We start from the raw sequence: 281,807 nt of genomic DNA, 5'->3' as shown, positions 1-281,807 counted from the left end.
ACGTTTTGCGGCAAATTTAGTCTGATAGAAAGTCTAAGAGGGCTTGGGATGGGCAATTGTGCTCTTAGTGGTGAAAGCAAAAACAACAATTGATAGACAGAATGCTCCCCTGACATTACCCCAGAGACGAGCCTTGAGGCGACCTGAGTACCCCAGGTCCTTCGTGCACAGACGCACCCGTCTGTGACCACATCTCCACCCTGCCATTACCGTACCTACGGTTGACCGTTGACCGGGTTGGAATTATCACCGGTTGGAGATCAACATCACACCCTTACAGCCCTGAAGAGTCACAGGATCTCTCCTGTTGATGAAACACTTGCCAGCTGGCGTTGTATGTTTTGGAAAAAAGAAAAAAAGAAAGAAATCTCCATAAAAACAACGTATCTTTCACTCCACCGGTGTCGACCTAAATTCTTATGTGATAAACATCGTAGTATCTGTATTATTTAGCTTACACGTGTGCCCAGTATCTGCTTAATGTGTTTTCTAGTTCCAAGGTCTTGACTTTGGCTCTTGTGTGAGGTTTAGGGTTTTTCCTCAATACTGGCTGCACCGTGAGACATTTGACTATCCTATCTTTCACCGACCAACCATTAACACTACTGTTAGAGCACCAACGTCCTGTTTTCCCTTAAACCCTTCGCAGGCCGTCTAGGGTGCAGAGGTGGTTGAGGATGGTGGGTTGGGGGTTGAAGTTGCCATATATGTCAGAAATTTTGCGGCAAATTTAGTCTGCTAGAAAGTCTAAGAGGGCTTGGGATGGGCAATTGTGCTCTTAGTGGTGAAAGCAAAAACAACAATTGATAGACAGAATGCTGAAATATGTCATGCATTCAGACCAGTACAGAGATATGGGCCTAAATTCATAATTGTTTTGCTCGCCATTCCAGTTTAGACCCAGCCATACACAAATCAGTCTTGACCCTGTTCCCCATCGGAACAGTGCAGCCCGAACTGCCAGGTGAGATCCGCCCTGTACTGGAAACAAGTATCCAAGGACCGGTTTCAGTGTATCACACCTCATCAGCCAGGCTAGCTTGACTCCAGTGGCATGGAAAGCACAGGACCCACCTCTGGGCATACCCATCCAACTCCGGGTGTCAAATGCAAAAGGAACAATTGATGGGCAGAATGCTGAACAATGTCATGCATTCACTCTAGTACAGAGATCTGGGCCTAAATCCATCGTTGTTTTGCTCCCCATGCCATTCCAGTTTAGACCCAGCCATATGCAAATCAGTTGTGACCCTGTTCCGGAAGTGGAGGAAGGGCAGCAGAATTCTCGGATGATGCAGAAAAGTTCCTTGGTGCAGTTGGTGTTCGCCTCGATGCGGGTGTGAGGTCTTCTTTCTTGGTTTCTCTGAGCTGGTGGTGGTAATTATTGAGGGCGATCCTGAAGGAGTCAAGGTTGGCGGGGATATTGTTCAAACACCAATGTCTCTCCAGTTTCTTACAGTGGCGCTTAATGGACAGTAGTTCTGGGGTAAGCCGGGCGGGTCTTCTGCTGGTGGTGTTCTTCCAGGGGGTGATGGTATTGGTGGTTGAGGAGATCCAGTTGGAGAAGTTTTGGACATCGAATTACATGGAATTAGTAGGCACAGGTCTTGCTTCATTGAGGGTGGCAGTCCAGAGAGGTGTAGTGACTTTGTTCCAATTGGGTTGAGGGACGGATTGGAGGTTCGTCAGGAGTTCCAGCGGGCTGTCGATGGAGAAGTGAACAATGCTGTGGTCTGTCCAGGTCAGCTTGGTGGTGTGTGAGAACTTGACATGGTCATTGGTGGAGAAGATGGGGTCCAGGGTGTGTCCAGCGCTGTGCTTGAGAATGGTAACAAGTTGTGGGTGGTCGATGATGCTCATAATTTTGAGAAGCATGGTGGAGATAGTGTCATTGGGGTCCTCTAGGCAGAGGATCAGGTCTCCCAGGAAAATGTAGTGGTTGGAGTCTATAGTCAGAAGGGCTATGATGTCCAGGATGGTGCTGCGGGTTCCTGGCGTTCTGTAGGCAAGGGTTCTTCTGATGGCGGTCTTGGCTTTGGGTTTGATCTGGAAGTTGGTGCTCCATGATCAGTGTTACATCATCTAGGGGGTTGTAGTTGATGGAATCCTTGTGGATGATGACGATGCTTCCGCCAGGTCTGTGGGGGCAGCTGTGGTGGATCATCTTGTATCCAGGGAGTGTAGCAGTGGGGATGTTGGGTGTGGACTCAGGGGGTGAGACAGGTTTCGGTGATGGACATCACGACAGGTGAGGGTGGATATGGTGTCCCAGATTTCCGTGGCATGCTTGCAGAGGGACTTGACTTTGAGTAGTGTGCAGTGGACCTGTGGTCTCTTGCTGGTGTGTGTTGCTGATTAGAGGTTGTGGGGGTTCTTACGTCGCAGGAGAAGTGGCAGTGGTGACAGATGAAGGGTCCATGGGTGGAACGTGGAGATGCTTTTCTGCACTTGTTAACTCATGGCTTGGGTTCAAGGTTTTGTACTCCTTAGGTAGAATAACGCCATTGGGCTGAAGATTCAGGGATCCTGCACTGGGCATGGGCCAGGCACGGACGGGTGCAGATGGGCTTGCCCTAGGCATGCCAGGGTGCCCCCGCTTCGCTTAGCCACATAGCTGCCTCCATTAAGTCACCCTGGGAGGTGGGAGGGGCAGTCCGGAAGGTGGGAAGGCAGGGGCAGGAGTGAACTGGTCAGCAGCGGGGAAAGGAGTGCTGCGTGCGGGGAAACGGAGGAGGAGTGAGAGGATCAAGGCAGGTTGCAAGAATCAAGAGAAAACGGGGCACAGAGAGACAAAAGAGGATGGTGCAGCAGTGAAAACAAAGGGCACAGATAAAGATAGAAAACAGATAAGAGGGGTGAATAAGGGCAATTGGAGCGATAAGAAAATGGAGCAGAAGAGTAGATAAGGGCACAGAGAGAGAAGCGGAAACGGAGCAGAAGTGAAAATAAAGAGCACAGAGAAAGATAAGAAACACGGAGCAGAAGTGAAAATAAAGGGCTCAGAGAAAGATGAGAGAGATAAGAAAACGGAGCAGAACTGTGAATAAAGGGCACAGAGAGAAATAAGAAAATGGAGCAGAAGTGAAATAAAGGGCAATGAGAGAAATAAGAAATGGAAGGTGCAGAGCACTGTAAGAGGGCTGGCAGGACTGGGCTCAAACAGCTGCTGTTCAGCTGGAGGGCCGGTAGCAGTCCCTCTGTGCTGTGGCAGTGGCGGGGGAGTGGCTGACGAGCCGACAAAAGTAACTTGGAGCCAACTGCCGTGCTTTCAGGGACTGTTTTGAGTCGCCATGCATTTCTGAAGGTTTCAGCATAAGTTTACCTAGTTGGCTTGAGTAGATACGAGGCCTTGATATATTTCAAATGGAAACTTATGCGAGCCATGCATTAGGCTCTTGCTCTTCTTTACTTCAGAATGTTAAGTGCGCAATGGTTTGCCTCTAAAGGATCCTGACCCTGTTCGTCTTTCGCATAGTGTCACATTGCTTCTCCTCACACTGGTGTACAACCTTTACAACGCAACTTTTACAAAGTAGTGCCTTTACAACGCGGTATTTACAACGCAAACCATTACAACGCATTGCGCTGGGGGGCGCTCTAGGATAGGGAATAGATTTAATTTACTATCCAACACCTTCCTTACTATCCACGGGGACTGGAGTTGGAATAGTAAATTAAACTATTCACTATCCAGCTCCCCAAAGCGCTATGCGTTGTAAAGGCATGCGTTGTAAATACCGCGTTGTAAAGTGCTGTTCCTTTTTCTTCAGCTCATCATTTTTCTCTTTCTCCTTGATGTTCCTTAATTGAAGACGTGGGGCAGGGTCCTCGCTGCTTTTGATGTTCTCTGTCAGTCCAAGAACAACATTACAATTTGAGCTGTTTAGAAATACGTATCTTAAAACAAAATCCATTACATCTTGAGTGTACCTGTACATGACAAAGTGAATCCCTCTTATGCAGGGAATCCCACAGGGATCGATATTAAGTCCTACTCTATTTAATCTCTATATAGGCCCCATTGCAGAACTAGTGAAAAAACTGAATGTAACAGTCGTATCATATGCCAATGATACACAACTTATTGTCACCCTATTTCAGGACTCTAAGACGGCAGTAAACCTTTTCTCTCTATGCTTAGAGGAGCTAGCCTTATGGATGTCCAAACATTACCTTAAACTAAATGGCAACAAAACTGAAATAATGATAGTGGGGAAACAACCTTCTATATGGTCATCAGCATGGTGGCCTGAGGCTCTGTTCCAACCCCTGACCCGAAAGCAGAAGTTAAAAATCTAGGGCCGTGGTTGGATTCCAAACTAACACTTGAGAGCCAAATCAGGAAAGTTGCAGGGAAATGTTTTGGGACTCTCAAAGTCCTAAGGAAACTCCTAGATCTGTTACCGATTACTGCCAGAAAAACTATTGTTCATGCATTGGTCACATCCCAATGGATTGTGTTCATTTTCTCTATCTGAGAGCATCAAAGAAAGGCCTAACCAAGCTCCAATCCATTCAAAATGCGGCTGCTCACCTAGCCTGAACCTTCCAATAAGAGCATCTGCCACGAAGGCTCTGGTCACCCTCCACTGGCTCCCCGTGGAGAAGAGGATCACAATTTAAGGCCATGTGCTACTGTCACAGAATTCTATGGAAAAAAGGCCTGATATACCCTCGCTCTACGTAATCCTTTTACATATTGGCATGCAATTTAAGATTTACAATAATATCCTGGTCACCGTGCCAAGAATTCGAAAAGTTAGGATGGTAGCTCGATCTTTTGGATACCTCACAGCCTAGAGCTGGAATTCTTTGCCAGTAATTTTGAGAACTGAACCTTGCAAAATTACTTTTCGCACAGGTTTAAAGACCTGACAGTTCCCATCTTCAAACCAGAATACTTAGAGTCTCTTTATGTTCTGGGGACTCTTTGCCAGTTAAGCTTCATCGCTTGCTCGACACAGAAGTCCAGATTAGCGTGGGTACACACCGATGGTGTAACCACGCGCTTTACAAATACATAAAACCAAACTAATAAAGGTTTAAAGGATAGTAATGAAGGTGTAATCAGAGAAGAGGTGGGGTGATGTTTTTTCTTCAGGCTGAGAATGAGGTGGGTTGATGCTTGCATTATGCATGTCAAGAGGTAATTCTAGAGTTTGGTAGACCACTGTTCAAACCAGTTACTTTGTCTTCGTATTTCCGAATTGCATAACAATGTATCCCTCTATTATTCTTTGTCAGATATTTGGGTCTTGATTGTGCTCCGAAAAACGCAACTAAATAAATGAATAAATACATTACTTCTGACAATGTGAGATATAACTAAGATTGCAGCTGATCAGAGTATCCTGAAACTTCTCTAGCAAAACGTCTTCAGGTTACAAAACGTCAAAATATCTAGAGGAACCTCTGGTTCTCAGATGAAGTCCATGTTTTTGAAAGTGGCTGCCTTACCTCCACAAGCACTATAATCTATTGCTCTTTTGCAAAGAAGTACATTTGACGTGGGACCGAAACCCATCCTTCCTGTACACTGCATTTTTTTGTAGATCCCAGGCAACCTCTGTAGCCATTGATATTTTGCCTGACAGCAACTGGGGTGGCAGAGTGGGCTAAAGAATGGTGATGGATTAAACCCAGATCTTTTGACTGGGTGTGAGTGTTTGAATGGTTCAGATGCTCCGTCCATCACCACCCCCTTTTGTACCGCTTTGTTCACCATAAGTGTGGCAGGGTATGCTCAGACGTGAGTCCCTTGCTCACTTTGCCACTGGATTCAAGCAAGCCTGGCTGAAGATGACTGAAATGCCAGAAACCGGTCCTAGGAAGCGTGTTTCCGGTCCAGGGAAGGCATGGCTTGGCAGTTCGGGCTGGACTGTTCCCATGAGGCACAGAGTCAGACTGATTTGCATATGGCCATGTCTGGACTGGGGTGGCAGAGTGGGCTAAAGAACGGTGATGGATTAAACCCAGTTCTTTTGACTGGGTGTGAGTGTTTGATTGGTTCAGATGCTCCGTCCATCACCACCCCCTTTTGTACCGTGACAGCTATTTTGAGCATGATTTACAGGAGAGTGCCGGGAAAGTTATCAGTCACATTATCTGTATTTCGCAGGTTGCTTCTACTCTAGGGGACTCCTGCAGGAGCAATACATTGCCTAGGAACACATTTCCTACGTAACATAACACAATGCAATACAATGCAACAGCACAACACCACAACAAAGCAAAACACTAACAAGACAACAGATATGCAACTTCAGGCTATTTACACTGTGACCTTACATGGGGTATATAGACATACACTATGGGCCCATTTAGCAGTAGGCAGGAGGCCAGCTGGTGCTTCAAATATGTGAAGGCCTATTTAGAGATACCCATATATCTGGTGCGAGTCTCCAAGTCTACATTGGAGTCACAACATCAGTGGGTCCATTGTAGGCAGAGGGAAATGCCAAACAGGGTGCAGTTTTGTTTTGGTCCTGCTCAACATTTCTGTTTGGTTTTCAAATCCCCCCCACCCCCCACAACCCCCAGCAGCTTTTCTTTAAAAGCAAGCAGTTGGGCATGGTCTGGCCATGAAGGAAGATGGCCGCTTGATCTTGGAGCTCCATGCTGAGACAGGCTCGGGACGGCGGTAGCGGCACCAGATCCATGGCAGGGGCCTGATAACCTACCTCTACGCTTCACCTACTATGTGGGCAATTGGCTCCCTGCCCTCCGATGGCCGTTGAAGCCCCAGCGGATATACCAGCTTCCTTCGACATGGCCCTTGGTAGTGCAAGATTGCAAGGCCAGGAGGCGAGGGAGGAGCCTCGGACCATGTGTGACTCCCGATCTGCCTCTTCCCCAGCGGGGGCCTTCAATCCAATAGATGGTTGGCTCTGTCCCGACAACTGGGGTGAGTCACTGCGCACTCCCCGGGCCCACAACATTACAGTGATTCCTGCCGTGAGGATCCTCCGTGGGGGCTCCACATCTAACGCTGCGCCCCCAGCACAATTTCAAGTCCTAGAGCTCCTGGGCCAGCCCACAAAGCTTTATTAAATGGACACAATGGGGCACAGAGGCACAAAAGGACAGAAAAACACAAATAAAATGTCAGTGACATGCATCACACACTCGGCATGCCACCCTTGGCCTTGGGCCCTACATGACACCCGGTCCGCAGAGTACCGACCCAGGGGCCTCTGTGAGGGACCATCACATGGCTGCCCCGAACCCCCTCTGGGTCTCTGACTAAGACGGGTGAGGCTCCACTGTACTAGCCCTGCACCAGCAAGATTGGCTCACAACCTGCTGCACTTGGATCCTCTGCCAGATGGCGGCTTCCTTGCACCTCGCCATGGCCACCTCCTGAGGATCTCTGGTGCTGTCGGCCTCTCTAAGTGCACTCAGAGAGGGGCCTGGAAGATCAGGCCTGGCAATGAGGGATTAACCTAGACCTGGTCTGGTCCTGCCTGCATTGACCCAACCGGACTTTCTCCCCTGCCCGAAGTCCCCCGCCCTGCTAAACACCCGGATTACAGATAAGAGCTCAATGTGTCACGCTGACCTGCTGCCCCCCCCCACACTCTGACTATCTGGTGTGGAACCCCGAAGTCTTCCTAGGGGTGACTGCAAGTTCCCTCGGACAGCTGCTGGTCCTGTTTACCTGCGCTGGAGCAAGGCTGTGCTGCCTCAAACCCACCAGAAAAGGACGAACGCAGTGCATGATAAGACTGCTGCTTTTCCTGCTTTTCTTCCTAGGGCCACACACTACCTGAACACTCCCACTGGCGGGCCCTTTTGCGGCAGGGCCCCCCTCTTTTCCGGGCCTCTTGTCAGACAGTCCCTGTAGGCCAACTTGTGTCAGCCATCTGGAACCCGGTGAGGACCACCCAGCGGGGGGAGATGCTGCGCTGCTCAGGTGGCCTTGCCCCTGCTGGTTCTGGTACTCGAGCAGGTTGAGAGGTATACACTGATCTTGGGCGGATGTCTTCAGGCAAGTCCAAGAGAAAACCAGCGCCAACAGCTCCTCTTCCCTGAAGCCCTCCTACAGACTCGCCCTATGGCTAATCCAAAGGGCAATACACTCCCGGAAGCCGGTCGTCCCTCGTCTCCCACAAGCAGTGCTCAGGATACCACTATGGACAGCATCCTCCTGGAAAACACAGCACTGGGATATAAAGTGGAGGGCATGGACATGAATATCTCTGCACTAACAGCAAAAGACAAAATCCATCTACACGGACATGGTGGGCTTCCAGTCACGAGCCATGGACTGGTACTACTAGTTACTGAAATGGAAGAATGTCTGAATACCTTACCGGAATGAGATCAGGAACTCCTATACCTACAAAGCAAACTTATCGACTTGGAGGATCGGAGCCAGTGGGACAATGTCCTTTCTTGGTTTCTGGGAAAACATGGAAGGGCCTGATGTGAAGTCCTTTCTCAGGGACACACTCCCGCAACTCACTGGTCTTGTCTTCGAACCCACTCTGGAGAGGCAGCGGGGCACAATATCGGCCTGCTGTGCCAGTGCCCCTCTACATGCTCTTGTCCCCTCATCGCCTGCTTCCTGAAGCAAGCACAAGCCCGGCAACGACTATCAGCTGCCCGCTCACATGGTCCTTATGTTCACAAGGGCCAAGAGGTTTGCATTGCAGCGGACATCTCCAGAGAGACCAATTACCACGGCAAGGCTTTCCTCTCCCTTCGGCCGCAGCTCAGACAGCTGGACATTAAATATGAACCTGCCAGTTGCAGATCACTAAGGATGGCGCCACAAACAAATTCTTTGACCCGGAGGATCTGCGCTTCCACCTCGACTGACTATCCCCGCATGACATGGACACTTCCTCACCCTCTGCTACGGGACCCCACCACTCGGCACAGACATCCCTGCCCGACCCCCCGGGGAGACGGTGGACTGACAATGGATCGCGACACAGGGGCTGGGACCCCGACAGGAAGGCACGTTCGCAGGGCAACAGGGCCCAGGCCCTCCCAGCCATGGCGGTCCGCACACAAGTATATTCAATTGGAGGAGGGAGAGAGAGATCGGATCCTTTCAGTCTCCATTTAGTTATTCATTATCAACAGGGGAAAGGATCACTAGTCCTGCGTAAACCAAGGTCTGCTGGTAGGTAAGTAGGTGTCTCCCAATAAAAAGACCCTCGGACAATTATAAAATTAATTTGTGCAGCTATGGAATTGGTTATGAATTCTAGTGCACTTAGATAGTGTGATAAAAAACGGTCGACATGTTTCAGCCTTTGTCGCCAGTAGGCTTTCTTCAGAACCAGTAAGTGGGGAAGTGAATGAAAGTGAAAGAATAGGTAAAATTATGACCTGATTCTTCGGGTAGTAGAAGGTCGCATTGTACCTCTACGGATTACAGGCGTTGCTTCTTCAGGGAAGTGGCGTACAGAGGGAGGTTGTACTCAGACCTTCGCCTCCGTTCTTGCAGCATGTGCTGTCTGTGCCACTCATTTTCCGGGTGAAGAGTGGCAGAGACAGCAGACGCATAATTGTCCGAATCCAGACTCATTAAAGTTCAATTTCTGGATGTCCGGGCATTTTTACCATGTCACCACCTCACCACTCACTTTCCACGATCACTACTGCCCTAACCAAAGGTAAAGCCTCCTGGCGGAGGGTGCACACAAAAGAATTGACCCAAGGATTACGCACTCACGTGTTAAAAAGAGCGGGGACACATCATATACCGCTACGAGAAATCATAAAAAACGCGTGTATGAGGGTCTTTTTATTGGGAGACACCTACTTACCTACCTGCAGACCTTGGTTTACGCAGGACTAGTGGTCCGCACACAAGACCAGGACAGAGACAAATCGCGCTCCCCCTGAAGCCTGCCCATGCCGTGGAGTAACGGCACTGCGGGCCGACAGGGCTGGTTTACCTGATGAAATAGAGTGAGCTGCCACAGGGAGTGGGACTCAGACACCAGCTGGACGGCTGAGTACCACTATGATTGTTTTAATATCTTGACTTTTTTGCTCCTACATGTATGCTACGTGCGCTATATACCTTTGAATGCTTTGCTAATTTTCCCGATGGGTTGCAGTGGCGGGCAGACGATCTAGGGGGGAAATGACGTCCCAATCCCCCTCTCTTTTTAGCCACTCCACATGCCAAGCCAACTTGGTTTTGCTGCCAACCCTCTGGTCTGACCTATAGCTTCGTCCTCCTCTGGGAGTTTTACTGTCCCCTGGCTCACAGACCCAAATGCCTACTCAGGCAGTGAGTACCCCCAGTCTCTCCCTCCTATCAACCTGGACCCACACTTCACCTGCATACCCCATGGTGCCCCCTCCTCTTTCCCCCACTATCAGGAATACCCCCTCCATGCTGGAGATAGTCCACTGCAATTCAGCCAATAGGACTCAGCTGTATGTCCTGCTCACCTTGACACAACCCGACTTCTAGCCGTAGAGCTGTGCTCTCCAATGTGACCCAATCTCCAGCAAGGGCTACACACCATCACCACTGCGTCCCGACCTGCACATCCCTACTCTTCCCCCGGGGTCCTTCCTCTGAGCAACACTCCACCCTTGCTCCCTTCCATCGGTGAGCACACCACGCCCAGCTGTTGGCTGGCCTGCCCTGCCTACCCAAAGGGTCCCCCCCTCGGCGTGCAATCTCCGCAAGTTTAGACCCACAGTAAACAGTTCAGTGCTCCCTACACTGCACCTCTCTGCAGCTGTTTTCCCATTTTATCCCCTTAACTCCCCTACCCACTTGTAGCTCACGTCCTTAACACTAGTAATACATGACTTGCACTGGGTGGAGCCCTCGCAGGAGTCTCCCCCCCTCTGAGTGCCCAGGATATTGACTGCCCACTCCCCCCTCCCACCCTCCCCCTTTACCCCTCCCTGCGAGTCTACCATCCCCAGACTATCCCCACCTGACCCCTACCCCCATGCACACCTCCACACCTTCTTGCATGCCTCCTCACCTGTGCCTCTCCACTTCCACTCCCTGTGCTGGGTCCACTCCCCGGTGTCCTCCAGTAACCTATTATTGTCACGGGCCCCCGGAGCGCTCATGTCTGCCCCCACAGCGCCCACCTCCCATCCACTTTGTGTCCTCTCGTGGAATTTCAACTGCCTCACCAAGTACATTAAATGGAAAAATATACTCTCTTATCTCCAAGCGAATAGGGCAGACGTAATTCTTCTTCAGGAAACCCACTTACGCACCCTGGAATCTGATAAACTGTGGCATGACAGGGTGGTTTGGGTGATCCATAGCAGCGTTGCGGCAAAGTCACATACTGAGGGTGGTACGTCACGTAAGTGCGGGGTAGTGATCCTTATTAGGAAGTTCCTACCTGTTCCAGTCATTAAAACATGGTCGGGTCCAGATGGCAGATATGCGTTCCCCAAATTACGAGTAGGAGACAGGTCCCTTTTTGTAGAATCAGTGTGTGCCTCAATGGGAGCTAAACGTCCCTTCCTTCTTCAACTGAACCGCCTGCTCGTGGAGATGGGGGCCTCACAGTATGTCATCAGAGGGGATTAGAACCTCGCCCGTGATGCTGTCTTAGATAAGACAGGGCCTCTGGACAGAAACAATGACCCGGACAGAGATCTCCAGGCTGGACTACTTCTTCATCTATGAAAGAACGGTGGCTCTCATCGGAGAGTCCCACATATTGGAAATTGTGCTGTCTGACCACTCCCCTGTCCTCCTCTCCCTTGATGTGGTCTTAGCCTCACCTGGCCAGAAGCCTTGGTGCCTGAACATTCAGTGCTATTGCTCCCACCAGGGCAATTCTCAATTGAAAGTCCATGTCTCCACCTTCATGTCAGACACCAGGGGGTGGGTGGACTGCCACAGATCCTATGGGCTGCCACAAAGGCAATGATACAGGGCCAATTTATGAGAGATGCTGCTGAATCCAATAAGCAAGTGACTCTCCGCCCGACTGAACTGGCGGGGCACATAGCCTCACTTACCTGCCGCTACTCCTCCTACCCTACCATACCCAACAGCCTACATCTGGAACAAGCACGCATGGCACTCAATGGCCTTTTCCCTTACAAGATTGAATACGCCCTTCAGTGCTGGAAAGGGCGCCATTACAAGCAGGGTGAGAAGGCTGGCTGCCTGCTGGCAGCCCAACTGAGACAAAGAGAGGCTGCAATGACCATGCTTGCTATATGCTCGGAGAATGAAGACACCCTCACTCGGCCGGAGGACATCGTCAACCAATCTGCCTTGTTCTACAAAATGCTGTACTCCCCAGAGACGCCGCTGACTGCCGACTGCGTGGTCACCTTCTTGGATGGCGTGAACCTCCCTTGCTTATCAGAAAATGGTAGGAAACTACTGTCAGGGGAGATCAGCAAAGAAGAGACAGCATCAGCCATCTCAAAACTGCCCTATCACAAAGCCCTGGATGAGGATGGCTTCCTTGCGGAAGGCTATAGATTTTCAGGTGAAGAAATAGTAGACTTCTTGCGCGCTGTGTTTCGGTAGGCCGAACAGTCGGCCTCACTGGGCCCCCTCAACAACAGGGCCGTGATCGTAGTTCTCCCCAAACCAGGTTGGGACCCTTTATTTTGTGGCAGCTTCAGACCCGTATCCCTGTTGAATTGTGATATTAAAATATTTGCCAGCGTCTTGGTGTCATGGCTTCACAAAGTCATACCTTCCCTGTTTCACCACATGCAGGTTGGTTTTGTATGGGAGACATCCATTACAACGCTGGCATTACAACCCAATGCTTTTCCGATGCAACTATTATAACGCAGACACCATTACATCGTATGCCTTTACATCGCATGCCATTACAACGCATATACCATTACATCGCATGCTTTTACAATGCATGGTAAGTATTGGATGGCAAGTGTTTATTTGGTTGTGTATAAGGTTAGTTTAATATTTTAAAGTTTAATATTCAGGGGTTAATAATAATACTAATCTCTATATATAAAAACGAATGTATGTCTGTCTGTCTGTCTGTTTGTCCTTTATGCATTGCTACACCATTCATCTGATCATCCTTAAACTTTGTGAAGTTGTTGAGTACACTCCTGCAAAGGTTTCTGGCATAAAATTGTTTTAAATATCGGCCCCCCAGGGCCCTCATAATCTTTCGAATACTGATGTACGCGCCATATGGAAAACAACAAATCATGTATCCACAAGCACTCGAATAAATAAATAGAATTAAAACACCATTCATCCGATCGCCATGAAACTTTGGGAAGTTGTTGAGTAGCCTCCCACAAAGGCTCCTGCCATAATTTTGTTTTAAATATCAGCCCCCCAGGGCCCTCATAATCTTTCGAATACTGATGTACGCACAAGACGGAAAAACATAAAATCGTGTATTCACAAGCACTCGAATAAATAAATAGAATTAAAACACCATTCGTCCAATCCCCGGGAAACTTTGGGAAGTTGTTGAGTACACCCGCGAAGGTTTCTGGAATAACATTTTTTTAAATATCGGCCCCTCAGGGCCCTCATAATCTTTCGAAAACTGATGTACGCAACAGACGGAAAAAAAAATTGTGTATCCACAAGCACTCGAATAAATAAATACAATTAAAACGACACTTTGAAACGTTTTCCATATTAAAATGAATACGTTTCAATAAAAATGACACAATGTAAATTGAATGTTATCATGATGAGTTTCCTTGAATTTCCTTTCTTCGGAGATCGCAGCAACGCGCGACGGGAAGCTAGTCTATATATATATAAAAATGAATGTATGTCTGTCTGTTTGTCCTTTATGCTTTACTACAGCATTCATCCAATCGCCACAAAACTTTGGGAAGTTGTTGACTACACTCCCGCGAAGGTTTCTGGCATACATTTTTTTTAAATATAGGCCCCCCAGGGCCCTCATAATCTTTCGAATACTGAATTTTTCCATTTACGGAATACCAGGGGAAGCGACAACGTAAAAGTCCATCGATACTGTGCTGAATCAAGACGAAGTTGTCAACTACCCAACGGAATTCTTAAATTCACTGGATTTGCCAGGTATGCCACCGCACATTTTAACATTGAAAATTGGCGTGCCGATCATTCTTCTCCGAAACATCAATCCACCACGAATTTGCAACGGTACAAGACTTTCTGTGAAAAAGATGATGAACAATGTCATCGAAGCTACAATTTTGAATGGGAAATTCAAGGGGGAAGATGTACTGTTGCCACGTATTCCAATGATCCCAACAGATATGCCTTTTGAATTCAAACGTTTACAGTTTCCGTTGCGACTTGCTTTTGCAATGACCATCAACAAAGCACAAGGACAATCGCTGCAAGTGTGTGGACTAGATTTGGAGAATCCGTGCTTCTCACATGGACAACTGTATGTGGCCAGCTCACGCGTCTGAAAACCTTCTGATTTATTCGTGTACGCACCAGATGTAAAAACAAAACATATCGTGTATCCACAAGCACTCGAATAAATAAATAGAATTAAAACGACGCTTTGCAATGTTCTCCATATTAAAATGAATAAGTTTCAATAAAAATGACACAATGTAAATTGAATGTTATCATAACGAGTTTCCTTGAATTTCCTTTTTTCTTAGATTGCAGCAACGTGCGACGGGTAAGCTAGTTTTTTAATATTACTAAAAAAAATATATGTAATAATTAATAAGACAATTTAATATTTAATATGTAATAGTGAAAGGATGTAAGTGTTTAATTTGATACTTAAGTAATCATTTTTTTATTCATTAAAAAATAAAAAAGATATAATTAATAACTATATACAAAAATGTATATAAAACAGTAACCATCTGAAACACTTTTTCTTTAAAGAAATATTTGTTAGGTTAATATTTCTGATATAAATAGAAATCACGTGTATTCATTTTAGTCCTTGAGTATTCATTTTAATACTCAGGTTTTAATTTCAAATCCCCACATTTTCATATACTACCCCACCCTAAACCCCTATTTTCCCCGCATCCTATCCCAGTGGTTTATTATACCATTTTTTTTGATGCGTTGTAATTTTTTGCATAGTAATTGCACATTCAATGTATTAACATATTTTTGCATTGTAAAAACATGCAATGTAATTGTACTTGCGTTGTAGAAACTGCGTCGTAAAAGCATGTGTTGTAATGGTTTGTGTTGTAACGTCATATATTCATTTTGTACCAGGCCCCTTCTCCAGGAACCACCTTTGCACTCTGGCCTATAGCCTTTTGGTGGCCAAAGATCTCCAAGACGATGCGGTGGCCTTCTCCCTGGATGCCGAGAAGATGTTTTATCGCATCGAATGGGAATAACTCTTTGCCGCCATGGAGCGTTTCGGAATAGGGGGCAACTTTTTTGCCAAAGTACGTCTGCTGTATGACTGCCCAACCACCCTGGTCAACTCCGGTGGCTTCATCTCTGATCCTTTCCCGATCCACGAGGGAACTCGCCAAGGCTGCCCACTCTCCCCCCTCCTGTTCCTCCTGGCCATGGAGCCCCTTGCCTCTGCCATTCTCCACTCGCCTTTAATTGCAGGAATGCCCCTTATGGACAACATGTCCAAAATGTACCTATGAGCCAATGACATATTACTCACCCCAACAGACCAACACTCTCTACCAGCTCTGCCCCCTCCTGTTCCTCCTGGCCATGAATCCCCTTGCCTCTGCCATTCCCCACTCGCCTTTAGGTGTAGGAATGCCCCTTACGAATGGTATGTCCAAAATTTACCAATAAGCCAACAACATATTACTCACCCTAACAGACCTTCAACACTCTCCACCAGCTCTGCTGAAGACCATTGATGGGTTTGCGGCTCTGTCTGGTTACAAAGTAAACTGGGATAAGAGCAAGGCCCTGCCGCTTTCGTCAGGCACCATGAAATCGGCAATCCAAGGCTACCCTTTCCGCTGGCAGCCCTCACTTCTCAAATACCTAAGGATCCTGGTCAACCAAGGCCTAGCCAGGATGGCGTAAGACAACCTTGACCCCCTGATAACCCATATGAAATGGGAAATTGAGAAATGTTCCCTCTGGGATTTTTCATGTGGGGCAGCGAGCAAGTGGCGAGAATGGTCACCCTACCACGCTTCACTTGGACACTTGGCATGCTTCCCATATTAGTGCCTCTTGTCTTCCTCTGCACCATCGACTCGCTGAACCGGTCCTTCCTGTGGGGACCCTCGCGGCCCTGGCTGGCTGCGTCCAAGCTCATGATGCATTGTTCATGTGGAGGCCGGGGCTTATCATTCATAGTGCATAATGCTCTAGCCCTTCATCCATCTCAACTTGCATAATTGCTCCCTGGCACCCCAGATCCCCCACAGTGGACCCTTATGGAGAGATCACTCCTCTTTGGTGTCACAGGTCTCGGTCCCATCTATGAAAGTCCAAACCCACCAGACGCACCCCACACACCCTGTAATGCAAGCCATGCAAAAAGCCTGGCTATGTTCCCATTGCCTCTTCATCGTGGACTTCATCTTGCATGCTAAGACACCACTGTCGGGCAATCGGGGTCTTTGTCTAGACAGGCAGCCTCTACATTGGACCTCATGGATGGAGGTGGGCATCCACACCTTAGACCCAATTCTGTGTAACAGGGATCTGAAGTCCTTTGATCCGTCTGAGAGAGGAATTCAGTCTTCACCCAAGGCAAGCATGGAGCTACCTGCAGTTGCAGCACTGCTCACGGCATTGCTTGGGCCCACACCACTGGTCCCTGCAATCAGCACCAATGGTGACAAACCTGACAGTGTGGGGTCTGCAATGAGGGGTAATGTCAGGGCATTATGGGTTGCTCTCAGGAAGCTTTTTTTCTCAGCCTCTTCTGTGCAACCTCTGTTCAAATGGCAAGTCCACCTTCAGATTACCCTACAAGAAGAGGACTGTCCGGACATCCTAGAAAGCTTAGACAGGGGCACCCGTAAGGCATGCTTGAAATTCTGGGGCACATGCTTCAAGCTAATTTGCGGTCGCAAACATTGCGAATTACAAAAAAAGCATGTTTGCGACCGCAAAATAGCATTTCCCAATGCACAAAGCTAAATTTGCGAAATTCGCAAAATAAGGAATCGCTAAAATAGCGAGCAAGATTTAAGAGATTCCCTATTTGCGAACCTCCAAATAGCGAAAATAGTCATGCGAATCACAAATAAAGAATCACAATGAAATGCATGAAAAATCGCAATTCGCGATTATGTTAAAATTCTCAAAATTCCGTGCGCAATTTAAGGAATATCTCAGGCAGGTGGTAACCATGAGTAAAAATCCCCCACAGGTGCTAATCATTTGCAAACTCTTCAAACAGACCCAGGAGGCCTCAGAACGTTTTACAGTGGTGGCGCTCTACGTAATGGCGAGGAGTTGAGGCTCCAGGCAGCAAATCAGCAAAGAAGGAGAATACAGGAGCGTATTTAGTGCGCATCACATTGTTGGGACAAACATATGAGGAAATATACGACATGTATAGGCTAAATGGTGCCATGGTCCTTGATCTAATTGCAGAATTTGATCCCCTAATGCAGCGCCAGACTCGTAGGACCAATGCCATACCTACTCATGTGCAGGTCCTATGTTGCCTGCACCTACTTGCTTCAGGCAGTTTTCAGGGGGTAGTAGCTGTAGCTGGTGGTGTGTCACAAAGCTCCCTTTCACCATTTTTTAAGTCTTTCCTGAACGCCATGATGGCAAGGATCAACAACCACATAGCTTCCACAAAACCCCACTGGAATCGAATAAGACTAAACAGGACTTCGATCATGTAGCCCGGTTTCCACATGTAATAGGTTGCATAGATTGTACATATGTTGCAATTTGTCCACTAGCAGTAAATTAATACATTTTTAGGATCCGTAAATCCTATCATTCACTTAGCATACAAGTAGTCTGCAAAGCTAAATATATAATAACAGACACTGTGGCTCAATACCCTGGAAGCACACATGACTCCTACATATTTTGACACAGTGGCATACACACTCGTCTGCTCAGGGGTTGTTTTGCAGAAGGACATCTACTTGGTAAACATATGTTATGATTTCTCTCACACATTGGTCAAATGGCAATGCATCACCGTCACTAATCCTTTGCCTACTACCCTATAGGTGACAGCGCATATGCCGTGCGCAACTACATATTGACACCATACCTCAACATAACCACCGGAAATGAGGAGAGGTATAATGCTGCCCTGATCTGTTGACTGGGTAGGAGTGTTCTGATTAACTCAGATACTCTGTCCATCACCACCCCCCTTTTGAAATTATTTTGGCCACCATGAGTGTGGAAGGGTATGCTCAGACATGAGTCCCTTGCTCACTGCACCATCAGGATTCAAGCAAGCCGGGCCGAAGACGGCTGTAATGCCAGAAACCGGTCCCCGGAAGCTTGTTTCCTTTCCAGTGAAGAATTGGCTTGGTAGTTTGGTCTGCTCTGTTCCCATGATGCACTGGGCCTGGGACAGACTAATTTGCATATAGCCAGGTTCTGAACTGGGATGGTGCAGTGAGCTAAAAAACGGTGATGGATCAAGCCCTGATCTGTTGACTGGGTAGGAGTGTTCTGATTAACTCAGATACTCTGTCCATCACCACCCCCTTTTTGAAATTATTTTGGCCACCATGAGTGTGGAAGGGTATGCTCAGACATGAGTCCCTTGCTCACTGCACCATCAGGATTCAAGCAAGCCGGGCCGAAGACGGCTGTAATGCCAGAAACCGGTCCCCGGAAGCTTGTTTCCTTTCCAGTGAAGAATTGGCTTGGTAGTTTGGTCTGCACTGTTCCCATGATGCACTGGGCCAGGGACAGACTAATTTGCATATAGCCAGGTTCTGAACTGGGATGGTGCAGTGAGCTAAAAAACGGTGATGGATCAAGCCCTGATCTGTTGACTGGGTAGGAGTGTTCTGATTAACTCAGATACTCTGTCCATCACCACCCCCTTTTTGAAATTATTTTGGCCACCATGAGTGTGGAAGGGTATGCTCAGACATGAGTCCCTTGCTCACTGCACCATCAGGATTCAAGCAAGCCGGGCCGAAGACGGCTGTAATGCCAGAAACCGGTCCCCGGAATCTTGTTTCCTTTCCAGTAAAGAATTGGCTTGGTAGTTTGGTCTGCCCTGTTCCCATGATGCACTGGGCCAGGGTCAGACTAATTTGCATGTAGCCAGGTTCTGAACTGGGATGGTGCAGTGAGCTAAAAAACGGTGATGGATCAAGCCCTGATCTTTTGACTGGGTAGGAGTGTTCTGCTTAATTCAGATACTCTGTCCATCACCACCCCCTTTTTGAAATTGTGTTTGTGCTCAGGCGGTTGTTAGATTTTGTGTAGCCATCGAAGCGCAATAATAATTGGTGATGCCTTCTTCTTTGTGACACCTGGTCCTCCTGCATCACCCTGCTTAGCTCCTGCATGGTCGCATTGGGCTGCCTATTGCCTTCCACCACTGCTGTTGTCAGCTCCCTCACACTGTTGCTCATAACTGCCATGTTCTTAGCCATTTTGCAGAGTTGTGCCTGCATTGATCTCATGTGTCTTGCCTGCAGGCGCTGCACCCTCAGCAACTGGCTTTCCAGTCCACCCCAGACAATTGGACTTTCGTCCTCCTGTGATGACATCAGTGTTCCTTGACCTGCACCTCTGGCTTTGGTTTGTGCTGCGACAGAGATGTAACTGGGGTGTTGCTGCGACGGACATATAACTGGGGTGTTGTTGTGGCTGTACCGAGGCTGGCTTGTCTATGGTGCTTGTTCATTCTCCTCCTCAAGTTCCATGAGCTGCAGTGGTGGAACAGGGACCTGCGTCTAGTGGGTGCAGGGTCTGTTCTTTGGGGGCCACTGGTATTTCCACATCTGCCTCAGCCAGTCTCCTGTGTGTCTCCGAATTCACTTTCCTCAGACCCTGCATCTGTGATGTTAAATAGTGCAATATTTAGTAATAATAAACGGAATGTCGTGTCACAATCTGCATATTTTGGTTCTTAATAAATTACTATCTGACACACAGTATTCATGTGTTTTACTCCCTTTTCTATTTTTGCCTAACCACTTGCCTTCCCTGCCTATTACTCCCAAAATGCATTTAAGTGTTGCAAGGAAAATGTGAACTGGAGTTTGAATCTGAACACTAGAGCTAATAATATATATCTTTAAATGGACATTTGCATGCATCTTACCTTGTGAAGTACTGACCGCTCCTGAGGCATCCAACTGGATTACTTCCACTACAGCTTCAAACTGGAGTGTGGACGCGACTAGGTAATCTAGGGGTGTATTTCCAGGCAGTGTTGCTGGTCCCTCTTCTTGAGTCTGTCTGCAATCCTCTGCTTGGCATGGCTGCGCAGGTCATACCACCTTTTTTTCAGGTCGTCTATTGTACGGTGGGTGACCTCCACTCCCTTTACTTTAGTTTGGATTCTGAGGCAGATTTTTCTCTTCTCAGACTCCGGTACCTGGAGAGATAATTTCCCAAAGACCTTATTGTGGCACCTCACAACCTCCTCTATGAGGATTTCTATTTCATTTGCTGAATTTCAGCTTGCGTTTTCTGGTCCCTGGTGCTGCTGGATCCATGTTTTTGGCACAGGACAGTTCTACAATCCCAAATTTGTGTTCTTGTGCTGTGCTCCTGCACTCAACCTCCTCCTCTGACTCTCTCACTGCACTGAAAGAAGCCTGGAATGGATGACTTCCTGGTTGTGATGTCATCACCATGCATCAAAAAGCTACACCCAATTTGCGAATTCGCAATTTGCGAAATCAAAAATAACACAATCGCTGTTTGCGATGTTGCAAATTGCGATTTCTCAATTTGCGACTCTGTAATATGGTACCGCAAATAGCAATTGCAATTATTAGCGATTCGCTAAATTATTAGCGATTTTTTCGTGCATTGCATTTTGCTATTCCTTATTAGCGATTCTTTCAAAATCTCTAATAAGGAGTCGCAAATGCTAACTTTGATGCATGTGCCCCTCTGTCTCTTTAAAACACTCCATGAATGGCACTGGAAACCAATAAAACTGAACAGGGCAGGGCACCTTCCCCATACAAACTGCTGGAGATGCAAGGATACTCACTGCGATATCACTCACATCCTTTCAGAGTTTTCCCCCCCGTCTGCCCCTTGTGGACATACGTTTGGGATACCCAGGGGGCATCCATGCCACTGCAACTTTCACTCTCCCCAGCCGTTATCCTCCTCAACGATACTGCGACACCCTCGGACCTATCCCACCCACAACGTCGCCTCCTCCACACGGCCCTAGCCGCAGCCAATATATGTGTCCTTCTTCAATGGAGGTCATCAGTACCCCCAACCCGGGATGATTAGACAGTGGCAATGTTGCAAATGGCGTCACATGAATGAATTATCTATAACCTGCAAGATCAGGTGGAGGTAATCACGCAGGCATGGGCTCCTTTCCTGCGAGATGAACCTTGAATCATAGGCTGTCACTGACACCCCCTTCTTCTCTTCTCCCCTCTCCCTGCATCCCCCCTATCACTTCATGGTAAGTGTCCCCACACTCTGTGTAGCTATTCCCCAACGCTTCCACCAGAGGCCATCCCCTTCCCCCCACTACCCACCAGCCCCTATCTTGTCAGTCCCCTCCCCAGCTCCCTTCTATTCTCCCTTCCCCTTTCCTCTTCATCCCGACCCAGACTCCCCCTACCCCTCTCACCCTCTACCCTGATCCAGTTTACTCAGTCGGGCACACAGAGACACAGATGTACAGTTGCTCAGATGTATACACACAGAACACTCCTTCTGGGGGAACTCCACCAACGCTACCCTCGCCTACCCTCTGCGCTACTGTGTAAAGTGAAGGTTATTGCATTTCCCCCGCCAAACAACAGGGGATTCTGCTGACCCGGCAACCTGGATCCACCCCCTTTACCTCTCCCCACCCCATAGCGCATATCCTTCCGTTCCCGGCCCTATCTGGACCCCAGCTGCTGTTGCCCTCCCCTTCCTGGCTGGCCCAGGTCGATGACTCACCAACCCTTCATACCTGGAGGGATACCTCTCATCAACAGGAGGGGGCTCGCTTTGTACCATGAGTGTCACAGATGTCATTTCTCCCCATTGCTCCCATTTCCCTCTCCGCCTCCCCTTTCCCTGATTGACTTTTAGTGTATTGTGATACCTGATTCTCTCCAATTGCATTTTATTGTCTAATGCTATTTAACTGGTACACCATACTGTGCACTTGTTATTTAAAGTTCTTACAATAAAAAATTACAACACAACAAAAAAGCAAACAGTCAATGGCCCTGAGATGGATGGAGATGTTCCCCTATTTGTTTGGGAAATTAATTAATGAATATCCCTGCCCATACCTGCCATGCCTCTTATGTTGGTCACTTGCAGGAAATTCAAGCGTTCCTCGCCCCAGTTTTAAATACGGTGAGGCAACTCTCAGTATGATCTGGTGGCCAGGTGGCAAAAGGAACAGTAGGCCAAGGATTTTTACCAGCAGCACCATTTCAGGTTTTGCCAGGGCAAGTGTGTCAGTTCTGGTACTTCTAAATGTGGCAGAACTGCAAGTTTGCAGGGCCGATGAACCTCAGTTTATGGCGTTTCGTCCACTACACTGAACTCTAAATGACTCCCTGTATACCTTAATTGTAGCCCATATTTGGTATATGCAGCAGCCCTCAACCCAATTATACCATTGCACCACAAGGGACAGACATAGGAGAAAGTGGTAAGGTAACATTGAAAACACAAAAGTAGGACAGCAGTAAAACATACATGATTTTGATCGCTGTACAGCACTAACCAAGCAAGTCCTGTGAACTGGTTCTTTCTAAAAAAAAACATTACCTGAGCTTATTGGCAACTCTAAACTTTAGAGTTCTCTGTGCACCATTCATAATATTAACACTAAACCTAATTTGCAAGAAATAAGACAGTCAACCCATAAGTACTCTTATCAAAACCAGTGGAATAGTCTTTCTCCTAAATGATTAAACATATTTGAAATGTTAATTGTAATATAATAGTGACCTGCCTGTATGGTAAATTTTATGCTGTTGTAAATAGAAGGTACGGCGGAGGAAAAGTTGGCCTAAGCAAAGTGCATAAATTGGAATTGAAAAATGCCCAAACACCCCAATATTTGCCCAAAGCATCAGGGAAGAGGTTGTTAAAAAATTTACAGGAATTCCATGGTTCTACCAAATTTCATGAAGTGAAGGCAGAATATTCTTTTACTGGACATTCGCGCTTTAAGCTTGGGGAAGGCTCTTAGTTACACTGAAGATGGGCTTCATCAGGACATTTTGATCCCGACTATAACATAATCACCATGGTCTATGGCACTGCCTGAAGTTTTTGGTGCATTGTGGCTTTCAAGCAATTCTTTCATTCCTGGCTTTCAAGCAACTGTTCCTTGTTGCTTATGTATACCGCAGTTTTGCGCACGGTTGTAATGAGTGTGAGAGTTCACTGCTGCCTCCTGATCCGCATTATGTAATCTCTTTAACTGTGGAAGTGGAAGGGCCGAGTGTAGAGGCCGAGATCAAGCATGAAGTGCAGCAAACCAGTTGTTCACAGTGGCGCGCCCATTGTTTGACCCTGAGGTAATGACGTAAAATGCATCTATTCTGGAAAAGCTACTGTTACAGTTTGTTGAACTCGGTTTCTCCTTCCTCTGGTTTTTTCTACATACTGAGGTTTGATCATTAGCACTTTTACTGTTAAGGTGGAAAGGATACTGGGGACACTATATCATCTGAAATTTGATGGGAAGAAAGTTTTGTGAAAGCCAATATTTGCACGTCAATTGTAGTCAGAAGGGTTTATTAACAAAGAAAAATTAACTGTGACTCAGATTTGGTGGACAGGCCCCCTCCCTCAAACTGCATTGGAGCCAGCTGTAAGAAAAATCAACGAATACATTTAAAACTTGTTCTTAGAGACGTCCGATAAAGATCACGTGACTATGTAAAACAAACAGAGTGCACAAGTGCCTACATCTGATATCATGAGAAAGGAAGAAGGCAACCTTCAGATAGTTTAAAAAACTATTTTTTTCTGTTCAGTTGAGTGATCATCATTCCTCATCTCGGCAACAAGGTTGTGAAAGAGCCTCCAAATGCGATAGACGGGCCCATCATTCGGGCATGGTTGGCATGAGCAAGAAAACATGGCTGCAGCAATTACAGATAATGTAAGGCAATAACTAGCATATAACAGTTTACAATGTGAATATATGTTATGTTATGTTATGTTACGTTGCGTTATGTTGATTTGAATAGCACACTAATCACCCAAGAGGGTATCCATGTGCTTGGGCAAGGTGTGTAGGTGTGTGGTCCCATGATCCTTATATGAAGAGCCAGGTCGTCAGCTTCTCGTGGAACTCAAGAATTGAAGAGGAGGCTCGGATGTGTAGAGGTAGGTCGTTCTATGTCTTCGGTGTGATGTAAGAGAATGAATGACCTCCAGTTTTGCTTTTGTGAATGCAAGGAGTGAGAATGAGGCAGAGTGTAGGTGTCTGGTGGGTTGGTGAAAGTGTGTGCGGCTATTTAGGTATTCTGGTCCTGTGTTGTGTAGGGCTTTGTATGTGTGTGTCAGAAGTTTGAATAGGCTGCGCTTGCAAATGGGGAGCCAGTTAAGCTTCCTGAGGTGTGGTGTGATGTGGGCGCAGCATGGAAGGTCAAGTATGAGTCTTTCGACTGTGTTCTGGATGGTCTGGAGTCTGTGTAGGAGTTGTTTGGAGATTCTGGCATAGAGAGTGCTGAGGTAGCCCAATCTGCTAGTGATTAGTGCTTGTATGTCCTAAGGCAACCATTTGAAGGTCTTTCGAAGCTTGCATATGATGTGGAAGCAGTAGGTGCTCACCACGTTGTCTTGAGCTTTCATGTGGAGCTTGTCATCTAGGATTATCCCTGGATTTCTTGTGTGGTCTGTCAGTGTGGGTGTTGATCCTAGCTCCGATGGCCACCAGATGGAACCCTAGGGGAGGTCTTGTTGCCAAAGACCAGCACTTCCGTTCTTGTGGGAGTTGACCTTCAGGCAGTTGGTTTGCACTAAATCTGCTACCATGGTCATGCAGTTGGTGAAGTTGGTTCTGGTGGTGTTTGTTTTGTCCATCAGGGAGAGGATGAGGTGGGTGTCATTGGCATAGTAGATGACGGTGATGTCTTGTGATTGGAAGATTATACAAGGACAAATATTTTAAGCACACTTGGATGCACTTTAGTTTTTATAAACCATGGTGTCAGGAACATTCTGAAAATATCAGATGCTCTCTCACCAGAGTTCAGTGGCACCCCATAACATCCAGGAGTGTTTTCGAGATGGCTGTATGGTACGCTAGTCTCCTTGGTGTGGTTACTAAAATAACTCCCCACGGAAGATGCAGCGGCGGTTTGCTATCTGTGCCTCCAGCACCATGTGGCTGCACTAATCTTGCTGATTGGAGCATGGAGATGGCATCTACAACCAATTTGGCTGACATGGCATGCGGCAGCTGTCAGAGTGGAGGCCAGGATCGGTTCACGCCCCTCTGAACCCGCTGGGGCCTGCCTGCTGGCAGAGTGGAGGACAGTGGATGGTGCTGGACTGCTCTGCCTCCTCTGCCCTGAGGAAATCGCAGCTTGCAGTGGGCGCTGGGGCTGAGCTGCTGCTCGGACTGGATGGTGTTCTGTACGGCAGGCCCTGAGTGCTGGTGCTGCTTGTCTGGCCTGAAGGGCACAGTATACATGGCGCCGGCCTGCGGCAAGGCAAAGACTGTACTGGGCCGATTCCTATGCTGTTGGCGATCTCGGTTGAAGCTGAAGTAAGTTCCGGGGTGGACCACTGCTTTGGGCCCGCGGTCCAACTGCCAAGGGTGCTGTACCCTCCCTAGGGACCCTGCCCTAGAACTGTCTCTCTCAGCAAGCATTTAATGAACGCTGCTTTGGATTTTCTCTGCCAATCAACTAAACTAATGCAATTTACCCTTTGTGCAAAGTTTCCACTCCCTTGTCAAATGTCAAGAATACAGCTTGAAATGGTAGGCACAGTGAGGTGTTTCCCAATGTGTGAGAGGCTGGTGGAAAGCAAAAGCAAAAACAATACCAGTCAGGGAAAAAAAGCTGATTGCCATTTAGCTTACTGACTGTGCTCATGACCGCCACAGAACGTTTGTACAGCGAATGCCGAAAGCCTCAGGAAGTGGGAGCACAGAGTACACAGACAGAGGACCGCAATCTTAGAGGGAGAGACCAGCTATTCGAATTGCTTTACCGCCCCCTCCACCTAATGTGGGGTATATGATAGTTGCAGAGATTAGCAGAAGGCAGTAGAGAACTGCCGAAAACCGGCGAAGCTGCCTGTGAAAGTGGTCCCTGGAGGGTGGTGGATGAGCCGGAATAAAAGGCAGGTACATTGAGGGAGCTGCATTCCGGCGAATGTCTGAGCTACGGCTGTAATCACACCAGCCTTCTTTGGGGAGCCGAGGTGGAGTGCAACATGCAGCAGTGTGGCCTGTACCTCCCGGATCCCCCCGTGTGCTAAGTGGCTTCTGCAGGTCACTCCGGAGGATACAGCCATTGGTAGGAGTTTCATTTTGCTCCTAGTAGAGGTCTTACAGTATAAATCCTTGCTTTATACCCAAGGAGCCTTAGTGCAATGGTATGCTTTAAGCTCCAAGCAAAGTCCGAGTAAAGTCTAAATAATGCTGGATTAATGGAAAGGCATTGTGGCAGTTCTGTGGTGGAGGTGGTGGTCTGGGCAGAAGTTTGAGGTTGTTACCGGCCCCTCTCATATGCTTAAGAGACTGTGAGTAAAAGGAAGAGTCTCCTTAAAGCTATCTAACAATACCTTTTGATCCACTCTTAAGAAAAGAAGGACTGTGCTTTTAATCATGGACAAGAACAATATGGCCAGAATAAGTCCTTTAAAGTTACCAGAGCAAATAAAGTGATAAAAACAAGGGCTCAATACAATTTCTCCAGCACAGCGAGTCCTATAAGGGACAGCCCCGACCAGTCACACACAGTAGATTGCCACATAGGGATGGGGAGGGCACCAGATGTGGATGGTCATCATTTATCTTTATTCTTATTTCTCCTTCTCATGTAAACGTAGCCATCGTTGAATTTGGCAAGCATTGCTTAGCAACCAATACCCATATTTTCTGTGCCTAAGTAAATGTGGCCATCACTGAAGTCGGAAAAAAACACTTAGCAATGGCGCTTGAACAACCTGCCATTGCAATTAGTTTAACAAGTGAGTTTAAATCAACATAGATACGGCTTCTTCCGATATAACCCCTTTTACAATTGTGCTTTATGTCACAATAACATACCATGCCCCCACAAGTAGAGACCGATTCTCTTTTCCATGTACATGGAAATGTGTATCGGTAGAATTTCGTAATGTGTACCGAGGGGACTATGATAATAACAGCGATACATAAATTTGCCCAATGGGCCCCCAGGGGCACTTGGCAAAGCCAATGTCCCCCTGGGGGATTTCGCGCGAGGGACGACCTCACGCGACCTGATTGGGTGGTGGGAGGGGTTTAGGGTCAAGTGAAGGGTGGGGAGGGAGGGCGACGTCACTCTGAGCGAGTGAGGTGAACTGTGGAGTCGCTTTTTGAGGCGCCCGTTTACTTCTTGTCAGAGCTGTCAGTCACTGTTGCGAGTGATTTGTTCGATAGAATTTCAGTCAGTTGCTGAAACATGTCGTCGGAGGAGATTGCCCTGGAAGCAGTGCGAGCTTTGGTGGCGGTAGGGAGGAGCGACTTGTTGAGGCCCGGCGCTTTCGTTGACACAGCTGTGGTTAAGCGTCCACGTCGCTTGGCAGCGGAAGGCGTGTCTCGGGCGGTGGCGGCTTGTCAGTCGGCACGCAGCGACCGTCAGGAGGAGGACAGCGTCGTGAGGACGTCAGCGGCGAGGGTCAGGAGAGCGCGCTCGACGAGCCGAGGAGGCCGGGGTAAGAAGCCGCCGCCCCCGCGCTCGTTGTCAGCCCCAAGTGAGTTCAGGGGGGGCCGCAGTGTCAGTGTGGCACCCCTTCGTCGTAGAGCTGGCAGGCGAGGAGGCAGCGCTGGTGTGAGTTTTGACACGCGCGTGTCTCAGGTCCAGCTGTTGGAAGGAGAGGCTGACAGGGAGTTTGAAGCGCAGAGAGCGTCGACGTCCCAGGAGCCTTGCGAGTCTGCGCCACGTCCTAGCATGAGGGCTACCTCAGGTCTACTTGTGAGGGCAGCAGGGCAGCAGGCGAGTGGAAAGAAAATTGAAATTGCGCCAGATTTAGAGGCTGCCAGGCGGAGTCCAATGTTAGTGGACTATTCCAGCGATAGCGAGGCTGAGGAGTATGAGCTTTCTGGAGTGGAGGAAGGCGAGGAGGTCGAGGGAGGCGCATCTGACGTCGATGAGCAACACCAGCTGGTTGAGTTCGAGGACTGCCAGAACATTCTTGTTCCCCGGCCTAGGGGCCCCCCGAGACAATTGGTGGAGGAGGAATTTAATGTTGATTTAACGCATGATGTTCAGTTTTTGCAGGAGGAACAGGGGTTGGGTGGGGTGCGACGGAAACAACCAGCAAGGCAGTTCAAGGGTGGGAGGTGGGGGGGCAGGGGTGACAAGGGGGAGGGCAGGCAGGTGCAAGAAGCCACTTCAATGTTTTCAAATGCCAGGCCCCCGCTTGTGTGTCCTGAGGTATGTCATAGCATGGGATCTGCGATTTCACAAGGCCAATGGGTGTGGGTGGAACATACAGAGCTGCCTGGGTCAGGCAGGGCGGGTATTTCAGCTTCTCAGGCAGGTAAGTATGGTGTGGGTCCTCGCTCGAGCGGCGAGTACCTTTCTGGAGCTGCTGGTATGGTACCAGATGAGCAGTTCTGCTATCCACAGGCGGCGCCGCAGAGCGCGGTGTTTCGGGGGGGGGCGAGTTTGAGAGGCGGATCTGGTGCGGATTTCACATCAGCGACTGGGCGCTTTGCACGGAGGCCCGAGTCTGAGTTTCAAGGTGCTGTTACTAACTTGGCGTCTGGCAATAGGCCAGGTAGGAGTTTGGTAAGGTCGGAAGGTGAACAACACCTCGAAAATGAGTTTGGTGATTATGATAAAGAGAATGTTTATGGGACGAGAGGTGGTCTGTCTCAGGGTGGTAGAACTGGGGTGGGGAGGGGGGAAACGAGTTTAACTTCTACCAGTGTGTTACAGAGTTCTGGAGCGGATCTCTCACCGGCACACGGGATGCAAGGCGGACGTCATCGGCGTGATGGTCTGGAGGACTTTCGGCAACGGTCTGCGCAGTTACCAGCAGGTAAGACGGACTGGTGGGCTGCTTGGACACGGCCGTTGGAAGGTGTATCAGGTGGGGCGCCTGCAGAGGGTGGTCCAGTGAGGGTGGAGGTTGGGGACGGCTCAGGTTCACAGCAAAGCAAACATGTAAAGGCAGTGTCAGGGGATGGGGGGAGGCCGGGATATGAAAGCCCGGGTTCATCGGTTACTAGTTCGGAACAGAGTGAATTGCCGAAAGTGAGTGGTACGAGATTGCCTTACATGGGAGTATCAATGTCGTTGGGCATACATTTGTCAACCAGAACTAGGCAGCGTATTTGGGATCATGAATATGTAGATGTGTTTCGGCTCCTTCATAGGGAATTGCAAGCAAAGGAAGGTTCTAAGGAGGAGGAGGCTGAATTGTCCCGTCGTCCCAAAGTTCCTAAAACAATAGAAAACTGGACAGCGGCCTTTTTGATTTATGCCAGCGTATACAGTGAACGGTACCCTGAGAGGGCGGTTTCGCTTTTCAAATATTTAGATGTCATACGAAAAGCACATTTGCAGGCAGGGGGTTACGCTTGGCTGAACTACGATGAGGAGTTTAGGGCGCGAATGGGTTTATTCCACGATAAGCCATGGGGGGAGGTTGATCAGGAGTTGTGGTTGCAGTGGATGACAGGTCATTCTTCTGCCAACACGATCCACACAGCCAGTGGTTTGCCGATTCCTTACCGGCCCTTTTCTCAGCGTCCCGCCACACAAGGGGCAATTGGCGTCGGACGTGGACAGTTGCCCACAACTGGAGCGTGTTGGAGCTTCAACAGAGGTTCCTGCGTGCGCCAGTATTGTAAATTTAAACATGAATGCTCCCAGTGTGGGGGCAGACATGCTGTCTTCCAATGCTTCCCTAACCAACACCCGGGAGATCATGGTAGGGGCCAGAGGGGGGGGAGAGGATCTGTGCCGCCTCTTATGCCAAAAGGCGCCTACTCCAATTAGGTTACAGGCCATGTTGAGCGCATTGGAAAAATACCCGGATTTGGAAGGAGCGGCCAAGTTATTTTGGGGGTTTAGACTCGGCTTTAGGATTGGTTATCAAGGCCCCAGAGTTTCACGTTGGGCTGATAATTTGAAGTCAGCTAAGGAGTTGCCGTCGGTGGTGGAGGTGAAGTTAATGAAAGAAGTGGAATTAGGCAGAGTAGTTGGCCCTTTCAAATTTTGTCCCTTGCCAAACCTAATTGTGTCACCACTTGGTGTTATCCCGAAGAAGGCAAAGGGTGAGTTCCGCCTGATACATCATCTGTCTTGGCCGGAGGGGCTTTCAGTTAACGATTTCATTTCCACTTCCGATTCAGCAGTGGCATATGCGTCAGTGGATGACGCGTTGGCATTGGTGCGCAAGGCGGGGGTAGGAGCTGACCTCGCAAAATGTGACATACAGGCCGCTTTTCGCCTTTTGCCTATTCATCCAGCTGATTTTAGTTTGCTGGGTATGTACTTTGCAGGAGAATATTACGTGGACCGGGTGTTACCCATGGGCTGTGCTATCTCTTGCTCCTTGTTTGAAACATTTAGTACATTTTTGGAATGGTGTGTAGTCCAGCGCTCAGATCACGCAGCTGTATGCCATTACCTGGATGATTTTTTGTTTGTGGGCAAAGCGGAGACGGAGCAATGTACTAAAGTCTTGGCTTGTTTCCAGGACTTGGCTAAAGAGTTTGGTGTGCCTTTGGCGGAGGACAAAACGGAAGGCCCAACGCCTCGGTTGACCTTCCTGGGCATAGAAATAGACACAATGGAGATGGTGGCCCGTTTGCCCAGAACAAAAGTACAAGAGATCAGGTCTTTTTTGCATGAAATACTGGGAGCTAAAAAAGTGCAGCTGAGGCAAGTCCAGAAGCTTCTGGGCTATTTGAATTTTGCTTGTCGAGTTGTCAGGGCAGGCAGGACATTTTGCAGGCGGCTGGGCTTTGCGTTGGCTGGGGCATACTTGCCGCATCACCACATACGTTTGACAGCAAAAATCAAGGAGGATTTGAGCATTTGGCTACGATTTTTGGACGATTTCAATGGCGTGTCCATCAATTTTGTGTCTGAGGACACAGTCTGGCCAGTGCAGATATTCTCGGACGCGGCTGGGGCCTTAGGTTTCGGCGTGTTCTGGGACGGAAGATGGTGTGCAGAGCAGTGGCCGGCACAGTGGTTGCAGCAAGGCCGCAGCATTGCCTTTTTAGAATTCTTTCCCTTGTTGGTGGCGCTGCAGATTTGGGGCGAAGAGTTCAGAGACCGCTGCGTGTTGTTTCACATCGACAACATGGCGGTGGTTTTTCTGGTGAACGGGCAGCGGGCAAAGGATTTAAAGGTGTTGCAATTGTTACGGGCCTTCATGTTGCGTGTTCTGCAGCTGAATATTGTGTTTAAAGCCCAACACATCCCTGGTGTCAACAATTCAATTGCCGACGCTTTGTCTCGTTGCCAGTGGCAGAGGTTTCGGGAGTTGGCGCCTGGAGCGGACCAATGCAGAACACCGATTCCGCCGAACATGTGGGACCTGGGGAATTGAGGATGGCAGAGTTTGCGGAGCAGTCCTTATCAGAAGCCACGCGTCGCAGCTATCAGCTAGCATGGTCTGGTTTTTTGATTTACACCGCACAGCACGGCAGGGATGGCTCGGCGGTGCGGGATGAACAGTTTATGTGGTGTTTTGTTCTGAGTTTAATAGATAAAGGTTTGTCGCCTTCCACCATTTCGGGCAAGTTAGCGGGCATTTCATTTTATAGTCAGCTAGAATTGGGGTGTGAGGTGCAGAAAGGTTTTCGTTTACAGAAAATGCTTAAGGGTTTTGGGAGGTCCTTTGGGCAGGCAAAGAAGTTGAGGGCCCCCATTACGTTCAATTTGTTACATAAATTGTTGGGGGTGTTGCCCTCCTGTTGTTATGATGAGTGGGAATGGTTTCGGTTCAAGTTATGCATGATATGGTTGTTTTTCGGTGCATTTAGGATATCAGAATTATTGGGGTTACGTAATCAAGAAGGGATCCGGTCATCTGATATTGCTCTGTTGGGTAGTGGTGTGTTGCAAATCACATTGAGAAGGTCAAAGACAGACCAGGCAGGAAGAGGGATGTTGGTGCGACTGGGCAGGAGTGGGGTGGAGGGTTGCTGCCCTGTTGGGGAGTGGGAGGCATTTATGGCTTCAGGAGTGTTTCGAGAGGGTGGGATATTCTGCCATAAGAACAAAACACAGTTAACTTGTTTTCAGTTTCTAGCGGTTTTACGGAAGGCATTGACTTTCGTGGGTGAAAATTCGCACTGTTTTGGGACGCATTCGTTCCGAATAGGTGCGGCTACAGAAGCGGCAAGGTTGGGTTGGGGGGCAGAAGATTTGCAGCGAATTGGTAGATGGAAATCGAATTGTTGTTTTAAATATGTCCGGTTGTAAAAAAAAAAAAAAAAAAAAAAAATTTAAAAAAAAGAGTTACTCGTTGAGGAAGTCAGTTAGTTAATGTTACTTTTTCCATCACAGGTCGAGTGGCGGATTTTCCTCGAAAAAAGAGGACATGGATTGTCGGCCATTCTATAGTAAAGTGGGCTGCGAACTTTGCCGAACAGCAGCTGTGTGGGAGAGGGCTGGGACTATATGGCAACGATCATGAGGTGATTTGGAAGGGCTTAGGGGGAATGAAATGGGGGGAGTTGTTTTCAGTACTGAACAAAATGGCTGCAGTGTGGGGCATTCCAGATCTGTTGATCCTACATTTGGGGGAAAATGACTTGGTGGAGTGTTCAGGTCTGGCTTTAATCAAGCAGATGAAGCTGGATTTGGCTGTGATTAAGGACAGATGGCAAGGGGCCAGGCTTGTGTGGACAGAATTTCTGTACAGGAGCCAGTGGAGGGGTGCCAGGGTTCATGCCGCGGTTGAGAGGGCCCGCAAGAAAGTTAACAAAGCATTGAAGACATACTGTGTGGCAATGGGAATTACGGTCATTGCCCATGAGCATTTTAATGGTGAAATGATGCACTTGTTAAGGGAAGACGGGGTTCATCTATCACAAATGGGGCAGTCATACTACTTGATGGAGCTCAGAGATACTTTGGCCAACCTCTGGTGTGTCGATTTGTGGTGCTCCAAACCAAAGTAAGGAAGGGAAGAAGTTGGGGAAATGAGGTTTTTCCTTCTCCGTCATTAGGTATTGTCTTGAGCGGACTATGTTTCTGCATTAGGGGAGGGTTTTCTGAGGGTGGGGCAGGAAAACTCAAGGGTTTTCCTGGGTGGCGTGTGTGATGGGGATTGGATAATCTAGAGCGGATTCATCCTTTCTCTAAGGGGGAGGGCTTGGGAGGGTAGGTGGGGGAAGAGATGGAAAAAGAAGAAGGAAAACTCAAGGATGGTATCAAAACAAGTTATGTTATCGGAAAAGAAAGAATTGGAAAAAGGAAATGGTTATATGAAAGGTTTGGAGAAATAAATAAAGATAAAGTTTGTTGGAAAAGTTATGTTGCGGGTCTGTCTTTGGCTGTCCTGGTAATAAAGGTGACCTTTTATACTATATTCAGAGTTGTGTGAGAGTCCTTATTTGCGCGATGGGCCCCCAGGGGCACTTGGCAAAGCCAATGTCCCCCTGGGGGATTTCGCGCGAGGGACGACCTCACGCGACCTGATTGGGTGGTGGGAGGGGTTTAGGGTCAAGTGAAGGGTGGGGAGGGAGGGCGACGTCACTCTGAGCGAGTGAGGTGAACTGTGGAGTCGCTTTTTGACCCACCCACCCGCCCGGATTTCAACAAATCAAGGGTTGGTGTTTTTGTTGTGTCTGTGGTGTCTTTACGTTGTTAAAAAAAAAAAAAAAAAAAAGGCTGCAAAGAAAGTTTTTCGCAGCTTGATCATAAAGTCGTGCAGGCATGCCTACCTATTGAGTTAGGTCAATGTGTCAGGATGTCACCTCAGGACAACTCAGGCAGACTCTTTTGTTGTCTCGTCGGCGTGTGTGATGGGGATTGGATAATCTAGAGCGGATTCATCCTTTCTCTAAGGGGGAGGGCTTGGGAGGGTAGGTGGGGGTAGTGTTTTATGCCCAACAAACATTTAGATATTATGGAATTCTAACTCTCTGGACTAAGGTATGTAATCATTTTTTTTAGGAAATCCACATCCCCGGGCTGAGGGTTCGCAGCTCCAGACAATCCTCGTATCTGTAACCGTTTGAAGAATAGGTAGATCGTGTTCTTGGTAAGAAATAAAATTAGCGAGAGTACCCATCAAACCTATGTTTCCGACACGCTTTTAAGTTAGTGTCTTGACTGATACATATTTTGCATCTTATCTAATGCAGGAATATTTCAAAGCGATACATTCTATTTGACATGAACTTATAACTGAAGCGGTGGTCTACCTTATTGAAAATATCAGGGTAAGAACACCTATGTTAATTGCAAGAATCAAAGTGGCAATAACTTTCATGTCTGGCTATCTCCTATAGAATACTCTCCAACACTCTCTAACACAAATGTTCCCAAGAACAATTTAGATGAAAGTTAGTCTGTATCATATATAATTTTAAAACTTTTGTGAATTTTCCCTCTTTTTCTTTTCTTGCTTTTCTCTTTTTTCTCAAATCCATGATTTGACTACAATTCCAATTTTGTGAAAGAGTGATTGTGCTGCTCTGCTGGTTTCTGGATCACCTTTGTAAGAAATAAAGTATTGGAATAAGAAATGTCATGTATAAGTCGTTGATGTTTACACAGGGCAACCAAAGTTCTAGTGGTTATGCAATGTACAATTAAATTGTGAGATAGACTAAAGAGATCTATGATACAAATACATGTTATTTATCATTACAGATACCCATCCATGCAGTGGCTATAATTCGTTTACGAATATTTGATTATTCTGCTTAAAGGTCCTGAGGAAGGTGGTCTTATTCCACCGAAACGCGTTGACCTAGCGTAATAATTTCGCATCACAATCTGCGATCCCTCAGACGCAGAATAAGGAATGAATGTAGTATGAATGAGATAGTTTGTTTCGGGAAATTGTAAGATTTGTTTAGGTTTTTTTGTTCTTTTTTCTGCATGGTATGGTTATGTTTTTTATTATTCCAATGAAATACTGTAGGTTTTATTAAATGAATTATGACAATTTGTAAGCAAAAAGAAGAAAAAAATGAATGATATTTTGTACTAAAAAATAATAAAACTATAAATTTACAAAAAAAAGTAAATGTCACCCTGTGTTAAATAATACTTGTCAAAGTGCAGAAGTTGTCAACTTCTAAATTGTGTAGGTCGTGAGGGAATATTTTCATATGCTACACCAGATGTGGATGGAACAGTGACCTCAAGGGCATGACTCCTGGTGAACTCTATCAAAGAATTAATGGGGAAACATTTTAGAGACAATTTGTCCAAAAAAGGAAAGGAAAATGTAACTACTGCGTCACCAACTCCCCAGGCCTCATCCCTTTCCCTCTCAGATAGTAACATGGCAGAACTACAAGAGTCACAGCTCTTACTTGAACAAGGGGCCGCTCACTTGGAACCCAGATTATCATTGTCACCATTCTTGCTTTTGGGGGGGTCAGGGAAAGTAGGCACCCAAGAAGCAACCCTGGTTCACCTCGCTGGAGTCAAGAAACACAGAACTTGCATGAAGCAGCTATCAAAGTAACACAACCATAAGTACTAAATGTTATTGTTTCTTGCCTTGGCAGCGATCTTGGGGGGCTGGGGGTTGTCCCAGTTAAGCCGAACAAATATGGTGCACCAGGAATTTCTTCCCACTTTAGCATCTGAGTTAGATAATGGATTTTGCTACTCCTCGTATACAATCATATCACAAGATCAAGGAGGTTTTAAGGGGGGGCACTTGATGATGGATCATTGTTTTAGCTTGTGGGCCATTGCTAAGAAATCAATAGAGCAGTGCGGAGGACTGTTTTGTTGTTTTGTAGAATTTAGTTCCACTTTTGATTTAGTTGATCGGGTCTTGTTATGCGAAGCATTAAAGAACTGTGAAATCCCCAATGACTTACTTTTAATATTACAAGAACTTCATAGGGATAACTGGGCCCAAGTAGAAATAGACCTTAGGGGATCCCTCTCTAGGAGGATTGATATAAGGACAGTTTAAGATTAAGATGAATTTGTTTTTAAACTTGTAAATATCTTCTTTTTAGCACACATTTTATCCTTGGTTTTTAACGGTACTACTATCACGTATTTCACTAAAATTTTATAGTAACTTAACCCAGATCTCAGAGACAGTTAGCCCCGATTTCCTTAACCAATCACTCTTCTCAAAATGTTTTTTCCTTTTCAATGAATTGTATATGATGTGCTTTTATGGTTTTAATGCAAAATCCAATAAAGATATTATAAGACACAGCATAAGATAGGGGTGTATCTTGGTCCCGACTCTATTTTTCCTATTCCTGGCTGACCTTACTAATATACTCAGAAATTTGATAATCATTATGGTAGTCCCTCCCTGCGACTGCTGCTGACAGCCTATCAGGGTATGATAAGGCCACAGTTTCAGTACGGCGCCAAGATGGTTGGCATCGGAGGGAAAAAAAAGCTGGGACCTTGAAGAAGGAAGGTGCTTAAGAAGATTACTCTTTCTCCCACCTTCTACAATGGTACAGGCAATTAGAGTAGAAACGGGCTGGCACGGTGGACTCATTTAGCATGTGCAGAGCTAATAAAATTCTGGATACATATAGACTGTGAGGATATTATTCAAAACGCAGCTGTCTGGCTAATAATGAAAGGTCCCAGGTGTCTGTTGGTCAGGGAGGGCTTGCACTCTCTTCACTGGCTTTGTGTAAGGAAGCGAGTGATATTTGCAGCTTTAAGCATGGTCCATCGGGCCCGCACCAACCAGAATCACTTGCCCTGAGGTTAGTGTTCCAATGCTACACACTTAAAAGGCAGCTAAGGACTTCTTCCCTGAGGAAAGTGTTTGTAAACAGGGCTCGAAAGGTGAGATGGGATGGCAGCACCTTCTTGGTAGCGGCTGCCAAATTGTAGAATACCTTGCCAATCCACATTGCTATTCTAACTGATCAAATGACTGTCTGGAAGAATGTACAGACTTGGCTGTATTCCCTCCTTTAAATGCTCTGCCTACAGGTTGCTCCTTTCTGAGGGCAGTGGCTTAACGCCTTAGGGCATAGTGTTCTCTATAAATCAAAATCAATCAATTAGATTTTTAAAATATCGTTGCTTTGTTAAAGCGAGATATTACAAAGTGAGCTAACCTGGGCGCAAGTTCGTTAGAGGGAGGATCCTCAACTGCTGTCGGAAATAAAAAATAGAAGATGGTATTGATCTGGAAAGAGTGAGCAAAGTTGAGCTCAGGTGAGTAACAAAACAGGTCTCCAGAGAGGAGGACTTTATCCACTTAGAGAATAAGAAATCAGTTTCCTATCTGATGAATTTATCAAGGGGAGATGAGAACTTTCCCTACCTGGAGAAACTCCCTAATGTAGAGTTGCGTTGAAGTATTCTGAAATTTAGACGTGGGGTAAACCAATTTATGATGTCAGAGGTGCTTGGAAATCTGTAAATGAAGAAAAACTTAGTAAAATGTTGTCTCAACATGAAGGGAGATTTAATACATATCGTGGTGGATTGCCTGTGGTTTTTAGCATGATGGAAGTCCCTATTTAAACCTGTTTAAACAAATATGATAGTAACGATAGGGGGCAAGCAATTATTACAGTTGTGGAAATGAGGTTCCTGGATGTAAAATGTGCTATAGGGTATTTTTACTGTCTATGGATACATTTTAACAGTCATATTCATAATGTATTAGAGAAGCAATTTTTTTTACTCTTTTCTAGTTTTAGGATTAGTAGATTTATATATGATTGGATGAATTGTGGTTTTAACAATGTTTGAGCGTAAGCATTGCTCGATTTTAACCATTGTTTTTAATTATCATATATGTGTTTTAAGATTTCTTGTTTAACCCCTTCGGCGCTGCGCACATTTTTGCCCTGTGCGGGCGATTTAAATAGTGGGCGGGATTCTGACGGCCCCCAGCCGTCCTCCACACACGCCCAGCGTGACGCATAATGGCCGGGGGCCATCCTGAGCACCGAAGGGGTTAAAAGACTAAGGTCTAAATAAACATGACATGTTTTTGACTGACTGACTTATAAACCGTCCTCCACAATCTTTCAATAGGATCCATCTGATAATGTAAGCTATTTCTAGGATGTGAAAAATATAGATCAAATCTGTAGACTGTGGGACAGGGTAAATATGTCAGCATCTACCACGTGCTTAGTTGTATAGTAAAGTTTGAATAAACGTGATGTGGAAACATGCAGCACGTAATTTATAAGAGGTGAAACCGTTTAATGTGGGTGTCTTTTAAAGGCAAGAGCATATCATTAAAGAAAACATGCAGATTTCTGCGGTGAAGCCCTAAACATCAACAGTGCAAACAAAAGATAGACAACATTGTTGTTAATTGATTCCTTGTCAGCTAATGACCGTTTACATGAAATGAAAACTAAAATAGATTTAGCCTTTTTATTCAGTATTCGCTTTTGTTGTACACTGTGTCCAATTTTTTATTAAATGCCTGTCCAACAACACAAATTTAGAAGGGCTACATGAAATGAAAACGTTTCTGGTTCTAAAGCATCTCCAGTGTAACTATAATTCATTTTTACACAGCACTTAATTGCACTTCTGCCATTTCTGAGGGCTTGATTATGAGTGACATGAAAAATTTCAACCCCTGTGCAAACTCCTGTTTGTAATGAACCAATCAATTAGTAGATTTGTAGAGCGCTTCTTGTGATCCATGAGGGTATCCAGGTGCTGGGGGCAGAATTAGAAGTTGTGTGGTCTTTAGCAAAACCGGTAATCAATTTCTGATAAATTTTGGCTGGTCATACCTCTTGGTTAGACCTTACAATTATTGAGGTTTATATGATGAGATCAGAGATTGTTAGCATTTCCTCAAAATGGATTTTGTCACAATTATGCATTAATGGCCTCTGCCTCCTTTTCAGGTTTCACTTGCCCTTCGCTTGCACTATGCTTGCGAAATCTCTTGTAAAGAAAACAAAAAGCTTAAATCAGTCTTAGAGCCTGCCCATCACCTACCATTACTTACCATTGGCTGGCTCCAGCATCACTTTCATTTCCTTCCTTCTTGATGGTGAAATCCTCCTCCTCACCTTGACTTCCTACAGGGGCTTCATGTGTGTACCTCATATGGAGCATGGACCATGTACAGCTTCCCTTCTTTGTCAAGTATCCTTCCAATGGTTGCAGGTACTCTTTTTTTTAAAACTTTTGGACATACAGTCTTATACCGTTCATGTCACTGCAGGTGCTCTCCTTCACCCTGTCCTTACCTTTGTTGCTGCTCCCTTCCTCATGTTCATTTTCCTCCTCCCTCCTTCCACTGTACGTTTCTCCCCACAACCCTTCCCGCTGTCCGTGGTTTGTAAAACCCATCCCACACCCTCCTTCTGCTGTTCGTGGTTTGGTTGCCTACACCCCACTACCATTGTCCATGGTTTGTTTTCCTCCTCACCCATCCTCCTTCCTCATGTAGCTTGCCTCCCTCAACCCCCACATGCTGTTCTTTCACATATTGCACAGCAGAGCAGGATGCTGTGCAACATGGATTAAAGGGAAAAACAGCAGTATGACGCAGTCAACTTTGTCTTCATCATATCACTTTAATTTTTTGTCTTTAAGCCATGTTGCAAGCGGCCCGTGCTACTGTACAACATGTAAAAAACACATTAACAATATATATATATATTAGAGGTGGACGAGCTAACAAATGACAGGATGAGTAGTGCCAGAGCCAAGCCAAGGGTTTGACTTGACTCTTAGATCCTATGCACAAACCGAGTTATAAAAAAGTTTCTCTTGCAAATCATACTCATAAACAAATTAAGGGGAGTAAAGAGGTGCTGTAGAGCATTGGTTAACCCCACTCGGACACAGAACATCACAAAAAGTATAGAGCCTAACTCGATTGGAATGGATATGAGAACCCTCCTGTTGACCCAAAGAGAAATTAATCCTTTTCTTTTAAACAACTGACACCCACCAAGGTTACCCCTTGGTGGCATGCTTCATCATTGATTTCCTTCCCGTTCTGTTGTGCGACGGGGTGTGCTACAACCTAGGAAATGCACAGGAGCACTTTGTTAGAAAAAGAATAGGGTAGTAAGTGGGAGTAGAGTTACTCTTTAGACATACCTGCCTGTTAGTTCTAATGTTTTAAAATGGGCGCTAGCCAATATAATCATAAATGGGAAAAGTTAGGAAGTCCTGAGTATCTAGTTACCCTTACTTCCTCTTAGGGTCACTGGTGACTTAACTGGGGAATTACCAATCATACGTCAATCATACCTAAACCACCTAATTGGTGTCCGTAAATGGGCATAGGTACACAGAGGAGAGGTATGGTAATAATAACTTACTTTGCATTAAAAGAAACTCTAAGAATTACTGGACAAAACAAAGGTTAAAGTGATATTATAGTTAGGTGACAACGTCAGATTAAAAGTAATGTGTTAAACTAAAAAACACACTGAGATTCACCAGACATTGGATATTGAGGGCATTATATTTACTTTTCCCACTGCGATCAAGGCTACACTGGTGAAAAGTACTTGACTGTAAGAGGTGGGGGTAGATGTACTATTCTCACACCAATCTAACTTGCATTTGGGAAGGTGTTGGACATCGCAGAGGGATGATTTTATATTTCTACTACAATTTAAGCCACAATGGGGAAGTGTTGATCATGGAGGGGGTTAAATGTACTATTCCAACTTCAATCCAAGCAACACTGGAAAAGGTGTTGGTCTTTCAGAGGGTTAGATGTGCTATTCCCACCCCAATCTAAGTTACCCTGTGGAAGGTGTTGGGCATTGAGGATGTTAGAATTACTATTCCCCCTACTAAAAAAGTACATCCACATATGGAAAGTATTGCACACAAATAACTTTCAAATCCTATAAATAAATGTCATCTTAAAAAATCTTTACGAAATATTTAACACAATTATAGCTAATACCCACTCCATACCTCTATAAAACAAATCCTGCTCCTAAAATATTAAAACATTTTAATGCAAAAAATATAATGCATATAACATTTATTATACTACAACAATATAGATACACATATATTACATAAATCTATAATGTATACAATAATATTTTTAACAGTATTAAATACAACACTAAAATAATATTCCAACCTGCCATATTCTAAATGACAATATTCTTGGTATCACTCTCTAAAGGCAACAATATTATGCTAAAATGCCATTTCTAACTTAATATTTTGAGAAAACATTGATTAGAGAATTACTCTGACAGCAGGGGTAGGAGTGGGTCAGACCCACCGGTGAGGCTGTGACATAGCACACATTTTAGCTACTTACCACCCTGATTATGCCCAGCCTAAGGGGGGACTCTTTTAGTTCATGTCGCTACCCGCTGTTGGCCTCCAGTGTCCGGGCTCCAATCACCAGCCATAAATTGTGTGGCACTAGCACATAGGAGCATACCATATGCAGGACATGGATGTGAGGGCAGGCAGCCATCCTAACGCTGATGCTTATGATGCAGTAAAAGACCGGGGGCATATTCTCAAGGATTTATCGCTGAGTTAACAGCACTTTATCTCAGCCAGAGTGGCGATAAAACTATCGCCCCATTCACAAGCTGGCGATAACAGCCTGTATCACCAGTTTACCTGCGATAATAGCCGCAAAAAAAACATTGCCACAGATGACCCCCACAACTATCGCTAATGAGATGCAGAGTAGGCGTTCCCGTGCCGCAAGCTGAGACAACACTACTCCGCAACATTCTCAACGAGCAGCCAGATCGGCGATAAGAACACAAAACATGCGATAAGGTGCGTTAGCAGCAGGAAACTAACACCTGTTCTAACCTGGTGTAAAGTCGGACGACAGCCTGCACCACAAAAGGGAGCCCAACCCAGAGCCACACCTGAAGGGCAACAGATGTCATGGAGCCACTGATCATGCAGCTCGGAGCCCCAACAGGGCCACAACACCCACTGCCACCCTCTAGAACTCCCCCCTCCTGGGCACCCCTTCCCTCCGGGCAAAGACATGTCACATCAACTTTACGAAATCATGTACAAAAAATCTGACTGATGTCGCACAATCACATGTAACATGTATATGTCGTCACAAAAATGAGCATCACACATTCACCTTCAAAATGACAATCGTACATTTATTCAAATAATCACAGAACAGAAATGAAGACACATGGTGGCCCTCCTCGGGACAATTTGTAGGTCACAGCCTCCAATACAAAAATTCAGATGAGAAGGTGTGACTTGCACTCATCAAAGGACAGAGAGAGAGCGAAGGAGAGAGAGAGAAACAGTGAGAGAGAGAGGGAGAGAGAGAGAGAGAAAGATGGACAGAGGATGGACAGAGAGGGGTAGAGAGAAACACAGACAGAGAGGGGGAGACAGAGAAAGACAGACAGAGGACGGACAGAGAGGAGGACTGAGAGAAAGACGGACAGAGAGGGGGAGAGAGAGAGAAAGACGGACAGAGAGGGGGAGCGAGAGAAAGAGGAACAGAGGGGGAGAGAGAGAGAGAGACGGAGAGGGAGAGAGAGAGAGAAAGACGTACAGAGTGGGGGAGCAAGAGAAAGACGGACAGAGAGGGGGAGCGAGAGAAAGATGGACAGAGAGGTGGAGACAGACACAGATAACAGAAGAGATGGACAGGGAGAGAGAGTGCCTACACTGCGCACCCAGGCCTCACTGCTCACCTGCTGACACCGGTGTGTCTCCAACCACGTGCCGGTATGTAGTACAATTCACTAGGTCCCACATCTGAAACAGATCGATTATCTGAAACAGAGTCTAGATACATGAATGGCAAAGTACATACAATTGCACATGACATCATCTCCTGTTTGCCCCTGTGCACCCAAGCATATGCACCCCAGCCCCTCCCGCCCCCCAGCGTTGCATGCCCTCCCCTGCACACCCAGGCAGATGCACCCCAGCTCCTCCTGCTGCCCAGCGTTGCATGCCCGCCCCTGCGCACCCAGGCAGATGCACACCAGCCCCTCGCACCGCCCAGCACTGCATGCCCACCCCAGCGCACCCAGGCATCACTGCTCACCTCCCGCCACCAGCGTGTCACAATGAGGGCCCACCACATGCCAGTACAAGCCCGGGGCCCGCAGACATGGCACCCTCCACATCATGTAGCACCACTCCCCAGGCCACCAGGTCTCACATTTGATTCTGGGCATTGATTTCACCATGCCAGAGGACATACCAGTGCACCCGGCATCATCGCAGGCTGCACACCCGCTCAGCCCATGAGGTGCCACTAACTCTGTGATCCAGGAGGCGACGCCACATGGTGGTAGGCCCGCGCTGCCTGCTGGATCTAGGCTACACTGCGGTCCAGCAGGGCACACAAATCCTGAGCAGTCCGGACTGCCATGACGGGGCATCATCGCAGGCTGCACACCCGCTCAGCACTTAAGGTGCCCCTACCTCAGTCCACCAAAAGTCACCGTCACGTGGCTGTGTGCCTGTGCCGGCCGCAGTGTATCTGGTGCCACAAAGTATGTGCCCCGCAAGTCATGGACCCTGTGTGATTGGGTATTGTGGTGCGTATGCCATCATGTCACCTCCGGGCCGGCAGAATGTGATGTGATGTTGCAGGGCCCTGGGCCCTCAGACCCACATGAGCATCACACAGATAAACCCAGAGAGAGGTAAGAAATAGCACCGAGCACGTACGCCCAGCCCTTTTTATTGGCAGGGTCACATGTCCTGTGACAAGTCTGCTAGATGTGTGTGGTGTGGGTGTAAACCAGCCGTGAGGGAGTGGCTGTGGCATGCTGACAACTGGACCTGTGATCAGCAGATTACTATAGGAAAGACCTGGGACATGTAGTGTTGTCCCCCCCCCTGTGAGCGTAAGCGGAGTGGGCTGGCCTGGCGTATGCCAGTCCAGCGTAAGGGTGTGAACGATGACCCTGGGGCTCTAGGCGTAGTTCCGTACGGGAAGGACAAGGAAGTGACTAATGCGTGTGTCCCTGTTGTAGTGTCTGCGTCACCCGGACCGCATTCGGCAATGTGTCACCCTGTGACACAAGTCCAACGACATGAGCCACATGGACGTAAGAGGAATGAACTCAGCCTACATTCATCCATTCTTACACACTTGAAAGACCATAGACATGACACATCTGTGTGATTATGAATGTTTAATGCACATTCAGTGGATTGTTGCATCTGGAGCAGTACAGGGCCGTGCAAACCCCACATGAGGATGTTGGCCTGTGGAGGGCCAGCCAGAGTCCTTCAGGGAATGACAAGTCCATAGAAAGGAGAAGAGTTCCGTCCGCAGTCTGATTGCTGTGTCATTGGCGATCAAACAGAATATGGCAGTCCATGTCCAGGTCCAAGGTGTCGCAGAGTGCATCGGGGGACAGTGGAAGGTGATGATGCAGAGGACAGAACCAAGCAGAAACAGGCCATATGGCGGAGATGAATGCTAGTTTTCTTCGTACCAGTAAGGCAGTTTCAACCGCATTTTTGTCCTCTGCTGTTTCTTGTGCCTCACATGTGGGTGGGGGTGTTCTGTCTCCTGCACTGTGTGGCAGTGATACCTCAGGGGCCGGAGGTGGAATGTCTGCCGTACTGTGTGGCACTGACACGTCAGGGTGCGGAGATGTTGATGTAATGATAGCAGCAGCATGCATCAGCTCCAGGCCATGTGACAGCAATGCTATGATGATGGTTTTGAGGTCATTGAGGACCCCAGCTACCAGCCGTAGCAGCCGCTCCTTCTGCATTCGCCTGCTCCATGGTCTCCATTAACCTCTGCATGTTTCACAACTCTTGTGTGACATCGCTAGAGCCACTCTGACTGGACAGTTGTTCAATTCTCTGAATCAGGGCTCCAGCGATGTCAGCCATGGTCCGTTGGAGAGCATGGAGCAGACTGTGGGTGTCTGTTAGGGACCATGAGTGGTCCCTGATGGGATTTAGACACCAACATATGGCATCTAGTTTGTCTGCCACGTATGGCATCTAGCTGCTCCTGGCACCCCAACACACGGCGTTGGAAGGCCATGTGTTCTTTGTGGGGGTTCTGGGAGGCAGCCGTGGTGGTGGGTGCTGCCTGCTGTGTGGTCTGTGCAGGGGGTGCGATCTCCTTGTAGCTGCTGGGCTGCCCAGTTCCTGGAAGTGGGCTGTATAGGCTCTCCAAGAGCTGTTGGAGGGCGTCGGAGTCGAAGCTGTGGTGGTCGTCTTTGTCATCAGAGAAGAGAGGGTCGGGCTGCTTTGCAGGAGGTGTTGAATCTCCCTCTGCAATGTGAAGGGGACATGCAGTTTAATAATGTGTCTACATGTATGTTTTCGCATTGTACATGTTTTCATATAGACTGCATGACTGTGTACATTGTGGCTGTTTTGAAGGAGCCGCCTATTTGATGGGGGATAGTGGACATTTCAACAACAGACGTGTGTGTTTTTGTACTTGTACATTATCAACTCACATTTCCCTGCAATGCCAAATGTGATTGGCCAGTGTCTACACCCAAGCGGCACCAGTTGTGTCCTGTGTTCTGTTGTGGACGTGCTGCGGTTTGCACCACATTGTTGTCAGTGTTGATATGCTCTGCATGTTATGTATGTGTGCGGCATTTTGGGAAGGGGCCCCTGCAGCTCTGATTTTGCTACCCCTTATCTGTTTCATGCGGTCTGCCTTTGACTTCTGTGCTTGGACAGAGCTGAGAGTTTGCATACTTGGGTACATTGGTCTCTAGGTGGGAGTTGGGGGTCTGAGGCATGGTTGTCTGCAGATGTGCTCTACTTAGTAGTGCATGTGTGCCATTGTGCCCATCTCCCCCCGCACCCCCAGTCCCTGGTCGTTACTCACCCTGGTGCTGTTGTGTCCGGTCATGTTGAGCAGTGTCCGGTCCCCCAACTCCTGCCACGTCTCCCCACTGATGACTGAGGACACCATTTCCTCAATATTGCCCAGCTCCTCCTGTGGCGCAGGACTCCCACCTCCGTCTGCATTGCTGCCTTCAGGTTATTGCCCAGTTTCAGCTTCGTTTTGCGCTTGACATCATTCCATCGCCTCTTGACCTCTTCCATTGTCTTCTTTAGCACTCCCACTGCATTCACCTTGTCCACGATGGACTGCCATAGTCCATTATTGGTTGCCAATGACACAGTGGAGGTGACAAACAGTTCTTGATGGTGTTCTACCACCTCCGTTATCAGGATCCTGTTTTCCTGCGGACTGAACCGCTTCTTCCTACTCTTTTTCGCCTTGGCCTTCCCTGACCTGAGGTCCCAGACAGGTCCTCTGGGGGGGCTTGTGGGGTTCTGGTCCTCCTCCGTACTTGCTCCGGCAACATCCATTGTGCTTCGCTGTAGTTTGGCATTTGTTTGTCTTTTTTTCTACTTTTATGGTGATTTTCCCCACCTGACGCATGTGAATTGCAGGCCTGTCACTGGTTTTTGCTGATGTTTGTATCACGATTGGCCTCATCGCGGCTTTTTTGCGTTCGTGTTTTGCATTTTTGCGGCGTGATGTTGATTTTTATGCGGTCATTTGACGTGTTATCTGGAGACTATCGCATGGTTCCGCTGTGTTTTGAATACTTGGTTAACACGGTGTAATTTTCCAGCGATAGACTGCAATGTTGAAGGTTGAGTTAAGTTACTTTTGTGATGGTTATCACACGTTCTTGAGAATATGCTCCCAGGACTTGCCAGAAAGGGAAGGAGGTGCTGCTGAGGTAGATCACTCCTGCTGCGTGCATTCCCCTTTACCCGTGGTGTCCCGCAGGGTTCCTCCCTCTCCCCTCTTTTGTTCAACCTTTATATTTTTCCCCTTATTTTTGCGCTGCAACAAATGGAGGTCACAGTGTATAACTACGCTGATGACCTCCAACTCATTTTTAATCTGTCCCCCCTTACATCAGGTATCACTAGCTTCCAGTCCATTATGCTGTTTATCCGGGATTGGATGAATGCGAACCACCTTAAACTCAACCCGGATAAAACAGATTTAGTTTTGACTGGTGGCAGTGGTAACCCTTGGTCCCCCTCGTTTTGGCCCCCTTCTCTAGGTTTACCCCCCACCCCATCACACTCAGTCAAAACCCTTGGCATTATACTCAATCATCATTTGACACTTCACTCCCACATTAGTTCTGTTGTTTCCTCCTGTTTTTTTTACCCTGCGTACCATTAGGAAAATATCTCGGTTTTTTTCTCCCCCTGCACTTAAACTGATCCTAATGGCTATGGTCCTATCTAAGATCAATTATGGAAATATTATTTATAACGGTGTCCCCGCTTACGCCCTCCAACGCCTCCAACTGGTGCAGAACCAAGCAGCACGCCTGGTATATGGCCTATCCAAATCCCATCATTCCTCTCCCTTGCTTATTGCTCTACACTGGCTCCCTATCAAACAACGGGCCCTGTTTAAACTGGGATGCCTAACTTTTCAGGCACGTGCGGGCACAGCTCCCGCCTTTATAAATTCGGCCATTACTAACTACTGCCCTCCTAGAGACCTGCGCTCGTCCACCAAATCTTTTTTGGTAACCCCTCGTTTTAAGAAACTAAGATCGGGAGGTCAGAAATTTTCGGTCCTTGCTCCTACTTTCTGGAACGCACTCCCGTCCCCTGTTAGACTTTCATCCTCCTACATGGAGTTTCGCAAGGCCCTTAAAACTTTTTTGCTTCAGCAAGCGTTCAGCTCCTAGCTGCTGTGCCTTTCTTGCCCAGTAAAATAACCCCCAGCGCCAATAAACTGCATAGTGTACGTGCGCTCTACAAATTCTTTTAAATTCAAATTCAAATACCCATTGGGCAGAGGAATCAGGTAGGTTTGGCTGTGTGCTTGGTGTGTGCCTGCAGTTGCTGACAATTGCGGACCCCCATGAACCCATTTTTCACCACTCTTCTATGTGTCTAGTGCACCACTCTCCCGCTACGTCAGATTCCTCTATATCTCAATGCTTCCCATACACATCATCCCACTCCCATCCACCATTAGAAGGTGGTACAAATATTATTACACTCTCTCTGGGTCCCACAAGCATTCCCATCTGGAGTGATAAATACATTTTATTGGTGAAAATTTGCACCTCAGCACCAGATGCAGGTATTGGGTGCTTTGGGTGAAACACAATCTTGTGAGGCTACTGAAACACAGTGCTCCAGAATGAAAACAAATTGATAGGGGGTTGAGATCAAGCAACAGGAAGAACGGAGAATAGATTTTATGAAGTGCAACCTTTCTGCATACAGTAAATATGTTCTGACAGGCCACAGTTGTATAAGAGGAATGGACATCACCACTAGGGACTGTTCAGGGAGAAATTTGAACATAGAAAAGAGATTCTCAGCATGTAATGTGGTCACCAATGGAGTCCGGACACCAGCTAATGACCACTGTTATCCCATGTGTCCGATGTGTTTTTTCCTTCATCCGGCGTATAGCATGGGTTTAAAAACCCATCCTCAAGGTGAAGTGGCAGCAAATAAAGGTGGTAGACCAAGATGAGGGAGACAGATTTAACAACACACATCTCTCATTTTACTGTGATGGGATAAACAACATCTTTGTAAGTGTTGGGTGGGCCCTTGTGAGTGTAAGGTGTGCCTGTGTGAGAGCATTGTCAGTTGTATGCTTCTGTGAAAACAATGTGAGTCTTGTGGCTGTGTCAGGACAAGGTGAGTGATATGCCAGTGTGAGTGCAATGTGAGTGGGGTGCCTATATGAGTGTAGAGTGAATTATGTCTGTGTAAGTGTAGAGTCTGTTACGCCTGAGATAGTGTCTGATCAGCAGCTTGTGTGAGTTAATGGTCGCCTTGTGCCCAAGTAAGTGCCGGGTGAATCTTGAGCCAGTGTAAGTGCAAGGTGAGGTTTGTGTGAGTGCAGGGTTAGTCTTGTGAATGTGTGAGTGAAAGGTGAGCGGTGTGAGTGTCTGTGTGTAAGTGTACAACATATTGTGTCGGTGTGAGTGAAGAGAGAGTCTTAAGCCTGTGAAAGTGAAGGATGAGGTTTGTGTGGGTGCATAGTGAGTATGTGGCCGGTGTGAGTTCAGGATGAACGATGTGCCTATGCAAGTGCAAGAGCAGAACGTCTGTCAGTATGACTGTACAATGAGATGTGCCTGCGCAAGTCTTGATCCTATCTGAGTGGTGGATGATGTTTGTATTAGTGAAGCGTGAGTCTTGAGTGTGCTGATTGAGATGTTGTTATATCAGTCTGAGTGTCAAGCAAGGAGTGTGTTTTGTGTGAGTATAGGGTGAGTCTTGCACCTGAATGAGTCTAGTTAAGTCTTATGCCTGTGTAAGTGAAGAGTAAGATTTGTTGCTGTGTGATTTCAGAGCGCGTTTTGTGTCTGTCTGAGTGCATGGGTAAGGTGACACTACAACCTGAGGCTTGTGTGAGTGCAGGGTGAGTCTTGTGTCTGTCTGGTGACAGGCTAAGTGGTTTGCCAGTGAGTAGGGTGTGACAAGACAAGAGAGTAGGGTTGGTGGACAACACTTTGGACCGATAACCACAGTATATACAAATGAATTAATCCAGATTCCAGGAGATTTCAATGCATTTCTGGTTATGCTGGAATCTTTGAGCACTTTAGTCTTGGGATATCCCAATGCCTGGTTTCCCTTTAGAGCAGCGTTTCCCAAACTGGGAGTCACCTAATTTTTGGTAAGTTGCAAAAGTCTAATCAATAAAGAAACATTCCTTTAAATTCTTTCTTTATCTGGTCACATTTACTGCTTCAAACATCCCAGACAGGGGTTAACTATCAGGTTATGTCAGGCTATTTCTTCTGACAAATTTCTGCTGATCTTTTTATCATGGGGACTGATGTTTTGCAAACTCCTCTTACTTTACAGTCAGAGAAAGAAGAGTACAGTGAATTATGTGACAGTCCTGCTGGGGTACAGAGAATGTGAAAGGAAAGGCTGTAGGTTGTAATTACCTTTAACACAACTGTACCCATTAATCAGTAAGAAAAGCAAGCACTGAGCAATTTTTGTTGTAATTCTGAAGTGCGTTAGAAACAAATAATATAATAGGATCAAACCAAAACAAACATTTTACTCGGTGATGCACAAATAATAAATATTCAGAAACCTGTTTCCACACATTATCATCTGTGTGCAATATAGCATAACAGTAAAACTGCCTGTGCAATGTTAGTGGCCATTTCGATGGAAAATGTGCTGTCTGTAAATGACATTGCGCCACCACATGATGCTTTAGTTACATCTAAAAAGTTGCCTGGCTCATATCCTTTAAAGCTAGGTATGTCGTGAAAGTTTGTCATTCTAAAAATTGGGTCGTTATGCTAAAAAGGTTGGGAAGCACTGCTCTACCGATACTATATTAGTGCGTTGGCACATAGAGGGCAGTCATTGTATAGGGGGGATGTGATTTTGTTGTTTTGCAGATAATGACCCCTCTGTAAGACATTCATCTCACTGGGCAAGCAGTGTTATTTTAATTCCCCATTAAGAGGCTGCCTAGCTAATGTCAACAAGCTACAACCAAGCGTTGCTATCATTGAAATAGGTTTGCCAAGGTGGTTATCACTGCTTTTTCAAATGTGATGACCCAAACACGAATTTGGATGGGAAAGATTGCACAAACATCTCATGCAGAATCCGAAGGTCGTGATGAATCGAATTGGGAGAGCTATTTATGATGTCAAATTGGTAAATGAAAATGAATACAATACCCCGGTGAAGATAAGGGATGGTTTGATAGAGGATGTGCTTCAACCACAAGGTTGTTTTTATAGAATAATATATTATTTGATGACAAGAATGTCCTTTTTGGAGGGCAAGATTGCACTAAATAATTGCAGAGTAAGGCAGAGAGCAATGTCAGAGAGAACAGTGGTGCAGAGTAGAATAGAGGTGTGTAGAGTGCAGTGAAGTAGAGCGCAATGGTGTAGCGTAAACTGGCATAGAGTGCAGTGGTGTAGAGTGTTGCTGAGTAGAGTATTGTGGTGTAGAGTGCATTGGTGCAGAGTAGTTGATGTAGGGTGCAGTTATGTAGAGTGCATAGATTTCAAGAAAAGTGGTGTTACGTGCATTGGCTTAGAGCACAGTGGTTTAGAGTAGATTGGCGTAGAGAGCAGTGGCACAGAGCAGAGTGGTGCAGAGTAGAGCAGAGGGTTGCAGAATAGTACGGGATAGGCTGCAGTGGTGTAGATTGGAGAAGAGTGTCAGAGTGCAGTGGTGCACAGTAGATTAGAGTGGCATAGAGTGTAGTAGCATAGAGTGTAGCAGAGTGGTGTAGAATAGCGTGGTGGAGAGTAGAGTGCAGTGGTGCAGAGTACAGTGGCGGAGAGTAGAGTGGCAGAGAGTGTAGAGTGTTGAAGAGTGCAGTGGTGTAGAGCAGAGTGGTGCAGAATGCCCTGATGTAGAGCGCAGTGGCAAAGAATGGCGCGGAGTAAAGTTACAATCAAGTAAATGGGTGTAGGGTAGAGTGGCATAGAGTACATTGTCATAGAGTAGAGTGTTGCAGAGTAGAGTAGGGCGGGTGGGTGTCCCTGGCTAGTTATTAGGTACTATTGGTGTTCTAGCGCGGGGACACTCTGTTGGAGTAACCAGGCGCTCTATAAGCTGTATCATAATAATACAGTGCACTGGTGTAGAATAATAGAAAGTAGAATGCAGTGGCATAAAGTGCATTCGTTTTGAGTAAAGTGGTGTAGAGTGCACTGGCATTGAGTGCAGTAGAGTAGAGTGCAGTAATGAAAAATAGAGTGGCGTGGCACAAGGTAGATTACGGTGGCATAGAGTGGAGTGATGTTAAGCGGAATGGGGCAAAGTGGAACAGAATGGCATAGAGTGCAGTGGCATGGAGTCGATTGTTTCAGACTAGAGTGCAGAGGCGTAGATTGCAGTGGCATAGAGTGCTGCGAAGCAGAATAGATTAGAGTAACTTAGAATGGACTGGTGAAGAGTGAAGTGGCGTGGAGTGGAGCTATGCAAAGTAGAGTGGCATAGAGTCTGGTTGCCTACAGTGCATTGTTGTAAAGTACTGTAAAGTGGCATAGAGGAGAGTGTGCAGAGTACAGAGCAGTGGCATAGAGTGCAGTGGTGGAGAGTGCAGTGTTGGAGAGGAGAGTGGTGTAAAGTGAAATGGTGTAGAGTGAAGTGGTGCAGAGTAGAGTGGAGTGGTGCAGGGGAGATTGAAGAAGGCATAGAGTTGAGTGGCTTAGAGTGGAGTGGGATATGCTAGAGTAGAGTGGTGCAGAGTAGAGTAAAGAGGTGTAGAGTGCAGTGGCATAGAGTGCATTGGAATATAATGGCGTAAAGTAGAGTAGAGTGGCATATAATAGAGTGCAGTGGCGTAGAATGTAGTGGTGTATAGTGCACTGGTATAGATGAGAGGGGTGCAGAGCAGATTGCAGTGTTGCAGAGTGCAGTGGTGTAGAGTGCATTGGCGTAGAGTGCATTGGCCTAGAGTGGCACAGAGTAGAGTGACATAGACTAGAGTACAGTGGCGTATATTGCAGTGGTAAAGAAACAGTCCATCAGAAGACTAATGGTAAAAGGTTCGGCCCAGAGCGCTGGAGCACAAGCCCCATGATTATATAGTAATACCACCATGCTTAGATCTGCTGTTGTTGACACCTCCATGGTGAATCCTACTGAAGGTCCTGAACCTCCATGAGTATACCCACGGGCATGCATTCCATTGCTTTCTATCAATCACATCCTTACAAATAGGAGTTTTTTTAATAACTGGGGCATCTTTATGCAGCATGAGGCACGCACACATCCTCATACGCATGATTTGTAACTGACCTCAACTCCCACTAATATACAATGGCATAACAATAGCCCCCGCAATGCGGAGGGCCCTGAAATCCAAGGGACCCTCTCTGGCACTGTGCATGGACGGGCACTCCTGATTGCGTCTGAAGTTTGGGGGACAACTCCATACACTTTGCAGTGTTGTGTGGCGATTTAGGTTCTGTATGGATTTTCCCGATTCATGCCCTTATATAGGTACAATTCACAATGCCCTTATATAGGCATTGAAATCCAGCCCTTATTTAGGCATAGCCCAAGCTACCCAAATACAGGCATGGCTACTTCCATCCATTCATCAACGTCACAACGATTTCTTGGAAAACTAGACTCTTAAGCTGAAGGGACTTCCCCTAGCCTGGAAATTGATTTCTCCAAGAATCTCATTATTATGCATGAACAACTAATCCTTAGGGGTTCATCCATGACGTTCATATGCCCGACTTTTACTTCAATACTGGCATTCCTAAACCCCTTCAAGGTATAAATGTACCTTCACTTGCTATGGCAAAGCATGGTGTGGTTCGGTGCAGTTCGACTACCTACTTGCACGACCCAGCTCGCTACAGCAAGTGACAAAGGAAGCCAACTCTCCAGCTGACGCACTGACCAGAAGCTGTCCAGCTCCAGTTTTTCTGACTCCCCTTGCGGGATGTTGTGAAATCGAGTCCGTGAAAGAGATACCAACCTCTCTCATTCTAAGGTATGGAGCTGATTAGAACCTAGAGAAACCTTTGGTAGTTCTTGGCAAAACTAAACCCTTGCTAAAGACAAATACCTACTTCTTCCCTGGTACTAGACCTAGGTTAGGTACATTGGGGTAGGCGTATTTTAGAAGCACCATTTGAGTATTTTAGCCTGTGTTATTTATGTATGTATTTGTACATGTCATAGCAACAAACAATGCTATTACAGTATTATTTTATGTTACTGTTTATGCTGTATTTATGGAAATAAACAAGGACCCCCTGAATGGGATAAATTTCCTGGGTCAGGGTAAAGCAATGTGATGCAAAGGTATAAGCCCAGGCAAATTAATTTGCCTGGGCTTATACCTTTGCCTCACTGTTTATGCTGTACTCATTATACTTTGCATTCTGGCTAACAATTGTAGCAGTTCACCTCTCTTGCATGAGAAAGAAGACTGTTCAATAAACCCCTTTTTATTGAAACGCCCGTCTCTCTACTTCTATGCAACTCTGTACGAACGTAGCATGCACGATTGACTGAGTGAACTAGTTATCTATTGTTTCCACGACTCTAAAGATATGTTTCGATTCTTGGGGAAACAAAGCTGTCATGTTTATGCGGTTGTCAGAAACGAATCCCTTCTTGTGTATTCGAGAAAGTTTCTAGTGACCTCTGAGCTAGCTGGCACTCACAATTAAGTTTAGTATACTCGATAGAGACATACTGACCTCAGTCCTATGTCAAATCTATAGTGTATATTATTCCAATGCGCAGAGCCTATTGGGAATATAGGAACTACACTACAGCAGGAGGACCCCCTCAAGTTATGTTACGCCACTGCTAATGTTGGCACGCATGTTGGAAAGATGCTTTTGAACTCTGACAGAATTCTTGTCACAGATCATTCAGCTCATCTTCTGACGAAAGCACACACAGGTTTCCTGGAATGTTAAAAATTAGTAATTGTTTGTCAATTGTCAGGTGATGTGGAAACTTTTGCTCATTTGATATTAGCACATACCTTAGTGCATCATGACATGTAAATCCTTGAACATTGGCATGACACCTGAGGTCAGGATAGGCCATAGATGGATAATCCTGCATTAAACACGATAGGTGTTTTCCCCATCTAGGTCCTTGCACGTGTCTGTATATAATGTGTTCCCACTTTAACTGTAATGTACTCTAAGACAATATGCATTCATTTTGCTGTCAGTGACTGGTGAACATCAGAAATATATAGATGCACACAGAAACACATACAACAGATCATTATGAAGGGAAAGGACACAGAACGCCTTTTCAATACTATGTCTACTGACCTTGACCTGAAAACACTGTCTTGAGGTATTCAATGCTGCATATAGGAATGCTAAGTGGTTGACCAAGTTTTGAAAAAACATCTTCTTGGCTTCTGGGAACAAACTGACAAACTAACACATATCTACCAGTACTTCTTGCTTGGGGATGGATGTCATGTGAATACAGATGCTCACACAATGGCATGAGGCAAAACAACTGGGGCTGGGCTCAGGATATAGTTGGTTCCTCTGACACTAATTGATGAACTCTAATAGGTAAAAGACCACAACAGTACCAATCCCATCACTTTGCAGGATTTGTGTACCAGACAAAGGGCATTAAAAGTTACTAGTTGCTTCACAGGACGTCAGTGCAGTTTAGCAAGAGCAGGGGATATTGAATCATATTTCTTAAAACTACTCTTACTGCAGCATTTTGAACAGGTTGTAATTCTAGCAACTTCTCCGGTAGCTCTAGATCTATTGCAGGTATCACATTGCAGTTATCCAGTCTGGCGAATATAAATGCATTTAAAATTTTATTTTTTTGACAAATTGTCAATAATCCTTATTAGTGTTCTCCTTTGAAAATCAAAACAAAACACAGAACAAAATCAAACATAAAAATGCAGCATAAATACAAAAATGCTTTAATATTAAGGTACAAGGGGATCAATCCACACGTCCTTGTGGCAATGGTAACAGACTATTAATTTGGCCCTGTTTAATAATGTAAAGTCTTGCTTAATGTTTTGGTATCATTTAGTAAGTTAGGTGCACATCTTACAGGACTTTTTTTATAATGAGAATTAGTTTACATATGTTAAACTGCTTTCTATGCATTCACTGATTAGATAAACATAAAAACATTATGATCACAGTAACTCAATACAAAAGATTTTACATAAATAAAATTAAGGCATGAAACAAAATACAGCATAAAATCAAACATACAAATGCAGCATTAATAAACAAATGCAGAACAGTGCTAATCAAGACTCCTCATCAATTAACATAAACAATTGGACCGTTAGTATTTTATTATACCTGGCTGGTTTTCAAACAATTGGCTCGAAAGAAAGGTTATTTTAAGCAGAAAATGCAAAGTTTTTATTCAAATGTATTTATCTTCTCTACAACATTCATTGTGTATAAATAACATGATTCACCATTACATCACACCCACATGTCCTCTTCGGTTGGCTGCTCTCAGTCAGCTGTTTTAGCCTGCTAGCTGCATTTGTACCAGGCTGTGGCCAATCATATGCAACTCTTGAAGATGATATTCTGGATTTCAGAGAATTGTTTCTTCAAATTTAGGGATTCATTGCATCTTGAATCACTACATAACTATTATTTACAAGTCGATATAACAATGTTTTTAAGGCCTAATGGTAGTAGACAGAAGTAGTCATCTCAACACCACAGAGCAGGAGCAGACAATGATACAAGCAGAACATCATTAAGACACATACAGATACACACATAACATTGGACATCCCAACAGATGAGGATCTGTCTATTGTTCCCTAAATGAGGTCTGTTAACAGTAACATTTCATTTGAAGGCACGTGCTGCTCTCACTGCCTCATACCAAGTGCAGGTTGAGGTGGCTAGTATATCGCCAGGGCATTATTATTGCAAGGGCCTTGACCTGGAACTCACACAAAACATGCTGGCACAGTTCTACTACATATAAAACATCTGTTAACATCAGCAGATTTAACCTGTCCCAGTCTGACTTCAGTGGACGCCAGTCCATATTATTTAAGGTGCCACCTGCTCAGGTAGTTTCAGATCGGACCTTCATTCAGCTCAGGGCAGTGTTTTAAAAGATCATCTGGTCAGGAAAATATGAATGTGGGATCATGACTTTGGGGATAGCACCTACCCTCTTCTCTTTCTTCACCAGTAATGAAGCCAACTTTTTTGTTAAACAAATATAGATCTGACTGTAGTTTGAGCCCAGTTTGAGTTATTATCAGTTTTACCTAGTTAGTTAGTTGTCAAGCAGTGGGACACAGACAGCAGAGGTAGGGTACTCCATTTAATAAATCCTAAATATGTATAATCATAGATGGATAACAGTGAGCTCACCAAGATGTTCTGAATGCCATCAATTGACAATGAGAGTGAAGCTCAAACTGTCTGTAATGTCATTCAGAAACATAAGGTTACAAATATCCCCATTATTTAAGTTTTTCCCAAATATGATTTGATCTTATGTATGGCCCCCAATGTCACTGGCCCCGATTTAACCTGCTACACAGGAGAAAAGAAGTAATGGTGTAGCCATACATGAAAATGGCCTCCGTTTTTGAAACGTAAAAATAAATATGTGGCCTCCTGCTACCCACTTCCACTGGAGTACAATTAGACGGTCTAGTTTCCTGATGAAGAAACGTTTAGAGTGTTAAATGGAAAGGTCATTTGGTGAGCACAGACTCAAACCACAGCTCATATCGAAAAAGTGAAGGGAGTGAGCTGTGCATCAAACAGCAGCTTACAGTACGGGTTAGGAGATTGGTCACTTTTCTACAACTGCTGTGTTACACTTATGAGAGGGTGGGTGAAGCTGGTACCTGGAGTAGTATTCAAGTTATATTTGCACGCAAAACTCATTGGAATCAGAACATCTCTGAATGAACTCTAATATAATATATAAAGGGTTAGTACACTTAGTGGCGAATGTGACAATCAAGTGGGAAGTTGATTGTAGAGACCAGCAGCCCATGCACCAGCTTGTTATTGCCAACTGACAGTCCCCAAGTATCCGTTGTAGATCATAGAAGAGGACTACATTCAATCTCCAGACACATGAAAGCAACATTGTTGGAGGCAGAAATTTCTTGAAAGGCAGAAAACTTGGAGGACCTCAGACTGATATGCCTCATTGATGAGCAGTAGTTACTAGCCAAGGAAATACATGAGTCAGAAAGAGACCTACTGCTTGTGGAAACTGTATATAAAAGAAGCTTGTCACATATTGGTAAATGAGTATATACAAACATATCTGCAGTATTAACTTGAGGTACTGCAGTAGCGTCAGCAATTGCAACAAGCCAGGCTTCCATCTTTTAAAAGGCACTTGTTAATGTATTTTGAAGCATTAGTAATTCAATTTTGACTCCTACGCTTTTTTTTGAGTAACCTCTGTGCATTTGGTATCAAGGTGACCAACCGCCACATTTTCAGAATTTGTTGGAGAGGGGGGCACCATACTTTTTCTCAGTTGCTCTAGTACAATGCCACAACATTATGCTCTTTCTGAATTCCTAATGGAGTTGGCATACCATTCTTTGCTCTCCTCCACAGTACTGATACCCTCACAAAATCCCAGAACCCCTTCACTTGCTTCTTTGCCTAGCAATATTACGCCACTGCACCTTCAAATCCTTTACACTTAATCCATATTCTAATCTTTCCCGGTCTAAGAATCACTGTTCCTCATAAAGAAAGTCACCCTTTCCCAGAGAATCTTCAGTAGTACCACCAAGCAAAAAGTAACTCCATCAACTCAAGATTGATTAGTATGACATGCCTCTATTGTATGTAGAGACTAAAACATCCAGGTCAAGTAAAATTAACCTGTTTATCCGCTGAAAACATAATGTCTCATTGCTACCACATTAAAGTATCCATTGTAGAATATAAGTAGTGTGCCATCTGCCATGTCCCATCCATCACTTACTCTCCAAAATAGATAATGACTTGTCTGTACATCCCAGCTATGTAAACATGAAGAAGTTAAAAGAACCGAGGGGCATATTTATCATTATATCACGCAGCGCAGCAAGTCGCCTTGCTTCGCTGCGTGGTAGAGTAAGGGCAGGAATGTGCCATACTTAATATTGTACAGTGCATTGCTGACTTTTCCATGCGTTGGCGCACAACGCAGGTATCCTTGCACCATGGTGCAATGGTGCCTGCATTGTAAGCAGGATTAGTTTTGTGCAGGAAGTGACACCTTACACCCCACACATTTAAAAAAGTGCTTTGACAATATGCTAAGTTAGTCATGCATATGTAAAGTGTTCCTTTTCCTTGTTTTTGTTTTGCAAATAATAAGTGTTAATAACATTATAATAAATATATTTACATAGTTATTTGAATTACATAATCAGTGACTACTGCAGACAAAAAACAGCTGAACATATTCATGATATTGTGCCTCTTGCACATGTTGTTCTAAAAGAAGCAACTGGAAATCTACAGAGATTAATCTAACCTTGCATGTCTGAAACATTGTAAACGAATGACATAGCCTCTAATCAGTGAGCGGAGTCAGTAGCAGGTCTTTCATTGCCCAAGAGTTTGCTCATCTTAAAAATGTGTTTTCAACTTTTTGAAGATTCCAGCATTCCCTTGAATTTCAGAATTTTCCATGAACATTCAAAGACTTCAAGATATAAATATTTTACCATGGTAGTTAGAACTGCTCCTAATAACGATGCCCCCCAAAATGATATGCTTGACAATGTGAAGTACCTTTTTCGGGCAGACGATGGTATCCTCGCCAAAAGTTAAATTTCTATTTTAAGCAGGGATTACTCAGTCAAGATATGTATTGTATTTCTGGTAGACAAATGATACCAAATATGCAATAAACAACAGAGCTATTCATTGATGGCAGTGAGTGTCATTCACCAAAGTCATTCCAAGATGGGATTGAGAGATCATGACACAACTTGACCGTTTTATTGATTTTCTTTATCGACTGCAAGTCAGGGCTTATGCGGCAGCCATACAGATGAAGAGTCTTCAGCCTGAAAAGGAGAAAAAACAATGTTCATATAAGGATAAGAGTTGCATTTGCCCTAATGCTAAACCTAAAGCAACTCATACCAATACCATGTATTTCCATTAAAAAAACAAAGGTTAAAGTGACGTTATAGTTAGTTGTTGAAATAATACAAAAAAACAAAAAATTACCCAAATTCAACACTTATAGTTTACTGAACTATTACATGCAACTCCACCATTTACTGCTTATGACACCACATATTACATCACTCACAACATCTTACATCACATCATTGATGATATCAGATATGACATCTCAAATAACTGCATTGATGGTATCATTAATGACATCCTCCCATGGACATGACACTTTGCTATGAGCAGTTCAACCAGATTGAACCAAAGTTCATCCAGATTAAGTCCTTCCTGGTAAGTTATGTTATGTTATGTTATGCTGGTTTTTTTATAGCGCACGGCTACTCAAAGAGTGTCCCGGCGCTTTGGTTGCAGACCTATCTCATAACACAACAAGAAAGAAGAGAAATTAAAAAAAAAAAAAAAAAAAAAAAACCAGAAGATACAGAGAAGAGAGAGAAACAAAACCCAGGGCGCAGCTAAGAGGTGAAAAGCCAAGTTTTAAGCCCTTTCCTAAAAGCCAGTAGGTTAGACGTGCTGCGTAGCACCACTGGCAGCGTGTTCCAGAGCTGGGGGGCTAGCAATCTGAAGGAACGGCCTCCAATACGTGCCCTTTTGACACGCGGAACATTGGCAAGGTACAAGGACCCTGACCTCAAGGACCTGGCTGGATGATAAAAAGCCAGCCTTTTTTGAAGGTATTTCGCTCCGGTGAAATGCAGCGCCTTATGTGCCAACGTCAAGGCCTTAAAGATTATCCGCTTCCGAATGGGAAGCCAGTGCAGTGCCCGCAGGAGGCCCGAGGCTCTAGCACGGCGAGATAGTCCAAAAATAGCCCGTGCTGCCGAGTTCTGGACCACCTGTAGCCGTTGAAGCAGATATTCCGGCAGGCCAAGGTAAAGAATGTTCGCATAATCAATACGTGAGCCAATTATCGCCTGCACTGTGACCTTCCTGTGCTCCTCTGATAGTAAAGGGATAAACTTACGCAACATCCCGAGCAGGCCGAAACACGTGCCGGTAAGGCCGATTATCTGGGAGCGCAGTGTGAGGCCCTTGTCGATCTTAATCCCAAGGTTTTTCGCCACCTGGGAAGAACTAGCTGGTGGGAACATGTTCTCCGGCCACCACACCTTCCAGTCCGGATCTACACTGCACCCGAAGAAGAGGACCTCGGATTTATCCGAGTTGCACTTGAGGCTGTTGTATTGAAACCACTGAAACACAGCCTCAAGGCAACCCTGGATCCTCTCTCCGTTGAAGTCCGCACCCCTCTCACAGGTGAAGAGCAGCTGGGTATCGTCAGCGTAAGAAACGATCTGAGCCCCGAAAGACTCCGCCAAAGCCGCCAGAGGGGTCATAAAGATATTAAAAAGGGTCGGGCTCAATACAGAGCCCTGAGGGACCCCGACACCCAGTGGCGCCATCTCGGCGGAGCAAGCGGAGGCCCAGACCGTTTGTCGACGGCCCGTCAAGAAGGAGCGAGACCAATTGAGCGCCGTCCCCCTAAGACCGATCTCAAAAAGTCTTGCGAGGAGACCCTCGTGGGGGACGGTGTCAAAGGCCGCCGACAGGTCTAACATCACCAGCATCGCCCTACCCCCTGAATCCAGCACCTCCTTAATCGCCTCCGAAACTTCCAGGAGAGCTGTTTCGGTGCTAAGATTGGTGCGGAAACCTGATTGAGTAGGGTGCAGTAGGTCATGGGTCTCCAGAAAATCGGCGAGCACCTTATGCACATGTTTTTCGATAATTTTTGCAAAGGCAGGCAGAAGCGAAATAGGTCTATAATTCGCTAGTACCTCCACATCCAGACCAGGCTTTTTGAGCAGGGGGATGATCATCGCCTGCTTCCATGACTGAGGGACCACACCCTGAACCAAAGAACAGTTCAACAGGGGGTTGACAAAAGGGTTAATGACTGCCGCCATTTTCGCCAAAAACTTGGCGGGGCAGGCATCCCGCGGCGAGCCAGATTTTAGACAGGCCATCAAATCCAGCGAAGAGGCCGTAGTAATAGGGGGGAAAACTGCTAGAGCAGGGCCAGCCCTGGTCGGAAGGACCAGGGTCTCCTCCACCGAGCGAGGCATCTCAGACTCCTGCACAGGAAAGGAGTCCTGGATCAGACGGATCTTAGAAATAAAAAAGTCCGCTATAGCCCTGATCCAAGGCTCAGCAGAGGGGGTCTGATTCGACGTGGCGCGTGAGGTCGTAAACTCCCGCACAATGGCGAATAGCTCCTTACAGGAATTGGAGGCAGCTTCAATTTTCCTAGCGAAATAGCTCTTCTTCTCAGAAAGGATGTCTCGATGATACATTTTCACTAAAGATTTATAAGCAAGTTTGGCCGCCGGATCATATTTGGCGCGCCATGCTCTTTCGGCTACTTTACACTGCCGACGGGAAGCTGCCAACACTTCCGTGAACCAGGGAGCAGATGCACGTTTACCCACCTTGCAAGGCGGTCTCACAGGAGCCAGGTGATCAAGCCTCTCTAGGAGCCACGCCTGCAGCCGCTCTGTATCCCCGTCTAAATCCCCTGTCAAAATACAAGGGTGGGCCGCACATACAGATCCATCAAACGGGGGCCAAGAAAAAGAGGTGGGAAAAGCGTGATTTCTCATTTTAATTCCGATTGGGTTCTTTGCTCATGATGCAAAAAAAATGTCTGAAACTAATTAAACTAAATTTGCACCAAAGTTAGAACTTTCCTTGGAAAGGCATTCTTTTTTCAGTAGTTTTATGAAATTAGCATTTAAAAAGATGTATGCGGTGAACATGAAGGGGTGAACCATGAGAAAAAGTTAGAGATATTTGAATTTGTGGAGGATACATGGTGCTAGTGCAACAGATCCTAAGAGAATCTAAAATTAAAAAAATTCTGATTGTACACAGGAGCTTTTTTATGTCTAGAGAAGGATTTGCTGTACAGGAAATATCTGGCTGGTTGGCTACAACATCAATATAAAATGTTGCGGCAGCCATTACAGGGCTAAGGGACTCGGTTTCAGAGTTGTGAAAAAATGTGAGCTAGGGTACACAAGGGTGCAAGGTAAAAACACCTCTAGCCCATGCGGGGAGAAGTCAAAGGGACCCGCCTTTGGTAAAAACTAAAAATACTTATTTAATCAAGGGCTCTATGGTTCTACAGTGGAATGCAGCCCTGGTGTGGTTCAGCGAAACTACTATGGTCCTGCTGGCACCACGGTAGGAAAGCTCGCTCCCAGAACTGCAGATCCCCAAAAAAAGGGAAGGGTAGGCTTTCAGATTTGTCCGTGTTCAGTAGGGGTTGGCCGTCCACTTGAATAGGTCCTGCACCCAACCCTCTGCTGCAGTCAACCGTCTGCGAGCGGCCAGGCTTCTGTGGGTGACCAACCCCACTGTGTATGCCCTTCAGCAGTGGACTGTGAGGTCGGCAGCTGTCTCTGCAGCTCATCTAGGGGATTTAAAGGTACCAGTTCCTTGGACTATGTGTGATAACAGGATAGTCCCCTCTGCCAGACACGCATCATTCCCAAAAACAGACAAGTTAGGGGTACCCCTGAAATACAGAAGGGCCCTTTTTGTCAGGTGAGAGCCTTATGCCTCATTGAAGTGCATGGAATGCATGCCAGAACAGGCAGGGACAAAAACATTTAGCCCAAAGGAAGGCCCCAGACTCTTTGGGGCTCGTTGTGAGGGCCGAAACATGTTGGTGAAAAACCAGCGTGATTGGGAGAATATCATTCAATCAGAACCCTGTACTTATATTTAATAAACCCACGGCACTCTACCAATAAATGGAGTTCTCACATGGTATAGCGTAAGGTTTTGTAAACTCTTTTTCTCTACTTAAACTGTATCCCTGCTTTATCCAGATAGATATTTTATATAAGAACTCCTATTCATGGTTGAGACTGCTGTAAAGGTATTACCCTATCAGGGTGTGGCTATGCGCTGATGATGAAGCATGCCACTATTTAGTGGGTGAGGCGTCTACTCCAAAATCTTTGGATTTCGCAGTAAGGTCCCAAAGTGGTTACTTTGTTCTTTCTTTTTTCTTCTTTCTAAAAAAACCTTTTAAGTCTTGTGTGAGTAGATATGAAGCTGGGAGAATGTAACCAGGTGGGTCATCTCTCGCTCTTCCTGTGGGAGCAAGTTCTGGGCACTTGGCCTGGCTTCCAGCCAGACCCTTAAAATAAAAAAACACTGCTCCCGTAAATTAAAAAATTACCCCCCCCCAGATAGGCCATGTCCTGGGGGAAGGAGCAGCCTTAATTTAAGGGGGAAGGGGGAGCAAGTCTTCATCCCGCAAGCCTCCCCGAGGCCCAAGGAACCCTAGCCCTGGGGACGGTAACTTTATACAAGAGGGCAGGGCCATACGCCCACCCCCCCCATGAGTCTGGCTCAGTGATGGTGTCCCGGGATTCCCAACCTCTGGGACACCATCTGTTTCCCTGCCCACGAGCAAGGGCAGGGAACATGCAAAGTTCACCCACAGGTGGGAGCAGATTTGTGCTAAACTAAAGCATTTTCCCGCGCACACTTTCAGGAAGGGAAATACTTTGATTGCTCCCACTCAGTGGGAGCAAAAGAAAACCTCTCCCGCGGGGTTAGAGCAATGCAGCCTCCCCTGCACCTGAGATGGCTGAAAGCAAGAGTTGGCAGGGATGTGGGGGTCTGGGCTTCCCCCACAGCCCCCAAAAATAATGATTGTTCTGGGATGCCCTGGGTGGGCACAGGGGTGCCCTACTTCCTTGAGATAACTATAACTGGTGAATTTCTTTGGTTTGTAGAGATTAAAACATTATGTTATCACCAAACTATAATGTTACTTTAAACTTTGCTTTTTCAGTGAATATATATATATATATATATATTTAAAATATATGTATAAATATATATATTACATATATATATTCACTGAAAAAAACATAGGTTACAGAGACATTATAGTTTGTTGGACATTTCACTCGTACAAAACCAAAGAATTTCCACTGTTATGGTTAGTTCAGCTAACTATAACTCGCGCCCCCTGCAATGCACTGCTGATATTACATTATTCATGACATGGTCAGTGACATCACTGATGACAACACTGATGACATCTCAAATGACATCACTGATGACATCATCCAGTGACTGTGACTGTGTTTTTATAAAGTTTAAATATGTTTTATATATAAGCTAAGGTGTATTGAAGAATGAGGGGTGTATAAGTGTCTGGATGGAGGATTTAGTAGGTCCGTGACTGTATAAGTGAGTGTTTAAATGTGTCTTACTGAATGCATGGGTTAGTGACTAAACTGTGTGAATGTCTGTATCAGTGTGTCTGTTGTGTAAGCTGCTGCATAGGTCGGTGAGCATTTACTTGAGTGTCTATATTGGTTATTGATTGGTTGCCTGAGTATCCTTATGAGTGCCTGAGTGTTTGTGTGGGTGGGTGGAGAGTGTGTTACTTTGTGCATAGATGTGTGAGTAGGTGAATCACTGGATGTATGGGTTCAAGAGTGTGTCTGTGAAGGGCTGTATGGGTGAATGAGTGCATGTGGGTGTGTTGGTGAGTGAATGGATGTCTCAGTGGTGTATGTGTGAGTAACTACATATGTGAAAGGCTGTATATATGAGTGTTGGAGTATTTAAATGCCTATACGTGAGAGTGAGTGATAGTGAGAGTGGCTGTATGGATGAGTGTGTACTTGTATCAGTGATTGTATGAGAGAGTAAGTATGCATTTGTTTCTGTTTGAATAAGTGATGTGGTGTGTGTATAACTGTATAGGTGAGTAAATGGAAGTGTGATTGATTCTTTGCATGACTGACTAGGTGTGCGAGTAACTCTGGCTGAGTGGTGGTGTGTGTCTGTATAGGTATATGAGTGCATATGATAGTGTTGAATTGATGAGTGACTGCATGTATGAGTGATTGTACGGGTGAATGAGTGGATGTGTGTGCAGACCTAGGAATCAGTCAGTGTGTATGTAGTAACTGGTATTGTTGTGTCAATGGTTTCGAAAATAGTAGTTTGTAATTTAGAGTGGGTGTATCAAAGGTTATATTTGGGTGTGAGGAGGTAAATCAGATTTTCACGTGGATGATTTCATCAGTGATGTCATTTGAGATGTCATCAGCGATGTCACTGATCATATCATGAATGTTGTAATATGTGACATCATCCGCAGTGCATTACGATCGCGCGAGTTATAGTTAGCTGAACTAACTATAACGTCCCTGTAACCTCTATTTTTTTCCGTGAATTTCTAGGGGTTTTAAATGCTAATTTCTAACTATAACATCCCTCAAACCTATGTTTTTTTAGTAAATTTCAAAGGTTTTTAAATGCTGACTTCTAACTATAACGTCCCTAAAACCTATGTTTTTTCTGTCAATTTCAAAGGTTTTTTAAATGCAAATTTTTAACTATAACATCCTTGAAACCTGTGTTTTTTTTTTAGTGAATTTCAAAGGTTTTTTAAATGCTAATTTCTAACTATAACGTCCATATTAAATCCCCTTGAATCCTGAGAGTCTGTCGGACCAACTAGCCCACCAGGTACCTCCAGTAAGAGCCACAGAACTGCATTGCAGAGAGGTGGTCCGAGGCCACGCCCCTTTGAACACCTCTCTGCAACTCAGCTCTGTGGCGCTTACCTCAGGATTGAAGGGGACATAATCCTCCAACTTACAATGCACCAGGGGGTGAATTTGCACAGTGGTGCAGCGAGGGGCCTGGGCCTGAAACAACAAGAGTGCAAACATGCCCCCCTGGCGTGTTGTAAGTTAGGGGATTAAGTTCCCTTCAATCCTGAGGATCCCTGGGGGCCAACTAGTCCACCAGGTAACTCCAGTAAGCGCCACAGAGCTGTGTTGCAGAGTGGTGGTCTGAAGCCATGCCCCTTTTTACACGTCTCTGCAATGCAGCTCTGTGGCTTTCCACTGATTTTTTTTTTAAAGCTTTTTTAGGACCCCCTGAGCAGGCCTAGGGGGTCAGGGTGTTTCTACCTTGCCCCCTTTTCTTGTGTTTTAATGTTTTTTCCACTGTTTTCTTGTTGCTTGGTTCTACCGAGTCGCAAGATGGCTGCCAACACGTCCTAGTTTGGAGTGTTGGCAGCCAATTAGAATGAAGCCTGTGGTCGGGAGGGTTTGCAAATCCACCGCTGCCCCAGATATCGGAACTTTTTCTTTTTCTAATTTCTCAAGAACTACTGAACGAATTTACACCATTTAACAAAAAGGGCTTTTTCTGAACCAAGACCTACCTGCTTGCCAAATTTGGTGTAATTCCGTTCTGCAGTTCAGCCTGTAGCTATGTCTAAAGTTTCTCATGGAAAATAACATGGGAAAAACGCGTGTTGGAACCCCCCTTTTTTCTCGGCCCCCTCTTGACGAATCACCCTGAACCTTTCAAGACAGGAGCTGCCCGGAGTGGGTCACTCGTTTTGAAAATTTTGTGAAGATTTGTCAACCAGCGGCTAAGTTATTGGGAAAAAAAATGATTTTCCTATGGAAACTAGGTCCTAACTATAACTACCTACTGGTGACCCCCGAGTAGGAGGTAGTGTGTGTGTGTGTGTATATATATATATATATATATATATATATAGTCACTGAAAAAAACAAAGGTTGCAGGGGCGTTATGGTTAGGAAACAGACTTTTTCAAAAACGTACAAATTTACTGAAAACGAAAGGCTACAGGGATGTTATAGTTAGATTCAGATTTTACACCCACAGAACCATAGAAATTCAGCAGTTATACTTATAGTTATCTCAAATAACTATAACTCAAGCCCCAGCCATGCACAGTTTTCTCATCAACAATTTCACTGAAAATGTTGCTGTGATATTATTAATGATGTCAAAGTAGATGTCATGAGTGATGTAATATTTGTGGTAATTAGCAGTGCTTGGCAAGGGCAAGAGCTATAGTTATTTTGCGGCATGAGTTATAGTCACAGCATACCATACACCTGGATGCTGGACATTGTTGCCTTGCCAAACACGGCTTGGAAGACTGAACCTTTGACTCCATATACTCTATATCGACCTCACATAGGTCATTGAATGTTTGCTTTACACCTCAAGACTATCTACATAAATTTGGTGTACCCCGGATGTTTGGCCCATTTTGACAATATTGTTGATTAGATTGGTTGTATACGTCCTCTTCATTGAACTTTGCCCTGAGGAAGGCTGTGATAGGGAAAACACGTTGACTGTGCTTGTTGCGTACACTGATGAAGAACAAGATTAAAAAACCACAAAATACAAAGGACCTAGTTGACTTGTTTTGTTTTTCAGGCAACCTTCTTTTGTATACTCCGTTTTATGTTGCCTCTCTCTCATAATCAAATGTCTCTAATGTTGGACCATTTGGTAGCTGGTCTTTAGAAGTGGGCAACAATTGTTCTGGACCAAGTGAATACTGTAGGTGGTAAAATACCAGGTCCCCTAGCTGTCAATACTTACCCTGGGCGGAGTTTGTGGAGTTGCACTACGGGGAACTCTGCAAAGTGCAAAAAAAACCTTCACCGTACTACGCGGAGCTCCGCAACCAGCGGAGTACAATTGAGAAATGCCGTTTGTGATGATTGCACAGTGCTGGATGCTTGTCTGCTGTGCAATCCTTGAGAACGGCACCATGCACAGTGCAAGCAGTCCTTGATTTTCTTTTCTGCTGCTCGGGTAGATTTTTAATTGAGCGGCAGATTTCTCAATGCGAACAGGCTGTTTCTCAACGCGAGCAGTCGCGAGCATAGGCGACCACTCGCAATGAGAAACCTGACCTTTACCCGTTGAGAAATCTCGCCGGGAGGTTGATTTTCCAAGCTCGCATTCGGCAACTTGATTTTGGCGATCGCAAATGAGGAAAAATCTTGCCAGGACGTTGATTCTCCTCGCTAGTGGTCACCAACTTGACGTTGACAAATGCAAATGAGGTAAAATTCTCCGCTTCACATTTTTCGGAACTCCGCGATCTCCGCATCACGCTGAGTGCAGAAAACTCGGCACACTCCGCAAGCAGCAGGGATTTCACCACCCAGGGTTAGTCAGTACATGTCCAATTATATTACACAGTGGCGGATGGCACTATGTAGTTATAGTTAGGAGGATAGGCCATAGGATAAAACATAGGAAGATTTTGTTTTTGTTTTCTAATAACTTAGACTCCGTTTGATACATTTCCTGGAAACTTTCCGAAAAAGAGTTCATCCACCTCGGTTACTTCCTGGACAGTTCCAGGTTGGAAAAATGTGGGATCACAAAATCCATTTTCCCCATGCAATTTTCCATAAGAATTTTAGAATGTAATACAGAAGAAATGGCTGAACAGAATTACACCATATTTGGCAGAACTGATTTAGTGTACATCCATTTAGCTGCGTTTGAAAAATTAAGATAAAAAATTAGTGACATTTGGGCATGACCTGTGCAATTTTATTGACAAGCTACGACATAAACAGAAAGATTACAGCCCCCATTTTGAGTACTCGGGGATTCGTGCCTCTTGTTGGAGTTAATAAAACAATAATGTACAAGGGGGCAGAGTGGGGTACACTAACTGCTCTGGCTTGTGAGGGGAGGGGGTCTAAATTAAAAAAACAAAGTGCACCTCCACTCCTGCGGTACACCCAAAGGATCCTGTGCGACCGCGTGTGTTCTTGAAGAAGTACTGGGGGAGCAAATAAAAAAAAATTGAGTTGTGATTTTGTTGGGCTGACAGACTCCAGTGGTGGTGAGTTCAGGGTCTGGCTGCAGGTGAAGGGCGTGTATGGGGGAGGGGTTGGGCACCCGCACCCAGCTAAAGTATACATATATGGTAATATTATATTAATTAAAAAAAAATCAAACCTGGGAATTCATTGAAAGAAGAGAAAGGTTAAAGTGAAGTTGTATGTAGGTAAGGTAAGGTAATAACAGTTTAATATAGTGACAGTAAATAAATATACGCCTATATAAATTTGACCAGTTTTAACTCCACATTTGGTACCTGGATTTTATATATTGTCACGGTCATGCCCGTGGTTTTATAATAAAAATAGTAAATCATTACCTACTTATATATACATATCTTCACAATATTGTGGTAACCAATATTTTTAAATTTTTGCTAAGTTATTTTTATAGCTAAAGAAACACATTTGTAATTTACATTTGTGCTCCATCCCTATGCTGGCTCCTTGTCCTTTTAAGTTTGCTTGCATCATTCCATACATGCGTTCATTGTTGACATTTTTTGTTCTGTGAGATTTGAGACACCATCCATATCTCTGTCAGAAAACAGTTGCCCTGGGCCCTACACTTTCATTGTACAGAGCATGGTAATCATTCATCTACTGATACTATACGGATCTGAGGGACTGCCACCGTCCCGCCTCCCTTGAGCAGGGTCGGACTGGCCAATAGGTCAATTAGGCTGAGTCTAAAGGGCTGGTCTGACAGGCAAGTGCCTGGGCTGTTCTTTATTTTACTGTGTGTGGGCCTGTTTTATAATCTTTTGTACCGGTTTTTACGGTTGATTTCCCTGATATTATCTCAAAAATTGCCTGCAACAAGCTCAAATCTATGCAGTCTTTCATACTTGCAAAATGCATGCACAGCGTGTCTTTACAAGTTTAAAACTGACCCAGTTTGGAAACATTGGCCACTTGTTAGCTTTTTAATTGACTAACAGGGGCCATTTTTATTTTAGAACCAGTTTTCTGTTCAGGTCAGTCCCTGCCCTTGAGTGTTTTTGGCAGGTGGTGCAGTCTGAGAGCCAGAGTACTAAGAGATCGGCTTGGTGGAAAAAGGCTCAGGACAAGGGATTTTTGGACATAACTTCCTCATTTGCATCTTCCCTGCACACCCTACAGATTTACAAGTTTGGCATTGGAAATCTGTCCCCTCCTGCTACTCTACTTTCAAGAGTTAATTGGGTGTAATACAGGGAACAAGTTAACCAGGGATGTGTGATGGTAAAGGTGGCTTCAGTAAATAGTTTTGGGCATGGGTTGAGCTGTTCTGTGAATTGACACTGGTAGGACAGGTCTAGCACAGGTAAATAAGAGAGTTGCTGATCAAGGTTGACTTTTTAATTATGAATTAAGGGTAAGAGGAAGGTTGGCTTGGGCACTGCTCTGAAAAATACAGAATATTAACGAGGAGCAGGGTGTGCAGGCATGGGGTAAAAACATTCAAAGGGGAAACATGTTAGGAAAATTAGTTGGACTGCATTTCAAGGGGACCAAGAACAATATAAAGTATTAGAAGATTTTGAGGATTTAAGGGACATTTGGCAATGGCGGCCAGTAAGTATAGGAGGGAGAGGGGCAGACAGGACACATGCACACATACACATTCATAGCGATGCATTCACATGCACGCACACACAAATGCATCCATTCACAACACTCATTACCAAACATTCATACATACATGCATGCAACAAACATTAATTCAACAAAAACACACACACACTTACCTGAAGCTCTGTGGAGGTCCCAAGAGGCTTGGTACTGCTGCCTTCCCTCAATGGCTGACCTAAGGTCAACCAATGAGGAAAGGCTGTATTCCCCCTATGTCACCACAGAGTGGGATGAAGCCAGTGAGACTGCTGACCCCACCACACTCTGTGATGAAGTGTCAACGATTGGCACTCAACCCTTGGCACTTCAGGGCTTAAAACCGAAGTTCCCAGGTTGGAGGCAATGAGTGACGCGACCCCTTGTCAGCGAATGGGAGGGACTCAAGGTACTTTGCTGAGCTGAGGAGGTCACACCCACAGGAGCTGTGATTTCCTCAGCCCAGCCAAGTTCAGCTCAGGCAGCCAGGAGCATACACATTTAGCACATGTCTGGCTCCTGGCTGCCTGAGCTGAAAAGGAATAGTGTCTATCAAGCTGACGTGTTCAGCCTGACAGACACTGTTCGTGAGGGACAAAAGGTAGGTGGGGACGTGCCCCCTCAGCCCCAATGGACCAGCAGCAGCTGACATTTGATCTAGGTGGTTTACTTGCAGGAGGTGTTTAAGGTTGGATGGGTAATTCTCTTCTAATAATGAGCACTTTGGTTTAGTTTGTACATCGTTGACAGAGTATTAATATGCGTTAGCCCAGAACTGACTCTTCAGAGTATCCTTTTCCATACTACCGCAATATTTGTCATTATTATGCTATGCTGCTCAATGTTCTATGTCTATTAAAATGGGATGGTCATGACACAGTGACCAGAGTGATTTATAGTTTAAAGCTAGCCTTCATGTGTATTTGTTACAACTGCAATCTAAAGCATTGCTATGTCACGTTACGAGTTAACACTGGCCATGTGCTTGCTGAATTTCTGGTTTCATTATTATTCTTCTTGTAAAGTGCCCTCACTCTGCATTTTTTTTTTTTTAGTTTTGGAAAACCTTTATTTATTCTTAAACATAGCACACAGCATATAGCCTACAACCCGGAGGCCGGCAGCAAATCAGTTGTAGCGAGTCTGTATCGTCTAGTCACATCTTACACAGCCATTGAGCCGACACCCCGGAGGTCCGGCAGCATTCAAGTAATACACAGTATAATAGCCTCCAACTTATCAATCACTTCGCCGTTCCGAACCAGTCTCGCCCTTCAGCAAGTTATTGGCATCTTGCCGATCATTGCTGTGCCTACCTCACTAAATTGCAGGCCTAATATTAATACCTCATGTAAACAAATACAAATTCCAATCCCAACAATCCCCCCCCCCTAAACTCGCCATCTACTCGCCGTCCCGTCCCACCATCTCAGTTGTATATTGCCTTGCAGCCTCGTCTACCTCACCCCCAGGGGCTACCTACACCCGCCCATTCCTTGCCCCGCAAGAGGATCAAGTCAGTACCTTTCAGTTCACTCTGCAGTCCTGTGATCCCACACAGACCATCAGTTCAATCAAAATTCCCCCTCCCTCCTCTCCCATCATGCAGTGGTTCAGTTCTCCCAAAGCCTTCCTGACTCTCTATACATCTTATCCCAGGTGTTCGCCCATTTAGGTCTGCCCAGTTCCCTCCTCCATCAGCTCCTGTGTGTTATGCATCTCGATCTGTGCTGTCCCCTCCCGATCTTCTACGTGTAGTTCCGGTCTATCATTCGCCTCACCCTGTGTTGTCTCCTCACTTTCCCTAATGTGCAAATATGTTCGATACAGACTCCAAAAATTCTTAGGTCTACTCGTAGGCGGAAGCAATTCGCTGTATGTCTCCGACTGCGTGCAGCAATATACCATATCCCTCGCCCATCTCTTTTTGGTTGGCAGCGGACCTCTCATCCAACATAAAGCGATAACCCGCCTAGCCACCAACAAGCCAATATCAGCCAGACGTCTCAGCGCAACCGGCAGTGGCTTGGAGTAACCCAGTAGTGCCAGCGCCGGATTAGCCGGCATCTCTATTTCTAGGATCACACTCATCTCTGAAAATAATTCTTTCCAAAACTTATTGACACCAGGGCAGCTCCACGCCAAATGCATGAAATCTGTCTCTTGTGCATGGCAACGCTCACACTCGGCAGTTTGTCGAAGCCCATATCTGTGCAGCCCCTCTGGCATGTAATAAACCCGCTGCAGAAATTTGAAATGGATCAGCCTATGTCTCCCGTTGAGGGATATCGTCCTCGTATTCGTACAACAGTATTCCCACATTTTATCATCTATTGATATTTGTAAATCGTGCTGCCACGCTATTCTCGCCTGTGAGTGTTGCTGTTCCTTTTGTTGAGCACCTATCCTAATTAAGTTCGTAACTAACTTGTTAGGGGCGGCCGTCTTAATCACGTAAGTGAGTTCCGGGATCTCCGGAGGCTCGGCTAGGTCTGCCCCCAATATTTCCAACAGTGCACTGCGCACCCTGTAAAACTGAAATCGTTGTAACAGTGTGGGCTCAGCACCCGAGGAGAGGATCTGCTCCCATGTTTTTACTACCCCGTCTATAAATAGGTCCTCCATCTTTACTATTCCTAATTTATTTAGTGCACATATGACTCCTTTCTCTTTCAGTGGGGCCAACCACGTCGCCCAGTCTATCAACATAAGTGGGGAGTAGAGCAGCAAACAGTTCTTTTCCCGTAATAGCGCATGCCATGCATGATTCGTAGCCTGTAGCGAGTCCAGTTTACCAACACTGCGATCAGCTGGGTAAAACACAGTCGCTGGTAAAGGGATGGGGTCCGCAAACAAGCGCTCAAGCCTCACATGAGGGATATCTGGTTTCTCGTGTATCCACGTGTGTAGATGGGCCCCCTAAGGGACTCTGTAATATCTTTCCAGGTCCGGTGCACCCAGCCCTCCTATCTCGTAAGGAAGTGTCAGTATTTTCCATTGGACTCTAGGTTGTCTGCCGCCCCAGGCAAGTTTAACTAGCACTTGAGTCAGGTTTTTGAAAAAGACCTTGGACAGGACTACTGGGATATTATTAAACAAGAACAGGAATCTAGGTAATACCACCATTTTCATGAAGGTTATCCTTTCCATTAGGGACAAGGGCAGCGTGCACCATGCCTCCACATCCTCAGTCAGTTTCTCGAATGCAACCCCGTAATTTTCCCGAACTAGGATTTCCAGATCTGTATGCAGCTGTATCCCTAAGTACCTGACCGGCTCCGTAGTCCATTTCAATGGGTATTCCATATCAAATTGTTGCTTCACCGGAGTCAATGGGAATGCCACCGATTTGTTCCAGTTCACTTTTAAACCAGACAGAGCCCCAAATCTAACCACTTCTCTTAGCACAGAGGAGAGGTTCACTTCCGGATCACGCACATATAATAATGTGTCATCCGCATATGTAGAGATACCTATTTGGTATGTTGGAAAGTTAATCCCTTCGAACCTATGGTATTCTCTAATTGCGCACGGCAACGGTTCCGCTACCAACGCATACAATAAGGGCGAAAGAGGGCAGCCCTGCCTTGTACCTCTTAATATTCCAAAAGCGTCTGTAACACGATCACCCAGTCGCAGTCTCGCCGTGGGTTGGTAATATAAAGCACCTATCATCTGCAAAAAGGGTTCCCCAAGCCCCAACTTACGGAGCACTCTCAGCATGAAGGGCCACTCCACCGAGTCAAATGCCTTCTCCATGTCAAGGAAAATCGCTAACGCTTTGTTCTCCTGACGTACATGCTGCATGGTCCCCAGTACAGTGCGAATATTGTACGTAAGGTTTCTGGCCGGGATAAATCCCGCCTGCTCTGGGGCAACCATTTCCGGCACTAGTAACGCCAGACGCGTGGCCAGTACTTTTGCATACAATTTAGCGTCCACATTTATCAGGGAGAGTGGTCTGTATGAACCACATGCGTCAGGAGACTTCCCAGGTTTCAGGATTGTGACAAGCAGTGCCTCTCTCATAGAGCCAGGCATGCTGCCCTCTACACAGATGTCGTCAAACAGTGTTGACAGATGCGGAACAAGCTTATCTTTGAAAGTCTTATAGAAACACACTGTCAGCCCATCAGTTCCCGGCGCGCTACCAGTACGCATCCCCTCCAGAGCCTCTATGATCTCGTCTTGGTGTATAGGCATCATCAAGAATTCTCTGTCAGCTTCGGACAGTAGGGGCATTTTAATGTAGCTAAGGTAATCATCTATTTCCTCTTCCACGCCAGAAGATCTAGATTTATAGAGTCCAGAATAGTATTCACTGAACTCCTCAAGTATCGCCGTTTCCCCTGAGAGTACCTCTCCTGTTGATGCTACCAGTTCCTCTATCACCAGAGGACGTCGTTCATTCCATATTATTCTGGCCAGGAGAGAACTTGGTCGTTCCCCCTCACCATAGGTACGTGCAGTGGCGTACTTGCCCATGTGTTGGACTTCTCTGTCTGCCTCTTCATTATATTCAGCAATGAGCTTTTTAATTTGCTCTGCAGCGGCTGCCTCAAACCTACTTTGCTGTTGCCTTTCTAGGGTCGATAATTGATCGTTGTGTTTGCAGTTACCGCTCTAAGTGTACTGGGGATGCTCAGACGTGAGTCCCAGGCACTCCACACCACTGGAATCAAGCTAGCCGGGCTGAAGAGAGGTGTTACCTCGAAACCGGGCCGGTCCTCGGATGCTTGTTTCAGTTCTGGGAAGGACATGGCTTTTGTAGTTCGGACTGGACTGTTCCCATGGGGCACAGGGTCAGCGCTGATTTGCATATCGCCATTGTCTAACCCAGGGTGGTGTGGAGTGGAAAAACGATGGATTTGGGCCCAGATCTTTGGACTGGGGTGAATGTGTGACATTGATCCACATTCTGTCCATCATTGTTGTGTTTGCAGTTACCGCTCTAAGTGTACTGGGGATTCTCAGACGTGAGTCCCAGGCACTCCGCACCACTGGAATCAAGCTAGCCGGGCTGAAGAGAGGTGTTACCTCGAAACCGGGCCGGTCTTCGGATGCTTGTTTCCGTTCTGGGAAGGATATGGCTTTTGTAGTTCGGACTGGACTGTTCCCATGGGGCACAGGGTCAGCGCTGATTTGCATATTGCCATTGTCTAACCCAGGGTGGTGTGGAGTGAAAAAACGATGGATTTGGGCCCAGATCTTTGGACTGGGGTGAATGTGTGACATTGATCCACATTCTGTCCATCATTGTTGTGTTTGCAGTTACCGCTCTAAGTGTACTGGGGATGCTCAGACGTGAGTCCCAGGCACTCCACACCACTGGAATCAAGCTAGCCGGGCTGAAGAGAGGTGTTACCTCGAAACCGGGCCGGTCCTCGGATGCTTGTTTCCGTTCTGGGAAGGACATGGCTTTTGTAGTTCGGACTGGACTGTTCCCATGGGGCACAGGGTCAGCGCTGATTTGCATATCGCCATTGTCTAACCCAGGGTGGTGTGGAGTGGAAAAACGATGGATTTGGGCCCAGATCTTTGGACTGGGGTGAATGTGTGACATTGATCCACATTCTGTCCATCATTGTTGTGTTTGCAGTTACCGTCGATAATTGATCTTCAAGACTTTTCAGCCTCCGCCTTATTGCTTTGAGAACACTGGAGTGTTTGGACATTGCAATACCACGGATATACACTTTAAATGCCTCCCACACTGTCTGAAAACTGTCTACTGACCCCACATTAGTTGCGAAAAAACTATCTATTTCCTCTGCAAGCTCTCCCTTAAATACTTTGTCCAATAAGGAGTAAGTAGGAAAGCGCCACGTATATGGGGGGATTTTTCTCACCGGAGCTTCCAACACCAGGAGCAGGGGGGAGTGGTCCGATAGGGTGCGTGGCAATATCGTACAACCCCTAATGCTTTTAACGACAACTTGAGATGTTAACCTGTAGTCGATTCTTGTATGGGTGTCATGGTATGCAGAGTAGTGCGTATATCCGCCCCTCGTTGAGTTTCTATATCTCCAGACATCTATCAAGTCCAATTTGACCATCTCTGATTTCATCCGCAAGGCAGCAGCCGCTGGGCACCTATCTGGCCCCGCGCACCTGTCTAACTCCGGGTCAAACACCAAATTAAAGTCACCCCCCCATAACATTCTAGATCCAACATAAGGTCTACAGTGTGTAGCTAGGTCCACATAAAACTCTGAGAAATAGTTGGGGCCATAAACATTTACCACTATGAGGTCGTGTCCTTTGCCCACACATCTAGCGATCAAGTAGCGGCCTGCCATGTTTGCTTTAATCATCGTCAACTGCAATTTAGATCTAGGATTCACCCACACCATAACTCCCCTGGAATGTGTAGTAAACCCCGCAGCCACAACATTACCCCTTAGCCCCCTGAATGAGAGCATTCTGCTTGTAATTGGAAGGTGAGTCTGCTGAATGAGCGCCAAATCAATGTGGTGCCTTTGCAGGTAATTTAACATCTTTCTAATTTTGCGGTAATCATTAAGCCCTCTCACATTCCACGTCAACGCTTTCAGTGTCTCTGAAGCACTCTCTTCATTAATTTTACTATCATCAATCATCTCATAAGCAGAGCATTATCGTCATCAAATAGGATAGTTTTCCAATCCCCGGGCGAGGCACCCCTGCGTGCGTCAGCTAGCAAAACTAGGCTCCGAGAATGAGAACTGAGCGGCACAACTTCTGTCGGTACAGTCAACTTCCCTGTCCCTGGAACAAAAAATCCCCCCCACCCCACTCTTCCCCTCCCACAGCCGACCACCCCCAACCTGGCCTGGCAGTACCCGTTCCCTCCCTCCAACATCCTCCCATTAGAACCTTTCGGTACAACCTCAAAACTGACCCTCCTGGGGGCCTTTAGTGCTATAAGCGCCAGGGCAGAGGTCACCAGCAAAAGCACATAACAGTTCTTCAGTATTACACACTTCTCATTCGCCCCCAGTGCTATCACCCTAAATGTGTCCATCAACGTGAGACAAAATCCATACTCAGTGAGTTCTTTAGTGGCAACTCAAATCGTCGTCCCCCCCAAAGCGCACCCCGCACCACAAAGTCCAACAATCAAACGCATTTAGTTGTATGCAGGTACCATGCCGCACATAGACCTTTGAATGTCACCCAGTCGCAATCAGGCACATATGTAATGAAAAGATCTCACCCATCCAGGATGTCGTAGTCCAATCACAGATCTCTCCAATTTTTCTGTTGCGGTACTTCTCAGCATATCCGGCATCTCGCTAGACCAAGTCCCCATGCCATGTCATCGCCCAGTCTCCAATGGGGCCAACAGTGAGCCAACCGGCGCACCGTTAGCCAAACTATTCCTGCTCGTCCAGACGACTGTTCTCATCTTGCTCCACACTTTGATCTCTTGGGCTACTCCTCTGTTCTTTGGTCCACTCCTTTAGCGATTTCTGGAGTTCTCTAGGGTCCGTGAAAAAATGTGAGTGACCTCGTCTATTTATCCGCAGTTTTGCCGGGTACAGCATGGCATAGTCTAAGCCCAGCCCCCTCAGTTGTTTCTTATACGGGGCGAAGTGCCGACGCTCCTCTTGAACTTTCGCTGTAAAGTCAGGGTACAGGGAAACATCCATACCTTCGAATTGTAGCTTCCCTTTGTCCCTTGCCACTCGCAACGCTGTTTCGCGGTCTCTATAGTTCAGCAATTTTGCTATTATCGGTCTTGGGGTCTCCCCCGGGCGCGGACGCGGTCCCAGCGTGCGGTGAGCTCTTTCTACGATAAAAATCGGCGAGAAGACATCCTCTCCCAGAAGAGTGATCAGAAGCTTCTCCACAAAGAGTTCCATCTTCCCGGTTTGTGTCGTCTCCACAATCCCCGTGATGCGTATGTTCGAGCATCTCGAGCGGGCCTCCAAGTCCTCTGACTTATCCTGTATGACCTGGAGCAGTCTAGAGTACTGTTTGCGGTCTTTATCCCATTCGGTCTGCGCTTCTTCCACCTCGGTGAGCCGCCTCTCTAACATGTCGAGCCGCTCCGCATGTTTGTCCACCCACTCCGACATACGATCCATATGGTAAATGAGGGCGTCTATCTTCGAGCCAATTGACGCCATGCTATCCTGCAATCCCTTCTCCATTGTCACTAGCATATCCTTAATGTCCGCATACATGGAGCCCTCTGGGCCCCTGCTTCTCGGCGAAGGTTCTGGCGCTGGTGTCTCCGGCCTCTTCAATTTACGTTGGTCGAACGCAAGCTTGGTCTGGGTTTTATAATTTTTGCCCATGATGAGTAGTTAGGGTCCAATGTATCTTGCCCTAGTGTGGCACGCAGTGGCCGCAGTGGCAGTCTTCCGTAGGTGAAGAATGGAGCAGTTGCCTCCACTATGTCAGTTCTGTGAGTGCAACGGTATAGCCCCTCTGACTGCGCAGCAAGTAGCCAGTTCTCTCTTTTGTCTTCCTCCAGCGGCTGTGGCCTACTCAAAACCTTTCCAGCCAGGACACCTACCACTTTCCCGGAGGCGCCCGTCAGTAGTACTTTCACGGCCCCAGCAATCAACCATGCAAGGATGAGACACAGGAGTCCCCCGCAGTCCAGCCCTTTATCGTGGAACGCTCCCACTGCTCGTCCTCTCCACCACGATCACTCTGGGCGAGCAAGCAAGTGTCATCAAAAATGGCGCGCTGGCTTAGGTTGCAGTCGCAAGTCTGCAGCTCGCGCTGTCCGGCTGCCTAGTTACTCAGCTCCAGGCAGGGGGAGGGGTCCCTCTGTCCCAACGTTAATGAGTAGGGCGCTGCGGGGGTAGTGCAGGAGTCACTATATCCGTCTTCTCCCCTGCATGAGCAGCACCCCCCAATCTCCTTAGAGGCCTTCTCCTCCCTCCGTACCCGAGTTTCCAGGTCCTTCTTATCGAGCCTCGTGGGCAGTGGGCAGCAAGGGGGGGGGGAGGGAGGCGACCGTCCCTGTAAACCAGCGGGTAGTCGCTTAAATCTGCCTCGTGTCACTTCTTCACATCGGCAGAGGCAGACACCAACACAGCGAAGCCGGCGCTCGGGTCTCTCAAGCTGTTCCCGACCCGCCTCTAAAAGCTCCTTACCGGGTCTCTTGGAGAGAGCAGTGTGCTGTGCAAACTCCCGCTTCCCTCTCCTCCGCCTTTCAGGACCGTCGGGTGTGTCCAGGCAGATCAGCGTGTGTTCCGTGGCCTCTCACCTCCGATCGCGCTGGTCCCTCTCCGCTCCGCCTTCCATTACTCGCGACTCGGGAATACTCCGGTGGTCCCCGGACAGCCTCTCTCCCACCGGCCGCACGCAGGGTCACGTACGCCGGCCAGACGCCCAGGCTAGGTCGCAGCTTTGGGCCCAGTCCGCCAGCCAGCACCCGCGAACTCCGAATTCAGTGTGTGGCGATATCCTGTCACGGGCGGCCTTCCAGTCGATCCCCACCGACACCGGAGAGTGTATCCTCGCTGTAGTAGTTCGCAGCCCCCGTTAATTTAAGGATTTGTAACAGGATTTTATAGGTGATAGCTCGGAGCTCGGCTCCTACACGGCCTACATCGGTGCTGGCAAGCTCCGCCCCTGCCCTCACTCTGCATTATGTGCACTTTTTGGATGTACAATGCTTGGTGCTTTGCTGTTTGCAGATCTGCTTCTAGTTCATCAACATCTATTAGGGAGAGAATGAGTTATGGTCATAAAAAGGCAAGCTATCTTTTGTTTGCCCTCTGTTAATCTGGGCACCGCTTTCACTACCCCTGCTCATAGGGGATATAAACAAAGAGGCAGCAAGAGAAAGCAAACATAGCTCTTACAGTCTTGTGTATTTTTTGCATTCTTACTCTTCCTGTATTTCTGCATCAGTAAATAAAATTCAATTTAAAGCAGGGTTAAGACAATGGGGCAGCCCAGTGATTTCATCCAGGATCAAAGGGTACATGATCTCACTTGCTGTGCCCTTGGCATTTTGGTTACCCAACTTCCATGTCTGAATTGCAGCTATTTTTAGGCGGGGCTGTAGGTAGCTTTAGCTCATTAGAAGACCACATGGCAACAATTATTTATCAAACTTGAGTGGGCTTTGTGTCAGTCTTTGTCAGCTGCTGGACTTTTCCTGGTTTTCCATTGCTTTTATGAGATGTCCATCAAGGCCACAGCATTTCACTAACGGGTGCATTGTACTTTGTGTATTACCGTTTGTTTTTGGTAATATGGCATCAAGCTCTCATAAAGGCACATTGCTATTCACTAATCACCTTTGCGCATTCATTTGGTTTACCTGCTATCACTTTAACATGTTGTTGGAGTTATGTTTTTTTGTGTGCACATAAGGTTTCTTAAAGAGGTAACAAAAACACTGCCATTTTGTGTATGTTTGACTACTATTGCCATTTAAAGTAAAGATATGGGCGCACATAGCCTTTCTTACAAATACAACATGGCTTTTAGATGTGATAGGTCTCGCTTGCATTTTCATATAAAAGCCAGCCCTATTGGCCTTGACATAGCTTGTGTCTTGCTCACTTAGCTGTTTATATTTTCTCAAAGGCATTCCTGCGTATAGTCTCTGCCTTACAATGTTACTTTAAAGTAGCTTTTTGTATGTTTATAAACAAACTTAAGTGCTAGCTTTTTATTATGCTTTAGCTTTATCCAAATCTTATCAAATCATCTCGTTCTCCTGTTTTCCTTCACAAAAGGGTGTTGTACAAATTATTTCCATGCAAATTATAAACATGTGAGTTTGCTCCGCAGGGCTCATATATGCCTTAGTTATTCATACCCTGCTTAAAAAACAGTACACAATAAACAATTTAAAAAATATCTTTCTATTGGAATCAGGAAGTTTGAGCATGTTACATAATGATCATAGCAAACACCATCACCGTAGGGGGTTCTATCCCAGAATCCTGGAAAGGCAATACTGCAATCCCTGTCCATAAAAAAGGGGATCTGTCTGTGCAAAGCAATTATAGACCAATAAGTCTCACTGATGGCATTCAGAAATTTTTCTGTCGATGCGTTCTTGAGAAGATCAAGGCCTGGATCGGTGATATGTCCTTTCTCAGTCCTTATCAGGCAGGATTTCGATCCAAAATCTCGACAGTAGACCAGGCTTTTCCTTTGTATTGCTGTATTGGCATACAGCTGTAATCAATAAGGGCAACCTATACATAGCCTTCGTTGATTTACGTGCACCCTTTGATCTTGTGCCACGTTCTGGTCTTTGGCAAACACCCGGAGATATGAAAATACCATCACATCTACTGGCACTGGTAGCCAGCTCCATGAGGATAATTTTGCACGTGTAAGACGGCGAAGGCAGAATGACTTGATGGACAAGATTACAGTTTCTAGGGGCCCGATGTAGGTGGCAAATACCGGTCGGAAACGGGCTTCAAGACCCATAGGAATCAATGGGGGATACAGATTCGGTATTTACAGATTCGGTATTTACAGATTCTGAAATACCTACATCTCCCCCCCTCTAATTTACCACTTCTAAAATACCGAATCGGTATGATTCGATATTTTAGAAGTGGTAAATTAGATTTACCTACATCGGGCCCTAGAGGTATAAGACAGGGCTGCGTTCTGGCCCCTACTCTATTTTTGTTATATATAAACAATATAGTTTCCCTTTTAATTCACTTTGGCCCATGTCAAAATACCAATACTATTATTCGCAGATGATACTCTTTTGGTCTCCAAGACCCCAAGCGGCCTACAGAAACTCTTGATGCGTATCGAGGAGTTCTGTGTCTATAGGGGTCTGGAGATCAACATGACCAAACACCAAGTAAGTAAGTAAGTAAAGTTTTTATTGCACAATTATTTAAAATCATTGCAATATGCAAGAATACAAAAAAACGGTAGTAAAAACATTCGAGGCTGTTAAAAACTAAAGCAGTGAATGGGTGGGAAGGGAAAGTAAAAAGACAAGGACAGTCAAAAATCGATTACTTGCAGGGAATTAAATTCAGGCATTGCACAGAGGGAAAAGTCATAGAATTAATTTCGGTAATGAATTTGACAAAGCGGGTCGCCATTTGAGGCGTATCCCCCCTCATGCATTCCTCAAGTGCTTCTTGGCATGTCCTGATACCTAAAAGGAGCCAAATTGGTCTCAGCCAGAATATTCTTTGTGGCCGCAATTGATGACAAATGCACAAAATGTGAATTAAGTTTTCCTCTCCCCGTTTGCAAAACCGACATTGGGAGGAGGCTCCTATCTTATATCCTTGCCCAAACTTGTATGCTTTCAGCGGAATTAGGCCAAATCGAAATCTCATTAGCTGGTGTTTAATATATGGTTTCATTGCTGATGCAAGATAAGATGGAAGGGTTTTCGGAGCGTATAATTTGGCGGCCCAGGTGCCATGAGAGAGCTTAAGAACCAGTTGTGTGTCCGATTGGTTTGAAAGGATTTTTGCTTGCTTGATTAAGAGATTTCCTTTCATTTCGTTGGGCAGAGAAGAAGACCATATGTCCCCCGCTTCCAGCGATTTGAGGCAGAACGTTAGATATTTATTCCATGATGTAGCGGGGTTGTTGAGGACCAGCCATATACAGCTCTTTAGCGTATGAGAATTTGCTTGTTTCGCTTTTAAGCAATATGTAACGAATCTTTCAGCCATAATCCAACGCATGGAGGATAGAGAGAATTCTTTCCGTATTTGGGCATGGGAAGTCGAATTTGGCAATCGAAAGACCCGGCGGTAACATGATGATTGCGCTCTATCAAGCCAGTTATTCAGTTTGTCCTTGAAGATGATTGCTCCAAAGGCAATTGTGGGCAAAAATTTTGCATTAATCAATTTTATTAATGGGACAAAATCCTGAGAATGTAGGGCGTTCTTTGTTCTCATAAAGACCCCCTCTAGAAGGCGAGCCACTGTCAGCATCTCAGTTGTATGCACCAAGCATCTACCTTTGTGGTCAATCAAGACGCATTTATATGTAGGGACAGTCTCCAATTGCTTCCCTTCTATGAACCACAGGAGCTTTTTTGTGGTCGTAGGTGAGACTGCCATCGCCTTGGTTTTACCTACGTTTATCTCGAGCATATTGTTTTTACAATACTGGGCGAGAGAATTGAACAGCCTTTGGAGGCCCACCTGAGTTTGGTCTAACAGAATCGTGTCATCCGCATACTGCAGAATTTGGATTTTGCTTTGGCCGATTCCTGGGGGGAAGGCTCTTGATCCAGTTAACCATTCGGGAAGGTCAGCGAGGTACAGATTAAAAAGTAGTGGTGCGAGAGTGCACCCTTGTTTAAGGCCTCTATTTGTGTAAATTTTATTAGAGGTGGTCCATTTTGATGTTACTCTGACCTTGACCCATGTGTCCGTATGAAGGGCTATTAGCGCATTTAGTAGTGCCCGCGGAATTCCTCATTTTGACAGTTTTTCCCATAATTTGGGACGGCTAACACTGTCGAATGCTTTGCGGAAATCAATAAATCCCATGTACAGGGATTTGCCTTTTGCAGCTATGGTAGTCTCCATCAAGTGGGCTATCGAAATCAGATTGTCTTCGATGTGACAGCCCTTTCAAAAGCCTGTTTGGCTGAAGGGGATTAGATTATTCGATTCCACCCATTTTGTAAGTTCTTTCAACAATATGCTTGCATAGGCTTTCCAGTCCACATCGAGTAGAGCTATCATCCGATAGTTATCGGGATCAGAGCGTGAACCTTTTTTGTGGAAAGGTACTAAGAGTAATCCTTGCCACGTATGCGGGATGGTACGTCCCAGTATTGCATCTTCAAATAGCGGAGTCAACAGCAAAGCCCATTTTTGTGCAGCAGCTTTAAAGACCTGCGTTGGAATTCCATTGGGGCCTGGGGCACCACCAGAGCGCATTTTCCTTATTACCGCAGCTATTTCTTCTGTTGCTATCTTAATAGGACAGGGCGTGTCTTCCTCCTCGACTTGCTGGTCTAGTGTTAGTTGAACGCCCCTACTGCCAATTGGTACGCCCGGTGTTGTATACAGCTCTTTGACATACTTCTCCCAATCAGCGGGGGAGATATTAGTTGCAGTCGGAGGTTTGGCAGCTTTGGATGCCTCATTCACCCAATTCCAAAATTTCCTTTGATCCTTGGTTTTAATTATCTCGAAGGCTACCGCCCAGTGAAGCTCTTCTTCCTTTCTTTGTAAGGCGCATCTGGCCTTCCTATAGACTTTTCTAGCCGCTGCTATATCGCTCTTCAGATATTTGTGTTGGCTTTCGCTGTACGTGTGGGCTCGTTGCAACTTATTTAATTTACTCTTTGAGAGAGTTACAGCTTGTTTTTGCTCCAGCAAGATAGTCGAAACCGGAAGCTCCTGCGGATGGCTACTTGTTATTTTTAATGCCAACTGGTCTCTGAATTTACTCAGTCTTGTTTCCCAGGAGGGACCTGCCAAATAGTCAGCCCCATCTTGGCAATATTCGGAAAGAAGGTTATCAATCTCTGCTTCAAGTACTTCACAATTCTCCTCGGACCATCTCAGTTTTTTTACCTTCTGACGGTTTGATTCCCGTCCAAAAAGGGGAATTATTGGGCGATGTTGAGGCCAAAGGGCGATGTTACATACTAGGATGGCATGATCGCTGTCTACAGATGGCGTTACCGAGAACTGGTGCACCAGATGAAAGGCGAGAAGAGATATCCAGATGTAATCTAGAGTAGCCATGCGGAAAGGGGATATATGAGTATAAGCTGCAGGATTATCGGTGGGAAACCTTCCATTGAGAACACGCAGACCAGATTGGTTTAGTTTTGTTGCAAGTCTCATTCCGCTAACTTCCTTCCGTTGGTATTGAGACTTTATCTCCGGAATTGCCCACTCTTCATTTCCTAGTGCTATTTGGAAGGATTGGGTTGGGTCCAGGTCCATTAGGTTGCAGTTGAAGTCTCCCATTATCAACCACAAATCATTTGGGAATAGAGCTTCCAGATCCTCTATTATGGGAATCAAAGTATTTAAAGTTGCCTCCCGGCGAATTTTTACAGGATGTAGATAGATGCAGCCGAGGATGATTTTTTGCCTCATTTTCCCCTTGTCGTGGCTCTTGATCTCGATACTGAGAAAAATGTAATCGACCTGTAGAAGGAATAGCAAGGGATTCGACTATAGTGAAATCTTCCCAGGTGGTATTCTCTAAGGCCCAAGTCTCTTGGATCGCAAAGATGTCGTTTAGCTCCTGGAGGTCCTTAATTGTGCGACACATTTTCTCTTTGGTTAGGCCCCTGATGTTCCACGAGCAAATGTTTAAGCATCGAGCTGTGTCATACTTTGGTTTGCTTTCTGACTGGCTTGCCTGTGTACTACCCTAAGGCCTTGGAAAGCCAGGACCAATCATGAGATTTATTTAATTTAAATATGCACTTGCATGGACCGCCTGCAGCTGTGGTGAATACTTGAAGTGGGGTGTCCATCCAGGGTGCTGCTTTTAATTCCTGTCTTGGGCCCCGTAGCATCGGCTGTTGTTGCTGTCTTCTCCCTTCCACATTTAAGTCAGAGCCCGTATTGTTGGGCAACGGGGTTTCAAGTTTTTTTTTTAAGAAGGTCGGGTAGTTGAGGGACGTATAGGAACTGACTCGAATGCCCCATTCACTCAGTTGTTTTGAGTTTTTAGCTAATATTGCTGCAGGCTCTGGATTGGTAAAAATTACCAGAGTTGACTCATTTTTTTGGCCCCAGGCAGGGTCAATAAAAGCCACTGTTTCAATGTCTGCTGTGTTGATGTTTTCTAAGCCTGGCAAATTCTGGCAAAGTTTTAGAACATTTCCCCTGTTGAGGATGTCCCATTGACCCTGCGATTCATATTCTGGATAAAGTAATACTTTTTTATTCTGTCGCTGTAAAAGACTAGGTTCCTGAATATTAGTAGTAGCTTTATGCAGTTGTGGCCGATTGGGGCCACAAATAGGAGGATCTGTTTGGGGCTTTTCATTGACACGATGTTCTGAATTTTCTAGAACAGTTTGCTTTGAAGTCAAGGAGTGGGTACTTGTTAACTGAGCGCTTGTAGCAAATTCTTGAGAGGAAGGTGTTTTATTATTGGGTCCGACCTCCTCTTGTGCGGCCCCTTTGTCGGTTTGACTTTCATCTTCTCTTAATGTTGGTGTTTCTGTGTTAGAGACTCTTTTTATTTGCCCCAGGCCTTCAGCAGTGGGCATGTTTATTCCGCTGGTAACAGCTAAAGAGTTTTTAGTGGCAGGTTTAATGGACTTTTCACTTTGAGTCGGATGATTGCTACAAGGAATTTTCATATTGCTGTTATGTTTAGGTGCTTTTTCCTCCTTTAGGTCTATTATTTTCTGTGTAGGATTTTGAATTGGTTTTGATTTTTCAACAATGCCTTTGTGGGGGTCCGTTGATTCGTCTAGCTCCTCCACCTGGTTTGACGAGAGGTTCTTTGCATTTGTTCCGAGCCATTTGTAATAGTGCAGTGTTCTTTTTATTAGCTTTATTTAGTTTCTTCAGTTTTTTCTTATTTTTTCTCGACATCGTTGTTCCTTCCTTCAGGGCTTGCTTGGGCTCACTTAAAAGCATGGAAGAGTTTATTGTGGCAAGAGGTTGATCAGGAGGGAGACTTATTGCGGTATTTAATTGTTGCTGATCCTGGTTTGAGCTATTGTTATTATTACTGGGGCTAGCTAAGATGTTAAGAGTTGATCTAGATTTCAGTGGTGTTTCATGGATTTGGGGATTGAACACGGAGCTAGTTTTCTGTTGAATTGAAGTGCATACTTTCTGCGCTTTATTTTGTGGCCTTGTCCTTAAATCTTCAATTAGCTCGGACATTATTTCAGGCAGAGTCTCGAGTTTTTTTATCAGAGGCTCACAGATGCAATTGGTGGGCGTATTGTTTAAATGTGGGGTGATGTTTGCTAGCAGTTCCTGGTTTAAGTGTGCTGCGAAGGTGTGATTTTCACCCACGTTATTTTGGACCCTTCGAATCAGTGAGTTTAACTGTTCAAGTTTTTTGTCAATGCCCATTATAGAATCTGCTAGGATTTGGAGGATAGCTATCTGCGTCTCGAGTTTATCGGCATGCATATGGGCAGCAATAGCCATAGAATTCAGGGCCTGATTAGTGGCTGCAAGCAGCATTTCAGCTTTAGATGTTCCTGGGCTTGCTTGAGGGGACCTTTGTATAGTATTTGCCGACTGGAAATTTTTTCCATTGGGGTACTTGTAGGAAGGCGGCGAGTTGAGAAGTGAGTTTGTGAGATCCTTTTGAGAATTTTTATTAGAATCGTAGTTGAAACACTTGTCTTTGTCTTTATTTACAGTTTTACTGTTGGTGGGGTTTGCAGACAAAACTTTGGGCAGTGCCTCAAGTGACTCAATATTGCTAAAAGGCATGAAATGGGGGGCTCCATTTGGAATTGGGGTAGATGTATGAGATAGGAAGAGAGGACTACATTTTTGGGTGTAGTCATTTGGAACGCCCTCTGTCATGTTTATCGTTTTTTCATGTGGTAGCACTTCTTGCTGAGATAGTATTTTTGGTGATTGATTCAAGGAGCAAGACGATGAAATCCAGATTATTGAATCGGCTGAATCGGCTGAGGAGGGCGCCGTTGTTTTAACATTGACTTTCTCTTTTCCCCGCTGGGCAGATGTAGTTTCTTTCTCAGGGTCATTTGCGATGGCGAGGCTATTAGCATGCGATGTAACAAAGACAACAGACGATGACGTGGGTGATAGCGCAGGTGATAACGCAAGTGGTGATTTAGTTATACTTGACTGTACCCAATGTTCGTCTGGGATAAGGGGGGGAATGGGTAATAATGGGGACGAGAGGGGAAGGCTGTCCTGCACATTCGCTAGTTTGGTGCCGGGGACTAAGGCAGTGGCTTGACGATGAACAGTTATTTCTGGGTAGAGAGACGATAGGTTAGAAGGATCAGACGAGTTTATAAATTGCTGGTGTTTTTCCTTGGTCTTATTGCGTGCTAATTGGGGTGTTGCGCTGTTTCCTTGGCCAATCTTGTAGAAATGATCTTGAATATCAGTCATTCCGCTAGTTTTCACTTTTGATGTGTGCCGAAGGCGGGCCGTTAACGCCATTTGCGCAAAGCCTCTGCTGGGACTGTTTTTGTCCTTTTTATCCTCAAGGATTCCCACTGGAGCGCTAGGAAGAAATTCTGAAGCCTCTTCCATTTGTTCTGCTTGCTTTGGGCAGAATCGAGAAGGAGATTGGCGACTGCAACCTGTCGCCTGAGGATACAGCAGTTTTGATTTCTGGCACTTGGCAGACTTGTGAGGACGGTGTGTTGGTTGCAGTAGAAGGCAGCTCCTAGTGCGCATTTTAGTCGGTGCGTGGTTGAATTATATATAGGCATTAGTCAGTCCAGCAGGATGGCTTCAAATGCGAAAGTTGGAGACAGCTTAGAACTTGACAGCTTAAAAAAATACAGGTTTAAGAGCAGGACCCCTCCAATTGGGGGGGGTCAGGCGTTTCACCCAGCGGCTACTGCCTTTATTAGAGTCAGCTAGAGAATACCAAAAGCTGATGCGAGAGTGAGCGGATCACACAGGGGGAGGCCACCGGCGGGATCAGACCTAGTCGGAACAGCCTGGCCTCCTACCCCCGGGCTCTTACTTTACAGCTGCCTCTAACGGCAGCTGAGCTCACTATCTCTCACCAGTGCACCAGCGCCCCAAGGAGACTTTTACCGGCGCGCAGCTTGTCAATGCGGCTAGCTGTCACAAGTCACAAGTCGCAGATGCAATTCGCCAGTGCAAGTTTAAGTTTAAGTGCGCGAAGAAGTACAGGTCGCCAATCTGTCAGGGTTCTTCGGCTCTTGGCTTGCAGGCTCTATCACCCTATCCTTGCATTGCTTTCGCTGGTTCAGTCAGCTGGTAGCGCGACTAACCTCTGATAGCGGGCTCGGCACTTCCAGCGTTGCTTCCAGTGGTAGCTGTAGTGGGTGAAATGAGGGGGGAGCGCAATGGCATCAGCGCTAGTACAGCCTGCAGTGCCTGTCCCCTTGATTATGGCTCCCCTTGATTATGGCTCCTCACAAAACACTGCGACCATAGTAATCCATAGTAGTCCGTACTATACTGGGTACGGCAGCCTCGGACAGTGACAGTGAAGGCAGCAAGCAGTAGTTGAGGCAGTAGTTAGAGTCCGCTTTTGCCGCTTTTGCCTTTCTTTTAGTACGATTGTTGCTTTTCTCCCGCTCCGCTTTCTCTCTCGCCCGGGGGGACAGCAGCAGAAGCAGCAGCAGCGGCCGCGTCCAATGGCGGCTCTGTTTTTCCCCCGCTTTATCTATCGCCCGGGGGGGGCAGCAGGAACAGTGGAAGCAGCAGCAAAGGCAGCAGCGAAAGGCAGCAGCAGCGGGAGCAACAACGGCCGCGTCCGATGGCGGCGGCGGTTCTGGCGTTTCTGGCGTCCTCTCACAGATTCACGGCTCACAGGCGCCCTCTAGCAACAGTAGTAGACCAAACACCAAGCTAATGACATTTAACCCCCACAAATCTTTCAAAAGAGTTCTAGAAATTGGGGCAGCACCTTTAGAAATCATTCACAGCTTTACCTATTTGGGTATCGCCTTCAGCGACAATATGTCTCGGAAGCCCCATTTGAAAAAAGCTGCCTTAAAACATAAACAACTTATGGGGGCTCTCCACAAAGGGCATAACGTCTCTTACACCAAACCTTTGAGGCCTGCTCTTCTTTTATATGAGACTATGGTGTTGGGGTCAGCCCTTTATGGGGCTGTGTTATGGGGGCATGCAAACATTGATGCATTAACCACTACTGAAAACTATTTTTATCGCAAGTTGGCATTTTTCCTGCTATTACTCCTCTGGTACCACTCCTTTCGGACTTGGGTGTAAGAAGTCTATATGACGAAACCATACTCCATCCCCTATTATACTGGAGGCGGTTATTGTCTACCCCAGAACTTTTACATTATACCTCTGCCCTTCAGGATGTCATCTCTGCAGGCCATTCTGACAAAATCTTCTTTTTTCATATTAAAGAGTTATTGCACTTTATTGGGGCCTCTGAGCTTTAGACACCTGCATCCATCGTGTTTTTTCCCATCAAAACTTGCCCTGAAAAACCTTTATTGGTTGCAATTGAGGCTAAAGTTTTAAGAAGACCTGGCTTTCCTAGATTATCCCGCAAATTTCTTGATTTTAAGGATCAGATTTGCTATGAGTCATATTGGGACCAAGTGACTGCTCCCGGTGATAGAAAGTTGTATTTTCAATTCAGAGCAGGCAGTCTTCCTCTGAGAGTTTTCACAACGCACTGGTCTGAAAGGGCTAGCAATTTATGCCCTTTATGCCACATCATGTCTGAGAGTATGCTGCATGTCTTTTTTATCTTGCACATGTCTCCGCAAGTACTGGTTAGCTCCGACTTGAAGGCATTTTTGCCAGCGTACTCAGCTATACAGTGATCCCTCATTCTGAAGGCAGATTGTTGCTTAGCCCTTCCTATACATGGTGCTAAGTTTCTTGGTGCCATGTGAACGCTGCACAGAAAGTTTTTATCTCCTTCTTAACTCAGGTGGCACTCCCTTTTCACTGTGTTCAGAACCTAGTAGGATTTATCCATTTTTATAACAATGTTTTAAAAAAATATATATTTATTGAAGATATTTTATGACAAATTGTATTGTGTTTTTCATTTTATTTATTGTATCATACTTTTGTGTATTGTATATGTACTTGTATGGCCCTGGTGGCCGAAATAAAGTATTTTTGATTGAAATATGTTTACCCACAGAAAAAGAAAAAACTGTGAGTGGTATTCACAAAGGTAGACATACACGAGTAAATCTACATGTGTAAATTTAGTCTCACACTTTAACAGGGCTCGACAAATCTAAAAAATCTTACTTGACCTTCAGGTCGAGTGAGTAGACTTTTCTACTCGACCTAGAATCAATGCACTCGACCCACAAATTGATCGCATATGATTTTTTTTCAAAACATTTACAGCGCCAACAACCCAAGAAAACATTGGCCAACCAAATTAATAGCAAATTTTATTAATTTATCACCCAGTACCTCCCTAAGATGTGTGTATCAAAGTGCCGTGGTGAGCATTTATGCGAACATACATGGCAAAAAATACCCCATAAACTTTAACATGTCACTGAAATAACATCCATGACAACATATCAGGCACTTACTTGTTAGTGAAGATGCTGATGTTCTGAGCTAAGGGTTGCGTTTTTCAGATGCAACGCTGCCTTCTGTCCTTGAAATGCTAGTCTGTCTTGAAATAACTTTGTGCAACAGGACCAATGTACTTGTATCAATCGAGGTTGAAACAGACTGAGCTATCAGTATTTATGACCAGAGATCATGTGCTTGTTCTTTCAAAATAGGGACAGTTTTGCATATTCATAGACCTGGAAGGCTGTGTCAATGTGTCATGATTGTCATTGTCCTGTGTTTCCTCTCAGTGAAAGCACTACTGTTCGGGTTGGATGAAAGTGTCAACTTTCGAACTGTCCACTTGTATTTGCATTAGCGCTCCGTCAGCTTTGAGGCAGAATGTAGCTCATTTTGTAATCAGTTTGTGCTGCCAAGTCCTCAAAGTTCGTTTATATTGCTGTAGCTGTGGCAGTGCTTAATTTGTATTATTTTGTATTTTAAAAAGTGCCAGGGCCCTGTCAGGAGTCCATTGGCTTGGCAGTTCGGGCTGGACTGTTACCATGAGGCACAGGGGTCAAGCCTGATTTGTATATAGCCAGTCCTGAACTGGGGTGGCAAACAGTGAGCTAAAGAACGATGATGGATTCAACCCAGGTCTGTGACTGGGGCTGAGTGTCTCCAAAGTAAAGAAACAGCTGCTCCACCATGGCAAATTGTCAGAAGTATCATTGACAGACACCAAACAGTAAATGGTAAAACAACACAATGCACCAGCATTTACTACTTTGTTAAGGAAAATAGTGCTGATTTGAACATAGAGAGTAGCAATAAACTCAGTCGCTAACTTCTGACTCAGTAACAGTCTTGTTTTGACAAGTATGTTTGTGGCCCATAATATGTCTCGTTCCTGGATTTGCTGAGAGCCAATGCAAAACGGCTGGGTTTGGATCAAAAGTGTCTAACTCCAGCCCATCTACTTGGATACCCATTAAAGCAGATATGGTGTCACTTTTAAGGGACGTACGGAGCTCATTTTGTATTCGATTCATGCTGCTAAACCCCCGTTCACATATTGCAGTTGTTGGACTGATGGAAAGAATGATTTCTAAAATTGGAAGGACATATTTAACTTCTTCTGGGCGTTTTTCCAATAGCGGAGTGAAGAGGGATACAGGCTTATGCGACGTCATCCGATGAAAGACGTATAGTTTAAAATCTAGCCACTCTCCAGAGGCAGACTGAATTTCTTCATCAGTAAGTAAGTACCTTTTTGTAGTACGTAACAAGGTCCTCAAATTCTTGATCCCCACAATCTCTAATCTTTTCAACAGAGTCTGGCCACAAAGTAAAAAATCAAAAGTGTTAAACAAAGAATGCGGCTTGCCTGAGATGTGCTTCAGAAACCGGTCACTTATAAAAGAAAGAGCATTCTCTATTAACTCAGTAGTGTCTTCCTTGACACTAGTTTCATTAGAGCTGCCTTTTCTAGCAATTGAAATTGTGTTAGTGCTTTTCCTAGCTTTGTTTTCAGCTGTATTAGCTTCTGTTGAAGAACCTCAATCCTTCTTGCAACTTCAGAAATAAGACTGTCTTCTTGTTGAAATGCCTTAAACACTTGCTGAAGCAGCTCTGTGAAGTCTATCATGAACTGCAAGAAATAAAGAAACTTCTATGATTTCATGTCATGAAGCAATCCTTTGGCTTTGTTTGAATATTTATCACTACCAGTAGCAAGGTGCTCAAGATGAAGTACTGTAGATTCCCAGTTTGCCTTAAGCGCTGTTACTGCCCTGTGCTGACTTGCTAACCATCTGATTTGCAGCAAGCCACCCAAATGTTTTAACTGCTCTTCCAGATTATCAGCTATCTCTTTAAGTTCCCTTCTCCGCTTAGGTGAATAATAATATAGTTTGAAACATCCTTTGAGCACCTCTTCAAATTTGGGTATGTATGGGCTTTTTTGTTAACATCACACACAGCAAGCTCTAGATTGTGAGCTACAAAGTGCACAACTGCAATGTGATCGCAACTGTCCCATCCTTGATGTTTAGAGACTTCGTCCAGTAGCTGCTTCACGGCACCAGATTTACTACCGAGGTTCACAGCAGCTCCATCTGCATTCAGACCAATGCATTTCTGGCTCAGAATATCCAGAGATTTGCCCATGCTTTCCAGGCCAACTATTATAGCATTTTCACTCCGGATGCAGTGGTGTTTTTAATGCTGACAATGTCACACAGATGGGTAACAAGGGTGCGTTCACAAATTAATCATACATAATTCAGTTCCTCTTCCTGAATTCCTTTGTCAGTTGGCCCATCTGACAGAACACTGAGGAACCTAGCATTTTCTATCTGGGATCGAATTGTCATTTTTAGGGTCTCGGAAATTGCTATCACAAAGTTTGTTTTTTGTAATTTTCTCCCTAAGTGTACTGGGGTAGCCCAGACGTGGGTCCCAGAGCCTCCACACCACTGGAGTCAAGCTAGCCGGGCTGATGAGAGGTGTTACCTCGAAACCGGTCCGGTCCTCGGATGCTTGATTCCGGTCTGGGAAAGATATGGCTGTTGTAGTTCGGACTGGACTGTTCCCATGGGGCACAGGGTCAGAGCTGATTTGCATAAAGCCATTATCTGACCCAGGGTGGTGTGGAGTGCAAAAAACGATGGATTTAGGCCCAGATCCTTGTACTGGGGTGAATGTAAGACATTGATCTACATTCTGTCCATCAAATTGTTTTTTGTAATTTTCTCCCTAAGTGTACTGGGGTAGCCCAGACGTGGGTCCCAGAGCCTCCACACCACTGGAGTCAAGCTAGCCGGGCTGATGAGAGGTGTTACCTCGAAACCGGTCCGGTCCTCGGATGCTTGATTCCGGTCTGGGAAAGATATGGCTGTTGTAGTTCGGACTGGACTGTTCCCATGGGGTACAGGGTCAGAGCTGATTTGCATAAAGCCATTATCTGACCCAGGGTGGTGTGGAGTGCAAAAAACGATGGATTTAGGCCCAGATCCTTGTACTGGGGTGAATGTAAGACATTGATCTACATTCTGTCCATCAAATTGTTTTTTGTAATTTTCTCCCTAAGTGTACTGGGGTAGCCCAGACGTGGGTCCCAGAGCCTCCACACCACTGGAGTCAAGCTAGCCGGGCTGATGAGAGGTGTTACCTCGAAACCGGTCCGGTCCTCGGATGCTTGATTCCGGTCTGGGAAAGATATGGCTGTTGTAGTTCGGACTGGACTGTTCCCATGGGGCACAGGGTCAGAGCTGATTTGCATAAAGCCATTATCTGACCCAGGGTGGTGTGGAGTGCAAAAAACGATGGATTTAGGCCCAGATCCTTGTACTGGGGTGAATGTAAGACATTGATCTACATTCTGTCCATCAAATTGTTTTTTGTAATTTTCTCCCTAAGTGTACTGGGGTAGCCCAGACGTGGGTCCCAGAGCCTCCACACCACTGGAGTCAAGCTAGCCGGGCTGATGAGAGGTGTTACCTCGAAACCGGTCCGGTCCTCGGATGCTTGATTCCGGTCTGGGAAAGATATGGCTGTTGTAGTTCGGACTGGACTGTTCCCATGGGGCACAGGGTCAGAGCTGATTTGCATAAAGCCATTATCTGACCCAGGGTGGTGTGGAGTGCAAAAAACGATGGATTTAGGCCCAGATCCTTGTACTGGGGTGAATGTAAGACATTGATCTACATTCTGTCCATCAAATTGTTTTTTGTAATTTTCTCCCTAAGTGTACTGGGGTAGCCCAGACGTGGGTCCCAGAGCCTCCACACCACTGGAGTCAAGCTAGCCGGGCTGATGAGAGGTGTTACCTCGAAACCGGTCCGGTCCTCGGATGCTTGATTCCGGTCTGGGAAAGATATGGCTGTTGTAGTTCGGACTGGACTGTTCCCATGGGGCACAGGGTCAGAGCTGATTTGCATAAAGCCATTATCTGACCCAGGGTGGTGTGGAGTGCAAAAAACGATGGATTTAGGCCCAGATCCTTGTACTGGGGTGAATGTAAGACATTGATCTACATTCTGTCCATCAAATTGTTTTTTGTAATTTTCTCCCTAAGTGTACTGGGGTAGCCCAGACGTGGGTCCCAGAGCCTCCACACCACTGGAGTCAAGCTAGCCGGGCTGATGAGAGGTGTTACCTCGAAACCGGTCCGGTCCTTGGATGCTTGATTCCGGTCTGGGAAAGATATGGCTGTTGTAGTTCGGACTGGACTGTTCCCATGGGGCACAGGGTCAGAGCTGATTTGCATAAAGCCATTATCTGACCCAGGGTGGTGTGGAGTGCAAAAAACGATGGATTTAGGCCCAGATCCTTGTACTGGGGTGAATGTAAGACATTGATCTACATTCTGTCCATCAAATTGTTTTTTGTAATTTTATCACAAAGTTACGGCATGCATGATCATTCGTATAATTTTCGAAATTCCAGTCAGGATTGTTCTTTTTCTGCAGTGTGCAGAGTTTTATTAAACTTAATAAAAGCCTCACCTTCTTTTGCAAGATAATAGGCTGCAATAAATAAAATGTTTAAGTGCTGATATTTTTTTCATGCATTTTTGTGATCGATTTGGCTATGCAGGTCTCCTGTGGATTTTGAATTGCAACTTCATGTAATATGCATTTTTCATGTGATTTGCTCTTGTTGTGCCATTCCAAAGTCTTCCTTTTTAATGTTTCCTTCACACCAACATATAGGGAAGACTTAGTATCTGCGAGATGAGGAAATTTCCTGCAAACTCCACAATACAAAACTTGAGATTTTTTAAAATTGGTCTAGACTAGGACAGTTCTGTTACTTTCCTTTTCTTCAATCACTGCCCACTTGAAATCTTCAAGCCAGTTCTGCTGTACAACTCTCTGTCTTTTTGTTTGATCACACTCCCTTTGCTTTTGGTGGATTTCTTCTAATGACTTCCTTTTCCCAAATTCTGAACTCTCTCCTGCATTATTCAGTGGAGGTTTAGCTCCAATGGTTTTTTCCAACCACAACCTGATGTCTGCCATTGCAGCTGCACTCTCTGGCTGTCCTGCCTGCCTGTTGTCTGCCTTGTTCTCACTAGATAGCCAGCACTGCTTCTGTCCGTTCTGATCTAGAACAAAAACAATAACTGTAACTAATTTAAAATAACATGAACTGTGTACAAACTACTAACTTTAAAGGCTTAACAATTTTGCTTTCCATAATTAATTAAGATCATAGCTCCAATTACTTAATACTGAAAAGTCTTATATGTGACTAAGGGTATGGCTTACCCGTCCATCATGAGATTGGGTGTTCCATTCAAAGTAAGAATCTTGATTTTTAATTAAATGCTCCCAATTATCACTTATCATTCTGTCAAATATTCTCAATCACATAAATTATAATGTGCAAAGTGCACTGAAGCAAATATTAATCTCTGGTGCTTCATTAATGACAAAAGCCGTGTCTGTGACTAATGCAGAAGCCTATGGGTTTAAGTGATACAAATCTATTTGTATTTGTTTTTAACACATGAGTTTTATAAACTCTTTTTCGGAAGCAACAAAATTAGATAGGAGTTGTAAAGGTTAAAAAAAATCGAAACAGAACAGCCAAGCACCTCACTCTTTCAACTGAAAAGTGGAACAGAAAGCCCTGGCCAAGGTCCACACCAGATTCTCTCACTCTCTGCATTTTGCTTAGCGCCAGCGTGCACTGCATTCTAGGAGCCATCTTAATTCACTTAAATTGAACCACTTCCCCTTCCCTACACTGCCTGTTCTGTAAACTCTCTGGCACTCTCAGATTCGCACAAAAGCACCCCAATTTGGAATGCACTCTAAGCCATAATAATGGTACTGAACGATGTGCAAATTCCAGTAACACAACCAGTGCTTTCAACTGAAATAACTCACTATTGGGAGTACCGGTCTGCTCTTAAGATGTGCTGGTACTAATATGTATTGCAGATGGTTGCATGGTCTATAATACCTGTCATTTCAGTCAAATTAAAAGGTCTTGCCTAACGCTTTAACTAAAGTCAGAACTGAAAAGAAATACACTCAGCTTAAACTTAAATGGCTTCCAAAAGAACAGAGCACAGATGAACTCTACCTGCCGCTGCACTTTATTACAAACGCAACAAACATTAAAACATTCTGAAATGGCTTAGGTAGGTTCCATTTACACAAGCGCCATCAGAGAACAGTCACCATATGTCTTCCGCAAAAAAAAGCAACAAAGAAAAAACTAACAAACAAAAGCAGTAGACATTACATTCTTTGGAGGGTTGAATCCAAGCCGGGTACTAAAAACAAGTCTTCTAACAGTCTGTTTTCAGCTCATCTTCGCAGCTGTATACATTAAGGTGTGCAAATACCCCACCAGGCCATCGGTATCAAGCTCAGCAACATTTGGGTTTTTGGGAGAGGAAGAATGGAGGAACTGAGAATGCCTGATACACAGTTGTCGGTATATCGGGACTGGCAACCCTACGCCATTCTCATTGGTACAAGTAGAGTAAAAAATTCTCATGTCCTTGAGAAGTCCTAGAGCACTTGGGGAGGCAGGTCATCAATAGAATCGCATTGCCTCCCATCTTCTGACTGAAAGCAATATGCTACTTCCACGAATGACTGTGCCAAGACACAGCTTGCAAAAATCTGACACAGAGGAGCGCTGTGTTTACTACGGAAGAAGGCCATAGGTCAAAAACAGAAACCTTATTACTGTGGTTATTTAGGGAATGTCCACCTGCGGAGTAGGGTGCAGTGATGACCACAGAAATCACAGACTAAAATACACTCGCAGACTAAATGGGGAAATGATCACAGCAATTTCAGTGCCTATTATTACATTGTTCTTTCTAAATTTAAAAGGACAGGAGTTTGGGAAAGAGCTGGAGTTGGGACACTGAACAAGAAAGAGAGAACATGCTACCATGAGAGACACTTTGACACATGTCTAAAGAATAGAGTGACAAAGCCCGGGGACACAAGCAAGAGACAACTGTTAAGTAACCAGAAGACAAACTAAGCAATATGAAACCCAGAGCACTTCAGCCCTCAGAACGCACGTGGTGAAAGGAAATGATCGCAGAATAGGTTGTGCAATCGAGGGCAGCAAGCAAGGCAAACAAGATAGGCAAGAGGCAAACAAGATGATTTGGAAAAACGAAAAAAACACAGTAAGGGAAAAATGTAGAAAAGGGAAGTTTCAAAGAGTTGGAGACAAGCGGCGCAGCATAACCATTCGACAACAGCACAAAACAAAATTACAAGAAAAGTTAGATAGCTCCAGGTTGATCTACATTTATTCAGGTCCAACGTTACAGTGGATTCACAAATGCTACCCCACAGACGGCATCTTAATTTCACTTCTGAAATTAGCGTTAATACAAGTTGGAATCAGTCAGTGCACACATCAATATATTTGAAAAAGATTTGAGATGCAACTTGCACTATTATCTAATCAGCGTTAATACAAGTTGGAATCAATCAGTACACACATCAATATATTTGAAAAAGATTTGGGATGCAACTCACACTAATATCTAATCAGCGAGCTGCAGTCTTCTATAATTGTCTTATAATTATCTTCAATGCCTGGGAAGTGCCAGAGTATGATCTAGTGGGCACCGTGGATCCAACATGCCAATCTAATATTGAGTTAATGCCCCAAACATCCCCCCCATATCCTCAAAGGCATGAGTCAAAGTCTTAGTGCTCGCATCAAAAAACACAAGTATTCACCAACAGTACTGACTCCCTTACCCACTGAGAATGAGTCACACAGTCAGGATCCCCAAGACAGGAGTCACGCTCAACATTTTTTCTAATAAATATTGCTACCCTTCTTGATGAACGCAAAGCGGTGGTGCAAAGGCAAAAGTTCTCTCAGTACAATTTTAAGATGGTCTAAGCATTGGCATAGCCAATAGGTCTCGCCTTTGGGACCTTATAAGTGTTTAGCCATGCAACAGTTGATGTTGTTGCACCAAGGATATTGTGCTGCATAACTAAATACTTATAAGGTCTCAAAGGCGAGACTTGTTTAAGTAGGGGGCAGGTTATTGTATATTTGTTGGCGAGTGGGCAATGCAAGTGAGCAAGCTCAAACCACCCAATAATGATTCGAGGGGGTCTCTGCAAGAAAAACTGTAAAATAAAGGGGCCAAATTGTGCATTTGCAACCCTTTATGTCAGCAAATGATCAAAAACTAATTTCTGAATGCACACTCTCCAACTCATAATAGAGTTGCTTTGTGCAAGCTCACTCCTCTCAGTTAGTGAAAAGAGTGTTATGGAAATTTCCCAGCCCTCACAGCAAAACATGACTCACACCCAGACTACCCTCAGATACTTGCACAGCTAGCCTATATACACTTGCATTTGCTCCTCAGTAATGCAGGTGCACTTGTGCCATTTTAACAGTTTTCTCTCATATGGGACAGCTTTCATTTTGGCTCTGGACTGGGACACACCAGTGTTCCGAATTCCCAAGACAGGATTCCTGCTCCACAAATACATTTACTATGAAAGTGGACTTACATCACAGCAATGCACCAACAAGTGCCTTGAAGACTAACAAAAGAAAAGGAGGCAAGGGTGTAATCAACTTACCCACCACAGACACATATGGGATCACCAGGGGCCAGCTGCAACACTGCTTAAGCCAGGCAGGCACACACATAGCAGTTAAAACGTCTCCGGTCAGGCACACTGTGACATATAGAAAATCCTGCTCCTTATAACCAGCAGCAAAAGTCAAAGCTACCAGGTCTCTCTTATCTGATGGACACAACCTTCAAATCTTTCCAAAAAGTACTCATGGCATTCAGAAATAGGCACTGACAAAACCAATAGTCTAGTTTTAATGTGACAAATAGAATAGATACAGCAGACAGAGACTGTAACTGCTATAAAAAGTCCATCATGCCATTCAACGCAAGAACTTGAGTGGAGGCAGAAGGAGTCGCTGAAAGATCCAGTTGCATTAGGTGAGAAACGAATACTTCAGTCGGCTAAGCCAGAACATGACTGACAAAGTTTCATGCCAATGGCTGAAAGAGGCTGGTCAAAGAAAGCCAGTGTCTCAAAGGAGCAGTATCAAAGGCAACTTTATGTATTTTGTTAACAATAGGTCTGTTTGACATCTGCGCTTAATAAAACAAGACCCGTTAAAGAAAATGTCACTGTCCGTAATTTATAATTCTGCAAGACTTTGTACAAGGCTTTCCATTTCCATTCTAAGACACTCAATTTCGATCCTCCTATTAGTGGAAAAGTAACCAACAAAACTACATACAATATATATATGTAATGGAAAATATGTACTGCGACTCACCTCTCCTGTGTAGACTGCAAGCCAAATCGACCTGCTCTCCCAACTCCACTGAAGAGAGCGCGTGTGGTGTGATGTGTCACTGCTGCATTTTAAGCAGCACAGCGCGGGGGCTGGCCAAAATGATGTCCAGGGCCGTCATTGGCAGCACTTTCATGCGCTACAAGATTGATGGACCTGGGACCTACATAAACGATAGGCCGTGCACGCACCACCACCACTATGTTAGGTGGTGCGTGCACTTGATTGCCTGTGCTTTTCCTGCATTTTCCCGTCGTACCATGCTGCCCCTAGAGCCTTCACCGTGCACCACACCACCACCACTATGCTAGGTGGTGCGTGCACTTGATTGCCTGTGCTTTTCCCGTCGTACCATGCTGCCCCCTAGAGCCTTCACCTGGTACTGCAATGGCAGATAGCACTCGCCAGGCCGGTCAAGTAGGCCTGAAAACTGGCTATCCCTTCAAGAAATTCACTCGCATTTGCAAGCGGTCGAGTAAATTTGTCGAACCCTGGAACTACTTCTGGCTATTCTTCATTACACGTGAAAATGTATTACTAAGTGTAGGCTTACCTGTCTCCACCCCTTGAAACCAGAGGTTGAGCCTATATTACCAGTACAAATGTACTACTTGTACAATTTTACATCATTGTAGAGATCTCCACCTCTAGAGTGGAAATTTCCCTATGGTAAAGTATAGGAAAAAGTTTAAAGGTAATTAAAGTTTAAAAAAATTGTAAATATTTTAAGATAAATATTAATGTAAATTAATTCAACATATTTAATTTAAATATTAAGAAATGCTACAGCATTATTAACTACATTATCAGTTACATATTTAATTATTTTAAATACGCTAAATACAATTACAATTATTTTTTTCAAGAAATATTTTAAAACCAGCCTAAAGTAAAAGGTTTTTAAGTATGAAAATTATTCAAAGATATGCATGGAATTATTGTAACTAATTTTTAACAGAATTAAAGTTGCATTTATTTTTATTAAATAGTGTATTAAAATGATGTAAAATGAACTAATAATTATTTTTAATTAATACACACTTTTCATATTGTAATTACATTTATATATATTTTTGAAGCCTTTGCAGTACGACATCATCGTGTGTGAGCACCATGAAATAAACACATTGTCAGAATTTGCCTTGAGTGAGAGCCACAATTTGGTACTTTGGTACAGTGGATTTTGTGGATTTTGTGGAGTGTGCTCCTCCAGCCTGACGCAAAACCTCTGCAGATTTCAGAGGACTGAATGGGAGCAGTGTTTATTGGATATTTTTAAGAAGTCTAAATCAATAAATTTATTTTAACATTATTTCCTATTGGTTGTTTTTTCTACGTTTCTGCTTCCTTGGTCATGTACAGTGCTGGATTTGGTACAGATCTGAGCTGGAGTATATTTACAACTGCTTTGGATCCTTCTTGGCTGTGCTAACTATAGGAGCACAGTTTAGGAATATGAATGGGCCTACTCTTTTGGGGGTGGTTGTTTGTACCTCTCTAAATCTCTTCCTGGTACTCCCTCAAAACCTCCTAACTGTCGTAAACCCCAGCCATTTTGCAGTACATATTCCCCATTTTCCAGCCACTCCCCCAAACCTCCCTCATTTACTACTAAAATATAGGCATCGGTGTGCAGGGATGTATTTATTCATTTATTTATTTATTTATAAGGTTTATATAGCACTAGCTAGACCCAAAGGTATCAGAGAGCTTTATATTTAATGAGAAATAGCATAACATAGCTTTACATAGGATGCATAAAATGAGAAATAGAATAACGCAGCTCTGTATATGATGCTAAATACTTAGATTCAAAAGCAAGCATAAAAAGAGATAAAGAGAATAAGTAGACAAAAAAGGTGTGTTTACAGTATAAGGACTAATTAGAACAAAATCAATTAAAGGAGTGAACCAACTGTCACAAACGGTAGAGTCATGGAGAGAGTGAAATTTTGGATCCTAGTTCAATTGACTTGTGTGCTAAAGTATTTGTGGAGGAGAAGGAATTTCAGGTCCCTTTTGAAGCAGGAGCAGGAGGGATTGCATTAGAGATAATGAGGGTGTGTGTTCCATATCCTGGGTGTATTTCCAGAAAAAGAGCAAGTCTGGGTGGACTTCCTTTTCAGTTTGGAAGGCATGAGAAGAAGTGAGTTGGAGATTCTCAGAGTTCTAGTTCTTCCTGATTTTGTAAGTTTATTGTCTAGATAGTTTGAGGTATGTGTGTGAAGGGCTTTGTGGTGATGCAGGCAGTCTTGCAAATACATCGTCCTTCAATGGGAAGCCAGTTGAGGATCTTGAGGGCTGGTGTGATGTGTTCTAACCGTTTAACACTTGTTATGAGCCGGGCCGCCATATTTACAACTAACCTTAGGGTGGTGAGGTGAATTTACAGCATCCCTGCGAACATGGAATTCCCTTATTCCAGTTTCGAGAGGACTAGAGATTGTACTACTGTCTTCAAATCATTGGGGGAATGAATGGTTTAATTTTCTTGAGGTGTTTTCGTGTGTACAGTGCTCTTTTGGCTGAGTTTTTGATGTGAGCCTTCATTGACAAGTTCTTGTCCAGTCTGATGCCTAACGACTTAACGGAGTTGGACAGGGTGAGGGAGCAATTTAGGGTATCCAGGTTCGTGAGCCAGTCTTGGATTGGTATGTGGTTACTTTTAGGGGAGAACAGTATTAATTCAGTTTAGTTTCGATTCAACTTTAAGTGGTTCAAATGAAACCACATTTGTATCTTGGTTAGTGTGACATTGAGGTGTAGGATCTCACTAAGTGATTCGATCTTGTAGTAAAGTTGCATGTCATCAGCATATAGGTGATATTTGACCCCTGCTTGTTTCAGGATGAATGTATTGGGTTTTTATGAACGGACTGAAGAGGGAAGGGGAGAGATTGAGCCTTGGGGTACACCAAGAGTTACTTGTGTGGGTTTGGAGAGACAGGAGTTGATTTTAATTTGTTGTGGTCAGTGTTGAAGGTAAGATGTGAACTATTTTAGTACTGTGCCATTAATACCAGAGAGGATCTTAAGTGTCTCAAGTAATGCTGCGTGATTTACGGTGTCAAAAGCCATTGATAGGTCAAGAAGGATGAGTAAACATGCTTTGCCTTCATCTAAGACTCTGTCTATGTCATCTGAGATATTGAGCATGGCGGTTTCTGTGCTACAGTCTTGCCTGAATCCTTATTGGAAGGTGTCATGGAGGCTGAAATCACCTATATGTTGGTTAAGTTGTTGAAGAATGCACTTCTCTATTGTCTTGGCTAGGAACAGGAGGTTGGAGATTGGTATGAGGTTGTTGAGATCTTTAGGGTTTGCCCATGATTTTTTGAGTATGGGTGTGATTTGCCCTAGTTGTAGGGAGTCAGGTACACAGCCTGTGGTGAGAGATCTCTGCAACAGGGGCAGAGATTGCTGCACAGAAAAGAAAAGAAAGTCAGAGGCGGTGACCTTCACATGGACGTATGTGAACAACATTTTGTAGTACTAATGTAGTACTACTAAACTTACAACAAATTGAAGTTTGTGAATATGCCCCGTTGTGTTTGCAGATGGGATTTCTATTCTCTGTCATAGCTCCACTCTATGTAGAATTCCACAGGGAAAAAACAGGACCCAGTATCATATGACACATGATATTTTCAGATGTACACCTGGAAACTTGCACCTGGAGCTGCTTTCCAGATATACAACGTTGAATGTTTGCAAAAAGAAAAACCCAAAGGAATGCACTCTGACACAGATGTGAATCTCCGTTCCAACTTTAATTGTTTTTTCTTGAATACGACTAAGTCTGTCAGCTCAGCTTTAGCGATCAGCATCATCAAAGTTTCACATCATAAACTGCAGTACACTTTTATCCAGATGTTGAATTTCTTTAGAGAAAGGCGGATATTTTCTTACCTTTTGCAATTTTTGTACAGCTTTTCAACAGCATCCACAGTGACATCTTTGCAGAAACTGAGCTTTAGGCACTCTAGTGTTTTGTTACAATAGCTAGCCAGCAAGCAAACACTGTTGAAGAAAACAGCAAAATACAAATTGCCATATGTTAACAATTGTGCACTTAACAAACATAAATATCTGATTATACAGTAAAACTCACAATGACTAGGTTTTCATTGCTATGCAAATCATATTCCATATAGAAATATAATATACATACAATTGACAACTTAAACTGCAATTTGTGAAGCTATCCCCAATCTTCTTTTTTAGTCACACATTTACTAAGGATTTGTGCTGGTGCTCGTGTGATACAAAGCATTGCAAAGTGTTGTGAAGTATAGCTAAGCGTTACAAACAACTATGAAGGATCGAATTTCACATACAAAAGGTATTTTGTACTGAAATTTGATCCTCTTGCTGTGCCTACAGTGCTTTCCGCCATCGCCCTTTTAATGTGTGGAAGGGGTTGTGTCTTTTATAGGTCAGCACAAAAACCATTGGATTTGGTGCAAACAGAATTTACTAAAACAGTGAGACTTGCTTTGCATGCCAAAGAAAGGCAGGTGCAAGCAAGGGATCAAGGGGCATATTATTTCACCTACTTACGTGTAACGTGTGTCAACCCTTAAGCACATATCATACATGTTATACCCCAGTGTTGCAGTCTACATAAAGGAGTTTGCACTGGTGGGTGTATCGTGGAAAGCACTAGACAAAATGGGGTAGGGAGCAAGAAGAAAATGAAGGCTGAAGGGGGTGCAAGGCTCTCCATATTTGGCCAGTACTTCTTGAAAAGAAATGATCACATTTCAAGTATGCCTCTGAAAGTCCAGAAGGACTGAACATGAAGAGTTGAGCAATGGCGTTCATAGAATTGTATGGCAGTGCGTCCTCCATCCATTATGACTGGGAACAATGAAAAACTACAATTCAGGAATTAACTGATGTGATTCCATTATTAATTCCTCCAAAGTGGGCAACTCACTCTGTAATGCCTGTGGCGGTGGACCATCAGCCACACCAGGGATTTTACTGGATCCCTCACTACTCCTGGATTTAGCTGTTAGGTGCCAGGCTGGCTTCATCCTTGTATAATGGACCCAAGGGTAGTGGTGAAGTTTGTGCTGAAGGTCAATACCATGGTAGTTTGAGGTACTTTTGATACGGCTCATATGAATTCAGTGGTCTGGCAATGATATTCAAACTGTGGAGAACGCTTTTGACAATCTGGTCACACAGCCCAACTGGTTTTGAAGCACTGCTGAAACTGAAGCCTACATAGGCTTCAATTCTGAGTCAGGCAGAGTGAAATTACTGAATGGAATTTCGCTCTGCCTGATTCAGAGAGGGTACGTTTTTCCACACCCAGTGTTTCAAGGTCTTCTGAGGACCCTTTTTAATTATTCCAGCTAAAACAATTGCACGAGGCTTTGGCTGCAGCAGCTGAACAGACCTTCTCTTTTCCGCACCCCACTCCTGACCCCCCCCCATAGGACCCCACATACATGTACCACCTGCCAAAAGAAGGTGGTACATATACTTGTTAAAACATCATGGATCTGGGAATTCCTATGGTTTTATGGCCACACGGTAATTCTCTAAATTGTAATTGCATGGTACTGGGGTACTGGTGAAGATTTTCCGACCACTTCAATGAAAGTTGCGATCTGACATACTTTTTCTTTTTGTCTCCTAGCATACTTTACAAATGAGCATAAAATCCTTAGCCATACTTGGAAGATGGCAGCATCATAAACCATGGCAATTGCCATAACTCATATTCTAAAAGCGTTGATCCATGAGCCTTACCACCTCCATTACGAGAATCTGAAGTTCTATTTACATTTATTTCTATCTCAAGAAATTCCTTTAGTGCCTTTTAGTGTGATTTTCCGAAGATCAAAAGAAATGGGCATTATTTCTAAATCAGAGTTAATTTAATTTTCTATTTTAACCTATAACCTTTCCTCAATGGAAAAATTTAAAGTGGCAAGTAGAGTATTACATTAGTGGAAAGAAAAGATTAATTGTTGTTTAGCTTTTCAGCATTCTGCAAATAAATGGGGAAAATATTTGATAGGAAGTCACATGCTCTTCTAGGTAATGAGTTATTGAATTTCAACCACTCAAGACCTATTACGTTATACTATCAAATGTATTCATTTAGTGGTTGAGACAGGTTGACCTGAAAAAAACCCACCATTTTTGTATCAAGGCTTACAAACTGAGTTGAAGTATATATTAGCAGATTAGTCAATTATTTTACTAAATTTCCTGTACTTATAGATCTAGTTGTACAGTTAGGTCATCGCTTGGGTGAACCAGAAAAGGAAAGCTGAGATTAAGCAGTTAGTAATATGCCCTAAATCAGAACAAAATAAAACGTCAGATGACCATGAACCTGTGCAATGAGGATGTGTAAAAGTCCCTATTTCCCAAAAAAAGGAGAAAGCAGACTCACACTGAAGTTATGTTTGCACTGTGATAGATTATGGCATTTTATGAAGGAATATTGAAGTAAACCTACAATATTTAAGTATCAATATAAGCTACAACCTGTAAAAAACTGGACTTCTTGTTAATGAACGGAGCTGCCTTGTCAAGTGAAAAAAAGAAATCAGTTTCAAACTGGGTTATGAATACATTGCAATGATTGGTGGCTCACGTAGACATGCCAATGAAAAGGACTTTGTAAGGTGTGCAGAAAAAGAGTGTTTCCGGACATTAGATTATGAATCCTCAGGGAAGCATATATATATATATATATATATATATATATATATATATATATATATATATATATATATATATATATATATATATTCACTGAAAAAAACATAGGTTTCACACCAGTTTTAGTTAGGATTTAGCATTTAAAAAACCTATTAAATTCACTGAAAAAACCACAGGTTTCACACCAGTTATAGTCAGCTGGAAATTTTACTCGCATAAAACCATTGAAATTCCCACGTTATAGTTAGTTGGACTCACTATAACTTGCGCGTGCAATGCACTGCTGATGACGTCACATATTACATCACTCATGACATGGAGAGTGACATCACTGATGACACCATCCAGTGAATGTGTGTCTTTTTAAAAAACAAATATGTGCTATATATGAAAATGTAAAAGTTGATGGAAGAATAAATGTTTAAATAAGTGTTTACATGGATGTTTTTTTATTTAAAAAAATTGATTGGTTAACTGGTTTATTAAGTGTATCTTAGTGAATACATATATTAGAGAGTAATCTTTAAATATTTAAATATATGTATTAGTGTTTCAATTTGTGTATAAGTGGCTGCATGCTTTGGAGAGTACCTACATGTGTATGTATATGGGTTATTAGATGTTTTTCTTAGTATCAGTATGAGTGTTTGTATGGTTTGGTGGGGGTATTACTTAGCACATAGATGCATGAATGACTGACTCTCTTTGTATGTGTTTTGAAGACAGCATAGGAGCAGGACTGTATGGGTGGATGAGTGTGTATATGTGTGTGTCAGTGAGTGAATGACTGTCTCACTAGTGTCTTTATCAGTAACTAAATATGTTTTAATGTAGTATATGTGAATATTGATGTATATAAGTGAGTAAATGTGAGAGTGAGGGATTGTAAGAGTTCCTGTTTAAATTAGTATGTGTTTCTATAAGTGATTGCTTAAGAGAGTAAGTATGTGTAAGTTTATTTAGAAGTAAAGTGGTAGTGTGTGTATAGCTGTATATGCAAATACATGGATGTTCAATAGTTTATTTCTATGTGTGAGTATGTGTGTGAGTAACTTTTTGGTGACTGACGGTGTGTAACAGGATGTAAAGGTGTATCACTACATATGATGAGTGAGTATATGTATGAGTGAGTTTATTGAACTGTTGGTGAATGAGTGCATGAGTATATAGATGGTGGAATAATTGAATTGGTTGTTGTAACTGGTATGGCTATCTCCATTTTTTTAAAAATGTTAGTTTTTAGTTTTTGAATATGTGTTTCAAGGGTTACATTTCAGTGAAAGGAGGTCTGTCACTCTGTCACAAGGATGGTGTCATCAGTGATGTCATGAGTGATGTCACTGACCATGTCATGAGTGATGTAATATGTGACGTCATCAGCAGTGCACGCGCAAGTTATAGTGAGTCCAACTAACTATAACGTGGGAATTTCAATGGTTTTATGCGAGTAAAATTTCCAGCTGACTATAACTGGTGTGAAACCTATGTTTTTTTCAGTGAATTTAATAGGTTTTTTAAATGCTAATTCCTAACTATAACTGGTGTGAAACCTATGGTTTTTTCAGTGAATTTCATAGGTTTTTTAAATGCTAATTCCTAACTATAACTGGTGTGAAACCTATGGTTTTTTCAGTGACTTTCATAGGTTTTTTAAATGCTAATTCCTAACTATAACTGGTGTGAAACCTATGGTTTTTTCAGTGAATTTCATAGGTTTTTTAATAGCAAATTTCTTTTGCTATCAAATATAATTTTTTTTTAATGAATCCTATATTGTATAATCATGTAATACTATTTTTTATATGTATATTCTTCATTGTTTTTCTTTTTCTTTTTTTCCCCGGTGCGCCGACCGGGGCACTCCTCGGTACGCGCCCCGGTCAGCGCAATTTTGCGGCGCGCGTACCGGGGAGCGTCCCATTAGCGCTATTGCCGCGAACGAAAACATCATCGTAACGTATCGCGTAGCCGCATCCGCGTGATACGCACGGCGTAAGCGTGCCCGGAAGCACCCACGCGCATACGAACGCGCTACGTAAGCGCCCCGGGGCGCGCCCTGGGTCGCGTAGTGTAAGCGCGTCGGGTCATCTGACCTGAAAATAACACTTTTTATTGGTTCAGAACAGTTTTGGTGTCCAAATGATGAAGGCCCGAGTCATGTGACCTGAAAATAACACTTTTCATTTGTTCAGGACAGTTTTGTTTTCCAAATAATGAAAGCCCCACCTATTTTCCTCATTGTCACTTTGTACTTTGAGTGAAGAAGACCTGTTGAAAGACCTCTCTGTATCTTTTTGGACTAAAAATGGCTTCAGTAGCAGCAGCAGCAGGAGCATCCCAACCACCACCACCACCACAAGGACCACCACAACACCACAGTGGTGGAGATGAAAAAGAGGAGGAGGAGGAGGAGGAGAGGAGGACTTTCCTGCCTGAACAAACTACCCCATATAAGCCAAAGGAGCACATTATCTGGGAGTTTTTTTCCATCCCAAAGGACCAGAAGAAAGTCAATGCGCCAAAGGTGACTTGTTTATTCTGTGGCACTCAACTTTTCAAGGGGGAACCCTAACAAAAAATACTCTTTTGGCAACAACACCATGATTCGCCACATGCAACGCCGGCACCCTAACAACTATGCTAGGGCAGAGGTCAGGGAACTGGCCAGAAACCTTCCCCAATCATCTCCCAGCACCTCCCAAAGTAAACATCCCACTCCATCGGGTCCAGAGGCAAGGGAGATGATCCCAAGCATTCAACCCAAGTTTTCCGAATTTAAAATCGTTTGCATATTTTGTGGAGGGACAATTAGCTATGGAGAGCAAAGCATTAAACTTATAAACCGTGCTGGTGACAACCACAAGTGCCCCAAAAAACCTTAATTTTTTCCTGTTTTTTTTGCTCCAGTTGAGCCATTTACAATTCCCTGTTTTTTGGTTGTCCCCATAAAAAATACAAAAAAAATATAAAACTGTTCATAAAAGCCAAAAAAAGTAAAAAATGTTCAAAAAAAACAAAAAACATATAAAACAACAAAAAGAAAAAAAAAACAGTTCTTTTTAGAACTACCTCCAATTTATAAAAAAAAATGCTACATTTAAAAAAACTCTGTCATTCTTTTTTCACCAGGGTACGCTCCCCGGTACGCTCCCCGGTGCGCGTACCGGGCGCTCCCCCCGCGAAAATCGGAAAAAAAAGTAAATTTTTTTTTTGCCCCGCTGGGCCCTTTTATGGCCCCCACATCAAACCTAGGGGGTCAGGGGGGTCTACCCTGCCCCCTTTTGATCATTTCCACCTTTGTTTTTGCCACCTCTTGTGTCTCGATCCTACCGAGACACAAGATGGCGGCCGCTCCGGACTGTTTGGAATGTTGACAGACACCCGAGAGCCAATCAGCTTTCCGCGCGTGAACTCGCGTAGCGCGCTGGTATGCGCCCCGGTGCGCGTACCGGGGCGCGCTTATAGATATATATATTTTTTTGAACCTAAATTACTCAAAATCCACTGGAGCACATATCTTGAGACATATCAAAGGCACATCGGGCTACCAGTCCCTACAATTTTGCCAAGTTTGGTGGAAATCCATTCAGTCGTTCGGGCTAAAAGTGAGTCCAACCGCCCTATGGAAATTAACATGGGGAAAACGCGTTTTGGGACCCCCCTTTTATCTCGGCCCCCGCTTGACGAATCCCCCCCAAACTTTCAGGGACGGAGCGGAGCGGAGCGGGCCATCTTCTTTGAGAAATTCGCGAAGATTCGTCCACCGGCGCCAAAGTTATTCCCAATAGAATGTTGCGGATTTCCTATGGAAACTAGGTCCTAACTATAACTACCTACTGGCGACCGCCAGTAGGTAATATATGTATATAAATCAACTAACAAGATGCCCTGAAGCATTTAGGAAGCACACAACAACGCTCTGCGATCCGGCTATTATGCTGCAGCCTGCCGTCATGCTTCACTTTTCAATTTAAATGCCGACGCGTTTTAGGGTATTTCAACCCCTTCTTCATGGGCTGCATAAACAAGTCTCGAAGCTCACATTACTTAATTAACTGGCTTTAAATCATTACAGGCCCCCCAGTGGGCGTATTGTGCAGTGCAGCGTCATTGGTGATTACTGGGACATGTAGTCCGTGATGCAAAAAATTATCTGCTTTTAGTAAGTGCGAGTGCTTGTTTAAAATTATGCTCTTCATTAAATACCTTGAGTAGGTAGTGTCACGTTTCAGTAGGCTTATTAGTAGCGAGCGCTGTGCCAGATTCAATCCCAGTTTGTGACTTCCCGCTCAATCCAGCTGGAAAATCATGTGTCTCTCCAAAAGGTGATGGTGCCTTCCTTACAGCCGGGCCACCATGCGTAAAAATCAACCAACAAGATGCCCTGAAGCATTTAGGAAGCACACAACAACACTCTGCCATCCGGCTATTATGCTGCAGCCTGCCGTCATGCTTCACTTTTCAATTTAAATGCCGGCGCGTTTCAGGGTATTTCAACCCCTTCTTCATGGGCTGCACAAACAAGTCTCCCGGCTCACATCACTTAAATAACTGGCTTTTATTCATTACAGGCCCCCCAGTGGGCGTATGCTAAGTGCAGCGTCACTGGTGATTACTGGAACATGTAGTCCGTGATGCAAAAAACCATCTGCTTTAAGTAAGTTTGAGTGCTTGTTTAAAATTATGCTCTTCATTAAATACCTTGAGTAGGTAGTGTCACGTTTCAGTAGGTTTATTAGTAGCGAGCGCTGTGCCAGATTCAATCCCAAACAGTTTGCGACTTCCCGCTCAATCCATCTGGAAAAGCATGTGTCTCTCCAACCGGGGATGGTGCCTTCCTCACAGCCGGGCCGCCGTGCATAGAAATAAACCAACAAGATGCCCTGAAGCATTTAGGAAGCACACAACAACGCTCTGCGATCCGGCTATTATGCTGCAGCCCGCCGTCATGCTTCACTTTTCAATTTAAATGCCAACGCGTTTCAGGGTATTTCAACCCCTTCTTCAAGGGCTGCACAAACAAGTCTTGAGGCTCACATCACTTAATTAACTGGCTTTTATTCATTACAGGCCCCCCAGTGGGCGTATGCTAAGTGCAGCATCACTGGTGATTACAGGGACATGTAGTCCGTGATGCAAAAAACATCTGCTTTTTTTAAGTTTGAGAGCTTGTTTAAAATTATGCTCTTCATTAAATACCTTGAGTAGGTAGTGTCACGTTTCAGTAGGCTTATTAGTAGCGAGCACTGTGCCAGATTCAATCCCAAGCAGTTTGTGACTTCCCGCTCAATCCAGCTGGAAAAGCATGTGTCTCTCCAACCGGTGATGGTGCCTTCCTCACGGCCGGGCCGCCGTGCGTAGAAATCAACCAACAAGATGCCCTGAAGCATTTAGGAAGCACACAACAACGCTCTGCGATCCGGCTATTATGCTGCAGCCCGCCGTCATGCTTCACTTTTCAATTCAAATGCTGACACGTTTCAGGGTATTTCAACCCCTTCTTCATGGGCTGCACAAACAAGTCTCGAGGCTCACATCATTTAGTAAGTTTGAGGGCTTGTATATATATATATAGATTCAGCAAAATTAAGATATATATATATTTTGGTAGTGAGCTGCTGATTTCGTGCTAAATAAAACTTTTGAAGCATCGTGAGTAGTCTGTGAAATTTTCTTCGCAAGTGGGAAGAAACAGTCGTTTTCATAAAGAGGGTGTCCGGCACCCACACAGACTCGCCGTTATCTGAGACTGGGAACAGCCGGGAAAGGTTGTCGTGTATATATATATATATATCTTAATTTTGCTGAATCTTCATGGATGCCAAAGATTAAGAAAAAGTTCCAGAAAAAGGTAAGGCAGCTAATTGCTCTTGCTTGCTTTCATGTCAAGTACCTTTTCATACACAGGAACACACTCTCGGTCTCAAAATCAGAACCCCCCACTCCAGTCTCATGTGACAACCTATGCATCACTATATCGTGCATAACCTGCCTGGTCTGCAAACTACATACATTCTACCACCCCCGGGAGACAATCTTTCCTTCATTGAGCACTTAATGGAAATCATCTCTTCCAATGACGACCCTCTAGTGTCCCAAATCATCCTGGGAGACTTTAACTTACACTGGTCTAACCCTAATGATCACATAGTGAATTGTCCCAAATCCTTCCTTTTGGATAAAGAACTGCCACAATTCTGTGATAGCTCATCTCACAACAAGGGTGAAATTCTGGATCTCATAATAGCCAAAGGTAACAACATCACTCTAGACTCCATTACCCCATGCAATTGGTCCGACCACTACTACATCCTCTTCATCAACAGGAAGGTGTTGGTAAAGGGGGTCCAGTCCATGAAAACAAAGCAATGGAAAAGGAACCTCCGAAATATAAACACTGAAGAACTAGCTACCCGTTGCAACAATGCCTTGTCCTCACAAGCAGACTTGAAGGATGTACAAATCCTCACTGATTTGTATAATCTCTCTATCTCTGGAATCATGGATGCTATTGCCCCTTTACAGCCTAAAAATGCCTCCCACAAAATTTCCAAAACCTTGGTTCAACTCCAACCAAAACTCAGAACCCCGTAAGCTGAGGGCGGCCGAAAGATCACGGAGATCCATGCCTTCCACAGAACATTTAAACCTTCTTAGAGCTATCAGGAATTCTTACAACAAAAAAGTCAAGACTGCAAAAACCGACTTCTTCAGATCCCAGCTCAATCAAGCTAACAACCGCCCTAAGAAACTATTTGAACTCATTAAACAACAATCGGTCAAGGCACCCAAACGCCATGACCTTGGTGACAGCATCAATTTAGACATTGAATCAAAGAGGGCACTTTTCCCAATATATAAAACCACGGTCCCACCTACCCACCAAGAGCCACTCATTCCCCTAGTTTAAGCCTCAAAAACAATGCATCCTGGCACACCTTTACTTACCTCAATGAAAGTGACATTTACAACACCCTCCTTGCAAGCAATCCGTCTAACCACTTCAGTGACCCTCTTTCACCTTCCATCTTCAAGGAAATAAAAGCCTCCATCCTCCCCTTATGGTCCAAGATCGTCAGTGCTTCACTTCTGCAAGGCAGGATCCCCAACTGCCTAAAAGCAGCACAGGTCTTCCCTATCCTAAAAAAACCTAACGCAGACAGTTCTGATCTGAACAACTTTCGTCCCATTTCCAACATACCCACTCTGGCAAAACTGCTTGAAAAATGCATGCTAATTCAACTCTGCTCACACACAGAGAAATTCCAACTGTTGGATTATCATCAATCTGGCTTCAGGAAAGGGTACAGCACTGAATCGGTACTCACACACATCAAAGATGACATCTTAAAATTCCTAGATCATAATGAATCCTGCTTATTGATCCTCCTCGATGTATCTTCTGCCTTTGACACTGTGAACCACATCAAACTACTATCTACTCTGGAACAAAGGATGGGCCTTTCTGGATTGGTATTGAAGTGGTTCACTTCCTTCCTTCAAAACAGATCCAAAAGAATAAAGATGAATCAATCTCTTCCCCACCCCATAATGTAGCTATGGGGGTTCCCAGTGGTCCGCCCTATCACCCATACTGTTCAATTTATTCTTGGAACTCCTTGAACTCCGCGAACATTCTTTTTCATATGTATGTGGACAACACTCAACTCTATCCGAAAATCACCTCCCAGAAGACATCATCTCACTCAACTCAATCCTGATGAACACTCAAAACTGGCTCACGCACAACTACCTCATGCTCAACACATCCAAAACCGAATTCCTTCTCAGCACTCCCCCTAATCATATTTCCACGAATGACCTTCGGATGAAACACCTCACAGCCTTCAACTGTTTTCCCCACATTATTGAGTCAGCTAAATCACTCGGAATTACACTAGACTTGCACTTGAATAGGAAAAACTATATCAGCAATGTAACCAAGGGAGCTAACCATCAGTTGAGTATACTAAGGACTCTCAAACCATTCCTTCCACAGAAAGACTTCAAATTGGCGGTACAAGCTTTAGTTTTGCCAAGACTAGACTACGGTGGATCCACGCAATGTGGTCTCCCCAAACTGAGCATGGTCCCTCTAAGGGCTTCCCTTAATGCTGCAGCTAGACTGATTAGTGGGACAAAAAGAAAAGAACACATTTCCCCAGCCCTAAAATCCCCAAACTGGTTACCATATGAGGCCAGAATTCACCTAAAAATTGCCTGCATGAGGCACAAAGCCCTTTACTTCAAGACCCCCATCTATCTGGCTCAAAAACTAGAACTATCAGGGGGTTGCAGAGCATCACGAAGTGCAAGTACAATGCTCCTGAAACCACAGCTTTTCCACAGAAAGAGATTGAGTAACAAAGCCTTCTCTGGCATTGCCCCAAAGATTTGTATCTCTCTTCCTCCGGAAATCCATACAGTCCCCAAGACCGCTGCCTTCAAAAAAGAAGTGAAAAAAATCCTAATGCTCAAGTTCCTGCCGGAATAGACCTTGACTAGTAGATTAGATTACTGCCTTCTATTTGGTCTTCTTGATTAACTTTGGGCATGATTATACACCCGGGAATAACTTTGTTTAGCATGCATTGTACATACACATGTTCGAATGTTCCTCACCCATTGATGTATCCACCCTACCCTTATGTGATGAGTTCTGACACCTACAGGAGCTCAATTTTACACAAACCGATTTTGAGACTTCATAAGGAAGGGCTTATATTCCTGCAAACCCTGGGCTTGCGGGAATTGTGTTCTTTATTTTTAAATTTGATAAAACTGTCCTTTTATATTTGGAAACGGAATGAGTGTTAATGTAATATTTTAAACAGATGAATTTCAAATTATATGCAATGTATTTTTCTGTTAGAAACGGGGTAGCGTGGTGCAGAGCGGGTAGGCTAAACTCCAGGGCATTGTGTAAAGCATCTGTACAGCACACACTCACAGGCGACACACCGGGCACACTACAAAAGAGACTCCACACCAGGTTGTGTAAAAGTACCTTTTTGTATTAAGAAAACACATTTGGGTCGTAATCACAGGCACATACAACACTGTGCCACTGTCACCAGGCAGCAATTTACCGGGGAATTATTTACAGGGCAGGGCCAATCGGGCCGCTGCCAGAACCGCCATAGAGCACAAAGAATGAATGTAACCATCAGTAGGGATATAGGTGTAACAACCAGTACCGGCTGGTGAATAAATGAACTCAGCTCAGCACATTAGCAGGAACCCCATTAGGCGTAAACTTGTGCATTAATTTGAAAGCATATCCTTGGGCACAAAAACCTCATTAGCATACTGGCCTTAGGCATAGAACCAGTAGGCACCAAAACCCTTAGGCTTTGAAACACATTACGCATATTATCAGCATGCGTCACATGACATTAAGCATACTTGCATGAGGCATCTCAATGGGCATAAAAACGCATTCGATTAGGAATAGTATGCAGACCACCAACACTGTACGCATTAGGGGCAAAACATTAGGCATCAACCTGAGGCCTAAACCAGCCGCGTAGGCATTAGGGAAAAAAAACATTAACAGTGAATGCAAAACCACCAGCAGTCACCCTTAGGGGAAAAACATTATCATTAGCATTAGGTAGGAACATAAAGCGTCCTAACATGGCATTAGGCAGGAACATCTGCAGTAGGCATCATTAGGGCCTAAACAACACATTATCAGGAGTCACAGGCCCATTATGCATAAAAGCATGTGTACCAATCACATTGGCCTACATCAGAGTAGGCATACGCACATTATCAGTCTAAACAATATTATGCCTGTATAAATGCCCTTCTCAAAACATTGCCAGTGTGCCTTATGTAAATAAACCTGGACATAAACTCATTAGGCATAAACCATGAGCAACACCTTAGGCAATAAATCAGAGGAGGCCATGGGCCTCGCAAGCATAAACCCTGTTTGCCCCAATTGTTGCAACTGCCCACTGACCAGCTGGGCAGTTGTGTAAGATACAGTTATCACTGGACCGTTAGAGCCCCTCCCTGGGACTCTGAAATTAGAAATACGCCCTAACAGAGTACTGGCACCACTGTACACGTGGGAGCCACTCTCTGGAGCTCCGAAGCAAAGCTTGCCCAACGTTGCAGCTGCCCACTCCTGTGGTGCAGCTGTGCTGGATGAGGCAAAAGTCACGGTACAAGTGGGAGCCCCGCTCTGGGACTCTCCACAACTGAATTGCCCACACTGCGGTGGATCACCAAAACCCGAACACTTCTGGGTCTCGGGGCCTCAGGCACCGACAGCGTGCCTCGGCCCGCCCCCCCTCCCAACAGTCTAGACCCACTCACCGGCTACCTCTTACCTGGGGCAGCGCACTCTTCGGGCTTGGTTCCTGCCACCACGGGGAGAGACTTTGACCAGGCGCCTCAGGCTTCTCACAGACTCCAGGACTCCGCTCCTCCTCGGCTGGACACGGCCCGATTCTCAGCTTCCTCCCTCCAACCCTCTACTCACTGCACCCGGGCCTCATCCTGGGACCCGGGACTTTAGTGTGGAGCCCACGCGGCTCCGGAAGTCTTACAGCAGGCCCCGCCTACCACCACCAGGCGGCCTCTGCTCAGCTTCTGGGTCGCCGTGGGCAGCGCGGCAGCACTGCTCTCTCCATGAATACGGGCTGCGGTGGCTATCCAGGGCAGTTTGGTGGAGGTGCGGGGTGGGCTCCCGCCACCTTCAGCAGCACAAGTGCGGGGTTGGCACCCGCGAAGGTCACCAACATGCGGGGTAGGCTCCTGCTGTATGTTTAAATACACCGCTCCCCCAGGGCAGCACTATAATGCATCAGTAATGCAGGATAGGCACCTGCTGTGTTAAAGCAGGCACTTGCGGCCCAAACGCGGGGCGGGCTCCCGCTGTATTTTCAGATGATCAGCTCCTCCAGGCAGCACAGCGCTGCAGGGGGGCAGGTGTTCCTCACCTCCTGGGCAGTATAGACAAAGCGCTCACCAGGCTCTAGACCGCATGCAGGGCATAGTCACTGCTGGAATAAAGTTGTAGCGCTTCCCAGGTGCTAGGTCCCACCAAATAAAGCTGCAGCCCTCACAAGGCGCTAGGGAGGCAGGCAAGTATAGTCATTGGAGATATAGCGCTCACGGGGCGCTAGTGGCCAGTAGACAGTTAATGCAGGGCAAGATCAGCAGGCAGTTGGGCAGCTCACCAGAGCTGAATCAGCAGCTCCTAGGAACAGTCATCCTCCATTACGATGGCAATCCTGCTAGCGCAGCAGTCTCCATTTCAGCAGAGTCTCTCACTAGCTCTGAGGACAGTAGAGGGGTACAGATGGGCACAGGGGCCAGCACACAGGCCCTTGCGGTGGTACCTCCTGGCAGAGTGTCCCCTGTCAGTCAAATTCCACGCACAGTCCATGGCAGGGAGCCTCAGCTCCTCTATATATACGACCCTCACCCCACCCACCAGAAAGGGCTAAAAGCTTCCAGAAGGCTCCTGGCAGTTCCAGTCCCAACTGTCACTGTGGGGGAGGTGTAGGGCACCCTGTCACTTCGAACACTAGACCGCCAACCCACCGCAAGCAGGTGGCATAAAGCACACAGCAATGGCGTCCATTTTAAAAGTGACATTTCCTTCACTGGTGAAAAAAAACCTCTGCACACCATTGCGCAGCATTCAATCACGCACATACAGCAAAAAGAGTAGGGGGGAAAGGCGAAAAAGTTTGGGATGACCCTGCAAGCAGGGCCAAGTCTAACATCTTCTGACCTATGTTTTTAGCCATAAGGATATATGCTATTGGACTTTTTAACATTGTATGTTTTTTTCCTGTTATGCTTTTATGGTCTTTTGGCTGTATAACGTTTATTTGACTTTGACTTAATCATGTTCCAAGGGAGCTGAAGATGACAGTTGAAATCAAGCTGAGGAAAGGAGTGAGGCATGCAGAAGGGAGAAGCCACAGTTCAAATGAATAACCCATATACATCACAATGTCCTTCTGCTCACTTGTTCTTCCGTATGCTACAAAAACTAGCAAAAAGGATGGGATTACTAGAATTCTATTCAATATTTGTAATCATTTACAATTAAAACATTTCCTTTCAGTTTGCTTTTGAAAACCAGAAGCAAATCTGAGTGGTCGAATGACACCTCTGTAGTATTTGAAGCTATTAAGAAAGACAGTTGTGATGACCAGCCCCTGCATGGTGTTGATCTATTTTGGAAAAGCATTATTACAACTGATACAAGCAACAAGGGGTTGGGAGCAGGTATTAGTAAGCATGATTGTGAGGATAACGAGGTCATTGTCGCCTTTGCTCTGTGCTCCTTATTTTACACAAAAGAAAGATATTCAGTGAGGCTTTGGGTTATACGTAGGTGGCAGAACATTTTAAATCTTTTGTGTGGGTACCTGAATTCTTAATCGGGACTGCCCACAAGCCTTTATTGAATGTCCCCAGGGAGAAACTCTGGAAAGTACTACACGACCTCAGGATTCCGCCATACCTCCTTGACGTGCTAGTGAGGCTACACGCAGGGAATTACGCACAGATAAGATGTTGAAAATATGGGGAAGTTTCTGCACGCTTCCCTGTCAAAAAGGGGGTATGCCAGGGATGTGTGCTTGCCCCTACCCTATTCTGTCTTTACATCAATGGGCTCATCGACCATCTCAACAACACTAAAGACAATGATGCACTAAGGCTAGTCTCGGGGAAGGTTCCCGCGTTGATGTTTGCTGACGACACCTTGTTGTTGTCCAAAACACCAACGGGTATACAATGTACCCTGGACGGCTTTGCTGAGTTTTGCAACATGAGGGGCTTGGAGATGAATTTAACCAATACCAAATTCATGGTCTTCAATCCCCCAAAACTACCTGCTCAAATCCCTCCCTAAATGGTACACCCCTGGAAAAGAAATGATCACATTTCAAGTATGCCTCTGAAAGTCCAGAAGGACTGAACATAAAGAGTTGAGCAATGGCGTTCATAGAATTGTATGGCAGTGCGTCCTCCATCCATTATGACTGGGAACAATGAAAAACTACAATTCAGGAATTAACTGATGTGATTCCATTATTAATTCCTCCAAAGTGGGCAACTCACTCTGTAATGCCTGTGGCGGTGGACCATCAGCCACACCAGGGATTTTACTGGATCCCTCACTACTCCTGGATTTAGCTATTAGGTGCCAGGCTGGCTTCATCCTTGTATAATGGACCCAAGGGTAGTGGTGAAGTTTGTGCTGAAGGTCAATACCATGGTAGTTTGAGGTACTTTTGATACGGCTCATATGAATTCAGTGGTCTGGCAATGATATTCAAACTGTGGAGAACGCTTTTGACAATCTGGTCACACAGCCCAACTGGTTTTGAAGCACTGCTGAAACTGAAGCCTACATAGGCTTCAATTCTGAGTCAGGCAGAGTGAAATTACTGAATGGAATTTCGCTCTGCCTGATTCAGAGAGGGTACGTTTTTCCACACCCAGTGTTTCAAGGTCTTCTGAGGACCCTTTTTAATTATTCCAGCTAAAACAATTGCACGAGGCTTTGGCTGCAGCAGCTGAACAGACCTTCTCTTTTCCGCACCCCACTCCTGACCCCCCCCCCATAGGACCCCACATACATGTACCACCTGCCAAAAGAAGGTGGTACATATACTTGTTAAAACATCATGGATCTGGGAATTCCTATGGTTTTATGGCCACACGGTAATTCTCTAAATTGTAATTGCATGGTACTGGGGTACTGGTGAAGATTTTCTGACCACTTCAATGAAAGTTGCGATCTGACATACTTTTTCTTTTTGTCTCCTAGCATACTTTACAAATGAGCATAAAATCCTTAGCCATACTTGGAAGATGGCAGCATCATAAACCATGGCAATTGCCATAACTCATATTCTAAAAGCGTTGATCCATGAGCCTTACCACCTCCATTACGAGAATCTGAAGTTCTATTTACATTTATTTCTATCTCAAGAAATTCCTTTAGTGCCTTTTAGTGTGATTTTCCGAAGATCAAAAGAAATGGGCATTATTTCTAAATCAGAGTTAATTTAATTTTCTATTTTAACCTATAACCTTTCCTCAATGGAAAAATTTAAAGTGGCAAGTAGAGTATTACATTAGTGGAAAGAAAAGATTAATTGTTGTTTAGCTTTTCAGCATTCTGCAAATAAATGGGGAAAATATTTGATAGGAAGTCACATGCTCTTCTAGGTAATGAGTTATTGAATTTCAACCACTCAAGACCTATTACGTTATACTATCAAATGTATTCATTTAGTGGTTGAGACAGGTTGACCTGAAAAAAACCCACCATTTTTGTATCAAGGCTTACAAACTGAGTTGAAGTATATATTAGCAGATTAGTCAATTATTTTACTAAATTTCCTGTACTTATAGATCTAGTTGTACAGTTAGGTCATCGCTTGGGTGAACCAGAAAAGGAAAGCTGAGATTAAGCAGTTAGTAATATGCCCTAAATCAGAACAAAATAAAACGTCAGATGACCATGAACCTGTGCAATGAGGATGTGTAAAAGTCCCTATTTCCCAAAAAAAGGAGAAAGCAGACTCACACTGAAGTTATGTTTGCACTGTGATAGATTATGGCATTTTATGAAGGAATATTGAAGTAAACCTACAATATTTAAGTATCAATATAAGCTACAACCTGTAAAAAACTGGACTTCTTGTTAATGAACGGAGCTGCCTTGTCAAGTGAAAAAAAGAAATCAGTTTCAAACTGGGTTATGAATACATTGCAATGATTGGTGGCTCACGTAGACATGCCAATGAAAAGGACTTTGTAAGGTGTGCAGAAAAAGAGTGTTTCCGGACATTAGATTATGAATCCTCAGGGAAGCATATATATATATATATATATATATATATATATATATATATATATATATTCACTGAAAAAAACATAGGTTTCACACCAGTTTTAGTTAGGATTTAGCATTTAAAAAACCTATTAAATTCACTGAAAAAACCACAGGTTTCACACCAGTTATAGTCAGCTGGAAATTTTACTCGCATAAAACCATTGAAATTCCCACGTTATAGTTAGTTGGACTCACTATAACTTGCGCGTGCAATGCACTGCTGATGACGTCACATATTACATCACTCATGACATGGAGAGTGACATCACTGATGACACCATCCAGTGAATGTGTGTCTTTTTAAAAAACAAATATGTGCTATATATGAAAATGTAAAAGTTGATGGAAGAATAAATGTTTAAATAAGTGTTTACATGGATGTTTTTTTATTTAAAAAAATTGATTGGTTAACTGGTTTATTAAGTGTATCTTAGTGAATACATATATTAGAGAGTAATCTTTAAATATTTAAATATATGTATTAGTGTTTCAATTTGTGTATAAGTGGCTGCATGCTTTGGAGAGTACCTACATGTGTATGTATATGGGTTATTAGATGTTTTTCTTAGTATCAGTATGAGTGTTTGTATGGTTTGGTGGGGGTATTACTTAGCACATAGATGCATGAATGACTGACTCTCTTTGTATGTGTTTTGAAGACAGCATAGGAGCAGGACTGTATGGGTGGATGAGTGTGTATATGTGTGTGTCAGTGAGTGAATGACTGTCTCACTAGTGTCTTTATCAGTAACTAAATATGTTTTAATGTAGTATATGTGAATATTGATGTATATAAGTGAGTAAATGTGAGAGTGAGGGATTGTAAGAGTTCCTGTTTAAATTAGTATGTGTTTCTATAAGTGATTGCTTAAGAGAGTAAGTATGTGTAAGTTTATTTAGAAGTAAAGTGGTAGTGTGTGTATAGCTGTATATGCAAATAAATGGATGTTCAATAGTTTATTTCTATGTGTGAGTATGTGTGTGAGTAACTTTTTGGTGACTGACGGTGTGTAACAGGATGTAAAGGTGTATCACTACATATGATGAGTGAGTATATGTATGAGTGAGTTTATTGAACTGTTGGTGAATGAGTGCATGAGTATATAGATGGTGGAATAATTGAATTGGTTGTTGTAACTGGTATGGCTATCTCCATTTTTTTAAAAATGTTAGTTTTTAGTTTTTGAATATGTGTTTCAAGGGTTACATTTCAGTGAAAGGAGGTCTGTCACTCTGTCACAAGGATGGTGTCATCAGTGATGTCATGAGTGATGTCACTGACCATGTCATGAGTGATGTAATATGTGACGTCATCAGCAGTGCACGCGCAAGTTATAGTGAGTCCAACTAACTATAACGTGGGAATTTCAATGGTTTTATGCGAGTAAAATTTCCAGCTGACTATAACTGGTGTGAAACCTATGTTTTTTTCAGTGAATTTAATAGGTTTTTTAAATGCTAATTCCTAACTATAACTGGTGTGAAACCTATGGTTTTTTCAGTGAATTTCATAGGTTTTTTAAATGCTAATTCCTAACTATAACTGGTGTGAAACCTATGGTTTTTTCAGTGACTTTCATAGGTTTTTTAAATGCTAATTCCTAACTATAACTGGTGTGAAACCTATGGTTTTTTCAGTGAATTTCATAGGTTTTTTAATAGCAAATTTCTTTTGCTATCAAATATAATTTTTTTTTAATGAATCCTATATTGTATAATCATGTAATACTATTTTTTATATGTATATTCTTCATTGTTTTTCTTTTTCTTTTTTTCCCCGGTGCGCCGACCGGGGCACTCCTCGGTACGCGCCCCGGTCAGCGCAATTTTGCGGCGCGCGTACCGGGGAGCGTCCCATTAGCGCTATTGCCGCGAACGAAAACATCATCGTAACGTATCGCGTAGCCGCATCCGCGTGATACGCACGGCGTAAGCGCGCCCGGAAGCACCCACGCGCATACGAACGCGGTACGTAAGCGCCCCGGGGCGCGCCCCGGGTCGCGTAGTGTAAGCGCGTCGGGTCATCTGACCTGAAAATAACACTTTTTATTGGTTCAGAACAGTTTTGGTGTCCAAATGATGAAGGCCCGAGTCATGTGACCTGAAAATAACACTTTTCATTTGTTCAGGACAGTTTTGTTTTCCAAATAATGAAAGCCCCACCTATTTTCCTCATTCTCACTTTGTACTTTGAGTGAAGAAGACCTGTTGAAAGACCTCTCTGTATCTTTTTGGACTAAAAATGGCTTCAGTAGCAGCAGCAGCAGGAGCATCCCAACCACCACCACCACCACAAGGACCACCACAACACCACAGTGGTGGAGATGAAGAAGAGGAGGAGGAGGAGGAGGAGGAGGAGAGGAGGACTTTCCTGCCTGAACAAACTACCCCATATAAGCCAAAGGAGCACATTATCTGGGAGTTTTTTTCCATCCCAAAGGACCAGAAGAAAGTCAATGCGCCAAAGGTGACTTGTTTATTCTGTGGCACTCAACTTTTCAAGGGGGAACCCTAACAAAAAATACTCTTTTGGCAACAACACCATGATTCGCCACATGCAACGCCGGCACCCTAACAACTATGCTAGGGCAGAGGTCAGGGAACTGGCCAGAAACCTTCCCCAATCATCTCCCAGCACCTCCCAAAGTAAACATCCCACTCCATCGGGTCCAGAGGCAAGGGAGATGATCCCAAGCATTCAACCCAAGTTTTCCGAATTTAAAATCGTTTGCATATTTTGTGGAGGGACAATTAGCTATGGAGAGCAAAGCATTAAACTTATAAACCGTGCTGGTGACAACCACAAGTGCCCCAAAAAACCTTAATTTTTTCCTGTTTTTTTTGCTCCAGTTGAGCCATTTACAATTCCCTGTTTTTTGTTTGTCCCCATAAAAAATACAAAAAAAATATAAAACTGTTCATAAAAGCCAAAAAAAGTAAAAAATGTTCAAAAAAAACAAAAAACATATAAAACAACAAAAAGAAAAAAAAAACAGTTCTTTTTAGAACTACCTCCAATTTATAAAAAAAAAATGCTACATTTAAAAAAACTCTGTCATTCTTTTTTCACCAGGGTACGCTCCCCGGTACGCTCCCCGGTGCGCGTACCGGGCGCTCCCCCCGCGAAAATCGGAAAAAAAAGTAAATTTTTTTTTTGCCCCGCTGGGCCCTTTTATGGCCCCCACATCAAACCTAGGGGGTCAGGGGGGTCTACCCTGCCCCCTTTTGATCATTTCCACCTTTGTTTTTGCCACCTCTTGTGTCTCGATCCTACCGAGACACAAGATGGCGGCCGCTCCGGACTGTTTGGAATGTTGACAGACACCCGAGAGCCAATCAGCTTTCCGCGCGTGAACTCGCGTAGCGCGCTGGTATGCGCCCCGGTGCGCGTACCGGGGCGCGCTTATAGATATATATATTTTTTTGAACCTAAATTACTCAAAATCCACTGGAGCACATATCTTGAGACATATCAAAGGCACATCGGGCTACCAGTCCCTACAATTTTGCCAAGTTTGGTGGAAATCCATTCAGTCGTTCGGGCTAAAAGTGAGTCCAACCGCCCTATGGAAATTAACATGGGGAAAACGCGTTTTGGGACCCCCCTTTTATCTCGGCCCCCGCTTGACGAATCCCCCCCAAACTTTCAGGGACGGAGCGGAGCGGAGCGGGCCATCTTCTTTGAGAAATTCGCGAAGATGCGTCCACCGGCGCCAAAGTTATTCCCAATAGAATGTTGCGGATTTCCTATGGAAACTAGGTCCTAACTATAACTACCTACTGGCGACCGCCAGTAGGTAATATATGTATATAAATCAACTAACAAGATGCCCTGAAGCATTTAGGAAGCACACAACAACGCTCTGCGATCCGGCTATTATGCTGCAGCCTGCCGTCATGCTTCACTTTTCAATTTAAATGCCGACGCGTTTTAGGGTATTTCAACCCCTTCTTCATGGGCTGCATAAACAAGTCTCGAAGCTCACATTACTTAATTAACTGGCTTTAAATCATTACAGGCCCCCCAGTGGGCGTATTGTGCAGTGCAGCGTCATTGGTGATTACTGGGACATGTAGTCCGTGATGCAAAAAATTATCTGCTTTTAGTAAGTGCGAGTGCTTGTTTAAAATTATGCTCTTCATTAAATACCTTGAGTAGGTAGTGTCACGTTTCAGTAGGCTTATTAGTAGCGAGCGCTGTGCCAGATTCAATCCCAGTTTGTGACTTCCCGCTCAATCCAGCTGGAAAATCATGTGTCTCTCCAAAAGGTGATGGTGCCTTCCTTACAGCCGGGCCACCATGCGTAAAAATCAACCAACAAGATGCCCTGAAGCATTTAGGAAGCACACAACAACACTCTGCCATCCGGCTATTATGCTGCAGCCTGCCGTCATGCTTCACTTTTCAATTTAAATGCCGGCGCGTTTCAGGGTATTTCAACCCCTTCTTCATGGGCTGCACAAACAAGTCTCCCGGCTCACATCACTTAATTAACTGGCTTTTATTCATTACAGGCCCCCCAGTGGGCGTATGCTAAGTGCAGCGTCACTGGTGATTACTGGAACATGTAGTCCGTGATGCAAAAAACCATCTGCTTTAAGTAAGTTTGAGTGCTTGTTTAAAATTATGCTCTTCATTAAATACCTTGAGTAGGTAGTGTCACGTTTCAGTAGGTTTATTAGTAGCGAGCGCTGTGCCAGATTCAATCCCAAACAGTTTGTGACTTCCCGCTCAATCCATCTGGAAAAGCATGTGTCTCTCCAACCGGGGATGGTGCCTTCCTCACAGCCGGGCCGCCGTGCATAGAAATAAACCAACAAGATGCCCTGAAGCATTTAGGAAGCACACAACAACGCTCTGCGATCCGGCTATTATGCTGCAGCCCGCCGTCATGCTTCACTTTTCAATTTAAATGCCAACGCGTTTCAGGGTATTTCAACCCCTTCTTCAAGGGCTGCACAAACAAGTCTTGAGGCTCACATCACTTAATTAACTGGCTTTTATTCATTACAGGCCCCCCAGTGGGCGTATGCTAAGTGCAGCATCACTGGTGATTACAGGGACATGTAGTCCGTGATGCAAAAAACATCTGCTTTTTTTAAGTTTGAGAGCTTGTTTAAAATTATGCTCTTCATTAAATACCTTGAGTAGGTAGTGTCACGTTTCAGTAGGCTTATTAGTAGCGAGCGCTGTGCCAGATTCAATCCCAAGCAGTTTGTGACTTCCCGCTCAATCCAGCTGGAAAAGCATGTGTCTCTCCAACCGGTGATGGTGCCTTCCTCACGGCCGGGCCGCCGTGCGTAGAAATCAACCAACAAGATGCCCTGAAGCATTTAGGAAGCACACAACAACGCTCTGCGATCCGGCTATTATGCTGCAGCCCGCCGTCATGCTTCACTTTTCAATTCAAATGCTGACACGTTTCAGGGTATTTCAACCCCTTCTTCATGGGCTGCACAAACAAGTCTCGAGGCTCACATCATTTAGTAAGTTTGAGGGCTTGTATATATATATATAGATTCAGCAAAATTAAGATATATATATATTTTGGTAGTGAGCTGCTGATTTCGTGCTAAATAAAACTTTTGAAGCATCGTGAGTAGTCTGTGAAATTTTCTTCGCAAGTGGGAAGAAACAGTCGTTTTCATAAAGAGGGTGTCCGGCACCCACACAGACTCGCCGTTATCTGAGACTGGGAACAGCCGGGAAAGGTCGTCGTGTATATATATATATATATCTTAATTTTGCTGAATCTTCATGGATGCCAAAGATTAAGAAAAAGTTCCAGAAAAAGGTAAGGCAGCTAATTGCTCTTGCTTGCTTTCATGTCAAGTACCTTTTCATACACAGGAACACACTCTCGGTCTCAAAATCAGAACCCCCCACTCCAGTCTCATGTGACAACCTATGCATCACTATATCGTGCATAACCTGCCCGGTCTGCAAACTACATACATTCTACCACCCCCGGGAGACAATCTTTCCTTCATTGAGCACTTAATGGAAATCATCTCTTCCAATGACGACCCTCTAGTGTCCCAAATCATCCTGGGAGACTTTAACTTACACTGGTCTAACCCTAATGATCACATAGTGAATTGTCCCAAATCCTTCCTTTTGGATAAAGAACTGCCACAATTCTGTGATAGCTCATCTCACAACAAGGGTGAAATTCTGGATCTCATAATAGCCAAAGGTAACAACATCACTCTAGACTCCATTACCCCATGCAATTGGTCCGACCACTACTACATCCTCTTCATCAACAGGAAGGTGTTGGTAAAGGGGGTCCAGTCCATGAAAACAAAGCAATGGAAAAGGAACCTCCGAAATATAAACACTGAAGAACTAGCTACCCGTTGCAACAATGCCTTGTCCTCACAAGCAGACTTGAAGGATGTACAAATCCTCACTGATTTGTATAATCTCTCTATCTCTGGAATCATGGATGCTATTGCCCCTTTACAGCCTAAAAATGCCTCCCACAAAATTTCCAAAACCTTGGTTCAACTCCAACCAAAACTCAGAACCCCGTAAGCTGAGGGCGGCCGAAAGATCACGGAGATCCATGCCTTCCACAGAACATTTAAACCTTCTTAGAGCTATCAGGAATTCTTACAACAAAAAAGTCAAGACTGCAAAAACCGACTTCTTCAGATCCCAGCTCAATCAAGCTAACAACCGCCCTAAGAAACTATTTGAACTCATTAAACAACAATCGGTCAAGGCACCCAAACGCCATGACCTTGGTGACAGCATCAATTTAGACATTGAATCAAAGAGGGCACTTTTCCCAATATATAAAACCACGGTCCCACCTACCCACCAAGAGCCACTCATTCCCCTAGTTTAAGCCTCAAAAACAATGCATCCTGGCACACCTTTACTTACCTCAATGAAAGTGACATTTACAACACCCTCCTTGCAAGCAATCCGTCTAACCACTTCAGTGACCCTCTTTCACCTTCCATCTTCAAGGAAATAAAAGCCTCCATCCTCCCCTTATGGTCCAAGATCGTCAGTGCTTCACTTCTGCAAGGCAGGATCCCCAACTGCCTAAAAGCAGCACAGGTCTTCCCTATCCTAAAAAAACCTAACGCAGACAGTTCTGATCTGAACAACTTTCGTCCCATTTCCAACATACCCACTCTGGCAAAACTGCTTGAAAAATGCATGCTAATTCAACTCTGCTCACACACAGAGAAATTCCAACTGTTGGATTATCATCAATCTGGCTTCAGGAAAGGGTACAGCACTGAATCGGTACTCACACACATCAAAGATGACATCTTAAAATTCCTAGATCATAATGAATCCTGCTTATTGATCCTCCTCGATGTATCTTCTGCCTTTGACACTGTGAACCACATCAAACTACTATCTACTCTGGAACAAAGGATGGGCCTTTCTGGATTGGTATTGAAGTGGTTCACTTCCTTCCTTCAAAACAGATCCAAAAGAATAAAGATGAATCAATCTCTTCCCCACCCCATAATGTAGCTATGGGGGTTCCCAGTGGTCCGCCCTATCACCCATACTGTTCAATTTATTCTTGGAACTCCTTGAACTCCGCGAACATTCTTTTTCATATGTATGTGGACAACACTCAACTCTATCCGAAAATCACCTCCCAGAAGACATCATCTCACTCAATTCAATCCTGATGAACACTCAAAACTGGCTCACGCACAACTACCTCATGCTCAACACATCCAAAACCGAATTCCTTCTCAGCACTCCCCCTAATCATATTTCCACGAATGACCTTCGGATGAAACACCTCACAGCCTTCAACTGTTTTCCCCACATTATTGAGTCAGCTAAATCACTCGGAATTACACTAGACTTGCACTTGAATAGGAAAAACTATATCAGCAATGTAACCAAGGGAGCTAACCATCAGTTGAGTATACTAAGGACTCTCAAACCATTCCTTCCACAGAAAGACTTCAAATTGGCGGTACAAGCTTTAGTTTTGCCAAGACTAGACTACGGTGGTTCCACGCAATGTGGTCTCCCCAAACTGAGCATGGTCCCTCTAAGGGCTTCCCTTAATGCTGCAGCTAGACTGATTAGTGGGACAAAAAGAAAAGAACACATTTCCCCAGCCCTAAAATCCCCAAACTGGTTACCATATGAGGCCAGAATTCACCTAAAAATTGCCTGCATGAGGCACAAAGCCCTTTACTTCAAGACCCCCATCTATCTGGCTCAAAAACTAGAACTATCAGGGGGTTGCAGAGCATCACGAAGTGCAAGTACAATGCTCCTGAAACCACAGCTTTTCCACAGAAAGAGATTGAGTAACAAAGCCTTCTCTGGCATTGCCCCAAAGATTTGTATCTCTCTTCCTCCGGAAATCCATACAGTCCCCAAGACCGCTGCCTTCAAAAAAGAAGTGAAAAAAATCCTAATGCTCAAGTTCCTGCCGGAATAGACCTTGACTAGTAGATTAGATTACTGCCTTCTATTTGGTCTTCTTGATTAACTTTGGGCATGATTATACACCCGGGAATAACTTTGTTTAGCATGCATTGTACATACACATGTTCGAATGTTCCTCACCCATTGATGTATCCACCCTACCCTTATGTGATGAGTTCTGACACCTACAGGAGCTCAATTTTACACAAACCGATTTTGAGACTTCATAAGGAAGGGCTTATATTCCTGCAAACCCTGGGCTTGCGGGAATTGTGTTCTTTATTTTTAAATTTGATAAAACTGTCCTTTTATATTTGGAAACGGAATGAGTGTTAATGTAATATTTTAAACAGATGAATTTCAAATTATATGCAATGTATTTTTCTGTTAGAAACGGGGTAGCGTGGTGCAGAGCGGGTAGGCTAAACTCCAGGGCATTGTGTAAAGCATCTGTACAGCACACACTCACAGGCGACACACCGGGCACACTACAAAAGAGACTCCACACCAGGTTGTGTAAAGGTACCTTTTTGTATTAAGAAAACACATTTGGGTCGTAATCACAGGCACATACAACACTGTGCCACTGTCACCAGGCAGCAATTTACCGGGGAATTATTTACAGGGCAGGGCCAATCGGGCCGCTGCCAGAACCGCCATAGAGCACAAAGAATGAATGTAACCATCAGTAGGGATATAGGTGTAACAACCAGTACCGGCTGGTGAATAAATGAACTCAGCTCAGCACATTAGCAGGAACCCCATTAGGCGTAAACTTGTGCATTAATTTGAAAGCATATCCTTGGGCACAAAAACCTCATTAGCATACTGGCCTTAGGCATAGAACCAGTAGGCACCAAAACCCTTAGGCTTTGAAACACATTACGCATATTATCAGCATGCGTCACATGACATTAAGCATACTTGCATGAGGCATCTCAATGGGCATAAAAACGCATTCGATTAGGAATAGTATGCAGACCACCAACACTGTACGCATTAGGGGCAAAACATTAGGCATCAACCTGAGGCCTAAACCAGCCGCGTAGGCATTAGGGAAAAAAAACATTAACAGTGAATGCAAAACCACCAGCAGTCACCCTTAGGGGAAAAACATTATCATTAGCATTAGGTAGGAACATAAAGCGTCCTAACATGGCATTAGGCAGGAACATCTGCAGTAGGCATCATTAGGGCCTAAACAACACATTATCAGGAGTCACAGGCCCATTATGCATAAAAGCATGTGTACCAATCACATTGGCCTACATCAGAGTAGGCATACGCACATTATCAGTCTAAACAATATTATGCCTGTATAAATGCCCTTCTCAAAACATTGCCAGTGTGCCTTATGTAAATAAACCTGGACATAAACTCATTAGGCATAAACCATGAGCAACACCTTAGGCAATAAATCAGAGGAGGCCATGGGCCTCGCAAGCATAAACCCTGTTTGCCCCAATTGTTGCAACTGCCCACTGACCAGCTGGGCAGTTGTGTAAGATACAGTTATCACTGGACCGTTAGAGCCCCTCCCTGGGACTCTGAAATTAGAAATACGCCCTAACAGAGTACTGGCACCACTGTACACGTGGGAGCCACTCTCTGGAGCTCCGAAGCAAAGCTTGCCCAACGTTGCAGCTGCCCACTCCTGTGGTGCAGCTGTGCTGGATGAGGCAAAAGTCACGGTACAAGTGGGAGCCCCGCTCTGGGACTCTCCACAACTGAATTGCCCACACTGCGGTGGATCACCAAAACCCGAACACTTCTGGGTCTCGGGGCCTCAGGCACCGACAGCGTGCCTCGGCCCGCCCCCCCTCCCAACAGTCTAGACCCACTCACCGGCTACCTCTTACCTGGGGCAGCGCACTCTTCGGGCTTGGTTCCTGCCACCACGGGGAGAGACTTTGACCAGGCGCCTCAGGCTTCTCACAGACTCCAGGACTCCGCTCCTCCTCGGCTGGACACGGCCCGATTCTCAGCTTCCTCCCTCCAACCCTCTACTCACTGCACCCGGGCCTCATCCTGGGACCCGGGACTTTAGTGTGGAGCCCACGCGGCTCCGGAAGTCTTACAGCAGGCCCCGCCTACCACCACCAGGCGGCCTCTGCTCAGCTTCTGGGTCGCCGTGGGCAGCGCGGCAGCACTGCTCTCTCCATGAATACGGGCTGAGGTGGCTATCCAGGGCAGTTTGGTGGAGGTGCGGGGTGGGCTCCCGCCACCTTCAGCAGCACAAGTGCGGGGTTGGCACCCGCGAAGGTCACCAACATGCGGGGTAGGCTCCTGCTGTATGTTTAAATACACCGCTCCCCCAGGGCAGCACTATAATGCATCAGTAATGCAGGATAGGCACCTGCTGTGTTAAAGCAGGCACTTGCGGCCCAAACGCGGGGCGGGCTCCCGCTGTATTTTCAGATGATCAGCTCCTCCAGGCAGCACAGCGCTGCAGGGGGGCAGGTGTTCCTCACCTCCTGGGCAGTATAGACAAAGCGCTCACCAGGCTCTAGACCGCATGCAGGGCATAGTCACTGCTGGAATAAAGTTGTAGCGCTTCCCAGGTGCTAGGTCCCACCAAATAAAGCTGCAGCCCTCACAAGGCGCTAGGGAGGCAGGCAAGTATAGTCATTGGAGATATAGCGCTCACGGGGCGCTAGTGGCCAGTAGACAGTTAATGCAGGGCAAGATCAGCAGGCAGTTGGGCAGCTCACCAGAGCTGAATCAGCAGCTCCTAGGAACAGTCATCCTCCATTACGATGGCAATCCTGCTAGCGCAGCAGTCTCCATTTCAGCAGAGTCTCTCACTAGCTCTGAGGACAGTAGAGGGGTACAGATGGGCACAGGGGCCAGCACACAGGCCCTTGCGGTGGTACCTCCTGGCAGAGTGTCCCCTGTCAGTCAAATTCCACGCACAGTCCATGGCAGGGAGCCTCAGCTCCTCTATATATACGACCCTTACCCCACCCACCAGAAAGGGCTAAAAGCTTCCAGAAGGCTCCTGGCAGTTCCAGTCCCAACTGTCACTGTGGGGGAGGTGTAGGGCACCCTGTCACTTCGAACACTAGACCGCCAACCCACCGCAAGCAGGTGGCATAAAGCACACAGCAATGGCGTCCATTTTAAAAGTGACATTTCCTTCACTGGTGAAAAAAAACCTCTGCACACCATTGCGCAGCATTCAATCACGCACATACAGCAAAAAGAGTAGGGGGGAAAGGCGAAAAAGTTTGGGATGACCCTGCAAGCAGGGCCAAGTCCAACATCTTCTGACCTATGTTTTTAGCCATAAGGATATATGCTATTGGACTTTTTAACATTGTATGTTTTTTTCCTGTTATGCTTTTATGGTCTTTTGGCTGTATAACGTTTATTTGACTTTGACTTAATCATGTTCCAAGGGAGCTGAAGATGACAGTTGAAATCAAGCTGAGGAAAGGAGTGAGGCATGCAGAAGGGCGAAGCCACAGTTCAAATGAATAACCCATATACATCACAATGTCCTTCTGCTCACTTGTTCTTCCGTATGCTACAAAAACTAGCAAAAAGGATGGGATTACTAGAATTCTATTCAATATTTGTAATCATTTACAATTAAAACATTTCCTTTCAGTTTGCTTTTGAAAACCAGAAGCAAATCTGAGTGGTCGAATGACACCTCTGTAGTATTTGAAGCTATTAAGAAAGACAGTTGTGATGACCAGCCCCTGCATGGTGTTGATCTATTTTGGAAAAGCATTATTACAACTGATACAAGCAACAAGGGGTTGGGAGCAGGTATTAGTAAGCATGATTGTGAGGATAACGAGGTCATTGTCGCCTTTGCTCTGTGCTCCTTATTTTACACAAAAGAAAGATATTCAGTGAGGCTTTGGGTTATACGTAGGTGGCAGAACATTTTAAATCTTTTGTGTGGGTACCTGAATTCTTAATCGGGACTGCCCACAAGCCTTTATTGAATGTCCCCAGGGAGAAACTCTGGAAAGTACTACACGACCTCAGGATTCCGCCATACCTCCTTGACGTGCTAGTGAGGCTACACGCAGGGAATTACGCACAGATAAGATGTTGAAAATATGGGGAAGTTTCTGCACGCTTCCCTGTCAAAAAGGGGGTATGCCAGGGATGTGTGCTTGCCCCTACCCTATTCTGTCTTTACATCAATGGGCTCATCGACCATCTCAACAACACTAAAGACAATGATGCACTAAGGCTAGTCTCGGGGAAGGTTCCCGCGTTGATGTTTGCTGACGACACCTTGTTGTTGTCCAAAACACCAACGGGTATACAATGTACCCTGGACGGCTTTGCTGAGTTTTGCAACATGAGGGGCTTGGAGATGAATTTAACCAATACCAAATTCATGGTCTTCAATCCCCCAAAACTACCTGCTCAAATCCCTCCCTAAATGGTACACCCCTGGAAAAGAAATGATCACATTTCAAGTATGCCTCTGAAAGTCCAGAAGGACTGAACATAAAGAGTTGAGCAATGGCGTTCATAGAATTGTATGGCAGTGCGTCCTCCATCCATTATGACTGGGAACAATGAAAAACTACAATTCAGGAATTAACTGATGTGATTCCATTATTAATTCCTCCAAAGTGGGCAACTCACTCTGTAATGCCTGTGGCGGTGGACCATCAGCCACACCAGGGATTTTACTGGATCCCTCACTACTCCTGGATTTAGCTATTAGGTGCCAGGCTGGCTTCATCCTTGTATAATGGACCCAAGGGTAGTGGTGAAGTTTGTGCTGAAGGTCAATACCATGGTAGTTTGAGGTACTTTTGATACGGCTCATATGAATTCAGTGGTCTGGCAATGATATTCAAACTGTGGAGAACGCTTTTGACAATCTGGTCACACAGCCCAACTGGTTTTGAAGCACTGCTGAAACTGAAGCCTACATAGGCTTCAATTCTGAGTCAGGCAGAGTGAAATTACTGAATGGAATTTCGCTCTGCCTGATTCAGAGAGGGTACGTTTTTCCACACCCAGTGTTTCAAGGTCTTCTGAGGACCCTTTTTAATTATTCCAGCTAAAACAATTGCACGAGGCTTTGGCTGCAGCAGCTGAACAGACCTTCTCTTTTCCGCACCCCACTCCTGACCCCCCCCCCATAGGACCCCACATACATGTACCACCTGCCAAAAGAAGGTGGTACATATACTTGTTAAAACATCATGGATCTGGGAATTCCTATGGTTTTATGGCCACACGGTAATTCTCTAAATTGTAATTGCATGGTACTGGGGTACTGGTGAAGATTTTCTGACCACTTCAATGAAAGTTGCGATCTGACATACTTTTTCTTTTTGTCTCCTAGCATACTTTACAAATGAGCATAAAATCCTTAGCCATACTTGGAAGATGGCAGCATCATAAACCATGGCAATTGCCATAACTCATATTCTAAAAGCGTTGATCCATGAGCCTTACCACCTCCATTACGAGAATCTGAAGTTCTATTTACATTTATTTCTATCTCAAGAAATTCCTTTAGTGCCTTTTAGTGTGATTTTCCGGAGATCAAAAGAAATGTGCATTATTTCTAAATCAGAGTTAATTTAATTTTCTATTTTAACCTACAACCTTTCCTCAATGGAAAAATTAAAAGTGGCAAGTAGAGTATTACATTAGTGGAAAGAAAAGATTAATTGTTGTTCAGCTTTTCAGCATTCTGCAAATAAATGAGGAAATTATTTGATAGGAAGTCACATGCTCTTCTAGGTAATGAGTTATTGAATTTCAACCACTCAAGACCTATTACGTTATACTATCAAATGTATTCATTTAGTGGTTGAGACAGGTTGACCTGAAAAAAAACCCATCAGGTTTGTATCAAGGCTTACAAACTGAGTTGAAGTATATATTAGCAGATTAGTCAATTCTTTTACTACATTTGCTGTACTTATAGATCTAGTTGTACAGTTAGGTCATCGCTTGGGTGAACCAGAAACGGAAAGCTGGGATTAAGCAGTTAGTAATATGCCCTAAATCAGAACAAAATAAAACGTCAGATGACCATAAACCTGTGCAATGAGGATGTGTAATAGTCCCTATTTCCCAACAAAAGGAGAAAGCAGACTCACACTGAAGTTATGTTTGCACTGTAATCAATGTTCCCTCTAATTTTTTTCCTCTGTGTGCGGCAATGTAAGGTCTCTGTGCGCTGCAGCCAAGGCTATGTGCATCAAGAACCAGACCGCACGTGGTGGTAAAGTGACCGGGTTCTGACATGGGGATAGCTGTTTGATTGTGAGTAGCACGCTACTCCAGGACCCAAACAGGATTAGTGGGGAATTAGTATAGGGAAATATGAAATTAATTTGAGTGGTGGACAAAGCGAAAAGAGTCTGCCCTGTGTGCTTTCACACTCACTAACGTATTAGTGATTGTGAAAGCAGACATCGTCCTTTTAGGCTTGCTACGTACCTTTTGGTAATAGAGTGCAGCAGACTGCGTGCCTTTTTGAAAGTTTTCTGTTAATTGCAGCGCCCGACATGCCAATACACGGGCTGAAATTAACATGAAAACTTTCAAAAAGGCACGCAATCAGCCTCGCTAGATTAACAAAAGGCACAGCTGCCAAGGTTTTATATTGCTAAGTGTGACATTTTCATATTTTCAATGTAATTATGAGTGACATTTGAATGACTATGAGTGACACTTTTTAGGGAGCAAAATCAAGCAAAGAAGAGAGGCAAAATAGCAACAAAAAATGTTTCAGCTGCAGCAAAGCACCTGGAGGCGCAGAGAAATCTCAGGTATAGCCAACCGCTAGTGCGCTGTAGTGTTTATAATTTTACAAACGAGTCTCTCTCAACATATAGACAGTTGTTTCGAAGTTCCTCAAGGAATGGCCTGTTCAACTTGAGGCCGATCAGCACAAATTAGTTAATATACAAAATAAACGTCCTGTTCTATTTTCCATTCACATGCTCCAATAATTAGTGTATTTTTAATGCACTTCAACTTCAGTTTAGCTAGCAGTCATGTACCACAGCGATACATCCGGGTATCATCCGCCTTCACAAACACGGGCAATACCTTCCGGAGACACCTACAAGCCTCTTATAAGCGCTTAATTTAATTTCCTATTAGCATCCAAGAAAAAGCATGGTTGGGCTGTTGGCTCGCCAGAGTGAAGTCAAGTGAAAACTGACAGGGGCAGACCGGAGCACGCCCCCTAGCATTTTGGCAAGGCAGCCTCAGGCCCTGTGAAGCACACTTACTTGGTCACATCGTGCGTGGCCGACAGCCTCGAGCTGGTAAGCAATTATGTGGGAGATGATAGATCATGTGTAGTGGCTTTAATGAGCAGTGTCAAGTGCGCATTTAGACAAGCACAGAGAAATCATGTTACATCAGCAGGCCTTTGAAAGGTGCTGTGCTGTGCATGTTGTGTGTGTGTGTGTGTGTGTCATGATGGCCGCTACGTGTAAGTCTGTGTGTGGGTGTGACTTGTGTGTGTGTGTGGGACTTGGAGGTGGAAGGCAAGCTGAGAACAGAGTTGCAACTTGATTACCGACAGCAACTCTTATCATACGCCCCTCACTGACTCCAGTACTTAGCACAACTCTTACTCGAAATTATGGGATCTATTCATAGAAAAATCATACTTGTTCCCAAATGAAAAGACATGTACTTCCATTTTAGACATGTTCTATTATTTGCATAGATCGCAAAAGCCAGTAAAATGCCTTTACAGTCCATGGCTTTCAGAGTATTCTATATTCTCAAACATAGTATTCACAGATACATTTTCGAGCACGTTTGATTTTGGTGATTAGCTAGTCTTTTGATGTTTAATATATTTAATTGAATAATGTGATTTGGTTCCTGCACATGGAGATATTCATTCCTTAGGAATAGGGGATTCTCATCCTCTTCCCTATTTTTTATGCCGCATATACATGTGCCCATGTAGGTATATGTTTAGAAATGCCAATAATTGTACCAAGGTGTTATGTCCTGGACAGAGAGAAATGTATCCTGCTAATTTCACGCAGCACCCCAAAGTCTTGACCCAGACGCTCAGTCTAGAGAAAGAGCATAAACTTCTAGCTTGCTCCATACACACATTGTCCATAAAATACTTAGTGTAGTATTATGTACTGGTTTACATTACATTTCCGGTGGAGAACAGGTGCATATACGTGACGCCGGCTGCCTTGCTTCCCTCTCTTCTAAGGTGACAAGCTGCCCGAATCAAGCTTTCTCGGGCCTGCTGCTCAACTTTACAATCAGGGGGCCCGTTGCGCTGGGGCCGCGAATGAACCTCTCTGGCCGCCCATGGGCCTTATTTATGAAGGCCTTGCGCCGCCGGTGCGTCACTTTTTCCCATTTTAAAAGTGACGCACCGGCGGCGCAAGGCCTTCATAAATAAGGCCCCAGGAAGTCAGGGGGTTATAATAACATCGCCGCTGTCCGGGCCATGGTGGGACTAGCTGGGTTGGTCGCTCGCAAATCAGCAGGATTCATGACAGCACCGGCAGCAAAGAGCGGAGCTCATTAACAGCAGGGGCCCATTTCATTCGCCTGCTGCCCACTTGCGTCACCAGTACTTACTATAACTTCACAGTACTTCAGACTGTGTTGTGACTCTGTCCAGGTCCCTGTCCTCCAGCGGCCGTGGCGATGAGCCACACGGGGACCCGCGGCCACACAGCAGTGGCACACACTGACACACTGCATGCAGTGTCTGTCTTGGACCCAGGCCAGACTGATAGACACTCGACTCAACGGGGCCCAGCCGCGATCATGCCACCACTGCCTCTCATGAATGCCGCGGCCGAAGCCATCAAGTGAGTGATAGCAAGCATGCCCTTTCTAAATACAGCGCAGCTGGGGGCCGATTGTCTGCTTTTGTTAAAGTATTCCTGTTGATCGCAGCGCCCGTCTACAGGGCACGCCGATCAACAGGAATACTTGCCTCTAGGTGGATGGGTGTGCTCTGTGTGCGCACTTCAAAGCCACTGCGCGCTGGGAGTGAAAGACATGCGCGCCCGCACACGAGCGCATGTTGCTGGGAACAGTGACTGTAATAGATGATGGCATTTTATGAAGGAATATTGAAGTAAACCTACAACATTTAAGTATCAATATAAGCTACAACCTGTAAAAAACTGGACTTCTTGTTAATGAAAGGAGCTGCCTTGTCAAGTGAAAAAAAGAAATCAGTTTCAAACTTGGTTATGAATACATTGCAATGATTGGTGGCTCACGTAGACATGCCAATGAAAAGGACTTTGTAAGGTGTGCAGAAAAAGAGAGTTTCAGGACATTAGATTATGAATCCTCAGGAAGGCAAATATATATATATATATATATATATATATATATATATATATATATATATATATATATATATATATATATATATATATATATATATATATCACTGAAAAAACCATAGGTTTCACACCAGTTATAGTTAGCTGGAAATTTTACTCGCATAAAACCATTGAAATTCCCACGTTATAGTTAGTTGGACTCACTATAACTTGCGCGTGCAATGCACTGCTGATGACGTCACATATTACATCACTCATGACATTTCCAGCTAACTATAACTGGTGTGAAACCTATGGTTTTTTCAGTGAATTTAATAGTTGTTTTTAAATGCTAATTCCTAACTGTAACTGGTGTGAAACCTATGGTTTTTTCAGTGAATTTCATAGGTTTTTTAAATGCTAATTCCTAACTATATATGGGGCCTCAAACCTATGTTTTTTTCAGTGAATTTCAAAGTTTTTTTAATAGGAAATCTCTATAGGTATGAAATGTAATATTTTTATAATGAATTTTATATTGTATATTTATGTAATACAATTTTTTTAATGTATATATTTTTTTTATTCTTTTTTTTTTTTGCCCCGGAGCGCTCCGGGGGCACGTACCGATGCGCTTACCGGTAAGCGCAGTCATGCCGCGCCCCGGTTCGCGTACCGGTGAGCGTCCCGTTAGCGCTATTGTGGTGAACGAAAACAACATCGTGACGTATCGCGTAGCCGCGACGCCGTGCGTCATTAGACACGTATCGCGTAGCCGCGAGATGCGTCTTATGACGCACGGCGTAAGCGCACCCGGAAGCACCCGAGCGCATACGATCGCGCAACGTAAGCGCCCCAACGCGCTTACACTACGCGTCCAGGATCGCGCCCCCGGGCGCGTAGCGTAAGCGCGCCAAGCCATGTGACTTTAAAATAACACTTTCCATTGGTTCAGAACATTTTTTCCAAATATTGAGAAACCCACCCATTTCTCTCACTATTGATTTGTACTTGGAGAGAGCAAGAGGTGTTCTGTGCATTATCTGCTTCTCAAAGTTTCCTGATCTACAGCAATGGCTGCAAGGGAGTCATCCAGCAGTGATTCTGATGGTTTTTTGCCTGAGGACCCTCCTCACCACAAAACAAAGGACCACTTCATTTGGAAATTTTTTGACATCCCTGATGGAAAAAAAAGGTTAATGCTGCTAAGGTAACCTGCAAGATATGTGGCACTATTTTATCCAGAGGCAATCCTAATAGGAAATATAGCTTTGGAAATGCCACTTTAATTAGGCATGTCCAGAGAATACACCCAAATAACTATGCCAGGGAGAGTGTCAGGGACCTGGCACGGAATTTACCAAGAGATGGCGGCAGCACCTCCACTGGTGGAGCAACACCTTCAGGAACACCACGTGGAAGAATGGTCCCTAACATGCAGCCGGTCTTTGCAGGCATAAAATTTCTATGCATGGACTGTGATGAACTGCTCTGTTATGGGGAACAGAGCGTTGAACTCATTGCTATTAAGAGACAGGAACACCGCTGCCCTCCCTGTCCCTAATTTTTCACAATTTTTTGCTCCTGTTGAGCAGTCTGGAATCCCTGTTTTTGTTTTTCCCTGGAAGAAATCCGCCAAAAATATAAAATCGTTATAAAAAAGTATAAAAAAATATAAAACAACAAAAAGAATAAAAAAACACAGTTCTTTTCAGAACTACCTACAATTTATAAAAAAATGCTACATTTTTTAAAAACTCTGTCATTCTTTTTTCTCCAGGGTACGCTACCGGGCGCTCCCCCCGCGAAAATCTTTTTTTTTGTTTTGTTTTTTTGCCCCGCGGGGCCCTTTTATGCCCCCCACATCAAACCTAGGGGGTCAGAGGGGGTCTACCCTGCCCCCTTTTGGTCATTTCCCCCTTTGTCTCGATCCTACCGAGACACAAGATGGCGGCCGCTCTGGACTGTTTAGAATGTTAACAGACACCCAAGAGCCAATCAGCTTTTCGCTCGCGAACTCGCGTAGCGCGCTGGAGCGTGCCCCGGTGCGCGTACCGGGGCGCGCATATAGATATATAGATATTTTTGAACCTAAATTACTCAAAATCCACTGGAGCACATATCTTGAGACATAGCAAAGGCACATCGGGCTACCAGTCCCTACAATTTTGCCAAGTTTGGTGGAAATCCATTCAGCCGTTCGGGCTAAAAGTGAGTCCAACCGCCCTATGGAAATTAACATGGGGAAAACACGTTTTGGGACCCCCTTTTATCTCGGCCCCCGCTTGACGAATCCCCCCCAAACTATCAGGGAAGGAGCAGAGCGGAGGGGGCCATCTTCTTTGAGAAATTCGCGAAGATTCGTCCACCGGCGCCAAAGTTATTCCCAATAGAATGTTGCGGATTTCCTATGGAAAGTAGATCCTAACTATAACTACCTACTGGCCAGTAGGTAATATATATATATATATATATATATTCACTGAAAAAACCATAGGTTATAGACCATATATAGTTAGGAATTAGCATTTACAAAACCTTGAAAATTCACTGAAAAAACCATAGGTTATAGACCATATATAGTTAGGAATTAGCATTTACAAAACCTTGAAAATTTACTGAAAAAACCATAGGTTATAGACCATATATCGTTAGGAATTAGCATTTAAAAAACCTTATTTTACCCACACAAAACCATTGAAATTCCATATATAGTTAGTTGCACTAACTATATATCGCGCACCCGCAATCCACTGCTGATGATGTCACATATTACATCATTCATGCCATGGTCAGTGACATCACTGATGACATCACTGATGACATCTCAAATGACATCACTGATGACATCACTGATGACATCTCAAATGACATCACTGATGACATAACTGATAACAACATCCAGTGATTTTTTGTTTCTGTAAAGTTTAAATATGTCTTACATATTGAAGAATGAGTGGATGTGTAAGTGTCTGGACGAAGGATTTAGTAGATGCATGACTGACTGTATGACTGAGTGATTAAATGTGTCTCACTGAGTGCATGGGTTAGTGACTAAACTGTCTTAATTTGTGCATCATTATGTCTGTTGTTCTATAAACTGCTGCATGTGTTGATCAGTAGCTATATGAGTAACTATATGGGTTATTGATTGATTGCCCAAGTATTTGTATGAGAGACTGAGTGTGTGTGTGGCTGGCTGGGAGGTGTATGACTCTGTGCAGATCAATGTGTACTTGTATCAATGATTGTATAAGAAGGTAAGTATGTGTTAGTATATGTTTGAAAATGTAAGGTGCTCTATGTTTAACTGTATAGACAAGAAAATGGAAGTGTCATTGATTCTTTACAGGACTGACTAGGTGTGTGAGTAACTCCATGGATGAGTGGCAGACTGTGAGTGTCTGTATAGGTGTATGAGTGCATATGATAGTGTTGTAAAGATGAGTGATTGTATGTATGAATGATTGTATGGGTGAATGAGTGAAGGTGTGTGTAGACGTAGGAATCAGTGAGTGCGTATGTAGTAACTAGTATTGGTGTGTCAATGGTTTCAAAAATTATACTCTGTATTTAACACTGGGTGAAACAGAGGTTATATTAAAATGTGAGGAGATGCATTGTATTGTCACATGAATGATATCATCAGTGATGTGGTCATTGATGTCAAATGAGATGTCATCAGTGATGTCATCAGTGATGTCATTTGAGATGTCATCAGTGATGTCATCAGTGATGTCACTGACCATGTCATGAATGATGTAATATGTGACATCATCAGCAGTGGATTGCGGGTGCGCGATATATAGTTAGTGCAACTAACTATATATGGAATTTCAATGGTTTTGTGTGGGTAAAATAAGGTTTTTTAAATGCTAATTCCTAACGATATATGGTCTATAACCTATGGTTTTTTCAGTGAATTTTCAAGGTTTTGTAAATGCTAATTCCTAACTATATATGGTCTATAACCTATGGTTTTTTCAGTGAATTTTCAAGGTTTTGTAAATGCTAATTCCTAACTATATATGGTCTATAACCTATGGTTTTTTCAGTGAATTTCAATGGTTTTTTAATAGCAAATATCATAAGCTGTCGAATGTCAAGTACGTGGTAAGTAAAAACATTTTCGTGTTTATGCACACTGATCTGCTTTGAATGCTGCCCCCCCCCCCCTCATTTCTATTAGGAGTACTCTCTCTTTGCAGATAGTGAAAGGTAGTTAACGCAGGCCTTTGCCCCAGTTGTAATACGTCGTGCCTGCTTCTCTCTCCATTTGATTGATTGTTATCCAAGCATTTACTGTTTTAGAATTGGTTCTCTTTGGTTCATTCTATTGTTATCCAAGCATTTACTGTTTTAGAATTGGTTCTCTTTGGTTCATTCTCTATTTACAAACAAACACAGAGTCGCAATACTCTGTTTAGTCTTTGCAGATAACGAAAAATCGTGTAAAAAAACAAAAGGAATCGAGCAAAATCAGTAGGCCACTAATGGGATCTCTTTTTGACCTCGCTAAAATAGAAACATTAAGAACAACCCCTCATGACAAATACGAAACTAGTGAGATGAACTGAACTCCACACCATGATGGCTGCAATACAGCTCGGCTCCGCCACCCACCCCGCCCAAAATAACGATAAAGAGCGGCTGCCATGATTGCTCGCGGAATGGCCACGACGGAGCTACGAAATGGTGGTGCTCTCATGCTAACGCCAGCTTCAGTCTGAAACATCCAGAAACACTGTAGACTACCAATTCGATCAGTTCCGGTAGCGCCCCAATGTAACCCGGTAGAGAAGAACTAGCCCTCCCCTCTTTGACTGATGGTTCTTGTTGCCTGTCCCTTCTGTTGTCATTTAACAGAACTATTTAGCCTGCTGAAAGGGGTTGTGTTCCGACCGCTGGTTGGTGGAGACATTTTGACTATATTCTGGACCTGCGTTGTCGCGCAATGCTTCATATGACGCGCCGCGTTAGCGCATCCGGAAGTCATCCGGGGCGCGACGCCCAGCGCGTAACGTAAGCATAACAGGTCATGTGACTTGTTAATAAAACTTTTCATTGGTTCATTTTACTTTTCTTATTCTAATGATGAAAGGCTTGGTCATATGACCTAAAAATTACGCTTTTTATTACTTCCGAACATTATTTTTTCTTAAATATATGTTATAATGTTCCAGGCTAATGTACTTTCCCGGAAAATTTACAACTGTCCTGCAAGTAAAATATATTCTTTTTTCGAGAAAAATGGCGTTTCTTCGTCCCATGACGGAGCCGTTGAGCAAAAGAGGGTCGACCTGCTGTCTTAGTCGCCGATACGCCTGAATATGAGATTCTTATCGATCACTTTATGTTGCAGGAGTAGAAAACACAACAGCCCTTGACCATTTATCTTTACTGCGTTCCTGCGTATTATACCTTTTACCCTTCATGTAATTGGTCTGCTTTATTTCACTTGCCTTTTAATGATTCTAAAACAGTGACTATTATTAAAAACTTTACCAATGTATATACTACTACCATGTTTTCTTTTAAAAACCTTTATTGTGAAAATTTCATTATACAAATACGAGCCTATAACCACGTGGGCCGGCCACGGAGCAAACTGTAATCGTATATGATGAGTAGACATTTACACTGTAGAGGAACGTAACGGGCGGGCCATTAGGTTGCAAGAACTAAGGTGTCTAACAGTTGCGGAATCGATGGACGTACATTTTATAATTAAAATACGACAGGGCCAGTTACAATAAAATTATCTAGATATACATTTGCGGGCAAGTACCATGCGTGACGTTAATTCAAACTTTCAATAGTACAGTAATCAATAACACATCAGAACTTAATATCAATAGGGATGTCGAAATACTCAATCAATTCTCGTCCCCGCCCGCCATGTGCTTCAAAACTGCATACGTATCTCGTGATTTCAAGGTTCTGCAACCAGTACACAACAAGGAGTTACGAGTCCCATTTATTCCGGCGCCATTTTGGGCGAGGACGGGCAGGTCCAGGATATAGTCAAAATGTCTCTACCAACCATCGACTATGATGATGTTCATATGCTGTATTTATAGAGTAACACTCATCTGTCCACATGAAATTAATTTGCCACAATCTAAACATGTCATTTTAATCTTTCCAAAGTTCTTCTAAATATTTGGGACCATTTCCCTTGCCTCTGATGCTGTCAGTGCCACTTCTTTGATGAATGTACTGGCAGGTCGGGGGTTCTCCTCCAAATCTCTCTTTTATGCAGCACTATAATTAATTGGTGCCACCTCTCCATATGACGATGCATGGTATAGTTACCATAACTATATTTTTTTTCGGTTCCTCTGGAGAGTACATCATGGCAGATGAAGCGTATAACGTACCGGGCATTTACCTTTTTTTGCATGTAGAGGAAAGGAAAAAAAAATCGAGCGTCCGAGTTCTAAGGTGTCCCAGGGCCATTTTAGTGGACCAGGCCCAAATCCAAAGAACAGGCCGCCATTTTGAGAGTCCTGTTGCAGCCGCCTGTCGCTGTAGCATCAAGAGCGGCCAAAACTCAGCTGAATGGCAACTGAAACGGTAAAGGGGCGCCCCACTACAGCAGACGAGCCTCCACCTAGGAAGGCCCGTTCACGCCGCCTCCCCCCCCCCTTCGGGCACCCCACGCCGTTATTCGGAGCAGTATTGTAGGATGGCCACACCAGTGCAGCAACTTGCTAGACACCACCTCGGTGGTAACCGAATCTCAGCGCCTTGTGGTGTCTTCTATTCAGAAAACATTGTTGTGCTGCCTTCGACCTATTCGCTGCAAGTGCGCACGCAACTCAGCTGCATAGCTTGCTAGACACCACCTCGGTGCTAACCGAATCTCAGCGCCTTGTGGTGTCTTCTATTCCAAAAATATTGTTGCGCTGCCTTTGGCCCCATTCGCACATCGGTCCGCTACTGCCGCCATCTCACAGGCCAACGGGGCGCCCCACGCCGACTTTCAGCATTGTAGGATGGCCACACCAGTGCACCTTACTAGACACCACCTCGGTGCCATCCGGATCTTGGCATCTCAGCGCCTTGTGGTGTCTTCTATTCAGAAAATATTGTTGCGCTGCCTTTGGCCCCATTCGCACATCGGTCCGCTACTGACGCCATCTCACAGGCTAATGGGGCGCCCCACGCCGAGTTTCAGCATTGTAGGATGGCCACACCAGTACAGCAACTTGCTAGACATCACCTCGGTGCCATCCGGATCTTGGCATCTCAGCGCCTTGTGGTGTCTTCTAGTCAGAAAATATTGTTGCGCTGCCTTTGGCCCCATTCGCACATCGGTCCGCTACTGACACCATCTCACAGGCCAACAGGGCGCCCCACGCCGACTTTTACCATTGTAGGATGGCCACACCAGTGCCACAACTTGCTAGACACCACCTCGGTGCCATCCGGATGTTGGCATCTCAGCGCCTTGTGGTGTCTTCTATTCCGAAAATATTGTTGCGCTGCCTTTGGCCCCATTCGCACATCGGTCCGCTACTGACGCCATCTCACAGGCCAACGGGGCGCCCCACGCCGACTTTCAACATTGTAGGATGGCCACACCAGTGCGGCAACTTACTAGACACCACCTCGGTGCCATCCGGATCTTGGCGCGTTGTGCTGCCTTCGGCCTATTCGCACATCGGTCCGCTACTGACGCGAACTCACAGGCCAACGGGGCGCACCACGCCGACTTTCAGCATTGTAGGATGGCCACACCAGTGCTGCAACTTGCTGGACACCACCTCGGTGCCATCCGGATCTTGGCGCGTTGTGTTGCCTTCGGCCTATTCGCACATCGGTCCGCTACTGACGCCGCCTCACGTGCCAACGTATTTTCTCCGCATTTTATACCCTATGCCGCATAACAGGTCATGTGACTTGTTTATAAAACTTTTCATTGGTTCATTTTACTTTTGGTTTCCTAATGATGGAAGGCTTGATCATATGACCTAAAAATAACACTTTTCATTGGATGAAAACTTTTTTTTTCCCAAACGATGAAAGCCCCACCTTGTTTCCGGATGTTTCAGACTGAAGCTGGCGTCAGCATGAAAGCACCACCATCTCGTGGCTCCGTCGTGGTCATTCCGCGAGCAATCATGGCAGCCGCTCCCCACCAGAAGCCTGCAGGAGTCGGGGGCCCCCAAAACTTTTGTTGAATCCTCAAGGCGGAGGGGACGCTTTCGAGAATGGGGTCCAAGACCTAGCAGACAGTCGTCCGATTTCCAAGGTGTCCCAGGGACATTTCAGTGGACCAGGCCCAAAAAGAAAAGAGCCTGCCGCCATTTTGAGAGTCCTGTGGCAGCCGCCTATCGCTGCACCGCAAGAGTGGGCGCAACTCAGCTGAATTGCGGCTTTTGACACAGTGGACCAAAAGCGGACGGAATGGCAACTGAAACGGTAAAGGGGCGCCCCACTACAACAGACGAGACTCCACCTGGAGAGGCCCGTTCACGCCGCCTCCCCCCCCCCCCCCCGGGGCGCCCCACGCCGTTATTCAGAGCAGCATTGTAGGATACCAAAACCAGTGCGGCAACTTACTGGACATCACCTTGGTGCCATCGTTCTGCTGCCTTGGAACTATTCGCACAACAGTTTGCTACTGATGACCCACCCCCCGCGACGCCCCACGCCGGATGCCGAAATCAGTGCGGCACCCAGGCAACATCACCTGGGTGCCGTCCAGAAATCTGGACGTTGTGCTGCGTTGGGACTATTCGCACAGCCGACCGCTACTTCGTTGTTTTTCCCTAAAAATGTTTATATGTTTTTACTGTTTTTGTTTTGTTGTATATATTTATAAGTTATTAAAGTTTTATAATCTTACTACTTTGTTGGAGTGCTATATATTTTTAATGTGACACATAATTGTAAAAACTTTGATGTACAAAGAGTCATCCCTGGAATCTTCCGCTTCAGGCTCGGTCCCCTCCCCAATCACAATACAGGATGGTTTTCAGATAGTAGGAACGCGTGTGCTGTGACGGATCTCATCGAGTGTGGGCCTTGATCTACTATAACTCCTTTGAAGAGGGGTGATTCTTTACAGCTGGGGCCATAAACTACATCTGCAGGGCTAGCTGATAGCCTAGGACCGGCCTGGACAATCGGACACAGAGGAAAAGGAGTGTCAGAGGGTGCGGTAGTGAATAGGGCGAAAGGGAGGTGTCGGGCGGGCACAGGGTGTGATTCTCAGAGAAGAGCAGCGCAGATGGGGGGAGGTTTATTACCCATGCATAAGACAGAGAGCGGGGGTGACCAGTGCCTGGGGGAGATGCTTGCGAGGGTGGGGAGCCATGCTAAGGATCGACAGCGTGCAGAGAGTGGGTCTGGTCAAGGCATCTAAAATGACTGCCGTGCACGACAAAAGTGTGGCATTTGAAAAAAGGCAAGATGGCGCAGACAATGTTTTTCAACACTTCCTGATTTCCTTCGAATCGAACGTTAACAGACGTTGGGGCATATTACCAAAGTTAAGCGATATTTATCCCTAACGATGCTTAGCAACGAATTTTTTACCGCTAAGCATCGTCAGAAATTATCGCAGATAAACCTTGCTATTATCAAGGTTTATCGCAAATGCCATAAAAAACGACCGCAATGCATTAATATCGCTGAAAACTCAGCGATATTCATGCATTACCGAGCTAATGCTCTTAGCCATGTTATCCACCTCCCATTGGATAACATGGCTAAGAACTGCTCAGGGCAGGTGGTAGCTTTTGGAGATATTCGCGCTTAGCGCGAATATCTCCAAAAGTTGGTAATAGGAGATAGCGATGTTAGCGACTGTTTCAAGTCGCTAACATCTTGGCATGCCCACTTTGCATGTCATTAGTGATAAATATCACTGACATGCAAAGTGGGGCCCAAGATGGTCGCTATCTCCTACTAGCGGTCGCTAACTGGTGTTAGCAACAGCTAGGTAATACAGAGATAATTTTATCCCCGCGAAGCGGAGCGCTGTTACAGATATATATCTTTTTTTGAACGTTAATTTCTCAAAATCCACTGAAGCACATATATTGAGACCTAGCAAAGGCACATCGAGCTACCAGTCCCTACAATTTTGCCAAGTTTCGTGCAAATCCATTCAGCCGTTCGATTATTATTATTATTATTTTTTTTGCCCCGCGGGGCCCTTTTAAAACCTCCACATCAAACCTAGGGGGTCAGGGAGGATCTACTATGCCCCCTTATGGTCATTTGCCCCTTCGCTTTGGCCTCCTCTTGTCTCTCGATCCTACCGAGAGACAAGATGGCGGCCGCTACGGACTGTTTGGAATGTTTACAGACGCCGGAGAACCAATCAGCTTCGCAAAGCTCCGTTACGCGAAAAGTACGCGAAGCGGAGCGCTGTTACAGATATATATCTTTTTTTGAACGTTAATTTCTCAAAATCCACTGGAGCACATATATTGAGACCTAGCAAAGGCACATCGGGCTACCAGTCCCTACAATTTTGCCAAGTTTGGTGCAAATCCATTCAGCCGTTCGATTATTATTATTTTTTTTTTTTTTGCCCCGCGGGGCCCTTTTAAAACCTCCACATCAAACCTAGAGGGTCAGGGAGGATCTACTATGCCCCCTTATGGTCATTTGCCCCTTCGCTTTGGCCTCCTCTTGTCTCTCGATCCTACCGAGAGACAAGATGGCGGCCGCTACGGACTGTTTGGAATGTTTACAGACGCCGGAGAACCAATCAGCTTCGCTTCACAAAGCTCCGTAACGCGTAAAGTCCGCGAACCGGAGCGCTGCCTGGTCCGCTGTTACAGATATATATCTTTTTTTGAACGTTAATTTCTCAAAATCCACTGGAGCACATATATTGAGACCTAGCAAAGGCACATCGGGCTACCAGTCCCTACAATTTTGCCAAGTTTCGTGCAAATCCATTCAGCCGTTCGGGCTAAAAGTGAGGCCAACCGCCCTATGGAAAACTCAATGTTAAAAACACGTTTTGGGACCCCCCTTTTTTCTCGGCCCCCCCTTGACGAACCCCCCCCAAATTTTCAGGGGCTGCTCAGAAACAAAATGTTCCATGAAAATTTCAGCCAATTCCGTCCACAAACGCCAAAGTTATTAGACATAGAATTTTCAAAAATCCCATAGAGAAAAAATCCTAACTATATATACCTACTGGCGACCGCCAGTAGGTAATATATATATATATATATATATCTATATATATATATATATATATATATATATATATATATATATATATATATATATATATATATTTTTGTTTGTTTGTTTTTTTGCCACAAAATAGTATTTATATTTATATCTATACTACTATTATAAAGGAAGAACTTTGAACCTTTGAGGCGGGTAAACTCGGGAACCACAGCGCCAATCCTCACACCCGATACATCGTTGTAATCGTCAGGGTGTGCAGATGGACATAGGCTGTATAAGCTTAATATATATACGTTATTTAAAAAATTAACCGAAAAAAAAAGTAGCCCCTTGGAAGAAGCGCCGGCCGCGATGTGCGTGCCCGACGTGAGGAGCGCGGGGAGGAGCGGCGTCCAGGAGCGCGAGGAGGACCCGAGGGCATGGCACGGGGAGGAGCGGTGAGGAGCGGCGGACAGGCGGTGAGGAGCGGCGGACAGGCGGTGAGGAGCGGCGAACAGGCGGGGAGGAGCAGTGAGCGGCGGGGAATGAGGACTAGGTTATTTATTTATTTATTTAGGAGCGGTGAGCAGCGGAAAAATGAAGCAAAAATGAAAATCGTGAGCAAGAGGAAACAAACGGAGCATTACAAAAGTGAGCCAAACGGTGCATTACTGGAGGAAAAAGTTACGTGTGCAGGTTACAAAAGCATACATCGTGAGCAAGAGGAAGCAAACGGAGCATTACAAAATTGAGCCAAACTGTGCATTACAGGAGGAAAAAGTTACGTGTGCAGGTTACAAAAGCGTAGAAAGTAAACATAGAGGTATAGGAGGAAAAAGTGACGTGTGCAGGTAGCAGGAGGAAGCAAACGGAGCATTAAAGAAATGAGCCAAACGGTGCATTACAGGAGGAAAAAGTTACGTGTGCACGTTACAAAAGCGTAAAAAGTAAACATAGAGGTATAGGAGGAAAAAGTGACATGTGCAGGTAGCAAACGGAGCATTAAAAAAGTGAGCCAAACGGTGAATTACAGGAGGGAAAAGTTACATGTGCAGGTTACAAAAGCGTACAAAGTAAACATAGAGGTATAATACTGCAATATATGGAGGAAGGCTACGGGGGACCCACGGACAACGTCTGGGCGGGCGGGGAGCCCTGAAGCCTAATTGCTCCCGGACAACGTCGGGACGGGCTGCAACGCCCACTAGGGTGGGACTTAATTCAAATAAAGAGGCTTGTCCCACTACTGGCTGTTGTCCGTCCCTCATTTGCCAGTGATCAAGGACTTTGCTGTCCGAAACATGTTTGGCGCTTGTTTGGAGGGGGAGACTGGCTCAACGGCAGTCCTCACGAAGGAGGTTTGAGCTCCCCGGGTGCGGCCTTTCCTCAGAGGGCAACCTTCGTTTGTGTATGTTTAGCGGCTGGCTCGGTCGCGGAAAGGCCCCGCCGCTGATTCAGCGGATCCAGGATCTTCGCACATGGAGACCCGGCTGGGCCGAGGAGTACCCAACTGTGAGTGACTTTGTTACAGGCGGAAGAGCCAGGTTTTAACCTTCATCAAACCCACTGGGGTGAATATTGTTTTTAATGAGGGGCGTCCAGCAGCACCCACTTGGATTGATATTTTTTGCGGGACTACATTAACCAGCGTGCAACATTGCACACGCCCACCAGGCGGGACCTCAACGCCCACTAGGGCGGGACTTAATTCAAATAAAGAGGCTTGTCCCACTACTGGCTGTTGTCCGTCCCTCATTTGCCAGTGATCAAGGACTTTGCTGTCCGAAACATGTTTGGCGCTTGTTTGGAGGGGGAGACTGGCTCAACGGCAGTCCTCACGAAGGAGGTTTGAGCTCCCCGGGTGCGGCCTTTCCTCAGAGGGCAACCTTCGTTTGTGTATGTTTAGCGGCTGGCTCGGTCGCGGAAAGGCCCCGCCGCTGATTCAGCGGATCCAGGATCTTCGCACATGGAGACCCGGCTGGGCCGAGGAGTACCCAACTGTGAGTGACTTTGTTACAGGCGGAAGAGCCAGGTTTTAACCTTCATCAAACCCACTGGGGTGAATATTGTTTTTAATGAGGGGCGTCCAGCAGCACCCACTTGGATTGATATTTTTTGCGGGACTACATTAACCAGCGTGCAACATTGCGCACGCCCACCAGGCGAGACCTCAACGCCCACTAGGGCGGGACTTCATTCAAATAAAGAGGCTTGTCCCACTACTGGCTGTTGTCCGTCCCTCATTTGCCAGTGATCAAGGACTTTGCTGTCCGAAACATGTTTGGCGCTTGTTTGGAGGGGGAGACTGGCTCAACGGCAGTCCTCACGAAGGAGGTTTGAGCTCCCCGGGTGCGGCCTTTCCTCAGAGGGCAACCTTCGTTTGTGTATGTTTAGCGGCTGGCTCGGTCGCGGAAAGGCCCCGCCGCTGATTCAGCGGATCCAGGATCTTCGCACATGGAGACCCGGCTGGGCCGAGGAGTACCCAACTGTGAGTGACTTTGTTACAGGCGGAAGAGCCAGGTTTTAACCTTCATCAAACCCACTGGGGTGAATATTGTTTTTAATGAGGGGCGTCCAGCAGCACCCACTTGGATTGATATTTTTTGCGGGACTACATTAACCAGCGTGCAACATTGCACACGCCCACCAGGCGAGACCTCAACGCCCACTAGGGCGGGACTTAATTCAAATAAAGAGGCTTGTCCCACTACTGGCTGTTGTCCGTCCCTCATTTGCCAGTGATCAAGGACTTTGCTGTCCGAAACTTGTTTGGCGCTTGTTTGGAGGGGGAGACTGGCTCAACGGCAGTCCTCACGAAGGAGGTTTGAGCTCCCCGGGTGCGGCCTTTCCTCAGAGGGCAACCTTCGTTTGTGTATGTTTAGCGGCTGGCTCGGTCGCGGAAAGGCCCCGCCGCTGATTCAGCGGATCCAGGATCTTCGCACATGGAGACCCGGCTGGGCCGAGGAGTACCCAACTGTGAGTGACTTTGTTACAGGCGGAAGAGCCAGGTTTTAACCTTCATCAAACCCACTGGGGTGAATATTGTTTTTAATGAGGGGCGTCCAGCAGCACCCACTTGGATTGATATTTTTTGCGGGACTACATTAACCAGCGTGCAACATTGCACACGCCCACCAGGCGAGACCTCAACGCCCACTAGGGCGGGACTTAATTCAAATAAAGAGGCTTGTCCCACTACTGGCTGTTGTCCGTCCCTCATTTGCCAGTGATCAAGGACTTTGCTGTCCGAAACATGTTTGGCGCTTGTTTGGAGGGGGAGACTGGCTCAACGGCAGTCCTCACGAAGGAGGTTTGAGCTCCCCGGGTGCGGCCTTTCCTCAGAGGGCAACCTTCGTTTGTGTATGTTTAGCGGCTGGCTCGGTCGCGGAAAGGCCCCGCCGCTGATTCAGCGGATCCAGGATCTTCGCACATGGAGACCCGGCTGGGCCGAGGAGTACCCAACTGTGAGTGACTTTGTTACAGGCGGAAGAGCCAGGTTTTAACCTTCATCAAACCCACTGGGGTGAATATTGTTTTTAATGAGGGGCGTCCAGCAGCACCCACTTGGATTGATATTTTTTGCGGGACTACATTAACCAGCGTGCAACATTGCACACGCCCACCAGGCGAGACCTCAACGCCCACTAGGGCGGGACTTAATTCAAATAAAGAGGCTTGTCCCACTACTGGCTGTTGTCCGTCCCTCATTTGCCAGTGATCAAGGACTTTGCTGTCCGAAACATGTTTGGCGCTTGTTTGGAGGGGGAGACTGGCTCAACGGCAGTCCTCACGAAGGAGGTTTGAGCTCCCCGGGTGCGGCCTTTCCTCAGAGGGCAACCTTCGTTTGTGTATGTTTAGCGGCTGGCTCGGTCGCGGAAAGGCCCCGCCGCTGATTCAGCGGATCCAGGATCTTCGCACATGGAGACCCGGCTGGGCCGAGGAGTACCCAACTGTGAGTGACTTTGTTACAGGCGGAAGAGCCAGGTTTTAACCTTCATCAAACCCACTGGGGTGAATATTGTTTTTAATGAGGGGCGTCCAGCAGCACCCACTTGGATTGATATTTTTTGTGGGACTACATTAACCAGCGTGCAACATTGCACACGCCCACCAGGCGAGACCTCAACGCCCACTAGGGCGGGACTTAATTCAAATAAAGAGGCTTGCCCCACTACTGGCTGTTGTCCGTCCCTCATTTGCCAGTGATCAAGGACTTTGCTGTCCGAAACATGTTTGGCGCTTGTTTGGAGGGGGAGACTGGCTCAACGGCAGTCCTCACGAAGGAGGTTTGAGCTCCCCGGGTGCGGCCTTTCCTCAGAGGGCAACCTTCGTTTGTGTATGTTTAGCGGCTGGCTCGGTTGCGGAAAGGCCCCGCCGCTGATTCAGCGGATCCAGGATCTTCGCACATGGAGACCCGGCTGGGCCGAGGAGTACCCAACTGTGAGTGACTTTGTTACAGGCGGAAGAGCCAGGTTTTAACCTTCATCAAACCCACTGGGGTGAATATTGTTTTTAATGAGGGGTGTCCAGCAGCACCCACTTGGATTGATATTTTTTGCGGGACTACATTAACCAGCGTGCAACATTGCACACGCCCACCAGGCGAGACCTCAACGCCCACTAGGGCGGGACTTAATTCAAATAAAGAGGCTTGTCCCACTACTGGCTGTTGTCCGTCCCTCATTTGCCAGTGATCAAGGACTTTGCTGTCCGAAACATGTTTGGCGCTTGTTTGGAGGGGGAGACTGGCTCAACAGCAGTCCTCACGAAGGAGGTTTGAGCTCCCCGGGTGCGGCCTTTCCTCAGAGGGCAACCTTCGTTTGTGTATGTTTAGCGGCTGGCTCGGTCGCGGAAAGGCCCCGCCGCTGATTCAGCGGATCCAGGATCTTCGCACATGGAGACCCGGCTGGGCCGAGGAGTACCCAACTGTGAGTGACTTTGTTACAGGCGGAAGAGCCAGGTTTTAACCTTCATCAAACCCACTGGGGTGAATATTGTTTTTAATGAGGGGCGTCCAGCAGCACCCACTTGGATTGATATTTTTTGCGGGACTACATTAACCAGCGTGCAACATTGCACACGCCCACCAGGCGAGACCTCAACGCCCACTAGGGCGGGACTTAATTCAAATAAAGAGGCGTGTCCCACTACTGGCTGTTGTCCGTCCCTCATTTGCCAGTGATCAAGGACTTTTCTGTCCGAAACATGTTTGGCGCTTGTTTGGAGGGGGAGACTGGCTCAACGGCAGTCCTCACGAAGGAGGTTTGAGCTCCCCGGGTGCGGCCTTTCCTCAGAGGGCAACCTTCGTTTGTGTATATATATATATATATATATGTGCATTTAGGAAGCACACAACAACGCTCTGCGATCCGGCTATTATGCTGCAGCCTGCCGTCATGCTTCACTTTTCAATTTAAATGCCGACGCGTTTCAGGGTGCTTCAACCCCTTCTTCATGGGCTCGAGGCTCACATCACTGAATTAACTGGCTTTTATTCATTACAGGCCCTCCCAGTGGGCATATGCTAAGTGCAGCGTCCTGGTAATTACTGGGACATGTAGTCTGTGATGCAAAAAATCATCTGCTTTTAGTAAGTTCGAGTGCTTGTATATATTCAGAGGTTTGTGTGAGGTATTTGACAAGGGAGCATGACCCACACGCTGCTGTTAAACCTACTTTGGAGATGCCAAATGGCGAAAATAACGGCAGCGCTGGAAGGGATTTGGCTGGGGATGACTCCCCTTCCAATCGTTCTGGCGAAAGGAGCCTGCAAATCAAGATGTCTCAACATCCAGCATTACGCTATTTTAAACATTTTGACTGATTTCCATTGTGATTTATTCAAACAACGTGTGCATCAGGTAGCTGAGCAGAGTATCATCTTTCTGACAACAAAATTAGTATTTTCTCACAAACAACACTTACCTGCACGTAATGATGCACTCTGGGAGATGCAGGCTATCATCAGTCACATGATCAGAGACGTTACAAAAACGCAAGCACAGAGGCACTTGGTGAAACTTTCTGCCCGTGATCAAGGCTGTAGTGCCGAAACTAGTTGGACTGCAGAAAGCGCTGTGCATACAATCTTGAATTAAAAGCTCCGTCTCCTGAAATGGGCCTCTTGTGTGTCTTTCATGGAGTGTGAAATTGGCAGGCGTCTCCGTGCCCGTCTTGAAGAGGCAGCCCTTTAGGGTTGGTGGCTCCCTATTCGGAGGTTTGTGTGTGATATATATATATATATATATATATACCGTGATCGAGCTATTGACATAGCGAAACGCGTTGGTTGTCCTTGTGAAATCCTCGTGTTCTAAATTGAATTAAACTAAGAAAAAGGAGAAACTGAAACCTGTGAGTGCGTTTTTATTGTGAATTCTGAACGGGATTCTTGTGGAAATAATATATATATATATATATATATATATATATATATATATATATATATATATATATATATATATATATATATATATATATATATATATATATATATATATGCAAGCATTTTCTTCTCCTGGAGGGAAAAGAGAGGGGTGAGTCGCACATCCAACACTTTGCTCGTGGCAATGTAAAGTACGCTTGGGCAGCTCTTCAGTCCTGACGCGTTTCGTTCGCCTGCTGCGAACTTTTTCAAAGGATGGCCCAGGTGATTTGGAAAGTTTCAGAGGGAGACTTCACTAATGTTTTATTCTCGCGTTGTCGGCCCTCTGGTGGACACCCTTGGTGGTGATTGGCCGGCATGCTGGTAGTTGAAGTCCCGCTGAGTCCCGATTTGTAGTTGCCATAGTTCTGTTGCCAGGAGACCAGAGGATTTTCTGCAGTGTTGTTCCAGTAACAGTCCGTGTTTGAGGACTGTTTGGACCCTTTCCAAGCTCCGGTGCTTGGCGGCTGCCATTCACCCTTGAATTCGCTTCCGAGGCACAGATTGTGGTCCAAGGTCGGGTGATGATAGGCGCTCCTTGCAGGTAGTGCGTAACTCGGCGGATGGACCCTCCGCAATATGTGCAAGCATTTTCTTCTCCTGGAGGGAAAAGAGAGGGGTGAGTCGCACATCCAACACTTTGCTCGTGGCAATGTAAAGTACGCTTGGGCAGCTCTTCAGTCCTGACGCGTTTCGTTCGCCTGCTGCAAACTTTTTCAAAGGATGGCCCAGGTGATTTGGAAAGTTTCAGAGGGAGACTTCACTAATGTTTTATTCTCGCGTTGTCGGCCCTCTGGTGGACACCCTTGGTGGTGATTGGCCGGCATGCTGGTAGTTGAAGTCCCGCTGAGTCCCGATTTGTAGTTGCCATAGTTCTGTTGCCAGGAGACCAGAGGATTTTCTGCAGTGTTGTTCCAGTAACAGTCCGTGTTTGAGGACTGTTTGGACCCTTTCCAAGCTCCGGTGCTTGGCGGCTGCCATTCACCCTTGAATTCGCTTCCGAGGCACAGATTGTGGTCCAAGGTCGGGTGATGATAGGCGCTCCTTGCAGGTAGTGCGTAACTCGGCGGATGGACCCTCCGCAATATGTGCAAGCATTTTCTTCTCCTGGAGGGAAAAGAGAGGGGTGAGTCGCACATCCAACACTTTGCTCGTGGCAATGTAAAGTACGCTTGGGCAGCTCTTCAGTCCTGACGCGTTTCGTTCGCCTGCTGCGAACTTTTTCAAAGGATGGCCCAGGTGATTTGGAAAGTTTCAGAGGGAGACTTCACTAATGTTTTATTCTCGCGTTGTCGGCCCTCTGGTGGACACCCTTGGTGGTGATTGGCCGGCATGCTGGTAGTTGAAGTCCCGCTGAGTCCTGATTTGTAGTTGCCATAGTTCTGTTGCCAGGAGACCAGAGGATTTTCTGCAGTGTTGTTCCAGTAACAGTCCGTGTTTGAGGACTGTTTGGACCCTTTCCAAGCTCCGGTGCTTGGCGGCTGCCATTCACCCTTGAATTCGCTTCCGAGGCACAGATTGTGGTCCAAGGTCAGATGATGATAGGCGCTCCTTGCAGGTAGTGCGTAACTCAGCGGATGGACCCTCCGCAATATGTGCAAGCATTTTCTTCTCCTGGAGGGAAAAGAGAGGGGTGAGTCGCACATCCAACACTTTGCTCGTGGCAATGTAAAGTACGCTTGGGCAGCTCTTCAGTCCTGACGCGTTTCGTTCGCCTGCTGCGAACTTTTTCAAAGGATGGCCCAGGTGATTTGCAAAGTTTCAGAGGGAGACTTCACTAATGTTTTATTCTCGCGTTGTCGGCCCTCTGGTGGACACCCTTGGTGGTGATTGGCCGGCATGCTGGTAGTTGAAGTCCCGCTGAGTCCCGATTTGTAGTTGCCATAGTTCTGTTGCCAGGAGACCAGAGGATTTTCTGCAGTGTTGTTCCAGTAACAGTCCGTGTTTGAGGACTGTTTGGACCCTTTCCAAGCTCCGGTGCTTGGCGGCTGCCATTCACCCTTGAATTCACTTCCGAGGCACAGATTGTGGTCCAAGGTCGGGTGATGATAGGCGCTCCTTGCAGGTAGTGCGTAACTCGGCGGATGGACCCTCCGCAATATGTGCAAGCATTTTCTTCTCCTGGAGGGAAAAGAGAGGGGTGAGTCACACATCCAACACTTTGCTCGTGGCAATGTAAAGTACGCTTGGGCAGCTCTTCAGTCCTGACGCGTTTCGTTCGCCTGCTGCGAACTTTTTCAAAGGATGGCCCAGGTGATTTGGAAAATTTCAGAGGGAGACTTCACTAATATATATCTTAATTTTGCTGAATCTTCATGGATGCCAAAGATTAAGAAAGAGTTCCAGAAAAAGGTAAGGCAGCTAATTGTTCTTGTTTGGGCCTATAATGTTTCTCAGGTATTCCCATGAAAATAATTCCCCCTCCAAAAATAAATCACCCCATACAGCCAACCCAGCTTCTTCTCAGGGCCACCAGACAATCATTCAACCAATCTGGGCTTTCTGGGAGGTCCCAAAGCGGGGTCCGACTGCCGTAATACCCTATTTTAATGGCCTTGGTTAGCTGGGCCCACATTTTAGCCATTCCCTGTAGGATCTTCAGCTTAATCTTTTTTTTAAATTTCGGGTTTCCAAATTTAAACAAGAACCCCGATTGGCTGACACCTTCTCCTGTAAGGAGGGTGGAATACAAAGACCCCACCCCATGCTCAGATGGTTTTTTTAAGAGCATTCTGGCATGGGACAGTTGGAATGCCCAGGCATAGGTCTGAAAATCTGGGGCTGCGATTCCCCCCTTATCTCTGCGCCTCCAAAGCTTCTTCCAAGATATCCTTGCAAGACGCTTATTCCAAATAAAAGAATTAATGTCAGACTGCAATTTATTAATTAATACAGGATCAAAGTATAACGGGATAGTGTTAAAAAGAAAAGAAACCTTAGGGAAAACGGACATCTTAATTAAATTGGACCTCCCTAAAAAAGATAAAGGAAGATGTGCCCATGACTGTAACAATTTACGGCACTCCTTAGCATCAAAGTTTATCTTTGCGATCTGATTAATATCCTTGACGATGTTAACCCCCAGATACCTCATGTTATTGCCGGGGGATATTAAGGTATTTGTTGGAATCTGATCTACATTCCACATCATCATCTCCGTCTTTGACGCATTAATCTCATACCCGGAGATTTCGCCAAATTCCGAGGCTGCTTTAAGGACAGCTGGGAGTGCAGTTTGTACCTCTGATGTTGATACCAAGATGTCATCGGCGTACAAGGCCACCTTCCTCTCCCACCCCTTATACTCGAATGGTAAGATGTTCTTATTATCTCTTAAACTCTCGGCAAATGGTTCGATATAAAGATCGAACAAAAGCGGGGAGAGAGGGCAGCCCTGCCTTGTACCCCTCGAGATGTTCAATGGTACAGTCAAGGCACCGTTTACCAGGACACTTGCGCTAGGATTCTGATATATAAGATCAATTGCCCGCCTCATTCCCCTTCCCACATTGAACTTGGCCAAGGCCTCCGACAGGTAGACCCAGTTCACCCTGTCAAAGGCCTTGGTTGCGTCCAACGTGAGGATCGCCAGAGGAAGGGATCCCAGCCCAGCCATATCAATCGCCCCCACTAAATCATAAGTTAGTTCGTAAAGGTGACGCCCCTTCACAAAACCCTTCTGATCGAAATGAAGGATTTCAGGGGCCACCAATGCTAATCTTTTGGCTAGTTTTGTGGTAAAGATTTTATAATCCACATTCAGGATCGATATGGGTCTATATGAACCGCATGACGTAGGGGGTTTTCTGGGTTTTAGTATCAATGTTATAGACGCACTGTCCCAGGATGCCGGCGGGCTAATACCATCCAATAAGATTTGATTAAATAAAACGGTCAAAGAAGAGATCAATTCTTTCTCTAGTGCTCTATAGATCTCGGCTGGTAGACCATCGGGTCCAGCCGCCTTTCCCTTTTTAGCAGTTTGGATGGCCATGCTTACTTCCCCCTCTGAGATCTTACTATCCAGGGATTCACTCTGTTCTCTTGATAGAGCTGGAAGGGTGATTTGAATAAGCCACTCCCTGATAAGACCAGGTTCTACAGTTTTATCCTCCTGATATATATCCTGGAAGAAATCTCTGAAAGCCTGTCTTATGTCCAAGTCCGAAGATATTGGAACATCATTGATCTTAATCAGGTCTATGTTGTTACGTGCTTGATCCGATTTGGCTTTCCATGCCAATAACTTCCCTGCGCCTTCACCATATTCAAAATGAGCGATCTTGCTAGCATCCCATCTTTCTTGAACCCGCTGATTTAAAACTGAGCTTAATTTAGCCTTTAAAGAGAGTAACTCATTGTTGAGGCATGTCAAAAGGTCTGCCTGGGACATTGGAGAATCCAAGTTGGTATCGATTTCGCTCTGAGTTCTAACTATATCAGCCTCTATAGAGGCCACGGCTTCTCTGTACTCCTTCCGTCTGTAAGATACCTTTGATGTAATAAGGCCTCGTAAAAATGCTTTTAGGGAATCCCAGACCACACCATTATTGGCTGACCCAACATTTTCTCTAAGGAAGTGCTGAACTTCAGTTTTGAGAGCCTGAACATCATCTGTATGGGAGAGCAAGGTACGATCGAAAGTCCAGGTCCTAGGTGAAATTTTAAGAGCCACTGAGTGCTCCAGTATTACAGCCGCATGGTCGGACAAGTGTATAGGGAGATATTGAATATCCCTTACTCCTTCCACCAGAGTGTGACTAATCAAAACAAAATCTATCCGCGATTTGTGATGGTACTTGTAATTCCTAAATGAAACTCCCTGCTGCGTTCCTGACCTATGTCTCCAGATGTCGACGTACCCGAATTGCTTCATGGCATTAAGTAAAAAGGACCTAGATTTTGAAGGGACACGGGAACGATTATTATGTGACTTGTCTAAAGCTGGGTCTAGAACTATACTAAAGTCTCCCGCGAATATAACGGGATCGGGAAAGGACAAAAGGTGATAGAAAATCGTTTCCAATACCGAAGGTCATCTTGATTCGGGCCGTAATAACCTACAAATGTGAATTGGACCCCTGATATATTTACCAAGGCTATAACCCATCTGCCACCTGGGTCTACCATAGTAGTGATCAATCTTGCTTTTAATTGTTTTTTTAACAAACAAAGAGACACCCCTAGTATTAGTAGATTGGGAGGAGGAGACTGCAAAGTCAATCCACCTATTCTTCTTCACCATTGCCTCTATTTCAGACTGAGGTAGATGAGTTTCCTGAATCAAAATAATCTGCGCATCTACATCCCGAAGATACTGGAACAATTTTCTAGCCCTGGGTTTAGTGCGCATGCCATTAATGTTCCATGAATTTTTTTTTTTTTAAAGGTTTTATTGAAGAAAACAAGAGAAAATTTACATATATCAGGCGTCATACATAGAATACAATATAGCGATAGGTGAGCGAATAAACCAATGCTGAAAAATCAATTTACAGGAGTATGCAACGTCAACCAAGTTAGGTACATGAATGAGGAAAAGTACGATCAACAATCCAGCGAAGCAGCACCCAGCAGAGCTCACCCACCCATAGTTCAGGATAATGAGGACCAAATTAGACACCCCGATACATAAGAAAATCGATACAGGATAAACAACCCATCTCTCGTAAAAGAAAAAGGAAAGAAAAAAAGGCCATAGAACTAAACTAAGGCAAAATAACAAACCCCTCCCCAATCCCCCCACCCTGCACACCTGCAATGGCTACGGCCCAACCCCACTAGCAGTGTGCCTGTCGCCCCGGAACTAGACCTAAAAGTAGGAAAAAAGAGTGGAGGAGGAAATATCAAACAGACCCCGGTCTCCCTTACCCCCCGCCAGTAGCAGACGGCCCCTACACATATCCAGAATAATACAATGCAACGATTAAAATCAGACGGGGGGGAGCTAGTAAGAACCACCCAACTCCCGCGCATTATAGGTTACAAGTCCCGTATCAAATGAAGTCATTTTTCAAACCCATCCAATCAAAGTTAACCCTGGCCACTGCGATTTTTCATGCAAGCCCTCTCCGCTCGATCCGCCATCTCAATAAGAATATCAAAATGTTGAGAAAGTTCAAAGTCAGTACGGAAGGATTGAATCCAGGATAGTAGCACACAAAGTCCAAAAGTCAAACGATGTACGCTGTCCACCAAAGATAGGTCGCTAGAGCGTATTTGAACCATCCAGGAGAAAAAGGGTGAGGTAACAATCCGACAGTCACTGGAGAACTCGCTCTGAAATATAAGATCATCCATGTCCATCTGGGGCTGTATCGGCATAGGGCAGGATGTACTTTCGATAGTCCCGGGCTTGCTAGCTGTCGTTCGGGGGTCGACAAAAAATACCAAGTCTGGCTTCAGCGCGGGGCCCTCCGTCTCAGACACATCTTACTCCGCGGGTAAAACAGCTTGTTTCTGAACCAACGAAGGGTCCAAGTCCGGTCCCCGGCAGATAATATCAACCGTTACGACCATCCTCCGGATGATGGCGGTGACCTGTGAGTGGAGCTCCCCAATGGCGGCCATTACAGTATGCAGCGACGGTATACATTCCACCCACTCCATCGCCTCTCACGAAGCGACTGAGCAGGTCTTTGAACCCCGGAGGTCGACTACTCCGGGGTACCAGGCACAGGCAAGTCGGATGCAACTGTGGGCACTCTCAAAGGCGCGATCTCAACACCGTCGCCGCCAGCGAGGATCCAAGCCCATCGACCCCGGGAGCCCAACGGGGCCTCCGGGCAGCGGACCCCCGACGACAGCAACTGATGCGTCACGCCGCCGTAGCTGCGAGATACAACTGCCACCGAGCCACCATCCAAAACGGTCAAGAAACACTCCACTTCGGGAGACCGGACGCTACCCACGTCCCGCGGATGATGTTATTCAACTCCAACCCGGTTAGAAATCGAGGCCCCGGCTTCAACTCTGGGTTAGGCCGAGAATGGAACACGGCGTATCTTCGTTATTTGAGCAGATAGAAATTCCGGGATTGCACCTTTAGAGTCAGTAACACCTCAGCTGCACGGGAGTCCGGTGCGAAATCAGGATAATCGTCAGGATTTGTGAGCAACTGGCGGAGGTCGGCGGAGCCGGGAGCTTATGCGGCCATCTTGGTTGCTAGCGTAGCTCCTCCTCCCCATGAAAATATTTTTAAGTTAGCCATCGTCATATTCTAAACCACTGAGAAAGAAGTAGACCTGCCATAGAATAAAACAGAAACGCTCATAACAAGGAATACCGTCACACTGTTCTACCAAAGGTGAACTCAACTGCCCGTCATAGAAAACTAAGTAAACATTATAATAATAAAAAAACCTGCTAAGGTGACCCATGAGGAATTTTTTTTGTTTTTAGTCCCACCCCACCCCACCCACTCCCTACTCGCCCTCCCCCCCACCCATGGAGAACCCTTGGTGTGTCTAACCGGATAGAATCCAGTTAATGGCGCCCCACTACGGACTCCCATCAGCCCACCCGGACCCGACCCCTAACAGAAACCTATTGTGACCTAAGAAATGCCCCCCTGTGATTGTAAAATGTGCAACTTAAAATACAGCTAGATGCTAAAAGCTAAGTGCTGAAAGCTAATTTTTATGATACATTTTTAGTGATTAGTTTTTATTTTTATATATATTTTTTTATACATCATCTTTTTTTTGTGTGTATTTAATTTGATTCGGTGTATTTTTTGTTTTGTTCTCTTATCAAATCTCTATTTCAGGTCCTAATATCTAATTTCAGAGAAAAAGAGCTCATTGCTCTACGTGACTATAGGCATCAAAGGCACTAGTTTCTCCTATTCCGAAGAGGTCTTATTTCCAAACTCCAACAAAAGCTCGTCCGCTGCTTGTACTGTCCTTATATTGAACATTTTATTATTGTACATCACTTTTAGCGCAGCGGGGAATGTCAGTTGGGCCGTTGCCCCTACACTCTTAAAAGCATCTAAACGTCTCCCAAGCTCCCACTGCCTTTCAAGTGTGACCCTGGCCAAATCAGATCTTATAGAAAAGGAAAATCCTTTCCCTGAGAGGGATTTCTGTTTCAGTGCTGAGTTAAGAATTTGCTCCTTAAGAGCGTATGTATGGAAGTTGACCAAAATTTTACGGGGTTTGGTTCTTTGTGGATTGCGTCTGAAGGGGTCTCTATGTACCCTTTGAATGTCTGTGGCCAACTCCTCCATTGTGCAATCGAGATTTAATGAATCTTTCAAAAGTTGACTAATAAACGGTTTGATCTCTGTGCCTTCTGACCCTTCAGGCACATTAAGGATGCGGATATTACCGCGTCTAGCGTTGTTCTCTAATATCTCCATCCTATCCAACAGGGTCTAATCCTCTCGCTTCAACTTAACAATGTCATCTTTCACCTTGTGTACATGAAGTGACAGCGCCGTCATATTTTCCTCCAGTACCCCAGTTCTTGATGTTAGGTTGTCGAATTTTGTGTTTAACGATTCATAGTAGCTCCTTATCTCGGCCTGATTTGCTGATGATTCCTCAAACCCCTTCTTTATATCTTGGGAAAGAGTGGAAAACATTGTCATTAATGCTGCAGCGGAGATATTAGCGGAGGAGTCCTCCAGCCTTAAACTATCCGAGGCAGGTGGATCATCATGTGATTGTCCTGCATATAGGGGCAGATGCTCCTCTCCTTCAGCTTCCTGCGCTGCCCCACTCACTGAATGCTCCAACTCCAACTCCACCTCCACCTGTGTACCGTCACCCAGGCATAAGCCCCCCTATCTTGTCCCAACAGAGGGTTATGTGTTATTGAGGGGATCGCTTCCGCCCCAGGCGGAACTATAGTGTCCACCGGAATATCCTCAGTACCCACTGTAGATGCTACCTTTTCGCCATTAAGGGGTAAGGGACTACCCAGGGCCAACACTGGGGTTGGGGCCAGACTGAGAGCGGGTTTAGTAGCCATGTCTGGAGCAATGTTCGGAGCAGACTCGTGTGTGTTTTCTACACATACCCCGTCTTTAAGTGCCGCCATCTGATATTTAGGGAGGTGAAGCACTTGCGGTAGGGCTTTAAAATAAGAGCGCAAGGATGGCGTTATTTTGGAGCCTCCTTCAACTACGGCTTTGCTACTGTTAGCTTTTTCTCTTGCTTTAACACTGAATGAGCGGGTGTTCTTTGACTTAACCTCCGCTGATAGGTAGGAAGAGGGGCCCTTTCCTGCTGGGGGAACCGCCTGAACCTTAGCTACTGCTTTAGCCACAGATTTCCTTTTCTTTCGTGACTTATGCGTGCTTTGCACTTCTGGACTGTATTTGACCAGGCGAAGAGATGATCTTGCCTCTAAACTGCCCCCTGCAGAACTGCTCTCCTTACCGTTTTTGGGGGCCCGCTCCACTTCCCCATCCACCACCGCTGTCTCGAAGGGGGCTGACCCCCCACCGTTCCCCGTTGATACTCCGCCTGACACACGCACCAGATTCCTTGCTCGTCTGCCCCTCCTCAGCTCCAGCGCTGCTAAGGTCCACTGCCACGGAACCAGCGGGAGAACCTTGCACTTCAGCCGCTCAACTCCTACACCCCTCTGATTTTGTCGGCCGCTGCTCCACTCCACTTCTGGCCTGCTTCCAGGATCCGCCGCCGCCGCCGAGTTCACAAAAACCCCCGCAAACGCCGCCGCCGCTGAGATACGGCTGCAGCTCCCCGGCATAGGCATAGATAGAAATGGTGAAAAGACTCTCCGCCTACGGGGGAAAAAATAGCTCCGTAAAACTACTTCAAAAAAGGGAAATCTCAATTATTAAGTGCTGCTCAGAGTTCTAAAACACTCTGCTGCTCATTATTCCCGTTTTCCGTCAGGTCGGGTCCGTAGGTAGAGCACTAACAGGAGTCCGTTTCGGGAGCACCGCGGCAGCTCAGCCGTCTGCCGCCATTTTCTCCCCACACTCTCGGTCTCAAAATCAGAAACCCCCACTCCAGTCTCATGTGATTACCTATGCATCACTATATTGTGCATAACCTGCCCAGTCTGCAAACTACATACATTCTACCACCCCCGGGAGACAATCTTCCCTTCATTGAGCTCCTAATGGAAATCATCTCTTCCAATGATGACCCTTTAGTGTCCCAAATCTTCCTGGGAGACTTTAACCTACACTGGTCTAACCCTAACGATGACATAGTGAATCGTCTCAAATACTTCCTTTTGGATAAAGAACTGACACAATTCTGTGATAGTTCATCTCAAAACAAGGGTGAAATTCTGGATCTCATAATAGCCAAAGGTAACAACATCACTCTAGACTCCATTACCCCATGCAATTGGTCCGACCACTACTAAATCCTCTTCATCAACAGGAAGGTGTCGGTAAAGGGGGTCCAGTCCATGAAAACAAAGCAATGGAAAAGGAACCTCCGAAATATAAACACTGAAGAACTAGCTACCCGTTGCAACAATGCCTTGTCTTCACAAGCAGACTTGAAGGAAATCCTCACTGATTTGTATAATCTCTCTATCTCTGGTATCATGGATGCTATTGCCCCTTTACAGCTTAATAATACCTCCCACAAAATTTCCAAACCTTGGTTCAACTCCAACCAAAACTCGGAACGCGGTAAGCTGAGGGCGGCCGAAAGATCATGGAGATCCATGCCTTCCACAGAACATTTAACCCTTCTTAGAGCGATCAGGAATTCTTACAACAAAAAAGTCAAGACTGCAAAAACCAACATCTTCAGATCCCAGCTCAATCAAGCTAACAACCGCCCTATGAAACTATTTGAACTCATTAAACAACCATCGGTCAAGGCACCCAAACGCCATGACCTTGGTGACGGCTCTCTCATATGTGACGATTTAGCTGCATTCTTCTCCCACTAAACTAACAGCATCAATTCAGACATTGAATCAAAGAGGGCACTTTTCCCAATATATAAAACCACGGTCCCACCTACCCACCAAGAGCCACTCATTCCCCTAGTTTAAGCCTCAAAAAAATGCATCTTGGCACACATTTACTTACCTCACTGAAAGTGACATTTACAACACCCTCCTTGCAAGCAATCCATCTAACCACTTCAGTGACCCTCTTTCACCTTCCATCTTCAAGGAAATAAAAGCCTCCATCCTCCCCTTATGGTCCAAGATCGTCAGTGCTTCACTAATGCAAGGCACGATCTCCAACTGCCTAAAAGCAGCACAGGTCACCCCTACCCTAAAAAAACCTAACGCAGACAGTTCTGATCTGAACAACTTCCATCCCATTTCCACATACCCACTCGGGCAAAACTGCTTGAAAAATGTGTGCTAATTAAACTCTGCTCACACACAGAGAAATTCCAACTGTTGGATCATCATCAATCTGGCTTCAGGAAATGGCACAGCACTGAATCGGCACTCACACACATCAAAGATGACATCTTAAAATTCCTAGATCATAATGAATCCTGCTTATTGATCCTCCTCGATTCATCTTCTGCCTTTGACACTGTGAACCACATCAAACTACTATCTGCTCTGGGGCAAAGGATGGGCCTTTCCGGATTGGTATTGAAGTGGTTCACTTCCTTCCTTCAAAACAGATCCCAAAGAAAAAAGATGAATCAATCTCTTTCCCAGCCCCATAACGTAACTATGGTGGTTCCCAGGGGTCCGCCCTATCACCCATACTGTTCAATTTATTCTTGGAACTCCTTGAACTCCGCGAACATTCTTTTTCATATGTATGTGGACAACACTCAACTCTATCTGAAAATCACGTCTCAGAAGACATCATCTCACTCAACTCAATCCTGATGAACACTCAAAACTGGCTCACGGACAACTACCTCATGCTCAACACATCCAAAACTGAATTCCTTCTCAGCACTCCCCCAAATCATATTTCCAAGATATTTCCAAGACTGACCTTCGGATGAAACACCTCACAGCCTTCAACTATTTTCCCCATTATTGAGTCAGCTAAATCACTTGGAATTTCACTAGACTTGCACTTGAATAGGAAGAACTATATCAGCAATGCAACCAAGGGAGATAATAATCAGTTGAGTATACTAAGGACTCTCAAACCATTCCTTCCACAGAAAGTCTTCAAATTGGCGGTACAAGCTTTATTTTTGCCAAGACTAGACTATGGTGGTTCCATGCTATGTGGTCTCCCCAAACTGAGCATGGTCCCTCTAAGGGCTTCCCTTAATGCCGCAGCTATACTGATTAGTGGGACAAAAAGAAAAGAACACATTTCCCCAGCCCTAAAATCCCTAAACTGGTTACCATATGAGGCCAGAATTCACCTAAAAATTGCCTGCATGAGGCACAAAGCCCTTCACTTCAAGACTCCATCTATCTGGCTCAAAAACTAGAACTATCAGGGGGATGCAGAGCATCACAAAGTGCAAGTACAATGCTCCTGAAACCACAGCTTTTCCACAGAAAGAGATTGAGTAACAAAGCCTTCTCTGGCATTGCCCCAAAGATTTGTAACTCTCTTCCTCCGGAAATCCATACAGTCCGCCCGACCGCTGCCTTCAAAAAAGAAGTGAAAAAAATCCTAATGCTCATGTTCTTGCCAGAATAGACCTTGACTAGTAGACTACATTACTGCCTTCTATTTGGTCTTCTTGATTAACTTTGGGCATGATTATATACCCGTGAATAACTTTGTTTAGCATGCATTGTACATACACATGCTCGAATGTTCCTCACCCATTGATGTATCCGCCCTACCCTTATGTGAAGAGTTCTGACACCTACAGGAGCCCAATTTTACACAAATCGATTTTGAGACTTCATAAGGAAGGGCTTATATTCCTGCAATCCCTGGGCTCGCGGGAATTGTGTTCTTCATTTTTAAATTTGATAAAAACTGCCTTTTATATTTTCGGAAACGGAATGAGTGTTAATGTAATATTTTAAACAGATGAATTTCAAATTATATGCACTGTTTTCATCTGTTAGAAATGGGGTAGCGTGGTGCGGAGCTGGTAGGCTAAACTCCAGGGCATTGTGTAAAGCATCTGTACAGCACACATTCACAGGCGACACACCGGGCACACTACAAAAGAGACTCCACACCAGGTTGTGTAAAAGTACCTTTTTGTATTAAGAAAAAACATTAGGGTCGTAATCACAGGCACATACAACACTGTGCCAACTGTCAACAGGCAGCAATTTACTGGGGAATTATTTACAGGGCAGTGCCAATCAGGCCGCTGCCAGAACCGCCATAGAGCACAAAGAATGAATGTAACCACCAGTAGGGATATAGGTGTAACAACTAGTACCTGCTGATGAATAAATTAACTCAGCTCAGCACATTAGCATGTACCCCTTAAGACGTAAACTTGTGGATTAGTCTGAAAGCATATCCTTGGGCACAAAAACCTCATTAGCATACAGGCCTTAGGCTTAGAACCAGTAGGCATAAAAACCCTTACGCTTTGAAACACATTACGCATATTATCAGCATGCGTCACATGACATTAAGCATACTTGCATGAGGCATCTCAATGGGCATAAAACACATTCAATTAGGCATAGTATGCAGACCACCAACACTGTACGCATTAGGGGCAAAACATTAGGCATCAGCCTTAGGCCTAAACCAGTCACGTAGGCATCAGGGAAAAAAACATTAACAGTGACTGCAAAACCACCAGCAGTCACCCTTAGGGGAAAAACATTTTCATTAGCATTAGGTAGGAACATAAAGCGTCCTAACATGACATTAGGCAGGAACATCTACAGTAGGCATCATTAGGGCCTAAACAACACATTATCAGGAGTCACACGCCCATTATGCATAAAAGCATGTGTATCAATCACATTGGCCTAGATCAGAGTAGGCATACGCACATTATCAGTCTAAACTATATTATGCCTATATAAATGCCCTTCTCAAAACATTGCCAGGGCGCCCTATGTAAATACACCTGGGCACGAACTCATTAGGCATAAACCATGAGCAACACCTTAGGCAATAAATCAGAGGAGGCCATGGGCCTTGCAAGCATAAACCCTGTTTGCCCCAATTGTTGCAACTGCCCACTGACCAGCTGGGCAGTTGTGTAAGATACAGTTATCACAGGACCGTTAGAGACCCTCCCTGGGACTCTGAAATCAGAAATACGCCCAACAGAGTACTGGCACCACTGTACACGTGGGAGCCCCTCTCTGGAGCTCTGAAGCAAAGCTTGCCCAACGTTGCAGCTGCCCAGTCCTGTTGTGCAGTTGTGCTGGATGAGGCACAAGTCACGGTACAAGTGGGAGCCCCGCTCTGGGACTCTCCACAACTGAATTGCCCACATTGCGGTGGCCCGCTCTTGGGCAGTGCGGCTGTGTGGATCACCAAAATCCTTCTGGGTCTCAGGACCTCAGGCACCGACGGCGTGCCTCGGCCCGCCCCCCCACCCAATAGTCTAGACCCACTCACCGGCTACCTGTCACTTGGGGCAGCGCACTCTTCGGGCTTGGTTTCTGCCACCACGGGGAGAGACTTCGACCAGGCGCCTCAGGCTTCTCCCAGACTCCAGGACTCCGCTCCTCCTCGACGGGACACGGGCCGATTCTCGGCTTTCTCCCTCCGGCCCTCTACTCACTGCACCCGGGCCCTGTCCTGGGACCCGGGACTTTGGTGTGGAGCCCGCGTGGCTCCGGATGTCTTACAGCAGGCCCTGCCTACCACCACCAGGTGGCCTCTGCTCAGCTTCCGGATCGCCATGGGCAGCGTGGCAGCACTCCTCTCTCCATGAATACGGGCTGCGGTGGTGATCCAGGGCAGTTTGGAAGTGCGGGGTGGTCTCCCGCCACCTTCAGCAGCACAAGTGCGGGGTTGGCACCCGCGAAGGTCGCCAACATATGGGGTAGGCTCCCGCTGTATGTTTAAATACACCGCTCCCCCAGGGCAGCACTATAATGCATCAGTAACGCAGGATAGGCACCTGCTGTGTTAAAGCAGGCACTTGCGGCCCAAACGCGGGGCAGGCTCCCGCTGTACTTTCAGATGATCAGCTCCTCCAGGCAGCACAGTGCTGCAGGTGGGCAGGCGTGCCTCACCTCCTGGGCAGTATAGACAAAGCGCTCACCAGGCGCTAGACAGCAGGCAGGGCACAGTCACTGCTGGAATAAAGTTGTAGCGCTTCCCAGGTCCTAGGTCCCATCAAATAAAGCTGCAGCCCTCACAAGGCGCTAGGGAGGCAGGCAAGTATAGTCACTGTAGATATAGCGCTCACGGGGCGCTAGGGGCCAGTAGACCGTTAATGCAGGGCAAGATCAGCAGGCAGCTGGGCAGCTCACCAGAGCTGAAGCAGCAGCTCCTAGGAACAGTCACCCTCCATTACGATGGCAATCCTGCTAGCACAGCAGTCTCCACTCCAGCAGAGTCTCTCACTAGCCCTGAGGACAGTTTAGGGGTACAGATGGGCACAGGGGCCAGCACACAGGCCCTTGCGGCGGTACCTCCTGGCAGAGTGTCACCTCTCAGTCAAAGTCCACGCACAGTCCATGGCAGGGAGCCTCAGCTCCTCTATATATACGCTCCTCACCCCACCCACCAGAAAGGGCTAAAAGCTTCCAGAAGGCTCCTGGCAGTCCCAGTCCCAACTGTCACTGTGGGGGAGGTGTAGGGCACCCTGTCACTTCTAACACTAGAACGCCAACCCACCGCAAGCAAGTGGCACAAAGCACACAGCAATGGCGTCCATTTTAAAAGTGACATTTCCTTCACTGGTGAAAATAAACCTCTGCACACCATTGCGCAGCATTCAATCAAGACATACAGCAAAAAGACTAGAGGGGAAAGGTGAAAAAGTTTGGGAACACCCTGCAAGCAGGGTCAAGTCCAACATCTTCTGACCTATGTTTTTAGCCATAAGGATATATGCTATTGGACTTTTTAACATTGTATGTTTTTTTCCTGTTATGCTTTTATGGTCTTTTGGCTGTATAACGTTTATTTGACATACACTTAATCATGTTCCAAGGGAGCTGGATATGACAGTTGAAATCAAGCTGAGGAAAGGAGTGAGGCAAGCAGAAGGGCGAAGCCACAGTTCAAATGAATAGCCCATTTACATCACAATGTCCTTCTGCTCACTTGTTCTTCCGTATGCTACAAAAACTAGCAAAAAGGATGGGATTATTAGAATTCTATTCAATATTTGTAATCATTTACAATTAAAACATTTCCTTTCAGTTTGCTTTTGAAAACCAGAAGCAAATTTGAGTGGTCGAATGACACCTCTGTAGTATTTGAAGCTATTAAGAAAGACAGTTGTGATGACCAGCCCCTGCATGGTGTTGATCTACTTTGGAAACGCATTATTACAACTGATACAAGCAACAAGGGGTTGGGAGCAGGTCTTAGTCAGCATGATTGTGAGGATGACGAGGTCATTGTCACCTTTGGTCTGTGCTCCTTATCTTACACAAAAGAAAAATATTCAGTGAGGCTTTGGGTTATACGTGGGTGGCAGAACATTTTAAATCTTTTGTGTGGGTACCTGAATTCTTAATCGAGACTGCCCACAAGCCTTTATTGAATGACCCCAGGGAGAAACTCCAGAAAGTACTACATGACCTCAGGATTCCACCATACCTCCTTGACGTGCTAGTGAGGCTACACGCAGGGAATTACGCACAAGTAAGATGTGGAAAATATGGGGAACTTTCTGCACGCTTCCCTGTCAAAAAGGGGGTATGCCAGGGATGTGTGCTTGCCCCTTCCCTATTCTGTCTTTACATCAATGGGCTCATTGACCATCTCAACAACACTAAAGACAGTGACGCACCAGGGCTAGTCTCGGGGAAGGTTCCCGCGTTGATGTTTGCTGACGACACCTTGTTGTTGTCCAAAACACCAACGGGTATACAATGTACCCTGGACGGCTTTGCGGAGTTTTGCAACATGAGGGGCTTGGAGATCAATTTAACCAATACCAAATTCATGGTCTTCAATCCCCCAAAACTACCCGCTCAAATCCCTCCCTAAATGGTACACCCCTGGAAAGAGTGGGGATATTTGAGTACCTGGGCATCACATTATCAGAACACCTTGAGTGGGAATCCCAACTGGCCAAGGCAAGTCTCAAGTTAACGCAGACAGTGGGGGGGGGAATCATAAAAATGTACTGAACCTCCACGTTCAAGCCAGATGCCCCTGTTGTTGAAATATATAAAGCTCAAGCCAGGGGGACACTTTTCATGGGGCTGAACTGTGGGGGCACTGCTCTTCCTCTAATCTTATGAAAATAGAGAACAACTTCATGAGGCAACTACTGGGTCTTCCTCGTAGCACCCCCTTAGTTCCCCTCCGTATGGACTTGGGCCTGCGGCCCACCGAAGAAGAGATTGCCCTTAGGCCTTTTACATTATGGTGCAGGGTATGGATGACACCGGAATTGTCCTGCTACAGAGCTGAGCTCAGGGAGATCCTTTCTATTCCAACCAACAAGACAATACCTTGGCTTTCCCAGGTAAGGGATCTCTGTGCCAGGCTAGGTAGGCAGGACCTCTGGCAAACGCCTGAGTCAGCGTGCCCACTTATATCTAGGCCAGACCTTGTGCTGTACTATAGGCAATATACCCTATTAGCCCTCCTGGAAAGGACCGCCAGTGGTCAAATGATAACAGAGTTCCTCCAAGTAAAGGCTGAATATAGAAAAGAATCCTTCTTGGATGTGATCTACCCCCCTCTGACCAGGAAATTGTACATGCAATTTAAAATGGGGACCCTCCCACTTATGAGCTTTACCAGCAAATGGGCCACAGAGACCAAGGAAGATTGCCCGGTTTGTAATTACACGGTAGAGTCTGAAATTCATGTACTGTATATCTGCCCTGCATACCATCTGCCACGTTAACAGTGGTTAACACAAATATGTAGAAACCTTGGGTTTAGGCGATGCCTAGAGGCCTATCGACTATTAAAATATGATACCCACCCCCCAATCGTATTTGCTGTATCACGCTTTTTAAATAGTATGTGGCACAGGCGGAGGGGCTTCCTTAAGTAATACTTGGGAATGCAATATGTACGTTATTTTAATAGACCATATGTGGGTCTAGCTAACAGGGAACTCCGTCTCAGTTCTTTGTTCTGCCACTGTTTTTTACCATGACATTTTTAGCTTCAAATGAATTCAATAATTGTTTTAATTGATTTTATGATAATGGTATATCATTATTTTACACTGTAATGTTTGTAGATATATGACTGTATACTCCATTTGCTATTTATTTTTTCTTTCGTTGGTTGTGATGCTTGTAATGATGTACTTTTATGGTTCTAGTTGGCCGAAATAAAGTTACTGACTGACTGACTGAATGTTTTGACCACAGAGGGAATGATAAAGGCTTCTTCTCAGATTCTCTTTGTGCCTACAAGATTACAATTTTACTGTGCAATATTTCATTGGAGTTAACAATTGCATTTCAGATTATTTTTTTTTGTAAAATACGGAATCCGATTAATGAGAGTCCCATTGATTTGTGAGCAGATTTTCAAGTTGCAAGTGTGAATCAGCGTGAACGACGTGGCTTAAGGCATTGGTGAAAAACAGTGTATTCCAACATGTGAAGTGTTTTGTGATGTCCGGCTGATCCAAAATATAACAAAAAAACATTAAAACATTTTTTTGCTAAGAATTTAAGAGTATTTCGAGAAGTTCATTGTGAATTATTTGAAGAAGGTGATATTTTTGCCTTGACGGACACCTTGAAGGGCAAAACAACTAAGGCCTTGTGTCGTTGCCCTGGTATAGATATTGACATTTTGCTTCAAGTGAGACATTGTTTTGAGTGTTGTAACTCAGCTAACTCCATGGTCACGTTCATTCCTCGTTTCTGTCCAACTGAACGCCCTTCTGTGCCTTGGAACACTGTGAGTGCTGATGTTATGAACCCACTGAAAAAAACATTGGCGAGAGAGATGGTAATTAATTAATCAATTAATGAATCAATTAATTGTATTGATCGATCACTTTTCCAAATGTGTGGAGGTTGGTGTGACCAAGAGGTTTGATTCGGAATCTGTTTTCAAATTTGAGGATGGATTATTTGTAAGTGAAGGTTTGCATTGGAAAATTATTTCTGACAATGGTACACAGTTTATATCTGGATTAGTCAAACATTATTTAAGGAGAAAAGGCAATTTACAGCATGCCAATTCGCTTTATTATCATCCTGCTGCACATGGTGCACCGGAATGATTTAATTGTTGATTACTCGAGCAATACAGTTGGCTAATGAAAATCTCTAGGATTGGGTTTTTGAGATTAACAATGGAGTGGAATTACAGTGTAACACCTTTTGTAACCGGTTATAGTCATTTTGTCATTATGCATAATAGGGACCCATACACTAAGGGTAATTTGTTGTGCAAGCCTATAAATGGGAAAGGAGAGTGGTCACTGGAACAGGTTGTCAGATATATTAAAAAAAAGAATCTATTTACAAGGATTAATATCACCAAAAAACATGTGGGTTAGAATCCGCGATTAGTTGTTGGGCAGCTTGTTTAGGTCAAAAAATGTAAGCATGTCTCCTAAGGTAAAGTAAGTTCCCGGGATCCTATCAAGTTATTGATATCCTAAAGGCAGCGCCACGAGAGTCATGCGATTCTGTGGCTGCAGCGATTTTCACATGATTGTGTATTTGCTGCATTTGCCACGTAATTCATCATCTGCTGCATAAGCTGCAGAAAATAACAAAAAATGTGTTTCTAGTTCAAACAGATCAAAAGTAGCAAAAAAGATGGCGACTCGGGTTCCTGCGCACCGGAACACTTTTCGCAAAGTCTGACTGGTCATCTTTACGTTACTTATTGATGTATTTGGGTGTTAAATGTTTAGTAATAAGGTGAACTCCATTCTCAGACACTATTACGAGGTGTTAAAATTATAATATAATGAAGTAAAACTGTCACTAAATGTGCTGCATTATGCGGCATAATTTGCCTTTTCTTGCCTCGTAATTTGTTCAACCCTGCCACATAATTTGGTCCTCCTCTGCCGCATAATTCCAGCGGCCCTGCCTAAAGGACGCTGCTAGGCTTGAAGATGGAACGGTGTGGAATTTGACTGACTTCTCCTACCAGAGGAAATGTGGGTATGGGAAACCTGCAAAAAGATGCTAGCTTTGATGATGATTTGGAAGGGGTCAGGTCGTCAAGAAATTTAAATGCGAACAATGGTTGTGCTGACGTAATGGAGCACAGAAGGAGAATTGCAGTCTGGAACCCCACGAGTGTTTCTAATTATGGTTATGTGGAAGTTAATAATGACAGAACAGATGATAATGGGGCACAAGGACGTGAAAGTTCAGGTGGTGTTTACAATACGAACGTTATTCAAATGAGAGGAAGGTTCCAGACGTCCGGTGTTACTTACTGCTACATTTCACGATTAATTCACTTAATTTGTGAGGAAAAAACTAGATGGCATGGAATCCTTTGTTTTTATTGTTACACATTGATTTGTCTATTTCAAGATTTATATTATTTTGCATTTATTATATGATTATATTGTATTTTTATTTATTATATATTGTCTTTTAAGTGGGAATGATGGTGTAGTGTTGCTCTTCCTCCTCAAACTTCTTTGGGATGTTAAGATTCACTGACGTCATCGTGTTTCCAAGGAGCTGGGGCTGACATTTGCAGTCAGGCAGAGGTGAAGAGCGATGTATGTGGAGGAGCATACGTAAGGTTGAAATTAAAAAAAACATTTAATTCACAAAGTGTTTCTGCTTACTCTTTCCTTCAAACGCTACAAAAATCCCACTGTGTGATGCAGGGCCTGCCATGGCTGTAGGAGCTATGATGAACAGTCTTCTGCTAGCAGTGCTTAATCTATACTACTATTATAAAGGAAGAACTTTGAACCTTTGAGGCGGGTAAACTCGGGAACCACAGCGCCAATCCTCACACCCGATACATCGTTGTAATCGTCAGGGTGTGCAGATGGACATAGGCTGTATAAGCTTAATTAATATATGTTATTTAAAAAATTTACCGAAAAAAAAGTAGTCCCTTGGAAGAAGCGCCGGCCGCGATGTGCGTGCCCGACGTGAGGAGCGCGGGGAGGAGCGGCGTCCAGGAGCGCGAGGAGGACCCGCGGGCATGGCACAGGGAGGAGGGGTGAGGAGCGGCGGACAGGCGGTGAGGAGCGGCGGACAGGCGGTGAGGAGCGGTGAACAGGCGGGGAGGAGCAGTGAGCGGCGGGGAATGAGGACTAGGTTATTTATTTATTTATTTAGGAGCGGTGAGCAGCGGAAAAATGAAGCAAAAATGAAAATCGTGAGCAAGAGGAAACAAACGGAGCATTACAAAAGTGAGCCAAACGGTGCATTACTGGAGGAAAAAGTTACGTGTGCAGGTTACAAAAGCATACATCGTGAGCAAGAGGAAGCAAACGGAGCATTACAAAATTGAGCCAAACGGTGCATTACAGGAGAAAAAAGTTACGTGTGCAGGTTACAAAAGCGTAGAAAGTAAACATAGAGGTATAGGAGGAAAAAGTGACGTGTGCAGGTAGCAGGAGGAAGCAAATGGAGCATTAAAGAAATTAGCCAAACGGTGCATTACAGGAGGAAAAAGTTACGTGTGCAGGTTACAAAAGCGTAGAAAGTAAACATAGAGGTATAGGAGGAAAAAGTGACTGTGCAGGTAGCAAACGGAGCATTAAAAAAGTGAGCCAAAGGGTGAATTACAGGAGGGTTAAGTTACATGTGCAGGTTACAAAAGCGTACAAAGTAAACATAGAGGTATAATACTGCAATATATGGAGGAAGGCTCCGGGGGACCCACTGACAACGTCTGGGCGGGCGGGGAGCCCTGAAGCCTAATTGCTCCATGATAACGTCGGGACGGGCGGCTAGTTTGTAAATAAATAAGTGTCAGGGATCCTGTCAGGAGGCCACTGCAGTTTGCACTACACATTGCCACTGCCATGTTGCCAATGGTAGTAACAACACAACTTCCTACACGTGTGACAATTCCGACTATTCCAGGCGTCCAGAGCAATAGATTGGCTGGGGCGGAAGGTAAAAGCCATTTTTAATGTGTACTTAATTAATAATTAACTGTTTTGGTCATCTCTAAATTAGCCTGACACGCCACCTTGTGGCAGACTGTCACAAGTGCTGATGTTGACAATTAAGTGCTGGTGCCAAGCACTGGTAACCACCAGCTTATATTAAGCACTGTCTGCTGGAGATCTGTGGGCTAAGATTTCAGGTCACACCTATCAAATGGAGAGTTTGTAGTGCAAAGACCATGGATAGATACATACATTTGGGGAGGTCGAGCAAAAGAGGTCTTTGATGACAAATATATCTGATTGACAGCCTCGCCCTAGTTGAAGATTCAACCACGTAAAATGCGATTTCTCCTAAACTGTGATTGATCATTGCTTTGCAGTGTTATGATTTATGCTGTAATAGTGATCTGTTTTGAGAATACCAACAAAAACTCTCATGATATTGTTGCAGGGTTTCTGTACTCACACAGAACTGTGCACAGAGGAGTGGAACCTCGGCAAATTAGGGTGTCCCAAAACTTACCTTAGCAACCAACTCACCCCTTACCGAGCTAGCTACAGTGTCTCATTGGACATATCAAACACCCAATGTTTAGACAAACCAGAACATGAACTTACAGTACCTCAGGGTACGTGGGACTCATGAACACTCTTTCGTTATATTATCATTACAAACCAGAACATGGAGTAAAGAAGACACATGTGCATTTGAAATGTTTATTTACTAATGCCGTCTTCTCAGGCGCAGTATCTTAGATAATACAAGTACACTTATTATCAGTAGCAAAATTATCAGCATAGTTACTAAGACATAAAAAGCGAATGGTGACAGCATGTTAACATGCTGTAATGAATAAGAGTTAACAACACTTATATCTCACCCTCCCTAACACATATATTATATTATTATCTAAGAAGGTCTCTTTGGGTTGTTTTAGGGCGGGCCCATACCTTAGTGTCCTAGCATGAAGGAATCACATCAGCATACACCAGCTCTCTCTGCATGTGCACCGCATCAAGTGTGTTAACAATTCTCGTGCAAAGCAATATCAATCCCGCCTCAAGCCCAAGTTGGCAAAGGCTGCACTTGTGTTATGACTATGAAGGCGTGGAGATCAGACCTCATAACAATTCCATATCGTGTTGCTCCTGAAACTTCAGCACTCTCCGTGCAGACATGGTTTATTAAACAAAACTGATATCAGAGCAATAACATATTATTCTCACATACACCACGGCAAACCACTAGGTTGAAAGCTAAGTCAACAAATAAGGGTCGTGTGCAGAAGTTGCAAGAAAGGAAAAATGGCGTTTAAATCCGAAATGTACCTATGCTAACTTAACACGATATAAGGATATATAGGAGCTATACAACACCCCCCCATGATCCGAGAACGGACTAAATAAGGTAACAGAAGTGCCATCACATGAGAGCAGAATCCATGTATAAACGAGCATGAATAAAAATTCAATTATAAAAATTAATGCCAAAAAATAGCCCACAAATATAATGTGGCTCAAGCCAATAGGCAAGCAAAAAATAAAATGTCTTGACCAAAAGTCAATAAAATCAAGGAAATGCTATCAATCAGCATGTCAATTTGAGGCAGTGTCTATGATAAGACTGTATATGAAAAGTAAGCTGCAACAGCCTCCAGGAGGAAGTCATTGTCCTCATCCGAAAACAGTTCAGCCATCCAATTTAAAAGATGAAAGGAACATACGTGATCTTCCAGCACCGCATCCTCTATAACCATCAGAGGACAGCTCGGTGGGTTGTCAAGAAAACTCCGTTCCAAGAAATTTTGCGCTGCCGACAACACATCCCAGGGACCCATTAGTCCATGTGCCACCGCCAAGGCCATAATCCTTTCGTCAGAACAAACCAACTCGTGAGCAATGATAGGACTCATCAGTTGATCAAAATCGACGTCAGAAGATATTGGTCCGCAGAGACACAAATCAATGGCCCAAAGGAAATCACAGGTCAGGCAGTGAAATACAGGCTGGACACAGGTGAAATAGGAGAACCGAAAAGATAATCCAAACGCCGTGCTTAGAGTCGCCAACGGCAGTGTGCCATAATAATCAAGCATGCGGTTGCGAAACCGCGTCAGTAGTAACTGTGCGTGGTCTTGCACAGGAAGGGCATCCATATTTAAAAAGGCAGAAAACCACCAATGCGCCAGCCGCCAATGCAAGCAAAAACGGGAACCCTCCAAACAAGGAAGAAAAAATAGAATGGAAGAAAGCAGGGATGACTCCAAAAATCTTCTCAAAGGAAGTTACGAGACCACCGCTAACAACTTTAAAAAAATGTGCTAGGCCCGTTGTGGAGGATGCGTTAAAGATAGAACGGACCATGGCTCCGAAATGCAAGGGCAAATCAGTGTTTAAAAGAGCCTGAACCTCCGTGCGGGTGTTAGCAATGTGAAGCACGAAAGTTTCACGGGCCGAGCTCAAGGCCACCTCTTTCTGGGACAATAGAGCTCTTATTCTAGCCATGCCGCTGAATTCTGCTCCCAAGGTCGGTATCTGTGGCCAAATGGAAGACTCCCTATGTTCACGTGTGGGAGGATAAAGAACATTTCTGCAGCAAGTAACTCGCTCACTAACCGTTACTATGAAAGCTATACCTTTAATTAAACCACAACAGTTTTCATTATTGAGCATTAAATAACTACCATTCTCTAACAATTTAAACGTGGGGATGATAGCAGGAACTGGCGTGCCCTGTAAAACGCAAGCCATATTCGGTCGGTCCTTGTTACATGAACCGTGTAACTGTATGTGTCTGCACATTAAAGAATGATCTGGCGTCTCAGTACACTCATCCCCTGTTAGATAAACCTCTTGTTCATCCTTGAAACATCTGTATGTGTATGGGAGTGACCAGACCTCATGAAGAAAACCGCTACCTAAGGGTTCAAAACGACCTATTGGCACATATTTCATACAATTTGAAAACTTATATAAAGCAAAAGGCAGCGTTATTAAACCGTGGATAAGCCACGTAGCAGCAGTGGTCTCTGCCACAGAAAAAGGTAAAGATTCCAATCTTTCAATATGGAGCATAGAAAAGGAAGCATCACGCATTGAAAGCAAGCGTTGTTTGTCTGTCAAATTAAATGGTGCAAATAAAGAGGAAACGTTCATGTATCCCCAGGGAACTTTACCCATTTTTAGAGTCTGTAGTGTCCATGCAAACTGCATGATTGAACGTAATTGATTTTGACCATGGTATAATACAGACACTTCATCATGCACAATATCAACAACAGACGACACAATATTATCTAATGTGTAAATTCTAGAGGAAAGCACGTTAATGCTATTGTCAACCACTGCAAGCACTTTCTCAAGATTTGCCTGATCAATAGCCCTAAGGCGTGAAGCAGCCTCAATCTGTGAGAGTTTCCAAATTTCATTGTAAACACCATATAACCACCTTTTCGACCTGCCACTAGCTGGGCCCTTAATGAAATCATTCAAATCCACGTCTGCATTCAGTTTGGAAAGGTGATACTTAACCGCAGGTAAAGTTGAATGTTTCAGCCAAGCTTGACACAACTTGCCAACAGAGTAAGAGGTGACTGTATGACTCAAATCAAAACGGGGATCAGATCTAACAGTCTTAAACCCGTCAGTTATATTTAAAAATCTTTTTTGACAAGAATCAGCACTACGGTGCCAAAGCAGCCAACCCTTGGGAGTCATACTGGAAATGTTAAAGGAGGAATTCAGAAGCAGAGCCTGTATATCTCTAATGGACAATTTAGTAAAATTACTCCAATTCTCATATTCCTCCAACTCCGGGAAAGACGGGGTGTTTAACCTTTTAGATGTAGCCAATCCAAAGCACGTGGTCTGGGAAATGGTTTCATTTAAAAACCACATATGATTTGGGATGAGACATGCACGGTGCAAAGCCTCAGTGCCTTGTACCTGCCAGGCCCTTGAGCCCCAAACTGATTTAAGGTCTATGGTATCCTTCCATAACTCATACCCTCCAGTAACTAATTGATCCAGGAAGGCCTTTGAATATAACAATTTTGTATTTGTAAGTCGAACCTTGGACAGTGGCTGTTTGTGAAATTTAAAATAAAAGGACTCCGGATTGGACTGATTAAAGTCAGTGAAATAAGTATACTTTTTAAGAAACGTTTCTGAACTCCCTTGTGTTGGTGCTGGGCAATGTTCCCACTGAGTAAAATTAACCGCATCCCTTCGGGAAGATGTCTTGTGTAAGAAGTGATTGCCATAATGTTGGTAACAGAACAATTCACCATAATTAGCAGATTCTAAATATAAATCCTCAGCATCAAAAGCAGCATAATATTTCAAATCAGAAAACAAACTTTCCACAGCATTAACATCCCAATCATCAGAACGAATGTTTTGTTTCACCACATCCCCCATATTAACTCTTAGTACATTAGGGACATTAACGACTTCCGTTGGACCATGAATCTGAAAACGAACTGCATCCCACGCGATTCCATCCAGAACAGGCCACGCTGTGATGTTAACCAAAGTCAAGTCTCTTTTTAATCTGTGTGTAGAATGTGAAGAGGAAAGTGGGGCCAAAGTTCCATTCAAATGAGTAATGCAAGTTCTCTCCTCGACATAGTGTCCATTCATAATCCGAAAAAAATAAAACACAAAACCAATTGACATAAAAAGGTAAACTGAAAAAAGGACCAGCCAAATGTATATCCAAGGAGGTATCAAAAAATGTTTTTTAAACAGGCTAGCATATAATGCAATTTTAGAGGGTTTTTTCGAGGCAAGGGAAGCAGAGTCAAATGAAAACCTGGATTCCGTGGCTAAACGAGCTTGCAGGTCAGGCATGGATAAATCAGTGGGGTATGTATAGTCTGTCTCATCAAGGTTAGTTCCTGGTAAAGTATTCAATAATGGAGTGGAAACAGCAGGTAATTCGATGGCCACCTCAGGTTCATTATTAGAAGCAGTGGGCATAATTGAATTTCTCACAATGGAAGGACAGGAAACAGCCGGTGTCATGCTAAGAAGAATCGGCCACTCTGTGTATCTTGACATTGTCAATAGAAATAAACCTGTTTTCCTTACGACCTGGAAGTGGTGGTAAAATGACTGTTCTTGTGCCCTTCACTCCAAGCACTGGGACCGGAGCGCGATAGGAGGGACCAAACTCTTTCTTGTTGTCGATCTTCTCTCGAACCAGTTCTCCAACTTGGGGTAGCCAGCCAACTACCGGGATCTGCAACGCATCATCCGATGTGGAGGGCAAATGTTCCTTTGCAAGAGTGTCTCTCGTCTTTTGTAGATTCTGTAAAACATTGCAATGTTCATCTGCGTCAAAGGAAGTGGCGCGAACCACCGAGTCTAGACCGTCAAGGTCAGGGACGAACATCTTGATGCCAAAGAGCATTTCGTATGGGGTCCGCCCACCCAGAGACCTTCTAGGGAGATTATTAAGAGCACGCTGCACGCCATAGAGGTGAGCCAGCCAATTTCTGCCAGTGCCTATAACTCGGGCTGTCAAAGATTGCTTTAAATCACGGTTCATTCGTTCAACTACACTATTACCCTCGGGTCTGTAGGGTGACGAAAACTTGACTTGGACCCCCATCGAAGTCATGGCATCCTTATACGCCTTAGAGGCGAAAGCCGGACCCTGATCCGAATGGAAGGTACCACAGGCAAAAATCCCTATAAAGATACGCAAATCTCTGATGACAGTCCGGGAATCAGCGCTGCGATGTGGCCATAACCACACAAAGCGTGTGCATGAGTCAACTGCTACTAAGATGTATTTATACGCAGTATCAGATGAAAATGGACCGCAGTGATCTAAATAAACACAGCCTAGTGGTTTATTAGAAATGTACAACTGAGTCTGAGGCGGACGCGTAGCAGTTGAAGGTTTAATCTGCTGGCATATGTCACAAAGAAGGACATAATCACGCGTCTGTTTGTACAGTCCCCGCCACCAGAAACGTTGTTGTAGTTGCGTTACAGTGGCTGAGACGCCCGCATGCGCAGACGCCACACCTTCATGAGCCGCTGTAATCAAGTCTGTTCTGCGATCAGAGTTGGGAATCAGCCGTTCCCCAACATCAGGTATTGTCACAAAAGGAACCTTTTCGGGACTTAAGTGGTATTTATACTTCGAAGGGAATCCCGAAGGATGTTTACTTCCCTTCTCAGAGGCAGCAATCGCTGCCAAGATGTCGCTATCAATCTTGGTTTTCGACCTAGTAACTGCTGCAACTAAGTATGTAGATACTGCTGATCTCGCTGCTTCATCAGCAAGCGAGTTGCCAACAGCGTGAACTCCCACGCGCTGATGACCGAGAGTATGAATCACATAAACGAGTGGCAACACAGCCTTAAGCTCTGCCACTCGAACCCAGATCTTTTTATGTTTTATTGTGCTACCCTTGGAATCATGAAAATCATTTTGAATCCAAAAGAACAAGTTTTCATTGTAAGACTGGACACAGTAGTAAGAATCACTTACAATTAGAGTAGTAACACTTGGATCTGCGTACTCCAAAGCTAGTAAGAGAGCACGAAGCTCTGCTAATTGTGCGGTGCAATCGCCCAGGGGCAACGTGTGTACCTCCCTGGAAATGAACTCATCATTCAACATAGCACCGACCACAATGGCGCAAGCGGAAACGTAGGCATGTTTAGAGCCATGCGCAACCTGCGCCGACCCATCAGTGTAAATGATGCAATGGAAGTCCTCCAAAGGTCGCATCGCCAGAGGAGCAGGATGAACGAATTCATACTGCAAGTACTCCTGCGACCGTAAGGAAGCGTCAAAAATAAACATGACATCCGAGGATGACAATGACGCAGCCCACTGAATCCACCGAGGGTGCAAAGCTTTTGAATTTGGTACACTCGCTTTCGTGACTGCCTCCAAATGAGGACAGGGTGTTACCACTAGCATGCGTTTCCCCTGTGACAGAGCACGTTCCTTTAGAATAGCCATCTGTACAGCAGTTAAAACCTTTTCTATGGTGGGAAACCGCATCTCAGCCGAGGTGTACAAGTGTGACTTGTAAGCAATAGGTACTGTGTCACCTTCATTAAAAGTGAGGTAAGTGAAACCCACCGTCCCAGGAATTATTCTTATGACCAGGTTGGTGTGGTTATCACGAGTCAGTAAATATTTAGAAGCGAGCAGATCAGCCTGCAAGGATTGCAAAATGGCTGAATGCTCAGGCAGCCAGCAAGATTTTGAGAAAGTTGGTTGTATCAAAGCATACAAAGGCTTGATACGCTGGGCATATTCCGGAATGTAAGTTCTGCCGAAATTCAAAAAGCCCAGTAAGGATTGTAATTTTTTCAGAGTTGTTGGTGCGCGCAAATGTGCGCACTTCTCCAAGAAGTGAGGAGCCAAACCTCTACCTTCATTGTTGAGCTCATAGCCCAAAAACAACACTGTGTGTTCAGCAATGTGCGATTTTGCAAAGTTGAATTTGTAACCCATGTCTGCGAAGTTGCAAACAAGAGAATTCACTCGACACAGATGCTCCCAAATATCGTCGTCTGTGAGATATATGTCATCCACATACGAAAAAGCATCAGGGTCGAGTGCCTCCAGAATAGAGACAATTCGAGCGGTAAATACACCAGGACTATTCTTGTAGCCCATTGGAAGACGCCGGAATTGCTTTTGGACTCCAGCGCTTGTAAAACTGGTCCATTGGGAGCTAAAGCTGTCCAATCTGTGGGCATAAAAACCATTGGATATGTCAAGCGTTGTCTTGAAACGCTTACGCACGAGACTATCCACTAGGGCAGAGCCGTGGGTATTCTGTACTGCACAGTTACGGCAATGCGAGTTTAAATGCCGGTAATCCAAAACCAAACGATATGATCCGTCAGGTTTATTCACAGTAAAAAGGGGATTATTCATCGGTGACACACACGTTTCAATAACTCCCTGATATTCCAATTGTTCAAGGATTTCCGCGACGGAAGATTTTGCTTCACGCCGAATGGGATATTGAGGTTGAGGCTGCGGCTGAGACCGCAACGGAATTTCGTGGCAAGGCGACAATTTATCCCAACCACATTGGTTACGGTACAGAGCCGGCGCGAGAGCCCGAGCCCACTCTTCTGCAAAATGCTGCGCATGCTCTTTCGAGACAGTGTTCGCGAAACTGGGTAGGATTACCTCCTCCCCTCGCGGCGCCGCGAGCACAAAAGGTGGGGGCCAGTCAGCCTCCGAAAGTAAAATATCATATGTAGAAGACAGATTCTCCCAAAATACACCTTTAACGGTACGCTGTATGTCACCTTCAATCAACAGGACAATTTCATATAGTCTTTCAGGGGGAGCAAGTCTCGTATCCGCTGTTTCTATCACAACGTAGACATCAGTCGCTGTCACCCTCAGTAGTGGACGCAGCGCCTCTCTGACTATGGTTATCTCCGCCGCGCTGTCCAGCAAGGTCAGAGCCCACGTCAGATTCCGAAGCCGCGTTCTCACTATCTGTGGCATATCGATGCGCTGTTAAGGCTGCGACTTTCTTTTTCGCAAACTGCGGACGCCTAGGCGTAGAATCCTCCTGCTTCACTGCGCCGTCCGTCTGGCGGGACTGGCCACGTCCTTGTTGGCCACCACGTCCACGTCCACCCCCTCCTCCTCCACCGGTCTTCGGGGCCGATGTGTCCTGAAAGGAACGAGGAGAGCGTTGATCAGAACCCTGAAAACGATCAGGCGATTTAATCATCGCGCGGTCGCGCAAATCATAAACTTTTTCGGGTGGCGCAGGAGCTTGTATTGCAGGAAAAGTACCCTGAGTCTGCGTTGTCTGCTTCCCCTGTGTCTGTTTTTTAGGCCAATTTTGTTTCTTGGACTTGGGCTGGGCATCTGTCACTGCAGATTGTCCCTGTGGTTGTTTTTTCTCCTTCACTGGAAAATATTTCAGACCCCTACTTGTGCGGCCAATCGTTTTATAAGCGGCCACCACAATTTTTGCTAACTGGCGGGGTTTGTCGGCATCGGGCAGAGCAGCCAAAGCATTCGACACCTGAAAGTTAACTGCATCTCCTTTAACATTGGAGAGAATGAGATCACTTACAATCTCAAAAGAACCACACAGGCGCATACCCAATTCAACCGCTGCCTCTGGACCGTGATCATTCTGAACACGTCTAACGATTTCAGGCAGGGCAGTCATAGACGGGGTGCCGAAACACCTTGTATAAACTGCCGCAAATGTTTTTCCCCAGCTGTCACAGTCAGCAAGTTCAGGAGTAATATCCTTCGGTAGAGTAATCGTTAACATTCTATGTTTATCAGCAGGAGTAGAATTCGGAAAAACCGCCTCCAGTTGATCAAACTTCTCTGCTAGCCAGAATGGGAAGTCATCGTTGTCAACAGGACGCGCACCAAAAACCGAATTTACCATCACTGGATTGAGACGCATACCGCCTCGTTCCATGGGAGCGGCCGCACCCCCCTGGGGACCACCAGGAAGATGTCGACCGATGTATTGCACTAAAGCACGAATCACGGAAATGGAAACTACATGCAGCCTGCGAATTTCAGCCAGGGTGCAAGCCCCGTGATTCGGGTGCGGGGTAAAGCCACCCAACGCAGGCCAATTAGTACCTGGAATTGAGAGTGGACCTAACCTCGCAGGGGACATAGAGTGGGGGAGGGCGCCATCAAACCAAACTCGATGCTGCCAATGATCAATAGGTATTTCCAATGCCCTGTACGGCGTATATTCAGCTGGGACATCTGAGGCGGTGTAGGAGTGGAACAAACCAGAATTAGCGTCCACAGCCGGAAACGTAACCCAAGAGTAAAACAACTCGTAAGGAAACGCCGGATCTGCACATACCACGAAAATCACAGCCATCCCATCTACTGGGACCTGGTACGTCTGAAGATGGTTGCGTACCGCTACGCGACTATGCTGCGCAATAGCCACCGCTGCCGCCATTACAGAACTGGAAACAAGAAAAAACAAAGAATACTTTGTAGCACAACTGGGTAGTAATCCAAAGAAACCGTTTAGGTAAGAATCAAGCTTGAATAAAGACCTATTCCAAGAAATAGGTAGGTTTCACCAACACCCCGTTTTCCGGAAACGGAAGTGAAGGGGTTAAGGCATGAACGATAAACTACTCGAGTGTCATGATATAAGACCACCGAAACCGTTGGGCGCCATGTTGCAGGGTTTCTGTACTCACACAGAACTGTGCACAGAGGAGTGGAACCTCGGCAAATTAGGGTGTCCCAAAACTTACCTTAGCAACCAACTCACCCCTTACCGAGCTAGCTACAGTGTCTCATTGGACATATCAAACACCCAATGTTTAGACAAACCAGAACATGAACTTACAGTACCTCAGGGTACGTGGGACTCATGAACACTCTTTCGTTATATTATCATTACAAACCAGAACATGGAGTAAAGAAGACACATGTGCATTTGAAATGTTTATTTACTAATGCCGTCTTCTCAGGCGCAGTATCTTAGATAATACAAGTACACTTATTATCAGTAGCAAAATTATCAGCATAGTTACTAAGACATAAAAAGCGAATGGTGACAGCATGTTAACATGCTGTAATGAATAAGAGTTAACAACACTTATATCTCACCCTCCCTAACACATATATTATATTATTATCTAAGAAGGTCTCTTTGGGTTGTTTTAGGGCGGGCCCATACCTTAGTGTCCTAGCATGAAGGAATCACATCAGCATACACCAGCTCTCTCTGCATGTGCACCGCATCAAGTGTGTTAACAATTCTCGTGCAAAGCAATATCAATCCCGCCTCAAGCCCAAGTTGGCAAAGGCTGCACTTGTGTTATGACTATGAAGGCGTGGAGATCAGACCTCATAACAATTCCATATCGTGTTGCTCCTGAAACTTCAGCACTCTCCGTGCAGACATGGTTTATTAAACAAAACTGATATCAGAGCAATAACATATTATTCTCACATACACCACGGCAAACCACTAGGTTGAAAGCTAAGTCAACAAATAAGGGTCGTGTGCAGAAGTTGCAAGAAAGGAAAAATGGCGTTTAAATCCGAAATGTACCTATGCTAACTTAACACGATATAAGGATATATAGGAGCTATACAACAATATTTGCACGCTGTACCCTACAAGTATATATAAATACCTGTAATGGTGTTCTGCTGCTTACATTAATTGCCCAACAAGAACATTTGTATCTTCTTTCAGCTACTAGATGTGAATATTTTGCAAAGTAAACCTTCCTACACTTTGGTTAATATGTGTGAATGAACACCACTAGCGTGTTTTGCTTTGATTAACTTAAAATTCATCGAGTTGATTTAATACATACATTAAAACATATCAGAAAATAAGTGGGACTGAAACCACGTACGGGATATTGTGGAAGGTTTCTATTATTAACAGAACTAGCCCTGAACAGTAACAACGTTATGGCTTTTGGCCATAAAATCCAAGTAACCTGAATATACTCTCTGTCTGTGGTACCACCATAATAGTATCAGAGAGAGACATGGAGCCATATTATCAAGAACGGCGATAACCTTCGCGCCGCTTTAGCGGCAGGAAACTGCCGCTAAAGCAGTGATAAGGGGCTTGATAATATGCCCTTGTGAATTCCCATAGAAGCCCAAGTTCTGGTTTTCAAGGAGATTGCATCTTTAAATGCAGAAATCTCCAGGCTGAATTGGTAGAAAGGGCTTTCAGAAAAGCATTTCCTGAGATCAAACGTTTAGCTTGCAGTAGTTCTTTCCCGTGCTTTCGCTCATCTCCTCACCAGACACCTTCTCAATTTGGACAGTGTTTTACCGAAACCAGGTCTAAAACTGCCATCCACATGTAGCATTAAGCTCAGGTCTCTGCTCTGCTTGCTCAGAAATCGATTATGCTATTTAAAAAAAATACTATTTCAATGCTGAACCACAATAACTGTTGCTCATTAAGTTTCATATGCGCGCGAGGCGAAAGCAAGATGGATCTGAGAGGCCGCCTTTAAGGTTTCCCATGGATACATTTCTCAGAAGAGACAAGGGCCACTCTCAATCCATTTGGTTTCAGCTCCATGCTATTAAAAACTTGCCTTAAACAATTGAGGACCTCTCTGTAAAATCTGATGTTTAATTACAATTTCCGAACAATTTCTGCAATCCTTGTAGCTTGGGAAGCCACATGTTAAATCTATCAATTAAGGGCATTCTTTGAGTCATTTTTACTGGGAAATGTGAAGCAGCATTGCCTATTTTTGTGGAGAATACTTTAGGAATTAGACAGCTGTGACAAGAGTGGAGTGGCAAGCTAATAGTAAAACAGGATGATCATGCATCTCTTAATAGCCTTTTTCACAGGCTTTTTCACAACTGAATACATTGATTTAATCTCTGGAAATTCCAAAATAATATACACGCATTCGAGTAAACTAAAGTTTCTTGCTGTTGAGTAAGACGTGTTAATAACTGCTTTTCAAATATCTTGATGCTATGGTAACAGAGTATTCAGTATTGGATATGATGCTACCTAGATGTGTGAGTTTTCAGTACATCTCTGTCATCAGCCAATCTGATCCAGAAGACAAAAGGCTGGGCCTCTCTTGAGGGTCCCTTCATCTGCACAACAGAATCTGCAGTTGCAAATCTCACAGCTACAATCTAACATTAGGCAGTGCCTCAGGACGTCTAATCAGCAGCCCCTTCTTATCAAGGGCTTCACTGAAATGTTGAAGGGAACCCCCTCACTTCAGTGTGTGGGTCTCCACCGTCAGGAATGCAGGCAGCACGTTGCCACTGTCTGTCCGGATTCTCAAAACGTTATTACTATATTACTTAAATCTGGCATGAAAAACTGATGGTGCTTACCTAAAAGCTTTGATGGCACCTCTCCTTTTTCCTTTGAAATGCCTCTCTCTTTCCTTTCCACCCTCTGCATGACTCCTCTCTCTGAGCACATGCATGTTTTTCTTAATCTCTCATGCATTTCTGCTGACAGCCTCCGACTCATTTCAAAGAGCACAGCTCTGCTCTTTTTTAAAGTGGTGCACCTGCAATGTAACGGATGCATGTCATGACAACGCTGGCTTTACCCCGCGCTGCCATTACAACGCATCCATTACAACGCAAGTCGTTACAACGACTTGCGCTGTAGGCGCTGGATTGTGGAATAGTTTATTTTTTTCTTCCAACTCCAGCCCACATAACAGTAGGGAAGGTGTTGGAATACAAAATAAAACTATTCCTTTACGAAGAGCGCCCTCCAGCGCAAGTCGTTGTAAGGACTTGCGTTGTGATGGCAGCGCCGTAATGGCAGCGCAGTGTAAAGCCCGCGTTGTCATGGCTGTCTCCCCAATGTAACACTGCCTAGTACCCTCTAGTTCATCTATTAACCCCGCTAAGCAGTCGCATGAACTCACATATCCCCCTTTCCCCAGTAAATATCACACCTTACTCATCAAACTTTAATCTACCACTTACCCTTTGGAGTGAATGCTTGGGGTGGTTTACTTGAGCGCACAATCCTAATCCCAATGACCAACAACACTGGACTATCCACTAACCCTGGGTTCCAGAGATGCACACTGCCCAGCATAAAGAGTTTCAATGCCTCTCCAGGGGCATTAAGCACAATAGAAAATCAATTACAATTAGAATATGACAGACCAGCAAACTATGTACACGTCCGGACAGCTATTCCAAGCCATTGGAGATTTCAATTCAAAACATACCAGATATTTTGGTGGCGGGGCAAAGGGGTAGGTGGTAGGCCGGGGTGGGGGTCCCTCCATGAACCTTGCGGGGAGGGCTCAAATTTTGTTACGCGACGGTTTGGCCACCCACTGAGAGTTGTAGCCCATAGGTCTTTAAAGAATCGTGCGCCCCCCTGGAAACCTTTGCTCTTTAAGAGACAATTGGATTGCTAGAAATTCACACTCGGCCGAGGATGAGATACATTCAACAGAACATAAATATATATCTTTAAAAATAATGGCCAGGACTCCTCCCTGGCGCCCTGATCTGTCACTTTTTAATATCTCGTGTCCTAAGGGCAATGAACCCGCAATATCTGGTAGGGAATGCTCATTGAGCCAAGTTTCTGTGATAAAAACTGCATCTGGGGTGGAATTCATAATCCTATCCCAGATCTCAATAGAATGCTTAGGGAATGATCTAGTGTTAAAAGTAAAATCTGTACCATGCTTTTCCTACAGTTTTCCTTGTGCAATTACCACCAGCCTTCTGCTGTTGTGTTGGGAGCGGCAAACGTTTTTTACAAAATGTAGTGCGGTTTTAGCACATCAACTTCATCATGCGCATCATACTTACCGCCATACTGCAACAGTAAAATGGAAGGCATTAACCACTTGCACAGCGCTCTAATTGACCTCTATGAAAGTGGCCTGTATATTGTCTGCCCTCTAATGAGCAGGCCTACAAGCACAGAAAGTACTAGAATGTAAATAAATAGCAAATTTTCCATAAAGCACAGAGGACGCAAATGAATAGAACTAATACAGGGATGAAAAACACAAATTCTAGGGTGGCCAAAGTCTATGAAAGAAGGCTCATAAGAGGCAAAATGGAGCCGTTGCCATAGTGACTCAGAAACCACATCCTACGCACTTAGTACTTCGTTGCCTGGGATTAGAAATTAAAAATGGACTCCCAAAGCACTTCGGATCCTTGCCCATTCTCAGCCGTATATTTTAATTAGCAACCTCCTGGCCTCTGAAAAGATGGCACAATGATGAAAAGAGAGGTTCTCATTACACCTGCTGTTATTAAGGAATTCTCGTGGCTCTGACGCAAATCAGTTCCTTAGAAAAACAGCAATTAATACAGAAACATGCTTTATTTCACGATAGGTTAAGGATGCACCTGTAGTGCAGGCAACCGAATTTCAGGCGCTGTCATGCTGCTCGTAGTTTAACCAATGACTAAATATCTTTTCTATTATTTTACATATTACATAATCTTCTATACACAGCTGTTACTGTAGATGCTCATGGTGTGTAGGCAAAAACTGAAGTATTCATCTACCTCATTACATATATAAAGCACTAAGTCGGGGGAGGGGGAGGTCTGTCTGCACAAATTCTACCTCAACAAATGGAAATTTCCAGGGCTAGATTATAATAGAGCTCAAACAGTGCCCACGGGGTACCTTGTTGAAGAAAATAGGGGTTCAGTTTAACTGCTGTGGGATGTAAGAGGCTGGGCAGGTGGTGGTGTAGGGAGATGCTGTGAGGGAAGTAGGCTTTAGTTATGGAGCAGAAGGTCGTATTTAACGGCAGCAGAGAAAACAACTCCTGTTGGATCTCCAAAACCATTCTTGCATGAGGCACTTAGCTAAAGGGAATTAATAAAACAGAAGCTAAGCTTTACCAGCTCAAAGTTGGGTGAAGTTAGTAGGTCTATCCCAGCATCATAAAGGGAGAGGTTTCCCAACATTGCATGAGTTGGTAGATGAAATTTAAACTCAGACCTAATTACTTTATAATAAGTAGACTGCATATTCTGGGCAAATCAGAACAACTCTGTACAGACTGTTACAGCTTTTGAAAATGTGATAGCAAATTTACGCAGTCGTATGTTAAACAAGCATTTGCAAAACAAATAGGTCTCGCCTATGCAAGATCCATTGGCTTTGTGCAGCATAGATGAAATAAAAAAAACTCTATGACGCTGCCGATTTTTTTTTGTTTCTTACTTTCAGTCATGCTGCACAGCACCAGGCTGCTGTAGAACATGGGTAGACATAAAATTAACAAAGCTATAGATCTCACATAGGAGAGACATTTTGGGCTTGCCAATGCTTGTGTATACTGGAATACAAACTAGAAAAAGGCGGAGATACCCAGAGGCTGCTGCCACCTCCTGAAGAGTGTCCTATCTGAATGCAAAAGGCCAGCGGTCCCCAGTAACTGACCCAGGCACCTACCTATGTGAGGTACAGATCCTAAAACTGTACAGATGAGGAAACAAAGCCAGGTAGGTATATGTGTGGAGCCACAACACAGGCCATTTGTTTGATGGGATGGAAACTGCCTGGTATTGTATCTTTGTGTGTCTGGAAAGGTTTGGAAAGAATAGGTATTGTGTTTGTGGGTGAGTAAAAGTGCACTATTGGGTGTGTGCAAGTGTTTAAGGGGAGCAGGACATGGAGTTATTGTAATTGTATTGTATTGTATTTATATAGCACTTACTACCCCTGACAAGGTGTTGAGGCTCTTTTTCAGCGAGTTGCACGCTACTCCGGAGCCCATAAAGGGTTAGTAGTGAATTAGTATAGTGAAATATGTAAGTAATATAATTGGTGGATATGTTAGTCAGTTTTTTGGATTGTGAAGGTCGGTGGAGGGATAGAGGGAAAAAGGTTTGCATTTATATAGTGCTTGTTACAGCTGATGAGGTGTTGAAGCACTTTTTCGGTGAGAAGAACGCTACTCTGGAACCCATAAAGGATTAGTGGTGAATTAGTACAGTGAAATATGAAAGTAATTTGAGTGTTGGTTATTTTAGTCCTTTATTTGGATTGAGAAGGATAGTAGGGGGATAGAAGAGGGAAAATGTTTGCATTTATATAGCACTTGCTTCCTGTGATGAGGTATTGAAGCCCTTTTTAGGTCTCGTTTTAGACAAAGGGCAGCGTTGGCTGCAAGACTTTTATAAAGGGACTTTCAGAAATGCTGCCAAAGGCTTTTCCGAGCGGATTCTCTACAGTGCATGTGTGGTAGCACGTGCACATCGCACACCAAATGTCAGCCTGGGAGCCACCTCTCGCCGCACTCATGCTGGTTTATTTACACTTCAAAGGAATCGCTCACCCCGCCCCCCTCCGCGCAATGCCAGAGCTTGTTCTAATGGCTTCTTTGCTCGCACTCACCCTCCCTTCTCCTCAGCTTTAATCAGGCACCCCCTCCCCCCACATGTGCATGCCTTTAATGACGCTTTAACACTTTTTTAAGGTCTCATTTTATTCTTTCTAGCATGCTGCATTAACATTCGTTCTTTTATATAAGCAGGCACACACAAAGAGAGTTGCATGAACATAACTGTTAAGGTTGCACTACAAGTTATGTGCAGGCCTTTAATACTTCGTTAGTAGTCTTTCTTTTTAGCTTGCCGCATTAACACACGTTGTCTTACATGGAGAGGCACACACAAAGAGAGTTACATAAGCTTAACTGCACACATACACATATGCACAAACAAGCAAAGACACGTGTACCTCCTGAGGTTGCAATACAGCCTATGTGCACGTTATTAATGGCACTTTTCAAAACATGAAAAACATCTGTAACGCACGTTTTTAAGGTATGCATTCTAAATGTGTTCAGTTGCATCTTAGCACGTTATATGTGCCAGCCTGTAAATAAAGTTTCTCTATAGGGCCTTCTACTTTACATGACAATTTAGGAGCTTTTATATAAAGTTATCTGCTAAGCCTTTTGCTCCAGCAATTAGTGGTATTTGTTAATTAAGAATCTTTAAATACAAGTGTGCGCCCCCCAAAAATATATTTATGTATGCGTGTATTACTAGCTGCTTTTATGCCTTAAAGCATTTCTTTTTTTTTTAACCCACCATCTTCTACATTTGAGTTTATCGCAGTTTTAACCCTCAGCCATTTTCACACACGACCATGCATTTCCCGTGCCACATTTTATTATTTTATTGCTCCTGAAGATCGTTATCTTTGCTCTGAAACTTCTATTTAACAGGGACGCCGTAAACATCCACAAACCTTTACAGCGGCACTATACTATGCAGCATTGAAGCGTTATATGCCCTTCTCTACAAGTTATTTTAGACAAGTTTCAAGAATTTTTTTAGTATACTTTATTTATTTGCTTTTCCGTTGTTTCAGTATATATTGCCAATCTTAGCTTTTTGATTTACAGCTTATTACGCATTTTGCATGCTTTTTTAAAGTGTTATTTACTTTATGTTACCGACGTTGCATTTTTATATAAACGCTTTGCTTTTAAAAAAACAAGTTACTGTTTACCTGTTTGCTTAATTGTGTGATAGTAATATGCCACAGCTTTACAGATAGTTTTCACTTTCCTTAAGTTTGTCTGTAACCACTCAACTTTCTCAATAATATCCGGGCTTGGTAATTTACAGATTTCATCACCAAGACACCTACGGGATCAGATAGTGGTTTGCTTTACAAAACCAAAAACCCAAACCAACCCTATTGTGCCCCAAGCCTTAGACTACACTGCACCACCACAGCTTCACTCTGCACCACCACAGCATCACTATGCACCACCACAGCATCACTCTGCACCACCACAGCATCACTCTGCACCACCACAGTATCACTCTGCACCACCACAGCATCACTCTGCACCACCACAGCATCACTCAGCAACACCACAGCATCACACAGCAACACCACAGCAACACTCACCACTGCCACAGCATCACACAGCACCACCACAGCAACACTCAACACCACCACAGCATCACTCAGCACCACCACAGTATCACTCAGTAACATCACATCATCACTCCGGTGCAAGAATGCATCACTCAACAACACCACAGGATCACTCAGCACCACCACAGGGTTCACTCAGCATCACCACAGCATCACTCAGCATTACCACAGCAGCATCACTCAGCATCATCACAGCAGCATCACTCAGCATCACCACAGCATCACTCTGCACCACCACAGCATCACTCTGCACCACAACAGCATCACTCTGCACCACCACATCATCACTCTGCACCATCACAGCATCACTCTGCACCAGCACAGCATCACTCTGCACCACCACAGCATCACTCTGCACCACCACAGCATCTCTCAGCAACACCACAGCTTCACTCTGCACCACCACAGCATCTCTCAGCAACACCACAGCTTCACCTGCAACACCACATCATCACTCAGGGCCAAGAATGCATCACTCAGCACCACCACAGCATCACTCAGCAACACCACATCATCACTCAGGGCCAGCAAATGCATCACTCAGCACCACCACAGCGTTACTCAGCGCCACCACAGTGCCACTCAGCGCCACCTCAGCGTCACTCAGTGCCACCAGAGTGTCACTCAGCGCCACCACAGCATCACTCAGCACCACCACAGCATCACTCAGCACCACCACAGCATCACTCAGCACTACCACAGCATTACTCAGCACACAACAATATCGCTCAGGGCCACCACATCATCACTCAGGGCCACCACAGCATCACTCAGGGCTACCACAGCATCACTCAGGGCCACCACAGCATCACTCAGCACCACCACAGCATCACTCACCACCACCACAGCACCACTCACCACCTTCACAGCATCACTCACCACCACCACAGCATCACTCAGCAGCACCACAGTATCACTCAGCAACACCACTTCATCACTCAGGGTCAAGAATGCATCACTCAGCATCACTCAGCAGCACCACTGCACGACTCAGCAGCACCACAGCATCACTCTGCACCACCACAGCATCACTCAGCAACACCACAGCATCACACAGCAACACCACAGCAACACTCACCACTGCCACAGCATCACACAGCACCACCACAGCAACACTCAACACCACCACAGCATCACTCAGCACCACCACAGTATCACTCAGTAACATCACATCATCACTCCGGTGCAAGAATGCATCACTCAACAACACCACAGGATCACTCAGCACCACCACAGGGTTCACTCAGCATCACCACAGCATCACTCAGCATTACCACAGCAGCATCACTCAGCATCATCACAGCAGCATCACTCAGCATCACCACAGCATCACTCTGCACCACCACAGCATCACTCTGCACCACAACAGCATCACTCTGCACCACCACATCATCACTCTGCACCATCACAGCATCACTCTGCACCAGCACAGCATCACTCTGCACCACCACAGCATCACTCTGCACCACCACAGCATCTCTCAGCAACACCACAGCTTCACTCTGCACCACCACAGCATCTCTCAGCAACACCACAGCTTCACTCAGCAACACCACATCATCACTCAGGGCCAAGAATGCATCACTCAGCACCACCACAGCATCACTCAGCAACACCACATCATCACTCAGGGCCAGCAAATGCATCACTCAGCACCACCACAGCGTTACTCAGCGCCACCACAGTGCCACTCAGCGCCACCTCAGCGTCACTCAGTGCCACCACAGTGTCACTCAGCGCCACCACAGCATCACTCAGCACCACCACAGCATCACTCAGCACCACCACAGCATCACTCAGCACTACCACAGCATTACTCAGCACACAACAATATCGCTCAGGGCCACCACATCATCACTCAGGGCCACCACAGCATCACTCAGGGCTACCACAGCATCACTCAGGGCCACCACAGCATCACTCAGCGCCACCACAGCATCACTCACCACCACCACAGCACCACTCACCACCTTCACAGCATCACTCACCACCACCACAGCATCACTCAGCAGCACCACAGTATCACTCAGCAACACCACATCATCACTCAGGGTCAAGAATGCATCACTCAGCATCACTCAGCAGCACCACTGCACGACTCAGCAGCACCACAGCATCACTCAGAACCACCACAGCATCACTGAGGGCCAAGAATACATCACTCAGTACCACCAGAGCGTCACTCACCGCAACCACAACGTCACCCAGTGTCACCACAGCATCACTCAGAGCAACCATATCATCCCTCAGCGCAACCACAGCATCACTCAGTGCAACACAGCATCACTCAGTGCAACCACAGCATCACTCAGCACCACCACAGCATCACTCAGCGCAACCACAGTATCACTCAGCGTAACCACAGCATCACTCAGCACCACCACAGCATCACTCAGCACCACCACAGCATCAGTCAGCAGAACCACAGCATCACTCAGCACCACCACAGCATTACTCAGCACACAACATCGCTCAGGGCCATCACAGGTTCACTCAGCACCACCACACCATCACTCAGCAACACCACATCATCACTCAGGGCCAAGAATGCTTCACTCAGCATCACTCAGCAGCACCACAGCATCACTCAGCAGAACCACAGCATCACTCAGCAGCACCACAGCATTACCCAGCACCACCACAGCATCACTCAGGGCCAAAAATGCATCACTCAGCACCTCCACGGCGTCACTCAGTGCCACCACAACGTCTTCCAGCGTCACCACAGCATCACTCAGTGCAACCACAGCATCACTCAGCACAACAAGAGCATCACTCAGCGCAACCACAGCATCAGTCGGCACAACCACAGAATCACTCAGCACCACCACAGCATCATCCAACACCTCCACAGCATCACTCACCACCACCACAGCATCACTCACCAACTCCACAGCATCACTCACCACCACAGCATCACTCAGCACCACCACAGTATAACTCAGCACCACCACAGCATCACTCAGGGCCAAGAATGCATCACTCAGCACCCCCACGGCGTCACTCAGCGCCACCACAACATCTTCCAGCGTCACCACAGCATCACTCAGCGCAACCACAGCATCACTCAGCACAACAACAGAATCACTCAGCACCACCACAGCATCATCCAGCACCACCACAGCATCACTCACCACCAGCACCACAGCATCACTCACCACATCCACAGCATCACTCACCACCACCACAGCATCACTCAGCACCACCACAGTATCACTCAGCAACACCACATCATCACTCAGGGCCAAACATGCATCACTCAGCATCACTCAGCAGCAGCACAGCATCACTCAGCAGCACCACAGCATCACTCAGCAGCACCACAGCATCACTCAGAACCACCACAGCATCACTGAGGGCCAAGAATACATCACTCAGTACCACCAGAGCGTCACTCACCGCCACCACAACGTCACCCAGCGTCACCACAGCATCACTCAGAGCAACCACAGCATCACTCAGTGCAACCACAGCATCACTCAGCGCAACCACAGCATCACTCAGTGCAACCACAGCATCACTCAGCACCACCACAGCATCACTCAGCAGCACCACAGCATCACTCAGCACCACCAAAGCATTACTCAGCACACAACAATATCACTCAGGGCCACCACAGCATCACTCAGCAACACCACAGCATCACTCAGCAACACCACAGCATCACTCAGCAACAACACAGCATCACTGAAAAAATTCCAGAGCATCACTCAAAAACACCACCACAGGATCACTCAGGGCCACCACAGCATCACTCAGCACCACCACAGCAACACTCAGCACCACCACAGCATCACTCAGCGCCACCACAGAATCACTCAGCATCACCACAGCATTACTCAGCACACAACAATATCGCTCAGGGCCACCACAGCATCACTCAGCAACACCACAGCAACACTCACCACCACCACAGCATCACTCAGCACCACCACAGGATCGCTCGGCAACACCACATCATCACTCAGGGCCAAGAATGCATCACTCAACACCACCACAGGATAGCTCAGCACCACCACAGGATCACTCAGCACCACTACAGCATCACTCAGCACCACCACAGCACCACCACAGCATCACTCAGCACCACCACAGCATCACTCAGCACCACCACAGCATCACTCAGCACCACCTCAGCATCACTCAGTGTAACCACAGCATCACTTAGCGCAACCACAGCATCACTCAGCACCACCACAGCATCACTGGTTCAAATATGTTCTCTCAATGTTTCAAGCTTTATTACAAATGTCAGAAAAAGATGTTAATATTTCACTTCTGTTCTTGGATTTTCGTCACAATAAAATACACTGAAAATAATCTTCACAAAAGTTATTTACAAAAGTTTAAGCTATTGCCATTATAAATTACAATAACTTTTATTTAAGTATTAATTATTTAAAAAAATTAAAAGCCATTGGTATTACATGTAAGTCACGTAAATACAACACATATTGCATTACAAATGCTATAGATGTCACATTTGCGAAAGTTATAACTATTGGCATTGTAAATGACAAAGCTAATAATTTCGCTATTTTCAAAAACAACACATAAATAAAAAATTTGTCATTTACAATACCAATAGCTCAAACTTTTCTAATGCAAGACCTATTCCATTGCAAATGCTTGTTCAGCTTGTAGCACACTACCCTGGAACCCATAAAGGATTAGTAGGGAATTAGTATAGGGAAATATGAAATTAATTGGAATAGTGGACATGTTAGTCTGTTACTTGGATTGAAAGGATAGTGGAGGGATAGAAGAGAGAATGATTTAGAATTTTTAATTTTTGGGTGTTCATAGCAATAGGAGGAGGCTTGGGATGAGTAAAAAGGGAGATGAGGGGGAAGAGTCAGAGGGAATGGTTTAGAAAGTCTTGTGTGGGAGATCTGAATAGTAAAGAGGTATGAGATGATGAAAGAAAGGGTAGAGTGGGGATATAAAGGGTTATTTTGGGGATCTTAGTAGTGATATGGGTTTTGGGATGAATGAGAGAGTGGAGATAGAGGATATATTGATTGAGGTATAGGGTGATTTATAGGGGGTGCATTGCAAAGAGTAGTAGAATGAGGTTTGAGATGAGTCAGAGAGTTGAGATAGAGGATATATTGAGAGTGGTATAGGGTGAGAAATAGGATGGTGCACTGGATGTGCTGAATTAGAAGAAAAGTAATAAATATATAGATACATAAGTACATGGAAGGTATATATATACATATATATAATTTTATATATATATATATATATATATATATATATATATATATATATATATATATATATATATATATATATATATATATATATATATATATATATATATATATATTACCTACTGGCAGTCGCCAGTAGGTAGTTATAGTTAGGATCTACTTTCCATAGGAAATCCGCAACATTCTATTGGGAATAACTTTGGCGCCGGTGGACGAATCTTCGCGAATTTCTCAAATTAGGTGGCCAGCTCCGCTCTGCTCCTTCCCTGAAAGTTTGGGGGGGATTCATCAAGCGGGGGCCGAGATAAAAGGGGGTCCCAATACATGTTTTCCCCATGTTAATTTCCATAGATCGGTTGGACTCACTTTTAGCCCGAACGGCTGAATGGATTTCCACCAAACTTGGCAAAATTGTAGGGACTGGTAGCCCGATGTGCCTTTGCTATGTCTCAAGATATGCGCTCCAGTGATTTTTGAGTAATTTAGGTTAAAAAAATATATATATCTATAAGCGCGCCCCGGTACGCGCACTGGGGAGCGTACCAGCGCGCTACGCGAGTACGCGAGCGGAAAGCTGATTGGCTCTCGGGTGTCTTGTCAACATTCCAAACAGTCCGGAGCAGCCGCCATCTTGTGTCTCAGTAGGATCGAGACACAAGAGGTGGCTAAAACAAAGGGGGAAATGACCAAAAGGGGGCAGGGTAGACTCCCCTTGACCCCCAAGGTTTGATGTGGGGGCCATAATAGGGCCCCGCGGGGCAAAACATTTTTTTTAATTTTTTCGATTTTCGCGGGGGGAGCGCCCGGTACGCGCACCGGGGAGCGTACCGTTACGCGTACCGTTGAGAAAAAAGAATGGCAGAGTTTTTTTAAAATTTGTTTTTTTTTTATAAATTAGAGGTAGTTCTAAAAAGAACTGTTTTTTTTATTCTTTTTGTTGTTTTATATTTTTTTATTGTTTTTTTGAATTTTTTTTACTTTTTTTGGCTTTTCTGAACAGTTTTATATTTTTTTTGTATTTTCTTTGGGGAGAAACAAAAAACAGGGAATTGAAAATGGCTCAACTGGAGCCCAAAAAAAATCAGGAGAAATTAAGGGTTCCTCGGGCATTTGTGGTTATCTATAGCAAAATTGATTAGTGTAATGCTCTGCTGACCATAACTAATTGATTTGTTACAATATATACAAACAATTTTGTATCCCCCAAACTTTGTTTGTATATTTGGGACAGTCTCCCTTGCCTCTGGACCCGATGGAGTGGGTTCTTTGGATGTTGAGGGTCTGGATGTTGATTGGGGTAGGTTTCTGCAGAGGTCCCTTACCTCTGCTGCAGAATAGTTGTTAGGGTGCAAACGCATCATGTGCCGAATCATAGTATGGAATATTTTTTGTTAGGGTTCCCCCTGGACAGCACAGCACCACAGATCAGACAAGTCACCTTCGCAGCGTTGACTTTTTTGAAACCCCTTGAGATTTTGTAAAACTCCCATATGAAGTGCTCTTTTGGTTTGTATGGGGGATTATCTTCAGGCAGGAACTGCCTTGTCTGTTCCTCCTCTTCATCATCCTCCTCCTCTTCTTCTTGACCACCAATGTGATCTTCTGGTGGTCTTTTTGATGGTGGTGGTGGTGGTGGTGGGGCAGATGCTCCAGCTGCTGATATGACTGCAGCCATCTCTGTAAGGAAAAAGCAGGTCTTCCTCACTCAAATAACAAAGTGAGAATGAGGAAAAAAGGTGGGGGCTTTCATCATTTGGAAAACAAAACTGTTCTGAACCAATGAAAAGTGTTATTTTCAAGTCACATGATCCGGGCTTTCATCATTTGGAAACCAAAACTGATCTGAACCAATGAAAAGTGTTATTTTCAGATCACATGACCCGACGCGCTTACGCTACGCGCCCCGGTGCGTGCCCGGCGGCGCTTACGTTGCGCGATCGTATGCGCTCGGGTGCTTCCGGGTGCGCTTACGCCGTGCGTCATATGACGCATCACGCGGCTATGCGATACGTCACGATGTTTTCGTTCGCGGCAATAGCGCTAACGGGACGCTCACCGGTACGCGCCCCGGGGAGCGCCGTAACATTGCGCTTACCGGTGAGCGCATCTGTACGCGCCCCGGGAGCGCTCCGGGCACAAAAATAAATTTTTTTTTAAAACATAAACAAAAATAGTATTACATAATTATAAAATATAAAATTCTTTATAAAAAATATTACATTTCATACCTATAGAGATTTGCTATTAAAAAACCTATGAAATTCACTGAAAAAACCATAGGTTTCACACCAGTTATAGTTAGGAATTAGCATTTAAAAAACCTATTACATTCACTGAAAAAACCATAGGTTTCACACCAGTTATAGTTAGCTGGAAATTTTACTCGCATAAAACCAATGAAATTCCCACGTTATAGTTAGTTGGACTCACTATAACTTGCGCGTGCAATGCACTGCTGATGACGTCACATATTACATCACTCATGACATGGTCAGTGACATCACTCATGACATCACTGATGACACCATCCTTGTGACAGAGTGACAGACCTCTTTTCACTGTAATGTAACCCTTGAAACACATATTCAAAAATAGAAACTAAATTTTTCAAAAAAATGGAGATACCCATATCAGTTACAACAACCAATTCAGTAATTCCACCATCTATATACACATCCACTCATTCACAAACAGTTCTATATAGTCACTCATACATATACTCACTCATCATATGTAGTGATACACCTATACATCCTCTTACAGACCGACAGTCATCCAAAAGTTACTCACACACATACTCACACATGAAAATAAACTATTGAACATCCATTTATTTGCATATACAGCTATACACACACAACCACCTTACTTCTAAAGAAACTTACAAACACTTACTCTCTTAAACAATCACTTATAGAAACACATACTTATTTAAACAGGAACTCTTACAATCTCTTACTCTCACATATACTCACTTATATACATCAATATTCACATATATTATATTAAAACATATGTAGTTACTGATAAAGATACTAGTAAGACAGTCATTCAGTCACTAACACACATATATATACAGTCATCCACCAATACAGTCCTGCACATATGCTGTCTTCAAAACACAAACAAACAGAGAGTCAGTCACTCATGCATCTATGTGCTAAGTAATACCCCCACCAACTCATACAAACACTCATACTGATACTAAGAAAAACATCTAATAACCCATATACCTACACATGTAGCTACTCACCAACCCATGCAGCCACTTATACACAAAGTGAAACACTAATCCATATATTTAAATATTTAAACATTACTCACTAATATATGTATTCACTAAGATACACTTAATAAGCGAGTTAACCAATCAACTTTTTTTTTAAAACATCCATGTAAACACTTATTTAAATATTTATTCTTCCATCAACTTTTACATATACATATATAACACATAATTATTTTTTAAAAAGACACACATTCACTGGATGGTGTCATCAGTGATGTCATGAGTGATGTCACTGACTATGTCATGAGTGATGTAATATGTGACGTCATCAACAGTGCATTGCAAGTTATAGTGAGTCCAACTAACTATAACGTGGGAATTTCATTGGTTTTATGCGAGTAAAATTTCCAGCTAACTATAACTGGTGTGAAACCTATGGTTTTTTTCAGTGAATATATATATAAATATATATACATATATATCTATATATATATATATATATATATATATATATATATATATATATCCTGAATTCCGTTCCTCACAGGCACACGCAGTTCCCTCTGCTGGCAAGTAAATACCGGACACGGACCTCGAGGTACTTCACAATTTTATTTGGCAGAAAGAGTCACAGACGTTTCGGCTCAGCGGAGCCTTGATCACATGTATACACACATAAGGAAGGTAGTATATGTAGATTAAAGATACATTTCAAGAGTTGTTGAACTTTACATAGTGAAGCAATTGTAGATAAATAGTTATGATAAAAGATTTACTTATTTATTCAGTCACTTTTATACATGTTAAAACAGAAAAATGTAACTCAGTAATATGTACATTTGTTAAGCAGAACTAATAAATATCTATATTTTTTAAAACATATAAACATTTATACAAAGCAATCCACATATATAGGTACATATAGTGAAAATAAATATTTATATACAGAGGTTTATGCTGTATTTTTCTGGTTGCGTATGGTGATTATGTGGGGAAAAGCCAATTCTTGAGTGGTTATCTGTGGATCTTATGTTGAGGGGTAAAGAGTTCCATAGTTTGGCTGCTTGAACAGAAAAGGATGTGCCACCCATGCTTTTCTTCTTGTACGTTTGGATTTTATGGCGAGGTACCACTCTAGAGCAGAGGTTCTTTTATTGAATGTGATTGGTGACAACTAAAAATAGGTGACTTTCCAATATCTTTGGGGCATTACAGTTGAAGGAGCATTTGCTTGCCATCTGCATAGGTATAACACGTTAGGTGAAATTGATTGATCAGTGCCGGAAATTACTTCAAGTACATGTTGAAAAGCATGGGCGAGATGATAGAGCCTTGAGGGGCCCCTGCTTTTGTGAAGTACGGTTAGGACGAGAAAGGGGGGCATGGATGATATTAGTTCTGTTGTGAAGGTAGGATGTGTTCCAGTCTAGAGGAGTGTCCTCCATGCCGACTTCCCAGAGTCTTTGTATCAGAGTACCATGGTCAACCATGTCAAAGGTAGCCGAGACATCCAAGAGAAGTAGTGCAGCAACCCCGTTCAACTGTGTTCTTTAGGTCATCACAGGTGGCAACGGTGGCAGAATCTGTGCCTCTTTCTAGACGGAATACCGTTTGGAAGTCTGAAAATATGGCATTATCTTCAATGAATTGTGACATCTGGGTGAACGTTGCTCTTTCTATCCATTTTCCCAATAAAGCTCCATTTGTAATCGGTGTGTAGTTATCAGGGTTCAGCATCTCCAAGTTTCTTTTCTTCAGTAATGGGTGTATGTATGACTTTTTGAGTTATTCTGGAAATGTTCCGATAGTTAAGGAATTGTTGATGATTCTTCTTACTGGTGTGGCAGCAGTGGTTGTTAGAAGACTTGTCTTGAAGGTTTTTGGTGGACAAGGGTCAGAAGGGCTGCCGCCAGGCCTGCTTGCGTTGATCCGAACCATAAATTCATTTTGTGAAATGTGTTGGAAGGAACTGAGAGGCTGGGTTAGAGTACTGATCGATTGTTGTTTTGGAAAAGGATCGTGCTGGAGCTTTGTCTTTCTTTCAGATATGAATCCAACGTGTCTGCTCTGGACGTATGATGATTTGCCAGTTTGTCTGTGAAATCTAGTGTAACAGGATGAGTTGTTCTAGGCAATTTTGTTTACGAACTTAATTGAGAACTTTAGAGAATTCTTTATTTGCACATTGTAAATTGTGTCTGAATAGTACCTTTTCTTAGCATTTTTGATAGCTGACTTGTATAATCTGTTAATTTTCTGTAGGCGTAGTTTGTCCTGATTGGTGTTTGTTTTGAGCCAGGTGCGTTGCAGCTTTCTAATTTGATGTTTTATCTCCTTTATCTCTATATTTCTCCAAGTATTTGTTTTCTTTAGTTCTGTTGTGTTGTTTTTAGTGATATTAGGATATCAAAAGCTTCTTGTAGCCACTCATATGGTTTTTTAACATAATTTATTGTGTCTAGATCTGTACTGGATGTTAGTTGTGCTTCTAAGTGATCCAAATTGAGTTTGTCTCATGGTCAATAGGTGGATGCACGTTAGGTGGTTTTAGGGGCATTGCTTAGTGTTGTTTTATGTTGGAAAGAAAGCAAATGGTAGTTTTGACTATTGCTTGTGCATCTGTGCATGGGTAGGAAAGGCAAGACACTGTTGTGTATTTGTTTATGGCAGTGGGTAAATAAGGCTAGGTTTTGTGAGGGAAGTATGAATGGCCAGATTTTAGAAGGCACAGAAAAGATTAGGCATTGTGATGCCCAGGAGTATAAATCCACCAATAAGATGTCTTTATGAGAGGCAGGAGAGACCTGCAGCTGTGTGTACACCCCAAACACCACAAGCTGGGTGTTTAGGGTATAATACCCCCTAAAATGTATTCTGGAGTGTGTATTTGGGTCCAGGGGCCTCCAGTCAATTTGCAAATGTCAGTGGTTGGGCTTCCACTTGGATTAGCAGCCATAATAGAACAAAATATGTCTCTATGAAACTATGCAGAGCTTGTACACACCTGCCCCTCCTCTTCCCTCTCACGCAAAACAGGCCAAGAGTAAACAAAGGACTAGATGTCTCTCATTTAGTGCAGAGAAGCCTTTTAAATGTAAGACTATTTTCATCCTATTTGCCATTTCAATGACAATGATGGTTGGGAAATCTCTGTACCACAACCCCTAAATCTCACTGTCGAAGCTAAACCCTATATTGTGTATTCTGGTCATGTTTGGGTGATTAATACAATCTATTTCTTGAAATTTGTTATCAAATTTAGGTGGGATGAATGCCGGGGCGAGATGATGGATATCCAGATGAACTAATGCCAGAACTTTGTCATATGGCAAAAACATTTGAAATCATGCTATATGCCACCAGTTTGATTGAAAAAACTGCACAGTATTACAATTATTGTGAAAAATTGCTTAGTCACGTAGAAATGCTATGGTATTAGTCACCAACTTATTGTCAGCAGTGGGTGGCATGATAGTGCTTCATTCATTCATGGCAAAATCATGGGCATTAATAACAATACTGCTTAGAATGGCAATGAGAAGAGTATTGCGAATAAAACTGCATGGCAGCATTTCTTCTATTCATGGCAATGCTGTGACACTGAAATCTCCTCTGCATTCATCTTGTCTAGCATGGCAATATCAGAACCACTGTATGGCATCCCTCAATCCTGCGACACAATGAGCGGTACACTTTGAGACGCTGATGGCAATGTGACTGTGCACTTAAGGACGAGGTTCTGCCACTCTCAGCTTGGATTTTTTTCTTGAATTGTGCGCAAGTTCTATCAATCATGAGTTAATTTTATGTGGAAAAGGGATTAAATATATTGTAATGATTTATTTTATGCTGAAAGCTGTGGCACTTCCACTCATCAGTCGGTAGTAGACATGACCCATTGTATTCTTCTTAAAGGACTGTAGCTATGGCAGAGAAACTCAGCAGAAGCTGTGGGAATCTAAACTAGTGTACTTAAATAACTAAGGTCAACAGTCTCGCTTAACAAGAAACTCCTGCATAAATGCTTGCAATACAACAATCTGATTGGTTACCCCAGGCACCACCTGTGTTCCAGTAAAATACACCACACAGTTTACACTGCCCAGTGTCCACTAACATTCATTACTGAGCCTGATGGAAATATCAAAAGAAGCTTGGTTGAACAGCTGTTGTTCAAAACAATGTGGTGTATCCAGGACAACTGGCTTAATGCAGCAGTGGCAGGGTTGACCAAGTAATGCCGCAAGAAAAAGGCAATTCTACAGCTTTACACCGGATAGTCTGGGGCAGTATTAACGTTGCTATTTTATCATTTTACCATCTATTAATACAAATGGGGTGTGCGATTTAGAATTAGGTGCAAATTACACATGTGCAAAATACCACACCTCATAGTTGCGGTACATACCAGGCGTACAATTATCAACTGTGAATGAAGTCAACTTTTATTCATGTTATTGTATGCAGTATTGTTGCCTAGACTAGAAAAGCGGCCTGAATTAAATTAAAGAAGGGGAAAAGAAGTTGATGTACTAAGGGCTCCCTCTCCTCCTAACACCCATACTTAAGCACAGCTGGAGAAGCACTGGGCTGGATAAACCAGACCACTGCTACTGCCTGTCAGTGAGGGACTGAATACAATTACAACAATCGTCCGCTCAACATCCTGTGACTCTGGGCAATCTCTCAATACCTAAATGAACGTGACCTTGTATAATGTAACCAGTGCTCACATAAATCACTCTAATACCTTTGGGTCGAGTTGTGCTCTATAAAACTGCAAAAAAAAGTAGAAACAGTACATCATTCATAGCTCGAGCAGCGGAGTGACACTCATTAAGATCTATCAATCTGTACTTGGTCCATGCACCACAGAAACGAAAGGAAGTGATGCAACATTAACAAGCAACGCCGCCACACTTTGCCAAATGAGAAGGCAGCAAAGAAGACTACTAATGATGTCAACCAATGTTAAGTTATGCATAAAAGTAACCTTTTAGAGTTTTTATTTTATTAAACACTATAGGTCTCAATATATAGCATGGCATGTGCGCTACATGCAGTCTCGACCTAAAATTGCATTTTACCACAATTACAAACATTGTTTTACACGGGCAACAAACAGTGGGAACCGTAAAATAAAACATATTGTGTTGAAATGTGCTAAGCACAGAGCAGTGCATTTAACTGATGTTTTTATAAATTTACAGACTTGAGTACTCTAGGTTGTATGCCAGAATATCATCTACAGAAATATTGTGTAACCTAAATAATGTGTATTAAATACTGTTTACTAAAATATTGCTCCCTAGGCTGCAGATTTTCTATTCTTAAATCCAATGGTGTGATATTTTCATAAATGATATTTACCGCATGTAATGATGAACCGTCGCAGAGTAAGTGTGTACTTTATTAGAGAGCAACTCCCTTCAGCTGCTGCAACAACCCCCTCCACCATCCAGGATCTGTGACATCCTGTTACCAGGAAGCAAGTAACCAAGATACACATCTACCTTCTTTACACAAAACAAGAATAATAACGAAGAATACTAAAACAATAATAACGAAGAATACTAATACAATTATCAAGGATGAATAACCAGACCTACAGAAGTATTGATATACATTACAAATAACAAAATGTGCACAAGGTGTAGCCTGATCTCTCAGGATGGGTAGAGGATGAATAAACTTAAACTAATTTAAACAACCCTGTACACTGTCTCAGAAAATTACCACACATAAGCTGCATGTTGTGTAAGTCTTGTACTACCTAGACATAAATACATATGTACATTGACAATCCCAATTACAACCATCCAATCCCCCCCTTCCTAGATATTTTACATGACTTAACTTGCAAACCTCTTGGGTAACACTATTGGTCTACCCGTACTCTGACTTGAAGAAGGTGATAGGGAACTTGAAGGAGGTGATAGGGAAACACCAACTGCCCCCCTCTCTGATGAAGGGGCACTTGCAGTGCCTTCAGTACTAGTAACTTCCTCCCATATCCAATCAATGGATGTAGAGGTATCCTACTCAATGGCACTTTTCCAGTTCAGAATTTTATTGCATCTTGCCATTCTATCAAAATGCCATACTTTCCCATCACTCAATTTAGCTGATCTGGAATACTCTTCTTCTACTTGCATAGGTTCTGAGAATGTATTTTCTCCTTTCCTAGTTTTCACCCCTAACCTCACTCTCACCCAATCTCCTGGACACAAATAAACTTCTTTCATGCCATGTTTTATCATAATAAGTCTTATAAACTTTTAGCATTTTCTTCAAGTTAGATTTTACTGCAGCAGGGGAACACTTACTGCAAATCTTCATGGTATTCCATGTCACATTGCCCTTGGTGAAAGGTTCTACTATCAGCCGTGTCAACCATCTCTACGTCAGGCCACTTGGAAAAACTATCACCCACCACTATCACATGTTTGTGTTCCCCTCTGTCACCCAAAATGGGGCCCGGCACGTCAATACTCAAATCTTCCCAGGGATGCTCAGGAGTTTGTCTATCCCCCAATGACGGCCTCAGCAATAACTGCGTTTTGACAGAATTGGCACAAATGGGACATGTCTTCATGAATTCCTTAATCTCCTTGTCCACACTATGCCACCAAAATAGTGACTTCACTCTTTTCTTTAATTTGACAATAACTACATACCCCTCATGACTGATATCCAAAATATTTGCTTTCAACCCACCTGGGACAACACTTTATCATCTCTGAGAACATAGTTAGCATCATTGATAGATTATTCCTCCTTGATTTCCCCAAATCTTCTATATTCCTCCTGAAGTTCCTTCTTGTTTGGCCACCGCATAATTATGTCATTTATTGTATTACTCAACATACAATCCTTGCCCTATTCTACGTCCCTTTCCTTTTAAGAAATGACATTGATGTTGTCTATGATGACTGTCACACTAAAATCCTCCCAAACTAAATTGTTTCCACCCGTCCAAGGCAAAGTGGATCTACTCAAATAATCCGCTAACTGGTTCCTATTTCCTAGTAAATACACAATATCGTACATGAAATCCAGCAATTTTAAACTCATTTTCGCTATCCTGGGAGTGGCTTTGACAATTCGCTCTGATGTTAAAACTTTCACTAAGGTCTTGAGATCTGTGCACAGTGAAACACTTGCCTCACACACATGTTGTCTGAATTTCTCCATGGCCCAGATCGTGGCCAGCACCTCTTTTTCAATAACAGAAAATGTTTCTTCTGCAAGGGACAGGGATCTAACAGCAAAGGCCACTGTGGAATCCTCTCCAGAATCTGCCATTTGAGTCAACATGGCCCCCAATCCTTTCCAACTGGCATCAGTTGGTATTACACTGTGTGCAGTGGTGTTGAAACCTTGAGCACTACACAAATCGTGTTTGATACCCACAAAATCTCTTTGTAAATCATCATTCCAGAAAAATTATTGGCTTGATTTTAACAATTGCCTCATTCCATGGATTTTCATTGCAAAAAAATGTCAACAAACTTAGCCTAAAATTCTGCTCAGCCTAGGAAGGATCTCAACTTCCCTTTTGACCCAGGACAAGAGCATTACTAATTGCAGCAATTAACCTGTTTTTAGGTGAAATATCATCTCCACCCACTTCATGCCCTAGATAGGTGACAGACTTCATAGCAAATTTTACTTTTTTAAATTCTGCAGTCAACCCCTTTTCCATCAGTTTACCCAGAACTGCCTTTAATCTTTCATCATGTTCTGATTGATCTTGGCCCATCACCACGATATCGTCTTGAAAATTTGTCATCCCCTTCATATTATGTTATGGTATGCTAAAATGGATTTGTAGAGTGCACAGCTACTCAACAGAGTGTCCCGGTGCTGAGACAGAAAGATACAGAGGTCTGGAAGGAAAAAACTCCGGTGCCAGGGTGTCGGCCATTATGCTGTTTGTTGGAGCAGCCAGGTTTTCAGTTTTTTCCTGAAAACTAGTATGTTTGTGGCCTGCCTTAGCCGAAGAGGCAGGAGACAAAAACACGTACCTGCCACTGACTGTACTTGAGGTGTCACAGATTACACGTCGTCCATTTTCACTCCCAGGCTTTTTACAATCTTAACTGCTGACTGGGGGGGAGACATATCAGTAGGCCACCATTGTTTCCAGAGGCGGGGTGCCAAAAAAGATCATTTCAGACCTTTCCGGGTTACATTTCAGATGGTTGTGTCTGAACCAGGCAAAGATTTCTCTCAGACATTTATTTACCTTCTTCTTGTTAAATTCCTCCCCCTTCTTACAAGTGAACAGCAATTGAGTGTCGTCGGTGTAAGATATAATCATAACCTCACCCGCTTCTGCCAGGGTAGCCAAAGGAGCCATGTACAGATTAAAAAGTACTGGGCTCAGGATAGATCCCTGTGGCACGCCAATGTTCAAGGGCGGAATACTAGCTGCAAACGGGGGCGACCAGATCTCTTGGTTTCTATCCTCCTAATAGGAGAAGAACCGCTTCAGCACCGTGCCTCCAAGTCCACACTCCCATAACCTCTGCAGGAGGTGACCGTGGGGCACAGTGTCGAAAGCCGCAGAGAGGTCTAAGAGGACGAGAACCGCTTTGCCTCCTTTATCAAGGGTCTCTTTGATCGATTCGGAGACCTCCAGCAGTGCCTTCTCTGTACTAAGGTTCTGCCTGAAACCAGACTGACTCGGGTGTAGAAGGTTATTAGCTTCAGCAAAGTCACTAATCACCGAATGAATGTATTTCTCTATTGTCTTTGCAAAGAAAGACAGCGAAGAGATGGGTCTGTAATTGGATAATTCTATGGGGTCAGCCGTAGGTGTTTTCAATAGGGGAATAATTTTCGCTCTCTTCCAACTTACCTGACCACTATGCAGAGGAAAGTTCAAAATGCTATTAACTTTGGGATTCAAAATCTCCACCATTGAAGCCTGAAATTTAGCAGGGCATGAGTCCGCAGGTGAGGCAGACTTGAGGCCCTTCATTATTTTTTTATTTTTTATATATTTATTTGCATTTTTAACCAATACAAAAACAACTGGCATGTCACAAATAGTCATCCACGTGCACGAAAAAACAAACCCACCACCCCACCCCACCCATGGTCCACCACCATATTTCCATGTCAATCAATCTATCGAATTCCGGCTCCAACTTAAATGATACTGTTGGCTGTCCTCTCTTACACCCCCTAAGGCTCCCCCTAGGTTGCGGTCCCATATCCAGCCACATCCCTTCACAAAGTACAGCCTTACCCGACAAGACCCACATCGTGTCAATCAGAACCCAGACCCCCATCCAGACCATGATACCTTCTCCATTTCCCCCATACGTGAAATTTCCGGGGCATCCTCTTGCTTTGTAAGTAACCCTCTCTGCCGCCATATACATATCCATTTCCCTCCTCCATTCTCCCAATTGAGGGGAAGACATGCCCCCCATTCCCGTGCCACGTCCCTCTTCGCCACCACCAGGACCAACAATGCAAAGATCAGATGCGGGTGGCTCAGGTCTATATCATTGGTTATCCCCAGTAGTACAAATTTAGGTTCTGTAGGAACTGGGGCCTTACTTACCTTACTCATCTCTCCCAATACTTGTGTCCAGTAAGTGTGGATGATGGGGCAGTCCCAGATAGTTTGATAGAAGTCCCCCTGCAGATGTCTACAGCAGAGACAACTGGAGTCACTGGCCCGGCCCCTGCGGTGTAATCGAACCCTATTATAACATACTCTGTGCAGTATCTTGTATTGGATGAGTCGGAGGTGGAATTTGATCGCGACCTCCCTATGGTGCATCAGGGAAGCCTCCCAATCCATCGTACCCAGGTTCTGCTCCCAAATTTCTCTCAGTTTCCCCAGTCTAGCTGGCAATTTATTGTTCAGGGTCTTATACATAAAGGATACTATCTTGTTGGATACCTGTTCCTGCAATAGGCAACCCTCTAATAGGGCATATTCTGGCAGGGGAGAGGAGAGCGAACTCTCAGCCCTCAATGCATGTCGCAGTTGCGTGTATTTAAAAAACTGGGTGGGGTGCAGCCCATACTCCGCCGCATGGTCTTAAAGGGTTTAAGGTCCCCCTTCACCACCAGATTCCCCAGCGTGGAGATTCCAATATCATCCCACCCTACAAAGCCTCTGACTTTGTGGAGCTCTCTTAACCAGGTACAGTTCCATATCGGTGTCTGCTTTGTTGGCGTATGTTTCCATCCCAATATCATTGTCGCCCTTCATTATTGACAAGGACTTTTCTAAGGACAGGGGATGAAAAAGGCAAAGGGAGGTACTGCCCACCTGATTCTGGGGGGCAGTCGAAGGAAAGGCCTGCACATCTTTCCCACCCAAGGCATCAAAAGAGGATTGAATACTTATAATATTTGTATGGAAGAAATTTGCTAACTTTCCAATCCAATCAGCTGTGGGAGATGAGTGCCTTGTTGCAGCACTAGGCGAAGGGACGCTTTTAACAATATTAAAAATGTCTCTGCTTTTATTCCCTGCGTACTCGATTTTAGATGTAAAGAAGCTCTTCTTCGCATCCTGTATCCTTTTATGGTAGTCTCTTAAGGCTATTTTGTAATTCCTTTTATTTTCCACGTTAAAATCTTTCCTCCACACTCTTTCCTGACATTTACAATCCCTTCTACACTGTCGCAGGATATCATTGAACCAGGGACCTGAGCATCTTGCAATTTTAAGGGAACGAGAGATCAAGGGGGCGAGGGACAAAGTCCCTTCCTTGTTAGACCCACTTTACAAGGGCCTTGGCATCCTGCTCTATATTTCCGCTCGGCGTAAGAGGGTATTGAGCTAGTTCATATTTGAGGGCGACCGGGGTAATTCTGTGAAAAGGCTTGACCTGGGTCAGTGGATGCTTTGTTAATTTTGGTAACCTAAACCCACCAGGTAATGGTCTGACCATAGTAAAGGCAGGGGAACCTCTGTCTGGATTTTACAGTTAGAAAAACTTTGGACAAGGGTGTGGCCTTTAACATGTGTGGGGGCAAAAGCATACGGAGCACGATTAAGTGTGTCCAGGGATTCTAACATAGAGACGGTGTCAGGGGTATCCTGTTTGTTCAAATGTACATTAAAATCCCCCAAGACAAGAACATTTTTAAATCTGGAGGCCACTGGCATGAGGGCATCGCTAAGGGACTTCAAGAAGACCCCTGCGTGGCCCGGGGGTCTATAAATAGGGACTTCCGCTAAGCACTGGTGAGGGGAGAGAGTAGCTTGAAAACTAAGGCAATCAGCCCCTTCAATTTCTTCCATGGGAATGCAGGTGATGGAGACTTCCCATTTGCTAATAATTGCAACTCCACCCCCTTGTTTCCAACCCTATCCTTCCTCAAAATAGAGTAGCCTGGGAGGATGGCTGAAGCGATTGTCGGGTTCGACATATCTGATAGCCATGTTTCAGTCAAAAACAAAAAATCCGGTTTGGCCTCACATATCATGTCATAAATGTGTAAATCATGTTTATTTAAAGAACGGCAATTAATCGGGAGTGCATTAATGTGCTCTTGTTTCTGTAACACTGAAACCTGATTAGGCGTGGACTTTCTCTGCGTGCTGTCTAAAGTGTGATTTGTGCCTCCCAGTTACAAATCTGACAACACGGTAGTGAGTACCTATCCACAATTCGATCACATTCTTACACTTATGTATGGAGCCCAGAACCATAAGAGTCTCTCTGCCGTAGGCTAATACCTTTTCTGGTTGTAGTACAAAACCAGCAGAGTTCCCAGCCCCAACCGCCTCCCGGATGCTGACGGGTGCAGACGGGCTTGCCTTTGCCTTTGAAGATTCTGTGCATCAAACGCAGAAATACAGCAGCAGCTGAAGAAAGACCGAAAGGCATGCAAGAAATCTATAACATCCAAAGAGGTTGATAAACGCTGTTAAATACCTACTGGAGGGATGTAACTGCACCTGGTGATAGGCTGAGGCCAAATCAATGGAGGAGAACCACTTTACCCCTTTGGACTGTGCTAACAGTTCATCAATCCTGGGCAAAGGGAACTTATCAATCACAATGTTTTTGTTCAAATCTCTCGGATCTATGCACTAACGGAAACGGCCATCAGGTTTTCGTGCGACGAGCAATGGAGCCAACCACTCAGCAATACCGGTTCTATTATGCCCCATACTTTCTAATGGATCCAACTCAGCCATTACTCCCTCTCTCACTCCAGTGGGAATATTCTTGGCTTTATGGATCACAGGTACTCCCCCTTCTTTAAGTATTATCTTATAGACAAATCCATTCATAATCCCTACATTGCCTGAGAGGATACTTGAAATTTTTTCCATGACCTCCCTTTCTATAGATTTATCATGTTCACTGAGCAACATGATTTGGTCTCTCCCGTTGGGGTTTAGAATGATGCCTAGTGCCCCTTGATCAAACCTCCCCAACACAGATGGGCCTTTCTCTGCCATGTATAGTTTCCCTTTAGCAGACCTGTCTTTAAACCAGAATTATTTTTCCACAAACCCAACCATGGGTATCTGCTCTCCTGTAAATGTAACAGGGTGTATATCTGTAGAACTTAGGCATTTGTTCAGGACTTTAGCAAACTTGTCGTCCCACACCAAACGTTGTATGATAGTGTACGTGAAAGCTGAGTCAGGAATGATCCATACCTGCACTTCTCCTATAGTTATATAACACAGGTGTTTTTCTGGAATTGGAGCACACACCTAAAACAATCTCATCTGCACGCCTCCCTTCATCTATACATATAACCCCTTCATCACTCAATGAATCCGAATCATCATCCCCTTCTTCATCTTTGTCCCCAATATACTTCAGATATTTCTTGCCCCCCTTATTTAACTTCCTCCTGCATACCTTGGTGAAATGGCCAACAATTCCATAGAATGCATATTTCGATTTCATTACAGGACACTATTATCTCTAGTCAAGTGGCCTTTGTTCCCACATCTAAAGCAGACTGGGCATCTGTCATCCGAATCCGGTTTACTTTTACCTGCAAACTTCCAATTTGAATCTTTTTAAATACATTTCTCTCTTTTCTTCCCCTTTTCTTTGGATGCAGACACTTTAGCTACTAATTTATCCTCACACTTGTTTTTTAGAGAAGCTTTGGCATGCCTCTAAGACATTTCTGCCTTCTTAATAATCACTATAACTTAATTAAGAGGAGACACCCCACATAGCCACAATTTCTCTTGTATACCTGATTTATTAGAATGCATAACCAGTTGATCTCTTATAAGGTCATCATGGAAGGACCCAAATGTACATGTAAATGCTAGTTTCTTCTGTTTTTGTGTGTTTCCTTTGGAAAAAGGAGTACCTGTCAATGGCCACATAAACGGTAGGAGAATAAGGAACATCTAAATCCTCCAACACTTCTAATAACACATTTGTATTCTCTGTCGGTCTAGCTTTTTTCTGCATTTGATTATAAACACGTAAACTTTCTGGCCCCAAAGTGTTTAAAATAATCTTGTTTTTCCTTAAAGGTGAACATTTATCCTCATTCTCTTCCTCAAGATTCGAGACATAATTTAAAAAATAATCCTTCCAATCAGGCCACATCAACACAGGCTCACCAGGAAGAGGTAGAAATGGTACTGGGAGTCCACAACTTTGTGAGGTTTACTTAAAATGTTTAATTGTTTAAATAATAAACAAAGGAAGAGAGGTTAATGTCTCTTGTAAGCCACTTAAATGGAGCCTCAAAGACTCGAGAAGTTCACACCCTATTTGGGTTTGAAAAGAAAGCCCTCACACACCGACCTAGTCAGTGTCATGCTTCATCATCGGGCCCCACCGAAGAGACCTAATGCCTCTTCGGTGTGCTGCGACGCCAGGAGACTGCGGAGCTGGTATTGTGTGATGGGTGTGTTGGAGGGTTAAATTAAACTTTAAAAGTGTCTGAAGGGTATCTACAAAATTTTTTATTAATGATCCCTAGCACACAGTAAAAAGAGTTCTATGTGTCTGAATTATAAAGCCAAGGTAATGGATGGTTTAATTCAGAGATAACTTAGTCAACATGTTTCAGCCTTAGTGTTGGTTTAAATTTACCTAGGCATTCATCAGGACAATGTTAAACCCCGGCGGTATGGACTCTCTAATCGTCCACCCTAACCTGGGGACGTGAAAGTGAAAATGAAAAAAAGTGTTTAAAGTGCATAAAAATAGGAAGAGCAATTGCTCATTCCGAAAAATCACTCCTAGTTATGGAGTGTCTTGGCACCTGTGGAACAAGAAGACGGACAGACATATAAGACAAACAAACAATTATTTGTAAAGCTATGCCATAGCGCCTTTCCGTTCAGGGTGCTCCAAGTAAGTGGCAGCAATTGTGTTCCCAGACTAACTGCTAGAATTAAACACCATCCGCATACCCTCTAGGGATGATAAATCTAGTTCTGGGAAGTGTAGTGACGATGGTGATTTAAAAAAAGCCGTGAATGGCTTGCAGGGGATTAAAATCACGTGGTGTGGGTGTTTCAGAGGATCAATGGACAAAGAGTCAGTGACCCACACACATCAGTTTGATATAAAGGAACATATCTCACTTTAAAATTAGGCGCTATCTGCACCATGGGTCTCAGGAGGGGGGTTGGAGTGTCCCTGGCACATCCTAAGAAGAAAGAAAATAGGCTAGAAACATTCGGAATCGCGTTCAACTTAGCTTCATTGCGTGGTATTGTCCGATCGTCATTGCAGCATTACTCACGCCCTCAGCACTCGCAGCCCGCTTATACACCTCGTACTTCCTCAACCGGACCCCGACGATAGGGAACGGGCCGGTGGGGATGTTTATAAAGGCTGTGTAACGTTGTTGGCGCTCTTCCGGGTGGGCGTGGCTGCACCAGACCGAGGTCGGGCTGTGCTTCCCTGTGGGCGGGGTTCAACGAAAGCGAGGCTTGGTTGCGCTCGTGAGGCTTGGGGAAAACGAGGCTTGGTTGCGCTCGTGTGGGAAAATACATTGTGTCTCCAAAGGGAGGCTTGAATGAATAGGCCAATCACTCATTGCGAGAATGTCAACAAGACGGCATGTAAGAATTAAATGCCTTTGGCTGTTCGAAATACAATCGTTGTTGTCATAAGTGGAAGTGACTATGTCTGGGCTTCATTCATTTTTGTTCAGATCTGCAAATATTAATGTCTGCAAATATTAATGTAGGTGGGAGCGCAGAGTCAACATGAAGTTTACTGAATAGTGATGTTCCAAAAGTCCTTTTATTCAGCAACAGAGTGGTAATTTCTTATGCGCTTACTGGTCAGACGGGTCTTTTAGGTACTCATTTCTCATAGTTTTCTCTTATTTTAGAAAAAAATATTTCATGTCAAATTTTTTTCAGGAATTGTTCATGACCTAGTATTCATTAAGATGCGGGGGTCCATCAGTTTAGTACTGTATTCCACGGAATATCATCATTGAGCCCAATGATGTTGGTACCTAGACGGTACACCCACCGCTGTTCTTTCTCAAAGAGCCTGCTAGTGATGTTTGTGGTACCAGTGATTTTTTCAATTATTGTCCATTTCATATCATTTGGGGTATGGTTATGTTCCAAATAGTGTCGGCTCAGTTTAGTTGTAGCTTTTTTACATCGGATATTACTCCGATGCTCACCAATGCGCTGTTTCACTTTTCTTGTTGTCATTCCGATGTAACGTAAGGAACAGGGACATGTTATCAAGTATATTACGTTGTTTGAGTTGCAGTTGGTGTGTGCAACTTGTGTCCAGATTTTTCCTGTTTCCAATGAAAGTGATTTTGAAGTTTCTGTTAGGTGACATATGCTACAGTCTGAGCAGGGATAATGCCCTGTAATGGGGGGAAGGCCCCATGCCGTAGTGACTGAGGGTGTATGAGGGTCATTTTTCTGTTTCGGGCGAGTGTGAACCAGGGCATCTCTTATGCTCCGGCCTTTTTTGAAAGAAAACATTGGTTTTTCCCAGTCTTTTTTTGCTGATTTTATGATACTCCAATGCTTGTTTATGGTTTTTTTCATATAGTTTGACAGCCCATTAAATGTTGTCACACAAGTGAGTGGTACCAAGTCTTGGCTGTTGGTTTTTTCTTCTAGCAAGACTTCTCTCGGCTGATTTCTCGCTCTCTTAAAGCCCTTGTTAAGGATTGCCGGAGGATATCCTCTGTCTTTTAGTTTTTCAGTTAGACTCGAGGCTTGTTCTTTGAAGTCAGTAATGCTACTACAATTACGCCTTAACCTAAGGTATTGCCCATAAGGCAGGTTCTCTTTTAGGGGGCGTGGATGAAAGCTACTGAATTCTAATAGATTGTTCTTTGCTGTTGGTTTATGATGAGTTTTAGTGGTTAGACAAGTGCCAGATATCGTAATTAGTACATCCAAGAAGACAATGTCAGTTTTACTTGTGGTGTTGGTAAATCTTAAATTGTTATCTAGGGTATTGATCCACACCAAAAAGGCTTCCAGATTAGTCTCACTGCCTGTCCATAACAACAAGATGTTGTCAATGTAACGTTTCCACAAAAGCATTGACGAGCCAAATTTCGCAGTTGGAGGAAGGATGTGTTGGGCTTCAAACTCCGCCACATATAGCCCAGCCACACTTGGGGCAAAGGTACTACCCATCGAAGTCCCTGAGCATTGAAGGAACAACTTGTCCTTGAAAGAGAAAAAATTCTCTTTGAGTGCTATTGTTGCACAATCAATAATGAATTTTTTCGGTGTTTGGTAATTCCATTCAATTGAGTCCAATGCCTTACCCAGGACTTTGATGGTATCGTCCTGGGGGATGCTTGTATATAAGCTTTCCACATCCAGGGTCACTAACGTGACTGAATTAACCTCGAATGTGATGTCTGCCAGGAGACGTAGTAGACTTTTAGTATCTCTCAGATAGGAAGGGGTTGTCTGTACCAAAGGCTTTAAGAATTGGTCACAGAACCTTGACAGAGGTTCCAGAAGTGATCCAATGCCGGATACTATTGGGCGACCTGGTGGTGGTAGACGGTTCTTATGTAATTTGGGTAGTGTGTAAAAATATGGGATGATATTTTCATTGGTATTCAGAAATTCTGCTTCATTCTTAGAGATGTGTCCATTCTCTTCAGCTTGTTTGACTAAAGCGGTAATCCTTTTGGTCAGGTCAGTAGAGGGATCAGTCATTAATGGGATATAATTCCTGTTGTCATTCAGAAGATCTTCACAGGTTTTTTCATAGTCACTTGTATTTTGTATGACAATACCACCGCCTTTATCGGCCGGTTTTATGGTTATTGAATTGTCATTTTGTAGAGCTTCTAGTGCCTTATATTCCGCAGTCGTGAAATTCCCGAATATTTTGGGGTTCTGGCTTGCCTCCAAATCCTTAAACACTGCCTGTTCAAAAGCAGTGATGGCTGCTGGTACCGTATAAGGAGGAGGAGTGAATGTTGAATTGGGTCTCAGCCCAGTATCTCCTTTCCTAATCGCTTCGTTAGGGTCTGTTTTTCCTTCAAAAAATGCCTTTAATTTCAGTTTCCGAAAAAAACCGGCAAGTTCACAATGGAGTCTGAATTTGTCGGGTCTGGCTGTAGGGACGAAACCTAGGCCTTTTTCTAGAACCTGGTTTTCAATTGGTAACAGGATTCGTTTGGACAAATTAGTTACTAAACTTACAGTCCGCTCGTTCCTGGTTGTTGGGCACTGCTGCGCGTGTGGTTCGACACCGAGTCGTCCTCGGTCCAGGAGACTCTGTTGTTGTTGCCCCTCCTCCTGCCCCTTCCCCTCCGGCCGCTCTCTAAAAAAGGCGGTCTGTATTGGTTTTGGAATTGCATTGGGGGCATAAAAGCTGGGTTCCAACCCATGAAAGGGTATTGGGGTTGCTGGTAAGGGTAGGCGGCTGGGCCCATCTCCATCTGTGGTGGTTGCCAATGTTGATGGTAATTCGGGTTGCCAGGTCTCGCTCTGTTATTCCTATTCCCACGGTTCCCTCTTCTTCTTGTTTTCAGGGAGGAATCATTGCTCGATCCGCTGGTGTCGGAGGAGTTATCATCTGATTGATCTGATTTGTTTGTGTTTCTGACTGGGGGGACGAAAGTGGCTGCAGAGTAAGGATATACTGTATCAAAAGCAAATTTTTTTAGATCTTTTTGGAATTTTGTAGCTTTTGATTGCATTAGATTGTCCTTATACTCGTTCATTTCTTTGTTTATTTCGTCCAGCCTTTTCTTATAGCCAGTTATTGTGGCTTTGAAGGTGGATTCAGTCTCTCTAATTTCGATCAATAATGCCTCAGATAATCTGAAAGCTGTTTTTATAATTAAGACCAGCCAATCACGCGTGCAATGCCATGCGATCATGGCCCAATCTTTCCTGAAGGTTGCATCATTGAGGAAGATGCGAGGGGCATTGGTGACTAGTAGGCCCCTCGGTGCTGTGTTTGCAATGAGATATTGTTTCATGATAGTACCATGTAAGATCGTCCGAATATGTTCGCGCTTTTTTTCGGTAAGATTTTCCCATTCTGTAGTATTAGCTATGGCTTGGGAAATATGTGGGTCTGCAAATAGAGTAGGGTCGGACATTAGTTCCTCTATTTCAGATTCTGAATATGTTAAGCCTAAATTCGCCATGATGAGATCAGGGCAAAGAAGTAAAACAGGCAATGACACGAGATGAGTTATCTTGCCTGGAATAAAAACAGACTCTCACAGCTGTGCGCTGCTAAGGTACAAAAAACAATGGGAGAGGTAGGGAATTACAGGAACACTCTCTTAATCCCCAGTGATATGACAATAAACAAAGGAAGAGAGGTTAATGTCTCTTGTAAGCCACTTAAATGGAGCCTCAAAGACTCGAGAAGTTCACACCCTATTTGGGTTTGAAAAGAAAGCCCTCACACACCGACCTAGTCAGTGTCATGCTTCATCATCGGGCCCCACCGAAGAGACCTAATGCCTCTTCGGTGTGCTGCGACGCCAGGAGACTGCGGAGCTGGTATTGTGTGATGGGTGTGTTGGAGGGTTAAATTAAACTTTAAAAGTGTCTGAAGGGTATCTACAAATTTTTTTATTAATGATCCCTACCACACAGTAAAAAGAGTTCTATGTGTCTGAATTATAAAGCCAAGGTAATGGATGGTTTAATTCAGAGATAACTTAGTCAACATGTTTCAGCCTTAGTGTTGGTTTAAATTTACCTAGGCATTCATCAGGACAATGTCCATAACTAGGAGTGATTTTTCGGAATGAGCAATTGCTCTTCCTATTTTTATGCACTTTAAACACTTTTTTTCATTTTCACTTTCACGTCCCCAGGTTAGGGTGGACGATTAGAGAGTCCATACCGCCGGGGTTTAACATTGTCCTGATGAATGCCTAGGTAAATTTAAACCAACACTAAGGCTGAAACATGTTGACTAAGTTATCTCTGAATTAAACCATCCATTACCTTGGCTTTATAATTCAGACACATAGAACTCTTTTTACTGTGTGCTAGGGATCATTAATAAAAAAATTTGTAGATACCCTTCAGACACTTTTAAAGTTTAATTTAACCCTCCAACACACCCATCACACAATACCAGCTCCGCAGTCTCCTGGCGTCGCAGCACACCGAAGAGGCATTAGGTCTCTTCGGTGGGGCCCGATGATGAAGCATGACACTGACTAGGTCGGTGTGTGAGGGCTTTCTTTTCAAACCCAAATAGGGTGTGAACTTCTCGAGTCTTTGAGGCTCCATTTAAGTGGCTTACAAGAGACATTAACCTCTCTTCCTTTGTTTATTGTCATATCACTGGGGATTAAGAGAGTGTTCCTGTAATTCCCTACCTCTCCCATTGTTTTTTGTAATTGTTTAAATAAACTTACTGCAGAAACATACCACCACTCATAGGAATTAGAACCAAATATAAATTGATAGTACAAGTAAAGAAGAATAAGGTAATTGTTTACTATTCCAAAATTTAGAAAATTATTAATTAGCCTAAATTTGTTCAATAATTCCTCCATCACACCTCATGCTACTGAGGAGGTTATGGATAGGTGTGCGTAACACCGAAAACTGCAAGCAACAACACCTTGGTACGTGTTTACTGAAAGGTGTACGCATCACTAGGTGTGCATTGAACACAGCCCACACAAGGACCTCTTAAAATAAGCTTACCGTAAAAGAAATGGTGTGTGCATCACCAATATGTGTGTCTTATGCAACCAGTGTTTCTAATGTGATTGCGCTGTCCAGGAGTGTGCATCACTGCGATGTGCGCTGAATTCTCCTGTGCGCTGAACAATTACTAGGAATTAAACTCCTGTGACGATCCTTTCCTCAAAATGGCTTCATGCTGCGTAGCATACATAGTGACGTGCATGATGTGCCTGCATGGGGAACCTGGAAAGTTGCCAAGCAATAAAGGACAGCGCTCATGTCAGCCACAAGTGCCTACCAACTCATGGGGCACTCACACGCAGCTCTCGTGTTGATCCTCCAACTGCAATCTTCACTGGGCACTCACACGCAGCTCTCGTGCTGATCCTTTAACTGTAGTTTTCCCAAATCAGCCAGAACTTCCTTAACAAATATGACTTACTGTGACTGTGCAGAAGTTCACTGTTGCCTCCGACACTCCAGCACTCCAGCCTCCTCCCTCTCTCTGTGCTTGCTGCTACCTGGTACACAGCAGTTCCTCAAGGTTCCGAAACTGCCCGACAGCAAATCTTGTTTAACCGCATCAATGCGGCCGCTTTTCCCGCTGTACGCGTCAATTTAAAAATTACAGCGTTACATGACGAGCTCAGCTCGTCATGAGCGCACGGCAGGTTACGCTCATGACGAGCTGAGCTCGTAATCTGCCTGGAAGGGGTTAACAACAAGGAGGTACAGCTTCCTTTTCCAATGTCGCCACTTTGTAATGATGAATCCACGCAAATGGAAGGTAAGTGTGTACTTTATTAGAGAGCAAGCAGTTACGTGTAGCTACTAGCATAACTCCCTTCAACTGCCACAACAACCCCTTCAACATTCCAGAACCTGTGGTATTCCATTACCAGGGAGCCAGTAACCAAGATACCACACAGCATTATAGTTATGTTAGACAATATGCTGACTATGATATTATGGTACCATGCCTTCTTCTCTGGCAGAGAAGTCAGCTTGGGGTTAGTGGTGATGCAGTAGCACTTAAAAGTCGGTGTAACAATGAGGCATGGAGATTTCTTTTTTTTGTTTCCTCATGAGCTGGAATATATCAATAACCATGTCCATTGTGAGACTCATTTTGACTCATTCTCTGTACTTGGAAGAATGTAAGGTAAGTTCCTTCATACACATCAGATTTGTTTTGTCACATGTTGCCCATGCTCTGTTGGTGCTAGCCTTTAAGACATTGACACAAAATGACTACTAAGAAAATGCATGTGCCTATTATGGGCTATTCTTTACCTCTGCATCACGTCACTTATGCACATCTGCTCACACAACAGATGGGTCTGCATGTCCAATCATTCTAGATTAATTGTGGCAAATCTCATTCTGTTGATGTTGAGGTCTGTTTTATGATGTTCTTATTACTAGCTTGAATTGTGTCTAGATCCACTTTAAGTCATTGCTAACTTGGTCTTTGCTAGGCTGCTCAGAAGGGACACGTTGGGGGATAACCGAGCAAAGGTCAAGTGTTAATAATTCTTGGTGATGGCCTTTGTGGGAGATGGAAAATTGCATCCCCCTCTGTGGAGCGACAATATACGGTTTTGAGTGCAGACATACATGACATACTTCATGCTCCATAACTCTTATGGCCCTGGACATATGTTGACAATTTTAAAGAGTGACTTGTGTTAGGGAACCATGACTTGTGGCATAAATGCAATGTCAGATGATGTGTACTGTGTCATACCTGCATCTTTGAGAGGTAGTTCTATGACTACTGTGTCAATTTCAGATACACTACTCCTGTGATGACATTCACCAGAGCTCCTGGGGTGTCAGCTGCTACATCACATTTACCTATGTTCGTCTATGTGTCACTTCAATGGCATTTGCATTTGCTTGTATCTCTTGTACGTGCAACCAAGTGGCCTGCTTAAATGTTGAAATTAATTAGTATGAGGATGTACCACAGTTTTTCCTCTGCCTTGGATAATTGCTCAATGAGGACATTCAGTTTCTCCTCTGTAAATATGTCTATTCTCTTTCAGCCACTTGCCACTTTCTCCATTTGTGAGTTTTCCTCCTTAGTTTCTCCTCAGGGATTTCTTTCATTCTTATGCTTTGTCTGATGTCATCATGACACACTGTCATAAATTTGTTAATAACTAACAGCGGCAAGATTCATAATTCACACATTCGTGATTTTACTGATTCTCAAAATACACAACATCTAAGAAGATTTCACAATAAACTTGCTTTTGTTAAAAATGCAGTCCTACACAATTTTTACACAGCGAATATGAAAACACATTGCCCAGGGCACATCATTTTCTTATGTCCAAATGAGCTTTACAATGCTTGATTATTACATGAGATAACAAAAAGTAATGATACGCACATTCGTAGTTCACCTAATGTTCCACTTACACTAGCCCGTTAAAAACACAAAAATAACAATGGAATAACAGTTGATATCAGTTAAAATTACAGTATGGTCAGATCTTAACACCTCTTACCCCCTTTTTCCAGTTCCCGTAGAACTTAAATCGAGATAACAAAGTTGATGGCAGGTTCTTGCTAGGGCCTGGATCCCAGTGTCTGTCACCTTTTTGCATCCACTTACATCAAGATATCTGCAAGGAGAGAGTGAGCACATGTGAAGGAGCTGTACACGTTTGAGCAAGTGTTTGGAAAAATAGGATTTTTGGAACTTTGTCAATTAAATTCTAACAGTCGTATTTACAATATCTTCAATTTTTGGCATTCTGCAATATTACTCTCGCTAAATTACCTTGCACAGTGTTGTATGTTCAATATTTGAACTAGAATTCTAAGTCGGTTTTGATGCTATTGGATAGTTCTATTTATCAGTTTGTTTATTAAAGAAAGAGAGGTAAGAGAAATCGTCCAGGTTTTTATTCTAGCTGACAACTGTAATTTGCGGACTGCCAGGACAGATTTTCTTAAAAACCTTTAGATGATTTCCCTGAAAATCAATGAGGTATTTCTTCACATTATCATTGGATTATCAGGCTCAAAAGGACCACAGCAAATAAAAACATTGCTTCTGTGGTGAAGCTTTTGTTTGCAATGGTTATTCCATATAAAAGGTCTCGAATTTCTATGGAAATAAAAAAAAAAAACATCTCGTACCAGTGATCATCACCATTTATGGAATTTTGGGAGCTGACCAGACATTCCGAATGCTCCCTTTGTGGAACGGATGGCTAGATGATGCATGATTCACCAGAAAAACACTACATGAATGTTGTCCCCCACTAATGCCGATGATGTGCATATTCAATAATTCTGGCTTGGAGTTATGGATATTTTAAGACTGTATTTGTGGGGCCTGTGTATCATTTCGCCCTGTGTGCTGTATGCTCAGGGACCCTGGCAGCACTGAAAAACGCACTCAAGACAAGTGGTTGTACAAGAAGGTGCTTTTGAAGAGGCCTGTTGACCTTTGGGGAACACAACAGTACTTGCCTGCCCTAAGGGAGCCCCTGTTCTTCACCAGTCCACTCCTAACATTGTTGTCCACTCTCCAATTGCTCAAGACCAGTGAAGAGCAGGGATGGAAGAGGTAGTTTGACCATCAGACTAAGTGATGGCCACTGGAAATTCGACTCACTCTACAAGGCACTGAAGCCCAGATTATTTAAACACAGGTGTAGTTTCTTTCATAACATGTTTATATTGTGATGATATGGTGTTTTATTCCTTGTTCCACGTGAAGTAGTGCAAGGCGTTTTCTTTCCTTTGTTCCACCTTGCACTACTCAGGCTTTGTTCTAAAAAGTTTGGTTGCTATATATTTGAATGAGGCAGTTTCAGTTTATGCCTCTCACCCGTTTTGGATGGATGTCCTGGTTGTTGGGGGCTATTAAAAAAAAGAAACACTTCAGCTTAATACCTGGCTGTCTTTGTGTTTATTTCATTTTTGGTGATGACTATTTGGTCCCCAACTGTGGTTTTAACCACTGCCAGATCTGTCCACCTGGAGATCATATGTTTTTTGCTCCACCTCGACACACCTCATAACCTGTCACCACGGATTTTATGCTGCAGCCAACTTGTGGGGCCATTTTCATCCTGTCTTCGGTTGCATTTTATTTGTAATCTGATCTATCGGCTAACTCTGGTAAGCTGCACTGGCTGTTGATGGTGTCACCTTCTACTGACGTACCGTCGGCTGCGCAAACCCCCTGCTGTGTAAATCTTGTCTGTGAGCCACCCTGCTTTTACGTCTCATATGTCCCACCTTCCTGTTAAATGGTGCCTCAAGTCCCTGCCTGCCGCGAGCCACCCGGCTTGAACATTCTCTACACGCTGCCATCTATGTTTTGTTTTTTGTTTGTCTCAAGTGTTTAATTGCTATTGGTCTTTACTCCGCATTCCTCTATAACCTTGTCAGGAATCACATACAGCCTGAAAACTCTTCAGGGTGTATAATTACTGTTTTATACTTTTTGGGGGCGTTTTAAGGTATTTTCGTGCTCTTTTTTATTTCTCTTTGTGATGTCTGTACAAGTGTCATTATGCAGCAGTGCTGTACTCCTCCACCTCCATTGTTCCAGAATCCTGGTGATATACCCATGAAGTGGAGCAAGTGGGTATGGCTTTTTAATAACTTTATGGTGGCTATTGATGGCAATTCCTTTAGCATGGCAAGGAAGAAAGATCTTTTACTCAATTTCATTGGCACAGAGGCACAGAAGATATTTGATAATTTGCTGAGTCTTCCTGCACCTCAAGGTGTTAAAGACTATGATGAATATACAGAGGCAATGGACTGGTCGAAGTTACATTTTACGGTGGAACCACATATGGTCATAAAAGTATTTAATTTTAGTTCCTGACATCAAATGGCTTCGGAACCTATTGAGAATTACGGGAAACTGTGATTTTGGATCTATTAATGAGCAGTACTTATGCGATCAAATTATTATGCACGGCATTAATAAAAAATACAAGAGCAGCTACTTAGGCACAAGAATCCGGGGTACAACCAGGGGGGTACGCACAAATGACCCTCCTATACATGGGAATGGTACATCAAAAGGATGAAAAACAAAGGAGTATGGAGAAATGAATCACTCATTTATTTCCGTCTGAGGCACCATTAATTACCTTCACGTTCTCAACACTTTTTATGGCGACAAATGCCAATGATTCAATTATATACCCATACCATTGGGCAGGTCTCTGACGCATCAATTGATTTTACATAAATTAATAAAAAAACACAAATAATAATACATATATACATTTCACAAACCGACATACAAATATACATATAAACAATATCTACAATACCCTAACGATTACACGTACTAGTGTACACTCATAGGTCTGAGTAGCCCAAACCAGCCGCGGCGGCGAGAGACAGGACCAGATCAAGTGGCGTGCCCATTACGACTGGGACTAAGGCAAAGGGACAGCTGACAACTTGAGGGAAACAATCCAAGAATTACTTGTTCAGATTAGTGGAGCCAAATACTTTACTATCTGGATCTCAAGTCTGCCTACAATCAGAAAGAGTTGGAAGAGGATTATGGGCATCTAACCGCTTGTATTACCCATGACAGAGCTATTAGGTACATTCAGATTAGCATCTGCAGAGTCCATTTTTCAAAAGCGCATGTTTTCCCTTTTGGTGAGATGGAGGGTGTCATCGTATTCCAAGACAACATCTTGATTTTTGCTGATAATGTGGAGACACATAATACCTGGTTATTCAGTGTATTGCAGGTTATACATGACAAAGGGATGACTCTGCAGATGGAGAAATGTAAGGTTTTTACTCAAGAGGTTGATTATCTAGGTCATGTTATTTCTAGTAAAGATATTTGTCCTAAAAACAAACTACTTAATTCCATTGAGACCATACCTGCTCCAAAAGAAAAGGATCAGTTAAGATATTTTTTAGGACTTTGTGAGTTCTATTCTAGATTTGTAAACCAAGTTTCTCAGATTGCTGCACTACTCAGAGTTATACTCAAGAAGGGTGAACATTTTTTATTGGGGAGATGAACAACAGGATGCTTTTGAGAAAATCAAGTCTTCCGTTATCAATGCTGCCACTTTGTCTCCTTTCAATTACAAGGAACAGTGTGTGTTGAATGGCGATTCCAGTTTGGATGGTTTAGGAGTTATGTTGAGGCAGAAGTCTAACAATACTGAAAAACCATTGTATTTAACTCTATACCTCTTTCTGTAGCAGCAAATAAAAACTCTACTATAGAATGTCAATCTTTAGCTTGTGTTTGGGGTATTGAACATAAGACTTACCTGTGGTGAAAAAGCTTCCTTGTGAAGACTGATCACAAATCCCTTTTGTCATTGTTAAATGGTAATGACACTGGTAAGGCTTCAGCTCATTTAGTCAGAATTCTTTCCAAGATGTATGAATACAACTTCATGGCCAATAATATACCAGGGTCTTGTAATGTAGTTGCTGATTACTTTTCCAGCTTGCCATGTGGATCTTTTGGATTTGGTAGAAAAGTGTGTAGTTGCTACTGCGGAAGATGTTTTGGGTGAATGAATGGTCTGGAAAAGTGCCCATGGACAGTTGGTTGAAAGCTACTCAACAGGCCAAGGAGTTGTTATAAATTGTTGAATTTACAAATAAAGGTTGGCCAAGGGACAAATGGTTATCCTCTTAGATGCAAGTTTTTGGGAAGGTTAAGGATGATGTGTCTATTTTTAAATGCATTCTTACAAAAGATGATCGCATTGTACCCCCAACAAAATTCAGACATACCATTTTAGAACTGTGCCGTGAGGGGCATTTGGGTGAAACTGGCACTAAAAAAGATCTAGAGAGGTCTTTAGTGGCCGTACATGGACTGTCAAATGTATTCATTTGTCGAGCAATGTTCTTTATGTGCCAATTCAGACATAACTTTCATTACTTTCATGGTTGGTTATAGTGTGTCTGAATTTCCTGATAGCCCTTGGCAGAAGATGGTTCTGTATCTACTTGTTCCTTATTCAAATATTCCATCCTGTAAGTTGTATGTTATTGTACTAATTTACTATTTTTCTGAATAGTCTACTGGAATTTATTTTATCTGCCTGACTTGTCTTTACATAAAATAAATTCTAATAAAGAACTTGTTTGAAAAAAAGAAACTACATTGTATTCGAAATTCTTCGACGTGCATATAAAGACTAACCTCCATTTGAAATCTACAGACTCTTTTATTGAGTGCGGAACCACTTTCTGTCTTATGTTGGTTTGTAGCTTTTTCCAAATATGGGGTAGAGAGGGGTGTACTCCTTGGTTTCCAGCACCAGTATTTACCTTCCATATAGTATATTGACAGGTCTCTGCCTCAACCCTCTGTTCGCCACTGTACATTTTTCAGTACAAGTAGATTTCTCAACCCACTAGCACGGTGATAACAGATTTTCATAAAGATTGTTTTCGTAAATAAGGGTTATCTGTTTGCATTGTTTCTGACAGTGGTGTGCAGTTCACTTTGAATGACTTTGTATGTTTTCTTCCTGCTAGAGGTATTAGAAACATCAAAACTGCATTATACTCACCACATATGAATGGTCTTGTCGAGATATTTAATAGAGCCATAGAAGAGTCCATTCAAGCTCCACAGGCCAATAGGGTGGAAGTAAAAAAAATGCTTCAGAGAAAATCTGGGCTTATAATACAGCTTCTCGTTCTATCACAGGTTTTTTTCCTTTTTCATAATAATAGTAAGAATGCCATTTTTGAGTTTTACACTTTCTAGGATTAAAGAGAATTTAGCTGTGGTAGATCTTGAGGACATGTATGATAAGACTCGTAACAATGTGTTCAACCATCAAGCTTCTAAATGATGTCATCAATCTTCCAAAAGGAACAAATTTGTTGCTAAGGTGGTCCATTTTGAAACAACTCTTCTTCAGGATGATAGGGCTGTAAATGTATATGTAAGTGATCTTGTTAGAATCAAATTGCCTTTTCGTGTAAAGGGAAAAACTTCTGCCAAACTCAACAACAATTCTTGGTGGAGTCTTAATAGGCTTGCTAAAGTTCATAGGATTGTGTTGGATAACATGTTTGTGCTGGATTTTTATCCTTTCAGCTTATGTGGCGAAATCGTATTCATCCTCAAGTGGGTACTCCTCTAAACAAAATCTTGCCTCTGGAACTCAAGTAATGTCTGAAGCCATTGATTCTTTTGCAGATGAGTTTGTAACTCTGAGTTTGGATGAGTCTGGTGAAGAAGCCAGTGTTGACATTTATAAATTCGTAAGTGAGCCTTGTTTGGGGGAAGTAGTTGCAAATTCAGAATGCAGTAGAAGAGATATTAGTTTGTCTAAGAATTTTGATCATTTTGTTATGTTTTAATAGCTTCTGCATATGTTATACTATGACTACAGATCTGTTTTAGATTTCCCTTAACCATTTCAGCACTACCCATTCTGGGTGCATTTATTTTGTCCAGTAGATTAATTATTTTCCCTTGTTTAATAACTTTTGCTTAACGTACCATGTCTAACTGTTTTTGATTCCGTTTTCAAATGTTTCTATTCTTTCTTTTGTCTCTCTTTCTATTTTCCATCTTTCATTTATATATTAGAGGGAGGAGGTGTGTGGTGCATTGTTCTTTGCTCTAAGTGTAGTAGGGTGAGGCATTTTCTTTCCTTTATTCCACCTCGTGCTACTCATGCGTTGTTCTATAAAGTTTGGTTGCTATATATTTGAATGAGACAGTTTCAGTGCATGCTTCTCACCTGTTTTGGACGAATGTCCTGGTTGTTGGGGACCAATTCATTAAAATAATCACTACAGATTAATACCTGTCTGTCTTCATGTTTACTTCAGATGGATATTGTGTAGTCTAAGGAGTACCTTCCACATCAGTTCAGTTTCTGTACATTGTTCTGGTGGTCATGATGACCAATGGTTGTGAGATCACCAGATTCCAAAAATGACAGTTAGAGTGGATGGAAGAATGGGCGAGGGAGTTCGTGTTTACAGTTGGATTGAATTAAGTGGAAGTCTATTTCTATTACTTTGTCTGCATCTTCACTACAACAGGCATGGGTACCACATGGTAGGAGGACACCTCGAAAAGGCCCAGGAGTAAAACACAAGCCCCTGCAGAACGGGGGGTCACCCCTCCAGGGAGGCCCCAACATTTCAAGGTGGCCCCCATGAAGCCCAAGGCCAAGGAATATCTGTATGATATGGGCCGCACAGGGGCATCTCACCACAATCTTCAGGGGGGGCCTCAAGCTTTTGTGGTACCCCAACTGCAGAAAGCAGCAGGGCACTGATTACTAAGAAAACAAATTGAAGCCCTCTAAATCAAAGGGCTATGGCATGTGCCTCTGCATAGAAGTGTTCTGGTTGCAGGGAAACCATTGAAAACTAGGGGCCAGATGTAGGAGAGGAAATACCGGTCGGTAACGGGCGATTTCGGCCGTTACCGACCAGTATTTAGGATTCGGCATGTAGGGGCCAGCATTTTACAGAATCGGTAAATTTACCGAATCGGTAAATTTACTGATTCTGTAAAATACCGAATCAGTAATTTTACCGATTCGGTAATTCCACATGTAAGTGACACTCCTGAGAGTGCCATAGGCCCTTAAGAGTCGGTATTTTACCACCCAATCCTATTGGGTGGTACAATACCGAATGCAGGTGTGCATGCACATCTGTGCATGCACACCTGTGCCATGTGACACACAGACATGCCCTTAGGGCATGTATGTGTGCCACATGGCACACATGCCTGTATTTGGGATGCTAGAGGGTGTCAAAGTGACACCCCCTGCACCCTTGCAGGATTCGGTATTTACCGATTCGGTAAATACCGAATCGGTATAGCCCATTGATTCCTATGGGCTTCAAGGCTCATAGGAATCAATGGGCAATACCGATTCGGTATTTACCGAATTGGTAAATACCGAATGTTACCGATTCGGTAATTCAAATTTAAGAATTACCTACATCTCCCACCTTCATATTTACCGATTCATAAATACCGAATCGGTAAAATTCGGTATTTATGAATCGGTAAATAGGAATTACCTACATCTGGCCTCTAGTTAAGCTCGCAAGCCTATATAAAACTAGTGACTATAGCTAAGTTTTAGGAGGTATTTTTAGTGCGACATAACACATTAGCCTTGTTCTGTTTTCAGGTTAAGCCAATAAAAAGGTTTATGTGTCTAATACATGGCATAATGAGGGAATGGGGAGAAATATATGAGTGTAGGATGAGTGGTGGAACCATGCAAGTATACAGGGTGAGCAGTGGGCCTGTGGAAGTGAAGGGTTAGAGTTGTGGCCAGGCATAGGCAGGGTGAGTTGTATGACCTTCTGAGTACAGAACGTAAAAGCCAGACCAACTGGCATTGCTGATGCTTGTTTTTAAGTGTTATAGTGAATATTTGCACCCATGAGAAAAAATAAGTACAAATGACATTGTTACTGCTTGTGAGCATTGGATTTGACTGACGCTCTTAAAAACCTTATAAGGATATTAGTAATGCCATTGTTTTCCATTGGTGCTTGTTATTGCCCTTTTTTGCTTTCATAGCAGAGTTAATAACAAATGTTACTATTGGACAACTCAATGCTATTCATAATAATGACCTTGGAAATGTGAAAAGTGGAGTCTGATTAGTTTTGTGCCCTGTAAATGTAAATTTTCACACACATTGATTACAGCAGACACTACCCACTAATAATGTGCATCTTGTGCATTGCGGGTATACAAAAAAAAGTGGACATGTACTTGCTATTTTTCACACTTTCTACCATGATGGAAACAGTGTTTTTATTTGCAAATTATATATAACTCACCGAACTGTGGGCAGATAAGTGCTTATCTCTACCAGGCTTACATCAGTCACTTGGGAGCACGAGCTGATAGTCAGTCCTTCCAGTTTTGGACATTGCTTTACAATATGATGGACAACACGATCTCTAACCTAGAAAAAAGTCAAAGAAACAGTGGCAAAGTCAATGGTGTTGGGCTTTTACAGCATTAACCTCCAGTAAGACAGAGAGAATATATACATCATGGACAGCCTCAGAGTGAGCCCCCTATCAAGTATTGAGTGGACATGGGTGGGCGGTGTGCCACCACTCTTTTTAGAGAGGGAACTTAATTTCCCTTACCTGGGACCTTGAGGTGTCACCAGGGACGGCTGGCGAGTTTATGCATCAGTGAGGCGGGCATCTAAGTGGTGGGTGGGTGCATACATGCAGGCAAGGTGAGTGGCAAATAATAAAAAATTAAGTCACTTACTTTGTGTGCTGCACGTCTGATGTCCTCCGCGGTCCCACTTCTGTCAGCTCCGAAGGCTCAAGCCTCCAGGAAAATCCACTAGCCAATCCTGGTGCAAATCTCACGAACTTGAGAGCAGCACCAGGATTGGGTGTATCATCCTAGCTGGACGCTTGGTCTTTACCCAGCTGTCTCAGACAGCTGGGTGGAGAATTTCAAAGTGTGCATGTCACTTTGGCTGATACAAGACAGCTGGCCAACGTGACATGTGCACTTTAGAGCATACAGTCAGCCCTGTTTCAGTCCTCCTCTGCTGCCAATCAGCATTTTATTTTTTACTTTTAGCGCCACTGCAGCAAGCGGGGGGGGGGGTGGGGGAAGATGCTCCCCTGCCCTAAAGAAGAAATGCTGCTCGGTGTCACCTTGTGCCCCAGCACTCCACCTGCTTGCATTTACAAACACTGTGGGTGTGTAACTTGGCCCGCTGGAGTAAAATCTTTGAGTGCCTTATCTGAGAAGTAACAACGAACTTCACACAATTAACCCTTCTATGACCTAAAGAACTGCAAACAGTGCGTTTGTGCTTTGAAGCTGAACAAACGAAACTTTCAGAATGCAAGCGTGCTTTTGAACCATACGTTTTACTATTTAATAACAGTACACCATGCATATTCTGTAGAGTCTACAAATCCAGTTTAAAATGTAATCCAGAGTTCCACACATTTACTTAAAATAGTGTCCCTTTCAGCTATTTCTGTGCTCAATTACACACTAAATGTGAAAAACACAGATTGTTTTTATATAAAAGTAAAATAGACCAAAACTTGTTCTTTTCACATTTGTGCATGATTATGCTAACTTGTTTTTATCAAATAGGTCCGCTCTACATTATACGTGAGGAATATTATAAGGGCATGGCATTGCTTATTGTGACGTCACTTCCTATGATTGTGATTTACAATTGCTAAATTGCTTTCACCACTAAGGCCCAGATGTAGGTAAAAAATATTTACCGATTCTTAATTACCGAATTTTACCGATTCGGTAATTAAGAATCGGTAAATATGAAGGGTGGACATGTAGCTCCATCCAGATGTATATTTTACCGATTCGGTAAAAATCGGTATTTACCGATTCGGTAAATACCGACCGGTAATGCTCCATTCATTCCTATGGGCTTTGAAGCCCATAGGAATGAATGGGGCATTACCGGTCGGTATTTACCGAATCGGTAAATACCGATTTTGACAAGGGTGCAGGGGGTGTCACTTTGACACCCTCTAGCACCCCCAAAAAAGGGTCGGGGGCCATATGGCAGGCATACCTGCCCTAAGGGCAGGTCTGCCTGTCATATGGCACAGGTGTGCATGCACACATGTGCATGCACACCTGAATCGGTATTTCACCATCAAATTGAATTTGATGGTAAAATACCGATTTCTTAGGCCTTGTGGGACTCATAAGAGTCCCACCTACATATCAATTTTACCGTTTCTGTAAAAATACCGGTCGGTAAATTTACCGACCGGTATATTTACAGAATCGGTAAAATTACCGATCGGTAAATTTACCGAACGGTAAATTTACCGATTCTGCCCCCTACATGTCAAAATCCTTTTACCGGTCGGTAACGGCCGAATTCGGCCGTTACCGACCGGTAAAACCCTACCTACATCTGGCCCTAAGTTTCTTAGAGCTTGTGCACTGCTCGCTCATTTCACAGGTTTACCATATTCAGGAACAGTCCAGTGTTCCCTCTGACACAAAGTGTATACTGCTCAGCTAATGCAGAAGTTCAATAATCCGTCTTGCACATGTCAGATTCAAATGTAGGCAGCAATAGTCACATGGAGAGAATAGACACAACATAAGCAGTAGCCCCCACATGCATCAACGTTTTTTGCATTCGCAAACGGTGCGATTCGGAAAAATCGGCCGTTTGCGAATGCAAAATCCGTTTTTGGGATGCATCAAACTGTTGTGCATAATTCGCTATTTTTAGCATTTCTAATAATTGCGAATGCATTTAAGGAATCGCATTTGTGCGATTCCTTAAATGCAATGCATCATTTTTTTAAAAATAGCGAATTTGAAAATTGGAAGTGCAAATTAACACGAGGTTGACCCTCGTGTTAATTTGCGAAAATTGTTAAAAAAGCAAAAAAATGCATTTTTAAAACTTGCATGTTACAGACACACATGTCCATAGGACATGTGTGTGTGAAACATCCACTTAAAAATACATTTCAGGGGTGCAGGGGGGGTCCTTTGGACCCCCCCCTGCACCCATGGAATGCATGAAGATTTTGCCAATTCTAAATTGCGAATTCGCAATTTCCATTGATTCCTATGGGCCTTTTGGGCCATAGGAATCAATGGGAAATGCGAATTACCAAATTAGAAGTCGCATAATATTAGTGATTCGGTAAAAAATGCGAATTTTACCGAATCGCTAATATTATTAGAAATTAATCATGCATCCCGTTTTGCGAATTCTAAATTGCGTTTCGCTATTTTTCGCAATTTAGCATTCGCAAACGGCCGGGATGATGCATGTGGGGGTAGGTGTGCAAGCTTCTCTCACACACAGAACAGACACACTAAAACACAAAAAGCTACATTACTACAAACTTCCTTAACACACTAAACAGATACACAAGATGGGCAGCAGGCATAAGTACAAGCATCCTTACACTCAAACAGAAGAGGTACAGCACACACCTCAGAAATAAAAAAACACGTTTTCCCAGTATACATATGCTTTTGCATGGTAAAATCGTCTGCTGAGAAAGGATAAATACACTTGCTAAATTCTTTGTCTTTCCTTTTTTTTTTTTATAAGCTTTAATTGTTTTATGCAAGGAAAAACATCAAAGAACAGTCAAATTCCAGAAATAAATAAGTTACATACTCAAATTCACACATTCCCTAAATAAAATACAAAACATAAAAACAAGTATATAGGTCCTGTGAAAAAAGAAAAGAAAAGAGAAAAAGAAAAAGAAAAGAGTTATCTAAGTCCAATCAGTAATTGGAGCCCAAATTTTGGCTCCCATGTCCCTTTTTTTCAGCCCTTTAGTTTTATAAATAGCTAATTCTATATTGTAAATTGACAGTAATCTTTCCCGCCGATTGAAGAAAGACGGGGCATCAGGATTTATCCAGTCTCTGGTAATGCACGCTCGGGTTACCGCCATGCAAATAAAAAGAAAGCAGGTTATAGCTTCTGATCTTGGGATGCCTGAACTTAAACAAATTAGTACCATCTCTGCGGTAATATTAATATTACTCTTTAAAATAACAGCCGAAAAAAGTTCATTTTGTTGAAAGAATTCCGTAAGCTTAGGGCATTGGAAAAACATATGTATTGCATCAGCCGCATAAAAACCGCAACGATTACAATTAATCCCCGTTGTCGAGCTCCATTTGGCAACTTTACTGGGGGTATAATAAAGATCATGTATACTCATAAAATGTTGCAATTTCATCATCCCAGTTATAAGAAATCTACTAGCAAGCATAACTGACTTGCGTATATCAGTTTCTGATATTCCCAGCTTTCTTATCCATTTAACTTGACAATTTTCTAGATCATCAGAGAACTCCTGCATCAAACATAAATATAATGTACCAATTGAGGTTGTTTTCCCCAGATGATCCAGAAGGGGAATTTTATTCATTTTGATATCTACCGAATGTCGTGGGCTTTGTGAAAAACTACGGATCTGAAGGAACTTAAAAAAATAATTTTTGGTTAAGGAAAACTTGGTCTGTAACTCATGAAAAGAGGCTAACTGACCATCAAAAAACAGGTCCCCTAAAGAACAGACTCCTTTCGACCCCCATCTGACAGCCACTAAATCACAAAAAATAGAGGAGGGTAATACACCAGGTGCCGCAAAAGGTGTAAACACATTCAATTTTGTTAATCCCAAATGCTTTCACCGTCTTAAATCTCGTTTTTTAATCATAACTTGGTTCGATCACCTTAAGAAAGCAGGCTTTCATTCTCTCTCCCATGAGCAATTCGTAAATTGAAGGAGCATTACACAAAGGGATTCTAGCTCTGTCCCTGATTATCAGTGGGCTAATGACCTGTAGGGTCGCCGCAATATAATAGAAGAAAAAGTATGGGACATTCCGCCCACCCCACTCCTTGCTATGAATCATCTTTTTAAAGGCTTTACGCAGTCGTTTATACCCCCACAAAAATATAGATACTGCCCTTTCTAGATTCTTAAAGCAGCTAGGGGGGAATTCTAGGGGAATTGTACGAAACATGTATAATACTTTGGGTAAAATTAGCATTTTCAGGACATTAACTCTTCCGTGTAATGATAAATGAAAATGGTCTAGGCGTTCTAGCTGAGAACTAATTGTGGCCAGAGTTGGGTTGAAATTCCGTTCAGGGATATTAGATATCGGGAGTGAAATCTTTATTCCCTAGTACGAAACTTCAGAGGCCAAAGAAACATTAGCCGGGGGATTATTCCCAGAATATAAGATCTGGGTTTTGGACAAGTTAAGTTTGTACCCTGAAAAGTACCCGATTTGTGAGTCTAGATCATTAATAGCTGGTACCGCTGTCTCAACATCAGTTGTAACAACGATAATATCGTCAGCATAGGCTAGCGCACGATAGTTAACATTGGCTAAGCAAATCGGCGTTATTTTTTCCTCCACATTAAGACGGTTAACTAAGGGATTGATATAAAGTGCGAAAAGTAAAGGGGAACAGGGGCACCCTTGTCGGGTACCCCGAGTGATTGGAAAAAAGGACGATACTTGAGTACTAATACGAATGCAAGCTTTAGGGGCAGCATACATAGTCCCTAGCGCGGTTAAAAAACCTGCACCATCCCAATAAGGCGAGGCACCAGACAGGGTGCCCCCTCTCGCCCTACCTCTTTGCTCTAGCTATGGAACCGCTAGCAGCATGGGTCAGGATAGATGCGCAACTGAGGGGATTCGAATGGGAGGCAGGACCCTCGGATAGAATCGCACTATATGCAGATGACGTCCTGTTCTTTCTTACGGATGTGAATCGATCCGGGCCAATGGTCCTAGAAATAATGAGAATCTTTGGTGAAGTCTCAGGACTGCATCTCAATCCGCGAAAGTCTACACTTTGGATGCTGGGTGACCACATTGAGATCGAGCCGTGGGCCTCGACATTACAAAGGGCGGCCGGGGGTCTTAAATACCTGGGGGTGTTTTTGACGACCTCACCAGCAATTGCTTGGGAGCGCAATGTAATCCCGGTATGGGATAAAGTGCAACAAGAAATGAAAGACTGGTCCCGTATGCCCCTCAATCTATATGGCAGGTCCGCTATATTTAAGATGGTTGCCCTCCCCCGCCTGCTCTACCAATTGCAGAACCACCCATACCCAATCCCACCGCATTGGTTTCGGCAAGTCAATTCTGCTCTAGGTCAGTTTTTATGGGCTGGGGGTGCGTCGCGAGTAGCCCTACGGACGTGTTTTCTGTCCACATACTGTGGGGGATTGGCAACGTCTGATATATTGTCCTATTACCAAGCATCGCATCTCATAGTCCTGAATGAATGGTGGTACAGTGATAGAGGGGACCCGGCATATGCCCTCAAAAGGTACCTGATAGATCCGGACACCTTGCACACCGTTCTCTACTCGGCGCGGCTGAGAAAGAGACTGCCTCCAGCAACACAAGTAGTCTTCCAGATTTGGCGTCAATCGCTTCGTCGTATGGGATGGTGGGGGAAATTAACGAGGGAGACCCCACTCTGGCATAATGGGCAGCTACCGGCATTGATGTCACTACGAGGCTTCGGACACTGGGACTTGATTGGAATTTCTGCATTAGGCCACGTCCTGAGAGGCACCACACTTAAATCTTTTCAGGAACTTAGCAAAGAATTTGATAAGCCCCACACACAGTTTTTTAGATATCTACAGTTAGGATGCGCCCTTACACCCACACTTGCGGGTTTAGACACTGTGCACGAATTTAGCCCGATAGAGGCGAAGGTGTTTATGGGAGACCTAGAAGACAAGAAAATATCTCGCATCTATCAGACACTTGTCACACATTGCTCTTCATATTTGCAGCCACTCAGAGATCGCTGGGTGAGGGATGTGGGAGAGCTAGAGGAAGAGGATTGGAGGGAGGCTCTTGAATCCCCCAGGGGAGCAGCTATAGCTGTACGTCTACGCCTAATACAATTTAAATATTTACATCGTGCCTATTATACAAGAGAGCGATTGTGGAAGGCAGGCCTGATTGCATCCCCAGCGTGCTTTCGTTGTGGTCACGAAATGGGCGATCTCCTACACACGGTATGGGACTGTAGTGGTCTGGTGAGATTTTGGTCTGGTGTATGGGAATGTCTGTCGGAAGTGCTGGGATGGGACTTTCCCCGTACCCCAAAATTGGGCTTACTTCACGTATTGGAAGGGGTGGGTGGCAATATCTACAAAAGACACCTGCTCCTACTAGGCCTTACACTAGCAAAAAGAGATGTGGCACAAGCCTGGAAAGACCCCAGGGCCCCCAAGGTAACTGGATGGAAGAAAGGAATGGACTTTTGCATGGGACTGGAACGGCCGGTGTTCGAGGCCAGAGGCTGCCCCAAAAAACATTACAAGATATGGAAAAGGTGGGCAGATTACAGGGGCCTATGGCTGGAGCCCCCAACATCAACGGGAGGTGCGGAGGAGCAGGTGTGATGGGCATGAAGTGATAGTGATATGGACACAAATACTCATATGGTTAACATTAAGCATGGGCGGATTTTGCGGATCCACGATTCACGAATTTGCGGATTCACGGATCGTGGATCCGCAAAATCCGCGGATTTTGCGGATCGGCGGATTTGGGGGCGGGGCTTCCTCGAGTGTGTGGGCGGGGCCAAACGGACGGGGATTCCATTCGTACGCACATGCCTCTTGTGTATACAAAAGGTCAGAGACCGATCAGAGCAGCAGATTAAGAGACAGAAGCCCCTGGTCACAGGAACAGCACGGGGATTGCGCTCGTGAAAGTCAAAGATGCAAATGCCTCTGGCCAGCATCACAGCGGATTTTCGATGGTATATTTGGGAAGAAGGCACATCTGCCCAGCCTCCCAACGCTCACGATTTTTTTTGGGCTGATGAATGAGTCACTGCATTTGCGCTTCAACTAGTTCCAGCGACCAAGTGTGTGTTACTATGCAATCGCGCCGAAGTGCGCAGGGGTCCCTTGAGTGAAATGTCCATCATAGTGGGTAAATGGCGGGAAGACGGTGCACACCTCGAGTGTGTGGGCGGGGCCAAACGGACGGGGCCTCCATGCGAGCGCACATGCCTCTTGTGTGTATAAAAGGTCAGAGACCAGCATCACAGCGGATTTTCGATGGTATATTTGGGAACAAGGCACACCTGCCCAGCCTCCACAACACTCACGATTATTTTTTGGCTGATGAATGAGTCACTGAATTTAAGCTGCAACTAGGGCACATGCGTTATTGATATCTGCAAGTGTTTCCTGTTGAGGTTTATTTTTTGTGCCAGGACCGTCGTGCCAGAATGAACCCTGCCCTTCAGACACCATGTAAATAATTTACGATGGCGCCGGCAAGCTGCCAGCGCCATCCTGCAAAAGTTACTTAATTAGCTTCAACAGGAAGCTCCAACTGATAAAATAAAGCAGGCGCTCGAGCCCCTGCTTTATCTTATCTGTTAGAGCTTCCTGTCGAAGCTAATTAAGTAACCATTTGAGGATGGCGCTGGCAGCTTGCCGGCGCCATCGTAAATTATGCAGGCCTGAACTTTTGACCGCAAAATCCGCTCCGATCGCGGATTGCGGATTCTCGGTAAATTCGCGAGAGTTCGCGGATCGCGGATTTACCGAAAATCCGCAAAATCCGCGATCGGAGCGGATTTTGCGCTCATGCTTAGTTAACATCCACAATATCAAAGAGACGTTGTGCACGGGGAGAGAGGGGGAGGGAAAGGATAGGGGAGTTGGGGAGAGGGGTTGGGGGTTGTAGAGACAATTTTCTTTAAGTCAGTTGAATCGCTGATTCTGATGTACTGTAATTGCTACAGCTCCTCCGGGGCACGGAGTGCTGTGTCTTCTGTGCGATTTCTCAAATAAAATAAAAAGAGTTTTGAAAAAAAAAAACCTGCACCAAATCCCTTTCTGGATAGGATATCCCATAGGTAGGCCCAGGCCACACTGTTGAATGCTTTTTCAGCATCCAACAGGGTTAAGCCGATGTTTGATCGGGTTGCCTGGGCCCAGTCCAGAAAAGTAATGAGGCGACGAATATGGTTGCCCGTGTCACGTGCAGGAATAAATCCGTGCAGGTATTTAGATACTAGTGGGGTAATAATGCTAGAGAGTCGCGAAGCCAAGATCTTAGAATAAGCTTTGCTGTCTGCATTAATCAATGAAATTGGACAAAAAGAAGAAGGAGATAAGGATGGTTTGGCCTTTTTCAGAAAAAGTATAATTGTAGATTCTTGCCAAGAAGGAGGGGCCATCCCCTGTTGAGCTGATGTGAATAAATTAGCTAACTCAAATTTTAAGGCAGAGCGGAACACCCTGAAAAATTCTAAAGGAATAGCATCGGGTCCTACAGCTTTGCCCGAAGTTAACGACAGAAGGGATAGCTCTATTTCCTCCCAAGTGATGGGTAACTCCAGTTATTCAGCCTCGTTCGATGATAAGATAGAGTTAAGAACAGGATCAATAAATTCAGTTACCCTTCCTTCACTATCCCCCACAACTTCATCCGTGTATAGTTTACCATCAAAGTCACGAAACACCCCCAATATTTCTGCAGTCTTGTCATACAGTTTCCCTGAGTCATCCATTATTTTATCTATATTAGCTGAAACTGCTTTCTGTCTTAATCTTTTAGCAAGGTGCTTTCCCGAATTTTCCCCTACTTCATACACTTCCGATCTGTAAGCTGCTAATTGCTGAGCGAGTTTCGTGGGGAAGGCATGATGAATCCTAGCCTTCTGAACCAATAGATCTCTTGAGATACTCTCAATATCCATACCCCTACTATAGGCCTGCATTAGTTTTAACTCAAGATCTCTGAGCTTATTCATCTCTGCTTCTTCCGTCTTCCTAATTTCCTTCTGTTTTTTCAGTGAGTAACTTAAGGTTTCGCCACGAAGCCCGGACTTGAACGCGTCCCATACAATCCCGATAGGGGCTGACCCTCTATTATTCTAAAAAAACTCTGGAATCCATTTATTCATATGCTCGATATAAAGGGAGTCATATAAGAGTTTTCGCTCAAATGGCCATGGTTTAAAAACTTGTGAGAAATGTATATCTATATTGAGGACAATAGGGTTGTGATCCGATATCACTTTAGGGAGAATATTATACCCTAATTTTGCCGAGGTATTAATAAGCCCAGCCAAGACATAAAAATAGTCAAGCCTAAAATGCTTCTGATGTGGGGCTGAGAAAAAAGAGCTCCCAGATGCACCCCCGGTGAGATGTCCTACATCCACTAGTCCAAATTCCTGAATAATACCATTAACAGCTTTAAACACATTCTTCTTCCTACCTACATAAGGACTACTACTAGATATATTGACTATCCCATCCAGATGCAAATTTAAATCTCCACACAAAACCAACAGAGGGGGCCATAGGGCTAACTCAATACTTAAGTGATTTAAAACAGAGGAATCATCAACATTAGACCTATACACCGACCATATGGTCAAAATTATAGCATCAAATTTAAGTTCAGCAATTACCCATCGACCCAGGGGATCCTCTTTAACTCTTCTAGTCTGTCCCAGCCCAACCCGTTTCAAAATAGCCACTCCTCTTATCGTGGAGCCCTGACGAGAGCATCCCACAAATTCTAGGCCCAGATCACTAAGCCATCCTCTATTCTTCCAGGGCAAATGAGTTTCTTGAATACATAATACATTCATTCTCATAGATTTCACCATTTGAGCTAGTATGCCCCTTTTTTTATCATTAAGCCCACAGACGTTCCACGAACAGATTTTAATCTTACCCATTTTCCCGTCTAATTAAGAATTCAGCACAAGACAGGAAACCAAAGATGTACACTAAAAAAACAAAAGCATCAAAACAAAAAACAAATTTTGAGTCTTCGTTGACATGGACCATTCTTTTACTGTATTTCCTTGCCCCCAGCACCAAACCCCTTTCCACCCTCCTCCCCCCATTCCCTCCTCAACACCCACCCACCCTCAGTGAATCCACCCAACAGAGGCGTAAGGACTGTCCTCGGTGCGTTTGTGCTTTGAAGCTGAACAAAGGAAACTTTCAGAATGCAAGCGTGCTTTAGAACCATACGTTTTACTGTTTAATAACAGTACACCATGCATATTCTGTAGAGTCTACAAATCCAGTTGAAAATGTAATCCCGAGTTCCACACATTTACTTAAAATAGTGTCCCTTTCAGCTATTTCTGTGCTCAATCACACACTAAATGTGAAAAACACAGATTGTATTTATATAAAAGTAAAATAGACCAAAACTTGTTCTTTTCAAATTTGTGAATGATTATGTTAACTTGTTTTTATCAAATAGGTCCGCTCCACATTATACGTGAGGAATATTATAAGGGCATGGCATTGCTTATTGTGACGTCACTTCCTGTGATTGTGATTTACATTTGCTAAATTGCTTTCACCACTCTTAGAGCTTGTGCACTGCTCGCTCATATCACAGGTTTACCATATTCAGCGACAGTCCAGTGTTCCCTCTGACACAAAGTCCATACTGCTCAGCTAAAGCAGAAGTTCAATAAGCCTTCATGCACGTCAGATTCAAATGTAGGCAGCAATAATCACATGGAGAGAATAGACACAACATAATCAGTAGGTGTGCAAGCTTCTCTCACACACAGAACAGACACACTAAAACACAAAAAAGCTACATTACTACAAACTTCCTTAACACACAAAACAGATACACAAGATGGGCAGCAGGCATAAGTACAAACATCCTTACACTCAAACAGAAGAGGTACAGCACACACCTCAGAAATAAAAAACACGTTTTCCCAGTATACATATGCTTTTGCATGGGAAAATGGTCTGCTGGGAAAGGATAAATACACTTGCTAAATATTTTGGTTTTCCTTAACAGGGAAAACTTTTCTTCCTGTGGAGAAACTCCTCCTCCTCCTCCTCATTTTACAGGCGTTCCTTCCCTTCGTTCGCCCACCCTAGAATGGGATTATCTCCCACCCTTGACAGTGGTATATCTCTGACCTCTTCTAAAGGCAGAAGGGATTGTAAAATAGTTTGTGAATACCCAAAATATGTAGGTTTGTGGGTATTTGCAAACTCACAGTCCATTATCACAACTTCCCATCCATAAGCGGAAATATCTGCACACGGACAACTCTGTGTTAGTAAATCCTTTCATGAGCCCAAACCCAACTTTTTTGAATTTTTGCTCATAACCAGGTCTATTTGTCTATTTAAGATAAATTACATACAAAAATGGCTTTTTGGAATGGGTAAACAAGGAGAGGGACAGGAAGGGCTATATTTAACGGGGTGCAGTGTACATGCCCTGAGACTATGTAAACAATGAAAGGTATGCTGTTCCCCAAGGTGATTTAAGGTGGAAGAACTGAGCAATGGGTAAAGGCCCCAACAAAGGGAGAAAGGGAGGGGAATCCTTATTTTTTAACTTATTTAATGCGATTTTATATAGCGCAAACTTTACCCGAAGGTGTCAGAGCAATTTACATAAGAACCAGTTACAAAACATAAGGACTAAGCATTACATGCGTTACATAAAAGATACAAACAGAAAAAATTGCAAATGTACAAGCTGTAAAGTCACACAAAGAAGACACTGGTGATTAGAGTTATCTCTATATACATAGGGAGGGGCTACAGATGGATATACTCTAAGAGTCACATAGGAATGGTAGAGAGTACAAAGGTCTACTGCATATACTAGTGATTAGAGTTATCTCTATATACAGAAAAGCAGAGTTCCATTAAGTGGGGTCAGAGCGGGGATGCAGTCACAGCACCAAGGGAGGGACAGAGAATGGCAGGAAAGTGAGACAAACGAGAGAGGGAAGCAGATAGTAACGAGTAAGACAGTGAGGAGTGTGTCAGAGGCAACAGGAGAGACAATAGAAAGGTCACTAGGACAGAGGGGGAGGTCAGAGATCATTAAAATGGCAGAGGAGAAAGGTAGAAGAAGAAGTGAGTCATAAAAAGAAATTGGTGGGGAGCACAAAGGTCCAAGTCCGAAAGTCCAGGAAGAGGGCTGCCATAGCCAGCAAGTCCAGGGGGAGAATGGCAGTCCGCACCAAAGTCACAGCCTCATCGTCCATGCGGAGCTGGGGCAGAGGAGTTTGAACCGGAGACCAGGGATCAGGGAAGAAAGACCACAGGCGCCAGGGAGGCAGAAAAGTCAAAAACACAGTTTAAAGGGAAGGAGGAGGGGGCCTCTCACCAGAGCAATCAACTGAGTTTCATGTGGAAGAAAGTTGCTCCCTTTCGGGACTAGAACCCTCACACACCCAGCAAGCTAGGTGTCATGCTTCATCATCTGGGTTTAATATACTGAGGGACAGGCAGAGAGTCCTGCCACTTCTTAGTGGAACCCTACTAAGGAGAGGATTTTGGCTTCAACGGTCTTCTCCCGTGCCTGTACACCTACCCTCACATCACAGTGGTATCGAGAAACCGATACCACCGTGACGTGCGGGTAGGTGTACCTACTTTCGAGGTGCTCAGCACGGGGTAGAAGACCGTTAAAGCCAAAATCCTCTCCTTAGTAGGGTCCCACTAAGAAGTTTTGCCTACCCCAACGTGTAGATAGTAAACCACTGTTTAGGTCCTGATGAATTGCACTGTATCTATACGAACACATAGCATGAAACATGTTGACCAATAAGTAGAGCGTACTTTCCTGGATTCTTGCACCAGGTAGTAGTCTCCTCACTGTTTTAATAAGGTAGATAGCCACACCAATAAAGTCTCTTAGTGGATTATCTAACCTTTTTTAACCATCACTACTTCTCAACATCTACACTTCCCCTGGGCCCTCACACCCACATCACCAACTGGCAGGGACAAAAGATCTCCGAAAAAGAGCCCCTTTATGGGTGCCCGTCAGACATTGCACCGCCAGTCTGACGAGGAGCAAAACCCAGATGATGAAGCATGACACCTAGCTTGCTGGGTGTGTGAGGGTTTTAGTGCCGAAAGGGACGATACCCCTCCCTTTCTCCCTTTGTTGGGGCCTTTACCCATTGCTTGGTTCTTCCACCTTAAATCACCTTGGGGAACAGCGTACCTTTCATTGTTTACATTTTTGGAATGGGGTTCATAGTTTACGCAAGAGATACATTAGAGGATCAGTGTGCACTACCAATGTACAATCCAGCCAATACTGCGGACACCTCACCAAATATTAACCTTATTGTTTCTGCCTCCCTTATACACCAAAGCAATGGTGGGTACCTACGAAAAGTAGGTCAGATCATATATAAAGCTGAATCACCCATCCAGTGTTATTCTGTAATTCCACATACTTTAAGTAACATTAATATTTCAAACCAGAGGCATAGTGATCCAAAAATGTGTGCCGCTGCTTCAAGCTAACAAATATGCATCAATGTATTTCAGGAGTTTGCCATGCCTTTAATAGTTTTATCTTTCCTTGTGGTCTCCCACTGCATTCTGGACCTTTTAGCTTTATTTTTCAAATTCATCTTTTACATGACAATTGTTGGTCCATATTATAATGTCCTGTTGTAATAGGGTCATTGTAATTATTTATGTGGTAATACATTACCTCACAATATGCTTCAATGAACTCTTACTAAAGTATACAAAAAGTGATATATGGTATGCTTGAATTAATCTCAGCCACTGGTAATTACTCAGGGCCACATCCCAGTCCATCATTATTTTGCTCTCCATGCCACCTCAGTTTGGGCCTAGTCAATGCAAACAAGTCTTAACCCTACTCCAATTGCCAGGCTAGGTCCTCCGTGAACCTGAACACAGGCACTCCCCATGCCGCTCCCTAAAACATGGTAACATTGGCTTACATCGCATTGGCACATTTGATATATTTGTACGTGACTAGTGCAGTGGTACTACATGTCCCCAAGGCCTGTAAATTAAATGCTACTATAGCCAGGTTCTGAGCTGGGATGGGGCAGTGAGCTAAATAACGGTGATGGATCAAGCCCTGATCTTTGGACTGGGTAAGAGTGGTCTGCTTAATTCAGACACTCTGTTCATCACCACCCCCTTTTCTGAATCGTTTTTGGCCACTATAGGTGTGGCAGGGTATACTCAGACATGAGTCCCTTGCTCACTGCTCCATCAGGATTCAAGCAAGCCGGGCCGACGAGGCTGAAATGCCAGAAACCGGTCCCTGGTAGCTTGTATCCTTTCTGGTGAAGAATTGGCTTGGTAGTTTGGTCTGCCCTGTTCCCATGATGCACTGGGCCAGGGACAGACTAATTTGTATATAGCCAGGTTCTGAGCTGGGATGGGGCAGTGAGCTAAATAACGGTGATGGATCAAGCCCTGATCTTTGGACTGGGTAAGAGTGGTCTGCTTAATTCAGACACTCTGTTCATCACCACCCCCTTTTCTGAATCACTTGTGAGCCTGCAGCACTAATTGTGCCACCCATTTTAGTAGCCCTTTAAACATGGCTCAGGCCTGCGATTGCAGCATGCGTGTGCATCAGCGTAGAGGTAATGAACACAACATTGAGTACGCAATTTTACTAATGACAACAAAAGTAAATTTTTTCCTTAAGTGTCATAGGCAGGTACAAGCCACACAACACAACAGAAGAAAACTCCCACACCAATTTTGAAAATGGAGTGCATTTTAATAAATAAATCAAGACCAAAACATCAAAATTCCAATCAGTAGAATAGGAGATATGCTGGTTTAAAGATTTTAGTAAATATAGCGCCAAAAAGTATAAAGCTCTGACTGTGGAAATCTGGTTGTGCAGGACCAGGCCAAAGTCGCAAGTTCAGGCCTACCACAATGGAGTGCGTGCTGGCTACTGGGACCAAGTTAGGACTGCTGATCAAAAATACCATAATTCCTGGTTGCAGAGCATTGTGAGGTCTTGCATTGAGGATGCATCATGCAGCCGAGATGATGCTTCGGTTCCCAGGATTTGTGGAGCTGCGATGCGAGGTCCTGGTTAATCATCGAGGAATCCGTTGTTGAGAATTTGTGATGCGAATTCCGCCATCAAGGATGCATCGTGCAGTTGAGGCAATACGCTGGTTATAAAGAGCTGTGAGTCTGCGATGCGCGAACCTGCATTGTCGTCGATGCTGCTGTCATTGAGAAATTTTCAATGTGAGGGCCTGGGTCAGTGAAGCTTTGCACATCAACGGATCCAATGCAGGCTGCAAGGTCGATGCGTAGTCCTTGTGCTCGGGCAACTCTCACAGCAGAAGTGATGCGTCAGTTTTGCTCGGTATTGCGCTCACAGCAGAAGTGATAGGTCAGTTCTGTTGGATCCACAGATGCGCTAACAGAGTACTTTCAGACCAACTTCCAAGGGTCCATGGCTGGGATGACATCATTGTTTCAGGGTAGCACTTACAGATGGCAAAATCCAGGTTCTGGGTTCAAGGTTTCTGGAGACTTCTCTCCCGGAGGCTCTAATCAGTAGGCTAGCCAGCAAGCCCTTGGAGTCATTCTGGGGTCCTGGGTTCACCAGATGGATGACTAGTCTTTCTCACCCAGGCAAGAGGACAGTAGGCAGCAGGTCAGCACAGCAGGGCAGCAGTCCTTCAGAGCAAACTAGATCAAACCAGCAGTTTAGCCTAGCCTAGTGGCAACCCTTTCAGCATCACAGCAGTCTTTATTCCTGGCATAGTATCCACAGGTTCAGAAGAGTACTGAAGAGTTGGTGTCTGGGGTCCAATATTTATACCTGGGCCTTTCTTTGAAGTTGGAGAAGCTTCTAACGGTTTCTCTTTGAAATCTCCAGGCATCCTGCCAATCCAGTACTGGCTCCAGACTAACTACAGGGGGTATGTTGCCCTTTGTGTGGAGGCAGGACACAGCCTATTCTAGTGTAGACTCAGCGGCAAACACGAGAGGAACGAAGCACCTCCGTTTGCCCTGAAAAATTCTCTACAAGAGTGAATTGGCATTACTGCCACATCGATTTCAGGCTGTAGTTGCCCGGCCTGGCCACCAGACTGTCCCCCTCCCGTCTTGATAAAGACCCGCCGTGACCACCAACCGTGGCGCACTAGGGTCGAAACGTCGACGAACTCCATAGGCCCAGAAAGACCAGGATCCAGATAGGATCTCTAGGATTCCTTGGTTTAAAAACATTGTCTGGCCAATGAAGACATCTGTATATACTTGTACATAAATTGCATTGTATATTTTGACATTCACAGAGCACTCTACACTGAAAGTCACCTTGCACTTGACAGTCACCGTAAACATTGAATGTTATCTAGGAATGATTACAATTCAGATACCAAATGTTTTGGAAAATATTTTAATACAATTGATTGATCACATGACTTCAAGTTTTTGAGTATTCATTTCTCAAATTGTTGGACTTGTATCAGAGAGTCTTTTTGTTTTTTTTTCATTTAATGAATGTTTCCAAAAGCAATTAGTCCGACCCAACAGAACCACTTTTCTTTTAAACTACTAATACCCAGGTTCTGAGGGACACAGGGTTACCCCTTTTTCTTAACTGCCCTTTGTGTGGAGACAGAACACAGCCTATTCTAGTGTAAGTAGGGTTACGCCCAGCTCTGCCCTCTCATCCTGCCAGTGATGGCCCATCCAAGCATGACTAAGCTCTCTATTGTGTGTAAATGTCTAAGAGGAATACACAAAGCTTAACTGTTAGCTAAACCCAGTAGTGTGACCCAGAGACGGGCTGCAGGCACTAAATGCTGAGGTAGGAAAATGACATTTATTTTTGCAATGTTTTCAACGAGCCATAATAGTACACTGTTTGGAATTTCCCTGGTAAAAGGAGATTTTAAGTATGATGGTATAACGCCAACCGACAGGGTATTGTTCATTTTCCTGTTTCATAAATGAGAAATTGGATTGACAATTACAGAATCGGATCTTCTCTTACTTATGAATTGAGTGTTTTAGGTTAATGTATTGTTTAATGTTTTGCCTGATAATGTTTTATGGTGTCGTAAGACTTGTAATTTAATTTAATAATTCTTTCGTGTTTTTCTCTGGATTTTATTTAACTTCTGTGTAATGTTTTGCGAAACATTGATGGTGTAACAGATGACAAATCCATTTAGAAATTTCTTTATGATAAAATGACACGAGTCAACCAAGGAAAATAAAATATATGGTCATATCAACGGTTATGTGTGATCATGCAGAGTGATGAGAAACTGTTATCAGTATTGGCACGTGTTGTTGTGTGTGAACTTTCTAAAAGTGGCATTTTCAAAAGTGTAATTTAAAATCTGACAATAGGAGAGGATTGTGCATCACAGTTCCAAAGACACCAAACAAGTATTGGATATATGCTCCCATTTGGAAATTATGACTTATCATATGTAATAAGGCAACTTTAATGTTAGCTTATGTGAGAGGTAGGCCTTGCAGCAGTGAAGAACAAATGTAAGAGGTTTTCCCTACAGGGCATACAAAACCAAAAAGTACATGTCCTACTTTTTAAATACACTGCATCCTTCCATCTGGGCTGTGCAGGGCCTGCCTTAGTGGTGACTTATATGTATTGAAAAGGAAGGCTTTGGGGCTGGGAAAAGGTGTATTCTGCCAGTATGAAATGGCAGTTTAAAACTGCCTACACAGGCTGCAATAGTAGACCTAAGATATGTTAAAGTGCTACTTAAATGGGTGGCACAATCAGTGCCTCAGGACCACTGGTAGCATTTAATTTACAGACCCTGGGCACAGGTAGCGCCAGTGGCGTAGCTAGCCACTTTGCCGCCCATGGCAGCTCCTGCTTTTGGAGGCAGTAAGAGTGGGGGAGCTAGAGATATTCTGCGATTGCCACCCCGCGGCAAACGCATGGAAGAGCGGGGGAGGCCACTGCCCCCAAAACTCATGGCACCTGGGGCCGACTACACCCCTCCAAATCCCCCTTGCTACGCCACTGGGTAGTGTCACTTGACTGGGAAATTACAAGTAAATTAAATATGCTCATTGGGTATAAGCCAATTCCACCATGCCTTAAGGAGGGAGCACAAACACTTTAGCACTGGTTAGCACTAGCAGTGGTAATGTGCACAGAGTCCGAAAGCCAGCAAAAACGAAGTCAGCAAAACAGGAGGGTAGATGACACAAAGTTAGGAGGAAAACTACACCAAAGATGCCAGGTCTAACAACCAAATAGACCCCAGTTACAAATTATGACTTCATGTTTTAATTGTGCTCTGCCAGATAACAAGTATAACAAGTTTCTGCATGGGGCTTTACCACATGTGGTATTTCACCCGATTAATTGAGATGGGACATAATGTGTGGTAAATCTGGGTGAAATGCAGCATATAGTAAAATAGCATACAGAAAAATAGTTTCCCTGCTGTCTCGAGATTAGGGGATATCATAAAGACATGGGTAAATTCTTCCAAATCCCTCTTACTACCTCCAGTATGTGCTAACCTTTATAAACCAGTAATAGAAATCTGTCCCATCACAAAAATATTAACAATCTCTGAACGAAAACTCAAAAAAATAGAAGTCATGTGCTACATAAACATTCAATTTTGAACATTATCCTAAAGACACAACATGAACACCATACAGTCACATTCCACCCATTGTCAGACCCAGGTTTTGGAGCCACAGGGCAAGGAAAGGCTACTGGTCTCCACTGTGGGAGCTGGGGCCATTTGCCTCTGATGTCCCTGGTTTGTCCTACTATGGGATTTAAGTGCAACCCATTCAGCACTTGACTTTAAGTGGTAGCAAACAGCTTCTATGAGGTTAGTGTGGGAATTCAACATGCTCAGCCCTCAACAAAGCCCCAGCAGCATATTATTTGATTATCCAGTCCAGTGTTTGGCTTTTATAAAAACAAAGAATTTTAACAATTTTGAAAACACAATAATACACACTACAATATGCAAGTACTCTGCGCCTCTGTTACAAGACTACTGTACCTCACACCAGGGTACACCAAAGGCTTTTCCCCTACTTCCCCCTCTTTTATAGAACAGGGCACACCTGTTGTAGATCTTAGGCACAGGCAAAGCTCCCCTTTCCGTATCAGTCTTAGTTTTCTCACAAATGCGAGCTTTCATGGCAGGCCTCAAGGAGGCCTCAGCATGCGTTAGTCCATTTTCTCCTTCCACCTTGTGAAAGACACATTGTCCAGAGATATATCAGCACTCAGCTCCTGCCCCAGTAGAATATAAGGGGGGGGGGGCTGTGCTGTGAAGTCAGAAAGTTGTTGTGGTCAGGATTGCAATCTGCCTACAGAACATTGACCCTCTTCTGGACACATGGTGAGTCAGTAGGCAGCTGGAAATAGAGATCACAGGTTACTTCAGGGTCCTTCTTCCACATGTGCTGGGTGAGGAGTTGTGGCTCTACTGGCAGGTCCTGGGGTTCAGGCAGTGATGCAGTCAAATTGGGGTCTTGAGTTCAGGTGGCAGTAGTTTATCTGTTTCAAGATACTGCACAGGTTCGGCAGTGGTGTCACAATCCAATCGGGTGCTTTTCTAGCATTCCTTTGGAGAACCACATTTAGGTTTGCAATGAAGTTATCGACTCAGGGAAACATGCTATAGAGTCCAGTTGGACACACCACGGTCAAGTGCCACAGGCTTAGCAGTCCGTTTGGACAAACAGCAAGTGCTGTAGGCTAACTGCTTTAGAGTCCATTTGAACATACTTTGGTAAAGTGCCATGAGCTTTTAGCAATAGTCAGGTTCACCAGCACAGTTCACTTAAGCATACTGTGGACAAGTGACATGGATTAACTGATTCCGAGTCTGCGTGGGCACACTGTGGGAAGTGCCACTGCCCTGGCAGCAATCAGATTCAGCGTTGTAGTTTGCTTGGGCACATGTGTCCGCTTCAGTGAGGGTGGCATGCTTCATACCAGGAGCACTCCAGTAGTGCTATCTGTAGCCTCTGTTAGGTGAACCCTCAGCCCAGGGGTCACCTCCTTCTTGGCCATGCTGAAAGTCAGCTGTTCCTGCAGGGTTGTCACACTCCTTCACTCTTCTCTCAGGCAGGATACTTCCAAGCGCTTCAGATGAGAAGGTAGCTTTTCCGTCAGATCAAACTCCAGGTGATGTCCCCTGCCCTCTAGGAGCCTGGCTGTCAAGAATGCACCAGACCTGTTTGGAAAAGATGCCCAGTAGGTCCTCTGCTGAGCACCCCATCACTGGTAAGAGAGAACTTGGAACTGGAGAAATAAGTGTATCAATGACCCCCACAGGTACAGCAGACAATGAATATGTATTTTGTCTACCTTTAAAATTGGGTTGGGACACGTCCACTTTCATGAGTACTTTTCAGGATCGTTTCCACACTCTGCTTTCATGTAGAGTGAAGCTCCTCACAGCATAGTCAACTTGACGCTGGAGCACTTACAACATAGGTACAAAGAGGTATGGGCACAATGGATTTGGTTATCAAGCGCCACGCTTACAGTTATCTGTAAATAAGACAAAAGACTGGCCTGAACAAAAGGAGCCTTCACACAAACAGAGGCGGAATTCCCATCCTTCAACCCTAAAATCTACCAAATAGCAGTGCTCAGAAAAACTATTTAGCAGCCTTCTAAAGGAAAAGGACCGCATCATATTTCTAAGGGCAGCGATGTCTCCTCTTCTCCCATTTCAATGTCCAGGTCTCCTCCTGTTAGTCTCAGGAGTGTCAGCAATACACTTCCACTGCCTGACAAAGCAACCTCACCTCCATCTTGTGCATATGAACAATCTAGAGGCTTCCACCATGGAACCAGAAGGAATCACTAACACACCATTCATGTATGCATTGTGCAGATAACACACAAACATGCATGTGCAGTAGTGTTAGCGCTTGGATTTGGGTTCGCCTGTAGCAGTAGAGCTTTATATGAGAGAGCCAACAGACTCTTCCTCTCGTGATTCAGGTAAAAGGTCTTGTCATGACTCCTAATTCACAAAAACATGGTAGGCGGTCACCACCTCTCTACCTGCTAACTCCTGATAGGGATTGCAACTGTCTAAAAGGACAGTGTGCTTGGTTCACCCATTCCAGGTGCCCTACAGGTCTAAGACTCACTCACATCAAGGGACAGGCTTAGACTTCTTAGCGCACGATTAGCATGATGCTGGGTCAAAACCCAACAACCAGGATAAGAAAAAAAAAGAAGCATACCACAGAGAAATCTTATGCCCCAATGTAGAATATTGGGGAAAAAAGTATTGCCCGTGATATTGGCATGTACATAAAAATCATCCATGTGCCTAAGTCATTTGAGAAACTTTCAGTTCTGGAAGCCAATCTCACAGCTATCAAGGATAACTATTGAAAACCAAATGCCAGAACTCTTCAAGTTCCCTCAAACATCAACGGTTGCACTCTCTACCTCTGAACACAAAATGATAACTAACACAATTTGGAGGCAAAACCCTGAAAGTGGTTAAAGGGAAACTCTGACACAACCTTCCCATGGAAATCAGATAATTGAATGACTGCACATCCTTCAAGAACTCCCTAAAACAACTGCTACTCTCATGACAGTAATTATCCATCAATACTGTTGAAATCTGGGAGTTCTCATTGATAACTTATTATCTATGAAACATCAACTTAAGGCCACCTGTGGCAAATGTTTTGCTACTTTAAAACTACTGAGGAAACTCTTAAAATCTATTCCAGTAAATTGGAGGAAAACAATAGTCTTGGCCATTATGACAGGTAGGGTGGATGATGGGAACGCTCTGTCTGTGGGTATGGCAGATTATCTGTTTCCCAACTTCAAGTAATGCAGCCGAATTGCTATGTAATAAAGACAGATTCAGCACTGCTTCTGCTTGCCTAGCGACGCTATATTGGTCGCCCATGCGTCAAAGAGCGAATTTTAAATTACTTTGGGCCATATGTAGGTAGGTCGTTTGCGTTCTCAAACCCCGAAATTCGCAGAATTTCGGGTATTTGTGAACGCAAAAGAGTGAAATGCGATGTAGGTAAGTATTGTGCCATGCAAAATTGCTATTCGCAAAATTTGCGATTAGCAATTTTGCGATTAATGGGTTCCGCGAATAATGTTGCGAATTTGCAAGCTGCGTCTCAATTTTTGGGAAAATCGCAAATACCGTCACACAAAAAGTGAATTCGCAATTTCCAGTGTAGAAAAAATTCGCTAATTGCGAATTTCCAAAAATGCAATTTTGCACTTCTCAATTACCACCAACTCTCGCCAGGTGGTAACTAACTGCAACCTATTTAAAGTGGCCCATGATGCAACAGTGGCTTCTTACAATGGCTGCGTATCCGAGATGCTGAAGAGAGAAGGAGACGCCAGGAGAGGATCTACAGGACATGCATCACCCTCTTCCAACGCACTGAGGAGGACATCCATGTGCACTACAGGCTGCATCCAGAAAGTATCCTGGAGCTGATAGAGGAGCTGACACCCATGCTGCAGCACCCCATATACAGGGCCCACACCATTCCCACACACATACAGGTGTTGTGCTCACTGCACCTCCTAGCGTCAGGGAATTTCCAGGGGGTAATTGCTGCAGTAGGAGGGGTGTCCCAGAGCGCACTTTCGCGTTTCTTCCACGCTTTCCTCAATGCTATGATGCAGAGGATGCATCACCACATCAAATTTCCAAACAGACAGCAGGAACTGGACCAAACCAAACAGGATTTTTACCAAATTGCCCAATTCCCCCACGTGATTGGCTGTGTAGACGGAACACATGTCGCACTGTCCCCCCATCACACAATGAGTATGTTTTTAGAAATAGAAAATCATACCATTCATTAAACATCCAGGTAGTCTGCATTGCCAAAAATCTAATCACCGATATAGCAAAATTTCCAGGAAGCACTCATGATTCCTACATTTTTAGACACTGTGCTTTACATCGCAGACTTACAAATGGCGATTTTGGAGAGGGATACCTGCTAGGTAATTTCATGGCACACACAAACAGTAGTATAAAATGTTTCAACGTGCAGTATAAACATCTACATTTTCCTTCCATGCAGGAGACAGTGCATATGCTGTGCGTGAGTACATCCTCACACCCTACCTAAATCCAACCACAGCTGCTGAGCGGAGATACAACACTGCCCACAGAGCCACAAGAGCTACCATTGAGGGAACCTTTTTGAATCCTCAAAAGCCGTTTCCGCTTGCCTCCACAAGAGTGGAGGTACTCTACAGTACAGCCCAGAGACATGTTGCAAGATAGTGGTGGCCTGCGCTATGTTACCCAATATTGCTATCAAGACGGGCACCCCAGTGGATCTGACAGACTCTGACTCATCCGATGAGGAGGAACTAGCCCCCCAACGCAGACGTGCAGGTCTAGCCCGGGCAGCTGCTGGGCGCATGAGACGTGATGACATTACACAGAACTACTTCTAGGTAAGAGAACAAATCACAATGACCAATGTTGAGGTGAAAAAAAAATGTTTACTTCCTTACATGCAGGATATGGAAAGTCACACAGTGCGACTGTAAGTTTGGAATTTGCACATGTTCATGTCCTCACAGTGCCCAAATAACTCTAACGTATGTAGTCCTCATGGCATGTGTTGCTTCACAACATGCCATTGTCCATGCCGCCCCTTCACCGACGGCGTGAACGCCCTGATTCACCTCCTTCAGCCTGTTCAGTACTTTCAGTGATGTTGTCCACACCTCTGCCCTGACGGCCACTCCTACGCCTTTCTGATGGAATAGGTGGAGTAGGTGTGCTTCTGCTGGATTGCCCATCAGTGTCTATGCTACCTGGCGTAACAATCCCCCCAGTGACTGCAGCCCGCAGTTGGTCCAGAGCATGGGTTACCTGCACCAGGCTCTTGGCAACGTCCTGACAGCAGTGTGCCATCTCATGTTGCATGCTCACAGACCTTCTAGCAAGCATAGATATGGCTGTTGATTGACGACTAACAGCCCTTGCAAATTGGTCCAGGCGCGTGTGTAAGCGGCGTTGGTCCCTGCGCTGGGCCTGCCTAGCAATCCTTGCTTCATTCAGATTAGCCTCTGTGGCTGTTGCAAGTGCTCTTATTCCTAGTCTCACCTCTGCCATGTGCCGATTGTGTTGAGCCAGCTGACGCTGTATTGATGATATGCCTTTGCTTTGCAGGAGCTGCACATGTAACATTTGGCCTTCCAGCCCTGCAAATACAGAATCTGCACCAGTTGAGGCACTGCAGGTGTTGGCCCGTGCCCTCTGTCTGCTTCCACTGCCAGTCGTGTTGGATGCGGATGCTTGAGATCTGCCCTGAGTAGTGTTTGGAGATGCATCAGCCTGTGTGTCATCTTCTGCATTTCTGGACCCGGATGGCATTATGAGCAATGCAGGTACAATTTTGCGATGTTTGCTTTGCGCAGAAGGTGTGTCACATGTGGCACCCTAGCTCTCCTGCCCTGCCTGGTCCTCTGCTGTGGCTGTCTCCCCCACTGCTGCAACAGTGTCCTGGGTTGTTGGTTCATCTGCCAAAAAATAGCACACATGAGTTGTGTGTCAATACAATTTTGTTCTTTAAATAAAGTTTTTGGAAATATTATTTACATGCCTGCTTGTCTATTTTGTGTACTTTGCCCATTTCTAGTGTAACTGTTCCCTATGTACCCTTTGTATGTCTATCTGCCCCTATTCACATTACAAAGGACTACATTTCCCATTATGCCTCACTGGGTTCTCCTCAAAACATGGACCAGATTCCTATTCATGGATGGGGTTTTTGAGGTCTAGGTGGGATGGGAATGCATTGGGGGATATTTGCATGCATCTTACCTTCTGTGGTGTCTCTGGTTTCTGAGCTGTCCAGGTCAGCCACGCCCATCACTGCCTCGGGTATGAGGGTTGTCTTCACCAACTCCTCCAGGGGCGTTGGTTCTGGTGTAGTGGAGCTCCCACCTCCAGGTACCTTAGCTTCTGCCACTCTCGTGGCCACCCTCTCCTTGGACCTCTGCCTCATGTCGTACCACCGCTTCATTAGGTCCTCGGTGGTATGATGGGAGACGCCTATGGCGTTTACCTTTTTTTGTATGTCTGACCATATCTTCCTTTTTCTGGCTTCAGGCACACGAAGTGAGGCTTTCCAAACAGGAGGTCATGTTGCCTCCCAACCTCCTCTGTCAAGACCTCCAACTCCCTCTCAGAAAACTTCTGTTTTCTTTTTCTGCTCTGTTCCTCAGCTTGCTTCTCCCCACCCTGCTTTTCAGCACCCTGGGATTCCATTTTCCCAAATTTTGAGTCAGAGGCAATGCCACACTCCCTCCTCCCTGTCTCTCAGCCAGCAACTGACTCTGGAGCAGGTGCAGGCAATCAAGTGCAGCATGGAGACTCACACTTCCTGGTTGTGATGTCATCATTCTGCACCTGAATTGCTCTTTCCCGTTTTTGCGATTCTTTATTAGCGAATTCGCTAATAAGGAATCGCTATTTGGGTAATCGCACAAAAATTCTGCAATTTTTTGAGAATCGCTAAAAATTTGCGATTTTTTACCTACATCCGATTTTGCGATTCGGAAAGTGCGATTCGCGGAAAATCGCATTTTCCGAATCGCAAAGATGGATTTACCTACATATGCCCCTTTGTCACAAGCATAAAGTTCTGTGTTAAAAAGTCCAAGAAACCGACACAAACTAGATCAGAATTCTACACTCCAGCACGTGATCTGAGATCTAGCAATCTTGCACGGGCTAAATCAAAGTGGATAAACAGAGTTAGAACTGGAGGACACTCTTTTTTTCATTTAGCCGCTGTTCGGTGGAACTGGCTACCTTTGGACCAGCGTCTTACTAAGGATCATTTCATATTCAGAAAGAAATTAAAAACATGGTTGTTTAGAACATAGAGATGAGAATTCTGTGCCACCTAATGCCTCTACAAAAGACAGTATGCTGTATCAGCGCTGTGAAATCCCCAGGGGATGCTTTACAAAACCCTAAAATAAATAAATAAATAAAGACTGCATCAGAAAACCAAGTAATTCTAACTATTCTTCCTGCATCCTTTCATACACTCTAAAGACCATATGATCTCTAACACATGCCCCCACAGACCTTCCGGCTTTCTACAAATATAATAAAATCTATCTACTGATCAATAGTATCTTGCAATTAGCTTTCCACTCTGTCAATATGTCACGATGCACCTCTCATTCTCCATCTATGTCACCAGTTTCCCTCCTGTCTATCCTTGCTCTCTCCTCCTTTAAACAGACACGATGATACTAGTATTTTTTCCTATTATCAATGTTTAACCAGCACCGTTTCCCTCCTCTCAATACGTGTTCTTTTCCCCTTTCAGCACATTGCTACAAAGATACTACAGTTGTTTACTATTTCCACTGTTTACACTCCTACGATATGAAATTGATTTTTGTTCAATGTATTTGCAGAGTGTAGAAGCTGAACCGCTGCCATTTGCTGTGCATTAGACATGTTAATGAAAGTAAATAAATAAATACAATTCCTCATTTAATATGAAATATCAGCTTTAAAGGTAGGAGTACCTCAGCTAGAAGCATGAGTTTTAGCCGGTCTCTTTGAGCAGCACCTTTAGCCGGAAACATGAACAGAATAATACCCATGGTCACTTTCTGTACCAACATTTATGACACTTCCTCTGTAAAACTCTAGAAGCCTGTCATAACCTCCAAAACTCCAGGACTGGTGTTAACAGAAACCTCAGCCATAGAAATCCATACCTTGTAACACATGTAAAGGTGTGTCTTGTACCATTGCCTCTGAATACCTATCAAGAACATGATTTGCGTACTTAACTGACAGGTTTTGAGTGATCTTAACTTTCATTTAGAGTTATCTAAGAACAGAGATACTGAACACCTAGTTGACAGTCTGCTCAGCTTTGACCCCACTCAAATAGTGAGATTACGTACTCACCAGGCTAATTACACTCTCAATGGGGTTTTCACCAGTAACTATGATTTGAGTTTTGAGAAAGTCTTGCCTTTATCTTGGACAGACAATAAAGCTGCAATCCTCAAGCTTAAACTCACTAACGACTCCCCTTATATTAACATGCCACAGCATTTAAATGCCGCCCTTGGCAGAAAATGGATACAACTAAATTAAATAGCATCCTTTTGAAATCCTGCCCTACACCTGGAAGTAATATCGACTCAGCGAATTTTGCTGAGTGGATTGATTCTGCAATCATTGAGCTGGTCCCTGTAATAATAATACTTAGAAAACACAGAAGGTAACCCTCCACTCCGTGGTACTCACAAGATCTAAAAAAAAAAAAAAAAAAGTAGATGCTAGGAATAAATATGAGAAAACGATTACTGCCCTGAGGAAAAAATAAAAATACATTACTTATCAGCAATACAAATATTTAATCATAGCCTAAATATCCTGATATTTCATGGGAAAAATCTATACTGCCAAAAACTCCTCCAAAGACTTATTGAAAACGTTAGCCAGCTGAGATATAAAAAGACCGTTAGTCCTGGCCAAACCCTGTGCAACAAATTAGTGGATTTTTCTAATCACAAGTAAATCTTATTCTTAATGAATTCACTTCCAATCAGAACTACAAACCTTTAAAAGCCACTAATGCTAAATCAAGTCTAATGTCTTCGCTGCTTCCGCCCTTTTCTCTGACAGAAAGGTTGCTAAACTCATTGAAGCCACCAAATCAGGTGCGCCAATTGAACCTTACTCGCCTAATGTTCTCCACGGGGTCATAGATACGGTATCATTTCATCTTTCAGAACGTTTGAACAAAATAATGATTTCTGGACACTTTCCTGAAGCTTGGAAAACGCTTTGATACTTCCTCTGCTTGGAAAAACGCTTTGATACTTCCTCTGCTTAAAATACCCTCCCTTGACCCCCACAAAAAGGAAGAACTACCGGCCCATCTCAGGTCTTTCTCTGCCAGCCAAGATTTTGGAGTAAGCAATGAATGCGGATATCATGGCTTTCCTTGATGAACACCATCTCCTGGACTGCTTCCAAAATGATTTTAGACCCAACCATTGTTTCAAGCCAGCCCTAGTGGCTTCTACAGAAGAAATTAAAACTATAATTGACAAGAGTGAGAAGGCGGTGCTGATTCTTGTTGACTTGTCGGCTTCGTTCAACACTGTCACTGCTAATAGACCGGCTAGAGAGCACTGGCATAAAAGACTCCACCCTTTCCCTTCTATGCTCTTTCCTGACCGATAGAGAGAGCAAGTGGTGTCCCTAGGGGATTATATATCGGAACCCTTCTCTCAGTAGTGGGGGGTCCCCCAGGGCTCCTCACTACGTCCTACATTCTTTAATTTTGATGTTACCCCCGTTGGCGAACCTGATCCACACCTGGAGCTTCTCTGTAATCTCTTATGCCAACGACACACAAATCGAAGAGTCTATCTCATGTAACATTGAAGAGGTGGCCAAACAGTTCAATAATTGCATGGTGAAAATTGTCAGATGGATGAAGTATAACTGCCTCAAATTAAATTCAGATTAGACAGAGGAACTTCTATTCAGCAATGATACTTCATTTTGGAATTCCTCCTGGTGGCCTCAAAACCTTGGCCCATTTACCGCTCAAGTACCAAAAGCAAAACATTTAGGAGTCTTCTTCGATGGAAAGCTTTCTTTCTATGCCCAAATTAATCAGATCACATCCATATGTTTTTTTTTTGCTAAGAATTTTGAAAAAGATTTTTCCCTTTATCCCTCCTGCGCTTCATTGTTGCACTAGTCATCTCAAGGATAGACTATTGAAACACTCTTTACTCACTCTGTCTGTGGTGTCTGGAAAGTAGTCTCTATTTTACTCCTGTTAAAAACGCCAAAACTTAATCCTGTGGACCCAAGTACCTACTGGTCCATTTCTTGCCTTCCATTTCTCACTAAGCTTGTGGAGAAGGCAATTAATAAAGAACTTTCTCTCTTTTTGGAAACTAGAGAACTCCTGGACTATTCACAATCTGGCTTCCGGGGTCAAAACAGTACTGAATTTGCACTGTTAGTGGCTTCTGAATAATTGAGCTCTATTCTGGACAGGGGAAGTATTGAAGCATTGATTGTAATATACCTCTCAGATGCTTTTGACATGATTAATCATGGAGTATTGATTGACTGTATCAACTTATTGGGCAGTAGGGGTTCCACTCTTGCTCTGCTTAATCCTTTCTATTTGAAAGAAAGCAATTTACTGCTTTTGATGGGTACTCCTCCAGTTCCTTTTCTCTTCCTTGCAGGGTACCCCAGAGCTCGTCTTTGAGCCCAACCCTTTTGAATCTGTATATCATGCCCTTAGCTAATCTCATTAAAAAATGTGCACTTTCTGTGGTAAGTTATGAGGATAACACCTAGATCGTGGTATTTGTGTCTGGAAACTAGGAGGTCTCAGCGGCTAACTTCCACAGCTGAATGCAAAAAATCAGCCAATGGATGTCCAATAATTGTCTAAAACTAAATAACAGCAAAACTGAAGTTCCCCTAGTGGTCAATTGTACTTCCTTCTGGTCTAATGACTGGTGGCCATCAGAATTAAGAGACCCCCCAGCCCCTGTCCCCAAAGTTAAAAACCTCTGGATTGTGTTTGACAACAAATTGTAATTTGACACACAGATAAACACAATTACCTCTTCATCTTTCTTCAATTTAAAGATCTTAAGTAAGGCCCTTTCCTTCATTCCGTTAAACCTGAGGAAACTAGTGGTTACCGCTCTTGTCCTTTCAAAGTTGCACTATTGCAACACACTTTATATCAATAGGCAGAAGAAGCTATTGAATAAATTACAAGTCCAACAGAATGGGGATTACTAAGCATAAATCCGGCTCTCAGGCTGTTGTCCAACTTCATGGGCTTTCAGTTCATAAACGCATTCATTTCAAGGCCTTCTGTATCACCTTTAAGGCCTGCAAGGCATAGGTCTGGTGTATCTAAAGAAAAAGGTTATTATCTGGTATGTTCCATCTAGATCCCTTAAATCCTCCTCAGCGCTCAATTTAGTCATTCCAAAATGTTTGAGAACTCACTGAGGCGGAAGAAGTTTCATCTATGGCACTATTAAGCAGTGGGACTCTCTGCCTTTACATTGATGAACTGTACCTCCTTGTCATCCTTTAGGAAACATCTCAAGACTTGGCTTTTTAATCTTTAGGTTTAGTACTACTTCAGTCTTTATTTATTTTTCTTCTTCCAATCTCCGTTATGGTTAAACTGGCAACGCCAAGACACCCACAGGTATACATGCTTATAAAATGTATTTTCATTTCATTTGTGTAACTGCGGCAGCTCGTCTGCTTATGAAAATCCAGAAATTCATCTCTGTTTCGCAAATCATCACCAACCTTCTTTGGCTTCCAGTCCGCAAGCGTGCTAAGTTCAAAGCTCTTTGTTTGGTTCATAAAGCCCTTCACAAGGTTGGCCACAACTATTTTCAAAGGATCTTTCATTGGTACTCTCCCAATCAGAACCTTCAGTCCACTTCTGCCAAAATGGTGGTTTTACCCAGCATCACCAAGACTCGATGGGGTGGCAAAGGTTTTTCTTACTCTGTCTGCAGACTGTGGAACTCACTGGCCTTTCAGCTCAGAGTTAAGTCCAATCTGCTACAATTTAGGAAGTAGATTAAAACATGGATCCTTTTAAATGGTAGCACCAAGAAGCTTTCGGGGATTTGCACGGTCTACAAGCCTTACTTACTTACTTACATGTAAAATCCTGACCAAAGATTGATACAGTCTCCCTATGCCCTATTGATCTTCAGCAAAATGTGTTCTTTCACCAGTCCCTCTTTAAAATGTTTGATTATCTGGCACAATTTTATAAATGACACCATACCTGCTAGTGTATACTTTGGTAAGATGAAGTCAGACTTGCACTAGAAGTGAGAACGGTGAAATTGCACCTAAAGTTCTGCAGTCATTATCTAGTTACAGGGTGAACCGATCTGAGAGTTCACTTGGAAATGTTTCACATCCATAGATCATTAAAGTCAAATGCTCAGCATGAGCAATAGAAAGGATGGTCTAAATTTGAGTTGAAAAGTTTGGTAGAAAGGTAACTGAATTCAAATGTAATGACAACACCCTAGCAGTGAGGCTAGCAAAATGGCACTTATCGCAATGACATTGGTCTAACTGTAGCCTGTTATACCGGATGCGTAGCCAGTGTGAGTGTGGTGTCGAATGTTGGTGCATGATGATGCTGTGGAATATTGGATGAATGTGGCTGTCAATTGGAGTATGGGCTGAGCAGCAGGAAGGCTGCTCCTGGTGGGGCTCTCTGTACCTTTTATCCTGAACTTACTATTCTAATAAATACTATCTTAAGTTACCCTGGAGTTGGGTCTTTGTTTGATTACAACATTTTGGAGAAGAGGATGGGATACAACACATCCCACTGTTACAGCAGACCAGTAGATAAAAAATTAAAACAAAGAAGCTCCTCTTGAAACTAAGTTTTGCATGTACAGCAAGCTGGCAGCCCTGAGCCCCACAAGTGACCTTTAGACCAGTCGGCCCCTACCAGGGCGTGCCAGTTCCCACTGTGTCTTCCAGGTCTTGTTTGGAGAGAAGCTTCAGTGTTTTAGCTTTCCATCTACCGGTCTGCTGTAACCATGAGAAGTGTCTCCAAGAAGAGGTCTTGACCAGAGATGCAACAAGTAGAAGGTTTCCCCACAGTCCATGTCACGAACGGCGTTGAGGAAGAAGAGTTCCCTCAGTCTGTGTGGGGAATAGCATCTGAGGAGCTGCAACTTGTAAGAGGTGTCCGTGTTGATAAGAGCAACAACTTCCCAGAGCCAGCGTGTGGTAGTGCGCCTGTGAAGAGTCCCCAATGTCCTTGTCGAGAAGAGCGTCTAGTCCCTTGAGCCTGTGTTCAGCAGTGCGATGAGTGAGAGGTGCCCCAGAGTTTGTGTTCAGCAGTGCAACTATGAAGTGGAGTCCCCATACTGCATGTCAAGAAGGACGGCAAGGAGGTGGAGTCCCCGCAGCTTGTGTGAGGATCATCTTTTCTCCCGCTGTTCGTTTTGGATTCCACCAGGCCAGTGAAAATCCGCATGGGAGAACATCGCAGCAATGTACGCTGCAAAAAAACTACAACCAGAATGGCCACCCACTATGTGACAATGGGACACATCATCCATGACCTGAAATGGACAGTCATAGAGGCTTTCAAGAACGACAAGGACCTCCTATCCAAGGAACAACGTTCGGTGTACCGCCTAGGTACTCATCAGACAGGCTTGAATGATGAAATACCCTGGTCCCAACTCAAAATTTAACTTGTTCTAAAAGAGTAACTAGGACATTCCTTATCACCTCTAGGATGGCAGCAACCTCTGTACTATCCTTTTTCCTACTTAGAAAGAGCTGGGAGATATTAAGCCTTTTTATAAGGACTTTTTAATTGCCCTAATCATTATTTGCACACAGTGTACAAAAAAACCCTTTTTTGTTCGGGTCTTTAATTTTTCCCATATTTTCTGTGGAGCGTCTAAACCCACATTAGAGACACAGCGCGCACACGCGCGCAATCAAAACACTTCCCCGCGCATGCGCAGTACGTCAAAAAAAGACGGTACTCCTTCGCGCATGCGCAATGCGTTGAGAACCCCGCCTCGCCACTAGCGTTAGCTTTTGCTCCCGCAGATCAATCTAAACTCTTTTTAAATTCAACGGAGTGGGGAATATTCAAGCGGCTTTTCAGGAGCGCATGACTTCAACAGTTTCCTCTTTTTCCTCATACAATTATACACTCAATAATGGCCGCCGCAAGCACTGTGTTCTATGACTCTCTCGCGGACACACCTGTCCCGAGTTGGAATCCCAAACTAATTAACTGGCCATTATCCAATTAACCCCACAGTATATAATACCCGCCCCATCCCGGCTTCTCATTAACACGGAAGCCACTGACGAAGGAGGAAGCACCGTGGTGCTTGGGGTTGAGTAGGTACGGCATAGCCGAATGGACCAGAAAAGAGCTGCTTTCGCTATTTTTACCTGAAAACTAGCTCACCTATAGCACAACAAGGAACAAGCAACAATTTCTTTCCTTTCCTTTATTCCTATTTTCTCTCCAATTGCAATTGGACCCCCTTAATACCCTTCGCCCAGTCTTGGCTCATGGGGCACTGACTCCCAATTTCCTAAGTATGTATCTTGGACAGAATTTTTCCTCCTTGTGTTGGCAGACTTAAAGTGTTATGATGTATATGTGTGTTGTCACTGTTTGTCATTTACACTTCAATGACTGGTAACATGGCACTTCCCAGATTCAACTGCAATGCCAGATACCACAGTCTACATGTGTGTGTTTCTTTCATTTTTTCGTTTTTCCTCCCTTACAGGTGACCAATAGTCTAGCGCTTTGGGATCAGCGCACTAATAACCCTGTGCTCTTATTCTTTCAGGCTTACAACTTCAGAACTTCTGATACAGCCAGGAACATGTATAATTATAATATATTTATACACATTGATAATAAGAATATATAACCCCATAATTATAATATATTTATACACATTGATAATAAGAATATATAACGCCAATTTTGTGGTATTAACATTAGTGAGTGACAGGGGGATCTATACCCGGTCCTGACGAAGGGGCATGGTGCCCCAAAACATGTTGACCCACACAGGAGAGTAAGCCCAGTAACTTGCTTTACCTCTCCGCTTCACCCTTTTAACAATACCAGCCAGTGTCTATTAAATAGTTTTTTCTACCACTTGGCCAGGTATTTTTTAACTTCACATTTCATTATCACTCCCGACCCCACTGACACTCACTCCTATCCACTCACATAGTACCCTCAATAAAAAGGTGCTCTAGCGTAGTCGCTTGTCGCAGCACCGCCCCGTCCCGCAGCGGGGCAGGAAGACCCCAATGATGAAGCATGACACCAAGGGCCCTTTTGGTGTGTGAGGGGTATTTTAACACACACAGTGTATTCCATTAACACCAGTATATACACCAACTATATATGAGGTGGACCCCGTTGATTATTTGTACGTTTTGGATTCTCCTCATCTCCCGCTGGTGAACGCGCTTTTTGCTTTAAGTGCTCCACCTGTTTGCGGTTTTATCGTAGCCTTGGTCATCGGGTGAGGATTGTTTTTGGTTTGACTTTGACTTTTCCAGATCGTTTGGTGCAGCACCCACTCCTGAAAGTTTTGGTCTGTGGGTGGACTGTTAATTTTATTTAAGCTTCGGGACACTTTGCTGATTATGTTGTTTTCTTCTTGGAGGGATTGTCATTCTTTAACCCCTTCGATGCTAGTGATGGAACCCAGCCATCATGAGCCACAGGTGGCAATGGCACATGATGGCTGGGTTCCGTCACGTCCACACCCGCGATTGGAATGTCCCACACCGGGCTGGAATTCCTGCAGCAGGCACGGTGTTAAACCACTCCTCTTGCGATGTTTTGAAAATCTATTTTCAAAATATGTTTCTTTTGAGTGCTTGTGGTTTGTGAGTTGACTTTTATGTTTAAGTCACCCTGGGTTACCACCTTGTTGTGGTTGTGGGAGGCTTAGTTGAGTCACCCACTGTGTGTATGTGTGAGTTGACTTTTACAAGTGAAGTCACTCTTGGTTACCACCTTGCCGTTGTTGTGGGGGTTAGTTTATCCCTTCCTGTTGTTGGCGTGTGTATTAAGAAGGCTCTTATGTGCGGAGCTTCCCTGGCCAACCACTTTTTTTTGGGGTTGTGGGTTGAGTTAGGTTGGTCACCCTGGTGGGCGCTGTGTTTGAGTTGACTAGTCTTTAGTCACTCATGTCTACCACCTTTGTGTGGTTGGTGGTTGATTTAGGTTTCAGCCCTGGTTTTCGGTGTGTGAGTCACCCTGTTGCTGTGGTCTTTGAGTTGACTTATCTTTAGTCACTCATGTCTACCACATTTGTGTGGTTGATTTCGGTTTAAGGCACGATATTAGGTGTGTGTAAGTCACCCTGTTGGTATGGTGTCTACCACCTTTGTGTGGTTGATAGGTGAATTAGGTTTCACCTCTTGCTTTGGCGTTGTGGTTGAGGATTGTCTGTGTGCCTGTCCTCTCTTTCTTTCCTCCGTTATAGCTTGGGGGTGGTCTCATGTTGTGTATTTGTTTTTCTGTGGCGATATATCTTCTGCACCCTTGGGGTTTGGTTCCCTGTGTGTTCACGTTTATTTTCAGCCCGGCCTGCTGGTTTGTTTGTAGAATAAGGGGTTTGATGGTTGTGTGTGGTGTAGTTGTTTGCTTGTTTGTTTGGTGTTGTATGGAAAGGTGGAAGGTATTTGTTTGTTTTGTGTGGAAAGGGAGTGGATGTGGGTAGGTGTTGTCTTTTTTGGTCTTAAATACTGATTTTCCTTGTCCAGGTTATTGTTTTCATTATTGTGAGTACATGGGTGGGCACTGTTATTGTTCATTATTGTATTTCTTTTGTTAACATTCTAGCAAATTGTCACTTTCTCCTGTGCTTTGTTGCATTTTGATGTTAACTTGCAAGCCCATTGTACTGTGTTTTCCTTGCCTTTGATCTCAACTGGTTTGCCCTTAACCATATTCAGGTCTTTGCAATGGATCCTCTTCTTATTTCTGTGCATGTTTTTTACCAGTGTGCTTTTTCCTCGGACCACTGCATTGTGCTCTTGTTCACTGTGAGGAAGGGAGAAGTGTTAGACCTGCTGCTCAGCCAGTGTGAGTGTGGTGTGGAATGTTGGTGAATGATGATGCTGTGGAATGTTAGATGAGTGTGGCTGTCAGTTGCAGTATCGGCTGAGCAGCAGGAAGGATGCTCCTGGTGGGGCTCTCTGTACCTTTTATCCTAGTTAGTTTTATCCTGAACTAATAAATACTATCTTAAGTTACCATGGAGTTGGGTCTTCGTTTGATTACAACAGAGCCCTAAATAAATAAACATAGACACTTTTTAAAGTTCAAAACTGGAACCATTTCATTGGCAACCCAAGGTACAAACTAAAGCAATGTACACATCATTCATTGTTAACACATATTTAGTAAGACTTTGGCGTAGGCTGTGAGTCCCAAGCTAGCTTGATATGCTTGTTCCTTATTGTTTGTAAGGATCATCCAATCTGGCATGTCTTGTACAACTACATCTGTTATCCAGTTTCTTATTTTATTTATTGATGAGCACAATTCTTAACAATAGGTTTCTATGTCATGAGATTTTTGATTTTTAAGAGTCTGGCACGACTCAACTGACTATATTGGATAAACCAACCTTCCTTACAACTCTGTAATCAACAACAAATCACATGTTCCGCCATGAATAGAAAAGATGGATGCATTTTCTGCAGCTTTGTGTGTATAGCCTTTAGATCACAGGTTCACATACTGCCAGATCTGTTGCTTGATCACTCAGAATTGTGTTATTATTATTAACATTATTATTACTAGTACTGTTATTATTATAATTATATTATTCTTATAATTGTCATTATTATTATTATTATTGTTGTTGGTGTTATTATTATTGTTGTTGTTATTATTATTATTAGTAGTAGTACTTCTACCAATAATGATGATGATGATGATGATGATGATGATGGTGGTGGTGATTGTGAGGATGATGATTATAATCATAATTCTGATAAGTCAACTGCCACTTCTCCATTTAACAACATTTCATGATTGTGACTCAATGACTGTCTTCCAAAATGTGTTCTTTTCTCCACTAAATTACGGAATACTTCCAGCAAACATATTTATTGCCCTCAGATGATTCCTTGCAGGTTGTACATTATCCTGGTTTCAGTAGATTTGGATCAATACTCCTCAACGTCACAAAGGTAGGTCTACTGTGTACATTGGTGGTCATAGTGTAGTGTAGTTCCGATAGTACCCTTTCATGCATGACCTACGCTGTTTATGGATAACATATACTGTGGGCTTGGTGGCAAACTGGCTCTGTACACCCCCACCGAATATGTCAGGTTATGTTTTCGCATTTGCTAGCTCATAGTGCTACTAAAATCTTCTGTTATCAGAGAGATTAGTTTTTGAAACTTCAGAACACAATAACCTCAGACTCGTGGAAACAATAAACTACTTTTCACCCAGTCAGAGAGATACACAGAAAAAACAGTAGAGCGTGTTTACAATAAGAAATTATTGTACCGTTGTTCTTCTCATGTAAAATAAGTGTGCTGCAACAACTGTAATACAGTAGCAGAGAAATAGAACCAGCAGTACAGTGAATAAAAGTAATATTGTTCTACCATTTTGCAATAGTCATGAACACATACATGAATATGAAATGCATTTATAAAATAAAGTGCATACTCCTAAGATGCCTGTCTAAATGTACCTAAGTGTAGCTAGCATGTGAGTAGGTGCGAAAGAGCCCAAGTTTAAGAGCCAAGAATCTGAGAGCCAAGAATCTAAGATCCAAGAATCCCACTAGGCTTTAGTCGAACCCCCATATCTGAATAGTAAGAGTGTGGGACTTCATCCTGGACTTGAGCTGGACATCCCGCAGGGAAAAGTCAGACCACTGTCAGCTGGAGCGATGGCATGCCCGAGCTGCAGTGTCTCTGGTCAGTGTGTCGGCCTTGAAGTCTCAATTTAGAAAAATAAAGTACATTTTAATAAATTATTTGACAGAAAAATTACAAATTATAAATTTTTACAGTTTTTTGTGAAAACTAGCTCCTAAAACATCAAAACGCCACCTGTGGACAACTAGTTTTGCGAGAACAGGTCAAAGTCGAAAATATGGCAGACCATGGAGAGCAGTTTGGATACACAAAGTGGATTGGGCTTGGCCAGCGCTTACCTTCAGACTTAGAAGAAATTTTTAGAAAAATGCTTTGGGAAGGTAAAGTTCAGCCGGGCAAGGATTGGGAGGCATCTGAGGAGGGAATTTCATCACCGGGGAGCCTTTGGTCGAAGAGACAGTGAAGATTTCTACGTTCAGATTTAGTCACTTTTTTGAAGTAAAAATCTCCAGAGGGACGAGGCAGAGGGTTGTAGCCAAAGACAGTCTGACGAGGCCGTATACCCGTTTGGTGAAGCACAGGTAAACAGGATTTGCTGCTGCGCAGAAGAATGTAATGGAAGAAGCTGTAAAGTAAATTCAATCGGTGATACGCCTCGGACTGATAGGAGAGCAGATTGGTCCCAGTATCCTCCTGGTTCTCAGAGCAATTTTTGGTCTCAGCTTTGGGATTTGGCCATCTGGGAACCTTTAGTACCACAACTAAGGGTCCAGGAATAGTGGGGCACCATTTGTGGGTTCAGGACTCATTCAAAATAGGTTCAGGTGTGGGTTTAAGAAGGTGGGGGCCTTTTGTGCCCCTGTGGCTCTGTGCCAGTAAACTAGCCCTTGTAGACACTCTGGTAGTTCTGAGTTCAGGCGAAGATGCAAGGCTCAACAGTAGGGTTGGCCTCTGATGGATCAAGGCAAGCTACAAACAGTAAAGCAGACCTTCTAGGTACAGCAAAGCAGTCTTGCAGAGTGTACAGCAGGTGACATCAGGAGGCAGTCCTCTGAAATTACCTCTGCAGGTCAAGGAATGAACTGAGGAGTTGGTCTATATGTCTTATATGTCTATATATATATTTTATACTCTAGTGGCTTTACTCTGGAAGATTGGAGAAGCTTCTAGAAAAGTTCTTTGAAGTGCATGGAATTTCCTGACCCTCTGCCCTGGCTCCAAGCAGGCTGCAGTGACAATGTAGGTGTGATAGGTGCTTTGTGTGAAGGCAGATTACACCCTTTCCAGTTGCAAGTGGGACTGTTCTCAGCTCCACATCCCTCATTCTGCCAGCAGATGGCCCATTCAGACACATCTAATCACGCTATTGTGAGGGAATTCGCAAAGTCTAACTGCCAGCGACACCCAGTCCTGTGACTCAAGACAGGTTGCAAGCACAAAAGGGCTAAGAGCAGGAAAATGTCAACTTTTAGTGGTTTACGCCCTTTTTGGATACATTGACAAAATCTTAAAGGTTGTTGCAAATGTGTAATAATTGTGCAATGAGATTTGCACCTTGTGTGTTTACACCCTTTTTGTTTAAATGTTAAAGCGTAAAGGGATTGTTGTAAAAATGTATTGTGTAAGGAGATTGGTGCATTATTGTCTGTTTTAAATGTTCTGTTTTTTTTGTATTTACATAACTATGTTCATTTGTTTTGAACCGAATAGTGTTTCCTTTACATTAAGACGCTTATAAAATAATTCAAAAGCGGTTTTGATATGCAAAAGAAAAGGTTAAATAAATAACCAGATCCAATGGGATTTAAACATTGGTTCTTGTTGTATGTCTGATTAAATTAAATAGCAGTACCACAAAACAGTAGCCAGGTTTTTTCAGTGTTTCAACTTTCTAAAAGTGGCATTTTCAAAATTGTCATTAAAAATCTGACTTTACCATTAAAGGAGATTTTTAATTATAATTACAAAGATACCAAACACGGACTGGATACCTGGTCGCAATCAAAAGTTAGCGCCCTAATGCTATCCTATGGGACAGGTAGGCCTCAAAGAAGTGAGAAACAAATTTAGGAAGTTTTCACTACCAAGACAATGCACCCTCCCCTATGGGCTACCTAGGGCCAACATTAGTGGTGACATATAGGCAATGAAAGGGGAGTTTACGGCTTGGCACAGAGGTTATATATATATATTGCCAAGTCGAACTTGCAATTGACAACTGCATTCAGGCTGCAGTATCAGACCTGGGACATGTTTTAAGGTGCCACCTGTAGGCTGTAGAATGTTTCTTGTGTGTTCTTAGATTCTATGTTCTTGGGGATGACAGTTAGATGCTGACTGGGTAGCTGTGCAGACCTATGTGGTTGTTAAGCTGTTCCTCTATTCATGGAATCAATCTACGACCTGAACCCTACTTAGAGAGTGTCCTTCTCTTCTTACTACATATTGGCGACAGGTGGGAGTAGTTCCAGTATATTGAGGACAGCGTTCACTTCATGACATTTCAAGGTACACGTTTTTTATTTATTTATTTTATTTTTAAAGTTGTGCGTGAATGCACCAGCCGCAGTTTTGTACATGGTCGTGCTCTGATTGCACCAGCGGCTGTCAGATATCGGTACTTGTTACAGTTTTATCTTAATTTCTTTTTTTTTAAGTAATCGGATTCAACATTTATTGTTTTGATTGCAACTGCGGCTGCCTAAAATACATGTGTATGGAAAGCACCTGCGGCTGTAACTAGTGCTTACTGGTTTTTAATTTTGATCGCAACTTATTCATATGTAGTAGCCATCGAGAAATACATTTAAACAATAATATTCAACGTGCCGTAATGGTCTTTGCCGAATTCTATAGAAAGAACTTGGAGTTTTGTGTGTTCTGCTTCTTGTGACATTCTCCAGCATCATAATTCATATGATTGTGGGTACAGACAGAGTGTTCAGAGAATTGTGGGTACAGACAGAGTGCATTCTGGGATTGACGTCATAAGCATCGCGACGTTGCCGGCCATTGTGGATTTGGATGATTCGTAAATTGTTTGATGTATTTACTGCTGTTTCATTTTCAGTCATTGTGCGGATAACAGCGACGCGCATGCTTGATTCAATCTGATATTGACAACGGTGCGCAAGTTTTCCTGTAATTAAAAGAATACGATTCTGAATCTTATTTTGTATATTCCTAAGTCAGATTATTCATTATTGCATTTGTGACCTAGTTCTTAGTCTTTTGGGGTATTTAATGCAATTAGGAGTGTAGGATACTGGTATATTTTTTTTTTCTTGTGTTTTTTAGTTTTTTAGAATGGCAAACATAATAGTTCCTCCACATTTTCTTCCTACAGCTGGGGAACCCAAAATGGAATGGGACTTATGGTATCCAATGTTTTTAGCATATGTTGAAGTTCTTGAGGAAGAGGGTTGTTCATCTAAAATAAAACTTGACCTATTACGACTTAGTTTAGGTGGTCAAGGTATTAAAGAACTTTCAGAATTACCTCCATTAGAGGATTCTGATAAAACTGATGTTTTTGAAATTGCAATCAAACAATTAGGCACCAGGTTTGGAAAAAAAATTAACACAGTAATGGAACGTTTTAAATTTTACTCACAAGCACAAAGGGACGATGTGTCTATTGAGAATTACGTATCTGCTTTACGTGCTTTAGCTGGTTCTTGTGCTTTTGATACCATTAACTACGAACAAGTGTTAAGAGATCAAACAATGATGAAGACTAAAAGTAAGAAAATACAAGAAAGGCTATGGTTAGGAACAGAGTCTTCGCTTAAAGCTGTTGTTAATATTGCCACGGCAATTGAACAATCGGAGAAATTTGTGAATGAAATTAGAGGTTGTGGTCAAAGTATATCTGTTAAAGTGCAAGATTCTGTACCTGAAGTTTCCATTGTGAAAAGTCAGGTAGCTCAAAAGAAATCATTATACCCATTTAAAAAAGAAGGAGGGTTTAAGGATAGTAAAAATTGGAAACAGACGTAATTTTATAATCTGTTATAGATGTGGCAGTTTTGGTCACGTTGGGAATTTTAAGAATTGTCCAGCGTTAAACAAAATTTGTGTAAATTGCAAGAAAACTGGCAATTTTGGTAAAATGTGCCGTTCACTCCAAAAAGTGATTTGCATTGCTTTAGATGAAGAAAGTATTGCTGAAGAATTTTGTGAATTCAATTGCATTTCATGTGTTTCCAGCAACACCTCTAAAGGCTTTCTTTCGTGCATTGTAACTATCGATGGTAAAGATGTATCTATGATGGTTGACTCATGTGCTTGGTATTCTATATATGGCAAAGAGGTGTTTGAGAAATTATGGGGAAATAGGAAATATTTGATTCCAGACATTAGACCAGGGAGTTATTCTGGACATAAAATTGATTTGGAAGGATTCTTTTGGGCTGAACTTAATGTTAAAAGGAGATCTATTAAAGGGAAAGTGTATATAGCCCGGAAGGGCGAGTCCATTTTAGGATGGCCTCATCAAAAAGAAATGGGAATGATATTGGACCCTAATGCTTCACCTCCTGTATACATATTGTCATTTAACAATGATGATTTAGTGAATGACATTATGAAATTGTTTCCAAAGGTATTTGAGGAAACATTGGGAAAATACACTGAATTTAAACATAAAATTATACTTAAGGAATCTGCAATTCCTGTAAGGCACAGGGTACGGAATGTGCCATTAGCATATCGAGATAATTTAAAAAACATGTTAAATGATTTAGAAAAAAATAATATCATTGATCCCTTAGAATCCTCGCCATGGGTTTCTCCAGTGGTTCTTTCACTTAAAAGCAATGGCGATCTCCGTCTGTGTGTGGATCTGCGCAGTTTGAACAAGGAGATCTGGACAGACAGACATTCATTGCTAAAAATTCATGAACTTATTTCCACACTTTCGGGGGCTTGTGTCTTTTCCACTCTAGACCTCGCAAGCGCTTATCATCAAGTTGTTTTACATGATGATTCTAAAAATGTGACGGCCTTCATAACACCAGAAGGGATGTATCGATTTTTACGTATGCCATTTGGTCTCGTTAGTGCTGAATTCGTTTTTCAAAGGCTTAGGAAAGAAATGCTGGAAGGGTGTAGTGGAGCAATTGCTTTTCAAGATGATATATTAGTTTATGGGAAAGATTCTGATGAACATGATAATAATTTGAAAGCAGTTTTGAATAATATACAGTCCAAAGGTTTAACACTCAAGTTTTCCAAATGTAAATTCAGACAAGACAGGGTTGAATATTTAGGGAATTAAATATCTAGTGAAGGTATTAAACCTAATTTTGATCACATTTATAGTATTTCCAAGGCACCTGCACCTATCAATAAAGAACAGTTATTTTCTTTTT

At 44.3% G+C, this 281,807-nt stretch overlaps 1 long non-coding RNA gene across 1 annotated transcript; it reads right to left on the bottom strand.

Annotated features, from left to right (window-relative positions):
- Positions 1 to 55,713: 55,713 nt before the first annotated feature.
- LOC144819583 (uncharacterized) lies at positions 55,714 to 238,555 on the bottom strand. Its single transcript, XR_013607452.1, has 4 exons — positions 238,427 to 238,555; positions 230,116 to 230,232; positions 105,628 to 105,738; positions 55,714 to 59,845 (listed from the first exon to the last, which is right to left on the bottom strand). It is a non-coding gene; the product is annotated as an uncharacterized LOC144819583 (long non-coding RNA).
- Between the last annotated feature and the right edge of the window lie 43,252 nt (positions 238,556 to 281,807).

This window comes from Lissotriton helveticus, chromosome 2_1 (assembly GCF_964261635.1).
Source record: "Lissotriton helveticus chromosome 2_1, aLisHel1.1, whole genome shotgun sequence".
In the NCBI taxonomy this organism is placed as follows: domain Eukaryota; kingdom Metazoa; phylum Chordata; class Amphibia; order Caudata; family Salamandridae; genus Lissotriton; species Lissotriton helveticus.
This window is presented reverse-complemented; position numbering and strand designations above follow the sequence as displayed.